The sequence below is a fragment of the Thunnus maccoyii genome, chromosome 19, assembly GCF_910596095.1.
Source record: "Thunnus maccoyii chromosome 19, fThuMac1.1, whole genome shotgun sequence".
Classification (NCBI taxonomy): Eukaryota; Metazoa; Chordata; class Actinopteri; order Scombriformes; family Scombridae; genus Thunnus; species Thunnus maccoyii.
In genome coordinates, this window is record NC_056551.1 from 17,474,382 (window position 1) to 17,750,005 (window position 275,624).

The 275,624-nt window shown below is 39.5% G+C and overlaps 9 protein-coding genes and 1 pseudogene across 22 annotated transcripts; 7 read left to right on the forward strand and 3 right to left on the reverse strand.

The window, feature by feature from the left end:
* Positions 1 to 6,191: 6,191 nt before the first annotated feature.
* Positions 6,192 to 8,047, forward strand: LOC121885708 (transmembrane protein 250). 2 transcript variants are annotated; one of them, XM_042395405.1, is made up of 2 exons: positions 6,192 to 6,421; positions 6,711 to 8,047. In XM_042395405.1, the coding sequence occupies exon 2, from the start codon at positions 6,905 to 6,907 to the stop codon at positions 7,322 to 7,324; it is 420 nt and encodes a 139-aa protein (XP_042251339.1). In that variant the 5' UTR covers positions 6,192 to 6,421; positions 6,711 to 6,904; the 3' UTR covers positions 7,325 to 8,047. The 2 variants fall into 2 exon arrangements, with proteins under 2 accessions (XP_042251339.1, XP_042251343.1); XM_042395409.1 differs by having other exon boundaries at positions 6,192 to 6,392.
* A 2,823-nt stretch (positions 8,048 to 10,870) lies between these two features.
* Positions 10,871 to 37,885, forward strand: LOC121886078 (nucleus accumbens-associated protein 2). 3 transcript variants are annotated; one of them, XM_042395994.1, is made up of 7 exons: positions 10,871 to 11,065; positions 31,960 to 32,141; positions 32,257 to 33,021; positions 34,584 to 34,760; positions 36,099 to 36,204; positions 36,449 to 36,546; positions 36,641 to 37,885. In XM_042395994.1, the coding sequence occupies exons 2-7, from the start codon at positions 32,030 to 32,032 to the stop codon at positions 37,171 to 37,173; spliced, it is 1,791 nt and encodes a 596-aa protein (XP_042251928.1). In that variant the 5' UTR covers positions 10,871 to 11,065; positions 31,960 to 32,029; the 3' UTR covers positions 37,174 to 37,885. The 3 variants fall into 3 exon arrangements, with proteins under 3 accessions (XP_042251928.1, XP_042251926.1, XP_042251927.1); XM_042395992.1 differs by lacking the exon at positions 10,871 to 11,065 and adding an exon at positions 11,079 to 11,673; XM_042395993.1 differs by lacking the exon at positions 10,871 to 11,065 and adding an exon at positions 30,524 to 30,837.
* Positions 37,886 to 43,842: 5,957 nt separating this feature from the next.
* On the reverse strand, positions 43,843 to 43,949 carry LOC121886286 (annotated as a pseudogene).
* Positions 43,950 to 43,983: 34 nt separating this feature from the next.
* On the forward strand, positions 43,984 to 76,353 carry nup214 (nucleoporin 214). 4 transcript variants are annotated; one of them, XM_042396062.1, is made up of 37 exons: positions 43,985 to 44,195; positions 44,855 to 45,050; positions 45,145 to 45,299; positions 45,727 to 45,925; positions 46,046 to 46,116; positions 46,228 to 46,291; positions 46,481 to 46,584; positions 47,151 to 47,257; positions 47,413 to 47,479; positions 48,150 to 48,273; positions 51,734 to 51,892; positions 52,076 to 52,568; positions 52,690 to 52,826; positions 52,968 to 53,056; positions 53,428 to 53,511; positions 54,035 to 54,184; positions 54,414 to 54,572; positions 54,664 to 54,767; positions 54,888 to 55,067; positions 55,510 to 55,598; positions 56,123 to 56,209; positions 56,605 to 56,913; positions 57,030 to 57,197; positions 57,607 to 57,718; positions 59,107 to 59,182; positions 60,006 to 60,075; positions 60,299 to 60,383; positions 61,251 to 61,303; positions 61,400 to 62,953; positions 64,692 to 64,759; positions 64,871 to 65,048; positions 65,235 to 65,387; positions 67,970 to 68,141; positions 70,483 to 70,628; positions 72,695 to 72,728; positions 74,565 to 74,610; positions 74,728 to 76,353. In XM_042396062.1, the coding sequence occupies exons 1-36, from the start codon at positions 44,154 to 44,156 to the stop codon at positions 74,566 to 74,568; spliced, it is 6,042 nt and encodes a 2,013-aa protein (XP_042251996.1). In that variant the 5' UTR covers positions 43,985 to 44,153; the 3' UTR covers positions 74,569 to 74,610; positions 74,728 to 76,353. The 4 variants fall into 4 exon arrangements, with proteins under 4 accessions (XP_042251995.1, XP_042251996.1, XP_042251993.1 ...); XM_042396061.1 differs by lacking the exon at positions 74,565 to 74,610 and having other exon boundaries at positions 43,984 to 44,195; positions 56,126 to 56,209; XM_042396059.1 differs by lacking the exon at positions 74,565 to 74,610.
* A 15,559-nt stretch (positions 76,354 to 91,912) lies between these two features.
* On the reverse strand, positions 91,913 to 102,118 carry fam78ab (family with sequence similarity 78 member Ab). Of its 3 annotated transcripts, none has more exons than XM_042396065.1 (3): positions 100,956 to 102,118; positions 100,073 to 100,376; positions 91,913 to 93,756 (listed from the first exon to the last, which is right to left on the reverse strand). In XM_042396065.1, exons 1-3 carry the CDS (start codon positions 100,960 to 100,962, stop codon positions 93,231 to 93,233), a joined length of 837 nt encoding a protein of 278 aa, XP_042251999.1. In that variant the 5' UTR covers positions 100,963 to 102,118; the 3' UTR covers positions 91,913 to 93,230. The 3 variants fall into 3 exon arrangements, with proteins under 3 accessions (XP_042251999.1, XP_042252000.1, XP_042251998.1); XM_042396066.1 differs by having other exon boundaries at positions 101,168 to 102,117; XM_042396064.1 differs by lacking the exon at positions 100,956 to 102,118 and having other exon boundaries at positions 91,920 to 93,756; positions 100,073 to 100,406.
* On the forward strand, positions 100,861 to 112,837 carry LOC121886138 (inactive phospholipid phosphatase 7). The gene is made up of 4 exons (XM_042396063.1): positions 100,861 to 100,942; positions 102,916 to 103,021; positions 103,174 to 103,908; positions 111,149 to 112,837. Exons 3-4 carry the CDS (start codon positions 103,431 to 103,433, stop codon positions 111,535 to 111,537), a joined length of 867 nt encoding a protein of 288 aa, XP_042251997.1. The 5' UTR covers positions 100,861 to 100,942; positions 102,916 to 103,021; positions 103,174 to 103,430; the 3' UTR covers positions 111,538 to 112,837.
* A 7,167-nt stretch (positions 112,838 to 120,004) lies between these two features.
* Positions 120,005 to 143,870, forward strand: prrc2b (proline-rich coiled-coil 2B). 6 transcript variants are annotated; one of them, XM_042394285.1, is made up of 31 exons: positions 120,005 to 120,176; positions 125,897 to 126,074; positions 126,183 to 126,360; positions 126,869 to 126,971; positions 127,587 to 127,650; positions 127,830 to 127,973; positions 128,345 to 128,658; positions 128,825 to 128,949; positions 129,060 to 129,223; positions 129,722 to 129,806; positions 129,947 to 130,115; positions 130,953 to 131,298; positions 131,417 to 131,604; positions 132,188 to 132,389; positions 132,502 to 132,709; positions 132,855 to 134,885; positions 136,329 to 136,492; positions 136,701 to 136,816; positions 136,931 to 137,072; positions 137,531 to 137,607; positions 137,806 to 138,093; positions 138,296 to 138,397; positions 138,581 to 138,773; positions 138,867 to 138,964; positions 139,054 to 139,181; positions 139,331 to 139,571; positions 139,719 to 139,883; positions 140,032 to 140,111; positions 140,263 to 140,344; positions 140,832 to 141,041; positions 141,432 to 143,870. In XM_042394285.1, the coding sequence occupies exons 2-31, from the start codon at positions 125,960 to 125,962 to the stop codon at positions 141,597 to 141,599; spliced, it is 6,690 nt and encodes a 2,229-aa protein (XP_042250219.1). In that variant the 5' UTR covers positions 120,005 to 120,176; positions 125,897 to 125,959; the 3' UTR covers positions 141,600 to 143,870. The 6 variants fall into 6 exon arrangements, with proteins under 6 accessions (XP_042250219.1, XP_042250224.1, XP_042250221.1 ...); XM_042394290.1 differs by having other exon boundaries at positions 136,332 to 136,492; XM_042394287.1 differs by having other exon boundaries at positions 132,505 to 132,709.
* A 7,434-nt stretch (positions 143,871 to 151,304) lies between these two features.
* edf1 (endothelial differentiation-related factor 1) lies at positions 151,305 to 157,558 on the forward strand. Its single transcript, XM_042394292.1, has 5 exons — positions 151,305 to 151,530; positions 152,572 to 152,623; positions 152,841 to 153,001; positions 156,747 to 156,840; positions 156,956 to 157,558. The coding sequence occupies exons 1-5, from the start codon at positions 151,453 to 151,455 to the stop codon at positions 157,015 to 157,017; spliced, it is 447 nt and encodes a 148-aa protein (XP_042250226.1). The 5' UTR covers positions 151,305 to 151,452; the 3' UTR covers positions 157,018 to 157,558.
* A 3,119-nt stretch (positions 157,559 to 160,677) lies between these two features.
* On the reverse strand, positions 160,678 to 180,289 carry LOC121885857 (inactive tyrosine-protein kinase PRAG1-like). The gene is made up of 6 exons (XM_042395640.1): positions 180,020 to 180,289; positions 175,415 to 175,759; positions 173,579 to 175,332; positions 166,737 to 166,882; positions 164,759 to 165,522; positions 160,678 to 163,419 (listed from the first exon to the last, which is right to left on the reverse strand). The coding sequence occupies exons 2-6, from the start codon at positions 175,682 to 175,684 to the stop codon at positions 162,238 to 162,240; spliced, it is 4,116 nt and encodes a 1,371-aa protein (XP_042251574.1). The 5' UTR covers positions 175,685 to 175,759; positions 180,020 to 180,289; the 3' UTR covers positions 160,678 to 162,237.
* Positions 180,290 to 227,248: 46,959 nt separating this feature from the next.
* tmem38b (transmembrane protein 38B) lies at positions 227,249 to 238,795 on the forward strand. Its single transcript, XM_042396166.1, has 6 exons — positions 227,249 to 227,724; positions 234,683 to 234,839; positions 235,329 to 235,513; positions 235,682 to 235,769; positions 236,498 to 236,615; positions 237,789 to 238,795. Exons 1-6 carry the CDS (start codon positions 227,601 to 227,603, stop codon positions 238,065 to 238,067), a joined length of 951 nt encoding a protein of 316 aa, XP_042252100.1. The 5' UTR covers positions 227,249 to 227,600; the 3' UTR covers positions 238,068 to 238,795.
* The last annotated feature ends 36,829 nt before the right edge of the window (positions 238,796 to 275,624 follow it).

Below are 275,624 nucleotides of genomic sequence, written 5' to 3' on the forward strand. Positions count from 1 at the left end.
TGTCTCCTGCTATAACTTTGACTGCAGCTTTACCTCTACCGGAGTCTCAATGTGCTCCTCATGCAGGTCACAGTCTGCCCTAAACACCCCTTCTTCCATTTCTAGGTCCAAGCTTCACAACCCTCTCATCCGCACATACAGATGTTTCCACATCAGCCGATAATCCAGCCTAGCCCCCTTATGCCAAGGATTAACACTAGTCAAGCCCAATCCTGCCACATGAGGCCAGGGACAGAGGGAAGACAGGAGAGACAGACCATCAGTCATCAATGACACCAGTGAACTTTTCTATATTTCATTCATTAATTTGCACTTTGCAGGCAAATTTTGCAGGAAAAAAGTAATCTTGTTCTTGTTCACATTCTATAACATTTTCCCAAAATTGAACTCCTCTCAAAGTAGTACATAAAGCATTACTGACTCATGTGAATTTATGTTTTTTCCAAACATTGATATATTTGTCTGAGACTGTGTCGAGACCGTGCAAACTGGAAAACTTTAAGAAACGATATTTCAAAGTAACATCTGGCCAAATGAATACTTTGGATCTATGGTGCAACAGGAGCAGGTTTTAATGACAACAGATGGCTTGACAGGATTATGAAAGACACACAGACGCGTGCACTTAACAAACACAGATGCACATGAGATGATGAAACCAAAAAAAAAAAAAAAAAACACTGAGGAGGATTGAAAGTGTTTGAACAGCCCTGAGGCTATTTCCTTAATAATTCAAATTTATGTACCAAAGAAACTTGGAAGCAACTGTCTGACCCGACTGCATGCATCATGCTTTATTTTAATTAGTTTAATTGGGTGCTTAATTTGTTCTCCCGGGCTTGGCATCATCTGCACACCAACTGTCCTGGAAGTGGATCAGTGTTAGAGCCTTTACTCATCTTTTAATTTTATTTATTTTATTTTTTTTCATGAACATTATCAGACTGAGAGAAAGACTGGAAACTTCATGCACTAGATTCCTTAGAAAGAAATAAAAGTGGATAGAAACTTCAAAGTACATAAAAGCAGTTCACACACATATTTTTTAAATATGTGGCCAAAGTTTTGCCCGACAGGCCTAATGGATCTTTTTATCGGGGATCCATTGAGCTGCTTCATAACACAGCACAGCGCAAACACGGCTTTGATTAAACTTTCACTAATTAAAGTCTCCCTCATCTTATTAGCCCGACTAATTGATTTAATTTGTCTTAGCTCAACTACTGGCTGTGACCTCTACTTAGTTAATGAATTAATTGATTTAGCCCAAGTGTGTGGAGGAGTCAAAGAGGATTTTGACATGTTGCCCCTTTAATCTTGCTTACTCTAGACACTCTTTGGGTCATGATGGCAATGTATTGGCAAAGGTTTTTGGGGGGTGGGCAGGGGGTGGAGAGCTTTAGCAGTGGATTGCAATTGCCACTTCACAAGGCTACAAGTACAGAGTAGATTTGGTCTCTGCAGTTTGTCAGTGAGTGAACAACTAGCCTTGGCAATGACATTTTAAAAGCACCATTCTTCAGATACTTTCAAACTTGGAAAGAAACTTAAAACCTACACACTTTTCCTCACCAACCTCCACCTTCAGGAAGTTGAGGCAGTGCTCTAAAGGTCTTCATGTTTTGGAAGAGAAAAATATGAGTCAATAATATTGCCATAATGCATGATTAGAACCAGTATACATCCTTTCCAAGGGCACTTGGATGTCTAAATCACTAGCGTCTGCTTTATCGACATCGTTTTTCTTGATAATGGTACGAGAGGAGCTTCCTCAGCTTGGGCGCAGTTATTAACCAGATGCAGGCGAAAGGCAACATCTAAACTTGGCACCATTTAGTGGCATTTGCAGCTGTAATGGTGCCATATCTGTCCATTTATCAAAGAGGGCAATAATGTAGGAGCTGGATTTTGTTCAAATAAGCCTATATAAGAAGGAGGAGAGATAGCCCAGTGCCATGCCCTTGAATGTGCTGGTCCATACTAGACTTGGAAAGCACTGGTCTGTGCAGTGAAACCTGAATAAACAGCACCCTCCAGTGGTATAAAATCAAAATGTTTTTACTCTTGTATGCTTATCTCCAGGCCAACATCAGAGAGGAAAGTCTCATCAGCTGTTTCTCATGAATGAACAAAAATACAATGAAATGCTTTGGAAAATATGATACACCTTTTATATAAATAGATTAGAAAAACTTCTCTCCTGTTGTAGGCGTGTGCTCTTGTGTGCAGAATTGATCAGATCTAATGTTGTAAAACACCAATTTGGGACTTGGCATCATAACATAATTCAAACATTGCTTTGTTCTGTTTGATCGGTGAGCCTTGTAAATAGGTCAGCTCATGTGATTAGGACTAATTGAAAACAAGCAGCTGATCCCTGATGGACAACAGGACCTGTCCTATAGTCTATGGTTAACAATATGAAAGAGACAATCAAAATGTTAGCAAATTGACTGCATGTGAAATGCAACTAATATTTTGCTTTTCCCTCTGGCCTAGGACTTTTTTTAAACAAATTTGCTAAAAGGAACCCATTGACTAAGTCTTGTTTGCGTGTTTTGAGTCCTCATGTTTGCATATCACTTTGCCAACATGAATGTGAACTCCAGTGGTGCTTATTCTAACGCCTTCTCGTCTACATGTGTCCTTTCTGTCCAGGCTGACTTTATTCATCCCTTAGAGAGGAATCTGGTTCTTCACTACCTGACAAGCAAGGATAACTTTCCAGGCATTTTTTTCCCCTAAATGACCACCATTTATCTTCTAGCCAGAAAATAGTGCAACCCATTATAGGTACACCTCTCAAGGGAGTTACAGAGGAAGATAGGCGGGAAGGTTTCTTGCCAAATGGAATTAATTCAGCTGGGACAAGGAGTGCAAAGACCTGCAAAGCAGGGTTTGCTCTCAAAGTGATCCAAAGATCACAAACCCAATTCAGAACAAAAATAGTTCTGAACTCTTCCTGTTGAAAGTAAGTGTCTGAACCAAGTCACTGACAAACTGGTGAGATATGTGAGTTTACAATTACAGGGTTGAACAATTTCTGCCTTCAAGGTAGTTCGTGAGCTTTTTCACATCCACTGATCCACTGATTTTGAAACTGCAGTGTTAAAAGTCATTCTTTTGAAATTAAACATCATACATACATTTGAGACTACAGGTGAACTATTAGGTACGATAACTTGTAGTCCATAAATAATCTTTGAAGGAGTAACATATAGATGAAGTTTCAGCTTGCAAAATCAGATTAAGCACCTTTAACTGAATAACATACGGGTAAGGCCTTGAGGCCAATAGTTAATGTTTCCTATGACGAATAATCTGATGTAACATCTGTCTATCAGCATGGAAGGTGAAGACTCTTCTTGTTTCCTGAAGCAAGACTTCAGTGCCTTGGCTCTTTGCCACTGTTATGACATTGAAAAGACAAAGATCAAATTCACAGAGAAGCAATAAGATTACATGATAGGACCATTATAAAAGTACACTGAAAGCAGCTCTTCCAATGAATTCAACTCAGTCAGTGCATGTACAGACACTCTGGCACGACCCTGAGCTTGAAAACCTCTTTAAAAGAAAGCCTTCATGGAAAATGCCTCAGAATAATAAGCTAAATAGGTAAATGGAACATGCAATAATGCTGTCTAGAAGAGCTGAATATGAGTGGTGTAAGTGGATTTCAAGACTGCAGTTTACTGTCTGGTCACCACAAACTTTTTATCAAAACTTTGATGCTGGAGTCTTGACTGAGGTGGAAGATGACTGTTCAGACATCTTGTGGACAATTTTAAGAACGTTAGAATCTATTGATAAGGGGGTAAAAAGTGGGAACTTATTACTAGTATATCAGTTTTTGATGTATTGAAAGATGCTTTATCAAGTACTGGACCAAACCGTTACATCTCTTCACAAACTTATGATAAAAAGTTCCTTGAAGACATTCAGTGACAGTTAGCGCTCTCTTGTGGACTGAGGAAATACTCTCCATTTTCATAAATAAAGCCATTTTAATTTGTATGGTGAGAGCTGACTTCAGATTTTGGCTGCTATTCAAATTATTATGCTATGGATTTCATTACTAAACTCAATCATAATATCAAAGCAAAGTACATGGATTAATATATTCAGCACTCAGTGACAGTTTTATATGTGTTTGATTAAATATTATAAGGTTTGTTTTTCTAATTTTGCATAATACACCTTTAAATTCTCAGCAAAGTGATCCAGCGCACTATTAACAACCGTAATAAACTCTTTTTTCCAAAAGAAAACCTTTATTTATGATTTATGGTCACCTGCTGCCATCTGGCTTGCTGACAGATAGTTGAGATGTAATCATTCGGCCAACCAATAAATCTGCCCAATGAAGGTTACTTGATATACAGAGTGAGACCATGGTGAGAGGCCATAACACGTTTACTGTATGTGGCTCATACACTTCTGAAGATGCGCGTGCACTGTGCAACCTTGTGTGAGGTTCAAAGACACGTGAATACCAATGCACACATGCAAAGTACAGTACAGACAGGTCACAGGTGTGGCAATAATCCTGCAGGTAGATAGGTGATGGTAGAAATACTGATTAACCTTAATCCTACCGAATGGGGTACCCGCAGACCCCAGAGGTTTACTTTTTGTCATATCTTACAGGTTTTCTATTCTATCATTCCAATTTTTCATGACTTTGTCAATCCATTTGTTCCTAATGACTTCATATCATTGTTTTCTGTTTCTGTTTTAATTAGTGCTTTTTAAAAAAATACCAATGTATTGGGGTCCTGAGGGACCCCAGTCAGTAGCACCCAATCCTACCCATGCAGTTTTGATAGGTGGAACTATTTATTGAGTTCATGTTTGCCATGGGTCCTAATGTAAAGTATCACACACTGTCAGGGGGATAGGGGCACTCTGTCCGTCATTTTATTTTGAAGGCTTTGCTTTTGCACTTGGGATAAAAGCTGCAATTTGTATTAAAGAAAAGTATATATTTTCATTTCACACAATATGCAAATTAACTGTTACTTTCCTAAAATAATAATGATCAGGTTTTTATTAATTAACATTAATTACACAACTAATAATGTTTTGAGAAGAAATAAGTTAACATTTTGCTATGATGATTGTTTCTTACAGCAGTTTATTCGGGACCCCAGTCAGTAGTCCTTGTATATTAAATATATTGGTAGGATGAGGGTTAAAAACACAATTATGTGATAAAAAAAATACTCATAATTGGAATTAATCAACAATTGATCAAGTGACTTTGTCACTTGGAAAATATTTTTTTTCATAAGATCTCTGTGAAGTTCTAGTCCTTACAACAAAGGCCTATTTGTGGTGTTGATTTGAATGTCCCTCAAATCTTGTGACATATGTAATGTATGCTGTTTCCCTTTGCATTACTGATTTTTCCAATGCAGTTTGGAACCTAAAAGCAAACACACACACACACACACACAGAGTCGTGTTTCCATCACTTCAGAGGACATTACATTGACTTACATTCATTTCCTGGAGACTTATACTAACCTTAACCATAACCACCATATGCTTATCGCTAACCCTTACCCTAACCTCAACACAACCCTAAACTAACCTTAACTTTAAACCAAATCTTCACCCTTAAATTAATGATTTATGTTAAGGGGACTTGCTTTTTGTCTCCATAAGGGAGGCGAGTCCCCACAACATGACTGTGTAAACAGATTTACATCCCTACAACGTGAGGAATATCTGGACCACACACACACACATACACATACACACACACACACACACACACACACACACAAACACACACACACACACACACACTCACTTACATTTATCTCCTGGAGACTTACCATAACCATAACCACTACTTGCCTAACCCTAACCCTCATCCTAACCTTAACCACTGACCCAAAAACCCCCAATTAGTCCCCATTTGCACAAGCCATCCCCAATTAACTGGTCTTAAATGTGGTTTGTGTCCCTGAAAGTAACTTAAGTCATACACACACACACACACACACACACACACACACACACACACACACACACACACACACGTAATCCTCGCATGCTGTGTGCTGAATATGTGTTTCCTGAAGGAATAATTACGCATACTCAGCTGAACAGACATGCTGAAATCTAATGCGAGCATCCTTTTATGAGGAGCACTTCCCCTTTAACTCCGGCAGCTGTCGTCACAGCAGGATGACTCGTAAATTTTGCGACAGGACGTACAACCACCGGCTTGCCGTCGCTGCTGCCTCATCTCCGCTGGAAAAAAAAAAACTGTGCATCGGGGAGGAAAAAGAAAACAAATGCAGTGTGTTTATGTTACAGCCAGTTGTTTATAATGTGATAAAATGCTCCAGTCATCCGAGATTCAAACACTGGCTTTGTTGGTAAGGAGGAAGACGTCGTAGTGTTGCATGTAAGAAAGCCATTTATTCTGCACGATCACTTATTTCTTGACTAGCATATGGATGAAAGGCCTATTTATTTTTTTGGTAGGATAAACTGTGTGCTAGCTATGTGTTTGTCATTTCAAATATAATTGATAATATTATTTTTAGGCTTAATCCTATTCTTTAACATTTAGATATACTTTCTGCTTAATAAAATGAATTATGCATATGCCTGCATTTCAGGTAACAATGTGTGCATGTGCAATTTGAAAATGCACCAATAAAACACACAGTAACAATATACTTTCTCCACAGAGTCTTGTTGCATTTGAAGAAGAAAGCCTTTCTGAGCACCAGAGACACAACCAGCAGCCACATCACAATCCTGAGAGCTCGTCTTAGCTCAGCTACCAAATGATGCGAACAACCTCCCCAGAAGCAGCACTCGCAGAGGACTCAACCTGTACCTGGGACTCCTGTGCACAGTGCTGGGCTCCTGTAGCCCACCCATGCCTGTGATCCCCATCCCTCGGCGGGTGCGCAGCTTCCATGGCCCCCACACCACCTGCATGCACTCGGCCTGTGGGTCGACGCACGCTACCAAGCTAGTGCGCACCAAATACAATAACTTTGACCTCTACCTGCGCTCACGCTGCATGTACAGCTTCCTCCGTTTCCTCCTCTACTTTGGCTGCAGTCTGCTGACCTCTCTGCTGTGGGTGGCGCTCTCCACGCTCTTCTTTCTGCAGTATGTCAGCGTGCGTGTACTCCTGCGCCTGCAGTACAAGCTTTCTGTCATTCTGCTTTTGTTGGGGCATCGGCGCCTGGACTTTGGGGTGCTTAATGACCTGATCATCTACAGCATGCAGATCACCATGTTTCTGGTGGGGGGGCTCGGCTGGTGCTTCATGGTGTTTGTGGACATGTAGCTGCAATGTGATCGACATGGGAAGTGTAGTGTGTGATGTAGATGCTTCACATTGTAACTTCAGCGTTGTGTGGTGTTATGGGACAACATCCACCGTTAGTATGTCCTCTAGGACTGCCCCATATGACACTCGGCTCTGGTCAAAAAGACCCTTTTGATGTCAACTCATAAAACCTTATTGGTTTAGTGTCGGGTATGACAGAACCCAGTAGGAATTTGTGTAACATTTGTGTGGACAGTCCTCTAAAACCAGTTTTCAGAAATTATGAAGTCAGTCTGAACATAAGAGTCAGACTTGAGTCATCATGTTGAACTCAGAGGACCAAAAGGGTCAAAGTCTCTGACATTTATATTGTATTTTCATGCCATTTGTAAACTGTTTTCATACACGTTGAAGGGCATCTTGAGTAGAAACTCAAAAGTCAACGTTGCACGGAAAAGTGACCTAACATATGACTGATGTGCATCATGGTTATGTGATGCAAGACAGTCATTTGTGCCAAAATAACACAAGTAGGGACTCCAAAAGCAAAATTGTACCATCATTCCAAGGTTTAGACAAGCCTTATTGAGATGATGTTGTCTCTTAACACAATGTCATGTAAAACCGCACACAGATGCAGATGATATACAGTAACTTATGGTGGATGAAGTGACCAAAAACAAGTGTCAACAATGTGTGTAATGTTGTCTTGTGGAAAGGGTGGGGCAGAATGGGGTGGGGGTGGGGGGGCATTGTACAAGTGACAAACATCAACTTTTTTTGTAAAGTTATTTAATAAATTTTCTGTTGATGAAATGGGCTTTGAAATACGTGGCTATGTGAATGTGTTTACTGTGTTGTCTAACACCCATGATGGCATGCCTCGAGCTGTGTCATAAGAGTGTGTGACAGTTCAAATTGAGAACGGCTTTGGGTCAAGTGTTCCATCAGTCGCTCTTCACATGGTTTTCAGAGCTGCTCTGACAGACTTCTCTGTTTAGCTTCCCCCGGCACACAAACGCCAACCACAACTAGACTCTGCTGTTTCTGCCAAGCATAACAATGGAAATGGCTGTGTCCCAATCACCTTATATAGCCTCATTTCCACATGGCATGAAGTATGCGTACAGGATCTAATGGGGGCACAACAGGTTGAAGCACTGAAATAAGCCTTTTAACACTTACGCGGTATAAATTTGAGGTTTTGAACAATGAACATTTGACATTTGCTGTCATGTACAAGTAACACCCTAGGTTTCTATGTTTATCATTAGCTCGCACAAGCAATCAAGCAAAACAGGCAGGAAACTATATCTTTAGATTTGAACTTTCGACACAGTGGCTGGTGGCCTGACTGAGACATGCTTGAGGCTGGTATGGCCTCAGGCCGTAAATGGATAATCAGGGGGCAACAATGAGCTTTTGTTCTGAGGATCAACACATCATATGCCTCATACTCTGAGCTGGCTCGATCTGACAGCCCAGTTAGACCAGAGGAGAACTAAAGGACATGAATTGTCTTGTGATGTCAGCATGTAGGTTGAATGATTAAGTCATTGCCTATTCATTTTCATTTCTTCTTTTTAATCAAAAAACTGAAGTTGCTTCATCTGAATGACTTGACAGTTAAATTTTTTTGTGTGTCCTGTTAATTGGTTGACACTTCTTCTGTGTTTGAATATATTATTCCAGCTCAGATTTTGAGCCCTTGAGGGTCATGTTTATGAAAACATGGAAAACAGGATGATCTATCATAAATCTATGCATAAAATCCAAAATGTAAGTGTGCTAGAGCACCAGAATTAATCAGAAACAGGTGATTTCAGTGTTTCATACCAACTTTATTCACACAGGCATTCAGTATAATCCCATTGTTGCAGAGCTTTAATTGTAAAGTTTAATATATTGTATTATTAGAAGCCTGCAGTTTACAGTTGGAACTATCAGCTGCCATTTTATTAGGCTACAGTTACAGTTTTTTCTAGTTTAGCTGAACAAGCCATAATAAAAAAGTCTTCAATTTCCATGAAACATTAATAACAATATAATCGTACTAATGGCATTGCACTAATGTACTATAATTGTACTAATAGCGCACTCAATAGTGAGTTTATAATGAGATCATTATGAACTCACTAGTTAGTACTACAGACAAATGATAGCCCCTATAGAAATATTATAGTGGTACCATACACTTTTTAAAATACCATGAGGTACAATAAGGGCTCTGTAAACTCCATTAAATGCCCTTACTATGACACTACTGCGTTAAATCAACCCACTGTGAGCTTAAATAGAAACATCACAGGACTATCAGACTGATATCTCATCATGGTACCGATAAATACATGGAACTTTATTTAACCCTGAAGGAACATCGGTATCATGAAGTACTTTCATACACAAAGAGGAAGGAGGCAACATGAGAAGTTACAAATGAAAAATAATAAGAGATTTTAAAAAAAGATAATTCAGTTTCATCGCGCAGTGAAGAGATGAACAGCAATGGGATATGGCCTACACAGATAGTCTTATACAGGTGGAGACGGGAAGTAACTAAACAGATTTACTAAATTAGTTTAATGAGGTACAGTTTCTGGGTAATGGTACTTAATGGTACTTAAATACTTAAATAAACAGTATTTCCAATTATATTCGGTATGATTATACTAAACGACATTTATCTGATGACTTAAGGTGCAACTTACTTTTCAGAGTAAGATTTCACTTGCCAAACAGATAACGAAATAGTCAAATATGATGGATTGCTGTAGTTTAACCTGGGCCACCGCAGTGGTTCCCAACCTGGGGGTCACAGGAGCAATTTGTCATAAGATGATTAGCAGGTTAGGAGAAAAAAAACATTTCTGCTTCATAAATATGACATTTCTCTTACCTTTTTGAATGTTTCATTGGTTGTTTTAGCTCTCCAGACCCATGACATACTCACAATCTGAACAAATATAAATCTTTGCTTGAACAGCTCACACCTCATAAAAATATGTAAACTTTGACAAAGGTCACAAGCTAAAAAGGTCTCAACCCACTGACTTAAAACATTAAAAATACAAGTAAATTCATGTTTCTTTCCTTTTCTTGTTTGCTTGTTAGTCATAAAAAGAACAATAAAAGCAATACAAGTGAACCAAACAATAATAAAACAATATGAAAGCCACAGATAATAATAATAAACTAAATAAATCTGATCCCCTAAACAGCTGATCACTCTTAAAGGGCCATTCTTCACAAATAGTTAAATTTGCTTACTTTACATGTAATTTAAAATATTTCCATCACTAATGGATTGTAATATTTTTGGGGCGAGTATGTAAATATAGCGATACATTTGCCACAGTTGTGTAAGACTGAGCGATGAATCAAAATTTAACACAAGGTAGAAATGTGATAAATGTCATATATATATATATATATATATATATATATATATATATATATATATATATATATATATATATACACACACACACACACACACACACACACATTTATATATATATATATATATGTATATATATATAAGTGTGTGTATATATGATTCTGTTTAGCTTGACCACGGTAGCATGTGGCTGTGATTTAGTGTACTGTGCCACTGTGATATTATATTGCATGCCTCCTGCAGTAAAGAAAAGTTGACTTCAGGTCACACCCACACCGCCAGCAGTTGGCGCTTATAATTTAGCTGAACAGCACACATGCGCATCATGTAGCCTGAACTGTCATCACATAAGGACACGTGAGGTAACCACACATGTAAATTTTCTTAGGAGCACAAGGAACCCATGTACACTGAATATGCGCCCATCTAGCCTTTTAATAATACAACATTACACCCAGAGTTGGTATGTGCTATAACTCGTCCTCTAGGCTGGTAATACAGTAGGCTGCACCTTTAAGCCTGCAGAGTGCACCGAGTTCATGTGTCCATAAAGGCGCACGATATGACCGTACACACTGCTGACAGCCCATTTGCCGCGTAGACTACAGTAGAGTAGTGTACCTACAGTAACCTGGCAGGTCCTACCGAAATGTCTGTGTCTTTAAAAAGAACTCTTTACCGACTGGTGCATGATGTCAGGCTGCTTGCAGTCCGTATACTGTTCATGTGAGCGGCGTTCACTTCCTGCAAAGGGACAGAAGCGGGCAGAGAGAGAAAGAGAGAGTGGGATAGATAGAGAGATGGGGGACGAGCGGCCAAGATAGGACGAGAGTGATAGAGTAGAGCCAGCGGACGAGGGAAAACCGGGGCCTGCTTTTTTTTTTCTACACCCCGCAAACTTTGTAGGTTATCCGAAGAGAAAGCGTGTGCCACATCTGCAGCTGCAGTTTATGGAATAGCGACGAATCGGGTAAATATATCCCCCTCTGTCTTGGTTTGATGTTTACAGTGCCTGATATGTATGACGCATAGGTTTTACCATGCATTTACTCCCTCGCTTCTCCCTCTTTATGTGTACAGTAGGCATCTGCATACCCCTGCAATCTGCTGACAGTACAGTATGATCATTCATTTTTATTTAAAAAAAAAACAACTACCACTTAAACTTGAGCTAGACTCTTAAACTTTCATAGTAAATATAACTTTCAAGTAATATCACGAAATGTGAAGGTTTTTTTTTTTTTTACGCGGAGGATGATAGGTGATTCCCACAGCGTCAGTAAGAAGAATTTAATCAGACTGGTAGTATTTGTAGTTTTTCTTCGCAAGATTGTAGTTTGATGATAATTTGGGCAGCACTTTTGAAACCACAGGAAATAGTGTTGTCATAGTTTCAACTGTATGAGTGGAGAAAGTGGCATGATATTATCGGTCTTGCGTCACGATGAAGTCAAAATCCCCTTAAAAAATCTCCACCCATAATGCATCTATTGTAGTCCTATAGGTTGCATGATTGCTTACAAAGCAACTAAGTTGTTGCTGTTGTCATGGACCATTATTTCACAAGTGTAGGATTTTTAATATGATTCAATACTACTGGCTGTCATAAGCATTTTTTTGTCCTGCATTAAAATTGCACTGTTAGTTCAAGGTTAGTTCTTTAAATTTTGCCTTTAATAACTTGCCTCATAGTTATAAGAGATGTCATATAAATGTATTATTTAGTACTTAAATTCTGTCTTCGGGCAAAAAAAAGGGATTAAAACACTTTGATTCATTATGTTTGTAAGTTCATCAGAGTAAGAAATTGGTTGCAATATTAAAGATACGTGTGAAAAGTTGAAAAATAAGTTTCATCCATTCACTTGACTGTTTCCTCCTGTGGTGTCAAGACTTGTCAGTTGAGGCGACGTTAACCTTACCTGAACCCTGTAGCCAGCTGACTATATACAGTACATATAATACCCCCCCCTCCTCCTTGTGTGTACATGTAAAGTGTGTGGCTAGCCGGTGTGTAGCTTGTGGCAATTTTTCTTCATTTCCTGTCACTTTCCCTCCCTCTTGCACAAGCTCTTTCTTTCCATCACCTTGCTCTCATTTTTGTTTTCTAGTCGAGCTGTGTGTTTGCTTTCAAGATGACTATTTTAAAAAAATCCCAAATATTTGCAAGTTTGTTATGGTCTATATCTTCTCTTTGTCATGTGGTTACAACCCTGAGCTTACGTGTGTAACTTACAGTATATCTAGCATCAGACAGATGTTACACAGGTTAGATGCTGAAAGCTGACTCTTATAGAGTCGCATGAATCATTCGAGTATAGTGTGAAGTTCACAGCTTATATAAAAATACACCCTTCACCATTTTACAATTCTGAATCCCACATGAGAGTGTTTTTTGTTCTGTTTCTGCTTCTCCCATGCAAAATTATCATAGTGAATGTAACTGTACTTTCCTTTTGAATATCTAAATGAGTATGTATCCATACTGTAGGTGTGCTTGCCAACCCTAAGGCAACACAAAGCTTTTATCTAGTTTATGATATTCCTCCCCGCCCCCCACTACGGGGAAATCAGTTCGGGGTAATGTGGCTTTGTACTGTCAAGTTTCTATCTTCAGTGTTTAACACAACATACATGGAAAATATGGGACTTTTTTTTTTTTTTTTTCTCTTTCTCTCTAAACGGAGGCCTTCCAACACCACTCGTCTTTGACTTGGGCGTCTGCCAAAGGGTTGTGATGGCTCCCAACAGCTGTATTTGTCTGTGTGTGCGTGTTTGCGTGTGTTGGTGAGTGTGTTTGCTCGTGTGTGCATGTGTGTGTGTGGTGCGTGTTCTTGCTGTGTCCCGGGATGCCCTTCCTCCATAGGCCTCACACTATACAGCATTCCACAAGGGGGCCCGGGGCTGTGTGCAAGTGGGGAGTGTCAAGGAGAGAGAACGACAGCTCGGTTTCAAATATAACTGATGCGGATGGTGACAGAACGGGCGAGAGAGGGAGGAAAAAAAAAACAAAAAAAAAAAACAAAGACTTTGAGATTCTTGCTTCATTGAGGAGACTTGCCTCATCTCTTGTTAAATGAACAAGAGTTGGTGTTATCTCACACACAGGGTTACAACCTCTATAAAAATCCCGCAGAGCTTTGCAAGGGATACGGGATAGCATTAACCATCACCTGATAAACATGTCTAGCAGTTGGGAAAAAAAAACTCCCTCAAGGTGATTTCAAGGTACCTCAAGGTGACCTCAAGGTGTCAAGTGTTTTTTTTTTAACCTAACTGTTTTTACAAAAACACACTCAGAAGAAGAGTAAAACTGCTCACTGTCATATAAAAACTTAATCAGAGGTTTGTTTTTGCAAGAGTTTTGCGTGATTAGAAGACATATATTGATCAAAACTACATTTTAAAAAGTCCCCCTAAAAGTACCAGACTACTCTGAGCAAGTCACACAGAGCCAGTAAGAAATTCATTTGCTGTGTGTGTGCTTGTGTGTGTGTGTGTATGTGCCCTCATGCTTGCTGCACTTTTCTCTGTATGTGTGTATACTTGTGTGGGGAGTGTGTTTATATGTGTGTGATTTTCCCTTCCTGAGACAGTGATGAGTCATTGCTGATGGTATGCGATACAGGGCACCAGTCATACATCATATTCTCATACATACACACGCCTTGCATTTTCTGTGTAGCGCGGGGCTTGTTCTAGTTAAACCCTGATGGATAGACCACTGCTGCTGTTGTTGTGCGCGTGTGTGTTTGTGTGTGTTGAGGCTTGTTGATTGCTGTTCATGGAATTGAAATCCACGCAGTTAAGATAACTGTGAAGAAATATCTTTCTAATGTACTGTATGTTAAACCAGTTTGGTTTGTAGATATCCATCAGCATAGCTTGATCACATAATGTCACAGCTGTTCAAAAATACAAATATTTCTAAGGTGAAGCTTGTTCTAGTTTTTGCTTTCTTTTATTTTTTTTTTTTTGCCAAATCTGTAAGCCTGTACTCCAGCACACAGTAGTTTCTTGTGTAGGTGTCAAGTTGTTTTTTCCTTCAAGTGGCAACAATTAAAATGTGCTCGCAAATCATACTGAACTATTTCCAGGTCTGTATGGCACTGGCTCTATTTGGTCAATACGCAAACCCTTTGTCAAGTAGTTTTTCCTGTTGAGGCATGGTTTTTTGCAGAAAGCTAACAAACAATTTAAAGGAAAGGAAAGTACAGTATTGTAGTTCTTTTCTCTGATGAACAGCCAAAGCTTAGTTTCAGGTTTGACAATGCGAGACTAGTTCGGTATAAACGCCTGTATATTTCTGTAAACCTGAGATGACTTTGTTGTTCACCATCCAAACGGTTTGTAAGATACAAATATTACTCAGTTACCTGAACAGGGAGAGTATCCACTCAGCTGCATGAGTGGGTTTATAGGGGTATAAATTCTCATGAACTCATGAAATGCAGATGAATAGCAAACAAAATTGGAGGCCCCATTGACCTGCCCTTGTCCACATATTTCCTTATCAAAGCCAAAATTAAGTTGGGAGTCACATCAAATCAGATTGAATGCCAAATAGGCTAATTTGGCAACGCAGCTGAAAGATAAATTTACTTAGATAAACTAAATTACATCCAAATGACCAATGTTCCACTGGCCTGTCTGCTAACTCATATACAGAAGCTACCCGGATGGCTAACATTGCCCACCTGAACCAATAGTGAAAGTTTTTGGTCAGGAAAAGGAGAATAATAATAAAAAAAAAAGACAGATAAGCCGTTTAGGTGTCTTGATAATGCGCGTATGACTTCATCTGTGAAGTTGGCACCGCAAGATAAGCCTTTCTCGTGTTGTTTTATCTGACAAGATTCTGTTGCTTAGCAGACACACTGTTTTTAGGCCATGTGTGTAAGGCGTTAAAGGTGATTACCAAAGCCACAAAACAGGGTAGGGCAGTTCCTCGAATTCCTCGAATCTCTGCTCATTTAATATGTAGCTAATGTGCCAGAATTCTTTTTCTAGGAACTGTACTACATGCTGTTGCCGCTGCCTCCTACTTGCAGCTTCACTCAAGGAAAACACATTTGAGGATAAGATAAAAAAACATAAGCATTTACAGTATGTTTGCCTTTCTGTTTATTTTGCACCCTCATTTCTTATTGTGGTTCGAAGCACACACAGAGATAATAAAGCAGCTACGGATCTAAGTTTGTGAAACCATAAAATCTAAATCTGGCCGCTTTATTGTCATGTACTGTCCACAAAACACACAGCTACAGTCCATCTATGTATGTGTCGAAATACGGAAAAGTGGAGGAAAAAAAAAGAGCGAGGGAGCAAGTGAGAGAAAGAGAAGATCAGCAAAAGCTATTAGGAGTCTTGAAATGTAACTGATTTGTGTTGCTTTGGCTCGCTACGTGCTTTTCAGGAAGCCCTCCAAGAATTTAGACAATGAACAGTAAACATGGCATGTTCCTCAGAACAATTCCACATTAGATCTCAAAGATCACGTGTCTCTTTTTTTCTCAGAACTGACGGCCCCCACACCACAGTACATCGCAGATGACTGTAGCAGCTAAATTTCATGTTCCCTGTGTATGTACTGTACTTACACTTGAGCTCTCACAAACTGACAAATGTGCAGAATCCACTCTCTCTGTCTCTCTCTCTCTCCCCCCTTTCTCTGTCTCTGTCTCACTCTCTCGCTCTGTCTCAGAGATTTCTGGTAAGTGACATGTTTGGCCGTTGGCATAATGCCTAGCAAGATCACATGGCATGAATGTCGTGCCTGTGTTGCGTGAGTATGTGTGTGTGTGTGTGTGTGTGTGTGTGTGTGTGTGTGATTGTGCATGTCTGTGCATTTGTGCCTGAGTAGAAAAAAGAAAAGAAAGGGAGCATGTGCACATTTGATTGTTCCAAGTATTTTCAGCATGAATAGGAGCACGTAACCATAGCAGAGAATTATAGAGTGCTGAGAAGTATGACGGGGATGTGTTTCTGATACAGTCATGAGATTGCGTTCTCAAACAGGATGGAGAATTAGATTTTGCACTTAATGATACTTCATAGTCAAAGCTATTTCGCCTCATTTGACGGTATTTGTGGCATCAGCACATTAAAAATTCATGAAGGTTATGTAGCCTTATAGAGGGCTTATTTCATTGCTTGTGTGATCATGCTTAGTATTACCTGGCACTTGATTTCCAGTTCTGGGAACCTGTGTTGAACTCCCTTTGTATATTTGAATCACAGTACATTAGGGCTCACGATCATAACATCTCTGGCATTCGTGTAAATATCTCTTGAGAAAGTGTGTGGGCTTAGATCAACTTTTTAATTCCTCCTATCTTTGCCATGGCTTCATTGTAACTGAAGACAGTGGCCTAAATAGGTTTAGAACAATTTTCTCAGATCCTCAAAGTTATAGTGAGGGAACATGAGGCTTACTGTGAAAGTCAAACGTATAATTCGGGGGGATGACACACGCAGACACGCACAAACACACACGCAGAATCGTGCAGAGACACACACACTCACATAGAAGTAGACAGAGAGAGAGAGAGAGAGAGAGAGAGAGAGCACTGTGGATGGCATTTATCCTTGCAGCCCACCTCAATTTTCCATGCTCTTTTGCCGTATGCTGTACATAATTAAATTGCTGCAAACTTCAAGCCTCTCTCAAGACTCCTGCCAGTAAACAAAGCTCGCAAATTAGCGCTTAAGGTAATAAGTGAGGAAGGGAAATAGGCTGACCCCCTCTCTGTGGCGATGACCTGTCCTGTATGTGCTCTTCATGTACTGAGAGGCTGGCAGAATGTTGGTGGGGGCCAGTGGAAAAAGACAGGAATCTGAGGCGGGTAGTTTTTCAGCACACAGCCCCCCTCCCATTTCCACAGCTAACATGCGTTAGCAATTACTGCTAAATAACAGCACTACCTACCTGATGCACATCATTACAGTTGTGTTCCCTGCAGAAGGTGAAAGACACTTTGGTTTGACATTTATAGGTTCATAATATGTTTTATTTCTGGAAATTTAATTTGTTTTGTGGTTATTCTGATGACAACACTTAATTCTTTAATCCCTTGATCTACCCCATATTTGTAAATGTATTTCCCAATATTAAAGGAAAAGTTCCACAATTTTGGAAATAAATGTATTTGCTTTCTTGCTGAGAGAAGATTGATACCACTCTCACATCGCTACATTAAATATAAAGCTCCAGCCAGTAGCCAGTTAGCTTCCTGGAAATTGGGGTAAAAACTAGGCTGGTTCTGACAGATGGTTAAAAGAAATCCACCCACCAGCACCTCCAAAGCTCACTAATTAACAGTTTATATCGTGTTTGTGTCATACGTAAAAAAAAATAAAAATTAAAAACCCAGCTGGTTTCCTGGCAACCTCACGGCAACAAGACTCTAGGAAGTCACTGCTCCTGGCCAAGAAATAGCCCAGTTCGTAACCTCCCATTAAACCACAACTTGTCGTTTTTACTCTTAGGTTTTTGTACAGATTAAACAAATTAGATATCAAGTCACATGTTCATAAGCAACCATTAGAGGTGCTGGATAGACCACTTTGGTCTGGACTAAAATATTTCAATAAAATTGTAGGGATTGCCATCAAACAGACATTTGTGGTCCCCAGAGGATGAACTGACTTTTCCTCTTGTGCCACCATGAGGTTGACATATGTGATTCAGAGTGAAATATCTTGACAACTATTTTATACAGATCTTAAAGTTCCCTGGAAGATCAATTCTTATGACTTTGGTGATCCTCTGACTTTTCCTTTAGCGCCACCAACACAGTTGGTAGTCAAAGTTTTCACTAATCCAGTGAAATATCTCAACATTTACCTTTTGGCACCAGATTTTGTACAGATATTCATGGTTCGCAGACCATTAGCTCTACCAACTTTGGTGACACCCTGACTTTTCCTCCACCACCACCATGAGGTTGAACTTTTTCTTATGTGGTCCCCAGAGGATGAATTATGAGGTTTTATCTAGCGCCATGATCAGGTCCAAAATTATCCTAAACTTCAACATGCATGTGAGCATGTTAGTATGCTGATGTGAGCATTTAGCTAAAAGCAGCACTGTTAAGTAGATCCTCAAAGCTGCTAGCAAGGCTAGCTTTCCTTTTTGCTAAGCTAAGATAATGAGCTGTTGGCTGTCGCTTCATATTTACAATAAAGATAAGAGTAGTATTGATTTTCTCATGTAATTCTTGGCAAGAAAGCGAATTTTCCAAAATATCAAACTAAGCTTTAACATAAATAATCATATTTTCATTGATAAAAAGCCCCTTTGTAGCTAGGACATGAAAAGAGCAGGCCGCATTGCTCCATATTGCAAGCTGATCATTTTCTGCAACACATAGAAATATGTGTTGTAAGCACTCCTTTTATGTGTGTGTTCATTTTTGTGAAACTAGCAATCATAATTTTCTCATCCCCAACTGTATGACCAACATCTATACAGTACATACGTATATCTATGGAAAAATACATGAGATTTTTTAGCTGTGTGAGCGAGCTGCCTTTTTCTGTGTTGTTTACTCAACTCTGACTTGAGACAGAGATAAAAAAGCTGTGCTCACATAGGCCAGCGAGGGCCCTTTCAGTGTTTTACCAGTGTGATGAGGTTATCCAAGGTGACATGTTATTTGAGCACATGTATGCTAGCTTAGTCTGGTGCTGACTGGAAGATTCGTAGGTCACAGTAAAGTGTGTGTGAGTGGGTGGTGGTAGGGCAGAGTGAGTGCATGCACTCCAAATAAATGTGTATGTATTGCTGCGCACTTGAACAAACCGTCTTTTATGATACATTTTAACACTAGACAACATTGTGATTTTTATCAAGGGAAATCTTTGCTGCATGTCATGAGACATTCTTTTGATTCACCTACCATGATCATGATATCAAACAGCATTTCGTTCCCCCTCTGCTTTTTTTTCATGGAAGAGAATGAATTACAGCATTCTCTTTGCTCTAATTGAAAAATGTACATGGGGAACTCGTTGTGGGCACCGCTCTCTCTGTATGTCTTTGTCTGTGTGGGTGTGTGTGTGTTTGTGTATGCCTGTCTGTAGACAGTGGGGCACTGATGCTGAAAGATGTGTCCTCATTTTTGCATTGCACTGGGCTCCTCTGGCGGACATGTTGGGCTGCTCTGATGTCACGCATGTGTCACTGTAGAACATTCAGCTCAGGAACAACAGCGCGGGGTGATCAAAATGGCATGTTTATGCTCTCCATATCTCCCCCCTCACTTTACTTCTGTGTCACTCTCCTTTATTCACTGTATGCACAGGAAACCTAAATATACAGTCATTCAAGTTGTTTTTTTTTCCTTTTTTTTCATCATGGCATCCCTGCTAGAATCTAAAATTTTGGGGTTTTTCTTATGCAGAGAAATGTCATTGTCAAATGCCACTATTTTAATTGTTCTTCGATGTAAATCCACTGACTTGTCACAACACATGAATACCTATTTACTTTTTCATTGAAATTGAATTGCAACATGTCACCTATTCCCAGTAGTTATACACCTGCTAACATTACAAAACACTGCAACAGGAAATAAACTTAGACCAGTTTAGACACCTGAAGTCCTGAAATGGTCAATTATTAGAGCTAAATAAGGGCAAGAGCAGAAGGTAATAAAATCTTAGCTCTAATTTTTCAATATTTTGCTGGAAAGCCATTACAGTGAGACAGAGTATGTAGTTTTGCCAGAGGAATGCCCATGAATTATTAATAGTTAGAGTTATTTAGTTTTCAGAAGGCTCAAATCTTGCTGATTAAGAGGACTGAGATCAATGAGGCTGTGAAATTGCTAAGTAAGAAGTAAGATAGCTTATCATTTTTTTGCTTTTTTATCACTGTCACTTAACACTCATTGACTGAAACCACATTTCAACAATTTTATTTGTCACTGTTATTGGCTTGAAACTTGATTGAAGTTGTTAGATTTTAGTTAATAAGTCACTGAAAGACACCTAAAGATTTTTAAAAACCTGGTAACTCCCCACTGGTCCCTAGGACCGATGAATTTCCTTGGATCAGTCATGGAAAACATCAAATCCAGCTTGCTTTGACTTCTAGATCATTATTTGACCTGGATAACTGAATCTTCATAGACAAAGATCACAATGTTGATATAAAGAACAGAAGCACAAAATGACCATCAACCATAAAAGACTGCAATAGTTAGAAGTGAAAGACACGAGTGGAAGAAGAACATTAATGGTACGGTAAACACCTCAAAATTAAATATGTTTCTCATATAGTAGCACCCTTAAAGGTACCCTGTAGAGTTTTTGACCACTAGTAGCGCTAAAGAGCAAGGTTTTGTTTGTATTGTGCATGTGCATGAGGACTCACACAAATGCACGTGGGTGATGCGATATACACACTCCGTCCGCTGGTTTCCTACTATCCAGCTGATTGACAGTTGGTTGGATGCTCCATTTGCAATGTTACCTCTACTTGCTCTTCAGATTGTTCACGCATGCCCACAAATGGCCGTCCACTCACATATTTCAGATCGTATTCTGACTCAACCATGTACGGATGTATCTGAGAAGTTTCCATTTTGAGTAAAGAATGAGAAAAAGAAGTGAAATCTGACTGGTTTACGCAGCCTCCGGAACCGCCAGAAGTCTGCTGAGGGGCAGCTTCTGTAAAGCTGGCCAATCCGAACAGAGTGGGCTCATCGGGAGAGGGGCCTTAAAGAGACAGGAGCGAAAACAGCCTGTTTCAGACAGTGGCTGAACTGAGAGGTTGTATAAAGGGCCAGTATAAGATAAATAAGGAGCTTTTTTAACTGTAAATCATGCAAAGATATTCCAGAAAAGTCCCTGAATTTAAATATGGACTTGGAAATTTGTATGAACTTTGCCCTTTAGAAGGACTGGGAAAATAGCACTTCATGAACAGAAATCATCAACAAACATCAACTTTTTTTATTATGGTTTTAACTCTAAGTCAATCTATTCAATATATTAATATTGTAATACATACAGTATGTAGATAAAAGTAAACCAACAAGTAAAACCTGTATGTTATCTCACCACTCCATTCACTTGGTATCTCTTTTCTGTAAAGCATATGTCTGTGCAGGATCACAGCCGATAAGCTTTCATTTTATGCTGATTCACCCTATTTCCTTCATGTTTCACTGTCTCATGCACCATGAAAATTAAATCATGTTTGGAACAAATGCCTAGGGTGTGTCACCACTGATACACATACACTCACAAACATAGAGACCTCCTGTGAAATCTAACCTAATTGTAGTCCTTGTGTGACAGTCAGTGACACTCAGCAGGCCATCTCATGGTCCCTGTTGTCCCCAGATGAAGGTCATGTTAAAGAGGATATCAATGAAGTTTTAGGGCCCTGTGCTTGTGAATCCGAGTGCAATCAACTGCAGAAATCCACTGAGTTTAACACACTTGAGTATCAGATATCTTCTGGCCAGGAGTGTTAGCGCAGCAGTGACACACCTGATTTGTAATTGTACTTGCAAGAATAAATTATCAAGGTGCTCTAAAGGCACAGAACGGCTGCCAATTAGCTCCTTCTTAAACCGGTACACTCCCTGCTATGCCACAATCACAGTTTAGAAATGAAGGAGCACATTTGAGATGTCACAAAAGCTTCTCCTGAGAGTAAAGTGGTGTCCTTGTCAAAGCAAAGTCACAAGGCAGGAGTAAAACACCTCAAGCGTGATGCCAAGGGCAAATGATGTCTCTTTCAAGTGGAGTTCACTTTTCTATGAGATAGACAGCTATCTTTGCACTTACAGAACACAACATTGTACATAATAAAAATCTCATAAATTTCTCTGTTTTAATTCTTTACATTCAGTTACTCAGCCAGTTTATTCGGTACACCTAGCTAAAACTAATGCAGTCTAATTGTACGGCCCTACAATAAATCTTACCTTCATGAAGGTTATAATATTCAGCTTTATCTGAAACTGTTTTAGAGAGGTATGGATTCAACTTTATGTCCATTTTGGAGTTTGGAGCCTGTGCTACTGTTGAATATTGTGTTATACTGAGAGGTGTCTCTAATATTTAGTCTACCACAGTCGATATAAATTGATATGAATTGCTTTTCAAACAAGACTAGAGTCTTCAGCCGTGCTAGTGGCTTTGTAAGGCTTTGCTTGAGCTAAATGCTAAGGACAGCACACTAACATCAATCTTACATTTACATTTTGTCATTTGGCAAACACTTTTATCCAAAGCATCTTACAAAAGTGAGGTAAGACAATCAAGCATTAGAAGACAGTGACTCAAAGGAGCCATGGTACAAATTCTCAAGTAGCTGACTAGGTACAAGTGCAGTAAGAAAGAGCAGTAGACAGAAAATATATTTTTTAAATAATTTTTTCATTAAAGTAAGAAACAACATGAAGTAGAGAAGTGCATAAGAAATACCATAAACAACAATAAGTAATGCAACAATCATCAATGTGCTAAAAAAGTTAAAGGGGCTCTTATACTTAAACCCTTTTCTGACCCTCCCTCCCAATTAAAGATGCCATATATACCAAAATTGACATCACTGTCAGTTTGGCCTCCATGAACTATTTCTTTATGTCATGGCAATCCATAAAATGACCAACAAGGCAAAGGTGGGAAAAAATCAGCTTGAGCCCATCAAGATTTATACTTTTCTGGCAGAAGTTCAGTGCGTGGCAGCATGAAATTAGGGCCCTTAGGCGCATGGAGAAATGTACAGTTCTGTGTTATATTTTGGACACCCGCTAAGTCACATGGTGGCTGTGTGCAGATGCCCATGCAAATGATTTATTAGTTAGAAACTGTCCCAAAAAAAGACATATCACATGATAGTACACATACTGTATCCTTGTGTACACAAATGTTGCAGCTTAACATAGACACATTCATTCTGTTGAAGCCTGCTGAATCATTTCTTGAAATGGCACACTCTCTCTTCCCTCCTTTTCTTCCTGTACAGTCTACGTAGCTTCCTTTTAAGTTAGAAAATGGGGGAATTTTCAGTCTTGTGTCAGTATTTGTTCAAAATATCTGTCTTGCGTGAGTCCCAGTTTTCTCGCCACTCTAACGTCACACTTAAGTGTTGCTATAAACTGGAACGACCTGTAGGCCCCCGTGGTTCTGCAATACGAGCTTAGTGTTACTGAAAAATCCAAATGCCCTTATCCTCTAACACTTTCCCCTGTTTGTTTTCATGTTATACTGTTTTCTCTTCCCTTCTCCTTTGTAATGTAGCAAGATTTGCTTTCCCAGAACACAGTCTGGGAAGCCTTTTTGGTGGAGATGACATTTTAGAGTCAGTAATGTGGAGGTGGAATCTCTCGTGATTAAAACAGTTTGTTGATTTTTTTTTTTTTTAACCCTATTAGTATGTTTTCTTTTTGAGGCTCTTTTTCTGTTTGTCTTACGGTTTCTCTCATCACCTCCAACTCTTTCTGAGTTTTACCTTTGTCTGTCTCTGCCTCATTTTCCTACTCCTCTCTTACTTTCCCCATGACTGTGCTTTGTCAACTTCTCTCTTGTTCTTTTCTATTTGCATCTGTCACACGCACACACTCCCTCTCTCTGTCCTCTGTCCGTTTGTTCTCCTATCTGCTCTCTTCCACTCCTTAATTTCACTTCTCTCATTTTAATCTCCCTTCATGTACCTTCAATCTCTCTCTCCCACTCTATTTCTACCTCTTCAGCCCTCAACTGTGTGTCCAAAGGTCATCATGTATATTCAAGGGTATATAAGATGATAGGTTTGTGTATATGGGTGTATGCAGCCTTCATGACGTCCTAGCCACTAGCCCTAGAGTTTGGTGTGATAGTAGCCGCTGCTACTGTTTGTTTGTTTACCTCCCACAGCCACTTGGAGTCCATTAGCAATGCCTTTGCCTCAGGAGGATCACTCGCACACACACACACACACACACACACACACAAACACGCACACACACATACACGATTACGTGCTCATCCACTGTCTTTCCCTCTGTCTGGTTTCCGCTCACACACATCATTGCAACTACAAGTTACACTGACAGGTAGCCCACTATTACAGGAGTTTTGTGTCACAACTTAGTGTTTGATACATTCCCCAAACACATCGGAGTTTTAGGCGCAATCAGTCTGTCTTCCACCTCAGAGGTGCTGCACAATTATATGATATAAATATTTGTGTATACACGTGTTTTCCCCTTGTCTCTGCGCTGGATTAGCAGTGATGTTACTGTTCATTATCACAAATGACAGTTGAGCATTTATCTGTTTGATTTAGTGTAAGGTAAAGTAGCAGCAGGTAGTATGTATGTGATAGAGCTGGGCAATAAACCAAATTTATAAAATTAACAAAATTATGAATCTCTTACGAGTCCAACTTTACTCAAACTGCAATATCCAATCATTTAATTGTCAGAATTACATAATTTGATTGAGAATAGTTACAACAACTGCAACAACTGTCACTTTTTCAAAATACCAAACGATTGAGGACTATTGCAGTATTCCAATACATTTGAACACAACCAACCTAATAACCCTAAAGTACATTGTGGAATTGATGTTGTTCAGTCTATTTGTGGCACATCCCTTGCCTCACTAAAACCTGCAAATTTGAATGTGCAAGCTATGAACACAACACTGATGTGTGATCATCCTCTAAAGGGGATGTATTATGCACATTTACAGGTCTATATTTAATCTGTAACTTTGCTGGTATAACATTGCATGATTTACAGTTCAAAAAACTCCTTATGTATCTCATACTGACACTTTATACAGCCCCTCAGTTCAGCCGTTGTCTGAAACAGGCTGTTTTAGCTCCTGTCTCTTTAAGGCCCCTATCCTGATGAGCCCACTCCGTTCTGATTGGCCAGCTCTTGGAGGCTGCCCCTTGGGAGTCTTCTGCCGGCTCCTGAGGCTAAGTCAACAAACCATGCAACAAACTATAATAATAGGATTTCACTACTTTTTCTTTCTTTGAAATGTCAACTTCTCAAATACATCTGTACATGTTCGAGCCGAAATCCAATCCAAAATGTGATAGGGCACAACGTGAACAACACACGGAAAAACCTTATCAACAAAATTAGCAACAAAGGCTACAGGACGGCCGTTTACAGTTGAAGGTTGAAGCCTGGACTTTTTTGACTTGCAGGGAGCATTTCTACATACATTAAAGTTTTGGAAATTGAACCATGTTTAGCATAGATTTTTAAGATCATTACAGTATATAAATAACAGAAAGTCACAAAAAGCACAATATGTTCCCTTTAAGTAGATATGGCTAATGTGTTAGCATCTAGACGCCTATTTACACATCCAGCAGATGCAGAGTAGCATTTGTGTTCATTTGGAGTCATGATTCTGGCCACATGGCAAATGTGAGTCCAACATTCACTCTCCTTTTAGCTCTGTTTTGGTCTCCACTGACTCTTGACAAAAAAAAAATGCAGCTAAATGTAGCACTTTGTTCCCCAGTATGTCTGCTGTTTGGTCCTGGGCAGTTAGTGTGCAGAGGGTTTATTAGAGCCTTTTTGCTGAAAACAGCTGCTCTGCCGCAGCCAAATATGAATGGTGAGAATGAGCCAAAACAGCGAAGACGCAGGCCGGAAAACCAAAACAATGAGAGAGCTGAGGGAAACTGCAGAGTCGAGTGATAATTCCCTGTGGGTTCATTGCTATGATTTTTCCTATTACACATATTCTTTTGATCAATTGTTATTATGAAATATTGATTATAGCTGCTTTAAATGACAACCAGTGACTTCAGATTTGTTGTCACATATAAGCAGAAGTTCAACGAATCCATCCGCTGACAGTCCAGAAAAGTCTTCATACTCTGTAAGTAAGGACAAACAAATCAGAATTTAACCAGCACAAGAAGTTAATTATCAGGCACTGATGTGTTAAAAAATATTTATTATTACTTTCCTCAAAGGTCATAGGTCATGTTGTCCAGCTTTAGTATTTGATTTCTACATGACTTTATACTCATGTTGTCATTTTTGTATCGCAGACAACATTGTGCCATTAGTTAAACCTGGAATTCAGCCTCTTTTTTTTTTCCTCCTAGTCAGACCTCAAGTTACATTATTGGTGCATATTGAGTGAATACAAATGGAAAGATACCAGACAATATTCAGCCCACAACAAATCATTTCATAGTTGTCTGTTTGTTACATAACTGCGTGAATCATAGGGAGACAGTTTTTTTTGTTTGTTTGTTTTTTTAAAGAAAAGATGATTTTGATCCTGACTATGTGCAGACAACTTTACCCAGCGGGGCTATACACAGAGAATGATGTTGCATTATAAGCAGTGATAAGCAGCCTCTCTCACTCTCTCTCTCTCCCTCTCGACATCCCATAATGATACTCAGACAGACTCAGGCAGACACCCGCTCGGTCCCGATTGGTAGAACTGTTGCCAGGGAGCGTTGCTGTCTCAACGTGGATAGAATCTGTTGTCTGGTACACTTTAGACATGAGAACAACTGCAGGATCTGAATATTTATAACGAGGGGACTGTTCATATTGAGATTGTATAGAGGCAACATAAGCAAGATGAGAAGGATCTGTCCCTATTTGTCTCGCTTTGAAATTTTCTTTCAGTTTGCTGTTCTTTTCGTGGATTGCTGTAATTTAACTGAGATATTAATCAGTGTCATCAATTTTATCTGCATTTCACCCCATAATATATGTTTAGCTTTAAATTTTTGTTTTATGTATCTTGAATAAAAGTTGACGCCAACTTTACTTCAAGATTGAACTTACGTGAACTATTCCATTAAGTCCTAAATGGCAAATATATGAATCATAATTGTGTAAGACTTTTATGGCTTTATGTTTGAATGTTACCCTATTGTCATTTGGTAGGTAGCTACAGTATAACTAGTAATTAAAATCTGTGTGTATGTGTGTGTGTGTGTGTGTGCCATCTGGCGAATCGTCTCATTTCTTCACATTATTCAAATATGCCTGGACCTGCTGCTACAGTTAATAACACTGTGCGTAGGTATGAATCCTTGATTAAAATGAATGTAACACATTCCAACAAAGCAGACAACAGCAATCAGAACAGCATTCAAATCTCCTATCTCGACTTACAAATGACACCGGCACACACACACACACCTGACATACAGTGCCAAAAGTCAGTGCCGGGTATATAACAATGATTATAAAAGCACGCCTTGGTATGTGAGTAACTTTGACATGGAAATGCAAACACGCACAGAAAGAAATGAGGACACCAGCAGCAGAGAGGCACACATACGCACACATATAATCACTCATTAGGCTAACAAGTTGAGCGAGTTCATGCCTTATATTTTTTATCAGGGATGTGCAAAGTCTATATTTAATGCAGGCAGGAGGAGGTTGCAATTTGCATGTTCATGTTTGTATTGGTGTGTGTGTGTGTGTACAGGTACGCTTTTATGTGTGTGTGAATGTGCGTGTCTATGCACCTCATCATGTAAATGTACATGCGTATTTGTTTCATATTCATTCGTGCATACATTTCCATGAACCTGCGGCTGTGTGTCTGTGTATATGTGCAGTGTGGCACTCTGCCGTCCTGTCTGCTTGACTCAACATATTCTCCGTTCACTCTCCTCTGCTCTTTCTCTCTCCCCCCCCCCTCCCTCTTCCTCTTTTCCCTCCCTCCCTCCCTCCCTCCCCCTCTCGCTCTGCCCGGCTGGCACGTACATGCATGTCTGTAGACTCTGTACTGTGCTTGCTGCCGTGGCACGCGCCAACCTCACTGCAATGCAGCCCTGTGTGCATTAATTGGCAGAGAGACAGTGGGTACGTGGTATGCAGGGCGGGAAGGATAGAGAGAAAAGAGAGAGGGGAGAAGCAAGAAGAGGCAGAGTAAGGACACAATAGTCACAATAACTGATGGACGGACCGATGGACAAGCAGTCTGGCAGGTTCACAGAGGGACAGACAGACAAACAAACAGAATGTGTATTGCTGAGTGTGCACAGGGAGATTACCTGACTGTGTGTTGGAAAGAACAGGGGGGAGTGTGTATATGTCTGTTTGTATTAGTGTGTTTGTGGATTTGTGTCTCCTGCATTTGACTGTGCTTTTTGTGTGTGCTCACTCATGTGTGCCTATATGTGCCGTGCAGATATCACACTGCTGGGGCAAAGCTCTCTAAACCAAAGTCTGCCTCACTACATTGAATGCTTTGTGATATCCTCCCTTTCATATTTCCGCTGTGACTGAAGAGTAAAAGTTTGCTCAGTTTAGCACAACTTTCTCCACTTGAGGTTTCTTTGGCAAAAAAAAAAAAAAAAAATGAAGCACAATATGTCTGTATACTTTCTGGGGGCACGCTCAAATATAAAAATGCTCTGCATCAGCTTTTTATTTTTCTAAACAGATTGTGTATCGTGAGGTGAATAGATAGAATGAGATTTTGAAATCACCCACCTGTCCTCATCCGAAATGCAGCACAGAAGTCAGACAGACAGAAGTTTTCACTCTGACATGAATCACACTGCAATTACATGTGTATGTGTTTGTATATTATGTTGTTCACATAATGTAAAAAAGCACTTAGGCCTACTCATCATTCACAGCAATTTTGCATTCATATCCTCCCACACACACTTCTCTATGGAAGTTATCCTCCCTGTTAGCCGTTGTCTTTTGTCTTTCCTTGCCTGACACAGGCTGCGACATCTGGCTCCTGTCCTCCCTTATCCACATCAAGACAACATTTAGGGAGGACTTCCATGCTCTGGGCAAAGAAAAAGTAACAACTGAAAACACAGAAATGTCACCTGAATAAGCCAAACCGCCAAACCGGAGGCGTAAATTAATCATTTAATTTATCAATTCATGCAGAAATACAAAATAGTCTTGCGTGAAGACAGTACTTCTCTCCGCTTGTGTGTAGGTGTTTGGCAGAGAGGTCCTTGCATGATTCAGAGAAAATATACAACACTTGCTCAGTGGTAAAACCTCTTTTTTTAAACTATTGTCTTCCAAAGACTGTAAGAAAACGGGAAATACCTTCAAATGACGGGTTGTGTTTTTAATGAACCTTTTAAATTCTACAATTGGAAGGATTAGGGGATTACTGCATTGTCTATGGTATATTAAAGCTTCCTTCTAGTTTGGTGAAGCTTTTCTTTACCAAGATGTGACGCATTCTCTCCTGACTTGCGTCAAACAGGGATTTCAGAAGTTTCACTATTCGATGTCTAATTAATTAATGGTGGCTATGACCTCTGAGAGCTTTTCTCATTTCTCTTTTGTCTTAGTCATTCTCCTCCTTTTTCTGTTAAACCATATAGGCGTCTGTGTCCAGGGGCAAGTGGCAGAAGTTGCTTCAACCTAATTGTCTTTCTCTACTCGTACTGTCCTCAAATGACTTTCTCTCTGTCTCAACTCTCTCCTCCCTCCCTCCCTCCCTCCCTCCTTTGCTTCTCTCTAGCTCTGCCCAGTCTCTGTCTCTGTCTGTAACTGTAGCCTGTGTGTTTCTCTCCCTCCCACTCCCTGCGACGTATAGATACTGCATTGATCAGACACACGCGCGCAGACACATGCACACACACGCACACACTGAGCCTCCCACTCCTTTCATCATTGATTTGCACTGCTCTGCTCTCTCTTTCTCCTATCCCCCCACCTCCCTCCACCCCCCCCCCCCCCCCCCCCCCCCCCCCCCCCCCCCCTCTCTCTCTCTCTCTCTCACACTCTCTCTCTATCCCTCTACACTGGCACTTGTTGAATTCAACCCTTGGAGAATAGAGAGAGGGGAGAGAAACAGAAAGAGATAATGACAGGGAGGCAGAGGGAGGCTTTGAGACAGCGCTAGAACAGACAGCAAGCAGAGAAAATGGGGCTTTGGAAGATATAGAGATAGAAGATATGCTGGGGAAGACAGACAGAGAAAAGTCGGCCAGACAGCAGAGAGAATCATTTTTCAGACAGTGGGAATGACACTTTAAGTGAAAGAGAGTGTCGACCAGACGGAGTACATCAGACTGCTCTCCTTCCATCTCCAACTACTCCTCCTCTGTCCCGGTCCTGACTTGCTGGTGGTGTGTTTGTGTGTGTCAAGGCTCCATGGTGTGTCTCAACCAGAGGACTGGCTTACACAGGTCAGAAGTGTCTGGGATAACAGTGAGCGCATTTTTCTGCATTTGTGCATGTGAGAGAGACTGTTAGCGGGGAAAAGTTGTGTGCTGGTTTCTCCAGGTGAGTGCTTGCATGCCAGAGTACACAATAATTTCCCTATGCAAGCCTGTGCCGTGTGTGTGTGTGTGCGTGTGTTTAGGCATGCACACTTTTATGTAAGTAAGCCAAAGTGCATGTCTGTTTGTATGGAGTGCATGAAGTGGGAGAGAGAGAGAGAGTGTGAGAGAGGCGGTGACATTTTTTTCAGTTTGTATTCCTGGAAACTGTTCTGCAGCATTGCTCAATAATGAAACTAGTGCGTATATGTATGTGTGTGTGTGTGTGTGTATGTGTGTGGGTTGGTGGGGAGAAGAAAAAAACAATGACACAAGGTTCAGGGAAGAAGAGAAGGTGCAAATATGCCTGGAGAATGTTACTGAGAAGGAGTGAAGATAGCTATCAAAGTTAATATGGAATTGTGTGTATGAGATTAGTTGTATTGTTATGAGTTTTAAAAGAGGACAAATGCTAGTGAAGGCAAAAATCAGGGAGAAGTGTGATTGTGATATGTAAAACTGGTTGAATTCAGTGTGGTTTCATCCCTGGGAAAAGTTGTTGTTAGGGCTGATTTACAGGTCATCAGAGGATTGTTGTTGATGCATTGAGTGCAATACATGGAATGAGTCCAAGGTTCTTGGAATTTAAGTCATGTAAAACAACATAGCCTCAAGGTATTTCACAATGTTATCATGTACTGTACAGTAGGCACGGCAATGCATTAGTTTTTCTTTTTTTCTTTAGTGGACTGACTTGACTCCTCCTTTCTCTCTCATGCCTCTACTCTCTCACCCACTATCTCCTCGTATCCATCTCTCTTTCACACACCTCTCACTTCTCCCTCAGCTGTATTCATTTTCTCACTTCATTTCAACTCTATTTTCATTCTTGCTCTCTGCTTCCTTTAAGGTACGCTCAATCTTCCCTTTCTCGCCTCTCTACCTCCCTCTGGCATGTCTTTTTATCTTTCACGCATTTTCTATTCACTCCTTCTTTATCGCTGTATCTCAAGTTCTCCAATGCGTTCTCCATACCTTCTTTTTTTATAGATGCCTCTCTCGCTGGCAGTGTCTGCAGTGAATATCTGAAACCACATCTTCCTCTTCGTCTGCGTCCAACATGTCCCAGCTGCTCCATGTGGAGATCCCGAACTTTGGAGCCACAGTTCTGGGCTCCCTTAATGAGCAGCGCCTGCTGGGACACTACTGCGATGTATCCATCCTGGTCAAAGGTTGGTTTGTTAGAAATCTTGAGATTTTATTTCAGCGACATAACTTTGAAACAACACTTGAATTTTTGGTCAATATCAACTTGTCTCTCTGTTCTCTGTTATTTCTATCAACCAGGTCAGGCGTTCAAAGCCCACCGGGCCGTTTTGGCTGCCAGCAGCCTCTACTTTCGTGACCTCTTCAGCACCTCCACCAAGACCCAATTTGAGTTGCCCTCCTCAGTCACACCTGCTTGCTTTGAGCAGATCCTCACTTTCTGCTATACAGGGAAGCTAACCATGGCAGCTAGTGAACAGCTGGTGGTCATGTACACAGCTGGCTACCTCCAAATCCAGCATATAGTTGAAAGAGGCATGGACCTAATGTTCAAAGCGAACTCACCTCACTGTGACTCGCAAACAGCAGGGTCCTTAGAGGAAACGGGATCCGAGCCGCAGAGTCCTTGTAATAATGGTAACGGTCTAGCGGTGGCTGCCCTTTTGGCAACCCCTGGTTGGTCTCCATCCTTAATCATGCCGCACCGTAAGATTAAACTAGAGGGGGCTGACCCAACACCCCTGACAATACCCTCGACACAAACCAAGATTTCGTCTTCGGAGTTGGGGAGTCGGCTGGCAAGGGCCAGTTCACTGTTCTACACAACGGCTGGAGGGACCCCCATCCCTGGTATGCCTTCTTACCACCTACAAGGGGCCAGTGGAGGTGGAACAGGAGGAGGAGCTGGAGTTGAAAGGTCCAGTCCTGGATCGTCCAGCCTGCCCACCACTGACAGTCCCACATCCTACCAGAATGAGGATGAGGAGTTTGAAGAAGAGCCATATGACGGAATCACAGAGGATGCCTATAGTCATCTCTATGGACGTTCAGCTAACCCCTACGGGAGTGAGTATTATGTTGTATTGATCCTTTTAGATAATCTTTGTAAAGTGTTGCGGTGCTTAGTGATATTTCAATCACTAATGTTATATTTGGCTGAGAGCACTCATCACTGAAGCTTTACTCTCGAATACTTTTCACGTTTCACATACTTTGAAAACTATAGTGAAAAACTTTGGCAAAAAACTCAATAATATTTTATATTGTGTTCCAGTACACAAACTATTTTAGCATTTATTTCTTAACTCCAAACAAATTGAAGTGGTTTAAAGTAAAAAGGGGTCAAATGAGCAGATGCTATCAAGCTATCCTGCATCAATTTTATCATCGTATTTACTTTCTATCCATGTAAGATCTGACTAAGTGCATTACTTTTTCCATTGCCCTTGGCTCAGATGGAGGATTTACATTTGATATCAGGCCGATAAAAGTAAAACTTGGTATGACTTGCAAATATATATAACCATAAATGTAGGGTTTTGGGAACATAGTTGCTCCTTGTCCAGACTTTTTATGTATTTTTGCAAAAAAAAAAAAGGATGCACATTTATTTCATCCTAGTTACATTATTTAATCTTTCATAAATCATGTATCCTGCACATCTTGAAAAAGCAGGATGTTGAGCCTCCAGTGTGTGTGTGGGTTCTCTCAGCATAAAGATAGCTTTATGGAGTTATGATTGGAGTGCATCGTGACCAACAACAGACTCCTTATCACAGCTACAACAGCTGGTCTGTACTGCTTTTGGTTATGGTTTTCTTCTGCACTTTCATACTGGTACGCATTTGACTACACATGCAAGCATAGGTGCTATATTCAATCGTGTTTTCATTCACGTACGCACACACACTTTCCATTATTCTTAGCATCCTGCAGCTCAAAGGCATCGCGCAGGTTTGTCAAATTCTAGAGTTTCAGATATTTATGAAACCCACTCTATCTGCAATCAGTCAGAGCACCCCAGGGTGACATTGTGGGATATTTGAGAACCATGCGCATCTTTCCTGTTTGTGTGTGAGTGTATGCGTGTGTGTAGGCATAAGTGTGTATGCACATACAAATGCATTAATCTGCACTTTTCGGTATAGAATATGTGCATGTGTGTGTGGCAATTAATGGATTCATTTTTTCTGTTCTGTGTGTGTGTGTGTGTATGTGTTTGCACCTGCATACACTCACAAGTCCTCTCAAAGGTTAGGGGAAACTATTTTGTGAGTAAGAACCTAACACCCAGCTTCGGATCTGTCCCCCTCCAAAACTCAAGTTGCTGATGCAGCATCGCAACTTATCTGGGATACATCTGCAATGCTTTAAAACATTTATGAAACACAACAAACTTGTATGAGAATACCCTAAACTACTTTACTAATTATACTTTGTAGGCTCTCTTTAAATATGGGGCACAAGAGGTGTATGTGATAGTCTAACTTTGTTTTTCTAGTTTATAGTCTGGTAAATGGATGGATTCATGCATACACATTTATCTATTTCTGCTTTGCTGTGTAACACAAAACCCCTTTGGTTTTTGGTGTATTTTGAGACCTTTTTTTTGTGCTTGTTTTCATCAGTCCAGGACAAGCCAGAGATGGCAGCGGTGCCCTTGGCCTTGGAGAACCGCAACTGTGTGCTGATCCGCAGGGACCTGGTGGCACTGCCTGCAAGCCTCATCAGCCAGATAGGCTACCGCTGCCACCCAAAGCTCTACACTGAGGGCGACCCTGGGGAGAAGCTGGAATTGGTAGCTGGTAAGCATAAACACATACATCCTGTCACATGTACTTGAAAGTATTCTCCACCTCTTCCCCTTCGATACTTTAAAATACAATAGTTTAAATTAAATTTAACTTATTAAATTAGTTTCAAGTAATAAATTCAGAAGATTAGAGAACTGAAATAGAAAATCTTTAAAATTATTAAAACTTTTCCTGGAGCTGACCATCCAGTCAGACTTGGTAATATGTCAAGGAAGCTATTGATTTGGGAGGTAACCAACAACCCAGTGACTTCTCTAATGCTCCTATCATACAGATGTATTCAACTCACGTTTGACTAATATGAGGCTGCTGTCAGAGATTAATCTCTGGTTATCACCACTGAGATGGACTTGAGTCTGCAACTCATATACATTAGTGCTCAGCCATATAATTAAGACATCTGAGTTAAATTATGTTTAAGTGTCAATAACATTAAATTAAATTGTCATCCCTAATTAAAACGTCTGCTCACCCAAAGAAGCATCTGAGGTCAGGAGGAGTGTCATGAAGCCATTTCAGATGATGTGTGTTGAGTCATTCCGATCAACTGCCATCGTGGGGTTTGACCCACATCGCTTGGTCTGAAAGGGATAAAACAAAGCTGCAGAGTTTCTCTGCAGAGATGGAGGACCGTGAGAGAAGGACAACCATCTCTGCAGTACTCATCAATCAGGCCTTTATGGTAGAGTGACTAGACAGAAGTCACTCCGGAGGAAAAAACATATGACAGCCTGCCAGGACTTTGCCAAATGGCACTTAAAGGGCTCCAAGAGCATGAGGAAATAGATTTTTTGGTATGATGAGACAAAAATGTAACTCTTTGGTCTGACTGCCAGATATTGCTCTTGGCAGTCAGACCAGAGACTTTCAAAGAGACTGATATCACTCAACTCGTAGCCAATATCATCCCTACAATGGAGCACGGCAGAAACAGTTTTAAGATTCTCCCTGATGAACATGAGTTCAAAAAGTTACCACATTGTCAGATTTAATCAGATTGTGATGTAACTGAATTAAGTTTAAAACAGACACAAATTAAATATGTAATGCATAAATATGAAAGACATAGCGTTGAAAAGAAATAAATCATTTAAATAGTTCTGTTTTTATGTCCTTCAACTTCGATCCCTCGCCCGATTTTTAATTCCACTTTGAACAGCTGAAGCTTTGTTAAACTCCATTTAAGATCTCCTTGAACATGAATTTTAAATGTAACAAAAGAATAAAAGATGAACTACTAATTGGGGGAAGAGAGTCTCTTCAAAGACAAAGAAATGGGTTGTAATGTGATTCCTTACAGCAAATATCCTTCTTCTTCATGCCACACAGGTACACAGGTGTTCATGACTCGAGGCCAGCTGATGAATTGTCATCTATGTGCTGGTATCAAACACAAAGTCTTGCTCCGGCGTCTGCTAGCCACGTTCTTTGATAGGTGAGTATTAAGACATGTCAGACAAAGCAGAACAGTTTGTATTAGTCTGTAAGGGCCTACTGTAAGACTTGACTTCTGTGCATGACTTCAACACTACCGCTATTTGTCACAAACCAACTTTCACACTCCATCTGTGGCCATGTTGTGCAGTGCGGTTGGTTATGTGTGTTCTCATGTTTATGCACTGTACAGTATGTGCCTGTTGCTGACTCTGCCCCCTGGTGTTGACTCTGTTGCCTTGCAGAAACACTTTAGCCAATAGCTGTGGGACAGGTATCCGTTCTTCTACTAGTGACCCCAGTAGGAAACCCCTGGACAGCAGGGTCCTCAACGCTGTCAAACGTGAGTTGATTGTCCGACACATCCAGTATATGTGATGGATTTTTAAAAGAGGACAATTTGTATCATTAACTTTGCTGTTTTCCCTCTTTTACAGTCTACTGTCAAAATTTCAACCCTAACTTCAAGGAGAGTGAAATGAATGTGATTGCTGCTGACATGTGCACAAATGCAAGACGTGTCCGCAAGCGATGGTTGCCCAAGATCAAGTCCATGCTGCCTGATGGCATGGAAGTGTACCGTGCGGGAATGGGCATGGGTGCTGCTGTGGGCCTGGGCCTGGCACTGGGTGGCCCTCAAGCAGGGGTACACCTCCCCTTTGAGCCTGATTTCAAGACCCTAGAGCAAAGGTTGTATCCAGACCGCAAGGACCCTCTCAGGACTCACCCACCGCTGACAGAGGGCAGCCCCGGGTCTGGGGCAGCCGGAGCAGAGGCTGAAGGTGAAGGTGAAGGAGTAGTCCAGGAGGAACAGGAGGAGGATGAGGATGAAGCTGGGTTAGAGGGTGTAGATGGATCACTGGGGGCGCCATCTTTGATCCCAGGGGCTGAGGCGGGTGATTGTGGTGACACGCCGCCTGAGCAGGAAGTGGAAAGTTTTGGACAAGGTCTGAGGGTGAATGGACAGTGAATGTCCTTTTGGGCGGCCACTCACATTGTGAAATCTGTTTAACGCTGCATTTTCTTTTGCTTGCTCTCTTACTCTAACATCTCCACCACTCTTTCTTCTCCTCCGTGCTTCCTCAACAGAAATTATTCAGCACAAAAAGCTGCGCTCGTAGATCTTACTATACAAGAATTTGTGACACATGCATGCGCACACATGTGCTTGTGTACAAGCATACTTACTGATAGTGGAAATAAATCACTGATAGTAGAAGCAGACACAGGCATGGCATTACTACATTCAGAAAATCAACCCTACACTGTTTCCTTAGTATATATGTATATGTATTTCGGCACCAGCAGCAATATTACAAAGGCCTGATAGCAAAACAAATGGCTGTAATGATTCATCATTTCAGTGCAATACAAAAGCAACAGCTGCTTTGCTGGCAGTTTATGGAATGTGGTATAATGGTTTGGAAAAAGATTCGGTTTTCTTCGAAAGCTGCATCTTGAAATAACCCGTGTAACCTTGGGAAAAACAGATCAGAAAAACACACTCCCTGAAAAAGCAGCTTATTTTGCAGTGTTTGGCCACTTGACATCATATTATTGTATGTTAAATATGTATAAATATATGGCAAAGTTTTTTTTAAATAATTAAAGGTCAACTACTGTATGTTACCACCATTAAACAGTAAGCTTGTCAGCGCGTCATTTAAAAAAAAAAGAGTTCTCCACAAAAATGTATCACATGGAGTTGTTTTTTAACGCATATTTGGCCATGACATATTGAATTAGATTGTCAATGTGATGCCTGTGTCTGCCCCAGACCGGCCCTCCCAAACACACACACACACACACACACACACACACACACACATACACACACACACACACACACACGTGCTCAAATTTACCACCTTATGATACTTGCCTTCAATATCTGCACCAATGCATTAAAAAAACACAGTCCAAAAAAATGCAACAATGCTTTCTTTTTAACTTTGAAAAATCCTTTTTTAAATTGCAACATTCTGTCCTGGAGATACAGAGAGAGAGAGACATGAACAAGAACATGCACTAAATCCAAGCTTGCATGCATGAATACAAACAATGGATACAGAGAATTATAGAAAACAACAACGAAGCCACAGACCTGCATCTAAATAAATAAGAAAACAGCAAGTTTTGCCTCGAGATATGCCATTAATACGCAAAATGACTTTTTTTCCATTTCTTACTGGGATCTGACCTCAGTCTGACACATGTTAGAACTGACCTGGGTGTGACCCAGGAATGACTGTGTTTGACACAGTATCGATTGGATTTTTTTTTTTTTTTTTTGTTGTTTTTTTTTTTTTTACTACGGAGCGTGCTGACACCATGGGTAGAGGAGTATATGGAGTAGTAAGATGAAGTGCACTACATTGAGTGGTAGTAGAAAAAATGCCAGAGAGAAGCACTGTTTTACCTTGATGTGGTGGTGTGATTGGCACCAAGACTACATAGTCCTGCTTCCATCCTGTTTTTTTTCCCTGGGGGGAGGGGGGGTAAATTATTGAATAAAATTTATAAAAGCAATTTCTGCTGGATTATTGCATTTGCACTCAAAAAAGTCTATAGGGTGGGAAACAAAGATTTTTTTTGGCAAGATGTGACTGTACTAAAGATGGAGAATTTCCTTCATATCACCCTGACAAATTCTTTGATTAGGGGATTGTGGATTTGGAAAGAAACAAATGGTCTTTCTGACGATGACTGTTTCTATATTTTGGAAGAGGGACGGAGTGAGGCGAACATTGAACAGGGAATTAAACCTGTATTTGTCATACGCATTTTCTTTCTTTTAATGTCTGTTTTCATGCTTTCTGCCACACACATGGACACAGTCCAAACAGTCTTTCTTTGTTTTTTTTTTTGTGCATTGATTTTAAAATATACTGTTGTATGTTCTCTCGGGTTTTTCCTGATCAGCCGTCAAATTGCATTTAATCACAAGATCAGACCATCAGTTTTAGTGAATGAATGAGTGAAGGAATGAGCCCCAAAGTTATTGTAAGCCACCAACATTTTTGGAAAAGCTTACCAATTTGTGAAGTGGCTGAAAAATAAAAATTAATCAGATTCATTCTTCTGCAGAAATTAGCATACAGCATAAACTAACAGCAAAAAATACAGTATATGTCCCTGATATATTTGATCTCCTTGTTTATGCTTCAGTACTGTGCCACTTCAAAGGTTGGGTCAGATTATCCTATACTGTGCTCTACATATCTTGTTTCTTTGGGGGAAGCTTTAAGATGGTCCTGCACAAAGAGCGCAGGGTTATAATTGCACTAGGTAATAATAATGACGTTTACAATATCTTTTTTTTTTTTTTTCTTTTGGAAGAAATGTGATCTGTCATAGAAAATAGGGCTGTGATAGAATGGCTGAGATCATGGATGAATGTAAACTGCTTTCGCGAGGGGGTCCAAGCCTTGAATATGATAAAATACTGAAAATCTTTTTAATAAGACTCACTTTTTTTCATCAGTTGTATACTGTCAAAATGGGCCATAATATGACATTAATTTGACTGTGAGTCTGGATGATGTTCTACCTAAAAGCTTTAGGGATTTTGTGATTTTTAAACTGTTGTGAACAGGTCTTCCAATGTGGTGAACAAGGAGCATTTCCCTAATAAATAGAAAACTGAGCGAGGTTCAAGTACAGGCGTTTATTACGCTGTTATTTATTCTATCTTTATTGCAACGAGCTCCTCATTTTTAAACTACTTACAATTATGTATGTCTCTAATGTTGAAATGACATGTATTCACAAAGAGAGCTAGAAGTTTACTGTATAAATATACAAGATTTAGCCAATTATGTCTTTATTTCATTTTTAATTTATTAAGCTTTAGCTCCTTAAGTTGCTCCTGTAAAGAAAATAAAGATATTAGTTTGTTTATTGGAGCCACTACATTACTTGTAAAATTTGACTATTGAATGAATCACTTCTGATTTTGTCCTTCCCAGATATAACTCTGGTCTTAAACCTTTCAAATTCACAATTCTTAAATTACATAAATAGCTTGCAACACAATCTGCTTGCAACCCAAAAGGATTGAGACCTATGTTCTCCACTGTTAAATTGTGCAGTAAATATACATAACATTTACATTTAATCTATTTTCCTCTCTGTGTATTTTCATACACAATAAATCTACCATTGGGTTTTACTGTATTATCTAAAATCTGTCTTCAACAAGCAGAATTTTTCATGGCCACTACTTTATCTAAGAAGAATTTGAAATAAAATCAAATTAAAATGAAGCAGTGAATACAGTTGGGTGGGGAGTATTGATATACTCCAGTGTAGTGATTAAGGGGTGTGGAGCAGTGCCTTAGACTGTGACTGTGTGGGTGTGGATGTTGTAATGTGCACCATAACTGCATGTTCAGAGATGGACAAGACAAAGGACCTGTGGTGGTAGAACGCAGACTTTGACATTTTTTTGCCATTACTGAAGTTATAATTTTACTAAAATTGGCTTCCCAAGAACCTTTGCTTAGTGTATTTTATGTACTTACTTTATGTTTGCCATCTTTTCATTCTTTAAGGAGACAGTGTGCAAGATCACTAGCCCGATTTACTCAACTTGGATACAGCTAATCAACAACAATTGGATCTCCTGGACTGACATCATCATCACATTATTTATAAGATTGACAGACCAGCCAAAAAAAAGTGAAATAAAATCATATATATCTACTGTAATCAAACCTGTTCATTTTGGACTAGTCTTCCTCACAAAACTGTCACACATACATAAACATATTTAATGTATTTTTCTTTATGCATTCAGGTTTCATCTTGTTTCAGTCAGCTTGTCACTGTTGACTCTGTTCCAGCCAAAAAAAAAAAACAACCTTTTTTAGAAAAATGTTGCTTGCTTCTCTTTTACTTGGGGTCTCTTTTTTTTCTTTTTTTTTTCTTGCTTGTGCAGGGTGAATTTGAACAACAACAATGTTGCACTATTAACTGGGAAATTCTCAGAGAATGTCATGGCTAGACCCTTGGGAGCTTTCGCTGATGTGGCTGAAAAAAAAAAATCCTGCGCAATGTATACGATGTTATGTTTCTTTGATTGAAATCAATATCTCCTCCAAACTCTGTAGTTAATATTTTCTTTTCATGTGACAGAAATGTGTCTTTTGCAATATCTGTCATTCACGTGGATGAAAATTACGAAATAAGTGACACGACAGGCCTGTTGGTTGAAAAGACCCAATTTCACAAACCTTTCTTTGCGAATAAATTGTTACTCACTTTCTAAAACCTTACATCGTGCTCTGTTCATCCCCCATTACTGTAAAACGAATGGGCACAGTAGTTTTTGTTCCAGTGAGTGGTTTATGCTGAAAACAATACATTTATATGCAAAGAGACGCTTGTATCATAAAATGCATGCCACTCAGACACTCACTCTAACCCAATGAAACCTCTGATCTTTATGCACCATGTATTTTATGCTGAATAACTTTTGTCACAGTTAGCAAACAAAAACTGTGGAGTCTTGCAGTGGGTAGGGTTGTATTTTTATCACACACCCTGGCCTTTTAATGAATGTTTGTGTAAAGTTTAACCTATTGTAATAATCAGCAGCAGAGCAGCGATAAAGAGTGGAATACATAGACTAACTACCCAGTTGAGTGTGCATTTGAACCTTCAGCAGACTCAGAACAAAATGCACTAAAAGTTTGTATGTGTACGTATTTGTCCTTGAACATAATGCCAGCACTTTAGAGCAACTTAGAAAAATGAAAGAAAAGAGAAAAACACCAGGAGTGAGCGAGGGGAAAACGCAACTTTTAAAGCCATGTGTTCAGAGCGCTGACAATCAGAATAGGGATGAGACCCAAAGTGCACTATGGGAGATCTGACATGAATTGCTGTGCTCTTGCTATTTGCTTTGTCATTCTCCAGCTTGCTTTGGTCTTCGCTAGCTTACTTTCCAGGGTGGAGGGACATAGTGATGTCAACTCCAGCCTTCTTGGTTATAAGTGTGTGTCTCTGCAACAAGGACTGACTGATATTTGACTGATACCTTGGTGCTTTGTGAACAGAGCTGTCCCATATTGACATGGACAATATCTGTAATGCTCTGGTAAACATGAGCCGGACTTGGTCCTAAGTCTAGGCTTATTGGTAACCTCTTGATGGACAACAGTCCATACGATAAAAGAGGATCTTATCATGCAACCCTGCACTTCGATCATGGAAATGTTCTTCACCATCAACAGGGCTTGGACCAGGCTAACTGGGATGGGACAATTTCAGTGTTGATACTGCTTTATGTTTCAAACGAGAAATGTTAAAATGTTTATGCGCCTTCTGACTCGAGCATCAATAATATATACAACAGAAATGCAAGTTGCCACTTTTGATGTTGCATAAAAATCTACCTTTCATTCCCATCATGGTATTTGCCATCACCAGTTTCAGTTGTGTAGTCCAAGAGTACCTGATTTCTTTAAATGCAATACGGAAAAATCTGCTTTCTAATAAAAGTCCTTACTTCACCATATACTGCCCTGCTCTTTCTCTTGTCTCTGTTTGTATATTATCTAGCGATTTATTTGTGATAGCTGTGTTTCGGGAGCGGAATGACTACCTTCAGGGATTCGCCCAGTGCTCACTCCCAAATACCTGTTACACAAGAGATTCTCATTTGAAAAGATTTCAGCCCAAGGAACTTTAACACATTTTTAGTAGTTGTGATGTGTTGTAGAAATGCACAGCTGTCCAAAATTTTGATAACTGTGTGTGCTATTGTATAGAGAAAGACTTAAACTATATCACATTTTGTTGAAGGATTCATTAGAATTCCCTCAAAACCAATTGGAGCATTCAGTATACTGTCAGTACAGGGCTGTCTCACAGACAGCATGTGTCAAAGTTTTATTATTATATATCATGCAGAAACTGCAAACTTAACAGTTTAAGTGGAGGTATTAAGTTCCTTTGGGAAGATGCATGGAAAATTGAGATTTCTAACTTGATGTCACATCAATTCAAATTATTTTAGTACACATTTATTTTTAAAAGGACTTTTCACTGAATGGTGAATGATTACATGCGTCTACAAAACACACACGAGTGTGATATGAGCAACTGTTTTATTTTTTCATTAAGGATCTCTACTTTCAGAATAATGTAAAACATAGCAGGACATTGTCAAGAAGCAAGGTTATCGCACCTCATCATGTCAGAAGTTAATAAATCAGTCTTTGACACATTTGCATTTTCTGGAAAGCCACAATAATAATTTAAGGTCATTTTTACAAGAGGAATAAAGATTGCCAACGTATACATAAATAGGATATTAATATAGGCTGCTGAAAAGACCTATTATCAAACTATAGCCCATACTTATTAAGAACTTTCTTACACTTATTTTATTGATATATCAAGGGAGCAGCCACACTTTTCTAATTTGGGTTATGAGACCTATGTGCTACCACTCTATTTGTTAAATGCTGTAAAACTGACACTTTCATTGCAAATTCCTCTGTCAGATTTAGGATGGAGAAATGGAGTTATGGCTTTGTTTATAGGACTATGTGAAAAGGGTTTTTCAATATGTAATTTATGTGTTTTTTATCTACCTGAGAGTAAAATATAACAGATATTGTACCCCCCCCCCCCCCCCCCCAAAAAAAAGAAAAAAAATTAAACTGAACTCATATTGTTCCTCTCCACGGAAATCTTTAGTAAAAGACGAAAGATTTATACGATCTAAATCGCGAGCATACCCGGATGGACGCTCTGGTTTCGATTTGACGTCCTACGTCGTCATAACGTTTCTTTCCGCTGCGAAATCGCGCGGTGTGTTTTCAGCTTGGTCCTGGCAGACTAAATGTGGCACACTAGAAATTTCGCTCAGATACAGTCTAAGTTGACAGAGTTTAAAACAGCAGCTCTGCTGGAAAAAAGCACCAGCTTCTGTCCTTCAAAATGAGCGACGACACAGACTCCCCTCCTGAGAGGGAAATGAAGGTAGGCTCTGTTCTCCGTGAGTTGTGTTGACAGGTTAGCATGTGTAAGCTAATGTTTGCTAGCACTGTGTCACTTCATCTTCATTGGTTTAGGTTTTCTGTTTAGTTAACTCTAACCCAAAAGTATTTACACAGTCATATAAATAACCTTAGACATAATTAAGAGCTAGAGTGCAACAGTGTCACAATAAAAAGCTGTCGCAACAACTTTCACCCTTAGTTTGTAGCTAACGTTAGCTACTAGCACGGTAACTTAGCTATTAACATGTTAACGTGCTCCTTGAGAGGAGCTAACTTAATGTGACTGAAATTAAATAATCAAAAACTAGTCACATTCAGCACATTTTGCTTTAAAGTTACCAAAACAGCTTATTAACGTTGCGTAGGCTACGTGTGTTGTCAATAAACTAGTCGAAAGCGAGCTAATACGTAAAAAGTTTAAAAGGCAAATTATGCTACTTAAGGTTTCACCTTAAGAAATCTGGCTGACAGATAATCCTATGAACACACAAGCCTTGTTGTCAAGCATGTTTAGCTATATTATTTTCTTCCAAGGTGATATACGATATAGTTTAAGTCTGCAGTTATCGAAGTGGGACCACACATGTTTACAACCCATCACTGGTCACAAACATTGCTTTTCTTCTCCTTTCTTTCCAGGATTTTCAGTTTCGTCAGATGAAGAAAGCAAGAGTTTTTGAGCCTGCCGAAGATTTGCCAAAAGAAAGATCTAGTCTGCTTACCGTCTCAAACAAATTTGGTTTAACTTTTGTTGGGCTGGACAGAACATTCAAAGTTTACCTAACACAAGACATTCTGGCTGTTGATAAAGCTGATGGCAGCTCCAATGAAATAGGTATGAATGTGACCATACTGTTACTTAAAACACATGTTTCTCTTAATTTCCATTCATATCTCACAATTTACCCAAACTTTCCTCTTTGTTCTAGTTGACGGAATACCAGTATTGGCAGAGGTGACTGTGGAGCTGGCTCTGCACCACTTGGCTCTCAGTTGCGATGAACTTACTCTGTCAGTTTGTGGCATGTCCGAGGTGGCGGGTTTGTCTCTCACATTCTATGATGTCCGCACCTTCATGAACAAGGTAACTACTTTAGTCAGTTTACTTATTGTGCCTGCGTATTAGACACAAATCATGTGTCTCATGTTTTGTATAACAAACATAGACACTTGAAGATAGATTTGTCCATTTTGCCCTTTCCAAACAATTACTCTACTTTTTAAAAATCTCGGCCTTTATAAATAAAGTTTTTAAACCTCTACTGCTGATGAGAATTCTCTTCATGTAACTAACAGTTATGATATAAAAAGGTTTTTTATAATAACATATTTTTTGGAAATTGGAGCAAGATTTCCATATCCATTAATTTCAGTTTAATTTGGGTGACTTTGACAGCCAGGTATTCAGTAATTAAATGTCCTTGAATCTGCCAAATTCAGTCACTTTAAACATTCGATGTGTTGATTTTTTTTTTCTTTCTTTTTTACTTAATTTGTCTTTGCCTTCCCAGGCGAGACCACAGAAGTTACCTTTTGCATCACTGCAGCCAGCAGTACCCGCAGGTACCTTAGTGCAGGACCTGAAGTGGAGTCCTGCTCAAGCATCCATGTTGGCTGCCTGTCTGTCTGAAGGCAGTATGATGATTTTGGATGTTACTGACAGTGTCAAGGTGCTGTCCAGCCTACCTGCTTCAGATGGCATCACATGCAGTGAGTTGAGACGCTGAGCATAATATTTATTTCTATAAATGAGATTTTATTTGTTGAGTTTACATGTACTGCCCATCTCCATTTTGCCACATGGCTCTGAATGTGCTCTGTTTCACACAGTTTGCTGGAGCCCAAAAGGAAAACAAGTGGCTGCAGGGAAAATGAACGGCACAGTCAGTCAGTATACACCAGTAAGTGAACCTAACTCACTGTAACTGAAAATACATCCCTTATTGCACCTTGAAAGGTGTAGCACACAGTGACTGAGAAGATGAAAACTGATTTTCTCCTTTGTTGAAAAGGGACTAGAAGAAAAGAAAGTGATACCTTGTCCACACTTCTACACCTCCGATGAACCTGTCAAAGGTAAAACGTGCGCTATCAATGTGAGATCTGTGATTTACGCCGTATACTGAACTGTTCATCCTCCTTATTGACAGAGTATTGATGGCATATAATGGCAGGGTTTATCTCTCACCAGTATGTCACATATTCTTATTTACTTTCATTTCAATCCTTATTTTGGCTAATGCCTCTCTTTCCTTTTTCTCACAGTTCTGGATGTGCTCTGGCTGAAAACCTTTGTGTTTGCAGTGGTTTATGCTGCTGCAGATGGGTCCCCTGAGACCCCTCCTGAGCTAGTGTTGATCTCCCTCCCTGTGAGTACGCCCTACATCCGTAGTCAATTTCACCTAATCACATTTGGATTTTTGTCAGGTTTCACCCCTCCAGGCTTCGGTGCTTCAGTGCTTAGTCATTGCTTCAGTAGATACATTTTACCATATATGTTTTTTTGTGGAATTCACATTAATTTTACTTGTTTCATCAAGGATGTTTTCTCCACATGGCCTCAGCAACAAGGCGAATAAACAAGTGTGGTACTTTATGCTTTGCCAGATTATGTACCGTAGCTTTGAAGGCAAAATTCTGCCTCTTGTTGGTTTTGCAGAGCCTGTTGGCAGCTTATCACACATGTACTTGTTTATATCAGCTGTGTCACAGAATCTGAGATGGCAAATCGCAGTTGGATGTCCGTGGACAGCGTGATAATGCATATCTCTCAGTATTTGTAATGGGGCTCTTATTCTGGTCAAATGCTAAATTATTGAGCAGCTAAAATATGCTTTGACAATACAGAACTTTCATCAGTTGCTCCAACTTGTTAATGTACCGTCAGCAAATTAATGTGACAGTGTTTGATTTTATTTCTTTTTCTTTTTTACAGAAAAAGGAGGAGAAGGTGGAAACAAAGTATCTGAACTTTAGTGACACGGTGTACGGCTGCTGCACCGAGCGACAACACCATTACTTCCTTAGCCACATAGAGGACTGGTAAGAAATATCACAATTTATAGGCATGGATGGTACAGTAGCAACCCAAAATCATGTTCACTGTTGATATTCCCTGAAACTTACTTAATTTTATTTTAATGTCATGTTAAAATGGAGTAAAATTTATTTTGCTTTTCCTTGTTTATTTCATCCAGGGACCTTATTTTTGCGGCATCAGCAGCTTCCATCGAAGTCAGTGTCATATCCAGACAAGATGACAAGGTACCTACTGTAATTAAGTGAAAAGCTGAATTTTTAGCACTTAGATGTTACAGAAATCTTATGTTTAAATGACCATTGATCGAATATGGATAGAAATTAAATGTGTCTGTCACTGTGATGGATTTCCACTTAAATTGGAGTGGAGAAGTAAACTTTGACATCAGAATACAATTGAAAGAAAAACATGTATTTATGTGTGTTTTAGATGATCTGAAGTATCAAGGAGAATTACATACTTGTTCCATAAAGTTCTCTGCACTTAAAACACCCTTCAAATAATTTAGGCAAGCAGAGCTCTCCCCGTCTACAGTCGACAAAGCTAATGCCAAATACTTGAACCAGCGTGCGTGATAACAGTTAGGTCAGCTGCTGAAATTCTTTGACTGTATTTGGTTTCCACTATTAAAAAAAAACATGTTTTCTCTGATCTTAAGGGTTTAAGCATCTGAGAACTTCTTTTCTTTATTAAACTTGAATTAAAATTGACTCAATCATAACTACAACTGATTACACAAAGTTCTGATGCACTTTTGTTTTATATAAAAACTTTTATTCTCAGCATTTTATTTGCTTTAATTCACAGTTTGTTTGATGCTTTCTGTAAGGTGAGAGAAAAATTGAGCAAATGTCTGTAGACTGTGATGACCATGAACTATTGTTGTCTTTTTAGATCTGGGAACTTTGGATCCTGGAAGATGCCAGTAGGGCTGAGCTTCCAGTGTCTGACTCGAATGAAGACACTCTGCCTCTTGGCTTAGCTATAGACTACACCAGCCAGCAGGAGATCCACATCAGTAAGTGAATTTGGCTTTCTGTGTACTTCCTCTCTTCACCTGTCAGATCAATTTGCACTTCTACACAATGGGACAACACCTACCTTTCTGAGCCAGAAGTTTGTCATTGAATGTTAAAGGTATTTTCCCTATAGGAAAGCTGGGATGCAGAGGTGGTTGTTGGTAGGCAAATTAACACCAATATCGGACAAGTTAAAGTTTCTACTCCTCCTTCATTGAAAAATCCAGAATCTATGAATATGCAACTATTTTTCATTTCCGAAGTTAAGATGCCTCCTACTTCACTGAAAAAAGTTAGTGTATGTGCACTGGAGGCTTTAAGTTTCTACATCACACTTGTATAATTTTCATACTGGACCACAATTGGCACCAAACTAGTTGTGATGTCACAAATCCTGCTTTTGCAAAGATTAAACAAAGATTAAAGGTGAGTTCAGAGACACTTTTTAACTTCAGCAGACTAATGTTAGAACAGCCTTCTACAACACATTTTGACTTGAGGTGGACATAAACAGTTTTAAATAGGATTGTTGGGGTAGGATTATTCTTATACTGGTGAAAGTTAAGCTCTACCAGAAAACTAGTAAACAGAGAAGCTGGCTTATTGCTAACCTAGTGTACAGTCAATTGGTGCATTTTTAAAAAAAATTAAGTTGATTTAGAGCTTTTGTTATACCATTTCGACTTAGGTATGACAGTGTTTCATATCAATTATCTGGACGGCTTTATGAAATTATTGGAATTACAGGATTTGTGTGTCAGTGTGGTGAAGTTAAACTTGTCACCAACTTAAGTTTGTCACCTTAGAAGCCAAACCACTGACATTACCATCAGGTTATTTATTTGTGAATTAATTAATTGAATTTCAGAAAATTGACTATATCCCAATTTAAATATAAACGGTATGGTGATCATAAATGTGGTGATAGATTTTTATATTTATTACATTTTTTATGAGTGCCTCTCTTATTTGCAACCATATTCTCTGCCATAATCTAACTGAAAATACAACCTCTACATACAAGAATTAGAGGACATTACAGTTGAAACACCTATTTATTTGGGGTTTTTTTTTCTCTGATATCACTTTTGTTAATCATAAATGTTGCATGTTGCTCGCTGAGTGCACTGGGTTTTTCAGAAAATAGTAGAATGACTGTATGGACAGAGTAGAGAAAATTAAATCAGTTTAGGAATGTTTGTACACCATCTGCCACCAGCGATACCGCCCACCCCAATGAGACTGTTTTAATCAACACAAATGTTTTGTGCTATGAATTTTAAAATATTTCATACTGACACTAAAAAATGTAAGTCTCAAGGCTCCGTGGCTTTCTCAGTTTGTCTCTCCAGATTCCTACAAACTAATGATTTTTGTGGTATAAAGTTGTTTTGTAGGCATATTTAAGATCCTCTCTAATGGATGGAGAACCAGGGACTTTACTGCAGTATTTAAGTTAACTGTAATTTCATAATAGCTAGTGTTATCTCCTATACTTCATTCCGTTATCTTTGTTTAAGCTTCAAAACATTTTCTGTTCAACACTCCCCTAACGATCAGATGAAGCTGAAATCCTTTAGGCTTCTTTGTGCATACAGCATCCTCTGCAGTGCTCTATTGCAGCTTGTGTAAAGAATAGTAATAAGCTACCGTCTCAGTACACTGTTTTATCTTAACTGGCCCAGTCTGCCAGACATTCACGTAGAGCTGCTGTTGCTGTCTAGTCACATCTCTCCCTGCTCACTCTAAGAACTTGCTCCCCAGCAAGAAATAACCTGCAATTTGAGCAACATTTTGACATGATTGTAGTCTGATCAAAACCTTTATCTGAAGTGAGACATTCACTTCACTAGAGAAAGTGAAAGGTATGTAACGAGTGAGTTATCTGTAGAGTAAAAATGCACTCATTAAAATGGCACAGACAAGCTAGAGGACCACAACAAACAACAAAGCTCTGACAATCCTGTTGCAGAATGCTGATGAGGTTTACCGTGTACCTCTCCCTTCTGTTTACTTTCTTTTTCACCCTCTATCTCTTTGCCTCTCACTATCTTTCAAACTTTAGTTTCATAACTGAGATTAAACTAAGCATACTGTTTTTTTTGTGTTTGTTCTCTGCTTAGTGTGTCTATGTTGTAGAGAACTCATTATCACATTGTTTCTTGGATCATAACACCTGACATTTTCCGTGTTTGCTTGCTATTTGTATAATTATATATTGAATATTTGTATGTAATTCTGTGTGTGTGTCTGTCTGTCGTAGATGGAGGTGTTAAGTTATACAGACTATACAATACTGATCTACTGGAATGAATACAAATGGAAAAATACAGGCTGAGATGTGAGTCAGTGGTGATTGATCAAACACTGAGACTTGCTGAGAAAGAGCAACATTGCCGTCATCCTCGATAACTATTAAAGTTATACTCGAAGAACAGTTTCAGATATGAGACACCGCTGTAGAGCGACAATAAGGACAAAGTGTTCGGTGTACTTTTGTGATGTATCTGAAATGACTAGTATTGACTCTGACAAATACATTTTAAATTTGAGGAATGAATTCTCACTTTCATCAGTTAAATGTTAGTTTAGACTGGATTTGCCTTTGTTTTTTTTGTTTTTTCCACAGCGTACTGTGTAAATTTCGGAAAGTGCTGAAAAGTGGGTGTAAAGTGCAGGAAAGAATTGGGGGGGGGGGGGGGGGGGGGGGGTTTGGCAAGAAGAGGAATGCTGTGGACTGGGTTCCTATTTTAACCACTGGAGGGTGAAATTAGCCAAGGTCAATGAGATAACTACAGCTCTAACTCACAGTCTTTGTGCTCAAATGCCAACAGTCCTTTCATGATTAAAGTAACAGACAGCATTGTGTCATCATGAACAGAGCAGGCATAGTGTGCAGACAACACTCGCTCTTAAAGGGGACATATCATGTTTTTTTGTGATTTTTCTGTTATTTTTATACTGTCATGATGTCGGATGTCATGGTCAAACGTCCAAAACTTGAGGCGAAGGTATATAAAAATGCATCCCTGCAAGTCAAAATGTGCATGATACGTCCCCTTTAATTGTCACCTTTGTGCAGTGGTGTAAGATGGAAGCACAGAGCTGTGCAGAACGCTAAATCATTTCGCACAAACGTCTGTTACTGACCAATCTACATGACACATGCATGTGGATCTCAATTAATAGACTCCATATAAAATTACATAAAGTTTCCTACCCGAGAGCAATAGAGATTTTCCCTGGCTCTCTGATCTGCGGGTATCAAAGGGGGAGGAAATGGGGGAGTTGGCTTAGAGAGAGACTGAGTAAGTTTGACTGGAGAGTTATGTGGTCGGTATGTTCTGTGTAATTATAGCAAACACATTTTTAAGTATTTTGTTCAGCGTAATGTAGGCATTTTCTCTGTCTGAATGTCTTTTGTCTGACTCTGTATCCGATCTCTCCATTCTCTCAAAGCTGATGAGAAGACCGTACCCCCAGTGCCCACTATGCTGATGCTGTCCACGGAAGGATTACTCTGCCCATTTGCCCTCCTTAACCTCAATCCTGGTGTTAAGCAACTGGTCTCAGCCCCCAACCCCCTCGCCTTGGAGGGGGAGAGACTGCCCAAGCCAGGTGAGAAAGCCAGTGATATCAAAATGTTTGGCAGATTTTTAATTTCCTGGTGTGGTGACATTATAGGCTGTTAACAAAGATGGACATTTTATTTTACAATGTCACCCACTGGTTTCTAAAGGGACATTTCTTGTACTATAGTTTAGTAGTTTTGGTGGAAGCCGGTTTCTTTTCTGTTTATAGGTTCTTTGGCAACCCAACTACCCAGAGCTGCTGCCTCCACCCCATCTGCCCCAGCAGCATTCGCAAACCTCGGTCTTACCTCAGCAGCTGCTTCCACTACTCCAGCCCCTGCTGCCTCTTCCTCTGCTGCCCCATTCAGCATTGTTCCCACAGTTCCTGTGTCATCATCATCATCAGGCTTCACTTTCTCTGTGCCGTCTACCTGTGCCACCTCTGCTCCTTCAGTATTCTCCCTTGGGGGAACCACACCTTTTGGATCAGTTGGATCAGGATCCTCAAGCTTCTCCTTTGCCTCTAAACCACCCTCTGACACCCCCTCAGCACCGTCAGCGTTTTCTTTCAGCACTCCTTCCATCAAACCATCAGCAGTGGCAGCTCCAGCTCCAGCTCCAACTCCTACTCCAGCTTCAACTCCAGCTCCAGCTCCAGCTCCAACACCCCAGAGTATTACAACTCCCTCCACACTTACAGTGAAATCAAATCTAAATGAGAGGTAAATCATTATCTCTGAGCTACCATATATTAGGGTATTTAGATTGAGACATTGAGGTTTGTAAACATACACACATACATTTATACAAAGACTTAAAAAATCTGTCTGCTCTTTTCCCAAGATTTTCAGCATTGGAGACCCCAACACCAGCCCCACAGTCTTTCTCCTTTAATACCTCTCTGCCCAAAAGTGTTGTGTCCAACTCAAGTGGTTTGGCTGCCCCTGCAGCCACAGCCACTAAGACACCAGCCTTGTTAGGTAAGAAAGTCCTCAATTACCTTGACCGTTACACTTTGCACAAGCATGTTATTTCATTTTACTCAATGAATACTTGATTAAATTAAGTCTCACGCACCTATGGCTTGGGTTGTGATCCTATTACTGTTGGTTATGTCTCAGTCCCAGTGCGTCCAGTTCAAACCAGCACGCCACCCACAGTCGTGCAGAAACCTGCTCCTGCTGCCCAGGGCCGTGTCCAAACCCCACAGGTCTCGACTGTTTTATTACGAAAAACCTTTATTTTCTGTACACATATTAACCTGACTTTCATGGTTTTGTTGATATTTTGGTCAAAAATATGTTAAAAGACACACATATGCACTATATTTACACATAACCTCCATCAGTACACTGAATTTCTCCTAAATTTTAGTTAAACTGCAACTGCTATGAAACTGTGCTGGTAGTGGTTGCCACGAGCAACACAACACCCAACTGAAACCAACTGTTAGTTAACTGTATATCAGATAACAAATTCTTGCTAAGTTTTCTTTTAAGTCAGCGTACATGAGTTGTATTTGTTTGCGTTTTTACTTGTAATTATAGGTTTTTTGATGTACTTTATCGCTTCTTGTTACAGGCAGCTGTTAGTGTGAAGGCCCTGGAGAAGCAGCTACAGCAAAAGAAAGACTCTGATCCCATTATGGCTGGTATATTAGAGGAGGTGAGACATATCATCCAGTCAACTCTGGAGTACCATGTAGCACTTTTAATTGGTGAACTTTGTGGCTTGAACAGTATTTGTCAGGGGGATTTGTTACTTGCTAGATGCTTGTGGTCATGACTACACACAGCAGTCTTAATTAAAGTGTGAATCTGTAAAATATCTTTTCAAGTAATTGTACTGTTTGTTTTGTCTGTATTTTGATTAAGGTATGCTTCATATAGTTAAGGATAATTTCAGTTGGAATTATCATGTAAAGGACGTCAGAAACTATGGTCAAGGAAGTTTGGTTCCTTCAGTTACACCTGATTAGACAACTCTACAAATGTTTCCTAGCAGCCAATTTACACATTACACTTTACTAGCTTCATAAGACATGTCTTAGCTTTAATAGTGCAACTATATTTAGTAAAATGCTAGTTTGAAACCAGCTAGTAGTTACTAACAACTTAGGAAGGACTTTACACTTTAGTGAAGAATTTATGAAGTATGACAACTAAGCGTGTCTTTGACTTGTCATCAGATCGCACACTTCCAGAAGGAGCTAGATGATCTGAAGGCACGAAGCGCAAGAGCTGACTTCAAGGTCGGCCCCAGTGAGGAGATGAAGGAGTTGAGGAAGGAGTCAGAGGACCTCCATATTTTCACTTTGGAGATAAAGGAAACTACAGAGGTATGACCATAATTAAAAAAATTCCAAACATGCACAGATAGTGTTTTGGTGGACCCAACTCCCTGTATACAAAAGCACATTCACCAGGCAGCTGCAAAAGTGCACCGTCATACATATTTAGCTGTTGTTTCACTTTATTTTAATAGCTGATAGTCTTCTTGTTAAATAAAGCTTATTATAGCATTCATATCCTCTTCAAACCTGTTTTTAAAACTATCATGTTTCTTAGTCTCTCCATGGGGACATTGGCACACTGAAGACCACATTACTGGAGGGCTTTGCTGGGGCAGAAGAAGCCAAGGCCCAGAGTGAGCTCAGCAAAGACAGAAATTACAGACAGCTGTTGTACAAAAAACCTCTGGATCCGCGCAGTGAGGAACAGCTCAAGGTGAGACGCAAAAGTAAAGATGAATAGATACTTTTTGTAAAGCCTTAAAATGAAACACCTACACACTCAACATTTTTTCATCTTAATTCAGGAGATTCGCAGGCTGTACCAGTATGTCATGTTTGCTGTAGAGGATGTCAATGATGTCCTGGATGTAGAATGGGAGAAACACTTGGAGAAGAAGAAGAAACAGAAGTAAGTACAAAATATGACTTCCCCACTATTTGAACAAATATTTGATACTTAAAACATTTTGTGTTGAGTTTGACTTTAATTGTTTTATCATTTGTTGTAAAATAATTCTCTTCTTCACAGACACATGGTCGTGCCAGGGCGTGAGGGCCTGTTCAATACACTGGCTAACAACTTGTACATCATCAACCAGCAGAAGAACAGGTTGGACCAGCTGGTGAAGGAACTCACTTCACTGCACCTCTACAACAAGACTACCACGCCGCCTATAAACCACAACACTGCTGCAGCAACAAATGCTGGGTAGGAGCTGGCAAAAAACAAGAAATAGGAGTGGAGGAATGTGAAAATCTCTGGGAAATGACTAATTTTGTAAATTTGAGGTTGCTGTAAGAAGGGAGACTCTGTGGAGTCGGTTTTCGTAATTAGAGACCTCGTATTTCAAGTTAAATTCCACTCAAATGGGCTACAATTTGAATCTAGAATAGTTTTTAATAATAAAAACAGAATAAGTTCAACTTAGCAGGTTATTTGTTTTCATAACTGAATGGCATAATGGCTATATAATTACCAATAAAGATTGCACACATTTCTTTCAGTGTAGCAGGGTATAAACAGTGAATGTGTTTACATTTCCTTCATTACATGCCATTCCTAATTATGTGCATCAGTACACCACAAATAGCTATTAGAAAACGTGTCGTTCTTTGCAACTGAAAACAACTTGTTTCTCTGTTTTTGACAGATTGGAAAGCGAGCTTGAGAGTTTAAGGGATGCATTCCTGAAAGCCAGACTTGACACTACCCCTCCTAAAGCCAAATCCAAATCTCCAGGTTTTAATCTTTGTGTATTTTTGATATACAGTCCAGTAAGTATTTGGACATTTACACATTTTTTGTTCTTCACGCTCTGTGTTTCAGCACATTCAATTTGCAATAAAATAGTGGCTACTACATTAAAGTGCCAAGTCTCAGCTTTAATATGTGTAGGTTTACATCAATATAGAAAGAACTGTTTTGAGGGATATAGCCCTTTTAACACATAATACCCAAAGTTGAGATATTAAGGTATTTGGTTTGCCATAATCAACAGTTAGGTACATTTTTAATAAAAGCATTTGCACACAGGAAAACTAGGAAATGATAAACAACCTGGTAGACCGAGGAGCAGTCTTATTTTAAAGGTGAGACTTGGCATTTTAATGTAATGTAGTATCAGTTACTTTATTTCAAATTGAATGTGCTGAAGCACAGCCCGAAGAAACAAAAATGTGTAACTATCCAAATACTTACTGTTAATATAAAGGATAGCACATTTCTTAATTTCAACAAATACTAACTTGTAGATGTTTCTCCAGCAGTCAAGATATCGCCAGTTAAACAGTCCCAGCTGCGAAACTTCCTGTCAAAGAGGCAGATGCCTCCTGTCCGCTCAACTGCACCAGGTACACACCTTCTGGAGTCTTTGTTGATTTTTCTTTTGTAAATTTGTTTTACTGAAATTTGTGGTTGTGTGAAAGTTACAAATGTATTTTAGCTTTACCCCCAGCTCTTCAGTAAAATCGGGGACTAAAATAATTGTCAAATACAAAAATGTTTAAACAAATAAGCCTTTCTTGTGCATTTAAAAGAAGATACTATAAAGATCTGAGAGATACAATAGTTCACTTGCGATTTGATCAAAACTGCAAATACCTGCTCAAAATTCAACATTTGAGGAATTCCATGATGCAAATTAGATTCATGTTGAGATCCTTATGTTGAGCACTATCAAACCAAAATGCAACTATATCACAGGCGTTGGTTATCTTGATGTTCTTCATCTGTTCTCTTCTTCTAGCCAACCTGTCTCGCTCAGCCTTCCTCTCACCAAAATACTATGAGGATTTGGATGATGTGAGCTCCACCTCCTCCCTGTCCCAGTCCCTGGAGCCTCACCTGCCTCACTTGGAGCTGGAGGAGGAGGAACTTCAGCAGGAGCCCCCTCCCATGACTGTCATACCTCCAACTTTGTCCACCCCACGCCACCCCACTGTGGTGAGGACCCCCTCTATCCAACCAGGCTTCGGAGCTATCCAGTCCACCCCTCTAACCAAAGTCCACCCAGTACAGGGCATGGGCTTTGGACTCAGCCCTATTGCCAGTCCTGGTAAGTAAATCATACCAACATCAGCTTTTTGAAGAATTTTTTTTTATAAGAATAATGCTGCTAAACACTAGTAGACATGCTTTTCATAAATGTTACTCACTGTATTGACATTTCAGTTCCAACCAATAAGATCAACCTCAGCGGGGCTGATAGCACTGCTCTTGCCACAAAGACAGTAAAACATGGAGCTCCACCAACTGAGAGGACCGTACCTGTCACCATTTCTGCCCAGCAGGCTGCAGCCACTGCTGCTCTCCGAAGGCAGATGGCCAATCAGAAGACAGGTAGGAAATACATGTAACAGTCACCAGCTTTTGACTGCAAGCGAAAACAATTGTGTTCATTTTTGAATGGCAATTGGTTAATAAAAAAAGATATATTAAGTCATTCTGAGCTACATTATGTGTATAAGAAGCTGTAATATCACATTGCTATGCCCACTGTAATCCACCAGGTGGAGACAAAGACCTCCAGACAAAACCATGTGAAACTGGCAGCTTTATGCCTCATCATTTTTGAGTTGTTAGTTTCAGTATAATTCAAACCTTGCTTAAGTTACCATGGAAACATTATTCAGTTCATTTAATTACATCTGTCTGGTCTGCTTTATTTTTTATATTATTGTTTGTGTGTGTGTGTACATGCACATCTGTGTGAGAATTGCTCACATTGGCATTTGTGTGTGTGCTCCAGCTGCCGTCAGTGCTTCCTTGACAGAGTCCACTTTGAAGACTGTCCCTCAGGTGGTCAATGTTCAAGAGCTTAAGGACAGAGGGCCTCCTGTGCCAGTTTCCACTGTTATAAGGTAAAACACAAAAAGAATAGATTTTTTTGATTCTCAAAAGTTTGGGTGTGTTTAATAGCTTTAAACCCAACATTTACGCATCAGTGAGCTAAAACAAGTTTTATCCATTGAAGGATGATAAGGCAATAACATTGCTTTTATGGTATTCTATATGGAGATATATGAAACTGATTGATAGTATGGAGAAGTAGTTTCTGTCTAAGAATGATCTTAACTGGGATCCATCCATTTGACTTTGAAATGAAACTGACTTTTTGAGATCACATATTAATTGACATGGTAGATAAGGGTAATTAGGACTTTGCAATTTCCCATTTTCTGCAATTTACATCCCATTGGGATTAATAAAGTACTCTATCTGTTTTGCCTAGCTGATCTGTTCTATCTGTTTGTCTGCTGATTTAATATTAAGCATGTTATGTAATATTTAGGGCATTAAATCATTAGCATTATGTGCATTGGTCATTGTATGCATTACACAACTGGCAGACGCCAGCATTCTTTGAGGACGTCACACATTTGCATCCCAGCTTGTTTTCACAAGCCTTGCATATCTTCTATATTCTCTTTGTGCTCATCATTAATATATACATACGAGTGTGAAAGAGGATACAGCTGAAAGTCAGCACTATAACCTAAAAGCCACCAATATACTGGAGAATGGAGCCAAAACGAAACTGTGTGAATACTTACTAACTGCACTGTATTCACACTGTATAATGATATCATTCCATACCATTCACCTCCCTTTTATTCATGTTTTTCATTTGGCTCTTAGGCTCCATTCACTCCATGATTCACACTTACCTTTTTTTACCCGCACCTTACTCGTTCTGCCTCACTGGGCTGTGCTCCACTTTTGTACTTGATATTTTGGCAGGTCATCCCTCCTTAGGGCTTTTTCCATTTAAAGCCTGCTCACAATAACAAATAAGCAATGCAAGGCATTGTGAGAGTAAGATGATTACAAAAGTGGGCTTTTCAACAATTCTGCACCAAAATACTATTTCCCACTGTCATACAGTAATGGTTCAGACAATTTTTCAAATTATTCCCAGCCTGATATAGAGAACAAATACGCACATTTTACAAGAACAGAATCTTAAAATTTACACAAAAAATACACAGATTTGGGTTAAGTTTAAGTTATAAGTAATTTAGGTGTGAAGTGTTCTTTCAACAACATTCATCATAAACAGTAATATTGAATTATCATCTGGCCTGACACAAAGGCAAAATGAGGTTTTGAGAGACCAGGTTTTTGATTGTCCAAATACAGTATGTAGACATGACTAAATTGTAAGGTGTTTGTTATATCTAGTTCTTAATGGACAGAAAAACAAAAACACCAGAAGATTCACTCTTTCCTGTTCTGCTCTCTTCCCCAGCTCATCAGTACCAGATCCAGCAGCTCTGGCGGTTCAGCAGGTTATCGCAACGGTATCTTCCAACCAGGCCAAACGAGTGAGTGCTATCATTTACTCCAACAGCTATCATTCATCTTTTCACATATTTGTTCATCCACACATCTGCGTCACTGTATTACTGACACTTGGGTGACACATAATCCTCAAATTTAAATTGTTTATAAGATACTTAATTTATAATTTATAAATATCAGCCACCCTCTCCACATATGCTTTAAAAAAAGACCCAACCTGTTTTTCTAAAAATTAATTGGTTTAAAAGAAATGTGAAAATACTGACTTTTTACAGTGGTTTAGATTTCCAAGTAGAACTGCACAATGCAGCCACACATACGTTTCTTCAGTATATTTTTTGTATCCATTTACATGTTATCACTTAAGTGCTCAAAAATGAAGCAAGCAAGCATGTTATATACCTCTCCTCACATCTTTTAAAGACCATTCAACTTGTGAAAATTCACAGATTGCTGACAGTTTTGCATGTGAAGACAAACTATTAACTGTATGGGTGAGAAATGTCCCAGCTCCCTCCCATGTTGATGTTACAAATTGCAGTTGGGTGACAGGGGAACTCCTCACACAAATCATTAACACAGTTCAGGCCCAGGTTCAATTTCATGGGACTGACCCGAACATAATGATCTCCTGCCACATGTACACTCTTGCTTTTTTTTCTATATCTCTCTCAAGATTACAGCTTATTGCACCTGTGCTGTAACCTGTAGCGGTGTGTTCAAAGGAACCTGCATAATAATTTTTTAAATCTCATATGCACAACAGATGTATACTGTTAATTTCTGCATTACAGTTTTACTTAATTAAGACATAATAACCACTGTCCTTTTTAAAACTGTCTGCAGAATTCTATACAAGGTATCCAGAAACTGTCCACTGAAAGTACAACCCTCCCACAGATGGGCTTCGTGTTTGGTAAGCACATTTAGATATACATTCATAAGTTCTCTTAGATATTGCCTGTAGTTGGTTACATTTAATAAACAACATTGCAATCCAGAACGTTGCCAATGATCCTTAATCTTAGGTATGTCAAATCCTGACATTTCATTTAACATATGCTTTATGTCAAAATAAGGTGACACTGTTAATTTCATGATAGATTTTGACTGACTTCAAACACTTCTGTGTCCTTCAGGTCAATTGGCCAAACCAGATGTTTCTGTGGCTCCTGTTAGCTCAGCGGAGCAAAGCACCAGCAAAGGTTTCTCCTTCTCTTCAGCGTGAGTCAATTTTTAAAAATCAGATTAAAGAAGCATTCTGAAGTAAAGAGAGGGCTTTACATTGTTTATAATGTGCAATATTTGATTTATTTAAAGGTAAAGTCAGTGATTCTGGAGAAAGATTGTTCAATAAACTTTTTGTAAAATTCAGCAAATATCTCCTCACGGTCCACTAGCTGTCCGTTCTGTGTGAGCGCTGTAATAAAAATTAGGTGTTCATACACAGCACTGGCTCTGGAAATGGGAAATAAACAAAGTGGCTCGAAGCGAGCCACACAACACTAATCCAGCCAATCAAGCCAAAGGCGCAGAAATGTGTAGTGTGGACTGTTGTGCCCCTGAAGGAGCACAAAGGGAGGGGTTTGGGTGTTTAGTTCAAATATCAACAATCTTTCTCCAGAATGACTGATTCTACTTTTTCAAGACCCAGTGAAATGGAGAAGAAAGATGAAGTTCTAATCAAGTTAATTGTTGTTATCCCTTGATATATGCCAAATATATGTATGAATATATATATATAGATTACTCATCCTGCACTTTGAGGTGTTAACATAAATATATCCAATCAAAGGTGATTTGGACAACCAACTAACCTCTTACATCATATAAAACTCCAAAATAATGTAGAAATTTCTCCCTCAGCCCCCACCTCCTAATCTAACCACTTGGGTTTGGGAGGCACAGCTGGAGGCGACCAGCTCTGCATCTCTGTGATTCTCCAAAGACTCATACGATCTGATCAAATCCCTCTCAGAGCGACACCTTGCCCAGACATATATGCTGTTTCACTTGGAAATGTGTCACAACGCAGACGCTAACAATGCTCTCACTGTTGTTTCATTTTGAATTAAATGATTTCTTTTGCAGGTCCACAAACTTCAGTTTTACTTCAGTTACACCAGGAGCTGGAATATCACAAGGTAAAAACAATACAACAGCTTGGTATCAGATAGTTGTAGGATGATGTCAAGCTTACATTCCTCCCTCATTTTCTGTTTTTCTCCTTATGTCTCTAGTGAAGGATGTGAGTAAATTTTCATTCGGTGGAAACGGCAAAATGTTTGGTCAGACTGGAGAAGAGCCACTCTCCTCGACCTCCCCTGCTGTTGGCACTGCGTCCCCCACCTTGCCTCCAAACACATCAGGAGAAGCAGCCAAACCCACTTCCTCCACAGCTGCCCTCAGGATAGAGCCACAGCCCCCTAAAACAATTGGAGGAGAGACTCTGGGCAGTTTCTCTGGACTGCGTGTGGGTCAAGGAGAAGAAGCTAAAGATTCCTCTGCCAAACCCACTGCTGCCTCATTTACCTTTGGGGACTCTGGACTTGGTATGGGCAAGGGAGCAGCACAGTTTAGCTTTAGTGCAGATCTCCTGAAGTCTTCAGAAGATTCTACAGGAGCAGACTTGTCCAAGGGGGCAGTGTCGGGCAGTCTGTTTAAGCCTCCTGAATCAAACACCAAGCTGGCCTTCTCTGTTCCTCAGTCTAGCTCAACTGCCTCAGCTTTACGTACGTCTTTCAGTAGTCTCCTTGCAGCCCCCTCAGAAGCATCAGAGGAACCAAAAGCTCCCTCGCAACCTTCAGAACCCACACCACCTCCTGAAAAGGAACCTGCCACTGAACCCCCTGTAGAGAGCGTCAGCCCCTCTGTAATACCTGAGCCTGCAACAGATACAGCCACCACAGAAACCACAGAAACCACGACGACAGTTAAAGCACCAACACCCCCTTTGGCCACAACTGCCCCCACCCCAGACCCTCCCTCCTCCAGCACCACTCCAGCTGAAGCAACCCCTCCAGCACCAGCCAGCGCTGCTCCCACAATAGAAGCCATCCCAGACTCCACCACCACCACTGCCGCCACCACCACCACCGATCCTGTGCCTACTTCAGAGGCTGCCACTCCTGCGGTTGTGCCTGTCTCTCAGGCAGCTCTAGCAGCATTCCAGGTGCCCACTTCTGAAAAGCCAGGTTCCATTTTTACTCAGCCTCCTCCCGCAACAACGGACAGCAGTTCTCTTGTAGTTACACCAGTAATCAACACAGTTGCCACTGCAGCCACAACTCCCACCCCTACAACTGCTAACAGTGCAACAACTACTGTTGCTAGCAGTGTGTTTGGACAACCTGCTGCACCTCCAGCCTCCTCAGCCTCCTCAGCCCCCACACCACCAGCATCCACAGGATTTGGCTCAGCTGGGTTTGGTACATCAGCTGGAACTGGTTTTGGTAAGTCAGTATTTGGCCAGGTAAGTGGCTTTGGCCAGCCTGCCAGCAACACCGGAACATCCAGTGGCTTTTCTTTTGGACAGTCAGCATTTGGAGCCAGTTCTAGCAGTGCCACTACTGGAGGAGGTCTTTTTGGTGCTGCTACTGCAAGCAATGCGAGTTCCTTCTCCTTTGGCACAAGCAGTGCCAACACAGCCAGCAGCAGTGGCACAGGACTGTTCGGAGCACAGCAAAGCACAGCCCCAGCATTTGGGCAGAGCTCTGGATTTGGGCAAGGATCTGTGTTTGGGAGTAACACCACCACATCCTCATCTACAGGATTCAGCTTTGGACAGCCATCAGGTAAGAGTTTGTGGTTAATGGTTTTATGTATTAGCACTAAGTAAGGAAATATAATGTATATAAATATAATGTACAAATGCTGGAATAATTGCCTCCTAAAAGCCTGATCAGATCTGTACTTTGTAAGTACAGATGTTATATGACACCTATCTTACGCTGTCATTTTGGCCAGGTCTCTCTTGTAAACCAGATAATTTCTCTCAAAAGACTTACTCGTTAAATAAATAAAAATAGTCTTATGATGTCAGTGTCATTAATGATGAAAAAGGCTGAAAAGCTTGTAGTGGACAGTGTTGAAAAGTTTTGAAAGAACTTTTTTTTTACCTTCCTTATCTTCTTTATCACCTTCTTTATTGTCCTTTGCCTTTATCACCTCGATGATGTTTTTACCTCTCTCACCTTTGTCATTTGGGCTAAATCTAAAATTTTCCCTTATGTGCTGTTGCATATGTAAATTGTAGTTTCAGTGGCACTAAGTTGCTAGTACTACACTCAACCTGACTGACCCAAGTGAATCTGTGCAATAAATTACATCACCTCAGCACAACGTCTTCACCTCACAAAATTTATACTGGAAGTAAGTCTGTTGCTGTTTAAAAATTGGAGAGTTGACACCTTCAGACTCCCAAAATAATGGGATATACAAGGTTCTCAATTTCAAACCAGTCAGCTGTAAAAACTAAGTCTGCCAGAGACGTTTTGATCATTCAAAGTGGTTATATTTACTAATCAGAGCTGCAAAAGAGTACAAAAATATCAAGTTATTCAGCTCACCAGCCTGCACATATTGTGGGGATTAAAGCCAAATATGTCACTTCTATCTCTTTACATGCCATCAGCTTGCCAGAGAGAAGACTGATATGGTTTGTAGTGTACTGCCACCATGAGGGGGTCAGAGGTGTTGCAGTGGCTGTGAGATTTGGAGTGTTGTAGTAATCTGAGTAAGGAGAGTGGCAATGAGGGAGTTGTCCCATTCCCAAAGATTCTCTAAATTCCCAATGCAGTATGGGAATGTCTGAGGCTCTGTGGACAGCTGATGTCAATGTATCAGCTCAGCAGTTAGAAGCAGCTTTTCATTCCTGTCTGCAGACTTTATGAGGGTCTGACTTTGCAGAGTAAGCTCATTCTAATTTATGACGCTGTCTGTGTGGCATCACCAGCTTCATGACGTCTATTAGTGCAGAGTAGGATTGCCACGGTGAGAAAATTTTCCCACCAGTTAATAAACTCGTAACCACACCAGTGTTACAGGTTACACCGGACCTTTTACAAGATAAGCAGGAGAGTTTCTGCCGAAAACAAGCACTGAGACTTGGGGAGAAATGAGGGCAGCTGCTCGCTAACAGATACGTGTGTCTACAACATAGAGCAGGAGGGAGGACAGACGTCACACTCCTCTACTCTGTGCTGCGACTGCTGCTGCTGTGGATGGTCACAGAGCAAACACTTTGAGTTTATAATTGTAGCGTGTCAGTATTGATAACACGCTTAGTATTTTACAAATTAGAGTTTTTTGATTTGATGAACGTGGGCGCTGATATGCGAAAATGAACTAAATGGGTTTTATTGCTATGAAAAAAAAGCAGGACGACAGTATGGGCGGTGGGCAAGAAATGTATTGGGTTAATGCCTGAACACTGTGTGACACCGGTAACACCAACTACTGTGGCAAGCCTAATGCAGAGTTGACAAAAAAATGTCTGTCTTGACTGTATTTTTTGTTTCCTTTTTATTACAGCTTTTGGCTGCTCCACCGCCACCCCTGTCTTTGGCCAACAACCCAGCAGTGGGAGTGTATTTGGACAGGTATCATCCCCTGATTGTTTATAGTTTACAATATATGAATAGAATTTTCTTGAACTTAAACCTTTCACGCATTCTTCTATACACATTGCCTAACTAACACTACTCTCCCAGCAGCAACCGTCGTCGGGCGGTAGTCTGTTTGGTTCAAGTTCAACCAATACAGCAGGCTCATCCACTGCTGGAGGATTCTTCAGCGGCCTGGGAGGCAAACCGAGCGAAGACGCTGCCAACAAGAACCCATTCGGGACCACTGCGTCCCCTGGAGGGTTTGGGCAGCCTGCTCAGACAGGTAGGCTAAAACAATGAAGAACACTGGAGTTCTTATTTTTATTCTACCTGTGCTCACATGTTGTTCAGTAAGTGTTAGATCTGCTTTACCATACAAGACGCCAAACCTAAACCACTGAGCAAAAATAAACAAATCCTCATTTTGCTGTTCTTGAAAGTTGCGTGTATCTACTTGTTTCTCCTCAAGGTACCAACAGTCTGTTTGGAAATAGTGGTGCTAAGACCTTTGGTTTCGGACAGTCCTCCTTTGGAGAGCAGAAACCTAGCGGGACCTTCAGTACTGGTGGAGGAAGTGTCGCTTCCCAGGGCTTTGGCTCCTTCTCAACTCCGACAAAAGCAGGTACAGATTTCCCCATATTTCCCTTAGTGCTTTCTGTCTCACCCTTGAAATACTCTTGTCCACTATATGAAATGATGATTGCTTGTATTTTGCAGTTAACAGTATATCAGACAATTTATACTGCTGACATTCTCAAACCAGACTTGTTTATGAAGTGCTGTTCCTACTTCTTTGGGGTATGAATTAATTCTCTTAATTAGAATTGAGAAAACGGCTGAGTAAATGTTCCTGTTATTAAGTAATTGGAGAATTTTATAATTCCATGCATAGTTGAGCTGATAGGGCTTGAATTAGTGATTTTTGATATTATCTGTACTTTAACATTTTCTTCCGGATCTGGCTCAGGGGGTTCTGGCTTATTAATATGTGAGGTTCAGTAATAGTGGGATGGCTGTGATTTGGATGCCTTTTTAAGAATGCATACTCAAACATTCCCCATTTCACTCAGCTGCACACTCTTGACATTGCCTTCTCCTTTATCATTTGAGCTACAGCAAGTGCCCTTATCTCCTCACCCCAGCAGAGCAGTCAGATGCTCCAGCATTACCTGCCTCAATACTGCTGATGCAACGTTACCTCTCAGCACTGCTAAGTCTCAGTGCAACTAGTCAGAGATGTTATGTTTTTATTTCAGTATCAGATGTCTATTTGCTACATGAACAGCTTTTAATTACCTATTTAAGCTACATTTACTTCAAAACTGTAATTTTTATATTTATTGAAAATTTTCTGGTATAGGATACAAATCCTCCACACCAGACTCAAAACAAAGAAACCATACAACAAAACAATACCACAATATACTAGCCACAGTTATATTGGTGATCTATATTTTTAATATTATCATTCAATAGAACTGCAATTTTAGGGGTAAAATAATGTATATTTAAATGCATTTGCAAGTGTACAGTATGTGTAAAAAGCATAACACCATTAAAATAGAAAGGTCTTAGTTGAAAGGCTTCAACCGTGACATGACTCCCTCTGTCATCTCTTTCTCTGCATCTTGTGCTAATCATGCGGTGTCATGCATGGTTAGAAAACATAGCAATTTTTCTGCTACAGTTTAGCTTTATCTGGTTTTCATAACAGTTAAAAACATGTGAAGACAGCTAGATATGAGCTGATGTTATGCTTTGTCCTTGTTGATTTGTCATACTATACTTTATGAGTTAATGTTAATCAGACAAACAGCATCCACGTGTTTCTGTGTCAAGTCATAGGGTTGTCTCACTGCTTTAAAATTGATTTGCAGTTTACTTAGAAGAGGACTGACATCCATCCTTATTTGGCTCCGTTTCATATTTGTATCAGGCCTGTTCATGTTGTTAAAATTCTTCATTAGCTAATGGAGGTTAATAAAATAAATATTTAAAAATTGGAAGAGACTATTTATTTTTAGAGCAGGACACAAGCAACATTAGGTGCAAGTTGAGGAAGGAAAGAGACAATAGGAAAAGTTTAATGTGCATTTCTTTTTGCTTGAAGGCAGAAGTTTTACTCTCAGCCCAAAAGATGGTTTAGGACTTAACAGTCCTTTACCAGGGTCACAAAATATTTTTTTTCTGTGGAAGCCAGAGCCATAAAACACAGCCGCTAGTGGAAGCAATACCAAACACATGTTCAGCTTATTAGCTATTATTGTAGTTGGGAGAGATTTTGTTCTTAATAAACTTGTAAACTTGGTCTGAACTGCCTACAATGCTCCTAAATCCAAGCTATGAGACTGCTGAGAAAATTAAACATTTAGAGTGGCTCAAGAGCAGATGAAATTAAGTGTAGAAAAGCATGAAGAATTAACTTGATCCCTCCCTAAATAGATTGCTTGTTTTCAAAGTGTAAATCGAGCTTCCTTCTTAGATTTTTTTTCTTTGCCCTTCTGTGTAATAAGCAGCAGCAGCAGTAGTAGTAGTAGGAGTTGCCATCCAAGCTATCCCTCCACCCCACTGGGATATTGGTACCACTCAGCACACTAATGCCCTATCACTGGCCTTTATACAGGAAATGTAATCTTGTTACATTAGCTCAATCAATTATTTACTGGGGCATGCTGGTCGCCAGGCTGTAATTTCAGAACACCCTTTCGCCCCTGCTACTCCTTCATCTGAGGCTTTGAGTTGGTGTGAAGTAGTCACCCAACATTAAGTTGCCACATTGTGTTATTCCAAAACAATAACGGACTGCACACAACAAAGAGTAATACAGTAACTGTATTAATCATGCAGGAAAATGTTCATGATTTTCGTAAACAAAATTTGAATATTGCAATGATCATTTCCATCTGTTTACATGTGTACTGTTATTACCCTTTCAGGTAGAGTCAGCCTAGGTTCAGACGACACATGGGATTTATGTATAGAAATATTTACACAGGAGTCAAAGCAGGACTGTTCACACTGATGTGTTTCTGTCCAGCAGAAATGCTCGCATCATCCTTCAACAGCCATGGAAACAGCATAACAAACTCCTTTTTTTTTTTTTATCTTGTCTTTGTATAGGTACTTTGGACAATCTAATTCCCTGAATATTTTCTTCTGCCTTCTCTTACAATGGGTTTTTTTTATCTACTTTCCGTCCTGCAGGCAGTTTTGGCAGCGCACCAGTGTTTGGGAGTCCCCCTTCTTTTGGTGTTTCCCCGTCATTTGGCGCCGCAGCATCATTTGGCTCGAGCCCTTCCTTTAACAACGCCATGGGTTCCTCAGCTGGTAAAGTGTTCGGAGAGGGAACGGCAGCCGCTAACATGGGAGGATTTGGGTACGAAACTTTATATGTTTTCAAGATTCAAGAGACTTTATTGCCATTTGCACAGGGTCCATGCACATTGGAATTCTTGTGCAGTTCACTCAGATTAAAACTAAGAAACTAAGAAATCTGTTAAAGGTTTGGAAAAAAAGGTTAGCAATGAAAATAATTTTTAGTTAATTATAGATGGACCTTTTTTTTTTTTGAGCCTCATTTTTTTTCTTTACCAGATTGAGATTTGCTTCCTCTTGTCATTTGCCAGTTGATGAGATCCTTGCTTACGTAGCACGAAACAGAGAGTGGTAATAGCCAAAAAGAGCCTTCTAACAGCCTTCTAAGCTGATGTTGCTCCAAGACTGTTTTGATATTGATATATTTGTCATTCACTGCTGGTGAAGAGGCAAGGGACTCAAATACCAGTAAAATTGTATAATTTGTGTGTAGTTTACTGTGGTTGCCATGGTCACGCTGCAGGCCGTGGTGGCAAGTTGATAAACTTGAACCTTCATCAACTTAGATGGCAGCAGCAAATAGCTACACGTGTTCACAAAAGCGGTGGCTGCCTTTTCTCTCGTTGCTGTCAAGGAGGCGGTGGCAGAAACTGCTCACTGTCTGAAGGCACCTTTAGGGTGACAATGGCAGCCAGCTATCCACTGTTGACTTCAATAGAAATAGACACAGAAATACATCTATTCATCTACATTGGCAATATACTGTACAGTATACTTGTATAGTATACTGTAATGGTTGAAATCTATGCCTGCTTTAGCATTTAAGGCATAAAGCAACAAATATTTGAAGCAGCACAACATCTGATTTACAAAAGAAGTGTAAAGCATTAGAACAACTGTCTCATTTTTGGTTGTTACAATGTTACTGTCAGTAAACATTTGCAAATGTCAGTGTCACCAGGATATGTGTGCAAGAGCGGAGCAGCAGGATTTTGCCTGCAGCTTTTTTAGAAATCAGAACATCTGTGTTCTCTCTCGCTCACTGCGCCATCACACAAGCATAACACATAAAGTAATTCAAGGTCAGCATTCACCATATTGTTAAACCCTCTGTTAATATTAATAGTGATGACGAAATAAAATAAACCAATTTCAGGGCTTGCTAGGAAGCCAAATGGAGCATGTTTTGGAAGCATCCTTGAAGCCTTGTGTATTTATTAAAGGAGGCTGCTTTCACAATGTTGAATCCACTGCCATTATATACACACAGTATTTTCTTCTGACTCCAACAGATAAGACCCCTCAAGTGGCAGAGGCTTTCAGAAAATCTTACCTTAAGGTCCATTTACTTGCTTTGTCTGGATCTCTAATCAACATATCGCTGTCTTTATTAGCGAATATTGGAGTTTGCTCCATGTTTGTCCATGTCATGGACAATAGATATGCAACATTTTAACCAATGCAGCTGCCTACACTCTCCTTCACAGATCACATATGTGTTAGTTTTCTGACTTTGACTATCTCATATTTGTAAGATTTCTCTTGTTTCTGTCCCTTCTTCCTCTACATAGTTTGTTACAATTTGGGGAGGAATTAGGAGCACTTAGTTTGATGTAATAGATCTCCCTGCTAATGCAAATGCTGCAGAATCATTGTCATTTATGAGTAAGATTGCATAAAGGCAGACAATCGAAAGCACAATTTTGATATAAATAATTGTGCAGCCCTACTCTGACGTATGAGGGACTGTAATTCTACTATAATACTAAATATAGTAGACCACTGAATCTTCACAGCCCTCAGTAAGTCAGCCTCCTCCCAATTGAGATTTCATTTTAGGCTCCAGAAAAGGGGATTAATTCACCTCCTTTCCACACAAATCATTTCTCTAGCTTTAACAACCTTTGTGTGTCCACCATGTGGCAGCGAGCATTGCTACGTGCCTGAAATTATAGAGCTCTGTTCTGTGCAGAACAAGATTATTCCCCTCAGATAATCTCACTCTGGGGTCATGCTGCCTGCAGATTAAACTGGCCTGCTCTCTCTCTCTCTCCCTCTGTTTTGCTTATTCTCTCTTTTCTCTCCCTCGGGAGTCAATGGGCGTGGGTCCTGTAGAAGGGATTATCACTTAAACCCCCCATCTCTCAATCCTCTAGTACCCACACACACACACCACCATCTGACACCTTCTGCCTTTGCTGGCATGTTTACTTGGAAGGAGCTAAACAAACCGTATACTGTATCCTGGTCGTTTTAATATTTTCTTTCTTTATCAAAATAAATTGTGTGTTTAAACCAGCCCTGTTAAATGGTTTCCTCACTCAGTATCAGATATTTATTTTGAGTCAGTCAGTCGAACCTTTTAGTTATATCACACCCTCTGTTTCTGCTTCCGTTTTCAGCTTTGCCTCACCTCCCAGCGCCCCATCCTTTGGTGCTCTAGCCAATCAGAGCGCTCCGTCATTTGGAGGCCTGGCCCAGCAGGGCTCTGGTTTTGGAAGTCAGCCCAGCAGCTTTTCAGGCTTTGGACAACAGCCACAGGCTGGAGGTGAGACTACTACTTCAGTTGCTATGTTTATCTTCTCTCATCATTCTCAAATGTCCTCTTGATTACCAGCAGTTAGTAAATATTGTAAGCATCAGTATGCAATTCTTCTAGCATCAGTACAGTTTAATAGTGATGACAACAAAAAAAGTCTGCTTGGGTACCAAACTCGGTACTTTTAAGGGCACCAACCGACTTACGTTGGTACTACAGAGTACCTGTTCACGTTGGATCAGATGATGCCAGATTTTGGTACCTTGAAAGCAGGTTGTGTTGTGAATTCAAATAAACATTGATGAGCTTCCTTATAAGCTTTTCAAAAAATCCCTCCTAGTTTACTGTCACATGTGCACCTGAAATTTCTGTCCTGTCTTCCTGTTTGTACTTTGAGTTATCAGCCTTACTTTACTGTTTCCTGATTGCTTTCAGCCATATCAGGGCAGTGTTAAGTTACTGCTGATGAAAACATTTCCTGCCACTGTTTCATATTAAAACCTTTCCACTGACAAACCAATGGAAGGTTTAAGAACTTACAGGGCGTGAATTATACCACGGCCAATCGGCCAGTGCCGTGGATGCCCACGCCTTCTATTTATAGGCTTTAAAGACTTTATTTTATCATTATAATATAGCAATGACAATTATAATTAATATAATACAATATAATTGTTGACATTTAAAAAAAAATCAATCAGATAGCATTTTGTGGAAAAGTCTAACATTCAGTGCACAGTTTTAATAAACCCAGTACTGTTTTTCAATACACTGACTCCTTATTGTTGATTGTACACGGTTTTGACTTCATACAATGTAATTATCACTTATTGTTATTGCACCATTGGTCTTTTCCTTGGTGCCCAACATTTTGGCCACGATGCCCCAATGAATTTGTATTTATCAAAGGCCAAAGTGGCCTTGCCCTCAAAATTACTTAATTCCAGGCCTGAACTCAGAGAAAAAGAAATGTGTTTATCGCTGAGTTAGCAGAACTTTGTTAGCAGTGCTATTTTTCAATAAAAACAAGTTGACACAACAAGATCTAGAGATATTTGGAGTTATGTATTCAGTGGATCAGTTAGAAATACTGCAGAGAGGAAGAGTACAAGCAGAAACAGCCACAGTGAGATGTCTGATGAAGATCTGCAGACGACAGGTTCTTGATGCATTTTCGGCAAACAGTACATCTCCAACAGGTAGCCTACACAACTTATTTTACTTTGTTTGTTATGTATTGATTTATCTAATGTGTGTACTTGTTATTTTTTTAGTTGGTGATCTTTAGAAGATTAAAAAAAAATGCCAAGTACAAAGATAATTTTGTGTATTTTTTATGATTAAAATAGTATTGAAATAAAATCGTCAATCAGTTTTTTAAACAGAATCAATGTTCAGACGAGAAAATGATAGTTGTACCGCAGAAATAGCGAGGAATCTTACAACCAAACATTTACTTGTTTGGGTGCAGTGATTAGACTTTCAGTGTAGACTGTGCACCAGATGAAGGTTCACAAAAGACATCCATTTACCTCTTTTGGCAAGAAGTTATTCCCCATAGAAAAATCAATTTGCAATTTCAAACATGAGTCAACTTTGACTCAATTTTAACTTTTTGAGTTCATATGCATGCATGACCCAAATTTGTTTAGCAGATCAGAGTTCTCTTGCCATCTTCCTCCCACTTGTTTTTGTGTGATCATTGTTTTTTTCTCTCTTTTGTCTCTTTGCTTGTATTTGTGCAGCTCTTAATGGCTTTGCTGTCATTCATATACATACTGTGCTGTACATCAGACCATCCAAGTGTCGTTTTCATCCATTCGTCTTTCTTTACCTTCTCTGCTGCTATCTTTGATAGTCCTGGGTGGCAAAGTTTTGCCAGTCGGGTCATGTTGCGTGCACAACACACATTCACAGATCTATTAGTTAGATATGACTCATGCTGTGAAATCAACATTGCATTAGGATTATTGTTTTTTCATCTTTTGCCAGACTGGCAGTCAGTGTTTTATTCCTAGAATCACCCTGCTTATTAGCTTGAGTAATAATAATGTCATCTTTTTTCCATTTTGTAGGATTCCCCGGAAACACCTTTGGGGCTGCAAACCAGTAAGTGTGGTCAATAAATTTTATTTTAATTTAAGCCTTTTTTGTGTTTCCCATGAGTACGAACTGACAATTAGACAGACCCACATTTCTTCCTCCCGCAGCAGTGCCCGTGGTGTGTGTGTTTGAACACTTCTGTTCAAAAACACACATCTTTTCTTCCACAGCACTGCTCCCCGTAGAACCTTTCAGATTTAATACCACCACATCTACCCTCATATATTTCCACTTCTCCGTCTTTTCTTTATTCATTTAAAGTCAACTTCAGCTTTTTTGCAATTTCACTATAAAAATACAGAGATGTTTTTTCTGTCTGGCACTCTTAACCTTGGGTAAAAACACAAATAGAAATTAATAATACATGGAATAATATTTACGAAGGGAGATTCAATAAATGATATAATAAATACAATGCTGCATGCACATACTAATGTATGGTATGGCTCATAATTCTTACCCCTGTGGGAAGTTGCTGTCCCCGAAATGGTTCGGTGCATGATTTAATGCTCTGGTAACACTCCTTTACTAATTGCCCCCTTGTGATTAGTTTACCATTCCCATCCTATTGCTTCTCCTTTCTTTCTCTCATCCCTCAATTCCACTCTCTTCCTCCCCTGCTCTTATGCCTCCTCTCCCTCAGTTTGCTGCTGTGTGTCACATGGCAGCCAGTGTTCCCCGGGGTGTGTTCCAGTGGAATGCACTCAGAAGTGTGCAGGACTGTGTGGAGACGAGACTTAGCTTATTGGAGACATTCACATGCTATTAATAATCCTTTTCTCTCACTCATTTTTTTCTTTTGTGTCTCCCTCCTATATTCAGCTTTATGCTTGTTGTGTTTCTTTGCTAACTTGTGCCCATTTTTGTGATTGTAGCAATATTAAATTATTGGTCACTAATTTTCTTGTAAATAAGCAAAAAAAAGCCTTTATCTTTCTTTCTTTTTTTTTAATTTTTAATTTTTTTTACTGAAACCAGACAAAATGGGAAAAATACATCCATGTCCTGTCCATTTGAACGCCCCAATACCGTCATGCTTGAAGAAACATGGGATTTAAGTAAAAAAAATTCAAACAATCTCAATGTTATTTGCAATTTAGTTCAACCCTTGCAGTATTTTTGCACAAAAAATAAGTCAAATTAGAGGAATTCTTAGGATTATGACCTGATTACTGCCCTTTTCCATGTAAAATAAATACGGACAAGTCATCACAGCAAAACTCAGCGTAACCCCGATGGGATTGTGAAACTAAAACACAGAATGACTGATATTCTTATAGCTAAAAAAACACACACACACACACACACATGAATACACACACATATATCCATGGAACACTGCAAGCATTCACAATTAAATATTGCATTGATTTAGATGACAGTAGTCACACGCTCATCAATACACATTAAGCACATTACCAGGCATCAAATCTATGAAGACGAAAGTAAATATGTTTGTTTTGGGTTTTTTTCCCATGTTGTGTTCATTTTGAATATGAAGCTGTCTATCCAGCTCCACTGTATTTCTATTTCACATTTCTTCTGATCGTCCTCTTTTAAATTAACAAATCACTAACCTTATCACTAACATTATATGTCTGGTTGTTTCAACACTTTATTGAAGCTCTGTCATTCTTTAAGTTGACTGAAATATTCAAATCCAATATGTAATACGTTAGTAACTGCACGTTTACATTATATGAAAAATTTTACAGGTCTTGTACATTATTTTATACACATTTCCCTGTAATTCAGTATAAAATATTTGATGTATTTGGAAGTCTTGAGACCTAAAATATAATTTTAGGCAAAGTTCTACAAATCTGTTAATTTGATTGACAGATAAGAGTCCACAAAGCCACAACCCCTGCAGAAGGTCCACTTCATGGTAGAGGAAATAAATAAGCAATTTCTTTATATTACTACGAGTAATGCTGTTTCAAGCGTTCAAACTCTTTTTCAATAATGTTTCCCTTTCTGCTTTGTCTGTTATTTCTTCTTCCAGATCAAGTTCTCAAACATTTGCCGGTTGGAGAAGCTAATTTTATTAAACCGTCATGAGCTAGACGCCACTGCTACAGTACTTTCTGCAATCAAGCTCTTTGTGCCACACAGTGGGACGAGGGTTGAACGGGTGAATAAAGTGAAGTAGAAGCCAAATTTACATGCATTGTCATTGTTGAAAACTTTTGCATATTTAAGACAGAAATTACAAGTTTTAAGAAACTTGTACAGTGCAGTTCAAACCCTCTCTGTATATTAACTATAGGTTTTAATTTGCTGCATTCACTGGTTTTATTATTAAGAAAACACTAAGAAGTGTTGACATCCATACATGCAGGAGACTGCTCGGTATGAGGAATTTTGAAAAGCTCGTATTGGGCCTTCGATGCACTTGAATAGTTCCATTTTCAGTTATGTTTTTGATCCAAAGATGGGCTGTTATGAATGGGTGCAGGATAATTTCTGGGCTGTTTTTTTTTTCTTGTTGTCCAGACTTACTTTCAGAGTATTTACATCATCACTGTCATTTATGCTTAGGTTTTACTCATGGACTTCACGGTAAATATTTTGGAGACTATGATAAATGCAACTTCACATCGTGCCTACTGGAGCTGAACAACACGAGGCTCACACACGTCTAAACGAGTTTTATTACACCAGTTTTTGACAGTGAAACTTTTTTGAACAACAAATTTTGTAGTTTCCACATATAACAATAACATATTCATCTGCACACAATGCAACTAAAACTGATTTAAATTGGATTTTTTTAAGAATGTATTCATTTCATCTGCCATTGTCCCAGACGATGCTGATGTGAAGCTGTATCCCAGTCTCTAAAAGTTTTACAATGAAATGAGTGAGGAGAATGTAATTAATAATGTGCACTATGGCAAAAGCTGCAATTATCAGTCGGGAATCTGAACATAAACTGCAAAAGTTAGTGGTGAATGTAAACAGGTTCATGACCTTCAGACAATGTAGCTACTAACATTGCTGCACGTTGATGCAGTTAGGTCTGTGACTGTATGGATTTCTTACTGTGGTGAAAAAGAAACACATCCCCGTGGTTTGGTGTTTTACTGAGCCCACTCAAAACCCCACAGTCAGTATCACATGACCTCAATATTGCAGTAATGCGGTTCTGGTCACAGCCCTAGTCGCAGTTTACAGTCTTGCCACACTTAATTCTTTACTCTCATAACATTCACACACCAGGGTGATGTTTGATTCAACGTTTATTTTGTGTCCAACATTTTAAAGTTTTTGTTTGCACACTTTGACACATGCAAATGTGCAAACAATATCAAGCTTTACTTCTCAATATTCCAATAATCTATCATTCTCAATATTCTTTGGTGGAATTATGTAAAACGGTGTTTTCAGCATGGCTCCATAAATTAAAATTCAATCCAGTTCTGTCAATACAGTCTTTAACACACTTGTCAAAAGGTACACCTGTGTAGAATGTAGTAAAATTCAACAGTTTGAACTATAATGGAAAAAAAAATTGTAGTTTGAAATGAAAAAATATATATTTTCCTTTTTCGAGTGATTTTTGCAGTAACTCCACTGTTGTATATTTTTACATGAAATACTGGAAATAAATGGAATTTCTCAAACTGAACATTTGTCTACTCTAAATAGAATTTTATATTTTGAAAGTTATTCCAGCTATTTATACATCTTTCTTCATACTCATTAGGAAAAAAAAGAATGGTCAGCTTTTTGTATTACTGTAAATTTTCCCAATATTACATATACTTACTGTATTTGTTAATGCAGCTGTGTGAATGGCCCACTGATAATGGTTATTCTTTTTGAATGATCAATACTTTTCTCGAGGGAAAACTGACCACAAAGGCAAACAGATTATTTTCTGATCATAACATGATTTATTCACTAAGGGAATTTGGAAATAGTGCTTCACATAATTACATATTGATAAGTTATCAATATGTAACAAGGTGGGAAGTTGTTATCTTGATTATATAACATTTTATTGAATTATTTTAATAGCAAAACTTCTTACTAAACATCCTAAGTAGTAGAACATCTCAACATACAGCATGTTGGGGAAAAAAATGTGTAGTATTTGCTTAATACAGAGAGGAATGAATTATGAATATCAACACAATTTAAAAACACAGTTGAGTGTGGGGTGGCATGAAGAATAGCATAGCTATTAGCTCTAGGCCATGTTTAGATGGTCCATTAATTAATGCTAAATCCTTCTTGATATGCAGCTCATTCCTCCATCTTCAATAAGGAATTCATTGAGTTGCGTATAGAGCTTAATTGGACTGTGGGAGAATGCTGATTGGAATTTATGACTTGTATCAGAGCCTTGATGTTGTGGCATGTGGCCACCAGCGACAGAATTACATTCCCAGCTTATGGCTGTGTCACTACATGTCACTGTCACTCTGTTGACCCTTATCTCACGTCTCGCGCCGAACGGATGGCAGAGCTCCTGACTGCTCTGAAGTGGCATGGGAATGTCAGGGTCATAACATGTGACCTGAACAAGCCACCTGCTGAAAATGCTAAAATCCACATTCCCCAGTACAGTTCCCACCAGACTGGAACCATCAGCTTTAGTGTCCACATCTCAAAAAATAGATGGCTATAAACCAATTATATATGTGCATTTTTCATCAAGAAACTAAAATATTTTCTAATTTGTGTTTCCGTCTGAGATGTAATGACATCATCACAATAATGTGTCATCAGCACCAGATATATTTGATGTCTCAGGTAAAGAATTACAGTCGAACACACTGGCAGATTAGAGGCACACGGGCAGTTACACAGCCCAAAGTCTGTAATGCTTTCAGCTAAAGCGGATGAGCTTATGAGATTTTCAGCACCCACTCCACAACTGGCCTTTATGAAAGCATTAAAGGCAGAGTGTTTTTTTAATGTTTTATTATACCACAAATATTACAATAGTAAAGTCAATAGTGACAGTATTTCTCTTCTTTCTCCTTTCTTGTGCCGCTGTTTATAGTGATGGAAAGTCTCACAGACACTCTGGAGGATGGCAGCTGTCTTTATGGAATCCAGATAAAAATAGCTTAGTCCAAATCACCCCTCACCCCTCCCCCAACCACACCCTCATTCTCTGTTTTTTTTTTTTTTTTTTTTTTCTCAGCCCCACCCCCCCTCCTCCTCCTACTCACACCCCTTAGTGAATGTTGATTGGCAGCTCTTGAGCACATCCTGCTTGGCTTTGCTGACATATTCATCATCTCTTCATGTGCCACTGCACTCCCTCGTGTATCCATCCCTGTGTCTTAAGGCATTTCTATGAACTGGTGAATGCCACAGATTCTGGTCATTCAAGTGTCTCCCATACTGTACACAATGTACCAGCCAGGCTGTTCAGGTCACACTGTTGTGTGAGGTGAGTGTTATCCAGAGCGTTTGCGAGCACCAGCGCCTCTGTAAAGAGCATGCTACAATTTTCTCTAATGGGTAATTTTGTCTGCACAGATAATCCAAATCCAATAATCCACTAACAGACAAGGGAGACCTCGCTACCAGTTTCTCTTCTCTCTGCACACTGTGGTGCACTGCGGATCGCTTTGTCGCTCTTTGGAGAATGGCATCGGGTCGCCTTACTAATGTGAAAAGACTGAAAGATTTCACTAGATTACATACATTTTTTACACTAATCAAGATCATTGAAATATGTCTGAAATGACCAGTGTCCAATTTTGCATAGATGAGCTGTTGTTTCTCTGCAGATGAGAAAAAATAAGACTGAAACCACATGTATTCATAACTTTCAGAGAGAAGGAAAACTATCTGTATGATATATAAATATATAAATTATAGTTCCTTTTAACATATTTTTGTTTGAACAGTTTGAATTTTTTTAGGCCTGTCATTTAATTTCATGAATTTGTATAGAAGCACGGGACTTCATCCACACATAATAAAGTTAATTGGATGGATCCATTATTTATTACTGATCATTTCCCAAAACAACAAAAGAGTCAGAAGTTAACTTTAGTTGCATTGTATTATTAAAAAAAGTTGCCATATGTTGCTGAAGCAGAAGTCCAGTTTTATTGTTTGTTGTCATTACATAAGAAATTGTTGATAACATTTGCATTAGTTTGCTCATCTTGCATAGCCATATTTAATGCCAGTATTTACTTCAAATGACATTGTTGTTATCAGTGTTTAAACACAATGCACTGAATTCTGACCACATTATAACTGACTTTTTATTGTTTGCCACTCATCACCTCCAGCTATGTGCTTGTTTCAACTGCTGTTACACAGTCCTGCAGTAACTGGTGCTACTAACCTGCAGAATGTACGACCATGCTTATGCTGGCATTCATACTTAAATGCTAAGCACAGCTTTGAGCACTGTAGTAGCACTGACATGGAACATTATTTATATATTCATGGTTTATTTGATGGGGACGGATACAGTATATGTACATAGACAAACTGAAAACCGCTATCCGATGCAAGTATCATAGTGTTTATAGCAAATGCTAATTTGCAACGCTCGTCCCTAGAAGGGCTTCTGTGAAAATAAGAGATTAAAACAGTGAGAAAAAAATAAGGTAAACTAAGTAAAGCAAGATATGATAAAACACACGTTTAGTAGTAATATAGCTACAGAAAACTAGACATTAATACAGGTCTATTGCTGAATTGACCAGGATTTGGTAGCTCTCTTAAAAGTGGTGGAGTTTACAGCAAATTACAAGTGATCAGGTAGTGAGTTCCAGGACTTGGCTCCTTTCAAAGAAAAAGCTGTCTAAGCAAAATATGTTTTGTAGAATGAGACTAAACAGTTACACTTTACTTGAAGCTGCTCTGGTGGATCCTCTGCAGCTCTGTAGTCTTTTGATGTATTTGCAGAGAGGCTGAGGAGCAAGTCCATTTAAACATTTAAACACATTTTACATAATAAAAATCATGCAAGTTTGCAAAACTTTAAATTATATTATATTTACCTAAAATACAGCAATGATGGTATGTTATTTGCTTTTTGTCCAAGATTTTCAAGGCCTGACTGTAAAGATGCTCCATGGATTTGATTACTGACTGGTTGGCCTAGGACCAGGTAGTTAAACCACAGGACAGATATCTTTGAATTTAGTAACAGCAAGGCATAGTCAAATGTCAAACAATTTCTTATCATCTTAAAACAGCAAAGTTTAGCCTCAAGCATTTTAGAAATCCTTTTAAAATTTAACTGAGAATCTAAAATTATCCCTAAATACTTCACCTCTATTACTTGTTAAACAGTCGAGGATTCTGTTGCAGGTAGCTTTTGAATGGGAAAACAGATTGACTTTGTCTACTTAGTGTTTAGTGTCAAGCGGGACGCATCAAGCCAAGCTGATACTTTTTCTAAGTTTTTAGTTAGCTTATCTGCAGCACAGGTTTTACAAATACATGGACGACTGCATTATCAGTGTACATCTGAAGACCTATAACGGGGCATATTTCTGGCATCTGGCAACATAATACATGAGAAAGCTTAAATTGGGATACATACAACTCAGAGCATCTCAGATTGTGGAGTGCAAAGCATGAGGGAGATGTGTCTGTCTGAAAAGTAAAGGGATCACCAAAATTATGAGAATTTATCTTGAATGAACATGAATGTCTGCACTATACTTCATTGCAGTCCATCCAGTAGTTAGTTTCACTCAAACCAACTATTTTTCGGCGCATCCCGGTAGCCCACTGATGAAGACGCATGCATCATTACTGCAACATCCAAGGTTCGATTCTGGCAGCGGACCTTTGTTGCCCCAACTCTGTATCATCTAATTTCCTGTCATCTCTCTACTGTCTCTATAATTTAAAAAACTAAACAAAAAAAACTCCACAAATTCCAACCTTCTGATGTCAGGGAATTTCCAAAGTCATCAAAATATAGTCTGGCCGCCAAGTGTGTAAACATTTCATAGCGGCCCATTCAATACTTGTTGAGATATTTCAACAACTGGTGAACAGACAGACCGACAGACACACTGATATCACCATCCATAGAGCAATTTCAATATCATGGCTAAAAAGGTGTATAGACAGTACAACTCCTGAGCCACTTCAAGGCCCTCTATACGAAGTCTATTCTAACCTCTTGCACCCTTTAATTACCTGTCTTCCTCAGTTCCTCCTCTTTCCCTCTCTGTCTTTAACCCACTCACAGGGATTATGCACTTCAGTCTCATTACTTATCCTGATACTTCAAAGGAGCTTTCCACTGAAAGTTTTAATTTTAATGCAACCCCATTTAGTCTCCTAAGCATACACACAGTTTCCAGGAAAAGAGCCCTAACCCTTGCAAAAGAAGCCGGCAGTCCCTTTCCCGTTGACACAACTTATCCAGGTGCATGCAACTCAATTTCAACACTTACTTTGCATGTGAATGGATTAGCGAGAATGGGCTTAAAGTCTTATCTAATAGACGTGATCATGGATGTTAGGCATTATCACAGATGTCAGGGAGGAAGGCTTTGAGCATCACTAGGTGCACAGAGTTGCTGAGGTTTTTAAAGACTCCACTCTTTTCCCCTTATTCATAACATTAGGGAACATTTGAAATAACACAATGAGTAGTAAAAAAAAATCCCACTAGGTAAATAGTCTATGTTTGATATGTTTTCTCGTTTCTGAAAGTATTCAGACTGCTGTTCCTCGCTGTCATCATAAGGAGACTGCTATATCGCTGACAGCACTTTAACATGCTGCTTGCACCACTGATTTGAAAAGTCCTCATTCATTTACTCTGAGGTGCAGTTGAGGTTAGCCCCTTTCTTGACCACAAAAGGTCTTTTAAAGTATAAGAGCTGAGCCACACCCAACTGCCCAGCATCACCTCTGAATTTCTCACTCAGGTGTGCATTCCCTGTTTTTACAGTGCTGGCATTCACTTTGAGCTTAAGCTTTGGTCTCAGTTGACACCCCAGTTTCATCAGCTTTGTCAGAACTAATCCTAAAAGTAACTATGTTGCTCTTTCATGCTCATTATAGCTAATCCAGCCTCCTGAAGGGTCATTTGACTGCAGTGGTTTTGTTATAATTTATGGAATCTGTTTTGCAGCTGAAGACTTGGTTAGCTCATTATACGGTCAATATCCTTTTTGAGAGTATTTCAGTTTGAGCTCTTGAATCTCATTTATGGTGCTGTAGTTAATTCTCGTATTTGTTGAGTCTAGGACTTTCCCTTCTTCTTTTTTTTTTCTTAGTAAGCATCTTGCATTTGACTGCATATTAAACTCTGCTGGTGTCAGCAGATGTGTTGTGAAATTTGGGGGTACATAAATTAACTACATCCATATCCACCCCTTAACTTATTCCTTTTTTCACTATTTTCTGATGAGCAATAAAATCTAATGGTCTGTTGATGAGACATTGGAAGTAATTCAGCACAACACAGAATGAGTGTTGTGTCTGTCATACATCTCCCTGAGCTGTTCTAACATGTCAAGAGCTTGTGTTATCATTATAAGTATGTGTATCGCATACAGATTCACAGAGCTCATTGCCAACATCTGCATGTCTTTATAACTTTTATTTTAACAGAAATGTGGTCAAACTACCAACCACATTTTTTCTGTTCAGTCAAAGAGGATTGGCATTGGAATCAAAGTTCAAATACTCACTAAAGCTTTCACTTTAATTACATTACAACATTAATGTTTGATTGGTGATAATGCTAGTGAGTATGGCAGCCTACTTGGGGTCTGATCCAATCCATTATTGTTGCTTGGCTTTAGCTCAGTTAGCAAATGGTAAAAGATGATGTGTACTGTGTGCATTTGTAGCTTTTGCCAGATAGCAAGATATAACAGTGTAAAATAAATGTCCTTACTAAAACAAAAAGTTTTGGTGGCTGAAGATAACAATTTTGACATTTACACACTGATAGTTTCTTGTAGAAGAAAATTTGATACCACTTTTTTGATAAGGCAGCCTTCATATAGGGGTAATGCATTCTAAATAATGGCTTTATTAATGGGTAACAAATAACTTACTAATACTCTAAAGTCATTAATGAGAAAAACTTTCGGGATGCCAAGTTGTGAAAATTTCTTTTGACTGGTTACGATGCTTGACCACTTACTTTCTGGACCAAAATTCAAGTATTATTAAAGTATTATTAACTTGTTTTAACACTTTCACCTCTAGATTTGATTATTAAAATCCTTTATTAATGACATCTGGATGTATAATGATGAGTATTAGAAAGTGAGAAACCAATGAGCATTTATTAATGGATTACCAACATTTTTAACAACATTATTAGCAAATAGAAAGTATTAGCAACTTGACAACCCAGAATGTGTTCTCACTAATGGAATTTAATTGATCTGATGTGTTAGCCATTAATAAAGCCATTAGTTACAACTTATAAATGGTGCCTTATTAGAAAATGACTTTGACCAGAATACAGTGCATTTTTGTTAAGAGGACAGCAAGGCTTGTGTTGATATATGGAGGTGCTACACATCACACATATGTGTGGAATGGCACGACATGACAGTCCACACCCATGAATTTCGTTAAAGCAAGTTGGCGTCAGAAGAATGCTTCACATTTTGTCCTTACTACTATCAATCATAATGTTTTGATATTTTTGAAAATCCGCAACACTCAGAAAAACACATGACAGACTATGGTGGGGGAAGTCGGGTTAATAAGCCAAGAGAGATGATGGCAAGGTTCAAAGTGAGAATACTGTATATCACTACCTGGCAGCATGTCAGCACCTGGGACAATGCTGCAATAGCACATCAACACTGCTGGTGTAAAGAATTGTCAGTGTGCTCTTGGTAAAACAAGCTTATAATTGGGGGCTGAAATTATTCAAACAGTGTTGCACTATCTCTGTTTATTCACCTTCTTTAGACTTTCCCTCATCCTACAGGATTTTCCCAACCTTTTGTAAGCACAACTTACAAATCCTTTAAGTTGCACAGCTGTGGTGAAATTAAAGTGACTGTGGAATGAAAGGGGGCTAAGTCTTATGTTTTATTAATGTGAGTGAAGGTGTTCATATGCACAGAAATAAATTATGAACAAGGCAGGCACAAGTCAAGTGAGGTGTTCAATTTAACTCTCATAAAGCAGTTCAGCTTGTAACTGTGTAAAGGATCTAGATGCTTTCCCTTAGGACCTGGTTGCAATGTCTGGGTTTATTACAAAACCCTTGGCAGAGTGTGGGAGGTGTGGGATCCAGCTGCATCACATGCTGTAATTACACTGATGGCAATTAAAGGTTGACTATAAGTACCCCCGCTCCAGCTTGTGGGATGTTCAGTGCTTAATGGCTATCATTAATTTAAATGGAAATTTATACTGTATCGTAAACAGCTGTTGTCCTTATTCAAGGCTTAATCTGACATTCCAGATGTAGCCCTAATGTACGTGTTGTTTAACCAATCTCTTACATAACTATAATGATTGCAATGTAAGTATCTAGCTCGAGTATAATGCTAATTAATCTATTTTGCTGCAGCATCAACAAGGATCTCAAATCTGTATGGTTTCTAAACCAGTGTGTGACTGAAGGGAAGGATATTGCTTCATTAAAATGTGTCATTGTTCCTCATTTCAATAATCCATCCTGTTTGTGCTGGCAGGGAATCCAACAGGCCAAACATAATATTACATCCTTGAAAGCAGACAAGGACACAAACATGGTGTAGTTTTTGCGGCATCATTACTCACTGGTATACAGACCAGTGTCTTCAGAAAGTCTCCAACCTCGACTATATCCAGACTATGATAATGACTTCATACAAAATGCATAAGGAATGTTAATCTTCAGAAAATGTTCAAAAGCTGCACACAGTTTCCATTAGACTTCCTCACAAATATGTCTTTGAATCCTTCATAGACCTGAGGTTTTTAAGACATGTATCTTCAGACTACTCAAAAGCATGTTTTCAAGTATCATAACTTTGAAGATCAAGGAGCTGAAATAGTGATATAAAGTATAAACTGAGTTCTGCCCTAAAGTTATAGAGATCTCAATCCTGGTAAAAAAATAGAAGTCTCATTGAGCTAAAATAACCAAGCCAGTAGATTTCTGTGGATCAGTGGCTAATAAGTCCCAGTATTATCCCAGAGATCACAAAGAATGATAGAGAGCTATTGCATTTGTGGCACTGGCACCATGGCAGAAGTATTAATAGTAATGTCTGGTGCCAAAGATACAGTGGTATTACAATTAGTGACAGGTGGTTGTATGCAGGAAGACACTGCAACATACTAACAGCCTACTCTGAGCCATATAAATATAGCTGTGAATGTGCAGCTCAGGAATGTGACCAGGATAGGCTGCAGGTCTGGAGCTGGAGTCCAGCCACGGCACATATAGAGGCTGCTGGAGTCGACAATGAAAACCCGCCTTTCCACATACACAAAAGTGACATTTATGTATTCTCCTTGAAATCACATGGAGTATTTGTTTGGTATATGGACATGTCAGAGTGCCAGCTCTTTTGATAACTGTTCCTCTGTCCCCCTCTACTTCACCGTTGCGGAGTTTTCACAGCTCTCATTAAAGCCCAGGTGGCTAAATCCCAAGCTTGTCATAAAAGTCAATGTCCTCCATATCTGCAGTGACTCTCTGAGCCTGTCGTGAAAGGGAAAATATCAGCTCCCTGCATAGGCTGTAGACTACAGATTAATTTTAAGCCCTTACCGATATGCTTAATATGGTAACATTATATACCAAGTGATGAAAAAATTAAGGACTTTGCAATTCTAACTCCTAAAGGAGTTATGGTGGAATCACAGTGCAGAAGGGAAAAAGCTCCTCTGCTGTCATTGCTGCTCTGCATACCTGTGTACCCATCTTGCATTTCAATTACTTGACTCAGATTCATACATTTTTATTCATGTCACCCAAAACTTGTATGTTTGTTAGGTACAAAGAGTTCCCCAAGCCACTGAGAGTTAGTCATTGGGCCCAATGTTATATAATGTAGCTCAGGTAGATTTAAGTAAATTATCATTTTTCATTTTTATCCTCTTTAAAGATAAAACACATAGAGTATGAACACAAATGTGACGAATTGGGGTCATACACATAAACCATCAATTTTAACAGTCATACATACAGAGTTTTTTTTCTTTTTTTTTCTTATTGTCAAAAAATCCAATGAAAAGACTAAAACATCAGTTGATCCTACTAACTAGTATTGGTGGTGTAGCCAAACCTTGATATATCTTATACCTCGATCCCATAGACCTCCATTGTTGTCCAAGAACCATTAAAAATACGTCAATTGATGACATGCTCATTGATCATGATGAAGATAAACACTGTAATTTATTTTAAGCCAATCCCACATACCAGAAATACTCACTAGCACACCAAATGTGCATTAGTCCATGGCTGAAAATAGTCCCCAACAAACATAGAGTATGAGTAACCAAGTAACATTTGCTAAAACTGCAGTGCCCAGCTGTTTCAGGAAATTCACTGGCTTCATTAACTCAACGCAATTTCTCAGTGAGCATTTCTTTCATTGGTCTTTCTGAAAAAAATAAAGCATGCTTTTAGGGTTTACTTTTCATATTGTGAGACAAATTGGCATCCACTACAGCTCTTGCTATTAGAATTTGAAACATTTGTGATTTTAACAAATTTAAACAACAAATTCTTTGTGGGTATACAAAAAACAGGTACTGTCATTATAATTAGATTTTATTCCATATCCATGGTATCCACCAACGTTGTAATCTTTGCTGTCTAAAAACATCCACAACATTTAGTCCTCATTCTGTCTCATTCTGTCGAGCTGGTGACGTTTTACTTGTAATGGGCTCATGTGAAACTGTGTTCATTAAAGAGAGCTAAAACAGAAACATTGAATAAACAAATATATGAGATTTTTTTTTTGCTTTTTATCACCATCCTTATCTAGACATATGGAGTTGACCACACAACATACCGTTGAGTAAGGTTACGTTTTAAAGGCTGGATTTTTAGTTATTTAAGGTATTACAATTTTTATTACAATTTTGAATGAGGTTGTTTTACTTCTGCAGCAGAGCCCGGCAGTTCTGGTTTCACTTCAGCTCTTTATATATAGTATTAGTTTCCCATTTTTAAAGATTTACATTTCACAGACAGACATTACTGAGAAACAGACTAAGTAATTGTTAGTTTCGGTCTTTTCATGGGACTCACTGACAATTAGATTGATTAAGAATAATGCCTGCCTTATCCTTTCAATATAAATGTGGCTGAAAGTATAAGTGTACAAATAAAAATCCCTCCAAAAACAATCATGAATCAATTAATAGCTTTTGAACATCTACGAATGAGTCAATAATGCGAGACAGAGGAGAGATAATAGAGTCTCTTCCTGACTGGCAGAGGAGTTGACATTCAAATATTTGTTTTTTTGCTTGCTTTTACCATTGTTGTAAAGACAATAGTGTGTAGGGCTGAGTATCAGTACTCAATACCTTTAAGGTATTGACCAAAATAACCCAGTACCAAGTAGTATTAAAACTTCAAACAATACCTACACTGATCCTTTTTGTACCTTAATGTAAAAAAAAAGATTATGTGTATGGTTTTGCTCGCAGCCAATCACTGCAAGAGTTCTTTGATTTAATGTGACGTGTGATTGGCCCACCTCCAGAGCAGCTACAACCCATACAGTCTTGGGTGGTGAAGTCGAGTGCAGTGTATTTGACGGAATTGGCAGTTCAGTGTGCCGAGATGCCACAAAAACAAATATTTCAAGAAATTGAACACTTTCAAAATGTATTTGTGTAAAAATCATTTGGATGGGGAGAAGTGGCAGCATTTTAAGCAACTGAATGCTTCCATACACATGATGAGTATGGAATGAAGTAGAAAAAAAAAGGTATCGAATGAAATACTCTATTGGTATCAGTATCACTTTAAAGGTACTGGCATTGGTAACGGTATCATAATTTTTAAATGATATCCAGCCCTAATAATGTTTATATACGTGAGTGGCATATTTCTTAGACACCACTCCTTTCCCAACTTTTACAACAAAACATCAACCACAAAGGACTTTGAATTCAATTGTACCACACATGTATTCTAAAAGTGTTTATATGTTAAAATGTATTTTCTTTATACATAATAATCTTTTGCAATATAAAGATGGGTGAAAATTTAAGGACATGCCCACAAAGTGTCTTGATAAGGTGTTGGACCACTACGAACTGCAAGAAAATGTTCAATGCTCCTTGGCAAAGATTCTCCAATTATCAAAAATTTACTGGTGTGATGAACTGCATTCTTCCAAAAGATATTCCCTCATTTGATGGTTTGATGATGGTGGTAGAGAGCACTGTCTCGTTAGGTGTTCTGTAATTTAGGATCTGGTGACTGCAAAGGAAGCATTGGAAACATCTGCATTTGTTAAGTTTCTTCAAACCATACTGGTTTTCCCTTTAATTTACTATATGTGTCACTCAACTGGATATATAGTCCCTTACCATGGGAGTCTAAAGGATCTCCATGCTATTCTTCATCTTTTTCTTTCATGTTTTTTTCTACCGTATGTCCTCTATTTACTTCATCTTTTATTCCTTTCAATCACTGCCATCAACCAAAGGAGACATAAAGAGTAGTAACATTTCTTCTAATGCTATAGAAATCTTTTGACTGAGCGAGGCATACAGTGCATCATGTGCACATCAGTGTTTGTGTAGCCGCAGGGATGTTCATATGCGTGCAGGCTTTCAGGATTTTTCAATTCAGCACTTAAGACTGTGTTTCTTTATCCTGGCTCAGCGGGCATCTGGTCCTTTGATTTGTGCAGATTGAATGAACACAGTTTTGAGAGAAAACCACACAGAAATGACATGTATGGATGAAACTAGTAAATACATGCATTACAAGTCGTCATTAGGAAGAGAATTTTAATGTCTTTAAGTGGAAATATATTGGCTCATATACTTATAATTATATACATGGCCTTAATGAAAACATTAAATGGTCACATATGACTTTTCCTCTGATGATTTAAAATGACAATATGAACATGTCAGAATGCACATATTATATCTGAATATCACTGTAGGAAAAGTATCTCCAAATTTAAGCTGAAAGAAAAGCAAAGACAACATGTAACATTTGTACACTTTATTCATTCATGAAAAAGACCTTTTTTATATATATATAGTTTTTTTGTTTTTTCCTTTCGGGGAGCTGCCCCAATGTTGTGCATTTTCACAGTTTTAAATATTTGCCAGAACAGACCCATTTTCAAGTATTGTTGTAAAAGTAAAAGCTGAACAAAAGAATTCGTACTGCTTTAGTTATTTCAGTGCTGTATTTCCAGAAAACAAAACAAACAAAATGAGAAACATACTTAGTCACTCATATTATCTTATGTGCTACACTTAGGGTTGTATTTAAACCACAGGGCTATGTTAGTTTAATGTCAGAAACAAGGAGAACAGCAAGATAAACTGACTTATGGAATATTAACTTTTCTTTTTTGTGGAATAGGATCAATAGTAAAAGGCTGGAAATGAAGGCAGGTGGTCCTGAGTGTGAGATTTGGGATGTTTTATTGGTTTAAACAAAGGGATGATGATTCACTGATGACTACATAAATATCTGAAGCAAAGGTAGCAGCCTTCACAAGAACTGTAATGGTGTGGGTTTAGGAGAGGATCACTTTCGTTCACTTGGCACAGCCCAACAAGTAGAAAACACTACAACAAAGAATCTTCCACATGGCTACATTTTGTATTTGTGATGTTTCTCTGGAAATACAAATATGCTTAATACATTTAATGATCAAAAACAACTGCAAATAGGCCTGTAATTAAGTGCCAATAGGTTTTTGAATTCACAAGTCATTAACAATGCCCTATGCATAGTTTTGGCTTTGTCCAATTTTGGCACTATTTGCCCTCCATACACCAAACAAACAATGTGCGATTTTGTTTTTCTGTGGCTTAGATAAGGAACCACATGAAGCATTTATGAAGTCCTTCTGTGGTGGGAACATAAAAAAACACATCATTAACACACTATAATGAGATTCAGACACAGAGAAGACAAGTGCCCTTTTCCTACATGAAATACTGTTGATAGATGACAGACACCCACCAAATGACCTCAATACTTCCATTTCTCTTTCATATTGAAACATACTCACTTTATTTTAACAACACAAAAATACCTGTATCACTTACTGTTTACTAGTAAACAGGTGTTTTTGTGCATATGGCTTTGTAGCATGTGTAGGAGTGTCCGTGGTGTTTAGACGGTCCACGTGCAGGGCTGATAAATGAGGTTCACACTGCCAATGTGACACTGCTGTGACAATCAGATACCACGCCAGGCCTGCTCCTTCCCCCTCAGGGTGTTTGTGTGTTTGTGAGTTCAAGCTCTGTCCCTGTTTTATGACAAGGGCATAACCTTCCCTGCATTGTGTGTGAGAGAGACAGAGAAGAGACAGAGAGAAAGAATCATGACTCAACAACAGCAGAAGCAAATCAGTGAAATCCTGCTTAAATCCCTCCAATGGGATTTAACACACACGCACACATGAACAACACACAAACACACGTTTGTGTCTGTGTGTCAAGCTTTTATTACGTGTAGTCCAGCTCGACTATTATGGTGTCCATAGGTCCTCTCAAAACATTACGAGGCAGTCCATGATACAAAAATGGACCCGCACTATGTTCCACATGAGGAAAGTCAGGTGAAAGGTCGCTGAGATCATAACATGAGCCGCAGCTTTCTACGCTGCCTTCAAAACAAACCACAAATTGAAATAACTTGTGGTTGACATCCAAGTTCAGCTTGGCAAATGTCAACGTTATTTTGAGATGGCTTTAATATCTGGATTCAATTTGTTGTCACCTCCATATTCATTCCCACTCAGCCATTCTGCTGTTTACATTTTAGGACTGTCAGCTCCCCTCACACAAACACTTTGACCCTGACCTTTGCTTTTTGACCCCACTTAAACCTCATGCATGACTCTAGCTTGCCCTTGCATTGCATAGCACGACTCGGCACAGTTCAGTCCATGTAGGGCATCGAAGTGTGTCACTGCCGATCTAATTATGACAGCAGTCCCCCCTCTAGCCTTTTACATCTTCTCCTTTCATCACGATGCCCTGTGACTCAGCCTGGAGAAGAGGCTATCTCGATTACACATGAACCAAGCCAAACACAAGTGTCTGATGCAACCATGTATGGGCTTATGTAATTATAATAACATAGTAATTCACCTCATGGCATGAATAGATTTAATGTTTGAGCTCTGGTTCAGCTGGATATCGTTTGACTTTGACTACAAAATGCTACATTACACAGTGAAACAGCAGCAGCTTACTGATCTTTGTGGAATACATGAGCAGATAAGACCTTGCATGCTAATTATTACTTTGGTTGGGGCCAAAACACAGGAGGTCGGTGGGCACTTTGAACTTGCAAGAAGTTTTTTAACATCCAAAAGTAAAAACTAACTTAAAAGTACACAAAGAAAAACTTTTTAGCAATATTTTGGCTTCCCAAAAAAAGGAAATAAAAAATCATGATGCAAAATTCTGCCTCCCTCTCTCTGCTTTCAGATACTTGGCAGCTGAAACCCTACTCTAAGATTAACAGTTAAATGGGCATCATCCCATTTAATGTTGGTATTTAGCTGACCAGAGCTGTTTGTCTATGCGTGTGTGTGTGTGTGTGTGTGTGTGTGTGTGTGTGTGTGTGTGTGTGTGTGTGTGTGTGTGTGTGTGTGTGTGTGTGTGTGTGTGTGTGTGTCTTACATTTGCTGGCGATGAAATAAAGGGCGACAAGCCCCACATTTCTGCAGTGAGAGCTACAACTGGCAAAGCAGAGAAGTGGGTCATCTATATGCCAACCGAGCAGTCAGGATCAAACTTGCATGCCTCTTGCTCTGCTTTTCAGCCTCAACAGCAGATAAAGCGAGAGAGAAAGTAGAGGGGAAGGCAGGGTAGACGAAAGGGAGGAGTGGGAGAGAGATAGAGAGAACACTGGTGTAGATGAAGATTACAGATGATTGAGGATGACAGAGAAGAAAACAGAAAACATGGTAACAGAAGCGACAGATGTTTTGATTTTAATATATTAAATTGTATACAGGATTAAGGATATTAACGGATTAAAGGAAGGCAACAATAATAAATAGAATGTGTATGAGATTGTCACACATAACAGATAGCTTGCTGTTTTCTAGCAAGCGGCGCTGTCTCATTTTCCAGTTATTGAAAGTTATTTCCCCTGTGTGTGTCTGCTTATTAATAAAGGTATTGATTGTTCAGTATGAACAACACAAACACAACTGTGGCAAGAAAGAGTGGGCAAGACAGGATGTTTGAAAAAAGAGAAGGGAAGGAAGTGAAAAGGGGCCCTGAGATGGAGTGATGCAGAGAAGGGAAAATTTGTTTTCTGTCGTTAAACAGAATAATGAAATGAGGTTAACTGAGGAGCGCTTTTGAGTACCTTTTGCTCAAGCTTATTGCACGTATGATTTATTGTGTTGAGTGCTATTGACCAGGGTTGGCTTTAATGATGTTCTCTGTATGTTCATCAGCACAGAGCATCTCTTCTGTTGCATAATGCACTTGAAACACAACTAGTTAGCCTTGTTGTATAGCTGTGTCTACACATGATGCTGGTTGTGCTTGTGAGTCAATACATCAGTCAAGTAAATTCAACTGAACACAAAAGCCTAGATTTCTGACCCAGGTCTTCTTCTTCAGTGGTATTGTTCCTGTCCTAAACCCACACATGCCAGCACCAACAGTCTGGAAGAGACGGGACAAATGAGCAAAATACTGCATTGCACTTAGTTTAAGGCTAAAACGTTTGCAGTGGAAAGCGATGTCAACTTAAGGCAGCATGGATTGAATGTCTTGCATGTTATTAAAAAAGTACTAAAATCTATGTCACCCGATGCAATTTGTCATGGGAAGCACACAACAACAAACAATTAAATGCACTCTCTCCCAGCCCATAAATAAAAACACAACTGGTATTCATACACAAAGTTTGTGCATATCCATGTATGTAGCAAGTGTGCAGACATGGTCATGTAAATACCTCAATCCACCCACACTCACAAACCCAATATCACTTGGCCCAAACAGCCAAAATACAAAATTAAAATAATAAAAACAAGAAATTCTCTTGTTTTTCATTTTTGCAGTGACTTTGTTTAGCACAGTGAGGCCCGACCCAGTTTGAAGGTAGAATGGTTGCAGTTTGTTCACTCCAGTTTTAAAAGTACACCTCAAAGCAACAGCTGGTCTTTTTTCAGAGCTGGTTTAGTCCTGCTTTCATTTGTCTCTGCCTGTTTTTCTCTCTGTTTTTTTAAACATAAGAAAAGAGGCAAAGAAAAGAAGAAAATAAATATCAAAGAAGGGTTAAAGCAGTGAGAGCTGGTGAATAGCAGGTACAAAAGAAGGATAACAAATAAAAGATGATACTGTTCAGGTATCCAAGGCCAGTCTGGTCAGTGGAACGGGTCAGTATTTGGGTGGGATGACCACCACAGGGTCACCATTCTTTGGCCGCCACATCAGCACCTGGGCGTCATTGGCGTTGGGCTTGACCATGGCGTTAGGGGGGATGGGCTCATTCTTGCCCAGGATCTGAGGTTGTTCCTGGGCAAAGGGCTCGTTCAGAACAGCCCTGTGACCCAGAGGCTTCTCTGGGTCCACGTGGATGTGAAGCTGCATCCTCCAGCGGACTGTCTGCAGGACAAGTGTCTCTGAGGTGGCCTGGTTGATGGCCACCAGCCAGGTCGTAAAACTCTGGTCTCGGTGGATGCTGCTAAGCTGAGGCACGTTGCTGTCGCTGACCGGCACACCCCAGGTCACGCTGGGGTAGAAATTGTCATTCATACTAACACTGAACTTGCTGTCCTTCTTGGTGGGGCCTACGATGGTGCAGGTCTCTGTGGTGTTGCCGTACCAAGGGTAGTTGACACCATCTGAGTCGCTGATGGCCTGGATCTTGCCATCACGCAGGTCAGGGAGCTCCCAGCTTGACCTGAAATTTGAAAGGAGATAGATAGATGAGAATCTATTCAGAAATAGCTCATAGACCTTAGTCTTTTTGCACAGATGGTTACACACAGTTCTCTACACTGAGCTGACTTTTTCAAAACTCCTAACATAGTCAGCACAACAGCAGTCAATGTGGAATAAACTGTAGCTAAGTGTTCGTTGCTTTGACACAAAATTAATCTTCCAAATTCATGAATTGTTTTTCTCACTTAAACTCAACCACCACCAAAATTCAGTCCATTTTACATGTTTGAATACTATTATAAAACTAAAAAATTTACATTAGATTTCTAACATAACCCATAGATGGATTATTTTCCGCATTGAGGTTGAACATTTATGACCTCTGTCCACATGATCAGATGTCTCTCCTTGAAGCCTGGACATAATCTGCAGTAGATTTCCAGGGGTGGAAGACTGGGTTGACCAGCACTGTCGTAAATATATCTGTAGAAACCCTACAGGTGTGTCTGGAGTAAATATATACAGTGCACATTTGTCTTGTAATGCATTACTAGAATTATTTTGGTTTAGAAAAATGAAGCCTTCTGAGGCATATTGCAGCATTTGTGATTAATTTCTGTAACATAAACTGTAAAGTAGCACAATCCATGCAGTAAACAGGTGCCATTCTTGGCTTATAAAATAATAATAATAATTGTTATACGTACTTTATTGCTACCAGGTGTTAGTGTTTTTTTTAAGTCTTTGTGTTATGAATGTTGGGAGACAAATGCGGTCAGTATCATGGATCATGAAGGGTTGATCTTGAGATGTGTATGAAGTGATTTGGTTGCATTTGGGCTGAGACACATCGCTACAACAAAATCTGCAAGGGCAAAAAAGAGAAGACAAAAAACCCCCATGAGAAACCAGTAACAAACATGCCAACTACCAAAACCACTTCCTTTGGAAGTAAAACTAGAAGTGTGCTTATTTGAAATGTTGTGTAATTGCACAGGAACATGGTGTGCATGCACAAGTACAGTGACCCGAAGTTAAATCAGAGGGTTTTCTGTAAACTGTGATGGATTTTTACAACTGGCAGTTTGGGTCATAATCATTTGCCTTCGTTTTCTCTTCCAAATAAGCGCTGCGTTTCTTCAGTAACACTAAAAGAACTGATGGCAAAACCTACAAAAATATAAACTAAGTCATAATAAATTGGGATTATAATGCACAATAAACCAAACCAAATGATTCCTATTGTAAAAACCTCTCCTGTATAATCTTTTCTGTATAAATAGCTGAAAATTTGCATCTCAATGGTGTGACAAGTCTCCCTCTTGGTATAATAGTGTATCTAACAACACATGACGGAAGCAAAAAGTTGACTCAAAGCCTCACAGTTGGATCTTTCCGCCAATTTTTCAAACTGCTGAGGAAAAATACAATGCAGCAATGAAATATTGTGACACACAGCAGGCGACGCTGAATGACTTAAGTGACCCAGTACCGCTGGTCTGTCCACCTATCGATTTTCTGCCCGCAGCAGGAAAAAGATTACCTTTCACTCCCTGGAGCCAAGGATCAGCAGAATAGAGGAGATAACAGTGTGATCACCAGCCACATGACTTACTGCCTGCTTGGCCTGGCCTCACATCGTGATTTATGTATTCACCCAGGGGGTGAGATTAGCATGTCGGGCATGATAATAGCTAGCCCTTATGTGTGCGTGTGTGCTCTTGTGTGCACATATGTACACTTCTATTTTGAAAAATCACTTAATCCTCTCAACTGATGCCTCCAAAACAATTTGCAGCAATTTATCTCTTTTTAATCAGAGCCATGAACTCAAACAGTGAATATCTGCCTCTGAATTTCTGTGGGAAACTTTTCTTATTTATCATTCATGACCACATGACGTGATATAAATCTCTGGCTTTTAAACCATACAGACAATATGGCCTCACAAGCACATGTGCTGAGCAGCATGCCATTTTCCTACAGGTGGCACTTTCCATCAAAGCTTGAACACTAAACTGCCTGAATGTTGGTTTGTTTGCCAGGTCCTGGTGAAAAATAAAAAATAAAGGATTTTATGATGAACATCATAAGCAAGAGCAGAGCAGCAAGCAGCAATAGCGCGGGGGGGGGGGGGGGCAAGCACAGGCACATAACTCAAGAGTAGACCGCACGCAGGTATAGTGAAGAGTCGTCTACCCGCCGAGGAATTTTTGATTGTGACTGTAGAAAGCATTGCAGAGGTACGGCTCACTTCCTGTTTGTGTCTTCACCAGCAGCTTTGTCACAGCCAAATGGTCTGCAACAAGAGGTGTGATTGTTTGTGACAGAGCCATGTGGACTCACTCACTTCTTTAGAAAAAAAACTACTGTCCGACATTGTGACTCCTGCATGTCAGTGATTCCCAATCAAAGTTACTTCTACCTCAGGGGGGACATGTAAACTCATTTGATTTATGATTTAAGATTTGATTTTAAAAAATAGATCTACATATTGAGTCTTATTGTAACACTTGAACACCAGAGGTTGTGATTGAGAGTGTGTGAAAACTGGTTAGCAAGTGAGCAGAGAAGTCTAAATAGTTAGATAAAGGTAATGAATAAATGGTTCAAAGTTATAAGAGAGATAAAAGTAATCGATCAACAGTTGAAATAGATAGCTAATGGATAAATGGTAAAATTGTTCAAAGTAATGGATAAATGGTTGTAACGCTTAGCTTCTGCCATAAATAATACAAATATTAAGCAAACCAACCTAAACACTGATGATTCCAATGTGTGGATTTTTTTTATTGTAACAATATCAGCTTCTAGAAAGTTAGTATTATTAAATAAAAACACATTTAGAATATGATGGGTGGTGTCGATGAAGGGAGTTCATCTGATTGGGCTGTGGAAGTGCATCTGAAACAGACAGTTGGGAACCACTGCTCTAGTGGAGGGTTGAAATTTCCTGTTCACCTGTGACATGACTTAAAACCTCCAGTGACGATAAGGCCTGAACCGATATCTTAAGCAAATAATATCTGCTTTCATGCAAGATGTAGTGAAGACTGCATGAAGTTTACGGAAGAGGCAAAGAAATGTGTTTTTGACCAAACTAGATTCACTGGATCTATCTTACTGACCAAGAAAAAAAATTGTGTGATTCAGAGTTTTTGGCTGGATGACAGCAGTATGATTTTGTCAAGTTTACATATAGCTTTAGTGAGAAATTGTGTATCTACTGAGGAATCTTGATCATGATTGAGCAAAGCGATGCAGAAACACAGCTCACTTCCTATTTCTGCATCTTTGCTGTCCCATTCATTTGCATGTCACAGGCGAATTGGCTTGGCAAATTGGCTTGGAGTACCAAAACTTAAAGCGTCCAAGAGATCATTTCTTTCACAGATGGTGTAGATTGGATCAGTTTTGCAGGAGTAGAAGTAAAGACATTAGGTGCTAATGCAATCAATGATTACAGCAAGCTCCACCTGCATGTGTGTGTGTAGACTATCACACTACTACTACAATATGAAAGTTCATGACCCACATCGGACTGACACAAATGTATGAAACTTAAACAACAGATAAATATTCGATCTAATGTTAGATTAATTTCTACCACAGTTGCTATTTTTAGGACAACTCAGAAGGCCTCATATCATCACAATACACACTGGTATGTGCATCAGCACGTGTGCACACCACACCTGTTCATAAATATACTCATACGGTACAAACCGCACCAAACCATACCTCAGTCAAGCAATTCTAAAAGAAAGCAGAAAACAACAGGAGGAAAGACGCTGAATGTGTCCAGAATCCAAAACACATCATCATCAACAGAGAAATCCTCCACATTACCATCCTCAGCTGTTCAGTCCAATTACAGCTTCGCTGATGCTTTATTGCCATCAAAGAAACTACTTAGTATGAGAGTCTCAGCAGCGAGAACAGAATCATCTCTTGTAAGGTGGCCTTGATATGCTTGTGAAGTTCTGTCATTATCTGCCTTCGCTGAAGAAGATGACTGCTTATACAGAAGTTTAATGAAGTTCATATTTGAAAATGTTGATAATGTATAAAAGCAGATTTTTAAGAGAGAGCGACAGGGGTAGACAAAAAAATGTAAATATGGCCGAAGAGGGGATCTGGCTTTGCAAACACTGCTGCAAAGGTGGGGGGGGTGCATTCCAACACCCTATATATAGTACTATATATATATCTGTTACATGGTTGGTTAGTTCTAGCGTGTGATCGCTCTTCTTGTTTGTTGATGGTTTGTCTACATGTAATATATTCAGACATGATTTTTGAGAATGTTAATTCTTAATTTTGTGATTGCTCACTGCAGTTTGGGTATAATTTCTCTGTAGAACTGTTAACTGTCTTATTTTGCTTTGAAACACATCAAAGTGCTGACCACCATTGCTCTCTAATAGCTAACAAATGCTGCTGATTGGCATTTAACCTAATATGAGTGCAACTTTTTAGGAGCCTTTGAATTCCTTGTCAGTACAGAGTTCACAATGTTTTGCAATTTTGGTGGTTAAAGCCATCTTTAAAAGAATCTTTTTACAATGTGGAAAAACTGAGAAGAAATATTGATTATCTGGCCATTCTTAAAGTCAAGTCCAATACACTTGGTATGAGTAATTGTCTCGGTTTTGGGCTTCAAGATTGGGAGCTATTCTTCTTGTTGTTTACATTCATTTCAAAATTGAACATTTCCGAATGGGTCAATGTTCCTCTGAATAGAAACAGTACATCACTAACCCGAAAACAACTTAACAAAAGAGCGCGATTATTAAACTTCAGCTAGATAAAAGAGTAAATATTCACAATAACATTGTGCAGTTTGGATAGATGGATGGAAACGGTAATTACTGTCAACACAAATGCAGTTTCCAAAAAGGCATCGATCAGAGTGGACTTTTAGAGAGTAATTGAGGGCTCTCTCGATTTTCTCACCATCTCACTCTCTCCCTCTCTCTCACACACACACATCCATGTACACACATGCAGGGCCATTCTGGGGCTGGGGTGATGGGGAGGGGACCATGGTGTCTCTAATCTTAGACATGCAGCACTCAAACATCCTCTGCTGCAATGTCTACAGATAAAGCATATTCTGAGAGCATGTCAGCTTGTGGTTGGCCACTACAGGATGCCTGCCTGTCACACATTTGTGCCAGTGTCCACACACACAAACATAAACTCACACACCAACACTGAGCACAAAAAAAAGAGAAAGAAAAAGACAAAGAATGAGAAAGACACCTGTTCATAATCATTCTCTGTCATGAGCATGAAATTGTTTATGTGTGTCTTGTTTATAACCAGTGGTGCAAAAGAACTGTGTATTGACAAGTGAAGGATCTGAAAGGTCAGAGCAAATACTTTCCATCACAATACTCTCTCTCATATCTGTCAGAGCTTTTCAGTACTTTGCGGCCTATTCCTATAAATGTAGCGTCCATTTCGAATGTGCTAACGCTGACGTGTGTGAGTGTATATGGCATGAGGAAGTGTGTGTTTTCTCAATGCAATGTGCAGACTGGTGCTTGTGTACAGTTGAGAAACTCAGATGCAACTGTGGACTAGTTTCACTACTTCCACTGAAGCGTAGTTTTAGAATTATTAAACAGGAACACCGACAGTATCATAACCCTGCCCTTAAAGTTACACTACTTTTTTTCTCGTTCAGTAATAACTACTTTAAGTTAGGTTTCTTTTCCCTATATCTAAACTCATTAAAACCTTGGTCTGTATAGCCCAATATCAGGGATGGTTCATGGTAGATGTTGTTGGCCTAAAATGTTGAGTAATATGTTTTCATCAGATATTAGTAAAACTGTTCTAAACATGTTCTAAAATACAGGAGCATCACCATTTAGTTATGTTAGCTTTCCATTTATTTTCTAAATAAAGCCTATGTATGATAGATAAAGGGAATCACCTCAGCAAATCCATTAAGAAATTTAAAGAGAAACATAATAAAAGTGTGAATTTTTTAAAGCAAACCTATTTTATTCAGATTATAACAGAATAATCTGAATATTTGCTCAGTTTCTTTAACGCATGATCACAGTTCTGGTAACGTGAAGATGGACCTGATGGTTCAAATTAACCGAGCCAACCGTGTTTTAAATTATACATAGCCTAAACTGAATTGTGGCTGACGTGTCAGTTCCAGCAAGTTAACATCACTTTTATTAATCAGTGTTAGGGGTTAATTATCCTTATTTCTCATTAAGAAGCTGCAAACCAAATGTGTTCAACACATGCTCATCATGATCGTCAAAGCTTGAGCACCACAGAATGAAACGAATAGAGCCCGTGATACTCACATCCCCTTAGTTCCGTACGTGTTGTAGAACTCCATGTGGTTACAAGCTTGAATCCAGCCGATGGTCCATGTCTCTTTACGGGCTACTGGTGGCACCAGGACCCGGGCAAAAGCTCGGAAGTGCGGTGTCCGGTATCGCAGGACCACGCTGGATGACTCGTCGATGCTGGTGGGGTTGGAGTCGATGGAAGTGTTCACCTCCAGGACGATGATACTGTCTCGGAAACTCTTGGGCTTACACCTGATACTCTGGATACAGCCCATTGCATTAAATAGCAACACAATCCACCACAACGTCCAGAGGTCTGGAGAAGGAGAAAGACGCATGGGAACAGGAAGAAAATCACCAAAGTTGGATCGTGTTTCCCCCTACAAAGATGCTCACTAGAACAAAAGGCGTTTAATCACAGCAGAATGTCTCATTTAAAAAAAAATCCATGCACCTTTGATCCAAAACTACTGTCAGAAAGAAGGGGGCAGGCCTAGAAAATCTTCATATTTGAAGAGCTCATCATGCTTTCCGGTGCGTAAAAGCAGCCTCGCCAAATATGTGCAGGTACAATAACTTTCTTTATCCGTGCACTGGTGTTTTCATGCTGTCAAGTTACAACTCATTGCCTCTTGTATGTGCTCTCTCGCACAAATACTTGACCTTTTGGCAACATGCATCCATTGGAAAGGTGCGCGTAAAAGGTTCAGGTTAATTATGAGCTAAATAATTCACAAAAAGTACTAAAATTACACGTTGGCGTCATGTTCTCTTTTCTTTGTCATTATAGGCTCATCTCTGGACAATCATCCAATGGCTAAAGCTCTATCTGGTGACAAGAATCATAATCAAAAATGTTATGCCGGACAAATGGCAGCTCAGGTGTGACACTCACATTGCATGGAGCAGCTTGATGTCCATGTAATCCGCAATTGCTTCACTTCATCACAATGAAAAAAGTGTAATTTAACGGTTTAGGAGCGTACGTTATTACGTCAATACAACATGTGTGGATTAAGGGTTCGTGCAGAGCAATTGCATGAATTGTGGTCTATTTTTAGCCGACCAAAAAAAAAAAAAAAAGACAACATGCAAAAAGAAGTCTACCTATAAAACAACCCACTGGAAAGTCTCCAGTGTCTTCAGCAGCGTGAGATCCCGGAGATATTCAGCATGAACGGCGGCTCACACAGTTCTTCGGTCAGAGAGGTATTTCCGTTGTCTCCTTCACACCCGCTCCCGTTATTTTTCCCCAAATTGCTGCAAACGATTTCACCGTCCCACAGAGAGAGAGGTAGCATTTCCACTGACATTTAAATCTGGTCGAGTTTGAGACGGAGCACCGCAACATCCAGAGGACACCGCCGGGTCAACTTCAGCACCCATTTCACCGGATCCATTCTTAAATTTCAAAAATAAAAAATAAAAAAATCTCTGGAGGGGAGGAGTGACAGCTGTCACATAGTTCGTCCGAGCCGACAGTTGCGGTCCTCTCTACGGTTGGGATGCAGTTCAGCCTAAATTCCTGCACAAGCTGTCATTTCTCCGTGCTCGTCCCATCGCAGCCACACACAGCAGGTTCACCCCGCTACGCATTGGTCTATTTCAGCTGCCTGGGAAGCAGCTTTATTAAGTATCTTTGAGACGACATTTCCGCCCCGAGGTGCAGGAATGCTGGGAAATGTAGGCAGAGCGACGTCTACCGGTTGCGGTAAATTGCAGGGCATAAATATTCTGAAAGCTGCATGGTGACATTGAGTAGATGTGCCCACGAGGTTTTTATACAGTAGGCCTATACAAAACGCGCCAAAGGGTTAGCTTGTTTTTTTGTTTGTTTTGGAGACTTCTGTAACTTAACTGCATTGAGCTGCATTGAGCTGCAATGAGGCATTTATACAGAAAACTGAAATGACTCAACATTTGAATTCCTCGCCTCACATCAGCTTCTAGGAACAGCCTCTGTGCAATGATGATGGGAAATTTTGTGGCATTTTAATTGACTCATCCCTTTTATAAACGTTTTCAAATAGGAATAAGCTAATCAATTATTATTATTATAGGTATTAAAATTATATAATTTAGAACTATTTATTTAGAAAGTATTATATTACAATTAATATCATATATCATGTACCTAATTAATAGTAGTCAAACTTAAATAATTAAGTGATTATCAAATTAGTAGCAGATTAATTTTCTGTCAATTGACTGACTGATTAGTAATCATTTCAGCTGTAATAATGATAACAACTTCACTTGTGATTAGTCCCTACTTATCTTTTTTCATTGAAATATAATTGCAATTTATAATTGCAATTTAGCTTTTGCAATAATTTAACATCAACATTTATGCCAATAAAGTTGATTTGCTTTGATTTGTAATGATAAGTTATCAATAATCAATATGATCTGATCATCATATTTTGTTCACTGTTGTGTGCTGTGAAAAGTATGCCAAAAGCGTTTCTTCTTAGTGATCAATGAGGTTATTTTTATTTCCCACAAAACAACCAAAAAAAACACATTTATTTACATCATTTACTCACATTTATTTTATTGTTTTTTGTTCATCATTGGATTGTATAACTTTTAAAAACCCTCCCTGTGCCTCTGTGATGACGGCAGCATACAGGCGCGCCTCTGTCCTGCCGCTGTCTGTTTAAGCACCTTGGAGAACTCCTCTCCTCCACAGAGCGCACCGCAGAGGTTGAATCGCAAATGTGCGTAAACTACGTCAAATCCGCACGGAATAACCAATTGCTGCACTGACTGGGCTGCCTTGTCTTCACCCTTTGTTGATGATTTTGATCTGCCCGTCAACTTTTTCAATTTTTACCTGCATCGCTTTGTGCCAGAACCCATTTCCCCTAGCTGCCTGGATATCTGAGGTTTTATGGAGACTACAGGAGAGATTTAGAGTGATGCTGTACGTGTGATTCATGGCTGGATATCCATCGCCTGGTAAGATGACAACACTGTGTCTTGCGTATGTCTTGCACATTTTCAATACTAGAGAAAACACTGCGCTCAGCGAGGCACCTGTTCGCCGTGTGCTTGTGCAATGTTGTGGCGTAACAAGATGCTTATGCTGTTATTTTATCTCCATGCTGTAGATCGGGTTTCACTGGATTGGCCGAAGCAAATGCCACTCAACACAGCCTCCCTCCCTGCATGGGTCGCGGTATAAACAGCATGGCCATCGCGCATTCCAGTGTCTAAATATATCTATTAAGGCCACAGGAGGGGGAGGACTGGTGTAGGGGGTTTATCCTGGGACATTTTACTGCCGTGGTAAACTCGCACCACTTGAATTATCTTCCGGAGATTGACATTGTTGCGCCCTCAGAGGAGAAATCGGCCCTATCCAAACATGCCCTCGAATTACAATGTTAGATCCAGGACGCGGGAGAGAAACAGCGTCCTGAGCAGACCTGAGTTCATGTCCCTGAACCACCAGCCCCCGCGAAGCGGCGGCCCTTCTGAAAGCCGAGGCAGTGCAAGGCGACCCGGTCAAATCAAGCACCAAACAAGCCAGCCAAGTGAAGAACCTACCGACAGCGGCAGCAAGGACAGGAGAGAGTCCAACAAAATGCCAGAGGAAGACTGTATGCAGCTGAACCCTTCATTTAAGGGAATAGCGATGAACTCCCTCCTCGCCATTGATATCTGTCTGTCCAAGCGCATGGGGGTGTGCGCCTACACGTCGTCCTCCTGGGGAGGCTGCCGCTCCATGGTCGGCCTGTTAGCGCTTACAGGGCACGGCATCACGTGGATCATTGGCACTATAGTGTGTCTCACGAGGAGTAACACTCTGGCTGGGCAAGAGGTCCTGGTCAACCTGCTGCTTGGTAAATGACACAATCATCAACCTCTCCAAATCACCATAACTGCAGTTCATCCTTAAAATACACCACACACGTGCGCGCCACGGCTGCATGAAACAAGCACCTAAAAGCTCACAATCTACTTTTGACTTCTTCTGCATGAAACTGATGCACATTCACAGCATGACATCACACTGTCAAAACTTGCATAGACTTTCAGCCTGTTTTCTTCCCACCTGCTGTGAAGTCAGACAGACGTGCCAATCGCCACTGTGTTGTGATTATAGTCCTCTTGTGACACGCAAGATTAACACTTTCTCACAAGGCATATTTTACAATGGGTTTATAAATCGTTATCAGCATGTCTTGTATTAATGCTGCATAGATCAAGGAAGGAGGAAGAGGCCTTCACAACATAGAAACCTTAAGAATGTTCTCACATATGAGTTATTACTATTTTCATAGCATTAATAAAGCCATTAAGTAAAGGCTCATAAACCTGTCATAAGGTCTGACTTATTAGAAAGTGGTGCCAGATTGTGTTTTCAAACCCATGCACTTTATCATTATGATTACCACTTGATTAATATTATGCTGATTGGCACATCTGACTGTCCTTCAGCGACAGAGAAGGAAAAAAAATGCAAATTCAGACTATAACAGAGGACAAAGACATCAGCATGTGTCAGTTTTGTGCAGTAATGTCTACATTATGTATGAAGAAGGATGGTTATTATGTTGCAGATTTCCTGTCTACTTAGCATTTTCAAGTACTGCTTTGACCATCATCCCACATAGTCTAATGTAATCCAATACTATAGTCCCATAATAATACCTTTGTGAATCTCATTTATGATCATCTCATGAAGCTTCTGTTCAGTTTTTGTTGACATTATGTCAGAGAGGTGTTGATTTAACTCTACATGTTACTGTATGTGATGTATGAATATAATACAGCCACACACTGCTTCAGAAATACAACTATTTACAAAGGTTGTCCTTCTGCAGCACTTGCATTACACTGCATGATGGTTCATGATATTATGTTGACTAGACGTGTTCAGTTCATGTTAACTCTGAGTCTTCGAGGTGAACTGACTGTAGGCCCACTGAATCACCGTTGTCAGTGACTGAATCAGTAGCTTTTAGCAGTGCTCCCTTCGCTGGTGTGTAGGAGCTCCGTCTTTAGCTCAGCTGGGATAGACAGTATGTTACTTGTATGGCACTGGTATTAATGGTGAGTCACTTAGCTTAGAAAAAAGTGAACAAATAATCCATAATATATAGTCAGCGACTACGAATCTTGAATCAGCAAAATGTTTTGTTTTTTCCTCCTTATGCTGACCCTAAAACAAGATGCCTTGGATCAATGCTTATTCAGCAGCTAATGGATTCTCAAACATTTATAAATCAAAGTTCCCCAGACATTAGTCGTTCGTAGCCTTTATTTTAAAAGGTTTTGTCCTATGGATCCATACATAAAACATCTTTGTTACTTATTCAGTATTCTATTGTTTGCCTGTTTCTACTAATGGTAATATAATAGCGTTAAGCAGCAGTACAGCAGCACATTTTACAAATAATTCTGCACCAAAGAGCACAGACTACATGAGATGTTTTTTTTTCTTGGGGAAACTGAGTGTGTGTGTGTATGTGTGCAAGCAAGTGCACATGCATACACACACACACAGTCTCAGGCCAAACAGATTATTGACCAAAAAGCAGTACAAATCTCCTGGCTGTAGCTACATTGAGCTCTGATTGGAAGCCGGTAAATCTCTGGATTTGGGACACTGTTGCATTGTCGAGTCCCAAATGCTTGTTCATTATTTGCTGGTCTGGGATCATTTCTAGTCTATTGAGGTCTGTCAGGAGAAAATCTATGAACATACCGAACACTGGGTGGGGAATTAAAATTTAATGCTGGCTGAAATTCTGTTTTGTTTTTAGCTTTTTACAGGGAAGAAATCAGCCAAGATTGGTCTGTTGGGGTTAGTTTAACTCAGACCGCTGTTCAAAAATATTTCCCATATAGTGTTTTGAAAACATAGTCTAGTCACACAATGACTGGATCTGTCTAAAAGACTACAGAGCTTGTCAGAGACTCCAAAAGCAGACCTTGACTGTGCAGAGGGTGTTCCCAACCTTATCAACCTCAGTGTAGTGCTGCTTTGGTGTTTTCTGGTCTCTGCCTCTGTGTGACTTACAGTCTTTACTCCACTGACCTAGTTGCTCCATTTCACAAAGAATCCGTGTTTACCTCACATAATGCATCTCCATTCAAATTGTGGGGCTCAAGGCATCAAAATGTTGCTAAATTGACATGGTTCTGTTTGCACTAATTACTCAATGTATGAACCATATCAGTGCCAAATTGCTGTTTTATCAGACATTAAAAACTTGGTGGAAAAAAATGTATAAAAATCCAAATGTTCACATTTTAGTGGCAACTCTTGAAAACTTTTGCTACATTCAGTTGTGAAAGTTTTGATGTATGTCTTCCATGAGTCATACAATGCATGTACCATCCTTAGCCACCTATTTGTTCAGTTGGATGTTTGAGCTTCACTGTGCAGAATGACATGTGTGCAGAGTTTGACACTAGAGGGCTGTTTTCAAAGTTTCCGTGTCTACTAGAAATCTGAGTGTACGGCGTGTATGTACGAGCAAGATTTGCGACATAACAACTAGTTTGGAGCCGATCTCTTTGCTGTATACAACTTACAGAAGTGTGATGTGGAAACTTGAAGCCTCCAGTGCACATACACTGAGAATGGACTTCTCAGTGAAGCATCTTGTGTCCAGCAGTTAAACTTTTGCAATGAACAATATTTGCATAGATTCAGGATTTTTCAATAAGGGAGGAGGATGTATGTCATTTTAAGGATTTTTTTTATCAAAGGTAATTGAACTTTTTTTGTGAAAAAAACATATCAATTTATTATTTTAAGCAGAATATTTTATGTGTTTTAAAACATGACTGGAGGGGATTTTTAAATCTTAAAGTCACTTCTTTGAAAAATGTGTCCAATATAAAAAGTGTTGCTGTTTATTACAGGACTGCACTGCAAGTACGCAGATTTAATTGCAACAATATCACCCTTTATAAAGGGATTAATGAGGCAGAGTTTGGTGAACTCTAAATGCCCACTTTCTTGTACTGTAGTTGAGGCCTGTATGGATGGTGATAGGAACAAACAGACATGATCAAGCCATGCTCACACAGCTGTTGCCTTTAATTCATTTTTCATTATGCTTGGTGGCTTGGCTCAGTATTTAGCACTACGTTTCTAGAGGCTTACCTGTGTGCAGCTCTTGTTTTTCTGTTGGTGACAAGAATTCACCAATACAGTCATTAAACTGGCTTTAATCTATATTTTTATATTGACAGTTGATCACAGGATTATTTGTATGTGAAAGGAGACGCCCAAAGTGACAAACCCACAGAGAATTTTCGCTTAATTATCACTCATTATCTTAAAGTTTCAGTCCACTCCCACCTTTCCAACTTTCATGAGCATTGTTTTTGCCCACAGAAAACAGCCGTTTCCGGTGAAAAAAAACTGTAAAAAATCCACTGTACACAACCTCTGCAGCACCAAACTGCAGACAAATAAAGTGAGCGATTAGCTGGTGAACATAGTGGAGCATTTAGAGCCAGATATTTTGCTCAGGAGTTGGTAGAGACCAAAAAAAAAGCCAAAATCAGAGTGAATACTGGACATACATTCATAAGGTGGATACAAACACAACTAAGTAAATACTATTATTTCTCCATATTTGCTGGATGTGTAAATACACAACTTAAAAGGTGGTAATACTATATGTAGTGTTATGTTTACAGCTAGTTTCCACGATCCTCAAGTGGCCAAAATATTAGTTATTACAGGTTTAAATAGACTGATTTGACAGGTTTTCATATTAAATGTTCAACCTTTGTATTGCCATAGAAACTAGACAGATGTGCAATCTCTCAGTTTGGGGCGGCAAAAACTTTTCAGATTTGTAAGATACGATAATATACATTTTATTGTTGTCTTAGGGATTTTTTTCTTGGGTTCAGCACCACTTCATCACAAAGCATTTTTCTTCAGACGTACTAAGCAGCATCCTTACAATCATTCATACAGAAAAATACATTTAAAAAAAGCTTAAGTTCATACATTGAACAGAAAAAACACACAAACCAAAAAAAGAAACACACAAAATAATATAAAACCAATACAACTGATAAAACCAGTAGAATAATATTGCACTAGTTTTGCACGTTGTGTGAGGATATTACATGTTGCACATTATCAGTTGTAGATGAAATCACTCATCTTGACAAGGGAAAGTAAAACATCATATAATCTATCTAGAGTTGAACACTTTCCATAAAGCAAATTAGAACAGCAGCAAAAGTGGTATTTACAGTAGAGATGGGCTTGCAAACCTTCCTTCCAATCATGGCCACCTTATAAATGACTCTTGCTATGCTGATCATAGTGGTTTTGATGTTCTCTACCCTGATCTGGCCTACAGATCACGCACATGCAAGTTCATGTTATAAATGTTCTGCAAATGATTTTCTGGCCACAGTGAGTCAGTTAAAATGACAAACTAATCTCTCTCTCACTCTTGCTGCGATTTTAAAGAAACTCAGAGCACACAAGGCATAAATAATTGTGCTAGTGCTCTTTTATTCTCTTTTACTCTTTATCTTAACTTGATACTGTGAGAAACAATGGGCATTGTGGGTTTTTTCCTCACAATGCAAGTTGATCTGTGGCAGTCCTGACCAATTATATGCCAACACCCGATACACTCTTTGGGAATGAAGTTTCTGTTCTCAATATAGCCGGCTTGAGTAAATCAATTTAAATTTAAACAGTGAATCTGCATTCAGCATCCCAGGAATCTGACTTACTGATGGAGAGTGTTTGTGTGGTTCTGTGCGATCAATAACTGGAGCCTGGTTTCAAACGTGTCATCATGCTGTGCTGAGTGCAGTTGCTCTGTCTGTCCTGGTTTCAAAGCCCAGAACACTGAAAAACTCTCTACAGAGACATCACAAACACACTGCAGAACAAAAATCCAAAAGAAATCACACAGTCTGCCTGCATGAGAAAGTACAACTTTGAAAAACACTGACATTCTTCAGGAAAAAAAAAGATGCAAAAACGATGTTGTTTTGTTAATCATTGATGTATTGAAACAAAAAAAAAACTGTCAGGGCAAACTGTACTCTGACTGTTGTTTCAGTTAGTTGAAGGGCACCGCGGACAGACGTGTCCTTACATCTGATAATATGATGTGTCATTTCTTGGCTCACCTTCTGCCTCCTCTCAGTACTTCTTAGATGCGGACTGCCAGGAGGCACTATGGGGCCCTGCGGCAAACTGTCCTCACTCACATCACACCAGTTTTATTGTCTACTTATTTTTTTGCTAGCCTGCCCACCTCTCCTTTGTTCCTTCATCTCTTTCTTTAGCATTTAGATTTTTTTTTCCCCTCAGTGATTATTAAAATGACACCACCTCACTAGCCTGCTTGTAAGCAGCTGGAATAGAAGTTAAAATAACGGCATGTCAAGACAGTGAGTGGGCGACTGGAAAGAGAAGTAAGGTAATATAACCAATATGTCAGACAAGTGATAGTTATGTAGTGCAGGGTTGGTTGAGTGTGTGTGAAAATGGCAGACTTGAACAGTAGTTAAAGATGGCGATGGAGGGGATATTTTTAGGAGAGGCATGGAGTTATAAAAGGCATCTGCAAATGTCTGTTATGTGGACTCAGATGCTGCTTAGTAGTGTATTACTTATTATTCTTTCTCACCAAGATATTTCTTTACATATGTACTGTAGTTGTTTTCTGCTCTGTTCAAAGACGCAGATAAAACACATTCAATGCTACTGTGGCTGTCCGTTACTCTCATCTGTTAATGATCTGCTTATCAGTATTGTTTAGTCATTCACTGTTTACAGGTTTACACAAAATGCACAAATGAATTAGTGTGAGGATATGATAATTAGTCCTACAAGTTCAGAGTGATGCAGTTACTCTGTTTTTGGTGATTTCACTGTCCTCATGAAAGTTTATGTGCACCATTCAAAGTTATAGTTTTAAATGGGAAAACTTTATTTCCAATATGGTGGTGTCCCAAGGTAAATAGTAATTCTGTTAAACAAAATTATTGTTTACTTTTTTTCCAACTTTTCTCTATTTTTTGCTTTTTTTCCCCTGTGAAATAGAAGATACTTTCAACTTCTACACATCCAAAAATCTTTCAAATAAGACAATCTGACTGAATTGCTCACAAATCATGTTTTAGCAGATTATTACCAGTGTTGGGTACAGTGTTCAGTGTCTCTCTTTTATGTTTGTGTAACTGGATTGAACTGAACTGATTTGGGATTCTGGGGAAAACAAAACTTTTTACTGAGTGGAATAAACTCTTGAGATTATGGGACGAGTTAACCTTTTGCAGTAATTGGTAAAGCAATTCAGTTACTTTTTCAGAGAAGTAACTAGTAACTATAACTAATCACTAATTTTCAGTAAATTGCCCAACACTGGTTATTATTTATAGGGGTTATAAGCAGACATTGCTTCATTGAGGGGTCATAAGCCAAAAAAACAGAAATTTAGCAGTAATTTAGGACGTGTGGTTATGTGGAACACTGGAACAACAGGCTCATAAAAAATGATTAGTGCATAACTATGCATTTTCCAGTGGTGGAAAGTAAGTAAGTCAATTTACTGAAATACTGTATTGTACTTAAGTGCAATTTTGAGGTGTTTGCACTTGACTTGAATGTTTCCATTTGTCAGATGTCTATGAGCTGTCAGTATTTCCACCAAAGAGGGATTTCCCATCTAAACTTCTCAGATTGTTTTATTTAAATGAATATACAAGGCTCAAAGAGGTAAAACGATCCAACATTTCTGAGAAAATTAAATATTAAAGAAAAGTCCAAAAATGAATATAAATTTGTGTAGCTCAGTTTTTCTTCTTTTCTAACCCATAAATCATCTGACAACGCCTGAGATTTATCTGAGGTGTATAGAAAGTATGAGGTCATTGAAATAAGCTTCACCTCCATCAGTTATAAACAGTAAAATGCTGCTTATTCATTAATTAATTTGAATTAACCATCTAAAAATTAAATATTTAATAATATATCACTCACAGGGTCCATTTTTCTGTCTTTCTTTTTTTGATACTTGTCTAAGATATACCACATCAACAAAAATTAAATCCAACTCTCATTTTTTGTGACAGCCCTCATCCTTGACGTCATGACGGTGGCTGGGGTCCAGAGACTGGTGAAGCGCAGAGGACCCTGGGAGATGACGCCGGGCTTCCTGGACTGCGTCGCCATGGACATGTACTCCTTCCCTGCTGCGCATGCCAGCCGGGCCGCCATGGTCTCCAAGTTCCTGCTGTCCCACCTGGTCCTGGCTGTGCCGCTTCGCATCCTGTTGGTGCTGTGGGCCTTCCTGGTGGGCATGTCCCGGGTACTGCTGGGGAAACACCACCTGACAGATATGGTGTGCGGCTTTGCTCTGGGCTTTTTCCACTTTAGCTTGATGGAGACGGTGTGGCTCTCATCAAACACCTGCCAGACTCTTATTTCCATAAGCACCCTCAGCTGGAGCCCCTTTTTCTGAGCTTTTGATACGACGCTATGATAGCACACAGGGCTCATTTGATACTTGCAATGTCAAGGACTTAGGTCCGGTGAAGTTATTTTTGCAAGAGTCAGATTATTGCAGGTTGTGAACAGAGAAGCAATAACATTTGGATGCAGATGCTGACTTGCATGTAATGCCTAAAACACATCAGGCAGGTCACAAGATCTAAAAGCTTCAAAAATTCTAATATCTCCAGTCAAATCTACTCATACACAACTAAACTCCATCATTTCAATTACAATAAGCACTAACAATAAAGGCAAAATTAAGACAACTGCAAACTGACAATGACTTGGTGAAAATGTGCATAAACAGGAAGATAAAGATTTAGATTTTATACAGTTTATTCTAATTCTTTCTTGTGCCTCTTCTTCTTTACCACTTTACTTCTTTTCATCTTCCTCTTCTCTCAGTTTTCTTTAAATATTTGTGCTATTATTTGAGATTTCATTGGTAAGTGAGATAGTGAAATACTTGAATAGTGTTGAGCACTGAATAGAGTTTGGTGTAAGGCTGTAATATTGGATTTAGCACTAAAATATATAAGTAATTGTTGTTTGGATATTCCACATTGTTTCTAATTGGCATGGCTATTACAATATGTTTGTATCTTCCTGGTGGGATTCTGTTCTTTTAACTGTACATTTATCAAATATGAACTTATTTTAGATGATACTGAATTTAGCTGTTTGTGCCACACTTGCACAGAATTAGTATTTTTATTACAGGGTCAAATGTAATTTCCTACAATTTATGCTCTAATGAGTTTAAATCTTTTTTTATATATAGTAGATATTTCTCCTCAGCTCTGCACATTAGCATAACTGATGTTTGAAGTTTGTTCGTCAGTGATACTGATTCTGTGCCCCACTAAACAAATGTGTGTGGATGCCGACATACGAAGCAAAAATATCAGTTTGATGAAGTTATATCTTTCTTTTCAATTTAGTCATAATTTCTTTTCTTAATATGTCATTGATTGACTATGAAACCAAACCTGCTGTTTTTTTTGTTTGTTTGTTTTTTTTGTGCCAAAATTATTTCAGTGCATTGGTTTGGTGTGTAAATACAGTTTCATGTACTTTAGCTTGATTTGTTCTGTACATGTATTTCATGTTTTTTCTTTTTTTTCCATCGCATTAATAAAACGAGGTGGACTGTCAGTAAAATGTGGATGCCTTTGTATTTTTTTTTTTTTTGTGACCATAAAGATACATAATAGTCCAAAATCTTTGTTTTTGTATTCATTTTCAGGGATAATAGTCATAGTGGTTGCTTGCAAGTGAGGGCGTGTGTGCATATGTTCATCTAAAATACAAGGTTTTGCAAATATTGTGAAATGAAATTTGCTGTGCAGCAGCTAGACTGACACATTAAACAAAAGTGGAGAATGTTTATGAATCATTTGAATCCTACAGCAAGCATGACTTCCTGTTTAGAAGGAGGCTTTCCACAACAAATTGCTCCAATTGCTTCAAACATCACATGGACTATGAGGCATCACATGGTGCAACAACTTGTAAATGTACTTCACATGGAGCAGTATTGTTTTCTGACATCCAACCCCCCAAAAAAAGAAGTGAAGTTCCACTATTACATCGTAACAGTTTCGGTGCAACGGCGCTGCTACATGAGTGTGCAGTGTGCAAAGTTGACCTAAAGCTTGGGTGGTTTGTTATCAACAGATAGTGTTTCAGTCTTTGCCTTACGGCTGACTATTAACTGCATTAATATCATTTTTAGTCCAAGTTGTAGCTGAAATATCCAGCAGTAAACATTCATGTGCTAATGCAACAATATCTCTGACTGTCATTAAAAGGCTGCGTGTCTTCACAGCCTTTGACTCTGTTTCCTGTTTCACTACTTTTATCACAGAAAGCGTGAAACACCAATGCGATGGCGTTCTGAAACAATTCAAATGGCAGGAACTGAAACTGTTTTAAAAAGAGGGCAACAGTTTGAATCTTTCTGCTAAGGTTTCAGGAGTCAGAGATTATCATGTGTCACCTGGTTGCGTGAGCATTGTTAGAGAGGAGAAAGGCACGTGAAGCACATTTGGTCCAAATATTTCTCATTGCTTCAAAACAATTTGTCTTGATTCATCATTTTCCTAGCTGTGATAAAGATCTAACGTGTTCAGCCAGAGTAGAAGAGCAGAGACAGAAACAGTGAAGAGTGCAGACAAGAAAGAATTCTTAATAGGATCTTTCTTCTTGCAAGTAAAGAAAGTACAAGTTTGAAAAGAAGTGGAGAAGGGTTTTTGCCCTAATCAGGATCAAACATTTAACACTTTGACATTATGTACCCATACTGCACACTGACATGCTGTATCTTAAAAATCATATTGAGATGAAATTCAATTTAATTTCTTTTTTCAGTCAGTTGGATAGTTGGTTAGTCATCTAACACATTGGTAAACCCCAGCTAGACATTACATGTGACATTCTGAGAATGTCACATGTAATGTTCTAATAATGTTTTCAGCGGGAAGTTTTCTTTTGGTTCCTGGAACATTCTAGGGTGTAACGTTCTCTAAAACATCTTAAAAATGTTTAGCGATAACATTGTAAGAACATTATGCCCAAATGTTCCTAATACATTTTCAGCAGGAAGTTTTTTTGGTTCTCAGAATGTTCTAGGATAATGTTCTCTAAAAACATCCTAAAAATGTTTATTGATAACATTGTTAGAACATTATGCCCAAACGCTCCTTAAAATGTTTTCAGCGGGAAGTTCTTTTTTGGTTCACAGAATGTTCTACAATAACGTTCTCTAAAAACATCCTAAAAATGTTTGGTGACAACCTTCTTAAAATGTTTATTGATAATAACATTGTTAGAACATTATGTCCTAACATTCTCAAAACATTTTCCAAATGTTTCAGTGAGAATGTTCTTCCTTTGTTATTGTGTAACACTGTGGGAATGTTTTATGAAAGACCATTTTATAATATGTTACCTCAACAATGTCCTTAAAACATCCTCAGAAGAGCAGTTAAAACATTATGTCATTTAACCTTACAGGAACATTATTTGAAATGATAACATCCTTAAAACGTACATTACAGAGAACTTGTAGGTAACTTTAACCAATGTTGTGGGAACGTTCCCTTCTAGCTGGGACAGCAATTGATGCAATGTCATGACATGTCATTGAATTTGGTATGGATTTTTACAGTGACACAAATGCAATTACCAGTATTTTTAATGACCAAAATGTTCACTAAAATCCATTAGATGGTGACCCCACATGAGTGCCAGTGTTGTTCTGCCTCCGTTGGATGTGTAAGAAGGCAACAAAATACATGAAAATGAAATAAACAAAGTATTTGCAAAGACATAATGACTTTATGGGATGACGATATGTCAGGGCTGTGTGTCACTCAACCTTTTTTGGTGTTCCTTTGTGCTATGCTCAAAATTTGAATAACTAAGTTTTAGGAAATGATGGCCAGAGTTCCATGAAATTTACTGTGGATATTCATCATCTCCATAAGATGATTCTTCATGTTTATCAGTGTCACCATCAAGACAACGTTTCCAAATAAACACAGTTTAGACTCTGAGTGTCTGTGCTGTCATGCTATAGCCAGGTATTAAGTTACAGGGTCATTAAACATCTATTGCTTTGTGGCCAAATACACTGAGAGACATCGCAAAATCACAGCTCGTCCCATGCAGGATTGTTTGATTTTGTGCCAAAATCAAGGCCTTAACAGCCCTGCATAACATGTACCTAAAATATCTCTGTGAGTAAGCGCTGATAGCGCTTGCAGGCTTGTTTCTGCAGGATCCACATGCACTGACTCAACAGACACCACAGTTCCCACTGTTGTGTCTTTATGCTCTGAGTATTGAGCATTTGAATAACTCTTAAAACAGATAGAGGTCACATTAGACACCACAACTCTCTTGGTGCCACTGACCTCTCCATGTACTGTGGGTGTGTTGCTCTGTGGATGTTACAATGCAAAAACATCTATTCTGGTGATTGTCAGTGACATTTTATTTTCATTTTACTTATACTTGAAAATGTTCCTTCACCCAAAAAAAACAAACACTGTCAGATTTTTACTTACAACACTGCAGGCTAATAAAAGCTGGTGGATCACTGGGAGGCATTTACAGCCTTATTGAAAGGAATGATTGGAGAATGATAAGACAAGTTCTCCCTCTAGAGGAATCTGCTTGACCACACTTTCAGTATTCCAGGAACCACTTCAGTCTTTTCTGACACTTAAATGAACACTAGTAAAGTTACAAAAAGGTTTTGTCCTTTGGTAATTATTGCCTGACATTAGTTTACTTGCTGCTAGAAAAGGATTCAAAGCAAAAAACTCATTATGTAAAATGTAAAATGTAAAAATGTTGTACATGTAAAATGTTTTTTTAACTACTAACACAACAAAATCATCATGCATAAGCAGGTAAAGACAGGATGGAGTTCTGTCATTGTTTTAATGCTATAAAATATATTACAGAATTACATCATTTCTTATTAACTTAAATTCAAGTCCACTGCTTTATTTTCCACAGTATATTCCCACACTGGAGTCACCAGCATGTTTGCATGTTGCAGGTGGAGAAGTTCTTAAATTTTACAAATTGATTATTTTAACTGAATAAAAGACATATTTTCTGTAGAGCCATGCCATTTGGGGTCAGATCATGTCCAGAATAAGATCAAAAGTAGGATAAAACTCAAATCTGGGATACTTATGCGAATGTAAACATACTCACTGAGATAGCTGAGTTCACTGTTGTCAGAAGGGAATTCATTTTTCTATATATTTTGGCGCTAGACATCACTGTTGAATCAGATATTCTGTATGAGACAATTCCACATAAAACCAATGAGACCAAGCCAGTTACACGCCAAACAAGAGACATAATTTCTTATTCTAATAAATTATTTTTTTTTATAAGAATAAAGAAAACACTTCAATCAATTATGGTAAGAAACAGTGATAAGTTTTGTGCCATTAATTTAACAAAATCAACTCTTTGAAGAAGATGCAAAAAGGAGTCAATGAGACAGAACTGTGGCCATGTAGATTTAGCTGTGAAATCAAAGAGTATGATTTATGAGTATGATCAGGGGTTAAGCTTTTTTGTGATCCCTAATTAATTAAAGTGAGACATCTTTTTTCCTTTGATTTTGTGATGAGATTTGATATCTTTGTTTGATGTGCTCAACCATGCAGACTTCTTCTGTTCTGGCAATTCACATGCAAGTATTGCTAAATAGCTTATTTCCTTTGTATCAGTGGTAATCCTACTGACACCAGTTGCTTATTACACCAGAATGTACTAGTTTGAGTCCAACTAGGTATAGGTTAATTCACCACTGTGTTATATCAATTGCTGGTAGGGAATAGCAAACTGATATTATTTCAGATGAAAATGTTGAGAAACACAGCACTTTAAGTATAAAAAGCAGCAGACTGGTTTACTCACACCCCTATATATTTGGTGTTTTTCTCTGTAGTGTTATTATTATCATTATTATTGTTGTTTTTAACTTGACATTTCCCTTCAGTTTCCCATTAATGCTAAGCAGGTGCTTGGGAGATGGAAGAATCAACACTGTGGATAAATCAATACATAAGCAATGCGTGAATTGTTATCTTTGTGAGTCTTGTTTACGCCTGAGTTTCATCATACTCTTGGATGCGAAGATAGAAAATGCATATTTCCTCACAGCCGCTGCCAGTTATTAAATTTAAATGGAGTGATTACAGCTGTCATGAAAGGACAAATCTACATAGCATATCAAAGTTTGATAGATACCCGGAGAATTTAGTTTAATCATGTTACCATCAAGAAAAAGTGATACATTTTAACTCCACAAGGATGTTGGCGTCCTCGGACGATATTACTGTCTAGCAGAGGTGGTAGCAGGCTCAGTTTTAAAGCTAGAGTGAAGATTCTGGTATTATATGTAACTAGATGACCTGAGACATCCATTGGTATCAACCATATCATGCTCGCTTGTTGGGAAGGGGGCTAAATAACATTCCATAGGCTAAATTTTGGCGAGGGAATAACTGGCATGACCTCTCACCTCATGATATCTGAATGAAATGTATTCTATGGTACCCATGAGTCCCTTTACAGACATACCCACTTTATGCTAATCCCAGGCAGTTTTGGGCAAAAACCATGCATTTTTTGCATGCAGTATAAATCTGTTATTTTCACCTATTTTAAAAATGGTGTATTTGAATATTTCTGCCTACTGGGGTCTCTAAACAGTCTTGGAATTGCATAAATTTGGTATGACTGGAAAGCTGAGACTCTTGTGGATTCAATGAGCCCAATTGTATTCATGTGTGTTGATGTTGGTTCCCATAGTAGCTGTTTTATTGTAGTGAGATGACCTCATTGTATAAAATGACCTATTGTGACCTTTAGGATAATCACAACCTCATGAAACTTTATAACTACAAACTAGAGACCCAGGGCATTCAGAGGATGTATGGCTTTCCTAGGTATATTGACAATAAGGGGGTTTCTGAGTAATTTCCAGAACAGAAATGCTCACCAACCAATCACTGAAAAATGCAATTCTTACAGAAATCTCCAAATGTCAAAAGTTTTTGATACCAAATCACAGCATGCATTTTTCTATAGTGTTCCTCAGGGTCTTGGTGTCTTAATGAAGTATTTTAGAGGGATTTTTGACCATTTCTATCAATTCTTGAGTGGTTGAAAATGGATCAATTTTGCACCAAATCTGTGTAACAAATGGTATCGACCCAAAATTACTGCAACAACTTATATATATATAGTATGACATAGTTGAGCATGGGAATGACCATCATATACTTCCATCATAAAGCTCTAAGCCCTTATACACTCTAAACTTTCAACATTTGAATAGACACCTAACCAAAACACAATGTTTATTACAGATTTGTGAGTAGAAAAACTTGACACACAGTGCTGAGCTGCATCTCAAATTAATGTTCAGGTTCCCAGCTTTCAGATAATGTAAACCACTTCTATGTGGCATATATTGTTGACCTGCTATATCCCCCTAAAGATCCCCTGCCCCCCCCCCCTAAAAAAGACAAAAATGGGCCTATGGTAGGGAGGGGGGGGAGTGGAAGAGGTTAAAAGAAATACAGCAGTGACCGTATTTCAACATGAGAGGGAATCTTTTTTATTGGTCACAACAGTCTACTTGGTGGCACAGACAAAAGAGTTTTAGTACCACGTAAAAGTTGACGATATTACTACATAAAAGTCTCAACAATAAGTGACTGATGGTAATTGAATGTAGAGCTGCAGCGAGTAGTCGATTAATCCATTAGTTAATTGACAGAAAATGAATCTGCAATTATTTTGATAATTGAACAATTGTTTTAGTAATTTAAAAAAAAAAAAAAAAAAAAAACACTGAGAATTTGCTGTTTGCAGGATTTTGAATGTAGGATTTTAAGCTTTTCTGTGTCATTTTGATAGTAAACTGACTATCTTTGGATTTTGGACTGTTGATCAGACAAAGCAAGACACTTGAAGATCAGAATCAGAATTATCTTTATTGGTCAAGTATGTCCACGCATACAGGGAATTTGACTCCGGTTTAGTGGCTCACATTACACTTAGACAAAATAATAGCACATCAGTCTCCAGAAATATACACAAGGAATGACGATATACAGGTGAAACCACTTCTGTGAACTGTAAACAAGATGCAAATAGTGCAAAGAAGTGAAGAGTGCTGAGATAAATATTAAATGCTAAAAAGAAGACATGTTACTTTATATACATATAGTAGGTGGTTATGTACAGTATATACACATTACATGCTCATTTTGTATTTTAAACTAAATAAATATGTATAATTTGTAGGTACAGAGGGTATTATAGTGTCACAGGGTTATTGCAAAGTGCCTGACTTAATTGTCCATAAGTGTGAGGGGGAAGAAACTGTTCCTGTGTCTGGTGGTTTTGGTGTAAAAGATGTCACCATGAATAAGAATAAGAATAAGAATAAGAATAAGAATAAGAATAAGAATAAGAATAAGAAATACTTCATTAATCCCGAGGGACATTTAAGTGTCACAACAGGACCATCCAGCACACAACAATAGAATAAAATAAAATAGTTATATTTAATTAGAAAAGGTTGTTATTATACATTGTGCAGTAATTATATATGTAGTATATAATAAAATGAGAGTTGTGCGATAGATAAAAAATAAATATATAGTTATTATCCGTTGTGCAAGTCATTTGTCACTATTTTCTGTCATTTTACAGACAAAACGTTGAATTTATTAATCAAGAAAATAATCAGCGGATTAATCGACAAAGGAAATAATTGTTAGTTGTAGCTTTAAAGTGCTTGTGGTGTATTTTTTTATTTTTTTTGTTTTCATTGCCTGTAAGTGCTGAAATCACCCGGCAGAGGGGCTTGTTGTGTTTCCCTGCCAACGACGTTTGGTGACGTATCATTCTCAGGCCGGGTAGGACCCCAGCAACAACACTGCGAGCGGTTCAACCTATGAAGATCGGGCTTTACAATCGCCATCCATCCTTTGAATAGACTACATTTTGTGGAAATATATCACTGTCACTGAGCAGAAGGTACACTAAGTCGTTGAATCGGTGAGTTATGGGTGTCTTTGGATGTGTTAAATATCCGTTTTTTGCCTGTCTTCTTCACTGCCCAGTTTTTATTGTTGCTTTGTTCTGGGCAGCAGCCATTTTTAATCGCCTTGTCCTACATTCCCATCGCTGTCTTCAGACCGCTCTGAAAATGTTAGCATTGGGTTCGAGTGTTTTTACATAGAGATTTTCACACACACAAAATAGTGTGTTTCGTAATGTCAAGCACAAATGTGAATGCACAAAAAATCCCCGGCCTGTCATGGTTGTTTCCGAAACACTAACGCTAGACTGGAAGTTTTACGGCCGTTAGTCGCTAGTTTCCGAACAAGCTGCGACTGCGTTAACGGTCTTAGCTAGCCCATGCTAAGTTGGAGCATTTGGTTGTGTTTCCAGTTATTCTTGCGTGCTATATTTAATAAACAGCGAATCAGGTATTTCTCTGTACCCTAACAGTGTAGTGTGTGGTAATTATAATGATATAAAGCTTCAACAGTAGCACTTGATGTTTACTAGCATCTTTTTACTAGTGGTGGCAGGCAACTGCACCTAGGTCCTTCTTGTAGTTTGTGTTGTTAGGTTAAAATTTAAGATAATATTGGTTAGTCTCTACAGTCTGCTGTCTGACCAAGACAGTTTTTTGAGGCTTTATCTTACTAGTTGATATAGCTTGTGTTTTTGTTGTCGTTCAAGTCGTTTGACCGGTGTCAGTTTCATGTGCTGAAATTAGCATTAGCTAACGTTAGCTTACAGTGACTAACGACACCTTCAATTCCACCTAACAAGAGACTCAAACGTTATTCTGCGGTAGGAGAATTTATGTTATAGTAGCAGTATATCAATTTTCACTAATTCTATTATCTTCGTTTGGTTATCTGATGCAAATGGCGTTTAAATGTAGTTAAACAGTCAAGACATTTGTGTCGTTAGCTAGCTAGCTGTCATAGCGTTAGCCTTTATATTTAAATGTGTAATTCGGTGGCCATTGTAAGGAAAAAAATCCAGGGCTTTTCTGAAAGGGCATGATCTGTTTTAGTACATAATTAACGTTAAATCGACCCCTTGATGGATGGATATTTTTCTTCAGAAGTTCCGGTATAACGCCTATGCGGAGCTTTGGTCGAGCGGCCTCCGATACGTTATGGATTGTCTGGTATTCAGCTTAAACGACGACGATTTAACGTTATTTGCATACGTTTGTATACTAAATATTTAAAAACATAAGCTGTGCATTGTTGGCGCCTACCTAATGTTACACAATCACCCCCAAAAAGAAAATCTAGCCCATTTTCTTAGTGTCTTGTGTCTCACAGTGCTAGACTCAACATCTCTCCACATAACGTTACATTGTTTTGATACATGTATTAAGCAATCGCTTTGAAATGTGAGAGCAAGTAGCCATCATCGAAAATGTTCAACCGTAAAAACAGCTTTGGTCATGAAACATTATCACAACATTAAACCGGGAAAACACATGCTGGGGTCTGCACTTCATCTGATTTGTTTTGTCAGAACCATTTGATTGAAAATGAAAATAAATCTCTCTGCTTATGTGTTGCAAGTTGGTAGATTTTGTGGGACTATTATTAGTAGACATCTTTTCTGCCTTTACTTCACTACTGTGGTAGATTTAAGTATATCTTAAGCTAACTAACCAATTTGGAAATCCCCCCCAATTTGAAATATTTCATCCAGGACCGAATATATTTAGGTTTCCTTTAACATTAAAAGATAGATCAAGGTATCAACTTTAATGGTTTGCAGTGTATTTGATGTTTTTTTCATTTACAGTGTCTTGTTCAATTTTGTTTATCCACTTGTCACCATCAACTATTTTGATTTTTGATTATTAGTTTTATTTGTTTTAAAGGAGAAATGCCAAACATTTCCTGGTTGCAGCTTCAAAAATTTGAGGATTTTCAGCTTTTATGTGTCTTACATGATAGTTAACTGAATATCTTTTACTACATATTTGTTTTGGACCGTTGATCAGACAAAACAAGACATTTAATGAAATCACCTTTAGCTCTAAGAAATGTTAAGTCATTTTTCACTATTTTCTGACCTTTTTATCAACAAAACAGTTAAACAATAAGTTGAGAAAATAATAAGCAGATTAATCGATAATGAAAATAACCATTACTTGCAGCCCTAATAAGCACATACTTTAAATAAGCTTAAGCTTACTGAAACATGTGGTCTAAGTCAAAGCCATTTCTTCAGACATTGCACCAGTTCTATGTAGTAGTTCTACAGTAAAGGAAGAATAGATGGAAATGGGGTTTCAACAAAGAATGAGAAGGGATTCTTGGCATGGCAACATCATGATGCTTACTTCCTGCCAACCACGACTTGGTCTATGGTGGTTAATTTGGGGCAGAATTAAGTGTAAAACACATCAGATGATTACTCATTTAAAAGAGACATTTGGGCCAAATCATATGAAAAGGTGAAATGCTTTTTATAAGATCAAGGTGTGACCGAGGGCACTGACATACAAGGCTAGCACAGACAAAGGGCGACTGATGCGTCGCCTCACATTGGCTTAAATTGTTTTGTTAAAAGTTGCACATGAACACATTACAAAAGCCATAGACAGCAGCCATCTGACTGCCAGCATACATGAACATTTTGCTCCTGTGTAATGACGTTATCAGTTGGTCTGTGTTCCTGATTCAAAAAACTAATCACTGAGTGACAAACAAAACAAAATATTCAGCCACATTTACATCAGTGTGAATAAGTTGACTGGACCATTTTATAAAGTTCTGATTTGCTTTGCTTTTTATTAGCTGTGCACTTGTGTTGCCAGACCATCAAATGTACATTCCTGATAGATGGTGTTGGGCAAGCTACTTGGAAAGTGTAGTGAGCTAAGCTACCAGTTGCTCTACATTAAATTAAACCCCACTACATTGAATGTATCACTCAGAGAAATGTAGCAAGCTAAGCTACAGCAACATGGCAAAAGTAGTTTGCTATATCAAAGGTACTTTTATATTTTTTTATTTTATATGATTGGCAGTTTAAAAGTGGTATTTTTATTAGGCCCACTCTGTACTAGTAGCTGTATATACATACATTTCAAGTAAATAATTTTGACTTATCACCATACTTTTGTTTTGTAGAGACTTGCATTTTTGTACCCTCTGCTAGTCAATGTTAAAAACAATAAAAGTAATATTTCAGCGTAATCGGAACCTTTTTTCTGTCCTCCCCCATCTCTTCCCTCCTATATGTATTTGTTTTAGTTTGTATTTAGCAAGTAGTCAAGTGGCCACTTGTGTGACATATATCCAGTTACTGTCACAGTCACAGTACCTGCTTAGACTGCAAGAGTGTTGAGGTGTATCAGAGCTTACTGGGTCATTGTTGATTAATAAGAACCTCCAGTCACTTAAGCAAATACAAATACTGTAAATGGCACAACCGAGCTCATTTGTTGAAGTAAGAGTTGGAGTGTAGGGGTATTACAGTCACAGTCAAATACAGTAAAAGAAACTCACATTCAGGAGCTGAGAGGAGAAATACAAAGCAATTAAATCTCAAGTTATCTAGAAGCAGGTAGGTTTAATTTAGGCTACTTAAAAGAGACATAATACAATATCATTTTCAATAGTTTCTGTGTGATAACATTTTTAAGAAGGGAGCATATTTCTCAAAATCTTTGATAATGGATATGATATTTAATATTTATCCTGACAGTGTCAGATATGCAATATTAGTCTTATCAGTCCCATCAAGAAGAACAGATTACTTGTTAATATTTGGTGATAACCATCTGTTGAGATTCTGCCATAACTTAATGTTTGGATAGTAATATTCATATTCACACTAAATCCAACTTATAAACTCTAACTTCTTCTTGTCGGTTATTGTCTGTCCTAAAATCAGCCTATAGGCGCACTCCTGCCAACAATACACCTTGGTGAATCGTGTGGTACACTTGGGTCTGAATATCTCTTCAAAGCGGTAGTAGCAGAAGTGTGTAACAGTGTGGGTTAAGTGTAGTGTGTGTTGGTATATTTCAAACGTGGGACATGCCTGCTTGCTACCTGACAGTACGTGCACTTCAGTGTGCTAAAGATGCAAGTGTGGGTGTTGAAACAGACCCAGTAGAGACATCGTAGGCATCAGCCCAAAGATTGGTTCGTGATGTCACCGTCATACGGAAGTGCCTCTGTTGGCTACACATACAGGTCGGTGTATGGCGGTGGCATCACGTACTGAGTGTTCGCTAGCACCCTGTTTGATCAATAAAAGAGCTTTGCTACTGAAAAGCTACTTGATTCAGAAAACAGCCACGCTACCACCATGCTACTGAGAAATGTAGTTAAACGAGTAATGCTGCTACTTGTAGTGAGGCTACTGCCCAACACTGCTGGTAGCTTACGTTGCAATGCAAACACTATTTCTGTTGTTTCCCTGACCATCGTTGTGATGAAAGATAAAATTGCTGCCATGATAACTGTGATAACATAACTTTTTAGAGTATTGCTATGCAGTGTTTTGGCATCTGGTATGCCTAGAAACTCGATCTGTAACAATCTCTTCCTCAAACTTACTGATTCTTATTTTGTCTTACTGGTACTTGAAACAAGCCTCCACCAGCGCAGCGCCAGTGTTTCCCCTCCCATTTCCTTGGAGGGGCAGCCCGCCTCGCCAATGGGACTTTCCGCCCCTCCTGAAATAAACAAATTAAAACAAATGTATCCTCTACTATCAGAATAGTGGAAGTGCGATAGACTCGAACATGACAGGCTTGCACCGAAACCTATTGTTAATATTTATTTACTTAATTTATGTGCACTTGTTTCATTTCAGCTCAGTGTAGAGAAATACACCGATGCGAACAGCCACCTTGGTGCACACGTTAATGACGACACTGTCAACACCACATATCCGTGACAGGCCTGCCCTGCGACCACACTGGTAGTTTGGGGGGCCTACCACCTCCCCTGAAAAAAAGTCCTAGGGTAAAAACTCAGCGCCTTGCATTGTTTTAATTCAGGGCTGTTTTCAGGCTAAAAGCCTACTAACCCACTGCATTGCCACAGATTCACATTGGTCACTTTTAAGGGCAGACTCTACTCAATAGTGCTGCACACCTGGCACAAACCATGGGCCATGCTGAGCCACAGACATCAAATATAGTCTAGCAGTACCAAACGGCTGACTGTCGGCTTGATGTGTCAGGGCCTACACGCCACATCAATGGAAAAAGCTGCAAGTTGGAAAAACTATTAAACACAAGGGAGAAGTAGAAAGATTAGTAGTGTAAATTAAGCATTTAATACAGCCTGATATGCGACTGTACCGTTTTTGATGTTCCCAGTCGTCTTCATAATCCCCACAATCTGCCGGGGACATCGAACTGCTGAAATTCAAATTGTGCAGGGTACCATTAATCTTATTTTTAGCTTCACATCTTCAATTCAAAATACATATTTAATCAGTGTTTCAGTTATTGCTGATTTAGATTGTCAGTTTGTATGCACGAGTTCACAAAGAAAGGCTGTTTACAGATCTGAATTGAAACGTGGTGGATTTTCTGGTCAACGTTGAATAAATAAGTAAATATCTATTTCAACATGGTAAAGAATGTGAGGTAAATTTATGGATAGCTTTCCAGCCTCACACCTTTAAGATTTAATATTTTTTCCTCCTGGTGGCCTGCACTAAGTGGAAATTTCCTCTCTTTTTTTCTTTTTTCTTTGTAGAATCAGAAGGCACTGGGAAGAGGCGCAAAGAAAAATTTCCATACTCGATGACATTACATCGCAATGTCCGATCGTTTGGGGCAAATAACCAAGTCCAAGGATGGGAAAAGCAAGTATTCCTCACTCAGCCTATTTGACAAGTACAAGGGAAAATCAATAGAAACTCAGAAAAACACAGGTAAGTTTATTGTTTGATACTTACTTTCTTTATGTCTTTGTTACCCTGTTTCAATCCCTTTTTAAATCTCACTCCTCTTACTTCATCTGCCCGCATGTTTTCTTCCAGTAGTTCCGCGACATGGCTTGCAGAGTCTTGGCAAAGTGGCCACAGCCCGGCGCATGCCCCCACCTGCTCACCTGCCGAGCTTGAAGTCTGAAAACAAAGGAAACGATCCCAACGTGATTATTGTGCCCAAAGACGGTACAGGATGGGCGAACAAGCAGGAACAACCCGATCAAAAGAGGTAAGGGGAGAAAGGTTGACATCTACATCTAAACACTTCATCAAAGTGCAGGTAAAAAGTGTGCAACAAGTACATTTTTGCTTTTTATTGATTTATGTTTTTATGCAATACAGTGGTATTCAACCAGCCTCTAATCTGTGGTTTTCAAATGTGAAGATATAAGGCTTTCAAGCATTAAAGACAAAAGTTAATTGTACTGGGTGCAATGGAGAGGTGCAAAATAGAAGTCCAATGTCAACTTTGAACAAACACTTTAATCCTTTTCAGAGGGTAGAATAAGGGAAAGATAAAATAAAGCTCTGATCTTTTTAATAATTAGCTTTTTTTGCAAAGCTATTAGCTTATGATTAAAGGTACTTGCTGCATTCACACCTGCTTAGAGGTCCAGTCTATTAATCCAGGTCAGACCAGAGTCTTGTGACTGTTTCTTTGCTCTTGCCATGTATCAAGTAATAGTACTTATAGTACTAACTTCCACAAAACTCTTCTTCACCTTTTCTCTTTATAGTTCTATTGCATCAATACCACAGCTGCCGGAGTTGCCGCCGCAGCTGGCTTTACAGAAATCTGTCTCCAATCTTCAGAAGCCCTCACCGATAGCCAACCAAGAGGTGTGTATGTGTATTTTAACCATCATAAAGATTGCGTTTAAACATCTGTCACTTATTTTCAGAAGAAAACTCAAACTGCAGTTTTATCCCTAAATAAATAGCCTTAACAAATTGCTGTTCAATCCTAGCTTTAGTAGTTACTTTTTGATACTTTTTGACATGTGTCAGCCATTCAACCATGTCTCAGTTTCTATTCAATAGTCTCAACTGTATTAACAACCAGTCATAGAGCAACACCCTTTACCAAACGAGTGGATACACAGTATTTTATCAGATTAAATACAAAGAGGATGATAGCCACTCCTCTTTTCTGTTTCAGTGTATCACTTGTGTTTCAGTGTAGCTAACAGAGAGATGTTAAAGATTGAGTTGGTAGTTGACATTTTAACCACATCCTCTTCCCTGACTTTGTAATTAACACCATTTTTTGTTGTTTTAAAAGCTGCAGCATCTTTATTTAATGTACTAAGGTGAAACAGTGTTGATACAGTTGATAACTCTCTATGTGTCAGAAGTCAGGTAATGAGAGTAGTCAATATGAACACTCGGGGGAAAAGGTCAGAGAGACCTAATGCAGCTATTAGACGGTAACCTTGTTTTTCTGCATTTCCACAGAACACAAACACAGGTGGACCAAAGCAATGGGCCCAGCTAAATGGAAAGGCACTAGAGCAAGATGGTGAGTCATCTCAGATTTACCTATAATGTGTTTAAAATCAAATAAAATGCTAATAGTGAATAATATGCATTACAGATTGTGACACCTATATGTCTTTGCCAATTGGTATGACATTATTCTGTTTACACAAGTCAGACAAACATCTTTCTTTATACCACTTGTTTCCATGACAACATCAGGTTCAAGGGCCTCAAACCGACTTCAGCCCTTCTCTCACGAGGAATTTCCCACGCTGAAGGCAGCTGGAGAACAGGACAGGGCTGGCAAGGAAAGAAGCGGCTTCGATCCGTCGTATGGGCCCGGACCAAGCCTCCGCCCCCAGAGTAAGTTTCGTCCTTGCTTCCCAACTCACGGGAATTGGCTGGCAAGCTCATAGATAAGCTAATGTCTCCTGGAAAGCAAATGATTAAATTGGCAGCAAAATGTTTGACTGTCTGAAACCAGCGATACTGTTGAAACACACCATTGATAAACCAAAAGAAACAAATTCCAACAAAGGGAGCAGTTTACTCAGACATACAACAGACATACTGACATATTTGTCATTAAAGTGTACTGACTCACAGCCGCCACCCTCACTGGTTTGACCATTGGCCCTAGTGGAATAAAATAACTGGGTGGTGGTTCTTTTCAATTTCATATTTTGTCAATTTGTTCATTGCTATTTCTAAAATCTCCCTCTCCCTATTTCAAGATGTGACGAGCTGGAGGGAAGGTGGTGGCAGGAACCTTCAGCCCTCGTCCCTGACCCTCGGCCTGCCAGCAGATCCTGAGGGTAAACTCACTGCCCTGGGTGAGACTGGCACCCCTCCAGCCTCATCTCACCCCACCTCTGCCACTGGCACCACCTCTTCTAGTGTAGTGACGGCTCAGTCACCAGGCCTTGACCCCAAAGAGCCTTCCCTGCGACCCGCCCAGCCTGTCCGCAGAACAACCGTCCCTACTGCCCTGCAGTACCAGCTTCACCACACTTCGACTGCTGTTTACCATGACATGTTGCCCGCGTTTGTAAGTAATATATGACATTTATGATTTTTCAGGCTATAAGAAAGAGTCAAAGACTAATATCTAATGGTTTTATTTGTACAAAGTCAGCTTGTAGGTATAGTAAAATAATTTTGTTGGCTAAATGTATTTCTGCAATGAAATCATTGTTTCATCCTGCTGTTTTCAGATGTGCTCTAAAGAGACACGTGAGGCCCCAGGCACAGACCATGTCCCTACCACCGTAGCAGCACCAGCCCGATTTGATAGCAAACCCACTTTTAGACAGAGCTACGCCAAACCTGAACTTGTCAAGTAAGTACATTCACAATGTGAGAGCATTTATCCACTAATTAAACAGTTTGACATACAGGTTTGTGACTCCTGGCATTTGCTAATTTGTGTTTTTACCATATCTGATGTAGTGGTGATGTGAGAAGAGAGAACCGCTTTGTCCGCGCTCCACCCCGACTCTCTTCTCAGCCCATCCGCAGGCCTGGTGACAGGCCGCAACGCCCAGCTATCATTAATCCAGAGGACCTGAAGGATCTGGATGAGCTTGACAATGACTGCGAGGATGGATGGGCTGGTCAGTATTTCTTAAACTTGTTTAATTGTCTTCAGTCCTCTTTTACAGTACGGCTAGGTTGGAGCCGACTGTGTAATGTTGGTTTTTTACTCATTCACTTGTGGCATATCCCAGCCTCTGCATTTTCACTACCATCATAATTTGTGCATGAAGTACTCAGGGTTCGTACAGGTGCTGGAATCCCTGATAATGCTTGAATTTTAATTAGGTATTTTCAAGCTTGAAATTGTAATTGCATTACTGTTGTAGTAAATCACTGGGTCAGTGACACATTTTGAAACCTGAAACTTTGTTGTTTTCCTTTTAATTTGTCTCCCCTCTGTAGAATGCTCTCACTAACCAAAATTGTGGTTGTTTATAGCACAATAACATCTGATTTAATGTGATGAAGTGAAATAATCATTTGAGTGTGTGTGTGTGTATGTATTTATGTATGTATGTATATATATATATATATATATAAAATATGTCCCATCACTTATTTTTTTGTTTTTTCAGGGCTCCATGAGGAAGTTGATTATAGTGAGAAGCTCAAGTTCAGTGATGATGAAGAGGAACACTCCAGTGATAAAAACAAGATGTGGTGAGATCTCTTTTCTCATAGCTCATTGCTGCTGCTCTAAATGAGCTCACAGTCTTTTTACGGAGAAAATGCATATTGTCCCAATGTTATCATCATTTAAAGGTCTCTTGATGTAATACTTTTTTTTTTTTTTTTTTAAGGACTGAATGGGAGAGGGAGAGAGAGAACCACCGTGATGGCCAGTCCTCCCTGAGTTCAGGTGAGGTATCTTACCCCCAGGAGGGTCCTGAGGAGAGTTATTCTTACCAACATCACCAACATGAGCCTCCCAGGAAGACCAACGGCAGATACCTCTCTACGGACACCCAGGTAAACACAATGTGCTGTGTTTTTTCAACTGTCATTATCCTCTTTTGAGATTACTTATCTAAGATTAACTCATAATGATGATATTCACAGTTAAAACATACCTTGTCCTCTAATCGCTCTGTGTGCCGGATAAGGCAACACTACCAAGCATATGAATAGCAATATGCCTTCACACACCCTCAAGTGAGACTGTCATTGTGAATTGGGACAGATGACCTTGCAGTTACCATAGTGATATGTCTCTGACGACTTTTGCAAGGCTTTGTGAAAAAGATGTGACAGACAAAATGGAAATGGCTCTATTCTTTTGGCCAGTTTTGATTGGTCAGACCAATTCTCTAAAATAAACTACGAGCAGACTTGCACATTTAGGCCTACATACTTAATATTCTTTCACTAAACAATTATTTGAGTCTTTTAAGACTGCTATGTATGACCTAGCAGACAAACTAATTTTGGGTATCTTTACAACCTGGTTGCCTAAGGTGCACACTGTGTAGAGTTTGAATTTAACCTGGGACCATGGTTGCTTGTCGTTCTTCCCCCTTTTTCCCCATGTTTCTATAATTTAAAGGAATACAACATCTTTGAAATCTGTTTGCTAAAAGGCAAACAAATTGAACTATCTAGATTTTTCTGACTTTAATTAAAATAGAGAAGAAATGGATTACAGTATGTTTTGTCATCGAAAAGTATGAATGCTGTGGAGAACTATGCAACCACCTCCAGCATTCACACTTTTAGAAAGGGTAAATCCTTTTGAGTTACACACACTGATAAAAATAAAATGCATATAACAGCAGCCCTCCGTCATGAAATCTTCTGTTCCACCTCTAGCTCCAGCAGAAAAACCAAGGTGAGCCACTGACTGACCAGGAAGATCACCAGCGCCAGTCTCAGACTCAGGCTCCAGCTAGGGCAAAGTATGTGTCACCAGAGCTGTCAGAAGCTGTTGAGAGGGCCCGCAGACGGCGGGAGGAAGAGGAGCGGCGTGCCCGGGAGGAACGGCTGGCTGCCTGTGCTGAAAAACTCAAAAAGCTGGATGAGAAATTTGGAAAGACTGAAAGGCAGATGTCAAGGACAGAGGAAGGCCAGAAAGATGGCGAGGTCAAAGAAGTCCCTTTGTCTCCAAATAGGGAACAGAGTAAAGCCCACCATGAGAACTGGCAATACAGCACAAAAGGTAAGAAACTGTGTAGACTTCCATACAGTTAGACTTAATTGTTTCATATTAACTATTAGGAATATTGGAGGTTTAAACAAGAAATTCTTAGCATGTTTTGTGATGAAATGATTTCCAGATGGAAGTGAGTGTCCCCCAGACAACTCGCCTGGCCATAGTTACCATGAGGAACCTGGCTTCTCCACCTACCGTGGCAGCGGGGAGGATGGCCAGGAGCCCTCCTCCCCTTCTGAAGACTACAGTGGACGTCACCCCTCCAAACCCATCCCACCTCGCTTTCAGAAACAGCCACAGCACCAGCAGCAGGTGACTGCCAGCTGATGCCCCTTGTAACCAATAAAGTCTTAATCCCAGACTAATGCATCAATGTGTTAGCGGCTGCTTTGTGAGAAGAGGGCTTTAAAGAGGTCAAACAGACGCAGGGATATTTTTAGGTTGTAGGTCATCAACATGAAATGCAGTCAGCCTTGTGTTGTTTTTTTCCTTGTTAGGAGCTTTTTCAGCCAATATTGTTCGGTTATCTTAAGAAAATAGGCGCGTGGATTCATACATCTTTTTAAATTGCAAAGTATGAAGTTTCAACATTTCACACGGACATTATAATGCTGAGTTCTTCTGAATTTTTCACTCATGCTGTCACAGCATGTAAGTTAGATTTAGTTGAATCTTGAGGGAGTTAGTCAAGCATTCATAGGCATTATTCATGGATGACAGTTTTACATGTCACAGAAGAAAAAGCACAGGTTTAAATAATTCAATTTATGATGCCTGAATTTTATTAACTGCTTTGGTTTCAGGATCCTACTTTAGAAGTCCTTTTTTACACAGAACAAGGATTGGAGTTTGTTCACCGTCTCATACCAGTGTGTTTGTTGCATCCATTCTACAGGAACAAGTATACAAGATGCAACACTGGCAGCAGTCAGGCCATCCTGCTCCCTCTGGTTCAAGCCACACCCAGCGGGGCTACTATCCCCCACATGTCCTCGGGTTTGACCCTCGCTGGATGATGATGCCGCCTTTCATGGATCCCCGCATGGCCCAAGGGCGATCTCCTGTGGATTACTACCCTGGTGCTGTCCACTCTTCCGGTGAGCACCAACTCAAGAAAATAAGTTCATACTTATGCATCTGAAATCGAACTTTCCTCAGATTTTCTATCATAGAAAAACACTGCAATTTGAGCACTGTGATTGTTTTCAGCAGGAATGATGAAACCCATGATGCATCAAGACCACTTGAACAGTCCTGGTTCTGATGAGGGATGTCATCCCAACCTGCACCAGGAGAGAAGAGCCCCTTCCACTGAGCCTTATCCCATGTGGAACCAAGATGGCTACCCTTTGCGCAGCTTCACTCCACCTTACCAGAGACAGCATGAAAGCTCTGAAAGTGGCCAGCCAGATGATAGGTCAGTTATTGTGTTTAAAAACTTTAGAGCCTGTGACTCTTGCCACTCTTAAATGAAGGAATCCTCTTGTATTTTGATTAAAATCCCTGAGTCCTTGTCTGTTTTTGTCATTCTTCATCTTTTTTGTGTCTTCTTTTATCCACAGAAGTGATATGGCCTGCTCCCAACAGGACTCCTATGAAGAGAAGCCCAGTGAGTGCTTGTCCCACCCTCAAGATGATCTCCCCCATCATGCCTACCAGAGCCGAGGTACAGACAGAGAACACCATGACCAAGGGTTGCTGACCACTGCTCAGAGCCACTCCCAACACCATGCAGATAGTGAATACCCAAAACAAGACTCTAGAGACAAGCATCTGAAAGATGGCCCTGAATCTCATGATGAGACCTTAGATGGCTCCAAGGACAATTGGAAAAGAGATGGAGGCCAGAAACAAGATGGAGGACTCAATAATGCTCAAAGCCAGTGGTCTGACCCCAGTTCATGTTCCAGTAGTAGTGTTGGCCAGCCATCTGAGACCAGTGGGCGCACCTTGACTCGCAGAACTGGGCCTATCAAGAAACCAGTTCTCAAGGCTCTCAAAGTGGAAGACAAGGAGAATGAGAAGCCTAAGCCTGAGCCTGAGGAGAAGCCTGTCCCCTACCGCCTGGAGAAAGAAGTCCTTACTAATGTTTATGACTTGAAGAAAGACAACCAGCCTGCCAGCAACAGACGTTCAGCTTCACCTGTTGTTGAGAAACAGCCTGAAGAGAGACAGCGTCAGTCACCAGCTCCCACCAAAACAGACAGGCCTCTAAGCACCCAAAGTGATGACTCTCCTAAGGAGAGCGCCTGGGACAATGGCAAGAGCCAGTCACCTAGAGATAACCAGGAAAACCGGGAGCCCCAGGCACCACGGCGCAATAACTGGATCTTCATAGATGAAGAACAGGCCTTTGGTGCAGTCAGAGGAACAGGTAGAGGCCGCAGTCGAGGCTTTAGGGAATTTAGCTCTAGAGGCGGAACCCGTGGTGGCCGAGGCGGAGACAATCTCAGAGGGGCTTATAACAACAATAACAACAGTGGCACTCAGCGGCCAGGCAGAGGACGAGCACCACCAAGGGACCTTGTCAAGGTGGAGGAGTTCCAGAGGGGCAAGCCCCGGAGGCGTAATGTCAGTGAGACATTGAGTGAAGCCTCTGAGTATGAGGAATTGCCCAAAAGGCGCCGGCAGAAGGGATCTGAAAATGGAGAAGGTTACACAGAATCTGGAGAGGTCCGTAAAGCTGATCGAGACTCTTGGAGATCCAACAAGGTGTACACAGATGACCAGATGACCAATGATGCTAGAGAAAAGGCCAAGGCCAGCAGGGGTCGCATGCTACCTCCTAGATTGAACACCACTGGAAGTTACAGTCGAGGCTTTGGAGGCTCCAGGGATATTTCTACATGGAGGGGCCGTGGCCCCCAGTTTAGTAGCAGTGGTGGTCCCATGCAAGAAAATGGTTATGGTCCTGGAGCTGAGACTATCTACTCCCGCAGACCTCCTGTTGAGCGCGATACTCTCAAATACCCAGCTAAATTCACTGGCTCCTTCATGGAGAATGGCACAGAGGACCGTGAAGGAGAATACTATTTTGACAATGACAACCCTGATAGGCAGGTGTTAAGGAGGCGGCGCCCACCTCGTCAAGACAAGCCTCCACGCTTCCGTCGTCTGCGACAAGAACGGGAACCTGGCTCAAACCAGTGGACAAGTGATGAGTACATAAATGGAGACTTGGCAAACCCCTGGCCTGGTCGTCCCAAAGGCGCTGGGGATGACAACTGGCCCAGCGGCCACTACTCTGGTGGACGCGCAAATCAGCATGGCCAGGCAGAGGAATGGGAGACTGGATCAGACAACAGCGACTTCAGTGACTGGAGGGAGAAGCGAGGTGGAAGTGGGGGGACGGCTACGCAGGGACATGGTGACATTCCCTCAGACTCAGGCCATAGTGAACCAGGCTCTGTTGAGAAAAGGGAACTTTCCAAGAGAAGCTTCTCCAGCCAGAGACCATTGGTGGAACGGCAGAACAGGAAAGGAGAGCCATCCCTGCTGGAAGCGAGCAAGATGACACGTACATCTGATAATCCCCCCACCTCCTCCTCTAACAGGAATGACAGTTGGCAGAATGGAGGGACTTCTTGTAAGAGGTGAGGCCAATAGTGGAACATATTTTAACACAAAGGTCATTGTAGTTGCACTGTCCTGTACCCATATTTATTGCTGCTGGGAATGAAGCATCCACAGTACTTGCTGGGGAATTTTTTTTTATTAACACTTCAGTGTATTGTTTCTGGTCTCATTGTTGCGGTTAGAAACAAATAACTTTGTCATTTTCCTATATTATTTTTACATAAATGTACTCTGGCTTACACTCTCAAAGTGACAGGAATCATCACCTATTTTGTATTATGCTCAATCAATTATTAAAAATATACAAAAGTGAGTGCTTAGACTGCATAGATTGTTCAGTAAGAGATACCTAGCCTTCATTTTACCAGCACTGATTATATTGCCTGCCATTCTGATGGAGTTAAATTCTGGATTACATGCTGAACATGTCTGTTTTTAACTTGTACCAACATTTACACACTTATTTTTTCCAAAGTGGCTGAGGTGCGTGCAATCAGGTGTGGCCTCCAGGGTTCAAATTGGAACACAGCCATACGTCATTCCTGCAAAACCGATCCGACAGTCAACTGCCTGTAGTTTTTGTTCTGTGGATGTTCCTCCATTCTACTCCAATGATAATGGAATAAAAATTTTATTTATAGTTTTCTACTATCCCTGCTATTAAACAAAGTCTGCGGTACTGAGCATGTCTCACTATGCAGCCTGTCCAAGATGCAGGTCATTGGTAGAGATGCACCAATCGACTGGCCATCGATTGAAACTGGACGGTTTTCAGCTGATCGGCCATGACCTGTGACTGATCAGTCTCAAATTTACATACATACGTTGCACGCACAGCAACACAGAGAGCAACATTACAGCCCCATGCATGTTGCACACACAGTGGCAGCTGCAGCACAGACATTACAGCCACACACGCACATCGGTGTGGAAGTTCTTCAATGTGAGTGAAGAAGACACAAAGCTCACAATTTGTAATATCCGTAAGTCCAAAATAAGCTGTGGAGGAACAGCCCTTAAAACATTTGAAACAACTAACTTAATCAGACACTTAAAAATCCATCACCACAGGTGAAAGAAAATCTTTCTTTCTTATTAAATTCTTGTAAAAATCTGAATTGGCCACAAATTGGAATCGGCAGGTCAGACTTATGAAATTGGAATCAGCTAAGAAAATTGCGATCGGTGCATCTGTAGTCATCGGCTATTTGAATGAGGGAACATCCTATTTGTTTTTGCTCTTATACCACTTGTTAACTGTCTGCTGGACTAAATTGGCTAACAGAGAGAGATAAAATGTGTCAACTGCCAAAAAGACAGACTTAAACTGACAACAGGATTCTCAGAAATTGTGGTTATTTAAGCACAGTTTTATTTATTCATATATTTAACATTGGTGTTTTAGCAGTGCCCAGCATACCCAGTTACAACCCCTTTGTCTTTCTTTTTCCTGTTTTCAGCAGGAGCCCAGATGATTCTGGCCCAGTCTACAGCATAGAGCAGCCGGAGGAGAGGGAGCCCAGCGAGCCCTCAGGGAAGAAATTAGACAAGGAGCTGAAGCCAGGATCTGTCAAGGCAGACATAGGCGAACCTCTGTCTCAGTATGAGCTCAGCAGCTATCCAAGTGAGTCAAGTTTTTGATCTGTTCCTTGTTAGAAAGGAAACAAACAATTCAAAAGTTGAACTGGACATCATGTGCTCCAGTCTACATTTTTAGGGCAGACACTAATTGCTTATCTCATTTAAGCCAAAACAGATTATGTGCTTTCAGCAGTCTGCACTTTCTAGCTGTATAAAGACATTTTAACACTGACCATATGCCTGTTTTGTAGTCGAGGGGGATGCAGGGGTACCAGTTTCAAATCCAGATGGATACCAGGATGCCTTGTCCAAAAAGCAAAGACGTCCACAAGAAGATGAGAGGAGGAGGAAGGAACAGGGGGCTGCTGTAAGTTAAACATATGCTCACACCAGATGCTCAGTCATCATGCTGATTGATAGATGAAATGGCTTGATAGGAGAGTATTTAGGTTCTTAAGCCCTTTCTCATTGCCTGTGTTAGGTGCCAGTGAAGAATAGGCCAATCACCTCCAAGATACCACCGCGCTTTGCCAAAAAGCAGGGAAGCATGAGCATTGAACAACCCGAGGAAGCTCTTTCTTCTAACAACCTGGGAACTGAAATCTGGGAGACCAACAGCTCAGGTAATAGACAAATCCAACTTTCTGTCAACGCTTTGTTCTCTGTGCTGTTGTTGGTGTTTAGTAGAATCCATCGAGACTCATAGTAACACCATAAATACATAGTTGCTTAATTATTGCACAAAGAAGAATTACACTCTCTAATAACTGTTTCTAATGGTGACATTAATTGATCTTTTTATGTTATTTTCTAGTGATGTAAAGTTGGTGGTAAACTGTATTATATATGCTTACATTAGCTGAAGCTTCTTATGAAAAAACATGCATCCCTAGTTTTAATTTGGCTTTTAGATATGTATGAACATTTTAGGTTTTCAAGGCCAAAGTATGTTTTTGCAAAGACATTTATCAACTTCATAGATGGTTTTAGACCTTTTTAGTGAGTAAAAATTGTATGAAAAAAGACTAATAATTTGTATTCTTATTAATATTTACTGATGGCATTTAATTATCTTTTTCAGCTCTTTCAGTGCAGTCTTCAGGGGGAGACTCGTGGACTAAACAGGTGTCTTACACTGGGAGTGAACCCAACTCTGAGGTAATATAGTGCAATTGCTTATTGAAACCTCCACCTAAACAAAATTGTCTGCATTCTGTGTATTTAAATTATTTCTCATCTTTATTTTAACATTTTTCTTCTCTGCCTGATTATTGACCGACAACAAATAAGTTGCAACAATATTGGATAAATTTGAGAAACACAAACAAATTGGTGCCTTCTCTTCTTCTTCGCCAGGACTCTGATGCTGGCCCGGAGCAGAGTAAAGAACAGCACAAGCCAGGACCCATTGGAAATGAACGCTCCCTGAAGCACCGCAAGGGCTCAGAAGGTGTTGATCGGCTGGAAGGTGGCCCCATCACTCCAGTCAATGGTGTGGATCTCCATGTGGACACTGTACTACCTGTGCCCCCCATTGAGTTTGGTGTCAGTGCCAAAGACTCTGATTTCAGCCTACCACCAGGTTCTACCCCAGTGCCTGTGTCCAATCCTGTCAACAAGCTTCAGGATGCTCTTACCACCAATGTGAGTGATGAATGAAGTCTTATCTTATCTTATATCTGTACTTCAGTGATGTCTTTGATATTTAAAAACTAGCTGAATGTATCAAGGATTGGCTTTATAATTGTTTCTGAAAAGAGTAATAAAATGCTTCAAGGTTTGTGTTGCTTAAATAGATAATGACTAGCATTGATTGACCTTGCGCTTTTTCTCTGTTTTTAAATAGACGGCTCTCAATCAGAGTATCCCCATGCTGCGTTCCAACCACCTGCAGCCTGGCATTAACCTCAACCCCATCTCCTTCCCTAGTGCTGACCTCACTCTCAAGGTATTTGAAATACAATCCCATATACCCTGAACTATAACTGTTCAAACATAACAAATAAGGAACAATTAGTGTTTGTTTATGCAACCCTTTTTTTAATAAGGATAATATAGTGTGAACATAATGGCAAAACAGAATGTGTTATTCCAACATCTATAGCTACTTCAAATTTTTCTTTTTCTTCAGATGGAATCGGCACGCAAGGCGTGGGAGAACTCCCAGTCCCTCCCTGAGCAGGGTTCTCCTGGTGGGGGTGCTTCAGGTGCTCAGCCTCCCTGCAGCGTTGGTTCATCCAGCGGTGTCAGCTACAGTTCTTTTGGAGGGGTTTCCATGCCTCCAATGCCTGTGGCATCAGTAGCACCTTCCATGTCCATGCAAGGTAACAGTGGATTTCTTTTTCTTTTTAATTTGATGCATGCTTAATCTTTGAAAAAAACAAACAAACAACTAACATATGTTGTTCTTTCTTTAGGTAATCATATTCCCCCATTGTATCTGGATGGTCATGTCTTTCCTAGCCAGCCACGTCTGGTACCACCCAACATGACCCAGCAGCAGACCTACCAACAGGTAGACACACACACATACAGACAAGGCTGTCAGTTTATTTGTGTGTTTCTGCAAAATTGTCATTATGTTACATTTGTTCGTCTATTCAGGCGGCCGCAGCCCAGCAGATTCCCATCTCTTTACACACGTCTCTTCAGGCTCAGGCTCAGCTGGGTCTTCGGGGAGGTCTACCTGTTTCTCAGTCCCAAGAGATGTTCAACTCTATTCCCCCCTTCAGGTACTGACTGGCACCTCAATTTCTCATGGCTCCGTTAGTTTGCCTCACTTTGGTCATTATTATTTGTTTCATATATGTGGCACACAGATCAAACTTGTTTGTAGTTGACTGTTTCCCCCCCACTCATTCTGTTGTCTTCCTCCTTTCAGGTCCCAGGTTTACATGCACCCCAACCTGTCACAGCCCAGCCCCATGGTGCTGTCGGGCGGAGCCCCCCTCAAGGGGCCCTACTCGGCTTTCCCTGGCATGCAGCCCTCAGACATGGTCAAGCCCCAGTCCGGGTCACACTACCAGCCAATGAACGGCAGCCAGCAGCTAGTTTACGACAGCCAGATGAACCAGGGTCCTGGTATGGGATCTTCTCAGTTAATGGACTCTCAACTCATCCAGGTTAGTGGATTGCAGCGTCCCAGATATCTGAGAGATTTTCTTTTTCTTGTACATAGCATTCCTGTTCACCCAGCAAGTATAAGTCTGTTAATAGTATAATCTCGCCATCATTGGACTTTTACCATAAAAAATATTTGTTTTCTCTAGGTGACCATGCCTCTACCTGGCTCTCAGCTGCGCTATGGCTCAGCTCAGCAACACCTCATACTCCCTCAGTCCATCCAGCTGCAGCAGGGACAGAACTTGTCAGTAGGAGCCCCACGCCGAATGCTGCCACCTGGCTCCCAGTCTGCTGTCATGACAGGCCGAGAGGTGTGACTTACTCATCTTTTTTATGTTACTCAACCAAAAACTGTTCTGTTTAGACATTAGTGCTACACCAATCATACTAATGAAAATTAGCACTACATCATCCTTTATGTCTACTGACACTGTGTTGCTCTCATTGCTCCTTTCTAAGGGCTCGCAGATGGAAATGAAAGGCTTCCAGTTCTCTGAAAAGCCCAATCATTCCCCAGGCATATCTGGAGGGTCCTACAGGTGAGTGAAAATGTCAAGTGCAAAAAATCTAAGTTAAATGTGTAGAACTGTACAGTATGTACCAGTTTACTGCTCTGTCAACAAGTAAGAAATGTGCTCCACAATGCATGTTGTAAAATCATCTTTATTTTCTCTCCCCTCTCCTCGTCAGGCCTGGGTCTGCCAGCCCTAGTGGGAAGCCCTCTGGTCCTGGGGGCCCTGTAGGCCCTCTGCCTACACACTTCACTCAACAGGTATTCATTTTTCACTCATAAACGTTAAGATCTATTTAGTTTAAAAGTTAACCAGGGCATTTGTACACTTGGACCAATTGGAGCTGTTTTCCAGCACCCAAGGCTGTAGGGTTTGGTATGTTTGCGAAAGTGTGAAAGCTGTAGTCAAAAAGTTCTCTCTGGTCAATCTCAAAACAATTGTCCAGGGTTCACTTTTAGCGAGCTCCGATCACTCAAAATGTAATAACATGGCATGAGTGGTTGACATTAACATTTGCATCACCAGTCACTGTACAGTTGGAATCTCATATACAAAATAAGGTTTTTATAATAACATGCACTGTTGCAATTGAAGGAACAAACCGGAGACTAAACTCAAGCATTTGGACCAAGTCTGAAAATGCCCTAACACATTTAATGCCAGCATGCTAACTATTTGTATTTTCATTTATTTTCCCTTATCTACTTTGCCCCCCCCCACCTCCCCCTCCCCTCCCGTGACCAACAGGTCCCACCTGCTCAGGGCAGCATGGTGATGCACATGCGGCCCCCCACCACTGGCCCTTTCCCCAACCCCATCCAGAGACCAGTCATGCAGGTCAACAAGCCTGTCATCATCCGCCCCCCCCCTTACCCCAACCCCGTCCGTGACCCTTCCCACTCCACCCCTCCCTCGGCCCCTGAGCCCCCTGTCAAAGGGCCAGAGGATGGCATGAAGGTGAGCCACCCCCTGTAAATATAGGTAATTTAATTTAATCCATTTTCTTTCTCTCAATTTGCATTGATTTTATGTATTTTTAAGTGTGTCCCTTTTGACTTTTAAGTATACCGTTATAGTAAGAGTTGTTGATAGGATACATTTTAGTGCTGTAATTCTATAGTGTTGATAGTAATATTGATAACTTCACTGTACTATGAAAATATTTAATCTGAGCATTATTTTCTATGTGGTAACAGTAATGATTTTTGTATTCTTAAATATAATCAAATATACATAAAGGGTCACACATTTTTGCATAAACTAATGCTAATAATCAACTTTCATAAATGTAAAGTTTGCCAGGCACTGTTGTAGGTTTTAGTAATGTTGCCCCCTTTTTTTGTGCAGAGTAAAACCATGCGAGACGTGCGCAAGGCAGTGGGTGAGGGCAAGACACCATCCGGGGGCATGACCAGCAAACTCCAGGAGCCCCTTCCCTCCACGGGCCAAGCCAAACCAGCACGCACTGGAGCCATCAAACCGCAGGCTGTCAAAGTGGAGGAGGGCAAGGCATAACAATGGACCTTAAAATCCTCATCACCACCCAGCCTACCAACACAAAGCCCCTTGACCAATGTCTGAGCCAAAGGCACCAAGGCAAGGGGCATACATGCAGACATCATAATGAATTACCCCTCTTGAACTGTCAGAACTGGACACTTATTATTTCACACCACGTATAGAGATATATAAATATATATAAATATATACATAGACACAAACAGTCTTTTAAGCAGATCTCTTCAAGGTCCTCTTTAATTTATTATTAGTCACTTTTAAGGGGAGAGTGGGTCAAGAGAAAAGATATTTCTGTTTTTTGTGTTTCTCTCCGAAGTTGGAGGGAAAAAAGAAAAATGGCCAACTAAGAAAGACGGTTCATTTTTCATACCATTTTGCCAAACTGTATTTACTCCCTGTTAATGGACTTCAGTCCTTAAGATCAGGCAGACACTTGATACAACTCACTATGAGAAGCGAAGTCTGTTCAAAATTTTTTAAACAAATTTAAAATGCAATGGGGCACTGTTTTTGTCATTTTTTTTGCTGGTAAATAAACGTTCAAGTCATCATCACCCATTCATCCTATTGGTAACGGACTTCTTTTATTAAACGAGAAAAAAAAAAATAAAAATCCATAACTCCAATTTGTGGACATCATTGCATGTCAACATGGCAAAAGTGAAGCGCATCACCCCAGAAATGCATCTTCTGGGGTACTTCACCCAGCCCTGTGAACTGTGGCTAAACTGCGTAGATTGGTAGAAATGATTTTTCTTAAAATTCTGTTCTTTGCTTTTACATTCTGTCGCTCGCTCTCTTTCTGTATGTAAAACTGAAACAAAAAGGTGGACATTTTTACCAAAATCATGTTGCTTCCACGGGAACTTCACTGGCATTGATACAGCGTGTGCATGTGACGTGCTGAACGCGTGTAAACTTCCAGGACTCCTACCTAGAACCTAGCAACATTTCACAAAGACTGTACCTTACCTCAGCATTCATAATGCTGCCATCAACTGTGTGGATTTTATCAAACCAAGCTGGCAACAATTTTTTTGGCTCATTGTGAAGTTTGTGGCGGAAAGGGGGGGGGAGGACGGGACAGGAGAAGAAGGGGCTGCATTCATGATTGCTGTAAAAGAAACCCCACCCACCCACCCCCACCACCACATAATAGCTGATTGAGATGTTTGCTTTCGTATTGCTTTGTTTGGGTTGTAATGAATCAAATTGTCTGTTGATGAACCTGTGATGTAAGTGATGATTTGTACATCAACACGGGGCGGTTAGATTTTTTTTTTTTTTTTTTTTTTTTTTTTTTTTTTAAAGCTCCTGAAAGACTTTTCTCTCTAATTCCGTTCAAATCCCACTTAACAGTACGGTGGGGAATTGTTAAAAAACACGACTCATCACCATTTGATAATTCAGCATCTGGTCTCTGAGGTGGCACTAGCAATAAATGCAGCCTAACTATAATCACGATCAGGGTCCAAATAACTATTTTTTTCTGTTTTAGAAGCTAACGATCACAAAGGGGGAGCATTTAGCATTGCTTGTTGAATTAAAATACGACCTTTGCTTAAGCTTTTTTTTTTTTTTTTTTTTTGTGAGCACTGCAGTTCCAGTGGACTACGAAGGACTTTTAAAGTGTTTGTTCTATTTGAAAATGTGAAGCTGTTGGAATCATCATTTTATTTTATTTTTTTTTGTAATGGACACTCATTTTGAAACTCACAATGCCAATGTCATAACTGGTTAAATGTTACTGCTTACTATAACGCTCCATGACACTACAAAATGTTGCGATTTATCTTTATGACAGTGTTTCACTGGTATATATGTATATGCATACTTAACTGTACAGTTGAGCCTTGTCAGTGAGGGGAGGCTTAAACCCACATTTCATTTTAGATATTGTGGCACTATAAAGGATTTAACGTCGGAAAAAAGGTCACTGTGTTCTCAGAATGGACTGCTTTCACCTGTTGATAGGTTTATCAGGCTTGGAGTTGTTTTTGCCTCTTTTTTTTCCCCTTACTGCAAAAGATCTTGATGCTTCTCATCATTGTACCTGCACCAAAATGTTGCCCTGACTTTTTTTGTACTTTTAAGATGCATATTTCATTTTGTCAAGAGGACCAGTGCTTTCTACAGCTGATCCAGCATTCTATTTATCCTACCTGATCTTTATCCTTTCAGATATTTGGTCATTACTCTCCCTTGTTAAAAAAAAAAAAGAGCTTATTGAAAGAAAAGAAATAAAGCAGTTGTGATTTCTTAAATGTACTGTTGATTGTGTATTCTCACTTTGTCATATTAAAACCAAGCATCAAATTCTTGTGAAAGACATTATGGGGAAATGGTTTCAGTCTTGGGACTGTTATTTGAGGTTTTTTGGGGATATGCAGTGTTCTTACTGGAAGTTGCTTTGATATAGTACTTTATAATCTAGTGGTTTAAGGCTGTTCTGCATATTTTCCCATAAACACTGAATGTTGTGTTTTTTAAATGTTTCACACATACATTTTCCACTCAAAGCCAGAGATCAGCATTTCCTCCAGGAAACATAGGCCTTCCTGCTCTGGAATACATCCTTGGCTTTCCAAAGGAACAGTTTATCAAAGTTTGACCTTGTTGAACTCCATTCGTGAGCTTTTATCCAAACGGCAGCTCCTTATGTGAACCGTACCCCATCCTCAATCAAACGCTGACAAAAGACCATCAGTTTTAACAAAAGTATACGCTTGGTTTGCACAAATATTTTTGCTATGCATGGTTACGCCACAAAACCATATAACTAGGGCAAACATCCTGTTCTCTTTGTCTATGCTGATTTTTCTGGCATCCTCTACATCATAAAATCCATGCAGAAAATGATTTTCTGGATATGCTGTGTTACAAAAGATTTTTTTCCCCCCATAACGGTTTAAATGAAAAGCCAGCAGCCGTCTTAGTTATTCAAGACGTTAAAAGTTTTGTTGTTGTTTTTTTTAAAAGACACTCTAAATCCAGGACAACTAATGTTTGTGCAGGGTAAAGAGCCTTTGATCATCCTTGTCCAGCAAACTCTTAGTTTGAACCAGTCTGGTTAGATTCATGAAATAATAATAATAATATTGTTATTTATATAGCACCTTTTAAAAACAGAGTTTACAAAGTGCTTTGACAGACAAAGCAAAGGCAGTACATTATACTCTACTATGTGAAAGTTCTGGCAAAATTGTGGATATTTTTCTGCTTATTCCCTATTTTCCCTTTTTCTTGTAATGATGGAACTTCTACCCATTCAGGCCTCTCAAAATCCCCCACATGAAACAATATGGAAAAGGAAAAATTGCTCTTTGGTTGAACTGCTCATAACTCATGTCCACACTTAGGTCATAATTCAAAGAGGTTGGCAAAAGCACTGTTCTTAGTATGTTTATAGCATTTGTCCACTTAGGAGAATGTTCCCTAAAACAAGATTTAGCCTAAAACCTCTGCTATTTGTGAGTATAGAATGTTTCAATATTTTGTATGATTTAGGATTTTCTCAGTGATTTAATGAGAACTATAGGTTGACTCTAAAATAATCTATCATGTTGAGTGATATTATAATGACGTTCTTATTACCTTTACATAGACGTGATAATTCTCCATTGTTTGAATTATCATTTCCATTGATAATGATTATTGTAAACTATTGTTAAGTATAGTAAAAAAAAAAACAAAAAACAACTGAGCTATAGGGGAGTTACAATTCATACAAAGATTTTAAACAAAAAGCAGGTATTCATAGTTTTTACAGCCATTGAATTAGAGGAAAATCAAAGTGAATCAATGTACTGTTTGACCTCCTTTGTAAAAACCAATAAGTTTGGCTTTTTACCTGTAAATTTGCTTTTATTAATATGAAATTTGGCTAACAAAATTAATTAATTAATACATAGTTGAATTCAATTTAGAGTTATTTTCTAGTATTCCAACCAGTACATGTTTACAAAATAATATGAAATGTTCATTCATATGCTGTTGATAAAGATACACATTATTCCAAAAGAGTCTCACAAAAAGGGCCAAAGTAAGTGACCAGCAGGTACAACAACTGATATCAGTATCTTTTCTGAATTTAAAAAGCTATACCACAATAATGTATATATTTTTAAACTTTATTTACACAATGGAACTTACAACAGGTTTACCTTTCCAACAATAGTAACAAGGCAATGTATGTTTGAGGTAGTGCACAGATCATAATACATGAAAAAATGAAGAAATAACAATAAAAACCAAGCAACAACAAAATCAAATTAAATAAATTACAAATCAAATTCACTACATAAGGCTCTAGTTTTCACAGGTCTAAAGTTTGTGCAGTATTTTAGTGTGTCCACGTAGGACATGAAGAAGACAGTAAGGATGGGTTTCAGTTTTGCAGATTTGCTGGCATGAAAGTGGAATTTTGCTAATAAAGAAATAATACAACATACATTTTCTTGACAGGCATTTCATCAGCAAAAAACAAAAAAACCAAACAAACAAATAAAATAAATTGAATTTTGAGTAGAGTATCTAATTTTCTGTTTAAGAAAAGATTAAGGTCATACCAAAAAGTCTGACTAAAGGTACAGTCCCAATTAATATGAGTTGTCGTTTGTATGGTGACAGAAGGAAAAGAGAGGGTCAATATTCAGCCTATATTTTATAATGAATTAACTGGAAAACATCTGTGCAATATTTTCAGAGACACATCTCGTACCTTATTTGAAACACAAAAAAAATCCTGGGTAATAACCATGTTTTTCCAGTCCACACCAATATACAGATTATTCAAAACAAATACAGAAGCAGGTTTACCATTTGTGCCCCCCTGGATTATTTCATTTAGTTTGTATGCACAAAAAATGATCAGAATTACCTATGTATAATTCTGGTGGAGTAGTTTGATGGATAATATCTCTGGTTGCAGACGACGGCAGAATTATTAAATTATGCTTTATTATTGTGGTGTAAATCACAATAATAACGCACCTGTGGAAAGCAGGGTGCGTGACGTCAGGAGTGTCAAATTCCCTAGATTTTTGCGGGACAAAGAGGCTTGTCTGGACGAAGAAAGTTTCTCCTTTCGTGGCTGCGAAGTGAGGAAGTTTCAGCACAGGATTTATTGGCTTTTTTTTTTTTTTTTAACCTTCGAGCAGTTTGAGTGTTTCTACGTCACATAAACAAGGTAACTCTTGCTTTCCCCCTTTGTTTTCGTGGTAGTTTGAGGACGGATAAATTGTCCCATGGATGTTGTTGAGGAAACTAACAACGACGTGTTTTTTCTTCAGTTTGTATTAAATGCAGCAGCGCAAACTGGAAGTATGTATGGTCATGTTTACTGCCATGATGTGCTGTTAGCGAAAAACATCTGCGGCCGTTTTGGTAACTTAACTATCATCCCTTCATATAAAAAAAACACGCTAGCAAAACTGTTTTTCCCTCTAAAGTTTAGGCTTGTAACTCGAAAACTTGAAATGCTAACAGTTAGCTAGTTCAGTTACAATCCAGGCGCTCCATAAAGGATGATAACGTTACTGTATGGCAGCCATCTTACCTGGATACAGTAAAATTATTAAAAAATTTACTTCGACTGGCCAGTAATAAACCCAAAACTGTTTAGTTTCCTTATCAGTTCGACGCCATTTCTATGTTGCTGTTTAGGGAATTTGTGAGGTACAATTTTTTTTAAAGCAACTTTATTTATAAGCACATAGAACAAAAGTACAGTAACAAACTCAATGCATTGTAAATAAAGTAAGGTTTCCTGTCCAATACAGCATCACACCTCCTATAAAAGGATGTTTTCCAATTATACATAGGGCTCATTTAACTATCAATTACTTATGTGAAATAGTAACAAAATAGTTATTGTTGGAAAGCGTAAAAAAGAGGATTGAAATGTTGAAATAACATAAAAGGACTATATAAGTAGAGAAAGTTGAGCGTCTGTGAGGTACAGTCAGCAGTAGATGCAGTAATGATACAGCAGAGAGATATACTGATTTACGATTTATCTTCTGTTTCTTGTCAACAGTGTGAAGACCTTACTTAACATTGATTCATTTTTTTAATCATCAACCAGCATCCTAGTTTTATGCCTGTGGTTTGATAAATGGTTTTGCTAATAAGCCCTTTTAGCCATCTAATGATCACCACCAAGATAGTGATGTAGAAAAGCTGTGGTTATTAGTAGAGATTATTTGGCTTGAAATCTGCAATGTTTGTTTGTTAGATTTAAGCTAAAAGAGAAATACTGAATGCCTGGAGGACATACGTGTGTAGGTTAACCATTACGTTAAACTTTACATTTAGAATATTAACAATGTGACCGTGCTCACAGAGTAGTTTAAAGTGTATTAATCAGGAGGATCAGTGCTTTTGTATCTGAATCTTTTACTGTTGGGCAGAACAGTGTTATTGCGGTGCTACCCATTTATTCCTTGTTGTATTCACATTTTGAGAATAGTTTTAAGTCACAAAAGATTTGTTGCACTGCAGTACAAAAGGTGCCCTGCAGGAAAATTTGTTACTAACATAATGTGATGGATGTGGAAGGAGAGTGGTGTCTCCCTCTGGTGAGGAAATGCTTCAATTATCTACAAGTAAATCTGCAGCACCATGTTGAGCTCATTGTCCAGGTTACAAAAAACATGTACCCACTTGATGGAAAAATGTACGTTTTAGAACACTTGAATTATGTTTAAAAACATAATTAAACTTTCAAACTTACAATCTGAGTCACTACAAGTTTATCTCAAATGGCTTTGTGGGTAGTTGATTTGTAATTAAGCAATGAATTTATACCACAGAATGTTCTTGGTTGACACTAATGCATTCTTGTGTGCCTTATGTCATAAGCCAATATGTGTCAGGTTTCTTTGAATAAGAGATCTTTTTCTGTGACCCAGTATGGCTACCAAGGTCGGCATCAGGCCAGATGAAGGACTGATGATGATGCAAGAGCTTGACGACCGGCTGAAAGAGCAGATTGACAAATTGGAGCATGTTCGCCTGGCTGCCATTGACCTGAAGGACAACTTGTCTGGGGTACATCAGGCTGACAATAAATCCAAATCTCCATCTGTAATAAAAAATGTTTAATCAAAACTCTGCTCAAATTCATTGAGCTCTCCTCTTTTGATCTTTTTTTTTCTACTGCAGAGCCACGGTGATCTAACCCAGTCTATCAGTGATCATCTGGAATGGTTGAATCACTTGTCAGAGCGAGTGGAGACTCTTCACATGAACACAACTGTTTTTGTTCAGGTGAGAAACAGATTTCTGAGGGAGATGTGTGTAATGTGTACATCTGCAATGATTAGTCAATAGATCAATTAGTTGAATTTTGATAATCGATTCATCATGTTAGCCATTTTTCAAGTAAAATAGCCAAACATATGCTGGTTCCAGCTTCTCAAATGTGAGAATTTGATGTGTTTGTTTTCAAATGTGACATTAAACTGAAAATATTAATGTTTTGGACTGATGATCAAATACAATTTTATAGATGAAATGATTAATTTATTAATCAACAAAATAATCTGCCGATGAATTGATAATAATGAAAATAACTGTTAGTTGCAGCTCTTGTAATGTGCATGCAAAAGTTGGCAGCGAGCGTATTCAGTTTTATGAAATCAGCAAAGACATCACTTACACACCTAATAATTATGGAGATAAAAACCAGCCTCTATTAAAAAGAGTCCTGTGTTTGTAATAGAAACTACAAAGGCACAGTCTTTGAGAATGAATGTTCCATGGGCCAGCAGATATGTAACTACTGTGTTTACTGATGCATTCCTGATCTGACAAACTGCCCAGATGAAGAGAGTAAAAGAAGCCATTATGACTCAGATAAGCCATCTGCTGCCAGCAAAACCACAGGAGAACTGGTATTAAGGAACAGGAGAAAACTACTTCTTTACTCTTGTAGCCTGAACAGAACCAAAAGGTAATCATAGATTTGAGGCAAACCTAAGAGGTTTTTTGTACTTGCATTGTTCATATGGCACTAATTTCCTTCTCAACATTGTCAGTGAAGAATGTGGCCTCTGTGGTGATAACAGGACTGGGTTTCCTTTTGTGAGCATGTCAGGAGGACAACAGTGTTTCCCTTGTTTCTTTTAAAGTGAAGTGAAGGAGACATGATTCCTAAAACCAACAATTGTATTTTACAGATTTAGCATCAGGTTTCTGTTTGTTGGCAGGGCCAGATTAACCTATTAGGAGGCTGTGAGACAAAAATAGCTCATTTTTGGGCCCCTTTTGAGCCTCCCACACACACTAGAACACACACATTGGAATACTACAATGCCCCAGGTTTGCTGTATGTGAGTTTTTGATAATTGATACATTTGTGTAAGATTATTGGGCTGCAACTAATGACTTTTTTCATTACAGATTAATCTGCCGATTATTTTCCTAATGAATCATTTAGTTAGCGAAATGTCAAAAAATGGTGAGAAAATGGCATACACAATTTCTCAGTGGCCACAGTGATTTCTTCAGTTTTCTCACTTTGTCTGATTAACAGTCCAAAACTCAAAGATATTCAAGTTAATGTCATATATGATAAAGAAAAACAGAAAAATAACCACATTTTAGAGGCTGGAAGGAGAGAATTTGGGCATTTTTGCTTGAAAAATCACTGAAATACTTGATTATCAAAATAGTTGCCAATTGACAATTAGTCAATCGCCTAATTGTTGCAGCTCTAAAGATTATACATCATGCAAGCATAATAGCAACTGAAATATGAAATGTATTCAAACTAGATTTTGACACAGTGGCTGTGTCAGAGATGTGTCAAGAAAATGCTTAATCTCCATAAACTGTAACAAACCTTGTCCCCACCAATCACTGAAATTTAGGAAACCCTACAGCAATGTCTGCTTCACTAATTTCTGCTTCATCTGTTCTCAGATGAATCCCAAGCCTCGTGTATGGGCAGGGAGACAGGGTTCTAAACATGGATACCGCTTAGGACGTCTCCACCAGGCTGAGGACGCCCAATCTGAGTTTGGCTGGTCCCCCATCCGCACACGACGTAACAGCGACGCCGCCTCTGAGATGTCCTGCAACTGGTGATCTGGGAGACTGTGGCCCATATATCAACTGAGGTTTCAATTTAATGCAAAATGTTGTATAGCTCACACACACACCAAATTGATGATTGACAATAAAACACCTTGCACATTTCAGTTTCTTTTATCTGTTCATTTTCACACATTATCATTCATTACTCTTTAAGTTTTACATGTATTGTAATACTTAACATTTTTCTAGGTATTGTAGTGTTGTGTTGTTGAAAGTGCTCAATTTTAAAAAAAATAATAAAAGTATGCCTATCCAACCCTGTCATTATGTCAATTTTCCATCCATGAAGCCTTTGTTGTTTGTGAAATTCTCTGAACTGTTTTAAACTAATCTCTGATAAATGCAATGTGTTAATTGGTTTAGTTCAATCACTAAACCCTGGGCTTTGTAAGTTCTTGCACTTTGGTCTCAAAAATCTGCCAAAAAGTACAATTAACTGACAAAAGTGCCAGTTATTCCTCCTGTCTGATGTAATGTGTATTGAGTGTGTAATCAGGCTGAAAACCTGTCGATGTGGATGTAGGTCAGTGTGCTCCACCAGCAGAGGTCGCTGCTGATGTCACTGTTAATCAGCCCGTTGTAAATAAAGCTTTGGTAGAACGCGTGGGTGATAATAGTGGAAGGATCGTCCTATTCGCCAAAGTAGCACTAGCTACATTCTTTAAAAAGGATCGTTTTGAACACTTGGGAGTTGAACTTATTTTTGTACATATATTAAACATTACGGGTATCGAGTAAACCCCCTGAAAACATGGCAGAAAGCGACTGGGACACCGTGACTGTCTTGAGGAAGAAGGGGCCGACTGCTGCGCAGGCCAAATCGAAGCAGGTTAGCATCCCCAACACCTCACTTCGTCTGCGTTTTTCTTTTTTTCTGAAGCAGATTCTTAACTATAACCCCTTTAAATTAACTAGAATTGGGTTTAAGATCATAATAAACAGCTGGTGTATAAATACATCAGCAGAAACGATCATTTTCTACACGTGGGTCGAAACAAACATGGCATGTGCTTCGTGTTTTAGCATTAGCTATAGTCTAATAACAACAATAGTGGACTAACCGTTAGTTACACCAAACTGTTAATAACGGTCGACAAGTTGCTAGGCTACAAAGTTAACTGCAAAATATATTAAATTGGTCCCGCTGGTAGGACTGTCGTGCTCTCTATTTGCACACAATCAAACTCCGAAGGTAGCTCAACCCAAATTCAGTTAGCTACACCCATCTTTGCTAATTTAAAGCTTATTTTAACAATTTATTTAGTAATTTAAGCCTCCTCGGCCAGAAATGAATCAAGTCTGGAGTCTAGCTAACCTAATTACCGTTCGCTGACTAGCTAGAATATCTGACGGTGACCAAAATAGCAACTAACGCCGACCTGAAAATGATAGCTTAGTTATAATTAGCAACTCATAACTAGCACTACTCCATTAGCAGTTTTATGTAATTGTGTGGGATAGGACAACCCACTTGAAAATGTCTGGTAGTGCTTGTTAGAAAACATGTAGTTAACGCTCTAGATACTTCCTAAATGCCACAAAGAAATAAAACACACACCTACATTAACTGTTATAAGGTAATGCAGTAATATGATTTATATTCAGAGCTCACGGTCCGTTTCGGGGAAGCAATGTTTACCCTGAAAGATTTCAGTCTAGCCAGTTATTAAGTTGGCATGGCTCAGGCAGTATTTATCAGCTTTGTTTAACTTATTCGTTATACTTAGATAAGATTCATTACTTATTAACCAACAAGATGAGCCAGAAACTGAAGGGGATTTTATATGAGACTTGTCAAAATGCAATCTACTGTCAGTGAAACTGGGTTTGAAATTCATAGTTTGTTCATGTTCTTTTCTCTCTTCTCTAGGCTATCACCTCTGCTCAGAGACGTGGGGAGGAAGTTGAGACGACCAAGAAATGTAAATTTATGCTTTCTGTGCATCTTGAGCACATTTCACTTGCAGAGTGACCTTATTTTCATGTGTTTCAGAGATCCATGTCTTCACCCAAGTTATAATTGTTCAGATCAAACATGACAAGCACTAAATTAACTCAATGGCCTGCATTGTAATTATGCATCTCTGCCAACGTGTATGATGCTCAAACATTACCTTTTGTCGACTGCTTGTGATTCAGGGTCTGCAGGGCAGAACAAACAGCATCTTGTGACAAAGAACACAGCCAAACTAGACCGCGAGACAGAGGAGCTGCACCATGACAGAGTTCCCCTGGAGGTGGGCAAGGTCATTCAGAAAGGGAGACAGGACAAAGGCCTGACCCAGAAAGACCTGGCCACTGTGAGTGTACAGACTTCTCATAATTTGACTTGCACAACTTTTAACAGGCAGTGGTAATACTGGACAAAATGCCTTTATCTGGTTTTGTAACAAATTGTGTGTTGTTGGCTTTGAGGTTCACTCACATAAAGTGATGTACAGAGGGTAAAAGTAAATTAAAAGGAGTCGATTGATAAGATAAAGCTATTTAAATAGCAGTGACACAGCTTTAAAGTCAGGTATTGTGCCAATACAATCAACCTGCAGACACATTTACTCAATACCATCCAGAGTGAAGAAGGAAATTGACAGATTGTTGCATTTCTTGGCCAGAGGAGGGCTTTAAGAATGCTGAGACACTGTCTCTCATTAAATTGAGTGTTTCTTACCCGTTTTATCTTTTGAAAGTATCAATTAACTGCTCTGTACAGTCCAGTTTTAAAAATAATAATTAGAAGTCAGTCACAAACAATTTGAGATGCACCGATCCACTTCTTTCAGTTCTGATCCCGATACCTGAATTTGTTATCTGCCGATATGGATACCAGAGCTCTTTTTTCTTGAACATTATTATTATCATTATTATTTGTTGTTGTTGGTATTATGTGGGTTACATGATGCTGTAGTAAACCACACAGCACTTATTAAGAGCAAAAAATATACAAAAATGCATTAAATTTAGATGTTTCCAAATCAATTTATTTGAACTGCAGGTTAAGTAGGCTTCACATACAGACAGGTGCTATGACAACTCCTTTAATGTTTTGAAAAACATGGTACAAATCAATTGCACAGCAATGCATCAACTACTAGTAAGTAGATTTCTATACATGAGTTCAAAAGTAATAAGAGAATTTCAAATTGAGAGTACAGTGGCAAATTGACAACTCCCTCATACGGTTTTCAAAGTGAATATTTGAAATAAAGATAAATAAATATCTACACTGGCAGCTGTTTGAGTCAGGAGGGCAGCGGCGTGGCCTCCTCCAGCTGCAACCACAGGCTCTGCTGTCTGCAGCATGACAGTGCACCTTACCTGGTCTGCCACAGAGCCGTGGGTGGGACACACTCTGCCTGCCTGCTACGGATGTCTGGATGAAAGTTTATTATTTCCCTGGATGATAGCTGACAGTGTGGATAATTTTACACTCTAATTCCATCACTGCAGCTCAGAATATCATGAGACAACTGTGATGATAATTGGAAATAAAATAACAAAAGATTGTCTTTTTATTAGAAAAATAATACACACACTGTTAATTGGCTCCCATGATTACAAATGCAACATTTCAGTCAAATAGACCTCATCAGTCATAAGGGTCATTCCATGCCAACTCACCCACAATTCAGAACTTTTTCCAGTTCAAATTGGTTCAGTTATTTTGTTCTATTTAGGTGGATGATGAAGAAACCATTCTGAATATGTCACGCACATAAAAAACTTAAAAGTAATGTTAGACTGTTTGTGCTACTGAAGCAAAGAGTGGAAAAGTAATTAATGGGTCATTCCATGCCAACTCACCTAGGACCTCCCAGTTCATGTCATAGATTTTCTTGAAAATATCCATGTGAAGTATATAAAAGAGTGCAATCACAATTCATTTCATCAGTAAGGGGATTGATTTGATCAAACTGAAACTCAAAAGATCAACTTTTCCAATAGTGTAGACTGTCTTGTGACAGCTTCTTCTTCTAGGCTTTTTTCCAGTAGGGCTGGTCTCCATGATTTCACTATGACACTTATGGGTTTGTTGCAATCCATTTTTGCAATAATACGCCCAAGCCTGTTTCAGGTGGGATTGGCCCAGACTTGCTTTATTGTTTTCTAAAGCTGCAAGTTGATGATGTCAGAATTTGGTTCAGAAAAGTTTGAAATTGCAATATAATATGTTTATTTAGCTCAGGAACTAAAATTAACATTTTGTCCAGACACACATAACAAGATGACGTCATCTAGTATGCACCAAACCAAGCCATTACAAGCTGTAACTTGCAGATATCCTGAACCCAATGAAAAACAGGCTCAACAGGTGTCACACAGAGATAGAAAACCTCGAAGTCAACATAGTACAAATATCTACCTATGAAATAAAACCACTGAATGCAATATTACAGCCAGTGAAAAGTATTAAAAATTAGCTATTTTCAAAAAAAAATTAAATGGAGTAATAACATCTTTTTTTTTTTTATATATACCTGCAATGAATATTTACACTTTCCCATAAAAAAGTTTCACTGAAATTAAAATGATCCTTGGGGAAAATATACAGTCAAACTATCTTTTAAAGTGGGTTTTTCAGCTCTGAAGCTATACTGTATTTAGCAAGATCTCTGACACTCAATTTTTATGCAGGACCAAATAACTTCTAAATGTGACAGAACTATATTAATGCTACACAAAGTTTGGTTGCAAGAAAGTGTAAACTAGTGGAGATATTAATCATGTTTGTTTAGGTAAAAAAATTATTTATTTTTATTAATTTAATTACTGTAAAACATTCAGCAATAACTATTTACATGAATACATGTTGCAAATTATCCTTAGGGTTTCTTGGACGTTCAGTACAAATTTTAACCCAACTTAGTGAAAAATAAGCAGTTGGTGAGGCTTAGAAGGAACATACAAAGAATCACAAAAATCATGAAATTTAGCTCCAACCGCCAAACTTCAAAAATTCATAACTAAAAAAGTATTTGGAGTAGAGCTATAGGATTTTGCAAGGTGGATTTAATAGAAGTTTTTACATGAATTTTTTTTCAAGATATTCGTCCATAATTGACAACCAAGCCTCTCTCACATGAAAGTGCTCGTAGCTGGAAAGAAAAACCCAGAGTTGTCTGAGCTAGTTGATAGTTAGCTTTGTGATACTGGTTATCCAGGATGGCCAATGTTAGGCTCAGTGAAGCCACCCACAGAGAGCCAGACCAAGTTGAGTAGTAGTAGTATAGGCACTGGGTGAATCGGTAGATAGTTAAATGATACATGGTTAGTTTCCCACTAGCATCAGGTTCATAATAATTTTAGGAAAATGCTTCAGGCTAGCGTGCTAGGTGGCTAGTTAGCATGAAGCTGTCACAGCTGAAGGCTGAATGAGCACCAGTGTTATGTGAAAAAAGTACCAGGAATTACTCCTGTTAAGCAGTTTTTTTTATACTTTCTTACTCTACACCAGTAGTGGAAAGTAACTACTGTAAGTACATGTATACAACATTCGACTATGGAGTCTGGATCGGTTCGTGGATCGGTAACATCAGTCTGATATCCCATGAGTGAATTACATCAGTATGGACACCTGATACTGATTAATTGGATCTGTATCGGTGCATCCCTTCAAACGCTCCTAATATTGAATTGCAAACAAGACAACTACAATGCTTCTACACATGATTATTATGGAGATATAATAATTTTGTGGCTCAGTAATCATCTCCTTTTTACTAATTAGACATTTATATTTTTGATCCGGCTGGCAAAGCCAGTTAAAACTTTTCCATAGTTGTTTTTTTATCACATAGTTAATAAAAGAATTTTAACATCATTTCGTCATTTAAAATCATTCGTTCTTGTTAATTATTTTAAAATACAGTTAGTTACTTCAGTCCTCTTAAACATCTGTAACTGGCAACCCTCTGCAATGTCAACAACGCAGCACAGAGTCAGATGGAGTCCTAACCCTTCAGTGTTCTGCATTTGAATAGTTGTGCTAACTTTAGGCCTTGTGGTTTAACAAAATTATAAATTATGTATTGCAAATCTTTTCCTCAGAAAATTAATGAGAAGCCTCAAGTCATTGCGGACTATGAGAGTGGGAAAGCAATTCCCAACAACCAGGTCCTGGGCAAGGTAGAGAGAGCAATTGGTAAGAATTATTATTGTGCTGTTTCTACTTCAGACTTAAAATTGAATGTTCATGTTTATTATGTGTCAACCTTCAGTCGTGTTCATCAAGAGATATCTTAATCTGTCATGAACAGGGCTGAAACTACGTGGGAAGGATATTGGTCTACCCCTGGAGGCAAAACCCAAGAAGAAATGAACACAAAGCCTCGAAATCAGCCCTCCCTGTCCCATTTTTCCCCTATAACTAAAACCTGAACCCCTTCTGCACCCCACCTCCAAGTGCCCCAAGCACTCTCGTCCTTTCTCCTCCCCTATCCCTTCCTTTACCCGGGCTGATCTCACCTGTGTCCTGCCTGAGGACCTGGTGCTCCACTGCTTTACAGGCTGCACACTGACAAGTCATCTGAAACACGTTCTTGATCATATAATCGAATGATCCAACATCACAAACTCAAACGTTCTGAGAATTTCTTTTCACCTATGTCTGCTTAGGCTTTGGCATGATAAATTCTACTTTTTGATGGTGATGTAAAATCATTTAAAAGGTAAATTCTTTTTCATGACCAAAAAAAAAAAAATTAGTTTGACCAACTTCAGTTCTAAGCATGATGTTAAGCCAAAAGTGCTTGATTGCATTTTTTTCACACACTTGCGACAGTGGGTGGATGTCATTACAGTGTTGAAATGTTTTAATGCTGTGCTTTGTTTTGATCTAAAAATAAAGTTTGGCAGTTCAAGGCATTTCTGAGTGTGAATTCATACCCACTGTTGCACAGAATTTCATTTAAAAAAAACAGTGACACATTTTAAACATTCCTAAAATAGTAATTCTGGCAGTTATGTTAAATCTGACTGGTTTTTTTGTATTTATGAGAACAAAACACTCAACATTCAAGTAGTTAATACCTCATAAGAGAACCATATCTGCATATACAGAACTTATAAGTAGAATTTGTTTTTATTACTGGCAAGAATAATGTCACTTAGAATAAAATAACTTTATTTAGCTACAATCAAAACTACATTTTGGTTGCTTTACTTTCTGGGAAAAAGTCTGCTGCGCTACCTGAAATTTGAATGTAGTAGCAATATTTAGCCACTAGATGTCAGTATACTACCAGAGATATAACTGGATTGTTGGTGACGGGTGTTTGAAAGTGAAGTTCAAAAACTTGTTACAGATAAGATTTTTTGCACAAACTGTCACTACCCTTATAGTAGTAGTAGTTTACTTTTATACTTAAAATGTTTACATTTTTTTCAATTTATGCTTCCTAAATACATAAGTGGCAACATTTTAATAAACACTTTACTGCTGATAAAGTAGAGATGTATTATTTAAACAGTGTCAGTTACGTATTCAAGCACTTTTGCAGAGATATTGTATGATGTTCCATATCATAAAATTGAGGCAAACTTGTCATCCCTCAAATGTCCAACAACCTAAAAAGACTGGCCTTTATAAAGCTTGACTTTAAGTAGCATTAATCTGCAATGCTCCCCATTTCCTACATTGTTCCACTTCATACCACGCGTCACTGATTTGAGAATTGTTTATTCTTGTCAGCGGTGAGGTCGCTGTTTCATTAATGATGCATAGACCCTATTGTTGCAAAACAAGGGGAAGTGCAAGTGGGGCAGAAAAACACACTCAAGGACTTGTGCAAAATGTCAACAAAAATTGCAGGGGTACTGTATTGACGTGAGCTGAAAGGCTGGTGGAGTGTGAAGGACTGGTGGGGGGGGGGAGCTGAAGAGGTCCAGTTCATCAGTGAGGCAGTATGGTCAAGTCTGAATATAGGGAGGAACAAAAATTATTTTAAGAAAAGTCTATTCATCCACTTTCTAGCTACCTTTCCGAGTCATTGTTGCAATGGAAGCAGTGTAGGCCCCAAGTTATTTCTACTCTTCTTATGGGATCTTGTTACCTGATATCAGACAGGAGTGGATGGATTCAAAGGTCTGGACCCAGGCAAGGGATCTTGAGCTTCTGAGACCAACATTCATCTCTCTCATAAGGTTCCAGTGAGATATTGTATGATAGGCCTTGGTAATAAAGTCATAAGTAACATGATATTTGGGCTCCCTGGGTGAGACCACCGGAGAGACAAAGGGAGAGCACACAGTGGGGCATGAAGTGCAAATGTCCTTCATAACCTCTAGAGCCCTGCAGCACTATCCCTGGTCTGGTGAGATAAGACCTTATGGTGCCCCTGGCACATCTGTAAATCAATGTGGTCATCATTAGAGGCAGGGAAAACAGCAGCAGCAACACACCTAAAGAAGATGCAGCTGTGGACTGGAGACCAGGATATACATCATTATTGGGCAATCAGCCATGCTGGGTGACATGTTTATTTATCATTGTGATTTAAACAAATGTTGAGATGTACGTGTTCCTTTGTATTAGGTGCTATAGGAGTATTTATACAATATTCATAGTGCAATAAACGTAGGTAGGTGCACTTTTTGAATAAATGCAATAATGGGAGACAGTAGTATTCACAGATAAGACAGGTGCAATAGACATAATGACTAATAACAAATTAAAGGTAATTATGGTTGGATGCACAACGGCGACTACACGGAGGAGGGAAACTGGGGAAAATTTCAAAATTTTAGTTAATGTACGTTGAGTTTTAGACCTACCATCTGATTTAAAGAATAAAATGATGTGGCTGATTGAACAAATATGAATACACAGGCAGTATGTTTGTGTACTGAAAATATCTTTACATTATGTCACATTGTCCATGTTTAGCCATTCATCTCGGAATAAGAAAATATAACTAACCTGGAGGTACAGCTGCAATAGCTGGTAAGTTAGAGTGATTTTTCCTTTTAACTGTCCTCTAAAATAATAGTTGCACTTTTCCCATAGTCATACTTTTGCTGAGTGAGGGTTTTTTTTTTTAGGTCTTTTTAGGCTCAATGCTGAAGACAATATGCCAGGATGCATATTTGCTCTAATAAAGTATGCAACCTCCTGACCGGCGTTCACTGGACAAACAAAGAAGGGAGCCTGTCTGTTGTTACCAGGGGGTTATTTGGATTCTTGCTCAACAGGCTGCTTCACTTTGTGTGTGTGTGTGTGTGTGTGTGTGAGGGAGACAGAGACTGACTGCTTTCCTGGAAATGCCATTCCATTGGTCAAAACACCATAGCAACATAGTTCCACCTATGACAAGGGAGCAGCCAGTGGTTTTGAAGGAGTGATGTGAAGCAGAAAGCTACATGGGGGGGAGTCGAGGGGCAGCACCAGGGGGTGGGGGGATTGGGGTGGGGGAAAGTCTGGGGTCTATTTTGGCCCGAGGCTCCAAACTCAAATTGAGATTCCACCACACATATAAACTGTTGTGTTGAGCCGTGCAATCCACTGTGCACGCACTCTCTGTCTCACACAAAGGCTGATTATTCTCCTACTGACTTAAGTTTTATAGCTTTCTTTGGCTGGTAGTTTATGCCTACATGTCTTTTGAGTTTGAAAATTGAATAATTTGCCTCAATCTTTGCTTTAAAAAAACAACAGTTGCTTATATACATTTGAAAAGACTGTATACTTGCACATAAAACCAGAAAAACTAGGCAAAAGAAAATGCATTCATGTGCAATTTAATGTCCTCTAAAGATTTCCATACTGCCTGATACTAGTGGCATTCATTAACTGCACTTGTTGTTGCAGGGTCAGTTTTTCATTCTGTTTTTACAATAGATGCAACACAGTCTTGCATAATGTACTTTCGAGAAATAGGAGTAACTGCAATGCCTTTCCCCATTCATTAGTTTCACATAGACAGTGCTGAGCTGGTGATACCAACATAATATTAACAGCCCAATCATACAAAAAAAGATCAAAACACCAGATACTACTGTGAGAAAATATATGCACAGTTTATTGATGCAAATAGGTGAGGCACACACAAAATAATTCAAATGTATTAGTTGTGAGATCGAACAATGTTTCTTTCTATTAGAAACACCAGTCATGGACAAAACAACCCTGCATGCAGGCTGTTAATTTATTGCCCCTCTGGACTTTATTATGACATTTTTTTTTTGTTGGAGATAAAATCCTCATAACAAGAAGTTTTCTCTGCAGCCTACGCGGGAAAACAGGAGGCAAAAAACAGGCAGAGCTGCTGCCGTGCCAAAAAAAAAAGCAAATGCACTTGATAATTCACAAAATAAACAAAGGAATTCCAGTGACAACTACAGGATAACAAATTATAAATATTTTTTAACGGTTGCTCATCATATTCATGGCTTTTTAAGACCTGCTTGGGCTCATTTGTTTGCTCATATCATCTACAAACACTGTACAAAGTTGTTTCTAGAACATTCGGTGAAAGGCCAGTTTCACAAAGGACGAATGATCAGTAATATTTACATTTGGCTTCTGAGTCACTGTAACATATACAAAGAACAAAAGGCACTGTGACAAATGTCATAACATTTAAATATGTATTAAAAGTAAGCATAAACGGGGCATCGTCCATTCAGTAGGAGAAATTGCTAATGTTGCCAATTGTTTTGTCAATTCAATTAATGTTAAGTAGTGTTAGACAGTAGAGCTTATGATTATTGATTTATGTTGTCTTTTTATTATGCAGCTCTGTCCAACAAGGACTGTTAAACAACACAGACTTAAGGAAGGCTGCACTGATCATTCAAACTAGCACGTACACTAGTATTCACTGAGGAAAATAAATTATTCTGCATTTTTTTGTGTGGATCCGGTTAAAGAAAAGTTGAACGTGTGTTGATTACACAATATGCAGTACAGCACCGTGTGCCCAACAGAAAAGGTGCAACAGTATTAGTCTGCTATTTTCCTCATGTTTTTATTATGATATCAGAAAAATTAAGTTAGCTGCACATTTAAAACACAACACAGCAGTACTTTGCAAAGCTGGCTGACACAAAAAAAGGTACATTATGAACTGTTAGCCTGTTTTCAGAGGGAAAATGTGTCAATTGATATTTAACACAAAATACAGTGTTAAACATGAAACTTTGGTAAGTTTATTAATGAATTATAAATGCTGTCCATATTCTTTTTTTCACTGGCACAAAGCGATTTTAGTCTCTATGAATGACTTTGTGATTTTATCCATATGTCTGTGCCTGTTAAAAGAACATCTGGAAACACAGGTTTTCACAGGTCAATTCTTTGCTAAGGTGACAGGATACTGTTTGTGTGGAAGGTGGACGGTTAGGTTGACGCATGACTCTCATGCATGTAGCTGTGGCGCTAACAAGTAGGCAGGTTCACAGTATCTCCTTTTCAGGACATGGAGAATACAAAGCGCTACACTGTCTGCGCCCATCCATAGTGTCTAGACATTGACTTTGACATTATTGGTCTTTTGCCGTTCACACATTCACAAGCTCACACAATACTTCGTAAAGTGAGTCATCACTTTAGTGAGTACAGCAGTTCAGCAGTATGGCAGAGAGACAGAGGGTGAGCTGAGGAGAAATACTGGCAGCACAGCCAGTCCTCCAGCTCTGCGTTCCTCTCGGCCTCCAGTGAACGCTCAGCAAACTTCATCATCAGCAGCGCCCGTTTCACGTCCAGCCAGTTGAGGAGGCCCTCGTGTCGGGATCCGTCGACGAAGCCTCCCCCCTGTCCGTGTCTCTCCCACTGCTGTTCCATCAGGTCCTTCCTGGGGCCCCAGAGCAGGCTCTGCAGTATGCGCTTAGCCTCCTGGATGTGGATGCGTTTGATGGGGTCTGGTTGGAGCAGGAGCTGGGCCAGCCTCTGGAGACCAGCTGAGTAAAGGGAGACAGCAGGGATGGAGGGCAAGTCCTCACAGCGGTAGTCTTGCTCCCTCAGAGCTGGACTCACCTCAAATGGGTTGGGTTGGTGAAGGAGCTCATAGATCAAGATTCCAGTCTGGAATTCATCAAATTTGCGATACTGGGCTGCTGACACAATCTCAGGCGCCAGTCTGGCATGGTCACGTTTGATGCGAGGGTCCACGCTGGCTGAGGCAGCGTCCTCGGATGAGCGACGCTTGGCCTTGGCAAAGTTGCTGATGAGGAGTCGCGGCAGGTGACGCTGAATGTCTACAGCACTTGAACCGTTACTAGCGCTTGCGTCATTGGTGTTCTGTTGGGGCAAATTGGAGGGTTGAGTCTGTGCCAGCGGTGACCTGCGGTGATGAGGCACCAACAAAAGGTTTTCGAGGCATAGGTCGCGGTGCGTGACCCCATGCTCCTTCAAGTGCTCCAGGCCGTTGCAGAGCTGCAGGAGGAGGAAGCATATGCGGCGCTCGTACACTTCTGGCTGACTCTTATGGAACGCCTCCCACTCCCGAACAAAGTCAGCTGTTGTCTGCTGCGGGATCTCTGGAGTGATGACCACCACTCGCTCTCGGTCTAACTGTTGGCCAGGTGCAGACGCGGACGGCTGAGGCAGTGATGAAGCAGGTGTTGTTGGCAGAGAGACTTGATCAGAGGGCAACATGCTCTGGGGAACACAAGCGAGAAAGTGGCCACAGTCCTGCTGGAGGTTGAAGTGGGGAGGCATGCTCTGCTGCACTGACAGACTGTAGAAATGGCCCTGTTTGGCCTCCATGGATGGACTCTTACAGATCTGGAGAGGTATAAACACAAAGTGCAGAGGGAGGAGGGAATGAAGCAGAGGAAAAGAAAGGGACGGGGAGGGGGGAATTCCACATACAGAGATGGGAAGGGAGGGGAGCCAAGAAACAGAAGAAAGGAATTCTTGTTAGTTTGGTTCCAAGGTCAAAGCCAATTCAGTTCCTGTTCCCATTCAAGTGAAATCAATGTCATAAAAGCAGAACTTAATCCTTAACTGAAAAGCTTGATAAATAAGAGAAGAATCATTTACAAGCAGTCTGACACTGCTTTTGTTAAAGGAAACTACTACAGCATTGCAAGCTATGGAAGAATTTAAACTTTGAGTCAAATCTTCCATCATAATTCTGACACACACACAAATCTCCGATAATATTTCAGTAAATTCTCAGTGGCTGTTGGGATCAGATTTGTAAATATAATCTCTTCTTTGTGACTAAGTGGACTAAATTCTACTTTCATGCGGTTCAAATTTCAGTCAGCAACATGTTGGTAGACAATGTGAATGTATTTTTGCACTATACGCATGAAATAAATACTGTATAACCCGAATCAGTTCTGAATTTAGATGAAAACACGACCTTTAGTCTTTGTGCTGGATGGTCTACATGTATTACACATGTTAGTTTGTGTTAGTGTGTGTGTTGGTCGTGACAACAGGGGTTTGTCTGACTGTAAATCCTGCCTGGAATGTAAAGATTAATTGGGCCTTGAGATATTAAGCAAGACTGTGGGCATCCAAGCTGTGGCACACAACATACTGTACAATCGGCTGCTGCCTTGTAGAGTACTAAAGACTTTGGGACAAAGGTCATTGAAACTGAATCCACACCCTTATCCTCATTGTTTACGCGTCATGCCCTGAGGGTTTGTACGTTTTCACTGGGACCGTCCCATCTGTAGCCTCGGAACAAACAAGACCACCGCCCGATTGTAATCTCCTCGTTCTGTCCTCAAACTGTCAAATCCCTGCTTAAAAGATCAATTTGCAAACTCGCTGTGTAAATTATTCCTTCAACAACAACAAAGATAATCTTGCGTGAGCTGTGAGTTGCTCGCTTGACAAGAACCTCTGGGTGGAGAACATAAACACGATCTATGCATTACAAAACACCATTCTTCACTGCAACAAGCTCCCAAACACAACACACACACCTGTTTAAAATCCTGTACTTCTAATCTTTTGATCTTAGTGTTCAAAATCACATGTGAAATGAAATGATCATAGGTACATGAAGGTGTTCTGGACGTGAACATGATTATATCAAGCAAACTTTTAACAAATTCATTACATAAAATACTAATACAAATCAGGCTCAGTATTTCAGGATTACCTTTACAGCATAGGAGTTGCTGGGGTCAGAGGCACAGGCAGCAGAGTAGTACACAGCGTCTCCTGCAATGCAGCTCGGCTTGTTGGATGTGAGCCTGAACAGAGACCAGTTGCTCTCCTCGAACCTAAGCGGGTTCCTCTGGGAGCGAGTGAAGTGATCCTCACATTTTAGCGCCAATCGCCGCAGAGATTCGGCGTACAGGCCTCCCAGTTTGGAGTACACTCCCTCCCTACTGTCGATGTTACTCAGGAGGGTCTGGAGTTGCAGGCTGGAGCCCAAATTTGGTGCTGAACCCGGTTCTGAGGCTGAAAAGGGTGCGCTGAGCTGGGGGGAAGAGGAGCAAGTCACACTGCTTCGGCAGTGGACACCCAGACGCCCATGACCCTTCAGCGGCTCATCCAGTGTCCGGGACCTTGAGGGTCTGCTTAGCGGGGAGTGACAGAACTCCAGAGACTCATTAGAGGAGAAAATGGGTCGCGGGTCAACAGGGCTGGATGGTAAACTGGACCGGCAGCTGACATCAGCGGGTCGACACACGTTGCTTTCTGAGCCAGTGAACGGGAGGCGTGGGTAGGCTCGGACAAAGGGTTTTCCGTTGGCACTATCGGGGGCCGACACGGTGCGGTTGACCGTTTTTTTCTGCGGGAGCGGAGGTGGCTGGTTACTTAAGCTGTTAAACAAGGGTGGGTGAGGAGACCCTGGAGCTGAGGCCACTGGACTGGGAAATGGAGAGGAACAAGACATCCGGGTAGCATCTCGAGAGCCTGAGAAAAGAGAAAAATATTACGTCAGCTGGTCTGCCAGTCGTTTATTGAAAATGGAAGTAAGCATTACGACATGATACAGGTATCAGTCATGTACAGCATGCTGTAGATATCAGTCACAAACATTCTGACATGAGAAAAAAAAAAGTACTCTAGCTGACAACTTCACAAGTAACACAAATAAAATAACACAAACTCCACATTTCAGAAGATAGAAATGTATAGTTTTAGTAAAATCAACTGAAACATATCAACTTGGGAAAATAGACAGACTGACACACACAGATACAGCTAGAGACTAACAGTTTCTTTTCACTGCCTTTGTGGATTCACAAAACATATCCTTTGTCTTTCAGTGTCCTTGTGAGTTAATTTCCCGTAACCTCGCAGTACGAGCAGATAACATATTCCAAGGTGACAGCTGTGAATCTGATTTATTTACGACACACTTCCCACTGCTTAGCCTTAGCAAAAACACGTACCTTGTTTCCTCAAAAGAGCTGGAAATTTATATAATCCAGGGTTCAAGCCGATACTCAAAGTACCCTCCATCCAATTATGATACATTTGTGAATTAAAGACTTAAAGTTGGACCTTGACATTACACTGGAGGAGACAGATACTGAGATAATTGTGCGGTGCAGTCCTCCAATAACTGCTTTCACAGTAGAGACCGTGAAGAAGAAGAAAAAAGGGACTCTGTAGGATGTAGCCAAGCCCTTTTTCCCTCGTTATCAAGAGTCCATAATTATCTCTTCAAACAACATTGCCCAGGAAGTTACAGCAATTACAAGCGTCTGAGCGCTGCTGAGGTTTAATGTGAAGGATGACAGTAATTCCTGAAGCAAGGACACATGCCACTCACTCTGAGCCACGTCTCAGGATTGTAGAAATCTTCAACTTGGTCACAAAAATGAACACTGTGGTTTTTCTCAGTCAAAACAACTGCGTGCACTTGGCGAAAGAGATAAGCTGTCAAGAGTGCTGCCATAAAACCTTGCAGCACTCTCTTCCTTCTTTTCACCGGTGTTGCACAATTTTATTCTGTACAAAGTGCATCCTCACAGTTATAGTTGAGGAAACATTTTCTGAACATCAACTTGCATTGAGAAGATTAACTAGTAGATTAACTGTGCCAGTTTCTAACAGAGCAATCAAATATCTAAATGACACACCTCTAACCTGATTGAAATATGAGTGTGAAAGGTACTTACCGGTGTCAGCGGTCAGGCTGTCAGTGGAGGCAGTGGGTAGGCTGGCGCTTCCCAGGCCCCGAAGAGATGAAGTAGGGCTCTCTACTGATCCTTGTTGGCTACAGCGGTCCAGCTCCATGTTGCTGCCACTCATCTTACCACATACTCTGTGTTGGAGAGAGCAACAGAGAGAGGGTAACTGAATATGATGGGGCACACAAGCATCTATTTGAGCCATATTTTGCACTTTTTTTCCTGTGTCTGAATGGTTTTCTGCCTGTGTATGTGCCTCAGCTATTCCAAAATATCATATTATGGAAATAGCCAAGCCAAGTACAGTGTCCACCTGAACTTAATCTCTTATGCTACTTTTCTTTTTGTGAAGCAGTTTATAAATGCAGTGCCACCCAACTTCTCCTTGACGTTTTATTTCGATAAATTTCAAGTCCACGTAAGAAAGCACATTGCAAAAACAAAAGCGTCATTTTGAATGACGGAACAAGTAACGTCAGGAGTGGTTTCACTTCCTTATTAGAGAGACACTTCTTGATTTGGTTTCCCAAAAGATAGTTGATTGCTTCAAGTATATCACTAGTCACTATCACTAGATCACTATCTGCCTTTCAAACAACAACAACAAGATTAATTCTCTTTGTTTACTTAACAGAAGCTTTGCATTCCTCTTTTCCTGACTACCTTGATGGCCACTTATAATACCAACGAAAACTGTGCATGAGTAGACTCCCTAATCAAGGTGACCAATTAGGCTGAGTGACAGCCATTCACTTGTCTCATTATACCCGCTAATGGCTCAGGGAAGCGGGGTCCCATCCCATCCCTTCATCTCTCTTTCCTCTCTTCCATCACAAAATGACTCCTCTATCCATTTATCTGCTGGCCCCTGACTTCAATTCCGCCATAAATCAGCGGAACAAACGGATGAGGAGGGAGAAAAGGAGAGGAGCACAGGGGGGAGACAAAGGGTTAGGTATTCTCTGTGGGCAGTTAGCTAAAGGATCCGCTATCCTTTTACAGACAAAGGAGACGTGATGAAAGGCAGTGGAAATGCTAAGGTAGAGGGGAATGGTAATGGGCGCAGGGATTACGAGTCTTTGTATGTGCATGTGTGCGCCTGTGCATGTCTCACTCTAAGATCTCTCAGATTTGTATCCAAAACATGAGATTTTCCTTGGTGAAAGAATGTCAAACTCTGATTATGTCCTGTGGGAGGATGTGCATGGTTGAATAAGCCTTCTGAGCAAGGGCATGCAAAAAGGATGCTTGACTAAAATTAGGACTGCATGAAGGAATATAAAAGCATTTAGGGCTGCATCTAATCATTTTCATTAATCTATTAACTTTCTCAATTAATTGATTGATTATTTGATCTATAAAATGTCTTTAAATTGCTGGTTTTGTCTAATGAATAGCCCCAAAGCCAAATATATTCAGTTTATTATAATGTAATGGAAGGGCAAGCAGAAAATCCTCATATTTGAGAAGCTGGCACCATCAAATGTAATAAATTACAATAAATCAAATATATTATTTCTTTTTGAAAAATTACTTAAACAGTTGTTGGATAACCAGAATATTTGCCATTTAATTTTCTGCTGATTGACTTATCAATTCATTGGCTAATTGCTTCACCTCTAAAGGAACTGATTATCTACAAACTGACAGTCAGTATTAAAATGAATGATGACTTTACTGAATTTACATTTCAAAATCCCTATATCTTATAAAATGCACATCAGCATGACACAAAAAAGCATCATTCATCAGGATTTTATCACTGCACTTGTTTTTTTGTCTAAACAGCAATTAATAAACATCTTAATTGCTTATTTCCTCAGATGTAATCATTTCCTCTGCTAAAGCCAAGTCTACGTGACACATCATGATTGTTCCGCGAAACCTGTCAGACAAGGTTTGTGTTTTGCAATCTGCCCGGCAATGACAGTCACCAAGATTTAGAATGTAAACAAGCGTGTTGCAGTAAGTAACACACTGGATCTGTTGACGAACATGCAATCTTGACGTGTGTGTTTATGTGTGTGTGTGTGTGTATATATGTATGTGTGTGGTATTAATAAAGTGGTTTGAGAGGAACTGGGGGGGGGGGGGGGGGGGGGGGGGGGTTTAAAAAAGGGAACAGATTGGGGTTACAGCTAAATAGCCACAGATAGAAAGTGTGACAGTGTAAATTGAGACCAAACTAAACTGCAGTGTTGTTGTTGTTGTGGATCAGATTCACACACATATGGTTTCACTTCCTCACTCACTTGTTTGGGGCGTTTTCTGTGATAAATATATAAAATTATAACATCTGAGAGACAAAGAATGTATTGTATGTTTGTTAGATCAGTTGGGTGTGCAAATACTGACACACACACAAGCTACCGTAACATTTCAAGCAGCTATTCTTTTGTAGAGCTAATAACTAACATCTTTTAATAAAAGTAAGCAATTAAGCCTATTAAAATACTGTATGTAAGGTTATTACACCCAATGCATTACTCTAACTCTGACACCTTATATTCAGGTTTGTGTTAAAATGAGGGAGAGTTGAATAAGAATGCAGACTCTGCCATGCTCTGACATATACAGAAAGCAAAGGTGGTATCGGGAACACCTGTACAATGTAAAGCAATAGCCTACAACAGCCGTGAATCAAACACAACCTTTATAAAGATTACAGTGTTAAGTTTTTGATGAAACTGTGTCAGAGGATCAACTCCACATGTTAAGGTGTTTCTTTTATACTCACAAAGGTAGCATGTATTGAACTGCTGTTGTATCAGATTACATTTTATCATGTGTGCGTTCTTGTTAGTGTGCAACCTCTGTATGTTACTATTATAGGGCCGAGAAGGATGACACCCATTGTTTCTATCCCATGATCGAAGGATAGTCACCATGGCTACGTAGTCATATAAACTACGTCTTTGAAACAAAGATCCATTAATGTTTGACACAAATCCTTGTTTTGCAACTACTCAAGCCATGCCTTGTTATCATTTCCTCTGTCAGCGATCTCTTTCCCCTAATTCATTGCAACTCACTTTCATAATATTGCACCACATCACATAAAGTTACGCACTTTGTCTTTAACCTATTTCACTTCTCGTTCTCTTCGTCTTACCACTATTTTAATCTTACTAACAGGATGGGCTCAAATAAAAGAGTAAGATAATCTGAGTAGCAACGGATTGGAAGAGATAAGAAGAGGGCTTGAAAGAGGCAGGAAATAAAGAAAGAGCAAAAAGTTTGACCACATGCCATTAGTGCTATTCAAAGCCATTTTTGAATTTCGGTCCGGAAAGAGTTGTGACAGGAAGGCACTGTGGTTTTAATACCTTCTTTCTGAAACACGCTCAAACTTTGCCATCAATTTCCTGTGTGAACAAGATCATCACCATTTCACTTCACAAGTCTAACAGTAGATGTCCGGTCAATTTTAGTGTCATACTAAGGACACGTACAAGAAAAAGTTGCCATCAGGTGCCTACCTCACGTTGGGGAGGCAGAGGTCCGTGTCGGGCTGGCGGGCACAAAATGCCCCTGGATCAGACTGGTGGCTCTCTAAAGCCCCGCCATGAGTAGTAACACAACCCTTGCTCCACACGAGTCATATGTGTATTTAAAGTCTCTCAGCAGGAAAAGCAACAGCACCCATTAGATGTGCAAAATTAAAGTGCCCATACTTCATATATAGCATTCACTCAAATACCTAGCAGTTCACTTTAGAGCAGCTTTAAGTCTGTCAGACAGCAACAAGATGCTATCTGTATCTGTTCTGCTGCAGAAAAGGGATCAGGATGGCTCCATGGAGGGAGGGGCGGCAAGTCTTGGAACAGTAGTTCACAGTGCAAAAGGAGATTCAAACTCACTGGGTTCGAATCCACACGCCTGATCTATGAATTCTAATTCTATCGGTGGTGACCGACTGCCAGGCTGAGACAGTTTGGGAGTTGCCAGGGGCAACAATCTGTTCTGTCAAGCCCCTCCCTTTGGCAATTTTCACTGACGAGTCGACGCGCCTTCCTTACTTACACACACACTCATGCATGACACACAAACACACACGCACACTAACACACCTTGAGCTGACCTGTAACATGATGTTGAGATTGAATTGTTGCTCCGAATAAAAGAGGGAAAATTGGATGTTTTCCACTGTGATCAAAGGCTCTGAAAGGCAGATTTTTCCAAACCATCTGTGGCTTTTAAATGATTCAACACATCAAAATGCTGCTTCACAGGGTGCCTGTACATGTGTGTGTCTTTGTATTGTGAATGTTTGCCATTCATTCCACAAACAAGATTCCCCTTTCTGTCAATAATGAATCTTTTTAAGTTTTTATTGCTTTGCAGAAAAGATTTAGATTCTGTTTCCTTGCAGCACATTGATATTTAGTTTCCAGTACACTTATGGTGACCAGGGACACTTGTAGAATTGCAAATAACTATAATTTTCATTATCAATTAATGTGTCTATTATTTTCTCAAATAATCGATTCGTTGCTTGGTCTTTAAAATTTCAGAAAATTGTGAAAAATTTCCCAAAGCCTAAGATGCAACCTAAAATGTCTTGTTTTGTCCCGAACAACAGTCCACAGCCCAAAGATACTCAGTTTACTATCACAGAGGACTAAAAAAAAACAGAAAATGTTCACATTTAAGAAGCCAGAAGCAGAATTTCAGCATTTGTTCTTAAAAAATTACTCAAAACAATCAATTATCAAAATAGTTGTTGATTAACTATCTGTCGATCGACCAATTAATTGATAGAATAACTGTTGCAGCTCTAGGCACTTGTTGATTAAACACACTAAACCCTCTGATAAACTTGGAACACCAGGAAGCCACAACTGTCGCAGGCTGGCTCGAGGCATGTTCCCACATGTGTCTCAACAAGGTGTATTTTTATCAGTGCAGAATGTCGGCAATGTCATAACAGGAGAGATGTGTCCTTACTAGAATTACAACAAACATAAGGGCCCTCGAAATATGATCAGCAATCTGTGTTTTCAATAGTAACACAGTCCCACTCGGCTTTTGCTGACTGTGGCAGCTTGGAACGGCAGAACATCTGCTTGTCTTGAGGAAGTCACAGTCCTGCGTGCCTTACACCACATCAAGCCGTTTCAGACAAAGCATAGTTTATTTTGAGGGGATCATTTGATGTTCTAATAACTGCGACACACGGCCTCTTCTGTTTCTGCTCTGGGTAGCTGACTCAGACAGCAGAGAGTATTCTTAGCCTCGTGCAGACTCTGCAGGTTAAAGCAAATGTGCAAATGTAACTGCTAATAAATGGCCACGTAGGCTAGAAGCCCTCTGTGGAGTAGGTCACAATAGATAGACTCTTGAATAATTGTGGAAATGTATAAGTCAGCATGTCTCGGAGGTGATAGAATTAAACACTTTTAGAAATAAGATGTGCATTTCAGCAGTGACATGTGAACATCAATAATTTAAAGCATAATCATGCCAGCACTGCAAGTATGATAATTATTTTGCCTGAAGATACATCTGAACACCTGCTAATGACATCTTTGCCCCTGTATGACAATATCAATGGGACAAGGCCTGTTTTTTTTTTTTTCTTTTTACAGTTCTGTCTATTATGCTGCAGCCAAAACAAATTTACAGCAATGTGACACAGTGGGAGACTATTTAACAGACCCATTTTTTGTGTTAATTAGAATTGAAAAAGTCACATTACTAGCATGAATAGAACAAGGCGTGCATTGAGGAATATGCCGGAACAGTTTGAATGATCACAAGGAGCTAGAATGGAGGCTGATTCAAGGCTGAATAATGATGCAATGAAAGGAGAAGGCACAGTAAGATTCACACAGATGACTGCAGTGAGATGCATGTACAGTATACATATACATAGTCACAGGCAATATTACCGAAGCTTATAATTCCATAAGCAGCACCAGCACTATATACGGTCCCATCAGAGAGCAAAACGCATTTATGCTTTTAGACTAAGTGCATGTTGTAAGTGCTAAATTATGTAATATAATGAAACCACAGTGTCATGGCTGAATTACAGAGCCATTAATGGTAATGCAAGTCACTGGTAGAAAACTGAAGGAAAGGCACGCAAATATGAGCTATAATAGGCAGTTCAAGTTTGATAAATGCATAGCATTCGTCTTACAGCAAGCGTATAGTGTACTAGTGTGTAATTAAACCTCTATTTGACTTCTTTTGACAACAGAGCTGCTTTATCATAAACAATATTTAGGGCACATCCTCAGGGTGGCTGGTGTATTTAACATAAAGATATATCATACAGCTTTCCTGAGCAAAATATTAAAAGAATGGAAAAACGTATAGTTGGTTAATCTGGGAAAAAAGAATGATTTCAACAACAATAAAAACTAACTTAAGACCAAGTTTTTTTTCGACCATTCACCTTCATTCCTCCCTCCTGTAAGGCTTAAATTAGTAATGAGTCAATTGTCAGAGAATAATTGGTGACAATATTCCTATTCAATTAATCATTTAAATTCATCGGCCAGGTACAGCTACTGAAATATTGAAATCAGCCTTTCCCTGCTTCATATTATGAATGCCTGTAGGTTTTATGAGTGTTTGTCAAACTGAGTGAGGCCTCACTATGGGCTCCTCTATCTTGTAATTGGCATTTTGTTATTATTTTTGGCATTTCACTGACCACAGGATTAACTGAAAGAAATAATATACCAATAACTGAATAATTCGTATATTTATCTGAAATTTCATTGAATATACGGTAGCCTTACCTAGATACCACTGTACTATCCTATTTGAGGGTTAATAATTGGATGTGTGCACACAAAAAAGGTCTTTATTGTTCTTACCTGTGCTGTTTCTTAGGCGGGGGAGGTGGTGGATTGGACTCATGGTTGGCAGCTCCCTTCCCTGCTGCCAGTATCTCTGATGAGCCGTCATGCAACGGTTGCTTGGCCGGCATGCTCCCGTTATGCTTGCCCTCCTCCTCTGCACCGGTGCCCTCAGTCTCCCCCTGACAGGCACCATTGTTGTGGGCAGCCGGGGGGGCCGTGCCTGGCTCTGTCATCGGAGGGGGGCTACTGTGGGCCTTCCAGTCCCTGGACTCCTTCCAGACAGCGGCACCATTGACCAGGCCTGTCACCCGAGAGGTTGTCCCTGGGTTGGCAGCCAGTTTCTTCTTCTCCCCCTCTTTCCGCTCTCTCTCCTCCTCCTCCTCCTCTTCCTCAATGCAACAGTTCCAGCCTGAACTGTGATGGTGGGGCTTGAGCCAGCGTTCAGATGCCACGCTGTGGTTCTCTGTATGGACCTTGAAGTGGCCTTCTCTAGCAGAGACAAGGAAAAGCATGGGGAGCTCAGGGAGAGGGACAGGAGACGAGATGGACGGTGAAAGGCTGGAGGTGCCCATTTTGGGGAGTTCAGGAAGCGAGACTAGAGAAGACATGGACGGAGAGAGGCTGGAGGTGCCCAGTTTGGGGGAGCGAGTAGTCCTCTTTGGGGGAATGGGTGGGCTAGACTGAGGTTTGGGGCTGAGAGTGGGGTTTAGACTGGCTTCTGTGGTCAAGGAGGGTGCACTACGGCTTGGACTGGGCCAGCGGAAGGCTGGGCTGCTGGGGTCTTTTCGTGCTGTGGGGCTAAAGTGGCATTGGGTGCTGACGGCAGAATCGGGGCTGCTCAGGTAGAAAGTCCTGTTGTTCTCCTCTGTGTGAGCAGCCATCACAGTGATGGTGGCCCGCTGACTCTCTCCTGAAAGCTCAGACTCAGAGCATTGTGGCGAGTTCTTAGTCTGGTTTGGGGACTCTGGATGGGATTGCACCCCATTTCCTTGCGACCTGCGCTTTTTCTTGGTGCTCTCTGCATAAATGGGTTCTGTGTCTGACTGCCCATTGGGAGAGTTGGGTGCTGACTGTGAGCTACCCATGGTTGGTGGGCTTTGGGGGCTCCCTGACCTTACTCGTCTCCCTCCTGAACCCTCTGCCCCCGGAAGTGAATCTGTACTACTACGATAAGAACAAGAGGAGTCCGATAGGCTGGTCTGTACAGACAGGACGGGAGGAGAGTGGAGGGATGACTGAGAATTGTGGCTGGTGGTGTTCACGCTTAAAGCTGTGGTGGAAGAAGTGATGGAAGTGCTGGATGTCTTAGTGGTGAGAGCAGCAGTACTCCCACAGCTGATACCATTGCTATGAACTGTGGCAGGACTGGAAGGGACAATATCCATGGTGAAAGGTATCTCCACAGATGCATGATGGGCGTCATGATAATTTGCCCTGTTGGTCACACCACTTCCATTATAAGTGCTCTTGGTTCTGGTGGCGGTCGTACTATTCTGCTGCTTACATGTGTCTCCATTGGCATTTTTCTTTAAACTCTGAGAACCTTTGCCCTCTTCCTGGGTGACAAAGATGTTGCTGATGATCATGGAGTCTTTAGGCAGGATATTGGGAGACAAGGGGAAGCAGTTGTCATAGTCCATCTTGGTTTCTGGACTCTGTAGAACCGCCTCTTTATGGGCTTTGTTGCAGTCGTTACTATCAATGTAAAGAGATGACAGGCCCAACAGCTTCTTCAGGCCAAAACACTCGACTGGGCTCTTTGTGTTCTCCTGTCACACATAAATATGGGCACACATTAAAGATCACATTCATTCACATTAAGAAACTTTGATACAGGAAAGAGAGAATCACCTGCTCTATGTTCATGTTGACATCAGTCATCGACTCGTTGGTGTCAAGGCTCATCATAGTGGGTTTGACAGCGATGGTTGGCTTGCTGTAGGGTGACGGTGATGTCACTCCAGCTTCTTCACCACCTCCCAGGGTGCTCTTCTTCAGACAAGCAGCTGGCACGCTGCCATCCAGGCCGCCGACAGTGTTGTGCGCGCTAATCGGGTGGAAGCAGTTCTTACAAGAGCCGGGTTTCCACACGTGTTCTGCAAAGTCGCTGCACGCTGACATCTTTGGTTTGCTAAATCGGGTTAGGTCAGAAGTGGCTGTGGAGTGATCTGGCAGATACGTGATGAACTCTCATGGCTGGCCAACAGAAGGTTGCAACGTCACAAGATGTGGATCACAAGGCAGTATGTGGAAGAGAGAGAAAGAATAAGGTATATTGTTAAAAGAATGAAGTCATGATGTCTATGCAATCACTTTTTGCCCATAGGTTGAATCATAATCATAGTCTCATGTGTCTTTGTGACCAAGTATTACATAAGAACTGTGACTAATCTAAAGATCCCATTTCTCCTTTCATGCAACAAAACTACTCTCATTTTCACGACATCAAACTGTTTGAGAGACTGCTCATTCTGCCTTGGGATGCTCTGATCTGATCAATTCTGATCTTATTAAGCAGACTGGGTATCAGCCATGACATGACCAATCCACACCAAATACTTTTCATAAAAAAAGTTTTTCCGCCAAGTTTAGCCCTGAAACCAAGAGTTATTTTCATTACTGATTAATCTGAAGAAATAGTGAAAATGCCCGATATAATTTCCCAGAATCAAAGGTGACATCTTCAGATTTCTTGTTTTGTCCAACCAACAGTCCAAAACCAAAAGATATTCAATTTATTACCATGTATGACAAAGAAAAGCATTAAATTGTCACATTTGAGAAGCTGAAACCAGTGAATTTTTGTCATTTTTGCTTTAAAAAAAAAAAAAAGACTAAAACCATTATCCCGTTACCAGAATAGTTACCTTCTGTCGATCAACTAATCGCTGCGGCTCTATATGAGTTACATTAATTTAGTCTTGCTGGGCTGCAGACACAGTTTTTACTGCCATAGCAACCCTGGACTCAAGTTACCTCACATAAAAGATTTTAAATTTGGGAAAAAGAAAGCATGGATATCAAATTGGTAATCAGATACAATTAGTTGAGGTATCGGAATCAGTATTGGGAGAGAAAGTTGGATCAGTGGATCCCTAATTTTTTGTTTGTTTGTTGTTTTGTTTAATTGAGCATTCACTTGTATAATTTTCTGTATCAAGATGCCTGAAATTTCTATGAGAAAGTAAATGACACAAAGTTCAAACATCTACTTAAAAATGTAAAGACAGTGATGAGGGAGTCTGGGCTGACAAGTGTCTCCGAGGTCATAGAAGACGTCCGTTAAGATTTAAGTGTCATCCGCGGATGTAACTCAAGAAGACCCGGTGTGTGCTGTGCTACTTGTTCCCATGGCCTCCTAAATTAGAGGGTATGTGGTTTCTGCTCAACCAAAGGGTCTGCCTGTGTGAGCCTAGCGACATAAAAGCCCTCTAGAGTCCTCTGCAGCCCCCGACATGCTAGAAGAAGACGGAGGAGCCTCAAGCACCCCGGAGGTCGGAATGTCAGGAATGTCTAAAGGCGCAAGTCTCACCAGGGTGAATCTCACACCCACGACAACCTACCTTCCCCCTTCCCCCTTCCCAACACACAAACACACACTCAAACCTACCACTCCACATGTGTGTCCTGGTTCTTTCGCAAACAATCTGACCCACACACCTCCTTCCTCTCTCTCTCTCTCTCTCTCTCTCTCTCTGTCTATGTCCTGTTTAACTGGACTGACAGTGAGAGGATCAACACCATTTCAGAGAGATCATTTGTTTCCTTGCATCTGGGTGTCTCTTTATGTTCTTTACACAGCTTTAATTGCCTCTCAACAAGGTGCTGCAATGACACACAGCAACATTAGCCCATCTTCTAGACTCATTATCCAGAAAAAAACAGAGGAAGCAGGAGGGTAAATGAGTACTCCCCAAAGACATTGAAGAATGTCTATATACAGTATGCACTCCTAAATATAATTCATTGTGATATATTGGGTATTGCATTAGCAATATAGTGATTCTTGATCATTTGGTCAATAAAACATCAGAAAATGGTGAAAAACACCCATCACAGCATCCTGGAGTCTAATGTCCTCAAATGTCTTATTTAGTCCAACTAACAGTCAAAAATCCCCAAATATTACATTTACAGTAACGTAGGACCAAGAAAAACAAATTCTTCAAAATAGATAGCTGATTCATTTTGTGTCAATTGACTAATCGATTAAGTGACTCATCATTGCAGCTCTACACTAGAGCAAAATGTCAGGGATGGTTGAGACCTGTATTAAGACTCCTGGTAATTCATGGCCCCAGTATGACAACCTTGAGATCTACTACGCCTAAAGGAATGACGACTTTTCCTGTTAGTAAAGATAATCAATGTTTACATTTTTCTTTGTTCTGTCTGACTCAGTTTGGGCAGGAAAGCACCCACCAGCCCACTGTTTGTTTAACCGTTCCTGCAACAACAGAGGAAACTGAGCCTTGCCTAACATCTTATGGCAGTGCGCATGAGTCATATGAAGCGATGACTGATTCGAGACGCACTGATCATTAGGCTACGAGGCCTGCTTCTTTAGAGGGGAGACTGACTGGCAGTCAAGAGCATGTCTAGGGGGTATAATGGGACGATTGGGCAATAACAAAGCAAAGACAGGCAGAGCAATAGCTAGACGAAACTGATGGAGATGGACAGATCTCTGTTGTTGTTGTTGTTGTTGTGATTGATTCCCTGCTGGGGAAGTGAAACAACAGAGTTGGGCACGTGGGAGGTTCATCTGAAATGTCCAATATTTTTGTGTTCTGTCTGTATTTTCCAAACAAGACTCAAACTACAACTCAGTTTCGGTGTATCCTGGCTCTCGTTTGACATGTTTAGCTTGTTTGAACAGAGATAGACCCCGCTGTCTACATTCCCCACACCTTCTCAAGCTCAAGGTTCAATATTTCTCACTTCCTCTTGTACAAAAAGAAAAAACACACACACAAACCATAAACACCACAAGTTCAGCCATATGACAAATTCAAGCTGTATAAAACAGAAACTATGACAAATATCTCATGAAGATGTGAGAAGTTGGGGGCTAGAAAAAATAACTTTTTGAACTGAGGAGGGTGGATGTTGGTTTTGTTAAAAGTGATGTGGAATTTGCAGTTTCGGTCAGCCTAGTAAAGACATTATGAAGCTTCCAGTCACAAGCTTCATATCCTCATGACCTCTGTACATACAGTGAACATCACACTGTTGCCTGGCCACTAGATGTCTCAAAAAACAATGTTGCAGAGAAATCAAAATCTACTATGGACCTAATCTGAGGCACTCTAACCATTATATCCTTTGTCTAGAAGCCTAAATTACATGGCTGTTTCCCTTTATATATATATATATATATATATATATATATAAAAAGGCCAGGTATGCTTTGAGCCAGCAGGCTGTCATGCACTGAAGAATGCAGTCAGGCTGAAGTAAAGACTGCATGGCAACAGTTTAAATGAACAACTAACAGGGTGAGCAGGAGGAGCAGTAAAGGTAGAGGTTAGATGTTTTATCAATACTGAACAGCTGGTAAAACTGCACTTTGTCTGAATCCATCTGCAACAGCATGCAAGCAAGCACCAGCAGCAGCAGCAGCCACATGTGACCCCCCCCCCCCCAAACACACCAGCAAGCACGCGCGCGCGCGCGCATGCACACACGCACGCACGTGCGAGCAATAGGACAGCCTTTATGAAACATATGTTATCTGATGGTTATTGTTCTAAGGTTACTGTAACATAATTCAGTGCATTAGCCAGCTGACTGCTTTTTTTTTACGGAACTGCAGTGCCATGCCAAAAAAAAGCACTTAATTGAATGAGGGCTCAGTCATTCATAATCAAAATAATTAGACAACCTCTAATTAAAATTATGGTCTGATAACCAGGTCAAATCAGCACAGTCACCCACTTTGGGTATAAATTCTTTTACATTTGTCACGCTGGCTCATTCATTCAGGGAAACCTGTTTTTTTTCGGGAGTCGGCAGGAATTTCCGCCAAAACTTTTGACAAATACCTCAAAACTTCCACCTTAAGAGAGTGTGTGTATGTTTTACCAGAACCTGTTTTAACACAAACATGACACAGACTTAACACCACGCGAGTTTCGGTTTGAACCTCCGTTTTTACATTTGATATATGAAGAAATAGCCCGAACACCGCTGACAAATTTGGCTGAAAAAATCCTTTATGTCCTCGTAATATGAGGAAACTGACAAAAATAGCTATATTTTCTTTACATATATCAACTACACTAAACACATAGGCTATAAAATGTCATTGTGACAACTTGGCCCAACATGTAGGCCAGTCGCCGAACCAGTAAAATGGGTGTATATCTCAAGAAAACACAGGAAAAAGATAACGGCAGCTACAATGTAACCATGTTGTAGTAGCCAAGGTTATCTACTGCCTCCTAGGCTGCTTACCTGCTCGGACTTTCTCTTCCCTGGCAACACAAAATCACTCAAAAAAATGGAAAAAAAATAAACAGACAAAAATCAAGAAAAGTCAGTCGGAGCTTTTCTTCTGATTCCAGCAGAAGCCGATATCCGTCTGTCTTGGCGTATCCCACATGCGACAGGTTAATGACCCAGGAGACTGTGTGCTGCAGGCTGGTTTCGCTCCAGCCGGGCGGGCACGCTGCTGCTGCTGTTGCTGTTACTGCTGCTGCTGCTGTTGTGTGTGCAGAGGTGGAGCAGGAGTCCTCTGCAGCAGCAGCAGCGTGGAGGGAGCACAAGGAGGTGGGAGGAGCTCCCACCAACCTACCAAGCATGCAGTCTGGCCAGTGGCCACACTCATGGATTTCCACCAAGGCTTTTGTCCCACCAGCTGTCATGAGAATGTTTTTTAATTTGAAATTAATAACCCTGCAGTTTATTAGCAGACATTTTTTACATGATTGCTTCTGTATGAACTATAACTTTCTCTTTTTTATGTTTCAAGTGTGTCTTAAAAACAATAGTCAGGTCCCCATATGAACATTGAAACAGGTTTTGCTTGCTGTAATAATTTCTTACGTTCATACTGGCCATTAAGAGACCCCTTCTCAAAGCACAAAATCTAAAGAACAAACAAAAATAATCCAAACTTTAGCTGAAGCATGAGGCGTCAACAGTCTGGGTTAGACAAATTAAATGGATGTCTTCCAAAGCTAGTCTTTTGTATTACAAAATTCACTCTTTGTGTTACTGTCCCTCTACCACAGCTCATTACAGAAACACTGTCCAGAGGAACACAAAGCGGGAATTCGGTGCCAAAAACACAGTAACTTTGATTTATCTAACCCAGACTGCTGAAGCTTCATATCATCTTCAGATAAACTTTGGACTGTGCATTTTGTCCCACGTCACTTTCATTTGAAGCACATAAGGAAGAGATCTGTTGATGGTTAGTATGATAGGTAGGAGGAATGATTACAGTGAGCGAAACCCTTCTCAGTGATCATATATGTACCTGACTATTGTTTAAAGAAAGACTTGAAACCTATCCTTTATGGCTACAAATGATGCAAGGTCTCACAAAAAGAAAGCAAACACTCCTCGGTTAAAACTCCGCTGGCCTGTACAGGTTTATTCTGCAAGCAATCAGTTTTAATCAGGAGCCCTTTGATGTGTGGGGAAGGTAGACATATACAAGCTTCCCTGGGTTTTGCTTGCCCCCCTTCCCTCCCTCCCGCTATACCCCCCGGGCTGCTCCTGCTTCTGTTCATCATGGCTGGGGTGACAGAGTGATAGAAAAACACTGCTACTGAGCCAGGCCGGACCCCTGCTGCTTTCCATTACAGGCAGCAAAAGGAGAGGCAAAGGAGTGACAAACACAGCCGCTGTGTTGGATGAAGCCAGTCATCCGTAGAGATTAACCTTTTAGAGAGGGTTGTCCTCTTATGTCTTACTGAGTAATAACACTGAAACAAGGTATTATCTGTTGGCTTTTTAACTCGTTTAAACAGAGCCACTTGAAACACCACCAGAATGTGCTCTCTGCTTTCATTTCATGCTGTCTGTTCTGTTCCTTTTATCCATGTCCTCTTCGTTTCCCTCAGTCACAAGGAGGCTAAAAGGTAAATTCTTAAAAGATGGAGAATGGCACTTTCGTTTTTTTTTTTTCCAGATTCCCTGAAAAACATACAGTAGCTCTAGATCTGTCAACCCCTAAGTTCAGTAGCCCTTCCCCGCACTGCAAGGATCACATTGGTTTGCAGGACACATCCATGCATATGAATCGATTGGACACAGAACGGACCAGTTTCCTGAAGCTCACACAAGGATTTATAGCAGCGCTGAGACAATCAGCATAAGTGGCACAGCACAGCCTGGATCCAGGAAAAGTGATATCTTTTACAAGACCACCTGTTGAATTTGGAAAGAGCGGCAATCCTCTCAAGGGGATTACAGTTTGTTGCATTGTATCTATTTTTGGCAGTGGAGCATGTAATAATTCAGCTAATGGGGTAATTCAAATAGCTTGCGCTTTGCATAAAAGTATGGAAGGAAGTTTGGGAAGCTTTCTAGACACATTCATCATTTATCACGCTCGCTTAAATTATGAAGGGAATCAGAGCCACTTAATGTTCATCTGGCCGGCCATGCGAGTCCCTGCCTCACTATGCACACTGATGAATTAGCAGTTTGTTGGCTGATGCTGCAGGATGCTGTGAGAGTGTTACTGTGTGTGTGTGTGTGTGTGAATGCCGTAACGCAAGGATGCTTTTGGAGAAGAGCCAATCACAAACTGCAGGTCCCAGCCTCAGATACAGCGCCAAGATCATGAAATATGAGCAGCACAGACAACTTTACATGATGTATGATGTTTGCATCTCTCTTGGTGAAATTCTGCATCATAGTCATTAGCAAACAAATACGCAATGAGTCAATGACAAATTAGAATATTTAATGTTTAATAATATATAGTAGCTGGGATTTATAACAGTTTAGGGAAAGGCTCTACACGCCCACATCCACGTGTCCGCTGCTCTGCCAGCGTTCAGACTGCTGTACCTGCTCTCTTCCCTCCCTCAGCTTGAATGAATAATTAAAGGGACAATCATCTCAAATTTAATTCAGTGCGGAGAGAAGTGGGTTTTAATGCAAAGTAGCAAGAAATAGACTCCTTGTGATGATTGACGGCATTACGGAGGTCAGATAGGACCCACATTATTTCTCAGTCATGAGAGGAAGAGTAATATCGGAGTGTCAGATGGTTTTCTGGTTTGAATAAAGGCTTCGAGTTAATGTCTATATATCAAATTAGAAGCCTAATAGCTCTTTTAGTTCTTTAAGCTTGTAATGGACAGTATATGCAATCTTTAAAAATGCTGTCTGATTATCAATCTCCTATAGTTTCATTTGCACTCCTGAACTCCCTACTTTCTCTTGGCACCCATATTTATATTTTCCACTCTCTAGGATTTTTTGTAAAAAAAATAAATAAATAAAAGGTAAAGGGCATTCAGACACTTATGCTCAGTTAATGATATGTGAAATGATTTTCAAGAATGGGGGTAGAAAGTCAAAGTAATCTGTAAAGCTGTAAGACAGTCAAAAATGTTCACCAGAAGGAAAAAAAAAAGACTAAATAACAGATCATAGTAAACCATAACCTGAACTTTATGAGGCTTTGGTGTGAGGTTCTTCCTGTTGTGTTTCCACTGTATTTTACAAACTGGGGTTTTTCAGATACTTGCTATTAAAAGGTATATACTGTCCATGTGTGGGACTGACAGCAATGTCAGAAGTGGCAATGACGTTGTTATTGGTTTCCTTTTACACTGAATCCAGGATACTGTCAGACTTCTCTGTTATTCTATTTTAACTGGTTGTGTTTACTGTCATTGTGTTTGTCGTAGTCATCCTTGTTGGGAGGTGATGACAGATCTGCTTGACCAATTGTGAGCACAGTACTGACAGCAATCCCTGAGAGTTCTTGACACTTGAATTTAGCATCACCTCCTGAAATTTTGTTCCAGGAACTAAACCCCAAAGCGGGTTAACAGGGGAGAAGAGCAGAACCTGTGACAATAGCCACATGTTACATTATGTTAAGCTGTTGTCGTGAAAAAGGGCTACAGGTGAGAGGACAAAGATGGCTGTCAAACATGAACACACTACAAAAAAAAGTACTTTAGGTGTCCACTGCAGAACATAGATAGTAGACATGATGAATTTACTCTTCTTTCACTTAATGCAATGCAATTTGTTTGTCTTTTCTTGTGCATTTATTCTCCCAAAAGTAGATTTTGAAGTCTCCGTTCATACGATTGTCTATGTGAGTGGGCATTGTCCTTGTTAAATGTTAAGTCTCTTTACATTACATGATCTCTTTCCCAAAAGGAGAAGTTCAGAGTTTTGCCCTCTCACAGTGTTTGTTTGGGCTAATTGACAAACCAGGTATTGTGCTGCTCAGGTTTCTGTCTGTTTCAGCGTGTCACTTCCCTTTACCACAGGAGGCCCCCATAAAAGATATCCTGTCACGACACCAAAAGGTCTTTGTTTGCATTTAGCCTGCATGTGAAGAATACTCTTTAGGTAGTCACTGGAGACATTAGACTTCTCATTTGAAACTCAATGCTTCTCTCAGATTCTCCTCCGCAGAAAATAAAAAAAGCTCAACTTAAGGTTCAAGTGAAATTTGAACATTGTCAACAGGTGTTTGAAATGAAAGATGAAAGAAGGAATGGACTTCTGTTTGCAGTCAGCCTGTTTACTGCTTGTCGGAAACACTACAAAGCATGAGAGGGGCAGAATGTACACCAGCTCCCTCAGGACTCACTTTCTTCTCCACAGGTCGTCCCTTTTAAAACGGTAACCCCCTCGTGTAACAGTATGCCTCTGAGAGCCAGGCACCAGGAATTAATTGTGTGTATGTGTGTGTGTGTGTCTGTGTGTGTGTGTGTGTGTAAAAGGGAGAGGTGGGTGTCAGATTTAGTGTCTTTTCCATTCTGGGTTGCCATGGCAGTCATGTAGAGGAGTTGGTGTAGTTTGGAATGTAAAGATAACGCAAGACAGAGCCGCACCTCACACACACACACACACACACACACACACACAGACACACAAACATACAGTCATGTTTCCATCACTTCAGAGGACATTACATTGACTTCATTTCCTGGAGACTTATCCTAACCTTAACCATAACCACCACTTGCCTAACCCTAACCCTAACTTTACCATAACCCTAAATTAACCTTAACCCTGAACCAAGTCTTTGCTCTAAAATTAATGATTTACACTAAAGAGAATTGCTCTTTGTCCCCATAAGGGAGGCGAATCCCCACAACATGACTGTGTAAATAGATTTACGTCCCCACAACGTGAAGAATACCTGGACCACACACACAACAACCCACTCTATATACTTTTTTATCACCTACTCAGTCATGGATGACGACATTTCTCCACTGCCTCCATCGTTGCATTCCTGTTCCTGTCCCGACAGGCTTACCCTTTGATTATTGAACACACAGAAAACACTGAGACATTTCATTTCACCATCGATAAGACACATAATTTGTTTATAGAGATTGAAGGGAATTTTTGACGTAACCCCACCTTCATTTAACCAAATTACTTGTAATGATGTGAGATACTGTATTTCTTAAAGTTTGATTGTGAACTATCCCATTTCAAAACTTAAACTTAATTTTCCATGTTAGACAAACTTATGTTTAGTAAGTGATTATGCCGAGCAAACTGTTGCAGTATAAGAAAATAATGTGTGGGCTGGAAGCAAAATCCATCATTTTGTATGTTGCAACACCTCAGAGTGTAATTACCAAAGGGAGAAAGGTGTCATGTTTACATCATCATAGTTAGGTGAGTTTATATTGTTGCTATAGTTACCTGCAATTTAATAGACCTATAAAGTTCAAGTGTCCAGGGTTTCGGAAGTAGATATTCCATTTATTTTCTGCACAGAGAATGTTTGATGACCTTTTGATGAACTTTCAAGGTTTGAGTTGGTTGAATCGTGTTGCAAAAAAATGAGCAACAGGTTAGAAAATAAATAGTTGCTTCCCCCTGCTTTATGCTACCATAAGATAACCGTCTCCAGGCTCCAGGTGCCTGCCTGTTTCACCAAATTTGCAAAATGCAAGCAGCGACTTGCAACATGACATCATTTCCTCTCGTGTTCATTTTAACACATTAATCAAAAGAAACACCATGCATGAGTACATGAGAGGACGGTATGACTTTTCTTAAACTTGAGAGTGAATAACATTTGTGAAACTGGACAGTAGCACTATTTGCAATCTGCGTATAAGCAGTGCTCGCATATTACTTTTGTGAAACTGACCTCAGCTCCATAACAGACAAATCAGAAAGTGGTATCGACCTTCTCATCTAACTATTGGCAAGAAAGCAAATAAATGTCAAACTATTCCTTTCACAGCCTCTGCAGAAACCTGAACATATGTTTAGCAGTTTAAATCTTTAGATACAGGACAGTTGTACTGTTTGTTATTAGCTACAGCTTGAGCTTTTGTGCCTCTGACTGACTTCTCCTGCGTATGGGGCTCATGGGTGTTGTAGTTTTTACAGCCATCTGCCACAAAAAACATCATTTCTCAGACGCAAAGTGAAACAACTGAAACTGATTGCCTATCATAAACTTAATATCATTAAATTATCCAGGATGCTCCTGTGTTTCTACACTGAGGAACACTAAGGCTATCATTCAGAGATTTGAAATGGTAATTTACAGTGAGGAAAAATACCTCCCTCCTCCAAGTTCACAATTATATACACCTTTCATAGTGATTTAAAGCGATAGTTAAACTACAGATTCAAACTATATTTGAAGTGTTTCAATATGATTTTAATGCATACCTGTCAGCCAGTCACACCAGGGTATTTCCTGTAGCTACTTTATAACACTAAATAATTTACTGGATAAATCTTCACAGAATGATGAGACACATTTCAGGTGTTTTATGTTTATTTCAGTGAAAGTGTCCAGTCAGAAATTAAAACCTCATTACCGCCCGCAGAATCAAAGCCAACAGATTTTTGCTATCAGCAAGTCATGTCAGTCTGTGCCACAGAGACATACCAGCTGGTCAGTTTGTGATTGGCTGTTCATCTGGCTCACACACTGACCAGACTAATACCTATTGCACACCACTGTCCTGACCTGTTTGTCCTGAGATTGGGCTGCTGCTGCTCTGTTCGAATACTTGACACACATAAACACAAACACGAATGTTAACATAGCTTTCACAGACACACACACACACACACACACACACACATACGGGGCCATCTGCCAGATGCATTAGCTGTCTACAGATGCCCAGGTCAGAACAGGTCTCAGCTATCATAGCAGGACACGGGGAGTCTGTGAGTTCATGGGTTCATGGGGGAGCTCATATAATTTTAACAAGTTAGCCAAGAAGCGTTCTTGTTCTATCTCTCAAACACAGACACAAAAACAAAACTACATTTATATTAACATTTATGGAGCTGGATTGTTTGGGATTAAACACTTGACATATGTCTTTAGCTTTGCCATAGAGGAATATAGACCTCTGTGTCAAATCAGAGATCCTTGAGAACACCTTTTTTTTTTAGCCAAAGCACAAATCACAGAGACAGAAATACACTGTACAATGATTGTTTTGTCTATGGCTGTGTGAGATTTAATATATGGCAAGATTTGAAAACCTGCAGAAGAAGTATATGAAGTGAAACAGCTTTGACCCTGCTCCAGATTTATTTCTCTCAGCCTCATGCAATACATTTGAAAAAAACTTGGCTGCTTTCATTTGAAACTTCACTGGTACGATAGAAATAAGTTATGAGGTGAAATGGAGCAGATAACTGAGAAAAATCACGAGCTGCCTGTTTGCCTCGTCTTTCCAAGAAAAGTTTAAGAACATGAAATAGACTACAGAGATTATGCATATTTGTTATTATGAAATATTTCACTACTGTTGTTATGCACTGGCATTCGCATCCCATTGTAATGTTAAAAACCAATGCGCACACTTTTCATAAACAGGGAACAAGACTTGTAATGTTGCCCATTAACTTGGCTGCAGTGGAGGCTCAACTGCCTATAAACTAATATTTTCCAATGATTCCTTTTAAATGTTGACAGAAGACCCAATTTAATCTCTTTTATCTTTATGCAGCCCCAAACCACAGATTTCATTCATTTTTTTTAACCTGCTTATTCATGTGACAAGAGGGCTGGAGTCTTTCCCAGAATGCATCAACAGAAGAAAAGGCCAAACCAAACAGTGGATGAAATGAGGCCAAAGACATCAAATTCTTGTCTTTTTAATGACAATGCTTGGATGGTTTCAGCTAGAAAAAGCCTCTCCATTAAGCAGCAAATATATATAGCGCAGTCCCAATGGGTGTAAATTTAATGTGCATCAAAATTGCAAATTACACTCAGTAACTCTTTTTTTTTTTTACTTTTACTAGTGAAATCAATTTAAAAAACATATTGATTTGATGCCAAATCAAATCAAATTGTACCAAAATGGAAATATCTTACTGTTGAACCACAATAATGGTAATAAAAACAGAACTATTGACTTTTGGCTTTTAATGCTGAACTGACTGCATCTATTTTTTTTTATTTGTACAAAGTTGCTGAAACATCTGCATCAAAACTGAGTCAGATGTCTTCGTTAAACTTGTTGCCACCCCTTTCCCTCGGCAAAGATACAGTCATCAAACGCCTTCATTAGTAACGCCATCATCAGCTCCAGACGCCAAGTCAGGATTATTTCTACAGCTTCATCACAAAAAAATGTCTCAAAATGCTTTCATGCTTTAATTTCCTCATGTTTAGATTACTGTAAATGTCTCCTGACTGGCATAAATTAGAAAAAAAATCATAGACTCAGGATGCAGCAGCCAGACTACAAACAAAAATGAGGAGATCATCACAGTTCATCACAGAAGCGATTTTAACCCTTAAATTCTGTTCAGGTCAAATTGGACCCATTTTATCATTTGTGAACAGTAAAACACCCTAAACACCGTTATTTTAGAGCCTGACATTTCATGGAGCTTCCTAAAGTGACCCAGAATACACAAAAATGGAAACATTTCAACTTTATTTTTGTGCAGCTAATACACATTTTTGTGTGTGCTGGGTTACAATCACCATTTAAAAATGTTGTTGCATTCTGCACATTCAATAACATTAATGAAATCATGATGGCAAATAGCGTAAAACCTAAGGAATACATTCGCTTTGCTTTCTGAACGCTTCATTAAGGACAAATCAGCCATTTATTAATGATTGATGAGGTATTTATGAACTAGAGTTGTGGTTCAGAAGTTTGGTATAGAGACTAATTATGGGGGGATACTGAGAGGGGTCAGAATATGAACAGTAGTATGTAAGGGTTAAGATTTGACATATGATTTATAAAGCACTTCATGGCTCCTGACTATATCGCTGCCTATGACCAACCTGCACGCAGTCTGAGGTCCTCAGACAGGGACTTGTTGGCAGTTCCCATGTCAAGGTGTAAGACTAAAGGGGACAGAACTTTTGCTGTTAGGGAACAACCTGCTCGATGAACACATTTCTATTAAAATGGTCTTTGATTAACCTCTTTTAAATAGCCTTTTCTTTTTTAATAATATAATATATTGCTTCTGAAAATGTGTTGTTTTTTTGTTTTTGTTTTTTACCATATCCCCTTACTTCATTTGGGTAAATTTGTCTGCATGTGTGTATTTATGTATTGTTCTGTTTTCTTTTTTTTTTTTTTTTTCTGTTTTTCATTATCAAACGCACAATTCACAAAATGTAAAGTGATGCAGTACGCTGCACTATAAACAGAATGCAAAAGCAAAAAGAAGGAAACCACAGGTCACGAGGTAGCAGGCTCGACAGGAACACATCAGAGGCAGAAACTGTCATGTGGGCTGCTGAAGTTGTGTAGCAGCTTTACTGTAAGTGAAATGGGTAATAATATGGACCATACACTTCATTAGAACTAAACTAATGAGCCAATAAGTCAAGTAATGTGCTATTATTTATTCCACAATTCTACAAGCTAATAGAGTGAGCCCAAAATTATTAAGAAAACCCTTTTCCTCAAGGGGGAAAAAGACTACAGAAGTTCATACAGTCTGTTTTCTAGCAGGAATGCTGTGAGGTACAGGAAAGTACCAGTGGTCGTACAGTTGAGACTTGCATAAGCTATCTCAAATTTTGAAATATCACAAATATTGCAACACCGTCTGGTATGATTTTATCTATCGTATTCACCCAGATGTATCCTCTGCCTCACAGCTTCCCCACAAGCTTAATCATCCTTAGTGTTTAGTGATTACAGTAAGATATTAACAGTCCTTACAGTTAATCTGACTTGGCCGACGCGCCGCCTCTGTCTGTTTATCTCGCTCTCTCTTCCTCGCTCTCTATATCACAATTCCATCAACATATTATCTTAATTAGGGATTTTCCAGTATCTGGGACAGACCTGCTGACCCTTCGACCAAGGCACAGGACTCAAAATATAGAAAATAGAAATGGAGCTGGTCCCGAGGCGCTGTACTGTGCACACTGCTCCTTCTGTGTTATAGGGGTCAAGGGTACAATCACTACAGGATGAAAAAAAAAGGGCCTAAAACAACAGCAGCAGCAAAAAAAAAAAGGCAGAGAAACACTTAACAAAAGGAAAGTCATCACAAAGATGGAAGAAATTAACCCGTCATTCCAGTAACTCTCACAGTTTGAGCCCTTTGTGCATCTTATATCTTTAAGAAAGATTTTTTTTGAAAGTGTTGAGGTGTGAGAGGTGTGAATGACGTAGTTGACACGGAGTTGTGAGCTTTGTGACCACTTTGTTGTCACTTTCAGGTCGTCGACAAAGAGGTTGAGGGCCGGCGCTCTAATTGGCTCTTTTGTGGATAATAACAACCCTCTTCAACTTGTTACACTTATCTACTTATTGCCACGTGTAGTGAAAGATCACAAGTGAGCAACTTTCTAATTGCTGGTCTGATGTGAGGAGCATCCACCTGCACGCAGCGGCCGTGAAACTGATCTGCTGTTTAAGTTTTAGGGGGAAAGCTGAAATCATGAAGCATCGTCTTGATCTGATGGGTTTCTGATTTCTCTTTGACTTGTCTCTTTGTGCGCGTTGTTGAGAGTCCGGAATACAAAAGGGTAAATGCATGAACGATGAACCCTTGATTCGTCATTAGGAGACAAATAAAGTGTACAGTTGTTGATTCACGGGAGGTCTTTCTGACTCTCACTCAAACACACAGAGGACTCCAAACAAAGCCCCCTCTCAGTGAAGTGCCTGAGGCTCTGTATAGAACAGAGCTGTATGGGGATGAGTAGCGTGTGAATCACACTTGGTTCCCAGACGCACGTTTGCTCCAGACTTCACCCCCCCCCTCCCCCTCCCTCCCTGTTTGCCTCGTCTCTCCAACCTCTGATGACCTCCTGGAGGTCAACACGTCTTTATATCATGTCACACACCAAAGACTGGAGCACAGTTCATGAAAAGAGTTGATGTTACCAAGTTTCATGAGTGCAAAACCCTGTGGATTCTTTCAGCGCTTTATGTGTGTGAATGCTTATGTTTGTGTTTGCACATTGGTGTATTTGCATATGTGATTATAATATTTTTAAAGATTGTACTAAAAAAATCTCTGTTTCTCTCCTTATTGATATGGATTTAATGCTACTACAGCCTATCGCAGTAGCGTCTCCTCCCTTCACACAACCTGGACGCCACTTCCTTGAGAAATCTTGCTTGCACTGTAGGTCCTTATGAAAGATCACTGCCAGATGCACTGGTGAACTTGGCCTAATATCCTCAACCCCCCCCTCCTGATCACAGATTTTATTTGGGTATTACTGTAGCAAACATTTGAGAACTTATAAATGTTGAAATTTATGCTCAGAAAACATTTGATGAATATTTATATCATATTTTACACACCTGTCACCAGACGCTGTGAGCATAGAGGTGAAGGAAGGGTCACCGTGTGTAAATTATTGTCCTGATGAATCTTAGGAATGTAAATGTACCTCAACCAAAGTGGTTATGTTTTCCCTTTTGTTTGTTTAGTATTTAGCAGAATATTAAGAAACATACTTAACAGATCTCTAAAATTTGGATGAATATGAGAACATGACCCAATGAGGTATTTCTTCTCGACATTTATGAATGGCTTTCGCTTTAAAGTCTTGATCTGTGCACAGGTGTCAAACTTTTTCTTTTTTCACATGTGAAAAGAAAGTTTGCCTGCAAATTATTTCAGCTCATCTTTTATTGTTCCACAACAGGGTGGCAACAGTCAGCTAGATATTATTAGAGTTTAGTGGGTTAGGTGGTTGCAAAGTTTAGTAGAAGTCACATTTAACCAGACACCGTCTTTGTTGATGGACATTTGCAATATTAAACTGTCAGATACTTTCATGCAGCTTGATGTAACACACTCTATTAACCTTAAGATTTAGTGGGTTGAGATGATATTCAGAACAGAGATAGGATTGTCAAAAATAAGGTGGAAGGAAGAACAAAAAGACAAGTTGAGTGATTTATACAAAGAAGGATAAAAAAATTGAGAACAATAAGAAAAAAAAAAGGTTTGTGAGAGCAGAAGCAGATTGCTGTGTAATTATAATAGCAGATGTGGTAAAGACACGCCTTATAAAGTCAGATTGTGGGTGTGATTTCGCCTTTGTCTTAATCTTTGCTTGTTAAATCTGTGGTTGAAAGTCCACAGACTGAGCGGGGATAAAGAAGTGGAACAAGAGAGGAGGGCGTGTGGTGAAGTGGGGCAGAGAATCAGTAAACAAGACGGGTGACATTTTCAGCATGTAAAAATAGCCAGTCATGTTTTCAGAAATAACTTTTCTGTCTGGGGAACAAAGATGAAAACGGCAAATTTGGACGGCTATACTTCTCATTTCATTGGGAGGTTGTGGTTTGCTGCTGTGTTTGTATCACAACTTTATATATGCATCATAGTGCAGCAAGTTTGGTGGTGGTGGTTCTAAGTTTAGCAGTGTTTTTTTTTGTTTCCCCTTCTCTCTACAGTGACCTGTTTTTTTTTCCGGTCATGCTAAATTGACTTATACATAAGCGTGAATGTGGTTAACTGTGTTGCCACTTAGTCATCTCTCTATCTCTATGTCAGAGGATATTTCCACGTTGCACTGCTGTCATACAAACCTGAAATGATAACCAAAATGTGTTATAGCCATATTACTTCCTCATTACACTCAAATATTGGCTATTCCATCGGAAATTGAACATAACCGTGTTTCCCTGTGTGCTCCACCTCTGAGATCACTTTGAGGAATGTGCAACATTTCATATCTTGTCAGCTTCTCAAATGCAACTCGATCACTAAACCTTGAAATTCCACACAGGTTAGCCAAAGTCAGGTCGAATTGCGGGGAACCTGTCAGCCCACCGATTCCTCGCTCACATTTGTGTGTTGAACCAGAACCAGAGACAAAGCGCCTGGGTTAAGTCAAGCATGCATGTGGCTTCTCACCATAGTCTTTTGTTTACATGCCTCTTCTTAGGAACAATGACAGCAGTGTTGAAACCAGGAAACGAGGTAGAGGCTCTTTATATAGGAATCTTTTTGCAAGCCCTCAAGAGTCAAATTTGCAAAACATGATAGTCAAAAGCAAAAATATGCATGTGAGTTTTGTTTGTTTCATTAGCTGAGAGGAAATAGTCTCACTGCTAAAATGTACCTCATTGGAAACTATAGTGCTGTCTAAAAATAATACTATACTTGAGAACTCCAGTGGTATTAATATCAACTAAATTCAAAAGAAATTGATATATGTGAGGGTTATTACAGTGCAGGAGCGAGGTGGCAATAACATATTTTTTTAGCAGGTACAAATGTGTTCACTGTGTAAACAAGAGCAGACTGATAATGAAGCGTCAGAGGAAAGGAATCTGTTGTGCTCCCTTCTCATAATTCTTTTCATGATTGGTATTCCTGTTTTACATTTCCAAGTTTCACACAGAGAGATGCATCTGCAAAGCTTTCCCTCTCTGCTCAGTAGGTCGTCTCATCTGCATTCAAATCTCTTCTTGCTTCATGCTCATCAGCAGCTGTTGTAGTAATGTCATGATTGCTGTAATGATCATCACCATAATGATAAATATCATGATTATACCAAACATCATCATAAACATCATATATGAGCTTATTGAATATATTTTGAAATACATATATGTATTGTATGTACAGTATGTAAAAAAATGCTAATTTTACAGTAGTGATTTTCTCAGTGAAGAGATATTGAAGAGTGTTTTTCACATAATAACCCAAAGCAGTTGCAGGAAGCTTTTTAGTCATGCAGTCATGCTTGTAGTCATACTTTAATCACTACAGGCCGACAACATCCAGGTAGTAATCATCCTTGTGGCAAATATTTATACTCCCAGAGGTGCAGCTTTGTTTACATGTTTGTAAGAAGTGGATGAACAGCTTTGATCAGCTGGGAGGAAAACTTCACATAAGCAGAGCAAAATATGAATGTAAGTGTTACGTGTCTTTAAGCCAGAGCGACCTAAGAATTTGAGGAATAATAAATTATAATACAACAACTTATTGTAAAAATTGCTAATGTGATGAGTGAGACATTGGATATTCATAACACATAACATATTCCTCCTTAGTTTAATTGAGATTGACATGATAAGGTATAACGCTGTGTGTGTGTGTGTGTGTGTCTGTGTGTGTGTGCATTATTCTCAATTACTTTTTAATAGCATTGAACAGAGCTGCAGACACAGGTCTCAGAGGAGAAACAAGAATGATGCATTAACCTCTGCTGCACCCAAACACCCGCCCAACCAATTTAAAAAACACAGACAATAGAGAGGAGAGAGGAGAGGAGAGGAAAGGATCTCCTTAATTCAGTCTTTGAGACGCACACACACCATGACAATTTTGTAATGTATATACACACATACAAACCAGTTTCACCATGTACATTCCTCATATTTTCTTATCTGTTCCGTGTATGACTTAATCATGTTTTTGACATCTTCTACACCTGTTTTCAAACTGCAAACAAACAGATTTTTGCCTCCCTCTAGTCAAGCCAAATGACACTGTCTCCATCTGAAGCTGCTATTTGTTCCCATATATATAACTATATTCTAGAGCTACAACGATTAGTCAATTAATTGATCGACAAAAAATTAATTGGCAACTATTTTTATAATTGAATAATCATTCTAATCATTTTTTGCTACAAAAATGCCAGTCGTTAGCTAGTTTCAACTTCTCAAATGTACATACAACCAATTATCTTTGGGTTTTGGACTGTTAGTTGGACCAAACTAGACATATGAAGATTTGACTCTGGGAAATTATAACAGGCATTTTTCACTACTCTCTGACATTTTATAGACATAACGATTAATTGATTAATTGAAAAAATTATCATTAGATTAAACGATAATATATAAATATATATATATTTAAATATAAATGTAAAAAGCATGAGCCACTTAGATACAGCAGATCTTACAGACGGACAAAGAGGGGACATTGATGCGGAAACCTAATGCAGACCTTATGTTTGCCACCATCATCTATAATGTAGCAGGGGCACATCTGGCACTCAGTGCCATGATACTCCTGATGGTTGACCACACACACGCTCAGATAATCTTGCACACGTAATTTTCTTTCCCCCTGAACAGATAAGAAACATTCTTATCACCTCGGCCAATGTTTTGTCTCAGCTGGGAGAGAACTAGAGAGCAGGACTTGGAGTGGTTCCTCAACACTGACAGTGGTTTGTGGTTTTGTGCAGCATGTTAGTCATGTTGGCCATGGGGGAGATGAATTCTGTGAAGGAAAGTTCTTTTTTTTTTTTTTACAAAGACTCAGGACAAGAAAGAGAAAGAAACAAAAGACAAAAAGAAATGTCACAAACAGGTAATATAAGGTAAACGGAAAAGAAAATCTCCTGAAGATAAACCATTCAGACTTGTGTCCATTTTAATAATTCAGATGAGCATAGATTTTGCCTCGTGGGATTTGAAGAGATGACAGGGGAAGCCACTCGCTTACAACCCGTCTACCCAGGAGATCGCATTACCAGCCAGTGCATTAGGATGATGAGAGCACCTGCTCACTCTCATAGTTATTATCAGACACTGAATGGAGGTCATGGTGTATTGTGCTAAATTAAAATGTGGTGATTAATAATTACGTGTGTTGAAGGAGAAAGAGATGAGGAATGAGATTAAGCTCTTAAGCAGCAAACTAAGATTAGAGCATAAAATAATTACAGTTTCATATGCTGTGAATAATGACAGAACAACTGCACTGCTACAACTACAACTCCACAGTATGAAAATAAAGATACACAATATTTTGTTTTGCTGGATGTATTTTGTTTTTAGGTTGATATGACTAAAGTAATACCTCTGTTTAAATGATTAGTTCAACGTTTTTCAGATTATTTGGTTACCACTAACACCATTTTGGGAAATACATTTATTAGCTTCAATACCATTCTTATATTTTTATGCTAAATATAAGGCCACAGCCAGCAGCTAATTAGCTTTGCTTAGCTTTAGACCTGAAAAAATCTTGAACAATTTCTTTAAAGGGCACATATCATGCTTTTTGTGATTTTCTGATATTTTTTATACTGTTATGATGTAAGATGTTTATTTTAAACATGGTCAAAGGTCTAAAACTTGAGGTGAACGAATGTAAAAACTTTCCCGGAAAGTCAAAAGTCCAGTACTTAGCAATGTTACCTCTACTTCCCCATCAAACTGACATCAGATTGTTCATGCATGCCCACAAACAACAATCCGTTCCTTTGTTCCATGGGTTGTCCACGTTGTCCACTCACGTATTTCGGATTGGATTGAGGCATGAACATATACAGATGTATTGGAGAAGTTGACATTTTAAGTAAGAACAAGAAAAAGAAGTGAAATCCTACTACTACTGTTTGTTTATGTAGCCTCCGGAGCTGGTGGAAGTCTCCTGAGGGGCAGCTTCCAGAAACTAACCAATCAGAACAGAGTGGGCTCATCTAGAGGGGGGCCTTAAAGAGACAGGAGCTAAAACGGCCTGTTTCAGAAAGAGGCTGAACTAAGGGGTTGCATAAAGGGCCAGTATAAGATAAATTAGGAGTTTTTTGAAGTGTAAATTGCGAAAAGATATTCCAATAGAGCCCTAGAGTAAAAATACAGACATGGAAATGTGCATCATACGTCCCCTTTAAGTGCAATACCATAACTGAGAAAAATATTCAATTTTGTACAATCTGCCTTCTGTTCACTGCTCATCTCCTTAGTTGGTGCTGAGTAAATCTCATCCCTCCATGGCTTCTATACTGGTTTTCTGGGTCCATTCACACGCACTGGGCCATGCCAAACTAGGTTTAATGAGTTACAGTAACCATCCAACCAAGCTTAATGAGTGCTAAAAGTTCAGCGGCACACAGTTCCACTGATGCACAAACTTTCCTGTAATTTGTATAAGTCGTCGAGTGGCGCTCACACATGCCCGCCCGCACAGACACAGTAAATGCATAATGAAACACACAATTGTAAAATGAAGAAAACACAGATGTAGTTCTGGGTTTTTTTTTTTGGCAGCTACCATGTCAGATCCGTGATTGTACAAATTCATGCTGCTCGCATACAGAGGAAAAACAAAAAAAAATGACAACCACAGAATAAATGACGACCACAACCACCCCATCTACCCACAGAGTAAGTGGTGTCCTTGCTCCCACACAATCATCCTTGATTCATAAAGAACATGCCATTCTCCATCGGTACCCACCACAAGAAACTCCCAGAGTGCTTTGGCTTCGCATATCAAACAACTTCCAGATTAACAACGGGGCAAGGAAAGCCACAACAATCGCAGGAATATTAAAAGCAGAGTTTGTTTCAGACTGCTGCGCTCAGCAGGATGGAGGATGGTCCAGAGTTATTTATCTTTGAGAATGGGAGAAAAATCACCCGGTCATGAAATATAATAGTGAGAAAAAAAAAATCTTAAAAGGATTCATAATGTAAAATGCAGCGATCTCGTCTAAAAGAGGATAGAAGATGAAATAACAAAAGAGCATTTTTAGATCCTCAAATCAACACAAGCTGGTTCCAAAGGCTTTATGAATTATACGGATTTCCTCCCATCTGTTTGGGAATTCCAAGACAGCTTCTCAGGAAACGTTGAGGCTTGACAAAGCTCTGGTTTTATCTTTTGTTCAACTGGTAAATAGAAAACTGCATTCATTGTTTATTTATCCCAAACAGAGCTGTGCAGCGTTTTCAGTACAAACAGTTGGCTAACTGGTGAGATACGCAACAATTTTTAAAAAATGGGGAGGGGATTTGGTGATTTGTCCCACTTTTTTTAAAATTCCTTATATGAGAGAAAAAGAAGATGATATTCTGAGGATGGTGGTGGGTGGTCTAGAAGAGATCTTTATCTCTTTCTTTCTCTATTCTTGTTTTTTCTCTCATATTCAGTGTCTTGACCTCGGCTAAGTAGGGCGCAAGGAGGAGAAAAAAACGGCTTTGCTGTCTTAATAAGCACCTGTCTGGGGGTGAGACCAGAAATTCCTGTCTGGTTTCTGTGTGTGCTTGTGTGCTTGTGTGTTTGTGTGTCTAGTAAGCCCCATCACAACGGAGATCACTGATCGCTTGTCATTTGTTGACAGAACAGCCACAGGTGCAGGTTTTTCCCGCTCTATTACTCTTACGGACTCAATTTGGGATTTCAGCCACGGTCCATTCAGAGGCCAATGTTTGGCTACAGTTGAGTCTTTGTGTCTCCTTTCAACGTCTTCAATCATCCTTCTCCTCTCCTCTCCTATCCTCTCCTCTCCTCTCCTCTCTTCGCACTCCGTAGGGGAGTGATTCGACAATTAGATACAAGAACAAATGGCAGTTTGGCAGTGCAATTTGGCTTGACTACAGGGAGGCAAAAATTGGTTTGTTTGCTGTCTGAATGCGAGTGTAGAGGATGCCAAAAAACATGATGAAGTCATAAGCATGAAATGTGAGGTGGAATGATTTGAAAATGTCTAATTTTATTTTAATAGACATTCTTTAATGAGATTTGGTTATTTTAGAATAGACATATACTACCTACATTAGCTAAACATCTCTAAATAGAGCATTTTCAAGTACATACAATAAGGAATGACCTCAGGAATGAGAATGGTATTGGGCTGAACTGCCTGTAAATCCTGTGTAGACCTGGGTCAGATATTAATAGAGACCCTTTTAGTCAATCTGCTCACTTTGGTTTTGTGTAGACAAATGGGTCAGATTTGTGTTTCTGGGGCTGGCTTTGCCCTAATGCCTCAGACGTAATCAATAAAATCCACTTTAGATAGAGTAGAGTAGATAGAGTCCTCTTTACCAGACATGCTCAATAAATCTCACAAATGTGATGAAATACATTTTTAATAGCTATTTAATGAATATGAAATTGTTACATATATACAATAACATAACCTGCAATCCCTCCTACCGAATGATTTAATTCAGCAGGTTTAAATGAGAGTGTATACATACAAATAAACATGATAAATGAATGAAAGAGAGGAAGAGCAGAATGGTGAGGCAGAGAGGAGAAACAGGAAAAGAGAGAGGAAAGAGTTGAAAGGCGGAAGAGAAGAAGCAAAGAAAATCCTGAGTGATGAGATAATAGACAAGATCTTCCTGTTGTGCAAAGCTCAGCGGCAAGGATGTCCCCCCTGCAGATAGAGACTGCACAAAACGATTCGACGAGATGATTCGACAACTTCTCTCTGATTTGGCCTTAGAGCATAACCGCGCATTGTTCTGTGTTTCACTTCACATCATCTGAAATAAGACGGAGTGAGCGGAGCAATAAACCGGAGTGCCGTGGGACAACCGTGATTGCTTTTCTAACACGGTGGAAGTGCTGAATCTGAAAACGGCCTCTGTGTAATTAGACTGGCCTCCAGCAATAATAGATGCTCCAAAGACAAAGAGACTGACTGGCGTTTTCAGAGGAGGAAAAAAAACAACAACTTTCTGCTTAATTGTTTTAACAACTTGACAGATTGACCTTGCTATTATGTATTTCTCAACGAGGTTGTGCTTTATTTTAATCGTCCGTGACCCTGTTAGTGGCAGGACAAATCTTGAGCCAAATGTACAAACTATTGTTTTTCACTTCCTGCTTAAACAGTGGATTAACACTCTTATTTGTTTAGAAGTGTTTCAGTTTTGCAAGAATCACTTGCTCTAATAAGCCCAGCCCGGCTTGTAAAACAAAAAAAACATTGTTAATCTTTAACATTTTGCTCTAGGTGAACTTACTGAAAAATACGATCTTGCTGCTGGTAACCATTTAGAAAAGCAACCACAGGACTATAACTCTGTATTCTTGCATGTTTAACTGCTGTAAACAGAGTCAGCAGAAGCACTGAGGTGTATCTGAGTCAGTGTTTATTATTTTTTTTATGTCAAACCAGACCACTTAGACCTTCTGGGACTATACTGTTTGGTCTATGGTTACTTGAAAGTCTCATAGTGTACCTTGCAATCTTCTCTTCATTCTTCACAGCAGTAATTAAAAGAATTGTGGTGACATGGCGTCTCTAACAACTTGAAGTAACATTTTGCAGACATAGCCAAATACAATATCGAATGTCAGTGTTGCTGCTTTATAAGCTGCCTTGATATTGTATCACACTTTATGCTACATTGGTTGTGAATTATATGCAACCGATGCAAGTAGTCAATTACTGTAACATATTCAACATTTAACTTCAATAGTGTCCTCTTATTTGCATTTATGTGTGCACACTTTCAAGAGGAAATCATGCAATTATCAAATAAGGATGTGAGAAAAATAGAAAGCAGAACTATAAGAATGCGTGTGTCAGAGAGATGTGAATATTTTCTGTTTAAAGCACATATGAACATCAATGCATCCCAGTGATCGGTGCATCTGAATGATCATAAATATCATGTGAATTCATGCAGGGTTTTTCTTGATCTCCCAGAGTCAAGCAGCAAAGAAAACTTATGGCTCTGCTCATAGAAGATAGTTTTGATTTTTTATTACATTGCTATAACATTAAAGAGAAAAATAAGTACTTTTCAATGTTTAGCCTTCATCAGAATTTTGGTTTTATCCAATGAAAAGGAACATACTTGATGATTTTATATTCACAAATAATCCAATAGGCTGACAACCTTCTATATCTATATCTGAAATTATGTGTGTCTGTGTTTTCATCTTGTAATGTACAGTATAATGTTGACAATGTATAAACCTGTTGTAATGAGATCTGCAAGCTTGACGAAAAGTGTTTTAGAGAATATATTTAACAGATTATGAGATTCATTCAACAGCAGATTTACACTGGCAATACACCCTCCACAAATGGCATTCAAAAAATCATCCAAAAATACAACAAATGTATGCGTGTTATGTACAAGTATTCAGTTTAGCAGAATAAAGGGACAGTACTTGAACAAGGGCAAACATGGGGATTAACATTATATTCAGCCACTAACAGGGTTCAGACAGTTCAAAGACATTTTATTTAACAGAAAATACTAACTAAAGAAAATTAAACTATAGTGCAACATGCTATCTTTATCCAAGTGCATGACTGAGATATTATGGTACATGTAAAGAAAAAAAACACTGACATGCACCATTTATATGTGTTTTTACCAACAGAAGCCCATTGAGACACATGTGAGACCATAATGTGAAAGACCTTTGAGCAGCATCTTATTACTGAGTAAATTATTAAAAGGGAGAGCCTCTAGACTGGACTAATATCTCAGTTAAGTCAAATCCTCTGCTCAGGAGAGAAAAAAAAAAACACCTGCTACACACACACACACACACACACCCACACACACACACACACAAACGCACACTAACATATCTCTTTGGGCAAACTCTCCAGCATGGGAAAGTGGAAAGTGTAATGACTACTTCGTCTTGAACAGTTTCTCCCAGCGGTAATGATTACATCTGCATTCCACACTGACGTTGTCACAGTCAAAGAAGAGGCAGAGAATAAACCACCAATCCTCAAACCTTCTTTTTTTTCCCTTCATCCTCCTCTGAATGGGGAAGGAATTTGAAAAGTCTGATGGCATTCAGAAATCTCTCAAGGGCACATGTGGAACATTTCCCTGTAAATGTCACATAAATCAAAGAGGGGATGTGAACACATGTCCACTGCTAGGTTTTCTTGAACTGTTGTGTCATGTTTCATTCGGTGTCGTCTCAGGAATATGTGCAATGATGTATGTTTCTGTGGTATGTATCTATTGTCGTGTATTGTACACATCTAGGCCTGCCCTGTTGTTGTAAATTTTTCTAAATTCATGATGAATTCACACTGAGACAAAAAGAACACCAAAAGTTGTATAATCAATGTGTTATCACTGACGCTTCACATAAATTTGCAACAGATGCAGTGTGTAGACAATAAATTGCAAATTAATGTGTTTTGCTGTGTTTTATACACTGTGCTATAATCATGCCAGAGAAGTAATCTGAAAAAAACTGAACCTCACCACTCATTTTACATCACAACTATGTATCTATAAATAGAAACTGAACATATTTCTGGTATCTTTCCTTCTGTCATGTATTTTTAAATTTTATTTATGCAATTTTTACAGTAGCGATAACCTGTTAATGTGCGTGTTCACAAAAGTAGTTTTACACTTTGTGAAAAGCACTTGGTTGTAGTGTTGCTGAAATGAGAGTGGTATTGACTTTCTCATCTAACGCTCAAGAAAGTGGACGTATTTTCCCAAAATACCAAACTTTTCCTTTAAGTAAGAAGTGTTTGAGCCTGTGTTACTTTAATTAACGTGTTCAGTTGGTCTACTGGGTTTTCACCAAGCAGCAACCTCCGGGGCTGAAAAATGAAGCCAATGCGGAAGTCCTTGAATGGCCACTTGAGGCTTGCTCCAAAAGCGAGTCAATCCCCACAGACCCCATGTATTAAAATGCCCAACTTTACAGCAGAAATAAACATGTTTATAGCCTGGTCCTATAGCTTATTTCCCCTTTCATGACAACTGTACAGGGGGTGAACTTTTTTTTAAAAAAAGTAAAGTTATGCATAATTAGGATGTGGCCGCTTTGAGGGACAGGTTGCTAGCCACTAGGTGGTTTGATTCAGCAACCAGGCTTCATTTGGCCCGCCTCAGCTCCACCTCTTTGCCCATTTTGGATTAGCCGGGAGTCAAGCGGAGTCAAGCACTGTCAAGATGGCGATGACTGGAGCCGCCCACTTTGAGCTTCAAAACCACTCTTCAGAAACCAATGGGTGAAGTCACGGACGCCACGTCCATATTTTTTTTACAGTCTATGGTTTCCACTAAAACTTAATTCTCTTTCTTTCTTAAAAGGTCAGCAAGCCTTTGAACCATCTTACTCATACAGGTCAGTCTTTTGATTTTAAATCTCTTGAAGTCTTCATCTAATAGAAAAAGGTTTGCCCTTCAAGACTGCATGAAGGTACAGAGTCATTGACTCCGTACAAGTGTGTGTGTATGTGTTTGTGAGAAGAGCAACTCTCCTTGCTGCTGAATTATTCAATTTCGTGCAGCCTTGTGCAGATTGGAGCATGATATTCGAGTGTGTGTGTGTGTGTGTGTGTGTGTGTGTGTGTGTAGGTGGGTGAATGTATCAAAACAACTGTCTTCATTTGTATGCATACCAGCATACATGTTTGCATGCATGCTTGCATACGTGTATGTATTTTGTGTGCTGGTATCCATGAGAAAATACTGTATAAAGTAGCTTGATAAGGAACAGAATGGACACTGGATGAAATATGAAGAATTGAATCATAACTGCAGATATTTGCATGACACAGTGCGAGCTAATTATTCAAAATATACACAACTGAATTCCCACAGATATACAATATAAATATCCAACCAAAATCCTTATCTTTGCTTCACACCAGTCTTTTCTGGTTTTCTTTACCGCCAAACACACAATGTGTTGAATTATTAGCAGGTTAGACACTGTATCATTCAACTATTGTCCGTGTGGATGCGTCAAGACATGCCCACTTCTCTGTTCTGTCTATCCTTTCTTTCTGTTTTCCTTTTCTTTTCCTCTTCTTTGTCTCATTTAATAATGATTCTTTTCTGTCTGAACAATGATTTTTTTTTTTCTATGTGTGAGGGGGTCAGTCTTTGTCCAGCCCTCTCTCCCTCCATTTTCGCCACCCCTCTTTATCTCCTCTGCTTTCTCTCCACCTTTCACTATTTGTTGTCTCCTTGCCACAGAAACTTTTGTATTTTCTCCAACTAAGTCTATAATTTTCAGTCTTAAAGACGTAGACTCTGCCTTTCGAATGAAATGAAGGATAATCATTTGTCAAAATTGTCCTCTGAGGATTCAAAGCACATCTTTTCACATACTTCAGTTGTAAAGAATAGGTTGAATAATTGAAAGACTTCACTGTGATGCAATGCAAAGATACAGAAAGGAGGTACAATCTGTGAATCACACTAGTCCATAATGGTTGCTGGCCACATAGTAATGTATGCATGGTTAATCTTTTCCCATACATTCAACCAATGTGTGTCAGTTTGGGGCAGCTCTACAAAAGCCTTTTGTGTGCTTCCAGTAACCCCAAGCTTTGCTGCTCATCTTACTTAATTGGCTATGCTCTGTTTGTGGTACTGAGGGGATTGTGTGTGTGTGTGTGTGTGTGTGTGTGTGTGTGTGTGTGTGTGTGTGTGTGTGTGTGTGTGTGTGTGTGTGAAAGAGAAGAGAAAGAGAGAGTTTGGAAGGAGGGATGACCATCTGATTAGTCATTAGACTTGTCACCAATGCTGAATGCTGGCTGGGGTTGCAGAAAAATTTGGATCACTCTGAAATTCTTGGACTTGAAGTGCACCTCCTTTATGTGTCGACAGGAAAGGAATTCAGTTTGTGCAGACACACACATTTGTGCACACACATGCTCCTGAGCTTGGTGTTTTAGGGAAACTAGCTTTCTGTTTTTACACAGCACATATGCAGTTTAATGATAACAGTGGCAGATTTACCCCTTGAGATTTGTAATCATTTTTGATACAGTGGGTTCTTGATTTCAGACAGAGGCAGACAAGAGCAGCTTCTCATTTCTAGTTGTCTTTTTAATGTTTCAAGCTGACATGTTTTAAAACAAGAACAAAGATTCTGAAATATGCACTTTAATGGCTACATACATGATAGTGTGCTAAAAGATTGTAGATAAAATAATGAAATAAAGTAAAATAAAAACAAAGAACTGTAAGAAACATTGTTCTTGTATTGCAGTCCAGGGCTAGCTAATTTATGTAAGATCAGACTGTTTAAATCTAACATATCTCTGGATACTTGGTCACGTTTTCAAACGGTATGTTTTCACTTTTAAAGTGACAGGAAAAGGGAAGAGTGTTTATCAAAAGTAATGCTATCTCTAAGTAATAGTGCGGCTGGGGTTGTATAAACTTCCCCAAATCAGCAGATCAACACTGATAACCTCATTTCTTATAGCATCCACGTCCAAGTTCCACACAGTAGGGAAATGCTACACAGTGAGCTAGTCATAAACTTTTTTTTTTTTTTTTTTAATGTACCCTGTAACCCCGCAAGCTAATGTAATTAATCAATGATATGATCTTTGGACTTTGGACCAGGAATGCTCAGTTACTGTAGGTAAGGTAGTCAGCCAGACATGAATATGATCTTAGAAAAGATAAACACACTGTTTAATCCACTTTTGCACTTGTGTCTTTTGTTTTGAAAGGGCTAAAAAAAAAAGACACCACTATCCAAATTTAAAAGCTGAATCACTCTTACAACATCTCTGTGCACACCGCTTCCTATGGTTGTTAAGCTATGACTAGACAATCCTTGCTTGGAGGAAGGGTTTAGTGAACGACTAACCTCATTCAGAGTATCGACCATAACTGCTATCAAACTCACACACACACACACACACACACACACACACACACACACACACACACACACACACACGACACTGACTTCCCATCTCCGGTGCTCAAAAATACCATCACGTGTTGACCTTTCATCTGCTTTCCTTCGGGAAGCTTCACTGCCAGCAGGACATCCTTAACTGTGTGTCGTCCAGGTCCCACGGGAGACTGACCCACAGCACTGGAATGCAACAGAAAGGCAGCAACAGTCTCCCATTGTGTAAAAGTACCCAACCAGCCTGCTCTGTGTGAGCATTTTTACCATTTTATCATATTTTCAAAGTCACACATGTGCATGCAGAACTCAAATTAGGCCACTAAGAATTCCAGTGTGGCAGTTTTCCCGGTGCTTCCTAAACTTTTGATTAATTGTCGAGTTATTCAAATGTGTGTCAGTATGCGTTATGATTTCCAAACAGCAATGTTGCAGTTCAACCGAGAGTATTACAATTGCAAGCACAGAATATGGTCTTTTGTTTCCATCAAGCTCTTTTTGATGAGAAAACATTTTGTGGGAAACATGATAAATTCCGGCCATAATGGAGAATCTGCAGAGTGTGTTTTTTTTTTCTGCAGATAGTGAAACAATAAGCTCATTTAGGGTACTGCACACAAAAGGAAACACTGCAAGCATTTCTTTGCTCATGAATCATGTTTCATAATCATGCAGACAGTCCCGGGCCAGTCATGCAGTGTGTATAATGTTGTGTGCATGCATGAGCGTTTCAGTATGAGGTCTTCTTTACTGATATATTTTACAGTTGTTCATTGTGTGTGCCCACTCTAGCTTATCAGTCTGACTTCCTGCTTTTGAGTTGGCTGGGGAACTGACACGAGATCGGTAAATGATCTGCTTCCTGTCTGTGCGATGCCAGCAGGTGACAGTTACTCGTCTCTGAGGTCCAGTCAGATCACGCCCACACGAACCCACAAACTCATTGTTTTCTCCACATACACATACATGCACAAACACTTCCCTCATTGTTCAAGCCTTCCATCATGATCAATGCTTTACCAGAATGTGATGATGATGAGAAAAATGCAGATGAATGACATGGGAAACCCACCAGCAAGGCCAATAAGCCATAAGACCAACAGTTCGGGATTATGAGCTGGTTGTGTCTAAAATGACTCACATTTTTAATGAGTCAAGGCTTTTTTCAATTTTATATGGGTCATATGCATGACTAATCAAAGTTAAATGAGTGCGAGTTTGCATTTCACAGGAATAATGACCGCAGTAAAGTACTGACACAGTTTGTGAATAGGAAATACTGCAGCTGACCCTCTTCCTCTCTGTGCATCATTTTTGTCAGAACCGATAATTAAAAATAATCTATCTATTCTACCATAAAAGATCAGGAATAAATGAATCTGCAGAACATGCAAAAAATAAACCAGCAAAATACAGAAGAATCTGTTTTCCCAATGCGCTTCTTAATACGCTGTTAACATGGACAGTCTCTCAGGGCCTTATCATGAAAAAGAAGCAGGAGATAATGCAAACTAAACAGAAGTAAACTGAAGATCTAAACTAAACTAAAGAAAATCTATTATTAGTATTAGAACCAGACTAAGAGTGTACAGTCAGTTCTAGACAGCAGTGCTTTGAGCTAAATACTAATGTTACAACGTCATCATGCTAAAATGCTCACAATGATGATGCTAACATGCTAACGTTTACCACTAAATCATTATGATTTGTTCTGTTGGCACCATGAATGTCTGTACCAGAATTTAAGCCTAACCATCTTGTAGATGTAGCGATACTTCACTGGGTAAATGAATTATTTGACCCGCTGGTGCAAAGTCAGGGGATCACCAAAACCGTTAGGATTTATCCTCTGGGCACCATGGATATCTGTTCCAAATTTTATGAAAATAAATTCCAGTAGTTTCACTAAGTTTTCCAGTAGTTTTCACTAAACTACTTGAGGGAGTCATCAAAGTTGGGAAGCGTCATATTCTTGAGACCATGAATGCAGACAGATGGACATTGTCATCACTACAGCCATGCCACCATGGCTCAAAACAATTGGACACACATTCAAAGCTTTTTAAAAGCACTCCCTCTGCTTAAAGCTTTACTGATCTACTTATTTTTCTATTGTGACTGTCTCATAAATTAGACCTTGGTCTTAAAGGGATATCCTGAATAAATATACAGTAAGTAAGTAAAAGATATCTTTCCTTTGTTTAATTTTGGCGTTGGCTCAGTTTTGGTATGAAAAGAATGCACACGTGAGAGCCGCTTCAGCTTAAAGAAAATTCTCTTTGTCTCTCTCCATGCCAACTGCTTTGAGGCACAGCATGAGATTTACTGTGAACACCCGCTTTTAAGGAGGCATGACATGACACGTACACTTGTACACTGGCACCGAAACCTGAGTGTAGAAAAACACACGCCGACATGAAAGTGTTGGTTTGCTCTCAGACACACATACACACACACAGAGAGAAAAATGCGGTGCCCACTTTGCCTCCCTCAGGAGGCAACACCTGGGAAAGTCTACATCAAGCAAGTATGACAGCCACAGCTGTCTTGGACGTACATCCTGCCATCTGTCTCCTTGTATCAATGGTTCAGTTAATAACCGCAGTGGTTTTGTTAGCTGTCTCTTTTTGTCCTGTGGCACAGTGGGTTTATATTTGTCTGTGTGTATCATTCTGCCTGTCAAGAAAGCAGCACAGGAAATCCATTTGGCTCAGACTTGTGCTGCTCTCAGGCAATACTAGAATCTGGAAACAGCAACAGCTTTTGAAGGCAAAGAGCAAAACGTGGATGAGTGAATTAGATAAATGGAGCACCTGAGGTTACAGTATGCTTTGATATAACTGCGATACCATCAGAATAAGGTGACATAAGTCTTCCTTGCTCTCTCTGTCTCTGTCATTTTTATTCAAGTTTCTGTCTTCTAATTTTTCATATTTCTGTAATATTTATTCAAATCTGAAACACTTCCTTCCCTTCATCTTCTTTGTACCTCCGCTTTACATGAGATGTACAAGAGAAAGTAATACTGTGTGAGGGGTGAATATGAAACGAACACATCTCAAACCTCTAATAAATCATTTATGACCTCTATAAGTAACAAGATGGCTGCTGCTGCTGCTGCTGCTACTGCTGCTACTGCTGCTCTTCCTCCTGCATCTCTCCCCTTGTGGGGCCAGGAAGCCTTGAAAGAACAACCTGTTGTTTCCTTATAAGGACGGAGAGAGACTGAGAGAGAAAGGTGAGGCTCACAAGACACATGAGAGGCAGAAAAAGAGAAAGCAGATTGAATAGGAGATAGAAGAGAAAGCACAGAAATAAGAGGAGAGCGTGAGAGAAATGAGTGTTCAGTGCTGGAGTGCTGATTGTGAAAAAAAAAGTGTTGTGGAGACTCAGACAGTCCTGATAAATGTGTTTTTGATAATGAAAATTAAATCCATAGGAAGAAGGAATACTTGCTCTAATCTACTCAAGCTGTAGGAAAGTGTTTGTGTGTTTGCATGTTCTGTGTGTGCGTGCATTCAGTTATGCATTAATGTTATGGTTTGTATCATATCCTAGCCATAACAATGTGGTAACTTAACTTAAACCTATAGGATTGTTACATTATCTGGGAGAGCTCCGTCTTTCTATGTTAAGTAACATCAAGGATAATGTTACTTAACCCTGCACCCAAAACAGCTATTGTTCATTCATAGCTCATCAGTTTGGATTTTTCAACACACGAAAGCTGTGTTTATGTGACTGTGGTGAGAGTGATACTCGGCATTTAAAGAGTTTGGAGGGAGATGTATCATTTTTAGCCTTTCCGAAGCCAAAAATACAAGAACAAAAGAGTAATGAATGGATCGATCAGTTCATTTATCTGCTCTAATGTAAACTGCACTCATTAGCATGTCCTGCTAACTGCCTACAGTTGTAGCCGAGTGTTAGAAGACTGGAGCACAGCAGTGATAAAACTACAGAACATTTTGTGGGGTTAGTATTTTTCCACTAGCTGGGTTCTGAATGCAGTCAGAGTTAAGGGTAACGATAGCATCTCTGTACTGCTCTTTATGAGATTTTGGGAGGTTAGCACAGAAAATCCTGCCAATCTTGTTACCTGAGATAGTGTTATGTGTGCATAACACAGTAACAGTTAGTATTTCCTCTTGTAACATTAAAAATGAAAGCAGTTTGAAATAAAGAACAAGTAGTAGCCATACAGTAATGCTGAGTCTACACTAAAATATAAGAACAATGCTGTTCCTCTACTGGGAGCATCAGCTGGTTATGATGCTAACTATCCTCCTGGGACATGCAGCTTTAGCCTCAATAGCACAATTATGCAGCCATCATATCAATGTTCCTGTTTCACAATTAGTCAGCTGGAAAGTCAGCCAAGGACAACGTTTTAGCTACAGCAAGAAAGAGCTGAAAGAGCAAAATCAGCAGAGCAAGATTTGCAGCTAGAAATGAGAAGCCTACTTTTATGTACCTCAGTCTGAATTAAAGGGCACATTGTTTCAAAAGTTATTCAAATTTGAATTTCAAGTGTTACAAGAGACTACATGTATACTCCATTGGTGCAAGAACAGAAAGCTGGACAGGCATCAGTTGGCACTTTCATTAAATGACTACAGAAGTACCATGATATGGCAAAACCTCGCTCACAACTGGACAATATGAAAACATATAGATAAGGGCTGCAACTAATGATAATTTTCATTTTTGATTAATCGATAAGTCGTTTTGCTAATAAAATGTAGAGAATAGTGAAAAATGCCTATTATGATTTCTTAGAGCTCATGTGTGACACAGAAAAGCTTCAAATCCTAACATCTGAGAAACCAGCAGACTTTTTGCATTTTTGCTTAAAAAAATGACTAAAATTATTATTTGATTATCAGAATAGTTGCCAGTTAATTAGTCAGTTGACTAATCAATGAACCGACTAATCTTTGTAGGTCTAATATAGATTGTGAGATTATGGAAACGTGTCAACTATCAAAGATTTTTTTTTATACTGAGATATCTCTTCCCTTGATACTTCTGGTTGTGTTAGACCATTTTGGGCGAATTGGAAATCAGTGAGCTGATCGCTTTATGGCAAAATTGGATTAACAGGATTTTTGTGCTTTGAGTTGCCAGACTTAACTCACAGGATTAGCTAATAACCACCATATCGCCCAGTAATAAATTACATCATCAGAACAGAATACAATAGGATACAATAGAATAGTTCATAGATGTGGTGATGCTAAGATACGAATCAGGATATCATGACTTCACACACACTATATGGAGTGACCTTTCCGAAGGGCAGGGCATACTTTGCAGTCATGAGCAGATAAAGGTCTCTCAGTGATTAAACTTAATCAGTGTTGCTAAGCAACAGCAGCCAGACTTGGGCACACTCAGGAAATTTTTCATGCTTCGTGCTGTCAGCAACCAAGGCCACTGCAGCCGTTAGGTCTTTTCAATGACTCTCACTTCCTGGTATTCATCCACTTCCTTCCTGTCAGCCAATTAGAAATGGTCGTCTGAGTCGTATGAGTATCACTTTCTGGGCGGTTTGGTCTGCTCAGTTGGCTTTTAAGTCATATCTATGACAGCCTTGACCTATTCCAGGTTTCAGTCTATTGTTTAAAGAGCAAGATGCACTGAGTGGGCTGAATGCGGGGCAATGTGAGGAAGACAGAGCCGAGGACAAAAGGTACTGTTTTGACAGATGTGGAAAAGCATTTCATTATATTATGAGTGTATTTGGCTTCAAATAAGTTCCCACTGTCCTTCAGGGACAGATGGAAATGACACTGCATGGTGACAGATAAAAACAACATCTGACCCTGTTACCTCGCAGACTTTCACATATAAACTCATCTCAGGGGCATCATTTGACAATATAACCTCAAGGATGTCCAGGTCTTTATATGAAAAAATCACACGGGCTGTGACTTTTATCATGCTTCTTCTCACACATGAACAGTTATATGAAGCTTTTCGGCCATGTTCTGTATCCCAGTAATGCGATCCCTGTCGCTAAGTGCTGTCCGTCCTATGAATGTTCCAGTTATATAGAGCGTGGAGCCTTGAGAACATAACTGCTCCCTGGGGAAACTCTGGAATAGATCCTGCGATGGGTGTTAGGAAGAGCTGATTCAGCACTCTGCTCTGACCTGACCCCCCCTCCCTCCTCCTCCTCCACCCCCTCCAATTCAACACACATTGCTCACCCCACCACCTCGCTTTCTTATCATCGCATCACTTTTCCCTCCATCTTTTTCAAATAGAATATCACGGCTATCTCTCTGGGAACATGTAAGAAGAGACAAGTGTTTGTAGGAGGAAAGGAGGGAGGGACGGGTTCAGGCAGGAATCAAAACAGTGGGAGAGACAAGGAGGCAACTGCAGTATGAAACAGAGCGTTTCTGAAAAATAAAGTCAATAAACACTTGATCAGAGCTTCCTGAATATAAAAGTAACAAATGTTCCTTTGTTGCTTTTTGTTGTCTCCAAATCTGATACTCACGCCTCCCAAAGAAAAAATATACTGAGAGATATGTTTGTTTACATTTTTGTGTGTATTCGTCTATGTAATGCATGTGTCAACAGACCCACAGCAAATTATCTGTACCTACAAAGAACTTCACAGACATGCAGGCAAACAGGTACTTCACAGGACGCTATTGTGTCATGTTTACGTTGGATGTATATATTTTCTTTGGCTGTATTTGTTTATTTGCTACAGCATGTTGACCAAAATCAACCCTAAAAAGATGGCAAAAAATTATAATGTTGCATAATCAACTGGCATGACTACAGTGTAAACAATATTTGTACATGAATATGCATGTCTAACATTGATTTTTTTCTTTGAGTCTATAATTTGGTTTAGTTGGTGTGAACCTAATGTATCCAGGTCGATACTAATGGAGTGAGAAACTCACCCGGTAGTCCATCACAGTTTGTGATAAGCCTGTGTTATTCTACATTCTTCTAATTGTCAACAAATCACATGAAAAGACCAAAACCAACAATGTATTTCTGTCTCTCTTTCGCTCTACTTTCTGTCCTCCCCACCCTGTCTGTGGCACTCCCCAAGCCCATTATTGAAGACAGAAGACTTTAAAAACCGGTTACAAATATGTAATTTTATTTTTAGCCCTGCATGACTGTAGGGATGGCGATGTTGGTTGGTCGGTCGGTCTCTCAGTTATTCAGTCAACCACTTTGATCCACACTGAAATATTTCAACAACTATTGGATGGTTGCCAATGAAATGTACAGACATTCACGGTCCCCAGAGGATAAATTGTACTGATTTTGGTGATCCCCCAAATTTTCCTCTTGCGTCACCATGAGGTCGACATTTGTGAGGGAAATATCTTGACAACTATTGGATGGATCACCATGAAATTTACTATATATATCCCTTCAGGATAAATTCTAATGAGTCTGGTTTTCCTCTGACTTTTCCTCCCAACACAAACCTTTGGATGACATTCATGGTTTCCAGATGAAGAATCTCAATGTTGTTGAGACAAAGTTTTTAAATGACAATGATGAGCATATTCTCTAGATAAAAACACCTTGTAAAATGAACATACAGTATATTGAGTGTATTGCAGCACACTTGTTCCATATACTGCTTTAATTTTGCTATAGAGGGTGCTTTCTTTTGATCTAAGAATACACGGCTACAGTTGTCATTTATAGGCTTTGGGAGTCCAGAACCGTAGATTACTCAAACAAAAACGCTTTGTCTTTATAACTTTTTACGAGAAAATATTATAAAGCTCTAACTCCTTATAAATAACACTTGGTGTTTATTAGTGTGGGGACTCTGAAGAAATTTATACTGTGCTTTGTGGAATGGCTCCCAGCGCATACTAAATCTGATAACCTTTACAAAACAGAAAGAGGTTCTTCGATGCAGCGTTTTACAGTGCAGAATTAATGGAGTGGACTCAAAGTGTGACGCATTCATCTCAGCGTTCCACTTTACAGCTTCAACTAAATAGTAAAAAAAACACTGAAGGGACCGATTTGTTCTGACATTACACGTGCATGGACTTATGCATGCATGCACATGAACATGCCAGACACCTGCAGGGTATAAATCAGGCTCTTGGGTGTTGCAGGGCACAGAGTTGCCCTTCCCTGGCAGCTGGGGGGTGAGAAAGAAAGAGGGGGGTCCTTCTTCTCTGCTCCGCTTCTTTGGCCCTCTGATGTCCGGGGAGTCTGGTTTCACCAAAACGCTGCTGATATACGCTGACAATGGGCGCATTGGGGATGCTGCAGCGTGAGTGTGTCTATGCATAAATAGACAGTAAACCGTTGTCTTTCGTCACTCCTCTTGTCTGGGAGCCCTGAGAGCCTGTCTGATAAGATCTATTTTGGAGCCACACTGTTCACGGCACCTTCACACTTGTGTTTTTCTGTTCTGTTTTAACTACGTCTCCAATGATAGCCGGATTATCCGGCCTTTTTTTAAAGCTTGACTGTTGCTGCCCTCTTTTTTAAACCTGGCAAAGCTGTATCTAGCATCTGTGTTGAGATGCTAGCATGCTGATTTGAGAAACAAAAGTGGAAAACAACAGTAATCCTGCAGTATTAAAATCCCCCCATTCGAACACACACATATAAAACCCACATTCCCTTTTTCAAAACAACATAATCAGTGAGAGTGTGTGTGTGTCCTCGCTTATTTTTTTCTAACATGTCCAGACATGTCTCAGAGGAATGTATGTTATGTATTGTGTCGGCTGTTCATGCACCAACTATCAACACAAAGTCCGAAAGGCTATTGCCCCAAGCCCATCCACCACCACTACCACCCTCAAGTACCAGCACTACCCTCAGCGTGGGAAAAACCACACTGGAATGTCTTTAAGAGACACAGCAGCTCAAATAAACAAGCCCTCCTTCTCTACAGGTATGTACTGGAGCAGATAATGGGGGAAACTGTGAGTATTTGCATGCGCGAGCCTTTGTCTCTATGTCGAGATTCTTTTGGAGACAACAAAGCGTGTGTATGTGTTTGTGAGTATCTGTGTGTTTCAGCCATTCCTCATCAGTGAGCAGTGAGTACACACAGTAAGAGGCAGTAATCAGTACCAATTATCCTCAAACACGAAGAGAGTCAAGAGGAGCATTCCTCCTCAGCACGACAACTGCTCAAGTCAGGCTTGATTAATCTAAACGTCTGTCTGAAGCAGCACGGGACATTAGTGAGACTTGAAGTGCGAAAACAAGTGATATCAGTTCGTTTTAAACAGAATAACTTGAAGTGATGTTGATAAGATGATGGCGATGATTTAATTGCTCCTCAAGAAAAAAATGTAGATTAAATTATGAAACAGCTTGTTTAATAGTAGTCCTAGTTTAATCATAAACATGTTTATGTCACTCAGGATTAAGCAGGCGTAATTAATTCAGAGTTCCCTTGACAGCAAACATTGCAATGCTTCATTTAGGACTTGCCAACTTGCCCTTGATTTTAAAACAGAGCCCGTATCTTTTCACTAAGTGCAAAACATTGCCAGTTTTCCCACCGTGGATACTTGCACACACTGACACACAAACACTGCACTTCTTTTTCCTCACCAGTTAAAAGCAAACAGAGAGCTGGCAGTGCCTTTGGCAGTCTCTCAGTGGATTTAGCTGTTTTAATTGACCTCCAGTCTGACACCCTGTTAACAGGGATTTTAGGAGAGAGAGGAGACATTGATCAGTATGGTCCAAATAAAAACACCAGATAATCAAAACAAAAGAAAGAAACTAGCAAGTGAATGCTGGCTGTTGAAAGGCTGATGACGATAAACTGGATTTCTGGCTTTAATTTGGATGAATAAGCAGCTGAAGGAGTATGAATGAGTTGGGAAAGTAGGGAATGGGTGGGTCGAATTAGGAAATATCAATCAGCTGTGGGCAATGGGATTTAAAAAGTTGAATAAAACCCCTAATGTATGAAAGATGTGGAACATTTTAAAGTTTGAATGAATCAGTAGATAAGAGTTGAAAATGCATGAAAAGGCAGCTGAAACTGCTTTTTATGAAATGTTTTGACAGAATGTTCAAATGTTTAAGTGTCAATAGTCTGTCTATTTACTTACATTGTAAAAAATTGTTGAAAATAGCTTAATATTTTAAAAAGTAAGGTAGAAAAGTCATAGAATAAATGTCTTTAAAGAGCTGAAAATTGTAATATTTGAATGGTTTCTGAAGCTGAAAGTATGCAGAAGTAGTAGTCAAGCAAAAAACATACAGAAGAAGAATGATGAAACTTAGAAGAAGAATAGTGTGAATGCTGAATCAGTGCATTAATTAGTGGCATCATATGAAAATTTGAAGGATGTATTGTTTCCTGACATAACAAAACTGAATGGTAAAAAAAACTTAACCGAGTTTTAGTTTACTCCAAAGTTACGACTTTCACTAAGCATACAACTGATGTCTCACTGTTTTCTGATCTGCACTTCTTTTGCCTTGTCTGGCAGCATTAGAGTCTATTTCTTCCTTACAGTCCATCTATTGTTTCTTCAGACGCTTCACAGAGGAAACCTTCCACTGGTGCTTGTTGCTTCATGCATTTGATTTCACTAGATTCTTGCACCAGCACTGCTGTATTTTTGGTCCCATCTTGTTTCTTTGAGCAACAGTGACAACATGAATCAATATATAATTATCCATTCAGTTTATATAAAACAAGTCCTTTTGCGTTTTCTTTTTTTGTGATGACGCTCATATTGGCAGTACGACCTCATTTGTCAGTGCATTCCATTACCGCTACAAATCACTGTTAGAAATATGAATCTGTTTTAAGATCTCTATGTTTAGCTTCAGGCATAAACACGACTTAGTTCGGGAAAAAGCATGGTTCAGGTTAAAACAAGTACTTAATTACAGTTAGAAGACATTATGGTTTGGGTTAAAATTACTACTTCTATAAGTAGTCAGTAGAGGCAAATTCCCATGTTTTGTTGACACCCACTCCTCCACCCCAATGTCTTCTCTATGACGACTTTGTGGCTCTATAATAACGTCACGCGACTTCTGCCTTCGCTCCAGACGGACAATAGTCATAATCACTACAGTCACTTGAGTGCTTGAAAAAAACTGATGACGTAGTTTTTTCTTGTGAGGATTGTCTCTTTATATAACAATAAAGCGACAAAAAATGTGTGATGTAGCCGCGTGAAATGTTGACTGTATCACTAAGATTAGCTAACTTAGGCCTTTGTGGATATGAGGTGATCTACTGTAAATCGACAATCTTTTAATTCTAAAATACTCGGAGAAAATTATTTTTAAATATTACCTTCCTATCTAGATGTGTGAACAAGAATGTGTACTGCAAGAACTAAATGCTTTGCTGCATTCACTGAACAATTTTCATATGCAGATTTTAGGTCCTGATTGTGGTAAATAAATGTATCAAACTAGTGTTCTTCTAATCTGTGATGATATTTTTTTGCCCTCAAACAATAAAATAGGGTATTTACATTAGTGGGTATGAAAAGCTAAGTGCTGTTTTAGATCATTTAGGGTAACTCCCATGGCTCTGTCATGGGAACAGCATGGCCTACATACCCAGGGTGCAATGTTGTGGCTCATCTTCTGCCTTTGGTGGTCAACAAGTTAAAGGTCAATGTGAGAGGTCAATCCTGGCTTGACCTCTCTAATGCCAGTGCATGTTTTATGTCTGCTTTCACTCTTACATACACGTGTCTACTTCTCAAACTTTTAATGAATCCACATATTGTACCCTTTTTTTGTTACCCTGTGATCCACAAGTTCCTCATTTCCATGAGAAGAGGTACACACACACACACACACACACACACACACACAAACAGACACTAGAGGGTACAAATCATGCTCTATTTTAGTGATACCAGATTTGGGAGAAGCATTTTTTTCTAGTCACCACGTCTCTTTCCATTCAACTCTCTCTGACTAACATAAACAGTCATAGTTTCTATTAAGCTATTGCCACAGCCATCTCTCTAACCAGCGCTGTGGCGTGGTTTCACCAGAAAAAGACAACACCCAGATTCGGCCCTCCTGAAATGATATGGTTTAGCCTGGTAGCAAAGTGAAAATGCATATGTGTGTTTATGAGAAAGAGGATATTTGTTATGAGGAGGGAGTAGTTCACCCTCCACCACCCTCTTCCCTCTCTGTACAAGTTTATGATGCATGCAGAGGTGTTTTGATTAGTGGAAGAGGTCCAAAAGAAACACTGAGTTAATCCTTGTGTAGTCCTTAGCGCTACTCACAGAAGCATGCAACACTCCTCATTTCCTGGTTATATGCGGAAACTGCGGCTGCATCCGGAGAAAGAAGGAAATGGAAAATTAACTCTTGAGAAAATCTGACATTGCATTGCAGACACCAATCAGGAATCCATTATAAGCACGTACACACTTTTTTGTAATATCCTTTTCGGTAATTATTATGTGTAACTTTCCTTAGTATAATAATTATCGTTGAAACCTCCTCTGTGTAATCAAAGAGGGGACACTTGGGCAGAGTCATTGGCGTTTAGGCTAAGCCATCATTTGGTATGCATGTAATCAGAGACTAAAATAATCTGTTTATATCTGACTACTAATTTACCACAGAATGACGCCAGCCACACGACTCCTTGCAACAGTGTGTGGTCAGGCTGACACAAATGGCACACACAGGCACACACACTCAGTTGAGGATGCTGTAGATAGAATTCATGTGTCTAGATTGTCTGTGTGTGTGTGTGTGTTCAAGTGTGTCTATGTGTGTGTAGCTGGCAGCTGAGAGCACTGTGGGAAGGTCTTGAGGGTGAGAGGTTTTTCCAGCCAGACCCGGAGGCAGCCAATGTCCCACATACATCTAGTTTCCCGAGGCGGTAAACAACAAGCTGACTCACTGACTGACCTGCTATGTACATTTAATGTGGTGCGACCGCATTGTCCTGTGTGTCACAGTCCTGAGTTGTTTAATTCTTTTCAAGCACTTTCCAGTAAACGGTAAAAATCAAAACCTAAACCACCTCTATAAGCGCAGCAATAAACCAGGGCATGGTCCACTTGGGGCTCCACAAACTTACTTACAAATCTGTGGAAAACTCTGCTAAAAATGAAGTGTGGTTGAGGAGGTTAGGGAATTTATTTCTTGTGTTAAAGGCACAATGTGTATTATTTGGGCTCCTTTGGGTGCTAAAATCATAAGAACCACAGATCAGTTGAACTAGCAGGTCCTAAATACAGAAACATTCCAATGAACTGATCCCTTGAGAGCAATAACCCTCTCAGGAAACCAATGTAGTCCAATCTGACAATTAATTGATTAGAAATGCAGCCCCACTGTGTGTGTACATATATTTTTTTCAGGGCTGTTTTTGTCATATGTAGAGGTTTACATTGATTATTGTTGGTGATGATAAAATAGTTTATTCTGATTGTTTGAACCATTCATTCAATGGACCCAGACTTTCTCTTCTACAAGACTGGCCTTCTTTTTACTGTGTCCTCAGCCCAAGCTACATGGGCTATTTACATGGACTGTCTACAGTACACATTCCAGGTTTTCTCACACACATATACATAATGCATAGTCAGGCCTTCTGTTCATGCAGTCGGCGTAGCTGTTCTTTTTCTTTATCAACACAGCCAGAGATAAGCCTCAGTTGAGGCACCGTGTGTCTGATTAGATAGCAAGACACCATTATGGTATTATCACATTATTATAATCTCGAGCACACATCAAAATAATTATGGAGGAACTCTGCCATGCAAATGAGCAATACAGAGAGTAATCGCAAATTTAAAAGCATATTATAACCCTATATTTCGCTTAGAAGACACATTTATGAAGGAGATTTCCTTAGATGGTGTTGGTGTTACTGTAACTTCAGCTTAAATACTGTTTGTGAATGTGGTCAAGGTATAATTAATCTCTTTAAATTTGAGTATGGTGCGTGCAGTGAGGTGTTATTATTCTGTGATAAAGCATGTCTATAATATTTAAAACCATCCATTTTTTAAAAAAGTCAAATACTTGGCTTGATTAGTGTGAGTGAAAGTATTGAATGATATAGTCTTGTACACTTGTGGCTACTGCTCAGGAATGATGTTTGCTCATTTTACATCTACACTTATTTACGTATTTGAGATCAATGTTGATGCAACCCAGATCAATGTTCTTGCTGCCTCTCTGATTGAAACTAATTGCAGAGGTTTTATGTGGCTGGATGAGGTTAAAAGGGGAGGTGGGGGGAGAGAAGTGGGATTACTTGAAGGAACTGATCCTGAACCACTTTTTGACCCTTTTAGTCATTATGAAGGCAGCACTTCTGTTTTCATAAAAACATGGTGTTTAGGATAAAGACAAGTGAGTCTTTGTATAACCAGCTTCTTTTTGTCTGATTAGGAAGCCTAATCATGAGACTCATGGGAGCGAGAGGAACCTCAGGAGTTTGTCACACTGCTGTAACAAATAAAGCGTCATCACGCTGTGTTTGTAACCGGAGCATTGTTGCTATTATATAAGTTAGTATATATAGTTAGTAGTAAGTGATATAGGATAGTTGATCCTGGGAGCTGCTTGTGTTTATGTAAAGACAGTTAAATGGAAACAAACACAACAACGACAAAGGTCCAATATCATCACCTCACATGTTCTTCAGACAGCTGTAACCCTGCATGAGTGGTTTCACATCACTATCACTTGACATATTTAGCTAGCCACAAATATGTCGCTGCTTATTCCAAGGCATTTTGGGTTTAGTTTCTGTTTTAAGCAGTGTTGCTGGGGATTAACGTCTAAAGGTGTCGTGTCACAGTGCCTGAGTCACCATGGCTGACTGGGATAGATGCTGTAAACAAATCTCAGTGACATTGTTTACCCTGCTCTGGCTTTCAGAACAGATGGGCAATGTGAGAATACAATACATAGTGGTTATAATGTGCTTACAGTCAATAGTGATGTTGAGTTAAAGGGAGAAGTACTAAACTATCACGTTTTCTACATGTTGTACGTGCTGTAAACACATGGACTGTAAATCCTTCCTCTTGTCAAAAACTCATCCATCTCTGACAATTGGGCTCAACTTTGAAGCATAATTGTTTGCAGGGACATAAGCAGGCAGTTTCAGAAGATTAGGGTTTCAAGCTATAATTAAAAGCCATATAAATGAATGATTCACAACAGTTCAAGGAAGAGAAAGGGGGAAGAATCAGCCAGATGTGAAGCAATCTCAGGATCAGATGGAAGCTCAGTTCTGACAGAACTATATGGACAACATGAAGACTTGGTGGTCTGTCCATCTTTTATCTTCCTTTGGTAGAAGTTTAAAGTATTTCTAATATGTCTTGAGCTTTATTTTCTTGGGAAAAAAAGTTCATATACAGTATATATGCTTTCATTGTTCAAATAATCTTGAAACCATGACATTGCACATGACCTTCTGTTTGAGTTTGCTATCTGTGTCAACTGGGAAAAATCCTGTTCATACAAGTTTATATTACTTTGAACCTAATTTACTGCAGAGCACACACACACACACACACACACACACACACACACACACACACACACACACAGTAGTTCAGTTTGATTAATGGGCTCGTATACTGCATCTTGCTCACCCTACCGAGGAATTCTCTCTGTTTCTACATAATAAGTCAACTACTTATACCGTTTACAGCACTGTAACAGTGCCATTTTTTTATGTCCTGTTTGTGTTTTGTTTGTTTGTTTTTTGTCAGTTGTACATGTGTGTCATAGGTTACATTTCAGGGGAAAACCCCATATGATCTTTAGCACTTGAACAACAATATAACAGCTGTATGTACCATCAGCTGTATGTACCATCAGCTGTATGTACCATCAGCTGTATGTACCATCAGGATTACTCATTCTGCCTTTATGTCAGCTTTCATAAGGTGTGGCTTGCGTCTCGCCTCCACCTTATCTCTCTTATCTCTCTTAATAGCCTATGTTGTCTAATGTTAAACTATGATGCTGTCTTTATTGTCAACCACCACCCATCCAATCCAACAAACAGGTGAAAGTAAGACAACTCTGACAGCTACAGTCTGTTAAATGATTTACTCAGTCCTTTTATGTGCTGGGAGATCATACTGATATACTCAATAACTCCTGAACATAGGTCAGGATAAGTATTTAGCCACTAAAGAGACAGATATTTCCCTCAGGAGTTGGTGGAGACCAAAAACAGAGCCAAAAAGAGAATAAATATTGGGCTTACATTCAAAAAGATAACTTCAAATGAATGCTAATGTTGTTCCGTTTCTGTTCCATATGTTAATATGATGGTGTTTGCTAACGCGTTTGCAACTTTTAAAGGTGACAATATATCATGTTGTCTTTACAGCTTGTTGCACAGCCCATAAGTGACAAAAATAATCAGCTAATGCAGGTTTAACCATAGATTGTACATAAAGATGGATATAGCGAGGTGTGATGTCACCCATTGGTTGGTCAATTTGCAGAGTTGCAGTTTTGTTTTCTGTTCAGGATTGTGGGGTGGGGGTTTAACATACCATAATAAACAAGAAACATGCTTTACAGTTATCTATATGCCGTATATAGGAAGTGAGATGAAAAACTTAATCTTCTTGACTTGTTTCAAGAATGTTTAATCTGGGAAAAGAGCAGCATAAATATACAGATAGACTGTGTCAGGTGATGTTGCCTTTATTGCTTGAACCTGTGTTTTCCTATTTATGGTTGGGGTTGATTGGCCTGTCCTAGCAGGAAATGGGCAGAAGGCTGGGAGACACTCCAGAAAGGTTACTAGTCACAGGGAACGTACACAAACAACTAGACGCACATTTAAATGGTAATTTAATGAAATTCACCTGCCCTTTGTGTCTTTGGACCGTGGGAGGAAACATGAGTACTCACAGGAAAGCCAGGTGGTGAGAACATGCAAACTTGCAAACTCAACAGGAGACAAAATGACAAACAAACCAATAAACAAACAAATAAATAAAAAAAACTCTCTCTCTCTGTTCAGATGGCAAGGCAGAGTGTCAGAGAATCATGCAGTAGCTAACCATGCATATTAGATTATCCAGCTGAGAGAAAGAGTAGTTTATGAAACAGAGATAGCATAATTATATTAGTCCGTGATACAGCTTTGAAGTGGACAAATGTTGGCTTGACAAATTTTGCACACACATACACACCAAAAAACTGCACCTTATTTTTTTTGATAACACCAGCAACCTTTTCTCTGTACATATTTATAAGAAACTCCTCCTAACTAGCCTGTGACCACTGTAGCCTCATCTGACTTCACCCCTGCTTGACTTCCTCGGTGAAGACAGCATTGGGGGGTTTAAATAGGGGGTGACAGGCTTGGCGGTCGCAGACATAATTGAATAAAGATTCCAGTTGTTCTGAAATCCCCAGTTTTAGCCTCTGGGTCTTTGAGGTGGGCCCCAGAAATCCGAAGAATGAGAGGCCGTCCCTGTGCAGTCGACGCTGCGGACTCTCTTTAATCCTGCACCACTGGGAGAATACTGATGAGAAGTGCTCTGGACGGCAGCATGTGGGGGGCTGGAGTGTATGTGTGAGTGTTGAAAGCACTGACAAGCATTGAGCCTTGAACCTGAAAGACCTACGCTCCTATAATATATTTATTGGAGGTGTCACACAATATAGCTGTGCCATATCTAAAATGCAGGCCCCTAGAAATTCAGCCTCTAGTGATGACATATTATACAATGGAGACAAGCTGATACACATCTCACTGCTTTGCCGGCTACCAACACAAACACAGGAGTGTTCTCGGGTGGAGTTGTGCTGTGAATGTTGGTGTTAATAGGCCATTACATCATCACATAGTCATGTTAGTTACTCTGCTTCTTCTACTCTGTGCCCCAGATATTTATCAGTATATGTTCATTATGACTTTTAATGACCACCAGCATTTTTCACTGGTCCAAAATTAAAGGACTAATCTTCATCAACTTCATCAACTTTTTTTCTTTTTGACACTCCCTTGCGTGAAGTGCGACCATTCACTTGCTGATTTATCTATTTTAATAAGAGAACATGAAATATGAACATGAAATGACTTCTTATTACACTGTTGCTGTTGATGGATGGTTTCAAAAAGCTTATGTGAGAGCAGATGTCAACATACTACATACTATCAACCACCTACATGCTAGGTATGTAGGTGGTTCATTGCTTCCATCTAGTGGCTGTTTCTTCACATTACAGCTTCTTAAAGGATAAGTTCACAATTTTTCAAGTTTGTCCTAAAACAATAATCAGGTACCCAAATGAACATTGACACATGTTGTTCTTGCTGTAATCATTCCTTTTGTTAATACTAACCATTAAGAGTTTCCCTCATAACGCATTTTCGATTTAAGTGATGGGGGACAAAAGCCACACCCTTCCTTTCATGCCAAAAATGTATTTTTAAAAGTTTATTTGAAGCCAATATGAGCTGTCCAAATTAGTCAAATCAAGTCAATATCTTTCAAAGTTACAGTAATTTTAGTGCCAAATTCCTTCTTTTTGTTACGATAGGAAAACACTGTCTATCTGTTGTTATTAAAAAGACTGTAACTGTAGAAGATATCCACTTTATGTGACTAACTCAGATGGCTGAAGCCTCATATTATCTTCAGATAAGATAGATTTAAATACATTTTTGCTCAAAACAAGGACTGTGGATTTTGTCCAACATCACTGACATTGTAAGCAGGGGGGGGGGGGGGGGGGGGGGGGGGGGTCGTCTTGTAATGGTCAATATGAACAGGAGGAATGATTACTTGATTCAATGCTATTATGGGCACCTGACTATGTTTTAAGACAGACTTGAAAAATTGTGAACCTATCCTTTGAACTCTCATAACATACCCATACACACTGTACTGATTTAACTAAAAACAACTGACTTAAGTGACCACAAATACAACCTACTGACATGTTAATACACTGTATAGTACTATAGATAATAATAAAAATGTATGTGGTCTGCAACAAGGTGTGGTATTGACGTTTGTGTTATGATTTTTATGGCCAGTTATTCTCTGTTTTTGACAACGAATACTTTACATATTTAGGTTTTTTGTTCGTTTTTTAGACAGTTTTGGTTTCACACACAGCTGTAGAGAGACATGGCTGCAGTAGATGGTGGTCACAGTGCTTATTGCAGCTACAAGGTGGTGTGCTATGTAATCTTAATCAGAGCACCCACCTTTTGCCATATCTTATGAGTAAATGAGTTCATTTAGTTATACATATTTAACCATTAATTTAAGTTAAATAAGGAAGTGTACGAAGAGCTTCAGGTGCCTCATTGTCTGTGGAGCTGCTACTGTGCCACAAACACCACTGTAACGAAAGAGTTATTTTTTAAATCTGAAATTCAGTTGTAGATTATCTAATTTCCTTTTAACAGAGAAGAAAATGGTCAGAAAGACATGGAGAACCACAAGGAGACATGAAGCAGATGTAGACACTGAACAACCATTACACAATAAGTAACAACTATACACATGTCCAAATACAAAAACACAAAACAAAAATACAATTATCTTGTATTTTTGGAGAGAAAGCATGTTGTTCAGCCAGCCCTTTCTCTAAAGATTGCAAACACAAACCAGACAGCTTTATACCTCTCCAGAAGCAAAGTTAAAAACAGCCAGGTCCCTAAATGGACACTTCCAGAAACCATTACACCTTCTTACAAACAAGTATGGTCATACAATAACTTCAAACAAGGACATCTTTCAAATTTAGCTTGTCATGATCCACAAAATGTCTGAAACAGCAGGCTTAAGGCATCGATATCTCTAGCTAACCCCAGAGGTCAGTAAACAACCCTCAGATAGAAACAAGTTCAAGAGTTCAACTAGGAGTAGGATTTCTTCACCAGCATGTATGCAAGAATGACATTATATCACATTGAATTGAGAACAAACACTGACCCCTTAGTTTGAAAACCACTTTTATAACATATATAATGTATACAAGAAATGCATCAAATGATAACAACAAATTAAATCTTTCTCACAGTCACCAGCAGGTGTCATACTCATGCTGACAGGTGCACTTTCAAAGAGGAAGTATATGAGATGGTCGAAAATATTTTACGCCCAAAAACCTGTGACTTAAAATGCCTCAAAATTGGAGTGTTGTAGCACAGATCCTAATAGTTTTTAGTTATTCTTTTCTTTCATGTCTCTTTCATGTGATTATTTCAAGAGATGTGACCTTACACTGTATGTGAACACGGTCGCTCTGGTTCGCAAATGATGTTGTGTCAACACTTCCTTTAAATGTTTGTGTGCAGTCATGCAAAGCAGAAATGTGATCCGGTGTGAGACAACAGACTAACTGGTTATTAGCATTTTGTTTTCAGTCATAGTAAGACTTTCTTTTTAGCTTATCTGAGTGAAAAGTGTTGTCTCTTCTCAGCATTCCCACATAAGTGTAGTCCAAATAGTTGTGTGACAATTTCTCAAAATTTTTCTGAAGCTACTTGTATAAACCATGGCTGGTAACTTTCTTGATCAGTTATGAATGGCATGTAAAATCTTTACAACAGGGTATGATTGTAGGTCTTAAAACAAGCAGTTTATCTGTTAAGTTCTTTTATACACCTCATACTACAAGGGAGTGGAAATACCATGTTCATGGAAATAAACCACTTATGAAATTCTCATTTATATGTATAAAATTCTTAATTATAGGAGAAGGAAATAGGAAATGAAATGCTTTCTAGTATAAATATGTTGTTTTAACTACATGTACCAGTTGTTGATGATGTTACGGAGGTCTTATTGTGATCATTATTGATTTGTCTTGTATGCATGTTGTTTGTATGTCATATGAATTCAAAACTAGCCCATATATCACAACACAAGTTGTCACTCTTTCTGTCAAGAACAAGCTTTCTTCTCTCTTGAGAGCCACATTAAACGATAGGTAGGCTACACAATTTTTCAAGAGCTGTCTCAAAACAACAGTCAGGTGCCCATATGAACACATGAAGAGGTTTGGCTCGCTGTAGTCATTCGTCCTGTTCATACTGGCTATTAAAAGATCGCCTTCAGATGTGCTTTCAAGTGATGGGGCCCAAAATCCACACAGTCATTTTGTGCAAAAATGTATTTAAAAGTGTATCTGAAGCTTATATGAGGTTTCAGCAGTCTGAGTTAATCATACCAAGTGTTTTAAATATCATATTCCCTCTTTGTGTTTCCCCAGACAGTGTTTCCTTGTTGCATGATAGAAGTACAATAACAAAAAGAGGGACTCTGGTACTAAAACGATTGTAATGTTGAAAGATATCTACTTGATTTGACTAATTTAGACGGCTTAAGCTTCATATTAGCTTCAGATAACTTTTAAATTACACTTTTGCACAGGAGAAGGCTTGTGGATTTTGCCCCCCATCACTTTCATTGTAAGTGCATTATGAAGGAATCTTCTAATGGTCAGTATGAAGAGGAGAAATGATTATGGCAAGAAAAGCCTGTATTAACGCTCACATGGGCCCCTGAGTTTTGTTTTAAGACAGACTTGGAAAACTGTGAATCTATCCTTTAACATGACACACTGACCAACATAAGAAAAGCCTATTTGAGTTTACAATTCTAGCGTCGCCTGACGAAGCCACTCTCTGACACGCGATTGGCTCACCGCGCTCCCACTCCTCCAATCAGAGAGCCGCTCTGGCTCCGCCCACCACATCGCCAGCATGGCGGAACATGGAACAGGAATTCCGCCTATGCGCGGAGGACAGCGCCGTTGACGGGGTAACACCAGCGATGACCATCCTCTGGCAATACAGATCTGTTGCCCGGCGACCAGCGGAGGTCCCCAACGTCATCTAACCAGCTGCGTGCAACTTAGCAGCAGTTTATCCCTTAAACTAACAGCTGTTTGTCCCACAGACTCGTGTCAGATTTGACAGACGGTGGATGAAGTGTTAGCCCTGATGCTCTGAGTTGGACCGATGCCTTTACTGCGCTTGAACGCCTCGCTGGGATTAGACTAGAATAGTTAATAGAAGAGTCTTAGAAATAAGATTATGGATTTGTTCGGGTTGCTGCATTTGGACGAGCTGTCGCACGGACTGGCAAACTTGTCCATGTTTCCATACTTTGACATGGCGCATTATATGGTGTCAGTCATGGCTCTGAGGGAGCAGCCAGGTAAGTAGCTGACGCAAAGTTCAAGTGCATAACAACCGTCTTCCCTGACGAGACATTTACAGTTTTAAACAAGTCTGACGGACAAACAAAGCAACTGTTTTCTTGACGTTTGAGTTAATGAAACTTTAACTTCAATAATAGATCTACAACTCTCCAGTTATTTCAAGGTTTTTACCAGACATATGTTGCGTTCAGAGAGGCTTATCAAAGTGAAAATCTATTGTGTTCTGTATGTTAATTTAATCACATTAGACCCATCATTTCTATTGTTCTGCTATTTTCTTATTATAAGGACATTATTAAGTATTTAACAATATTGACAATCCTCACATAGTATTAATCACAATGTTACCAAGAGTTACAGGACTCATAAAAGTCTTTGTGAATTTATTCATTTTTTAATTTTGTTAGATGATCGGTATGGTTTAGTTGAAGAAAATATATAATACAAAAATAAACACTGATATTCTGCCATAATAACTTAAACAATTTAAAAAAAAAAAAAAAAAAAAAAGTTGTAAACTCCCTTGGCTGAACTTAATTATTTGATTGGATGATTAGAATCATGTTGTGACGATATCATCGTATCATGATCACATTTAAAACATTAAAAAACATTTAAAAAAATACTGCAGTCCAAAGAAATTATTCCAAGCAGATTGAATTAAAGGAGCAATATGCAAGAATTTTAGTTTAAATTAGGGGTTTTCAAAGTCTGAGACTGTGGGCCTCCCCTCATACAAAGCTTGAACAAAGCATGCCCTCACACCCCCCCTTAGTTTACTTGCTTAATTTGGCTGAATTCCTGGATGCCCATGAGAACATGATTGTGTTATTTGATCCCATAGACAGTCAACAATTGAGCCAAGATAGCCTAATATTGCTGCTGACATAACTTCAGACTACACCAAATACATATAAAAAGTCTGTCCTAAGGCATTTATTAGTTTCTGACTCTGCCAAAGTGGGAAAAACAGTAAAATTCCTTCAAACTACATTATCTCTGAACTATAACTTTAACCAAATCACACACATTTAGGCTATTCTATGTGATGTCCTTTTGATAACTAATGTAATATTTTTTCACTTCACTGAGCCTCCCCTGAAACTGTTTGGAGACCCCCTAGGGAGGTCTGCCTCCCACTTTGAAAACCTCTTGTTTAAAATTATCAACAGAATGTGAAGAAATAATAAAATGGGACCAACTTTCTCGGTTGCCTAAAACAGCCTGTGGACTGATTTCTATGTGAGGAACAGTTTTGCTGGAAAATCCAAAGGATATGATGATTATTGTAATATTATGCATTGATGATGTGTATGTGCAAGTTGCTTATACAGTTGTACTGATTCTGCTTTAGTATTGGGTAGTTTAATCTTCTATAACTTATAATAAACTTATAAACTGATCATATGTTTATATAAAATCCCAATCTGCAAAGTAACTAGTAACTATTGCTGCCAAATAAAGGTAGTTTTCAGTCAGTTTCCTGCAGAAATAAAGTGGAGCTGAAGTATAAAATAGAATAAATTGGAAGCACCACAGACTTATACATACATTGCAGCACTTAAATGAACTTAGTTACATCCAACCACTGGTTTTGTCTGATGTAATGCACAACAGTGGAACACAGGTTTTTACATTTAGCATGAATTTGATTATTTTATATGGGGTTTTGCACACGTATTTGCTATATGACATCAATATTAATAAAACATTACTACTAATATCAGGATATTGACTTCAGCTATATCAGAAAACCCTGAATGTCTCCGTTTTATCAGGTGAAAATTGAGGCCTTTGAATAATTAAAAAGACTACAAGTCTATATCTGTTTCAAGAAAACATCCCCATGTTAGAAAATGACTAAAATATACATTTACCAATCTGTTTTTCATTTGTAGACAATCATTGTAGACCAAAGGCAGGCACTGAGCCAACTATGTTACGTCACTGTGATGGTGGCTACAGGAACAGGTGGACTTTAACTGCACAGGGACTTGACTTTTCCACACACACACAAACATACAAGAACACATACACCGACTCCATTGTAGTCCCGCTGCTGTAAATGTACCGTCTATTTTAGAACTTGCCTTGCAAGGCATCTGAGCTACGGTGACCTTTAACCCTCTGTCCTTTACACCCATCTATCTATCTCTGACTACAAGTGAAGATACACACAGGGTAAAAATATGGACAAATGATATGCCAGAGGTCAGCGAACACAACACAAAATCCTCATATTTCCCCTGAGTGCTTGTGTGTTTTCCTCTTATATGTGTATGTTGACTCACAGTCAGACATATTGGGGACATTTTTCATGTTACAATAATGTGTGTTTGTACTTGCCTATGAAGTGCAGACTGTAACAAAAACTGACTGAGAGGACAGTAAAAGAAAGGTTTAAAATCTCAGGATAGTTTAAACAGAAGTACAATATAACCTGAATAAAAGTGAAGGCACAAAACACCCAGTGAGCCGGCTTTAGTTCTCCTGTTTCCCAAAAAGGAAAGGAATGCCTTAAACTACTCAACCCTCCCTTGCTTTTCTCTTTCCTGTGTCTTCCCTTCCTGCCTTACAGTACATCCACTTTGGGAGTGCAATGCTACAGCTGTTCAACACTTCCACAAACAAAGTAACTGTAGTATTTTTCTAAAAAATGTCATTTGTTCAAGAAGAACATTAATACAAAGCTTATTCGGAGATGCAAAGAAGTTTACTTGCGTACTTGATTTTCAAACTTTGTAGATTTATCACACTGTCAACACACTCAACTGTGGGGTTATTTTAAGCACATTTACTAAACATCGCAATGAGTGGATTGTATAGGTTGCATGAGGACAGGGACATGGAAGAGGAGCAGTGGTTATATGTCAATGGTCTTCTCTTCAAGCCAAAAATAACCAGAGACAAGCCTTTTATTCCCATCTAGTGCTGCCTGTAATGATCCACGAGAGAGAGGAAGAGAGGGGTTAAAAAAGTTGTAAGAGAGGTTATAAAAGTAAAATAGTGGACAAAAGAATAAGGGTTTAGGAGAGGAGGGGGGGCGAGATTAGAGGTGGGAACAAAAGTGTCAGAAAGAAGAATGGACTTGGAAAATTATAGAAATGAAGATTAAGAGAGTGGAACTGAGGAATAAAGAAAAAGACAGCTTGGGAGTTGAGTTTCAAGAGAGAGGAGGGGTGTCTTATTTGCAGGCTTAGATAATGCTTGTGTGGTGTGTGTGGTAGATAAGATGCTGTCTTGCTTAAGACTTAAATGACAGTTTTTAATCAAGCAAAACTGTTTTTTGGCAAACACTGGACTGACACTCCCTCCATTTGTAAAGATATGGATTTGTATGCTTGCACATTAACTCATGTACAGTAAATACACTAGTATAAATATACCCGATTAATCAATGTTAATTTAGTGGCAGTTAATCTGATTTAAAATAACTTGACAGGCAAAGATCACAACATTTAGCTAGCTGGCTCTGAAGAGAGAACGATTTCCAAAAAGAGATTTGTCGTTTTAATTCCAGTGAGACCTGAGCCCACTCTCTACCTTCCCACCAGAGGTAGAGAGAGACAGAAAGAAAGACACAGTCTGACAGCTGTGGTGTATTTGGCCTGTATTCCTCAGATTTGACTTGTAAATGTGTCTCCTTCAAATGCAAAGCAGGAGACGGGATCTTCATCTGGTAAAGGTGTCTGGTGTTTTTACAGTCCAAAGCGTTCTTTTATTGGTTTGTTTTGACTTTCAACTTGCAGATATTGTCAAGCGTGTATCACAAATTGAGCTCCCTGGAAAGCAACTCGATTTCCAAGCCGACCCGTGAATGCATCGGTTGCCCACATGCTGATTCAAATTATGTTTTGTTAAATTACAGTTAAATAGTCTCCAACTCCCTCTTTAAAGTTAGTGAACAGGCTCAGACATTAACTGCAGCAGTTTGTTTTTCTAGGGAGTTGTAGGTGATGACATAGCAACAGTGTTTACTCTATAAGCAATGTGCTGCACATGTGGACCGTGTGCAACAACTGCTAAAACACAAATGGCACAAATACTAAGCACTTACATCAGGACTCAATATAAACTATGACAGGAGAAGAGGATGTGTGTGACTGGACTGTTGGCATATTTTTAACCACCCTTCCCTATCTGACATTTGGGTGCTTTTTTTTTTTTGGTTCATTTTCTCAAACTTCCTCCTCTTCTAACTGTGGCAACTAGTTTTTAACCACATATAGGTAATTACATCAGACTTCTTGTGCACACAAATGATACAGTATCATTTCATGTTCAGTTTTCTGACACGTGACAGTACAGAAAAACAACAGCAATGATTAATCAATTAGTCGAGCAACAGAAAATTAATTGCCAACTATTTTGATATTGAGTAATCATATTGTGTTGTTTTTTTAAGAAACAAATACAAATATACTCTCTACAAATACTAGTTTTCTGGTTTCTTTCTTCCTCATGATAGTAAACTGAATATTTTTGGGTTTATGGACTGTTGATCGCGACAAAACAAGACATTTGAGGTTTTACCGCGGGCTTTAGGAAACAGTGATCGACATTTTTCACCATTTTCTGACATCTTATAGACCGAATGACATCTATTAATCGAGAAAATAATTAACTGATAAATTGCCCATGCAACCTAACGTTGTAAACAGAAGGAGCAAGTACAGTATGCCTTTGTCCATCTGTTTCCTTTGTTGGTTATAATAGTGGCCCACTGATGAAGATATGGAGACCACTCAGGCATCAAAGAATGTGTGTTTAGGTATTAACAATGCCCTCTGAGTATTTTATGTAACAACGTAAGATATTATATAGAGACATATCAAATAGATGAGTCCTCTTACTTACAGTACTTTCTTTTTTGTCTTTGTGTCAGAGATTTCTATTAATGAGTAATGATAGCTCTGTTTCGTCAATTAGTACAATGATTAATAACGTTATTAGTTAAACCTTAAATCAAAATGTTCAACTTTAGTTTCCCCCTTGCAAATGTTCTCATTTAGAAACAATTCTAAACATCAACCAGTTTATTTTCATTTTCATATCCTTTCTGAACTGAAAGAGGTGTTGAGGTTAAAATGTGAGCAGCACTGAGTGAATCCAGAGGAGTCTGCAGAGGAGGGAGATACAGCTATAAATCCTCCTGGTTTACCAATCTCTCTCCAGGAGTCTATAATCTGTCTGTAATCCTCAGATTACCAGTATGGTCCTGTGTGCGGCCGTAGTGACTCCAGGCAGGTGGTTCAGGGTTGACTGAGTGCTACCTGGCTGAGGTGAAGTGATATACATACACTCAGTGGCCAGTTTATTAGTTATTAGTTTATTAGTTTATTATTACACACATGGCTAAAACTAATGCAGTCAAATACAACAGCCCTGCAAGAATATCAATGGTTATTGATGAATATTGATGGTTATTTTGGAAGTTGTAGTTTATGACGCTGTTGAATCGTATTCCTTTATACTGACAACTGTTTCTCATCTGTCATCCACCTCATTGATATCAATGAGTGTAAAAACACCACTCAGTGTATATATAACCAAATACAATTCAACAGTACCACAAACTGCAGCCTCCAATGACCAGTAAGTTGAATCAACACTTCTGTAAAACAGCAAAACAAAAACTGAACATTATAACCTTGATGGGACTGACTGGTGTATTTCTCTGCATTAGTTTTAGCTGGATTGACATAAACTTAGTGTATATCCTAGTGTACCATGGCAGCAAGGATATGCAAAAACTCATGTGTTGTAATTTTTAAAATAAATCCTGTGTTGACCGTTTAAACAATAATGACACTAAACCATCCTTTCATAGTGAAGATTTACATCAGATGCCATAATATCATAATACAAAGCAGTTCTTATGCTATTCGATTTGCCTATAAGTCATGAGCGCTCATGTCATGCAGTTAGCGTGTAAATTGTTTAAATGGAAAAAGCAGGGTGGAAACAGAGAGAGCACTGAGTGGCTGATTATTATCTTGAGTGAACTGATATCATCGGTGTTTGTAACTTTTAACTGTCATGCCTCTGCTCTGCACTTTGAACTCCAGGCCTGGAAGCAAATAATATAGCTGAGTCCAAAGCTTTCTGTATCTCTACTAACTGTACTTAACTTGTTAATATTTACACAAAGCCAGAGGCCTGTTCCTTGGTTGGGAAAGCCAAGGAACAGGCATCAAACTCCACTGACTTCTAGTTACCCTGACAAGTTCAACTGATGTCTGCAATAATACTTTATTTATTTATTTATTTATTTATTTATTACAAAGCCTGTCTGTCTTCATTTAGTGAAGGCATTTATAGTGGTGGAAGAAGTATTGAAACCTTTTACTCAAGTAAAAATAGCAATATCACAGTGTAAAAATACTCTATTACAAGTAAAAGTCCAGAATTCGAAATTCTTACTGTAGTAAAAGATTATTATTGTACATATATACATACACAGATATACGGATATACTGTAAGTGCCTGTAAAACATTTTTCATGATTTATTGTCTTACAACATGGAATCAAAGGTATCAAATATAAAAAATATATATATAAAATACTGTTTTACATGTAAAATATAGATCTGAAAAGTAACTTTAGCTGTAAAATAAATGTAGTGGAGTAAAAGTACAATATTCCCCTCTGAAGTATAAAGAAGCAGAAAATGGAAATACACTGAAGTAAAATACGAGTACCTCAAAACTGTATAGTACTTGAGTACTTTGTCATATTCCACCACTAGGGATTTTACTAGTATTCATGCTTATATTTATTGATCATTATGGTAAGGACTGAACAACAGACTCACGTGGATATAAGAGCACAGAGTATTTAGACCTTGTGGGAATGCTAATACCTTATTTAAGGAAAATATACTACTGTACATGTAGGGACTCAAAGAAATCCACAGTGATCATGCTAATAAATATACTTCTTGTCTTGTGCAGGAGCTCTTGAGGTGTCCAGAGCCAGCCCCTTGGCCTGCTGGTTCAGCTCCATGCTCTTCTGTTTCGGCGGAGCTGTTCTGTCTGGGATGATGCTGGCTGAGCCACCTGTAGCACCTTTGTCCAACAGCACCAGCATTCTGCTTGCTTCAGTCATCTGGTAAATATCAAAGAAATTAGAAGAAATGCAGCGAAAAGGGTGAGAGAGAGAGAGAGAGAAAGGAAAGCATGGAAGCAGAAAGTGATAGGATTAGTGAGAGGCCCTCTGCAACTTCGAGGGAAAGGGGATACACAAACGTGTCCTTTCCTCTATGCATCCCTGGAGCAAAATACAGAATAATGAGGTTCTCTTATAGATGAAATGTACAATAATCAATTTCCTGTAAAGGAAGAAAGAAATGTGAAAGACATTGAATGAAACAGAGAGGTTTTTTTTAAATATGAAGTCTTTGGTTTCCCTCTACTGGTGGCACATATAATTGCACTCTTACCACCAAAAAAACACACACACACACAGTGCCCTCTGCTGGTGAAAAGACGTACTTGACAGAGACTTTGTTTACTGGCCACATAGTTGACATTCAATAGGTAGCTGAAATGTTTGTGTGTGTGTGTGCACTTGTTATTTGAGCCATGTGTGTCTCCCCAGGTACCTTGTGTTCTACTGCCCCATGGACCTGGTGTACTGTTGTGCCGCCCTGCTGCCTCTCAGGCTGGTGCTGTCAGGAATGAAGGAAGTGACTAGGACATGGAAGGTGCTCGGAGGAGTCACCCAGGCATACAGCAGATACAAGGACAGCCTGCTGGTTATGATTGCCATTGGCTGGGCTAAAGGTCAGTTATCTGGTGGTGTGCATATGTGGATCTGTGTCTCAATCCTTTTTTTGTATTATGATAACATCATTTTGTAAGCGCTTTGAAGTAATAATGAAGTATTTAGTGTTTTAATTAATATCAGATAAGTAATACATTTTAATTTAATCATATATCTCCCTTCACAAGGTGCTGGAGGTGGTCTGATCAGTAATTTTGAGCAGCTTGTTCGAGGTGTATGGAAACCAGAGACCAACGAGCTCCTCAAAATGTCATAGTAAGTCTTCTACAAGACTTTATTGATATTACATCTGTGTTTTTTATGTTATCTTTGTGATTATAAACTACACTGTGAGTGTGTTTTAATGTACAGAGTGTAATTTGTAACTGAAAGGAAAAGTTTGGCATTTTGGGAAACACACTTTGGTTTGTTACAGGGGTTATGTGCCAAGACTATTTATTGGCTGGATGCAGTCACTTCCTAAAACAATATTTGTTTTCACACATCGGTTTTTATATAGATCCAACAAACAAGATATAATGTGTTAATTAGAAGTGCTGGTAGGCTGATTTCTTACCTTTTGGACAGAGCTAGGCTAGCTGTTTCCCTTTGTTTCCAGTCTTTATACTAAGCTAAACCTATTTCCCAAACTCTAGTTATTTCTTCACACCAAACATGGAAACACTGAATAAAGCTGAGGGTATTCTACAGCTGGCACCCATATGTGTATAAAAATATCATCAGAAAACTCTTTGTTACCTTTGTCTTTCACATACAAGGAAGAATTGAAACCAATTGGAGTTATTTGCTCACAGGGTTACCATCTACAGTGATGACGTTTGTTTCCAGTTTAGACAGGTTGTCCTTGATGATTCAAGCATATAAAATGTGACTTCTCTCAAGTTTGTACATGAAGTAATCATCCTCACTATTTTAGACTTTTAATTAATTCTTCTCAGATATCATAACTGCTCTTTTAACACTGATTGTTGTTGTTGTTGAAGCCCCACCAAGATCACCCTGATAGGGGCGGTGCTGTTCACTCTGCAGCAGACCCAATACCTGCCTCTCCAGAAGCAGCACCTGATGCTGATCTACACCATCTTTACCGTCGTCAACAAGGTCAGTCTGAAGTAGCTCATACTTGACACTGTGACCTTCAATATATACCCAAGGTAGCAAAACGGTGGTTGAGATACAGAACAGGAAGGTGTATTTTGCTCAATTGAATTGCTTACCTGTGACTCAGATCTTAACTCAGGTATAACAAATGTTTTGGAGCCGAGGCTCCCTCCAAATCTGTGGCGTTGCCGGAGCCTTGTCTTCTAAATGACCTTTCTGCCTCTGCTTTTTTGAAGTTTTAGCTGTGGTGACTCACATTAGCTCGGTATTACCCGTAGGGCTGGGGCTTTTGCATCATTTTCTTCAGCTTGCATCATCTTCTCCTCTCTTCTCTGGGAAACTTGTGCTCTTGACTGAGACACAGATAAATCCACCATGTCTTCTTTCAACTCTCATTCTGTTAGTTCCCTCTGACTCTGATCTGTCAAATTAGCGCCAAGCCATTTCATCAGATTTAAGAGTCGTGTCCAACCTGCTGTTTATTATTTTGTGTTCCTGATGATGCAAGCGTTATACTCTCATCCCCTAATACTAATACGTAACTAATACACCCAATACCCATACAGTGCTATTATATGTAAAAGAGGCCAACATCACGTAACTAGTCAGCTTTCTGTGAAAAAAATGACAAGTTACATGACTTTCATTATCGATTAATTTACTGATTATTTTCTTGATTAATTGATTAATCGCTTTATCTAGAAAACATCAGAAAATAGTGAAAATGCCCATTATTATTTGCCAGAGTCAAAGGTGACGTCTTTAAATGTCTTACTTTGTCTGAACAACTATCCAAAATGCAAATATATTTAGTGTACAAAGAAAAGCATTAAATCGTGACATTTGAGAAGCTGAAAGCAGCAAATATTTTGGCTTTTTTGCTTAAAAATGACTAAAATGATCGTTCAGTTATTACTATAGTTGCTAATTAAGATTCTATCAATCAACTAATTGATTAATTGACTAATCATAGCAGCACTAGACTTGACCCCATCATGTGATGTTAGATAAAGTCACTTTTTATGGTTGTTTGGCTGAGGATATGTCAAAGACAGCTGCCATATTGAAGGGATTTGAGCCACTCCCACAGTTTGGAAAATCACAAATGTCAAATGTTTCTCTCTTTTCTCATATTTTGCTTCTGTCATCACAAGTGTATCGTCTCTTTTTCAGTCAAGGATGATGCTGACAGGCTCATCCACCTCGCCCTTTGCTGCCATCGAGTCAGCCATCTACAAGACCTTCTTCGCTGGCTCCTCCCCTTACGCCGCCCTCACCGCCGATGTGAAGAAAGCAAATATTGATAACGGCGCAGCGAACCGGACGACCTCTACCACAACAACCAAAGAGTCCAGTGAGAATGAGGCAGCAGGGAAAGGAAAAAGCGGATCGCTCAAAGCCAAAGACGAGTCAGAGAACGCAGAGACAACAAGCTGCAAGAAGACCGACTAGTCAGCCTCTGCCCTTTCTCCCCTTTTACCTCCAAGCAGGGTTGTGGAGTCATTTCTGATTCAGTTTTGTCATGTCAGGAGGTCATTTAAACTTTCTGCTCTGTTTTCTGTTATGAAGAAAGACATTTTTGCCCTACTGGCTAAAAACGTTTTTATTCCAAAATGTTTCTTTTGCATTTTTTTTTTTTCAAATGTAATTTAAAAGACACTGAAACAGAATTCCGATAAGAGCTGACTCCAATCAACCCTGTACCTTATTCTGGGATAATCACCCCATCCTTAATGTACTGTAAATTGTATTAATATTTATGCTGTTGGATATGAACATCTTACTATCCTTGGGCTGATTGCACACTTGCAGTACACTTGTGTAGCTTAATTTTTTATATACATTTATATTGAGAACAATCTTATGATAATTTTATCTCTGGGTTTTGGGAACAGTGCTGTGCACCCGCTGATCTATGAATGTCTATATCTTCTTCTTTCTGTGTATATTCTGCTTCATGTAAATGCTATATTTCCTATTCTGCAGTAGTTTCTGCAGAAACATTTTTTTAAAAGAGAGATTATATACTACGATATTCAGATATTTTATTCTATTTATAAAAAAACATAATTGCACTCTGAATGTATAACATCGAAACGGAAGACAACTATTTAGTGTGTTCTGTTTCTTTGGTGAATGCGTTGAATTACAATTGAAAGCATGAGAATAAACATGTTTACATGCACTAGACGATGTGTTGTTGATGTGATTCCTCGCCTCTAGATCTAGATAGAAGTGAACACGGATGCACAAATTGAGAACGTTATAGTGGAATAGAAATACATTTCTATGTCTCTAAGCTACATTTATTCTCAATATCATATCTAAAGAGTAACTGATATCTATATTAGCTGCTGGTAAATTGATATAAATCAGTACAGTGCCCAGAAGTAACCTCCTCTATAGGCTGAAACATTGCATCAGTGTAACATCAGCACCTGATTGATACCTCACCCTCTTTATAAAGCTGCTGGAGAGAGATCCCCCAAATCCCCCCCCAGTTCTCATCTATGTAACCTCAGACGGCAAAGAATCCACCTGTGAATACAAATTAAAAACCAGTGGGGGGGTTGGGGGATGGGGAGGGGGTGTTGAAGAGAAAAAAGAAGATGCTCAAAGACGATCAAAAGCGATACTGGTAGAGATGATGCACTTGCCTTTAATACGCCTCAAGTCCAAAATTGTCAGATGCATGCATGTCAATTACAGGCTTGTATCTCAAAGTGTTAGCTGAAAAACTGCTTTATGTTTGTGTGTATGTGTATATGTGTGTGTGCGTGCGTGTGATCTTATTGACTGTAATGGTGAACTGTTTGACCTGGAAAACTGAAAAACACATTAATAAGCCACTGTTTTCCTGACGCTGCCTCCTATGACAAGAAGGCTGATGACATGATGACAGCCCAGAGCCTGAAAGTTCCCAAGCAATTCTCTTAATGAGGTCCAGACCTACTTGACCCCTACCACAATTACTCACTGAACTGATCGAGCCCCTGCTCCTTTCACCTCAGCCCTTTCCTCCCTGTGCCTCACCTGCCCTACAGCACACATCCCCTCAGACTCTTTTCTAGCCCCAGATTTCTGCCTGTTGTCTAGTTGCAGAAGATTAATCCTGACCTAAATGTGTGCACACAAGCTTGTTTACACATACATATTGGCCACAATGCATACACACATTCTTCTACATATAACTTTGAACACCACAGTGGTGTCTGAGAGGTCACGAATATACTGAAGATGTGACATACTACGATTCGTACTATATAACACACACATGCACACACACATATAAACTGTGCACATAGACAAAATGCTAGTAAGTACTGTAAGCTCACACATGACTTTGAACCCACAGTGACTTCTAAGTAGAGGTCAGAGACATACCAAGACCATGACATACTACCCACAAACAAACCCACAGCTGACAGAGAGACACAGTAGAGAGAAAGACTAGGGGTATTTCTGATACGAACAGCTTGAAGTTGTGACTTGTTTTGCTGTTGCTCTTTACTTTTCCTTTCATAAACACCACCAACCGTTATACTTCTAACATTTAAATTAAAAGTTGAAAGGTTAAATCTGGTAATATTCTATATTTTTCTTATTGTCAACAAATCCCACAAAAAGTCCAAAACCAACAATGAATTGATTCTCCTAACAAGTGTTGTCTGTAGCCAGACCCTGATATCTCTGTGCGTGACATGAGCCTCTTTGAATCAATCTCGCATCAACTGTCCTGCTGCCTTAAACTACTCACTAGTGCACCAAATCTGAAAATAGTCCCTGACAAATTCAACATTTACCCCTGAGAAAAAAAGAAAAAAAACATTTTGGGAAATCACTTAGTCTTTTTCTAAAAATGAAGTAATATATTTTTGACCTTTTTTTTTAATAAGATTTATGCCTTCTGAATGGGCTAGGGGCTAAATGCCGCAGACAGGAGGTAAGAAGGTATGGCAAGATGAATGAAGGCATGGTGGTTTTGGACAACAACAACAACAAAAAACAACTCCTTTTACTTTACTCCTTTTTTAATAAAAAGTTAATAAAAGTCTATCCTTAGAGTTTGCGGGTAAAATATTAAAGAGCCCCTCCAGACATGTTTTAAGGCATGATCTGCTTAGAATAAAAATGTTATGTCTGTCAGTTTTTTTCCACAGAAAAGTTGAATAAACCTTGTTGAAAATTCTTAAAACTTCCACCACACTTTCTCTCCAGAAAAATCAAAAAGCGATTAACCTGTAAATATATTTCACTTCAAAAGTTTAACTGCTGGACACATGATGTCTCCTACTTCACTGAAACGTCAATTCTCAGTATATGTGCACCAGAGGCTTCAAGTTTCCACATCACACATGTGTAAGTTGCATACCGGACCACGATTGGCTCCAAACTAGTTGTGATGTCACAAATCATGCTTGTAAGTACACACCTTAAACTCAGATTTAAGGTGAGCACAGAGAAACTTTCCCCCTTCAGCAGATGAATATGAAAACAGCAATCTAGTGTTAAACTTTGTTCATACGTCGTTCTGCAGAGTGAAGCTCAAACAACCAATCGAGATAAAAATATGCAAAACACATTTTTGAGTGGAAAGGACTTTAATGAAAATCATAGATCTTTGTCAGTGGGAAATGTTGATCACTTCAAAGAGGCTGATCTGTTCTTTATCAGTCTATAATGCTACAAAAGGTGATATACATAAAATTTAACACATGCACAAGCTAATAAAGGTACCACAGTACAAAAACCATGATGCTATAACAACATGTTTACATGCCAGTTTAAATTAGATGGCTCGTTTTCATATGCAGTTTCATTACATGGCTTGAACTCTCAGTCCCAGCTTTAACACGAACACACATTGATTTCCAACCTCCTCTGGTGAAACTGCAAAACACCTTTGGTAGCATCTGAAACTCCAGTGCTGCCTGGAGGATAAGAGTTCCTGTTGCTGAGTGGTGCAGGACAGGTGATTACCACTTGGTGGCGTGCGGAGGCGTCATCACCGATGGCTTGATGCCTGGGAACTGACAGGCTGGCCAGCAGCTGCAGGCAAGAAGGGATGGGGACAGGAGGGGACCCTCTTTGCAGAACCAATGGTAGCTGCCTGCACGTGTGTGAGTGTGTGTGGTCTGCTTTAGCTGTGCTTGTGAGGATCCAATATAGACAGTTCACTGTTCTTGTGGGGACATTTTGGGTTGTAAGGACAATTTATATGGGCTGAAAAGCTGATTTTAGGTTTAGTGGTTAGAGACACACTCCTTTAGCATCCCCCAGCCCCAAAATTACATTTTAGAGTCAACGTGAGAGTTTTAAAAAATCCATTTTTAAGGGGTTTCATGGATTCTATTGTACGCTATGACAAAATAAGGGATCATATTTTTAAGTTTGGGCTGGAGTTTGTTTGATTGCAGTAAAGAAGATGTTCTCTTGAGTATAGTAGAAGCAGCCAAATTGCATGTGGATATGTGTGTGTACTTTCATCTGTGAGGGTGCATGTGTATGTGACACAGAGTGGCAACAAAGGCTGAGTCCATCAAAAAGGCACAAAGAGCTCTGGGCCACACACACACACATACACACACACACACACACATGCATGTCCACCTACAAACACACACACGCGCCACACACTCACAAATCCCTCCAACCACCAGTGAGACCAAGGCGTGTTTTCCTCTCTTCCTCCAGAGAAACCAACATGACCTGCTCGCACATTCACACCTCTGCTGTCACTGCATGTGTATCTTTGTTCAACTTGTAAGCTGTGGGTTGTCCAAATTTCGATATAGCATTTTTTATTTCAGTGATTAGACTGAAAGGTATCTACAAAGAGGTTTTTTTTTTTTTTTTGCTTTATCCCAGTCAGTCTCATTCATCTCATTGATGCTTTGCCCTATCACACCTCGCTTCATTCCATGAAAATGACTGTGAAAGTGTTAAACTAGCTGCAATCTCCTAGCTTGTGGCAGTGCACCTGCTCCAACTCAGTGGTTTCTTAACGTGTTGTCAGAGGCTGGACGTGACATGATCTTTAGTGGAACTGTGTGCACCAATTTACCTCTAAGCTGATGCCTGCCATGGTTGATATATCAATTAAAAAAAAACCTAATGGAATAAAAAGACACAGTAGGTGCATCATATCAAAATGCAAGGCATTAATTAGCTTTTTTACTGACAACTTCTTCCTTTTTTTAACGATCAAAGTGAGTGTTTTTTTAATACAAAGTTTTGTCAAATGACTCTGGGGGTGATGCAATCCAACTCATTATCTCTTCAAGTGAGATGAAAGTGAGGAGAGAGCTGCTTGAGACCACACAGGAAAAGACTCTGTGAGGGAAGTTAGGGAGAAGGAAGGAGAAAGGCAGATAAAGGACAAGACAGAAAGAAAGAAAGGAAGGAAGAAAGAAAGAAAGAAAGAAAGAAAGAAAGAAAGAAAGAAAGAAAGAAAGAAAGACTAACTGGAGTTACATCGGGTCATCATGACAACGTTCTGGTGTTTGCATGACATCTCTCTTTCTGTCTCTCACACACAAAAACACACAGCAGTCTCTTCAGAGAGCTCTGAGCGCTCAACCAAACAGTCTGTGTCTACCACCATTCAAGATCTGACTTGAAAAGAATAGCTGCAAGGAGAATGCCAAAAAATGGAGCTGCTGTAATCTGACTTGCAAGCTAGCTGCGTGTATGGGTGAATGGAAGGGCTTTCTCCAAAAAAACTATACAAGCATTTATGTTGATTTTTCACTTAGAAAATGAGCAAACATAAAATCTGGCTATGAGTGATCAAACTGTTGTATAGTACTTTACTTAGCTGTTAAAGCAATGTGGTTTTGTTTAATTTACTGCTGAAAAAAATATAAAATATATTGAAAAGTGTCATTGAAAGGACACATATTGAAAGGTTTTTAACATTTTGTCCAAACTCATTCACAATTCTGAGGAGGACAGAAGATTTAAAACACCTCTCAATACAATAAAACACGAAATACAGCCTCAGAAAATGACCATAGAGCTGAATCAACACCTCTCTGACACAACCCAGTGTCAACAAAAACTGAACATGATAAGCTTCACAAAGCTTTTTGCAAGGCAGTTGCATTGGATTGCATTAGATTAAACAGGTGAACTCTCAGCCCTCTGAATTAGAGTTGGACTTTTTATTTCTTTTAAATGATGAATGACCAAAAATCTGTTGCTTTTCCTCCCATGAAAACTTTCCAAAGGACACTACAATAACGTATAAGTTATTATAGTTTCATGTAGTATAAATACAAAACAATCAACAGTATATATCGAATATGCCAAAATTATTAAAGGGGACATATTTGTGATGTCTTTTTTATACTGTTATTATATCGGATGTCCATGTTAAACATGCTCAAAGTTCCAAAACTTGAGGTCAACATGGAAAAATGGTCCCTGCAAGTCAAAATCCAGGGCTTCAGCCTGGTCTGGATGTTTAGTTTGTAGTGTAACCTCTACTTCCTCCTCGTGATTACATCTGATTGTTTGTTCATGCCCACAAACGGCCATCCATTCTGTAGCCTTTGTTGTTAAGGGTGTTGCCAGGATTTATCCATGGGTTGTTTGTGTTTTCCATTTGCATATTTTGGATCAGATAAAGGCTTGAACATGTGCAGATGTATTTGTAAGTGTCTATTTTGAGTAAAGAAGAAAAAGAAGTGAAATCCTACTACTACTATTTGTTTACGTAGCCAGAGGTTAGCCGAGGTGCAGCTTCTGGGAGCTAACCAATCAGAACAGAGTGGGCTTATCAGGACAAGAACTAAAACGGCCTGTTTCAGACAGAGGCTGAACTGAGGGGCTGCATAAAGGGATAGTATAAGTTAAATAAGAGGTTTTTTTTTAACTGTAAATCATGCAAAGATATTCCAGTAGAGCCCTAGAATATAAAATATAGAACTGTGAATGTGCATGATACGCCCCCTTTAATATTCTCCTCACACTTCATACATGCTGTGCCAGGGCGAGAGAAAAGTCCCAACTGTCATTATGAAACAAACATCCCCATTGATATTCTTGTTTTTTAGTCATATACTGTCTTTCACCCATCATTTCAAAATGCCAACAAAAAATCATTAGCATGTAGTTTGTTAGCTAAGGCAAACTTTTTTTTTTCACTGAAAAAGACAATTTTCTTCAAAAAAGGTCAATGGAAAAAGGCAGGATGTAGTAAAAGTTTATCTCAGAGGTCCACATCTGCTAAATCAGTCTACATTTCAAGGGTCCAGGTTTTGTGCTTCTTAAAAGAGCTTATGGATCTTTGTGCATGAGTGGCTTTGAATACACCCAAGATCTCTGGATAGCAGCTGTACACCAAGTTTTTAGTGCTTACAATGCACTCAGATTTTGAGACTCAAAGAGATGCTGCTTTTAATATTGTTGTCATTTTTTGTGGCTATATTTTCATAACGATTATATGAAGAGTACATCTATGGGTGAGGTGCAGCTTTAAATAAAATTGAGGCTTTGAAAGCTGACACAACATATATCAACTAAAAATATATACGAATCTGCTGCTTCTGAGAAAATTATTTTAATAGTTTCATTAATTTGTTTTTCTGGTATTTTGTTGACTTTGTGAAGATGCGGAAATATGGTTACATTTCATGTAGGCAGTTTGATGTGCTGAAGATCCTCAAATAACTATTTTCTGATGTTGGCCTTTCATTTTTTAACTTATCCCAGATCACATAGAGATGATCTGCTCTCATATTGGTTCCTGTTCTACCTTGGAAATGAGGTAAGTTCAGGGTGTGCAGACTTCTTTTGTTCTCCTCAGTATTTCTGTTCACATAAGCATGGCCAGTAGTTGGTACATGGTGTGCTTCTGTCACTCCCCCTCCTCTTCCTTTCCTCCTCCTCTTCTTTTCTTCTTTCACTGAGGAAGCAGATGGCGTTTAGTGTTGGTCCTTTTCCTTTTCATAAAAGGACCTACTAGATATTCTTAGCTCAAGGTCTGTATGGGGTAAATGTGACCTTGCTAAGGCAATGGAATTGGAGTTATCATGCTACAATGACTACACCCTACAGCAGGTTATTTACTACAGAATGGGTGTCTGTCAGTGGATCTCCTCATGTAGGAAAAGAGTGACGTTGTGTGGTCCAGTCGCTGTGATTTGTTCATATTTCCCATTGTTCCTTTTCTCAAATTTCTCTCTGCTTCCTCCTTTCACTCCATCAATCTGCTTTGTTTTCTTCTACTAATCTGCTGTATCTCTTCCTCCCTCTTTCCCCTCCTCTTTCTTCCTGTCCTCTCCCTCTGTCGTCCCCTCTCTCACATCCTGGGGGACCCTCATTTAACCATCATTGCCCCTCCTCTCCTCTCCGCTTGGCCCCTCCTTTATGCAAAGCAGGTGTCAGCCAGGACAAGGAGGACAGCGACTACCTCACAAAGGAGGCGACAGGGTCTTGGGGGCGAACACACACACACATACACACACACACACACATACACACATGTGCACACGCACACACTCTTAACACGTGCAGTCTCCTTCTCTGGATCCCTCTATCTACATGCACATGCACTTCACACGTATGTGCTCCCTTTCTTTCACTCACACGTTCACACACACTCACACACGCACGCACACACACACACAGCTCCCATAGGCTGGGCTGGGGCAAGCGACAGGGAGAGCTGGAGCTGTCTGTCTGTCTGTCATTAGTATTCCAGCAGGAGGCTCCTGGCCCGGCCAGACATCTGAGCGGAGCAGCCGCAGCAGATAAAGAAGAAGCCATTAATCCACGGAAGATTACCAGCACTGATACTTTATCCCACCGTAATACAGCAATGCAACCAGACTCATTCCATTTACAATGCCGTCAGAGGAAAAAAAAGAGGGACGAGGAGGTATGAGAGAGCTCACCTTGTGGATGGAAAGATGGCAAGACACACAGAAAGCCAGCTTCCCTTCTTGGCTCTCGTGATTTGAATTTCTTCTTTGATGGAGCAGGGGCTGGGCAAATTTGTGTGTGAGAGTGTGTGTGGTCCTGCATTTGATTTGTAAATGTTTTGAATTCAGGATGGGTCACCCCCTCAATCATTGTGCCACAGATGGCCACTGTTTCAGAAATCTAAGTTGGTCCAAAGAACAGCTGGCTGTCTTTCCTACACCATGCTGAGTCTGTTTAAATCTAATATCCTTAATAAGTGTGTCTGTATGGGTTTGTGTGTGTGTGTGTCCCTGATTAATTAACTTCCAAAAAAACAAAAACAAACAAAAAGCACCAATAGTCAACTAAACCACACTGCAAGAACCTTACACCACAATGGGCGCCATTCTCTTCAAGTGAGAGATCATATCCAGAGTTGAAACCATCAGTCTTGTGATATCAACGTAGCCTGGAGAACATGATACAGTAGAAGCAAGCCGTTTGAAGAAACAGTGGAACAAAGAAAAGAGGAACAATAGCACAGCAGATGCAGCAGATTAGATTGGAGTTTGATTTTTCACACGCTAACTGATAATAAAGCCCAGTTATGGGTGGGATTTCTGGATGAGGAAACAAAACCAGGAAGAGGAAGAAGAAGAAGAAGAAGAAGAAGAAGAAGAAGAAGAAGAAGAAGAAGAAGAAGGAAAGGGACCGTTGACTCAACGAGCAGCGATGACAGATGAGCTGAGGAGAGGAGGAGCCAGATAAAGGAGACAAAGGGATCCTGGGCCAGCGAGGAGGAAGGAATCAAACATTTAATAGGGACAGGGAGAAAGATGAAGGTGCAGGAGGGAAGGAGAGAGACAGTGAGAGAGTCCACTCCTGGTACAGTGCTGAGCTCATGCGTCCTGTAAAAATCCAATCCTTCAGACTTGGCAGATAGTGTTACCATGAGAACAGCAGTGGGGTTATTGTGGAGAGAGAGAGAATGAGGAAGTGAAAGAGAGAGAGAGAGAGAGAGAGAGAGAGAGAGAGAGAGACGGGGAAAGGCCAGGCTTGCTCCAGCAACCATCTGTTACTCCAGCTTACCCTGGCACTGAGACCAACCTGCCTCTGGAAAGGAATGCAGAAGTCTGACCACGAGAAAGGCTGACAAAACCAGGCTGAACACCAAGTCAAAGTACTGACCTGGGCTCTGCTTCTGTAGTAAACATGATTACATTTTCATCTAACCACCAGTGAATCACCCAGAACTTTATTTAGTTGAGAATTTATTTGCTCTGTATTTGATAGACTTCCAGACCACATCTCGACACTGCAACTGCACTAGCAGCAAAAGAGGAAGGCCTGTTTTCACTGTGATAGGTGAAAAGAAAAACGCTCTACTTGAGAAACTGGTACAATCATGTCAAGGCTTCTGCTAGTGTTTCTCTAATGTTCATCCTCTTGCCACTATTTTATTTTAGCCACTCTTTAAAAAGTATGACTAGTACGGCAAGTAGTGCTACCAATAGCCAGTGTGAATGTCCACTCTGCAACTGGATACAGTTAATACATATTTTTATCAATGTTATCACTTATATTTTCTTACATTAACCAAGAGTTGTAGTTCCCTAACCTTACTTATACCCTTACCAGCCATTTATTTGCCATAACCATGAGTTTTCCCATTGACAGTTACCATATGCAGACATCATAGAAAGCAAGAATTTCAAATATGTTGCGATTGACCATAAGCTGTGGTTTTACAGAACTGTCCAATATTGGCGTTCTTAGGGTTGTTTCTACCCCTGCACTGAGACAATAACTTATCTCAGGGTAATACACAAAAGAAATGTTTGTATACTGTATGTACTTAGTATTCTTGGACCCAATAGGCTAATTTGCTTTACAGACTGATGTATGACGGTACAACAAGCCAGTTTTACAGAGAAACTGGTCACTTTTCTGTTATACATGTAGGAAAACAGAAAAGATAGGCAAAGCTACATTAGATTATTGGTTTCTGTGGCTGCACTGTTGATGTGCACAACATTTTGGAGATCTGTGTTTCACAGCGGTGGCCTCCAATTGCCTGGACATGGGAATAGAAGCGACAGTGGCAAGAAGACAACCCTACAGACTCCCTGACACCTAACATCCTGCAGGGTAGCCTCCAACGTCTACCTATCCATTCTCAGAGGACACAGTCAAAACTTGAGATTTTTGGGTCAATCTTAAGGAGAGAATCAAGGAGAGAAAACATAAATCTATCACATCGTAGGTCCAAACAAGAACATAACTACTGCATAATGAGCAAAACGGATTGATGGTTAAAACATCAATCTAGTCCACAAAGGAACATAGGTCAGTACTTCACCTTAAGCCTTACAGCCCTCAATAAATATCTGATGTGCTTTGAATTAAAAATTACCACTTGGACAAAATGTCAGGTGCTATAACCTTTAAATTTCACCTTCAGAGTGACTTAAAGTGTTGCAAAAAAAAATGTTCACTCTCCTTTTCACTGCATAGACAATGAGCGGCACAGATACCAAAGACGCTCTTATTGATGTGCAGGGCTCCAGCCTGATCCCAGCTCACTCGCATCAGTATTTATAGTTGTTATGTCTCCATTTCACCCACTTGTTTGCAATCATTAATCTTGACTATCTCAGGAACAGTTTTGCGCTCATGTGTCTGAAGGAACTCTTCATCTTCTTGTTCTGCCTGGCATCAGTAAATCAGCAAAAACTGGATTAAACCTAGTCAGTCTGGGTATGATCAAACAAAAGGAAGGCAATGATATTCAATGAATATTTCACCAGTATGAATATTAAACCAGTAAAGTATCTAGTCGGGTGGAATTACTTTACAGTCACATTAAGGTATTTGAAGTGATTTTATCTTATTTTAAATGCCACTTTAATATCTACAGAGTTATTTCAAAGAAGCTCTATGCTTTAGATGACAGAAGAATCTAGAAAACTAAAACATCCTAATAGAGCAGGACATAAAATCAAACATTAAAATCTGTTTTTAATAGATGAGTTTTGAGTAACTCATCACATATTTCTATCATTTGGAATTACATCATGTAGCTTTATGCTATTGTACCTACTCAACAGTGAGTTTATGATATTTTTGTTTGCCTGTTGGATGTCACAGGTTGTAATGCACTAATCAATCTTTAACACTGACAGTGGAAAATTCACACACATCACCAAAACCAACACGGCGGACACAACATCCATCGCTATCGGGAGATTCCATAACTGAGTGAACACAGTGCTGGGGTGATATCGATTGACTGCTCCAGTAAACCGCCAGTTTACCACTTATGACTTGAGCCACGGTGAAGTGAAAACCACAGTACCACATTGCATTCAGGGCATTACCATGTCTTTACCATGTCATGGCACACAAATCCTCAGAGTAAGCATATTTTGGTTAAATTACCAGGAATTTGCACTCAAAGTCTTTATTTACTATTTTACATTAACAGATCATTAACCTTAAATTTTGAATCAGAGAAGGACAGAGAAATGGTCACAATCATCTTTATTATTATAGCCATAGTTTACTTTTAACGATGCCATCTCCTTCTGAGTGATCTAGTTTTTGTGGTCTCCAAGGAAGATGTTCAATTCCCCATCCATCCATGACCTCCACAATTAACTCAGCGACCAATCATATCAGAGAGAGATGGAAGTGGATGTGAGCCACTCAGAACTCTGGAGACTACAGGTCCTCAATACTTCATCATCACTATCATTATCAGACATAGACCACAAGACTTGGCGTTAGGGAAAGCTGGCGATAAAAGTATCAGAGGGGAAAGGAAAAAAGGTTGAAAGATATCTGTGTGTACTGTACCGTGTGTGAAATATCTGCATTTTGTCTCATGTTTCCCATAATGCCACCATGAGGTTGATACTTTAGGTTGTGAGTGAAATGTCTTAACAACTATTGGATGGATTGTCATGAAATTTGGTACAGTTTGTGTTCCCCTCATGATGAATTGTAATAACTTTGGTGAGCCCTTAACTTTTCATCTAGCACCATCATCAGGTCAAAATTTTAATTTGTCCAGTACTTTGTTTTATGACTAAATATCTACAAAACAAATGACATTCCCATCAACCGCAGCTGTACTTTGAGTTTAGTGCCAGTTAGCAAATTTTAGCATGCTTACAAGATGGTTAACAAGGTCGACATATCGACAAAACATCAGCATGTTAGCATTGTTATTGTGAGCAGCTTTCAGACCGACATTAGCTGTGCGTGAAAAATCATATCCCTTTCATTCATTTGAAATCGGGCAGTGCATTGATGTAGTGGGGATGCCAATGCAAAGCTGTCTGCCAAAAGTGTTGAACCAATTTCAACTTTTTCTGCACCATTGCTTTGACCAACTGACCAATCACTTACATGCAAGCGCACATTTGGATTAATTTGTAACGTTAATGCTGTGCTGTGTACTTTGCAATCAGAAGACAAAAGATAAAATGGTTGACGCTGCGATAACTGTCCAGAGGTGTAAAATCCACTCTGTGAGTACAAACCACTGTGAGGTGTTTTGCCATCTGATAAGCCTTTAAATGCATTTAATCTGTAGCCCCTGGCTCTTGGGATTGTATTTCATTGTTTCACCGCCTCCCACCACCATCACTCTTGCATTGTCTTAATGCAGGGATGTTTTCGGTCTGAATGTAGCCTTAGCGTGCTGATGTTAGAATTTAGCCCAAAGCACTGCTGTGCTAGCATGGCTGCAGACTCTTAGTCTTGTTATACTTGGCAAAAGTAAAAACAGGCCACAAAAGTATTTTCAGGGTGGCCTGTGTTCCTGGTTTACAATTTAGGATAAATGAAGGCTGAAGGCTTTTTTCTACTTTAACCCTTATTTCACCAGGTAAGTCCTTTTGAGATCGGAAATCTCTTTTGCAAGGGAAACCTAATGAAAGCATTAAAAGTTGCAGACCGAACAATACAACACCAGGCGCACAAATAAAGTAATACTAAAAGCTAGGTAACAATGAAGATGAAAATAAGCTAAGAGCAGAGAAAATCAAAAGCAAAGAAATAACCTTGAATTCAATCAGAGAATTGATTTTGACTACAGTACATAACAGTACCAAACATCAGCTGGATGTTCCACAATTAGATGCCTTAGAGATTCTCACTGGCATGAGAATAGTTAAAATTATTATCACCACTAATCTCTCTGGATGTTTTCAATTTATTGTCCAACTGTTCTGTTTTTTAGCTGAATATTTTAAAAGGTATTTCCATCAGACATTTTGGAAAAAGGTCATGGTACAGGAAAAATCTACTAACGCACCATTTTTTATAAAATTCTTTAGTGACTGTTTGGCTCTTCACCTCATTTCCTTGAATCATTTTCCGCCTCCTTGTGGGACTGGAGCAATGATGTAACCAAATGTGTTATCTCCTCCCAGCCTCATTTAACATCATCTGCCAGTGGCTGCCTATTTAGTGGGCTGTGTAGTCGATTGTAGCATATCTCCACCTCCCACAGAAGGTCATCGATTTCTTCTAGGGAGACACTTTTGTGAGGCGGGGGGGGGGGGGGGGGGGGGGGGGGGGGGGCTGATGCTTTGGACCATTCTCTTTCATCAGGAAATTGCCAGAGCTCAGCAGAGCGCAGGGTTTTTAAAGGTGGTTCTCCAAATAACTATTTTGAATGAGTTTTCGACGCATGAGAATTCCCACCAAGCGTGTGAAGAACTACTGACTTGGGTTCAGACGGATGTGGCTTCAGTGGGTATTCTCAGGATGTGGTCTTGGTGGTTTTATTTGGAGGTTAAATGAAATGTAAAGGGTGCATCTTTTGTTCTTTAGGTCCCTGCCTGTCTGTGCACAGCTATGAACACGTTCACACTGGTTCCCTAGAGAAAATCACAATTGACGTCTTGTTGTTACATAATTTTTTATTCATCCATCTTATCAACAAGAGTCAATTAAATTTGCTCAAGACAGTATGACGTTAATTAACCATTTGTGCCTTATGGCATTATGCATCTTTCTCTCTTTTTTCACTGCTGTCATGTTATTCAGCAATGATGTTCTTCCATTTCTTCATTTTTGCACTAACACACCAGTAAAAGAGAGCAGAGCTTTAAAACTGCAACATCGTTTAAACTGTGATCCTTAAACATGGGATAAAAAAAAAATGTCTGCGAGAGCAAAGTTTTCACACACACATACTCTTTCACATTAATAACACTACCTGTGGTCAGCACATCTTTTGAATCTCAAACCTGATCTTCTCTCCTCACACCATAATCTCATCTTTGTCCCACAATGCACTTCCTGCCTCCTCACCTCATCCTGTTTCCTCTAAGCTGAGAACATCTCAGCATTGCTTTGAAATCAGGAAATGAAAGAAAGTCTCACTATTTGGCAGAGTGGAGGAACCATTCTTCCATAAACACTGTATGATAAAGGTTACAGAGTCACAGTAAGAGATAGAGCACCACTGTTTTCTTGGAAGGGCTTATTCCCATTGGTGGATGGCTTTTTTCCCATGGAGTAAAGCTCCCGGTGAATGATATGGCCTGTCTGTGTTGACAGGCTGGAGATAAGGAAGTGCCCTCAGGTATTAGTTGTCATTCCTTTTCACCGAGAAAAGCAGCCCGAGAGTAGCTACCTTATTTTTTTTCTCTTTCTCCTCAGTGGAGCACCTTTCCTCCTCCTTTTGGATGAATAGAGAAATTCACAACAACAAAGCCTTCCACTCTCATTAAGTCAGCCACAAAGCCAAGCACCACCAAGGAGCACAATATCTGAGGCAGATGAGTAATCCCCCCCGCTCAATCTAGAAGCTGGCTCAGAATTTCAAATGTCCATAATAACTGCCGGAGAAGGAAGTGAAGGACAGACACACGAACATGCACGCTCACACAGCCCATACACACACATGCATACACGTACTGTACTGTGATGAAAATAAATCTGTTATTGACCATTAGCCCACTGCAGCAGAGCAGAACTAAAATGTCCTTCATCTCAAAATGTCACACTGTGAGTGTGAGTTTGTGAATATTTGTGTGCACCAGGTCCTCAAAGCCAATCTTCAAAGAGACAGACATTGACTCTGGTGAGATTTTTGACTATTAAGCGGCCTCAGCTTCTAAGATGACCATTTAATAAATCGCCAGATCAGATAGCCTCGTTTGAATTGAGTAATAACCTCATGAGGCAGCATATTAGATAAAAGTCATGCATTCGCCTACATTCTGAAATTATATAGATATACTATGCTGCAATTAGCTGCAGCCTAGTGAGATAAATAGGCCTCTATAGCTTCTACTCAAAGTGCAGCAATACATTTTAATACTGTATTTCCTTCTTCTGCATATTCAGCAGCACAACAAAAAGGTAGCTGTAGCTGGGGAGAAGGACAGGCTATTGGTAAAGCCATTTAGCTCCTGCCCACTTTGGAAATATGGAGCTGAAAGCTGAGTCAGCTCTTTTCACCGAGAGGATGAATCATTCATCATGGCCGCCAGCAGGGTCCAGGACCAGGGTGGAGGGATGGAAGGGCGGAGGGGTTGAGGGGAGGTCGATCAGGACCTGATGGCAAGTTCCTCTGCTGACTCCACATACGGCATATGAGGCTGTAGTAGCGGTAGCTGCCACTCTAGATGGTAGAAAATTGGAAGGAAGGAGGCTGAGAAGCACAAATTCTGATCAAAGCTTCACTTACGGGTTGAATGAATGGCTAAAGTTTTGGTGGACTACCTGTAGGACTATATGTTTGGTCAGGGGCTGTTTTTCATAGGTCGCCAGATGAGAACCTCGATATAGGCCCATTCTGCAAAACCCTGCATGTTAAATGTCAATGTTTTGAAATTTTTAGATGAAGTTCAGGAGCAGGAACACACCTCAAACACTCCTCTTCCTGTCATACAGGAAGAGGCCTGTTTATTCTTGTTTTATGTGCCCTTCCCTCCTGCTTTTCTCTCTATCATCTCTCATAGGGTCCTCTGCGGATCTGCAGAACCCTGCTAGATCCTCCCCCACACCACTTGTCACTACACAGTTCATATTCAATAAACAATTTATTGGCATCTCAGTTGATGGTGTGGTCCTTGCTCGTGAATTTCTATCTACAATATCTGCACATAGCAACTATAATACGGTTAAGGTTAGGGAAATATTGTAGAAACAATAATTGCAAGTGTGAGACAGGGCGCAAACTCCTCCTCCTACTTAATGCCTCCCTACATAAAGGGCACATTATCTCCTGCATCGGTACTGAGCACTGACTTTGGACGTGAATCATGATGTACAGAATCATCCAAAATGACTGTAATTCCTCATGATGCTAAGCTGGGAACAACTTGGCTGAGGTCAGGCCTTTGTGCAGGCCAGCACCTTGGGATGACCTACGATGCTGCCAGTGAGCCAGGCCTTACTACTCAACAACAGCGGCTGACCTCAATAATGCTCTTGTGGCTGAATGGGAGCAAATCCCTGCAGTCGGGCTCTAAAATCTTGTGAAAAGTCCTCCCAGAAGAGCAGATGTTGTCATATCAGAAAAGTAATGGACATGATTTTGGAATAAGATGTTCAACAACCAGAAATGGCTGTAACATTCAGTTGTCCACATACTTTTGGCCACGGACATGGTGTACTTTGTGGTTCTTTTTGTTTCATATTATTTGCATAGCATGTACATGATCCATCTGTGGGTATTTGTAACATCTGCTTTCTATATACAGCACATTTCTTTCCGTATGTTCAAGAATCAAATCGTCCTCTGAAGAACCTGCCGTGCTGTAATGTGCCTTGTATCAGCTCTTTCTTTTCTCCTGAGAGAGAAAGAGAGAGAGAGAGAGAGGGTGAGAGAGAGAGCTTAGTTACAGCCTGGTAGGACAACCTCACCCAGAGGGCTGGGGAGAAGACGGGAGGGGAGGGGGAGATAGAAAAGAGGAGAGGAAAGCAGAAGAAAGGGGGGATAGGAACACAGCATATTAGGGAATATGAGGAGAGCAAAAGAGAGCCGAGTCGAGCTTGGGAGAGGCATCAAGTGACCTCCTCCCTCTCCATTGTTAAAGAACATAAGAGCATGGCTGGCTAGAGGCCACCAAAGGGGTAGAATACATTAGAAACCAGACAGAAAGAGAAAGGAAAAAAAAGACAGAGATAGAGAGAGAGGTAGAGAGAGCTTGTGCTTTTAGAAACAGAAAACATCAATACTGGCTGAACTAATAATGCTTTTTATATTGGCATTGAGAATGTGTTGTATAACTGTTGCACAGGTCAAGTTGATTGTAACCTGGGGCAAGTGTGTGCATGTGTGTGTCTGTCTGTGGTTTTAAATGCGGTGTCTTCAAAGGGAAGAGTTTGCAGAAAGAGGAAATAGATAGTGATGAAGAGTGAGCACTGGATTTGTATGGGTGATGAGAGCAGGAAGAGGAAGTACATCATGACACAAAGGAAATGTCTGGTGAGGACGGGGGAAACAGGTGGCCATGCAATGTGATGTGAGACAGATCAACATGTGGAGATCAAACTCTGAGAAATGCCACTTCTAGGAAGTACTGCTAGCAACCTGGTGATGATAACGATCAACATTGTTTGTTTATTATGGGTTGGTAGATTATTGTCTTCTAAGTCAACCAGTCTTCAAGTCAATCCTTGATTATCTTCTGTATAAGTCGAATTACATATTAACCTAGAGTAGCCAGGCCTCTGTAGAAATTCAAGCAAAACAAACCCCCAAAATGTTACAAAATGGTGGATACACATCATTGTTTTACCTCAAACCAACACAATCAAATAATGGAGAATTTATCTGTACCATATCAGAGATAAACCAAAGGCCTTTTTAAAGAATAAAATGGATTTGATCTCTTAAAGGAGACATGACATTGTTTTTGTGATTTACTGTCGTTTATATAATATCGGAAGTCTACATAATGTGATGGCATATAATGTGCTGAATCTAGGAATCTGTTTTCCATGGATGTCTATGTTAAACATGGTCAAAGTTCCAAAATTTGAATATACTGTAAGTAAAAATGCTCCCTGAAAGTCAAAAGCGCATGGCTTCAGCCTGCTCTGAATGTTTTGTTTGCAAAGTTCCCTCTACTGTACTTCCCCATTGAACTGACGCACACACATACCCACAAATAGCCATCAGTTCTGTAACCTTTGTTGCTAAGGTTGTTCTATGGGCTGCTGGCGTTGTGCACTCACGTATTTCAGATCGAATTGGGCTCAAACATACATGAATGTATTTGAGAAGTTTCAATTATGAGTAAAGAAAAAGAAAAATAAGTGAAATCCTACTGCTACCATTTGTTTATGTAACCTCCAGGACTGGAGGAAGTTTGCCAAAGGGAATTTTCCGGGAGCTACCCAATCAGAACAGAGTGGGCTCTTAAGGGTTGGATAAACTTAGGGGTTGCATAAAGGGCCAGTAGATAAATAAGGAGTTTTTTTGAACTGTACATCAGGCAAAGATAATTCAGTAAAGCCCCAGAATAAAGAAAATGACCTGGAAATGTGCATGATATGTCCTTTTTATCCTGTTAGTTTTGAATACATTTTGTCCAAATTTCTTTTAGCTTGAGAAGACAGCAGTCTGGCCACATTCAGTCAAGTATCCCTTGGAACTACATACATATTGTATGTTGAATCTTTCCCTAACCAAAACAATAACATACTTGCAGTGCCAGATAGCGAGAAAGTGAGAAATTGGCATTCGACATAAGAAACCTTGTCACGGAAAGTAATCCAGGATATTGCAGAATTGGTCGATATCAATTTTCTTGTCTGGGTTGCTACACCATAACCAATATTTCTTGCCAAATCAAACAGATTACAAAAAAAAGTCATCCTGCATCTGGGAAAGCCCAGCATTTCCCTCACCAATCCTGCTCCATTTTTTTAAATCAATGATTGAAAACATCCTCAAATCCTCCACACCACAATCTGTTTCTAATCTGCCTCCTCCCAAGGACAAGCTCCAATATAGTGTCTGTGCTGATGAGTGGGTGAATGGCTGTCAGCTGCCCTCCACGAAGGAGCTGCGTGATGCCAGGGTGACAAAAAAAGGGCAGGAAGGATTGCCACCAAGCCTGCACACCCAGGCAACCATCTGCTCCGAAAACCCTTCCTGTGGGAAACAGTGCCTCCTCCTTACAGCCCCCTATGGAACTGTCTGTAAACCTATCACGGTTACTGTTAACATGCTACTTACTGTAAACCAAAGCTTGTTTGCTCAGTCTCACAGTAACTGTGAAAAGCCTCTGCAGCACGTTCATACTCTATGATGCTCACAACTCATGCATTTTATCCTACTCAGTTTGACTTTCTCATTATACTCCAGTTTTACTGATTACTAAAAAATTAACCTCCACCGCTGCAACATGGCTACATTGTCTAATACTGAGATGTTTTTTTCACTACCACCACCAAAAAGACTAAAAAATGTTTAATTATTTAGATTTGGATTCATGTTTTACTTATGTTAGCTGTTCAATGATGTATTCTGCAAGTTAAATGAAGTGTTTTCAGTTTTTTCAAGGAAACTAAACCTTACACACCTGATTAAACTCTAACACAAATGGTTGTTTAGCAACTGTGTCTCTATTTTTACTTGTACTGGATTACATTGTTCTTTCCAGAAAACGTCTTCAGAAATTAAAGACCTGCAAAATAAAGCATTTCTATTTCATTTCCTTGTATGAAGGTCAAAACATTTCACATCATTTTGTTGGTTACTATGGGCAGCACATCAAGCTGTAAACACAACATTCAGTGTAAGATGTGTTTATGTCCCCCTGATGAATATAAGTACAATATTAAGTTTCCTTTTAGCTCCACTTTGGTCTCCACCATCTCCCGAGAGAAAATCTGGCTCTTACATTGCTAAATGCTTCACTATGTTCACCGGCTTGTCTTTAACTTTGTTCATGTGCTATTTGTTGCTGGGCATGTAGCGTATAGTGAGTTTTTTTCACTGAAAACAGCTGCCTGATGCCTGACGACAGTGGTGAACCAAAACAGTAAAGTTGCGGGTTAGAAAACCAAAACAATGAGCTGAAAGATGCTATAAAGCTCCACAGAGCCGAGGGTAACAGCAGAGTTGGGATATAATTCTGATAATTCAAGTAATTTGATCCATTGTTAATATAAAAGTACAGCTTGAAGCAATTTTAAAATTCTCTAAAGGTTACTGAAACCCCCAAATTCCCTTTGCAAGAAACTCTGCTCTGTGAACTGGTATATATCATAATAATAAAAAACAGAGAAGTACATATTCAATTCAATTCAAAATACTTTATTCATCCCTCAAGGGGCAATTAGAGACAAGCATGAGTGCAAAAGAAGTACACATATGCAATTCATTCACATACATTTAAAAAAAAAAATCTAAAAAATACAAATATAACAATATCAGAAAGAGTTTAAACACACAAGGATTAATGGCAATGGCTGGTCTACAGCTGGCCAACAATGTCCAACACCACAAACGCATAAAAGAGTCAAATTACGAGTGCATGAATTTATCAGTCTGTACACAAGGTGAACTGAGCATTTCTTGTACTGTGGCTGCTCACAAGTCTAATGGCTTCTGGAATCAAACCAAACTTCCTTCTGTTTGTTTTACACACTAAAACTAAGGCAATCTAAAACGCATTCCTGCTGGCATTAGGTTAAAGTTGTCATAGAGGACATGTGTGGGGTCGTTGATAATCTTATATGCTTTCTAGAGGACTTGTGCAGTATTAAACTGTACTGGGGATCTTGTTCTTTGCCGATAAACAGACAAACAAACAAACAAACAAACAGAAATAGTTCTCCAACTGCTGACACATTTTAAGAAAACTCTCAAATTACTATAATTCCCTTGCAATCTTCTTTGAAACACCATTCAATTTCCCTACACATAATTTGTCACATCTGTGACATACATACTATTTTTCCCATCACAGCATAGAGCTCCCAGTGTTTTTTTTTTCATCACAGCAGAGGGAGCCCCTGTCACTGCACTGCTATGCTTTGTCCCTCTGCAGTGTCTACGGCCTCATCCCTTATGATAAATTAATGCCGGAAGATGATGATGATGGATATGACTGTGCCAAGGTAACCGCCATTATGGAGCAGTGATTGAGGACTGGTCGACCGAGGCTGTTGTTTATACTGTCTCCCTGGTGTAAAGTGCTGGTGTGAAGCCCGTGTGATGACAAGGGTCATTAGCTAGGGGAAGGTCAACGGTGTTAAGCTTATGCACTTAAACCTGATGAAGACTGATATCCGGTGAAAAGAGGTGACTCGTCATATCGTCAGCGTGAAATAATTTTAATAAACTTAATCACCAATAACATAAAAGACACAACGGTAGCACTTTACTTTAACCCCCTTTAACACTCAATAAATTGCTACTTACTAGATTTCTTTCTTCTTACTAGATGAACACACACCACATCTTGTGGTGTGGTAAATGGCGTTTGCTCAGTTATTTATAAGTAAAAATACTTCTTAAATAATCATAATATTTAAACGTCCTTATATCTGTTTATAGCTACACATTCATGCTGTATAAAGCATTTATGTGCACTAAATGTTGGTGCATGTGAATGAGCTTGGCTGATGTTTAAAACGTGTTGAAATGAATTCTTGTCACCTTGTAACCTTTCCAGGAAATGCAGCTACATGACTCTATGCTTCATATCTGAAGATTTGCTAGAAAGGAAAACGCTGCTGACAGAGTAGGTGGCCAACGTGTGAAAATGATATCAATCATACTAGTGTGTGTGTGAAATGGTGTGAGCCTGTAAACATGTGTGCGTGTTTTGGAAACAGATAGTACGTGGTACGTGGTAAGTTAAATGTGTCACCTGCACAGGCGTTTGAGCAAACCTGAAGCCTTTCTGAAACCACAACTCTGAGGAAGTTAATACCTTCTAAAGTGGTATTTATTGGTAGTAGTTGTAGAGTATTTTGTAGTATGTTTCCACTTGCTTTAATTCTGGGCACGAGGTGTTGCCACTACATGTCTAAGCCAGGCAGACAAAATTATTATCAAAACAGGTTAGACTGCTCAGAAATGGCTTCATTTAGCTTGAGAGTGGTGCTATTTATAAGGCATTACCAGGGATTACTTTAACATGTTAGAGTAATGTGATTATTCTTTTCATTGTTGTGTGGTGTAAAGAATTATGATTTGAAATGCAGTTATTAGATCACAGTTACCTGAAACACTTTGTTACTTTGACAATTTGGGGTTGGATAAATTTGCTGTTTTAATGGGAATTTGATGGAGGGCTGATGTCAGTTTGGTCGTTCAGTGGACAGACTGTCCTGTTCATGTTAGTTTGGCACAGGGGCCTTTACTAAAAGAGGAGAGATGTGCCTCCCAGTGAGTTGTCATATTCACATATTGTGTGTTTTTAGCTAGCTTGCTAACATTAGCCACTGGTAAGGCTACATTCAGGAAGCACATAGGTTTTGTTGAGAGTTGGAGGATGTGTAAACCTCACAGATCTCACTGTGATACTGGAACTTATGTAGCTCTGCTGCTGTTAAAGGATAGGATCACAATTTTTAAGTCCATCTTACAACAATATTCAGGTTCCCAAATGAACATTAAAAGAGTTTTTGATTGATGTAATCATTCGTCCTGTTCACACTGGTCATTAAAAAATCCCCTCCAAAGTGTGCTTACAATAAAGTGATGGGGGACAAAATCCACAGTTTTGTACAAAAAATGCATTTAAAGGCAAGTAAGTGAAGCTAATATTAGACTTCAGCAGTCTGTATATCTTTCTGTCTTCTTAGTTTAAAATTCCCTTTGTGTTTCCCTGGACAGTGTTTCCCTGTTGAGCTGTGGTGGAAGGATAATAACAAAAAGAAGGAATTTGGCAATAAAACGATTTTAACTTAACAGGAGGAATGATTACAACAAGAAAAACCTGTTTCAATGTCCATATGGGCACCCGACTATTGTTTTAAGACAGACCTGAAAAATTGTGATCCTATCCTTTAAGGTAGTTCCTGTTTCACAGTATCTTTCCTGACAGAAAGCAGACATCTGTGAGATCACAAAAATACCCTTGAAGACACAACCTTCTGTTAATAACAGGTACAAAAAATAACATATTGACTTTTCCCAAAGGTACATAGCAACATACGGAGTGCTAATGTGTAAAGGTCAAAACCTCGTATATAGCTGAACTGTGTATGAAACGCTAAAGGGCTTTTAGTCTGTATGTCGCTTGGTTACCATCAGACATGGACATCACCAACATTTTTAAGATGTATGTTTTTATGTAAGTTTATTTATTTGTATAACACTTTTCATACAGTAGTTGTAACTCAAGGTGCTGTACATAAAAGAAACTACTTAAAATACACTGTAACCAGATTTAAGGTGTAGGCTATATGGTGCAGTTGTAAGAAGGGTTAAGTTAAGATTGAGGCTTTTTTTAATATGTTTTATATATTATTTCACTTACCCACAACCCTAAAAATAGTTTTAATGCAGTAACTATCAAGTTAATCATTAATGCTAAGTCTAAATGACCCCAATACAGTGTGTTTCATAAGTGTAAAGTTTCCATTCGTAAATATATTTATTATATTGCTTTCACTTAATTTACTATGAACAGACACAAACATGTAATGTTACAGTAAGTTACATTGGCGATGATGGTGCACAGATCCTCTCTGCGTTATTATGGATCTCACTGCTTTTCTAGGCAAGACATGGCCCACTCTGCCTCTGATTGGCTAGTACTAGTACTAGTTGCCTTCGTTGGTTGGGTTGGTTAGGTTTAGACATGAAGAGTGAGATCGGTTAGGGTTAGGATAAGAATATCAGGGTAAGCCAATCACAGGCAGAGTAGGCCGTGTCTTGCCAAGAAAAGCAGCGGGATCCACAATAACGCATCCTGTCTTCTCACGCAAATGTCAACAACAGTCTCCTTAGGTAGGTAATTGGGCACTAGTCTCACCTAAAAAAATATTAAAACATCAAAATTCCTACAGCGAAAATTACAACAGCTTAATCTCTGCCATTGCTGCTTGCTGTGGGTTGGTGGAAAATGCATTCTGGGATACCTAGATTCGGCCACCTTCAGCTGACCAATGGTGTAACTCCATCACTCAGTTAGTCAGTAACTCAGTGACGGACAGGGCTGTGCAGGGCTGGCCCCGCTGTTGCAGTCCAGTCAAAAAGGAGATTTGATGCAATTTTGCTACATTAACAATTAAAGATGATCCAAAGACAAATGCAGAAATGGAATAAAAATAATTTAAAAGCAGGCAATACATTCAAATAAGAGTCAAAAATCTTCAAGGTACAGGGCTCAGGGTTATGTATTGCAACAGTGAACAACTGTTGCATGATAATTTTTTTCTTTGTTTGCCTTTTCAATCATTAAGCTCTGAATTCAGCACACAACTCTTGACACCTCCATCTCTCCATCTCTTTACAGTATATCTCCTGCCTGTCTGTCATTTCCTCTCTTTTGCCTTTGTGCCCAGTCGCTCAATTATATTTATTCATGCATGTCTTGGTTGATATACAATATGAATATTCTTATTAGACGCTTTTGCTGAAACCCTCTTCTTTATGGAGCATTGAATTTATATTCATGACCATGAATGCACATTCTAAGGTGTGTAATGATGGAGGAGTCATGTCCTGCCACACAAGGCTATAGAGGGAATGATATTCGTTATGTTTGCATCAGCTGGAATGAGCTTGTGTCACCTGCATAGGATGACACGTTGACTAGGATGGAAAAAAGCAAATAAATATATCAGATCTGTGTGTGGCTTACGGTGGTTTTTGATCATCTAGCCTCACATGTAATGCAGATCTAACGTAGGTGAGTTGTTTGTTGTTGAATAATGAATACTGGATGTAGAAAGGTGAAGCGGTTGAGGTAGAAAAACCTGTTGCAGCATTTTAAAGGTCTTGAAGTAATCAATGCATTCATGTATACACTGTACATTTTTATAATGTCACGTATGAATTAAATTAGAGCCACTTGGTGGTTGAGAGGTTGGATTACAATGCAGCTGGAAGGGGGAGAAGACAAAATAGATGTAAGACTTCAAGTGTGATATTATGATTATCTTGTTTATGACAGCCAGATAATAAATCAGGGAATACAAGTAATTCTCAGCTCAACTGACTCTGATGTTACATCTGGAATATTACATTTTGTTGTGAGATTAGGGCATCCAAAGCTTTACTTTAGCTGAATCGTGATCTTGTGTTTTCATGTAGAAACCTTGTCATTCATTATACAAAACAACAGTCATTGCAATGCAACATTATGCCCTCACAGTGCAAACACTAAAAGCTTTTATTGTGCAATCACCAGTTCAAAGTTATATATTTTTTAAAAAGGGTCATATGTGTCGGAGCAATGAATACATACCACCAACAGAGAGAGTACAAATGAGACAATAACACAGCAGTTGCTCTAATTTTACAGAAATGAGGGACGACTAGCTGATGGTGGCAGAAAGAAAAAGCCATTGTCAACATACGTCTGTTCTCTGCAGTGATATTCACCCACAAGTCATGCAGGGTAGAATAAAAGAGGATGAAGGCATTTTAAAGCAAAATGAATGAGTGAACATTTTGACCATAAACCACAACTTTCAGTGTATAAGTGTAAATTGCTGTATTTCAGAGTAACTCTATAGAAATAAAATTAATGTTTTTCCAAAAAGTAATCCAGTGATTTAGTATTACACTTTCATAAAGGTCGGGTACTTGGTGGTTAGAATCGCAGACATATCCTCACTCTCAGTCCCTATGGGTAAAGCTTCGAGACCACTTACAGTTCCTGTAATGTGGATGATGTCACTTGAGTGTTCTCAGACTTGACAAACCTTGAGAGCCATAGGAGAAATTACACAACTGTTCACAGGCTGAGTAGTATGGAGGGGTCTGTATCTGAAGGTCCTAAACATCCTCTTCTCTGGTGTTGTAAAGCTTCCTCACTGGTATGACAATTGCTTTGCTCAGGACCGTAAAGCCCTAAAGTGAGTGTTTTGCTCAGCCCAGCATACCATCAGATCTTCACTCCCCACTGTGTAGGACTAATACACCAGAAGGTGCAGAACCAGAACTAGTAGGATTATGAAGGATCCTCACCACCCCAGCAATAGACCATTCTGGCTTGTACACTCTGGCAAACGCCTCCTCAGCTGCAAATCCAACACCGAGAGACTAAAAGAAAGCTTCTTTTCTCAGACCATCAGGATAGTTAAAGGGGATCTATATGCTTTTCCTGATTTTCGGTCATATACATAATGTCACAATGTTGGATGTTCATAGTAAACATGGCCAAAGTGTCAAATAATGAGGAAGCAGTCTAAAGCTGCTGCATCAGACTGCTTCCTCATTATTTAAATGCTCGGTTTCCAATGGTTTTTTGTACTATCAGCCAATGTTGGCTAGTGATGGGTTTCTTTATATGGTCACCTGCTCCATGCACAGGGCACGAGTTCACTGCCCCGCTCTGTTAACATTATGGCATTTTTCCATTGTTTTGGGGGTAGTCACGTCGAGTCAAGACTCGAATGGAGCTGGCACGCTATGAGTGTTTTTCCATTACACAGCACAGCAAAGTAAAATAAGTAGTTTACCTGTTTGAGGTGTGCTGGTTGTCTGCAGCTCTTCATCAAACGTCATCATCACTATGCCTGTTTCTGCCTGTACTATTCCTTCCTGCATTATTTTCTAACTGATCAGCTGAATAAAGAGCTCCAAGTATCTCCATATGTTGTTGTTGCTGAACTGCAGGGCTGCATAAAGTGCCAGTATAAGAGAAATAAGGAGTTTTTTGAACTGTGAATCACGCAAAGGTACTCTAGTGGAGTCTCAGAATAAAAATATAGAGCTGGAAATGAGCATAATAGGTCCCCTTTAACTCTGTCTTTTGACCTCTTTATATCATTGGCCTTGTTTAGCACATTGTCTGTAGCAAATCTTTTACAGTCCCCTGCATATTGCTTATTGGGGATTTGCCCTAATTTATGCTAAATTTGGAAGTTTTTATCCTTTATAGTTCTTTTTCTAATCCTTATTTGTCATGCTAGTCTTTTAGCACAACGTTAGTAGCACACCACACTGCATTTCTCTATACTATATTGTTTGTGACAAATAAACCCTGTTGAAATCAAAGTAAAAGCTCAAGTAAAAAGACTTATTCTAAAATCATCTGACTGCATGATGGCCCACTTATCCTGATCTCTATTTTACAATAAGGTTTTGACAACAGTAATGTTTTTCTTTACAGAGAATGGAACATTACTGGCCACTGCATCATTGTAGACATCCTTGGCTGCAGCAAAGGCAGAGGCAGTGTCACTCTTTGTCAGCCATCATGACATCCATCATGGGACCGCCAAGCCAAACTGAGCCTACATAATACTAAACATCTGCTTGCATTCCTCGATTGTCTCTTGGTGCTTTATTCCAGAAGCAGAGGGAGCAACACTGGCCAGAGCAGTCCTGACACAACATCTGGAACAATGTCAGTTTCCACTGGTCCATATCTGCTGCCTTGCTGAAATCCTGAGATTCCCCAGTGTGTTTCTTCAAACCTAATCCCAATTCTTCAACGCCAAGATGGAGTTTTCTACTCCATGAGATTGTTGGACCGAAATCCCTGTAAGCGCAGAAAACCTTTTCCAGGCAATAGAGGAGGCTTGTGGACACAAAGCTTTGGACTCATGCCAGGGGTATTTCTGCTGCTGCGTGGCCAGGGCCAACATTGTTTGTGATGTAGACACAAACCTCTGGCGAGACCCAGCCCAGAGGTGGAATGTTGGGAAAGAGTAAATCACATTTTTTATTTACCAATCATTTTTGTATTCATAGTTTGGTGAAAATGTGTCATTGCATGAAACGTTTAAAAAAATAATCTGTCTGTATTTCCAAACTGAGAAACAGATACACAGAATAACAGAATAACAGACAGATGGAGGGACAGATGGACAGATGAACAGACATGCAACAAGTCAGAGGCAAGCTGACACTTCGGTAGGTAGACAGACAAACAGATGGATGGACAGGAGAAAATCTGCATTTATCATGAGGAAGAAAATATGAGAAGGAGCTATGAGGGAGAAAAACACAATGTTCCACTTTGGTTGGGAAAATTGAGGGAACATCTCTTCACTTCCTGAAGAATAGATTGTCATTATGACTCCCAGCTGCCGCATAGCGACACCATGGTGACAGGTCTGAGATTGGAAATATGATTGGCTAATCCTGCAGGATGAGACGAAATACGGTGCCTTTCTGAAGACCAAGGTAAACTTTGTTGAGGACAGGGAGTTAATTGAAGTGTCACTCCATTCCCGATTTGAATGACGTCTTGGACAAATGAGAATCACTGTTACCTTCTCCCTCACTACCCTGCTCTGCATAAATCTCTGTTTGGAGGTCACTGACTCTAAAAACAGCATCCGGTCAGTTAGTTCACACCAATATCTTAGTCACTCTCAGGTATAAAATGGTTACTCGGCTTTATCTGCTGCCAGTAGGCTTGACTGACATGCATATTAGCTCCTTTCTCCCAAGGCTCTGAAAACACATCATATTTTCCACAACTTTCATTTTCTCTATTCAGATTGCGGCTACATTGAGGTGTCTTTGTTGCATACTAATTGCGCAACGCTCACCTCTGAGAACGAGCGAGGCATTTTTGCAAGGAACCGACCATTTTTCACTGTCTCTGTCGCAATAAAAAGTGTCATCCAAGACAGGTTGCCAAATAGCTAAAATCCGGCATCATCCGTGGAGAACCGTGTAGATCAAAACACGGACGAAATGTGATTGTTTGGGGACAGAAAGTCTATGTGGCAATATAAACACAAGCTTTCTTCATCTACCATCTCTGCAAAACCACTTTTTGTTCCTCACGGCCTCCGGTGATATCCTACATCCCAACTGTTGTTTCTCCCCTTTCCCAATTCTAATTCCACTGCAAACACCTTTGCTTTTGTTTCTCAATTAAATGACAAAACCAAGCCTCTTGTTTTTCTCCCCTGAAGAATATCAGACAATTCCTCTGATGCATCTCTCAACCTTCACGCTCCCATTGTTGTGCTGTAAGATATGTTATTTCCAGCCTGAGAGAAAAGATTATCACGAATAATGAAATGCCGGAGTGACAGGCAAAGGCATTACAGTTCTGAGGAGAGAGCCTCGCCCAGGTACCAGATGTCTCCCTCACACACATTAGCACAGTTTTACCTCTTGAATAAAGGGCTTGGTGGAGGGACAGAAATATTTAAAGTGACTGAGACAAAGATTCAATTTGAATACATAAAACAGATTCTGTGTTACCAGTCAGTCTTTTGTAGAGAGTGGAGAGGCTGCAATAATCACCTTATCTCATGTCTCTATTATATTCATAGTCCGTTTTTTAATTATGTGTTTGGGGAAAATTCTCATAGAGAGGAAGAGAGGAGAAAAAGAAATGTAAAGAGGCAATGAGGAGCTTCTGTAACCCTGTTTTGTTCAGAGATGGTGTGTCTCTGATGAAATATGGTCTGAGCAGCCTTGCATTTGGGATCAAATGAGTAAGACGGTGTGTGTATGTGTGGTTTGGGATGGTATGAGTAACATGATGGTGTGTGTTGGAGCCAGAGGATGCATGAGTCGCACTGGAGGACAGAGGAAATAGCAGCTGCTGTGGCACAGAGGCAGGAAACCTCAAAAAGTAAAACCCCGGCTACCATACATGCTTTCCCCCGCTTTTTTTTTCTTTAAAGGAGACCCATCATTGAGGTTTTTTCCCTTTCACAAAATTATCTTTCATATATTTTTTGATTGATTGATTGAAGTGTCCTGCACCACATAGTGCACAGCCTATATGGGCTTACAAGACTCTAAACAACAACATCCAAAATGGTCATGGTCAGTTCATGATATACAGTTCGACAAATGTACACACACGTATCAAAATTTAGTAGAAATACAAAAATGCTATCAAGTATACAGAGTGCTTTGTCTACACTGCAGTGGTCCTGTCGACATATTACCCTTGAATAACTAAAACAAACCAGGATTCTTCAGCTGTATATTTTTTTAAATAGCACACCTTACTCTAGGTCGTATTGGATGGGGCAATGAAATTTAAAAAATGAACTAAAAGCTTGCAATTCATCAGTTTAGCCTTTTATATATCAGTGTTTTAGTTTAAGGCTGGGCTGAACTTAATAACTGGCTCTAATTTGTTTCAAAAGTGCTAAAATCCATTATAAGGTCTGTCAACACAGTAGGCCTCTAGTCAAACACATTATGCAAAAATGGTCACGCTGACCTCATATTAACAGTTTTGAAACACTTTGAATGATTTATTATTTCAGCAAAATTCAATAAAGTGTTCTATTCATTTATTCATTTTCATAATAAAAAAAAAGTATTTCCCACTTCTCTGTCTCTCAAGTGCTTTAGATGTGTTTTATAAGGAGCCATTAGGTGAATCAGTCATAAATATGAACTCCGTAAGCAGCATATTGGGGCAAAGTTACCATCCAGAACTGGATGAAAGTGGATGTTTAAAAAAAGATAAAAGCATGATGTCTAGTTTAAGCACTAACTTCTTGATCCAAATAAACACTTCTGCACAGGAGGAGCAACAACAAGGTCCTTTCTGAACATGTGTGTTACAGGTGAAGTTATGAGTTGAAGTGTGAAAACTATTTATGAACAAATCTGCATACGTATGTGCAAAGACACACTCTGGCTGTTGCTCTGACACAGATGTCTGGCAGGTGCAAGAGCGGCCAACTTGTCAGAGTAGAGTCTGTAAATATGAATATTAATGTACAGTAGAGAAGCTGCATTATTATGCTAAAAACCACTCTGTCCTTCTGTCTGAGGCAGATTTACAACCACAATGCATTGAAGTAGAGCTCACTGTCAATTTAGTCCATCAACTTTTATTTAAAGAAAAATTTGTATAGTAGAAGAAGAAGAAAGAGCAGATAAAGACATGAGATAACTTAATACTGAATTACCGGTATGTAACAGTGTTTTAAAAGACATTATCATTTCTTTATGTTCTGGTCTGTTTCACAAAGTCTCCAGCCCCTGCTGGCATCATCTGACACATGGTGTGTGTGTTTGTGTGTGTGTTGTGTGAGAGAGAAAGAGAGGGTGAGGGGTCTGACAAAGGAATGTCTGAGTGAAATGAATGGAGGCTAAATCTGCCCATCAATAAGCAGCTTGGGCCTGTGCCATGAGGGCCGCATGCCTCCCTGCAGATGCAGCTCCACTTTAAAAAAAGATACATCTGGATCTCAAATTGTGAGTGTGTCAATATGTGTGTGTGTGTGCATGCCACATGCAACTTGGTGCTCCTTCCAACAAGGATTAACTCTCAGACATAGACTCATCTAATCACTGGTGGCCCAAATGGAGAGAGAAAATCCAATCCCTGGCCAACAAAGTGTGATCACAAACACACACAGAAGCAAATGTGAACCACAGAGCACGGCTGGATGAAGAGATTCCCCTCTTTTAAGCCAGGAACTTGTGTTATTTAAAGGGTCAGTTCACCCAAATTACAGCAAGCGAATGCAAAAACAACACTCTTTTCGCAAATAGCTGTGCAGATAGTATTGGTTTAATTGATCGGGTTTTGAGTATCTTTCTCTTTTCTCCCATTAATGGAGGTATTATGTAAATTAGGTTTTGGTGCTAAAAGTACAAAATAACATTTAAAAGAAGGAGATGCTGAGATGCGGTGGAAAGCTCTAAAGTTGAGCTTACATTACTTTGATGCACAATATTTAAACAAAACTAAGGGTCTACAGCTGTATTAGCGGCTCTGTGAAGCCACGTCATCATGCTAACATGCTGTTGTTTTGAAGTTAAACGTCTTAGTTTAGTGTGTTAGCATGCTAAAGTTTGCTAATTAGTACTAAACACAAAGCATAGCTGAGGCTGACGGGAATGTCTTTACTTTCGCAGGTATTTGGTCATAAACCAAAGTATTGTACAAATTAAAATGTTGACCTGTTGATTTGTTGACCTGATGATTGCACCAGATAAAAAGTGAAGCGATCACCAAAGTTATTGTAATTCATCCTGTGAGAAACATGAAATTTAACACAATAGGTTGTAATTTCAGTCACTCAAAAATGACCTATAGTTAGGTTTCAGTGACAGATGCCATCTAGCAGCATAGTAATTATGATGCGGAGCAGTGGCACAGTTCAGATGATGTCAATATAAGCTGACAAATTTCCTCATTCAGAGGAAGTGGGATAAACAGATGGTCACAATTTGAGACTGTCTTTAAAAAAACATACCTACGCTCATCCCCCAACCTTAATGCCCTGGTTATTATTGCAGCCACAACAACAGAGGTTACCTAACTTTAAGGAAATAGTAACTTTAGCCCACACCATGTATTCCTTTAACCTTAACAAAGTGATCATTTTAACCCAAACTGTGATTGTTTCCTAAACCTCACCGAGGGGTTTCTGTGCCTAACCCTAACCAGACCTTAACCACAGCATTATCACACCATAAAACAGAATTATTTTTTTTAACAGTGATTTGTAACAATTTTGGAAAGCACAGACAAATGATGTTGTCCAGCCAATCACTGCTGATAGGGGCACCAGATCAGAAAACGCTCCTGTGTGTCATTCTGGACAGCACAACTGACGTATTTGGTTGTTTAATTTGGAGGAATGTCTGTATGAAATTTCATGCCAATCGTAGCTGAGACATTTCACTAAAAATCAAAAATGTCAACCTTGCAGAGGTAAGAAAGTCTATGAAATTTCATGCTAATCCATATTGAGATATGTCCGTCTGAACAAAATTAGTGGACTCACTGACTGACATCGCTATCTATAGAGCTATGCTGCTAACTACGGCTTCTACCGTTGGCTAAAAGTTCAGCAGCAGAACACACCGTGAACAGTTAACATACTGTATATAGGGAATATATCAAAAGTAGTTACAATGCAGAAATTTCAAAGATCTCTCAAATCTCAGTTAACCCAAATAAAACCAGAACTAGCCGTATGACTTGAAAGTAGAAGTGAGAAAATGTGTTTTTCTCCAACTTTTCTTAACTTGAACTTACCCTTTGAAGAGTAACTGAATCCAGTCCAATCCATCAATTTTCCTCCTTCTAAAATACAGTGTGAAATTATTCTTCAAAGAAACAAACTCTTTTGATAAAAGAAAAAATATATTTTTCATTAAAATGGTTAAAATGGATGAACTTAATAATGATAACCTGTCAAACGTGTCAAAAGTGATATCACCTGACTGGAGAAGAAGAGAACAAAGGAGTCTGGCTGTTGAATGCATCAATATACAGTGTATGTATGTCTACACTACACACATATATATACATATACAGTACACAATCATAAAAATGGTTAAAGAATACAAATGTTTATTGTTGGATGCTGCGGCAATACCTCTCATCTATCATTCATGCCAATAGCGCACAGTGAATTGAAGTGAAATTAAGAAAAATAGAGAGGGAGAGGGAGATAGAGCAGATCTGACTTGGCTTTGATTGAATTCTGCACAGACAGTGGCCAGATACACCTGGGTTCCTCTGTTCATCTGAATCCAGATATTACCCCTGAATATAAAACATCTGACAAGCTGCCTCCAGTCTTTCTAAGATAAGGTGGAGCTCCTTCAGACGCAGTTCAGATTTTCTTTTTTTTTTTATAAAGGTGCTGCCTTTTTGAGCTATAGTGCCCTCCCACATGATTACATGCTGATGAGAGAAGGGTGTGAACAGCAGAATGTGCATAAAAATACACAGCGACAAACTAAAATCACAAAAAAACATTTTGAGGTATGAAAATTATCATACCAAATGAGTGTGTTTTCCACACTGTCAGCTGAAATGTGATGGTTAATGCTTGTAAAGTGGTCTGCGGCTCACTTAGGAAGAATATGTGTCCATCAAAAGAAGGAAAATGAATGTTAACAAATGCAGACACATGTACTTCCCACTGAGGCATACCCACCTACACTGCAAAGGTTTTTGCTTATTTAAAGCAGATATGATTACCTTGCAGCTCAAAAGCCACACAGTTCCCTACAGCTACTCAGAGCTGTCATTGTTGATATACACCAATTAGTTCATAAACTGTCTCATTAAGCTGTTGTTCTCGTTTCTGCTGACATCATTCTCATCCAAATTTCACTCCAGTCAACAATAAGCAAATTACTGCATGCTGCAAATACTTAACAGATTTTTTTTTCGACATTGGAAAAGAAAGATGCAGTAGAATACTGACTTTCAGGAATGTAACAAGTTTTTCTGCACACATTTTTATAAAACAGAGCGTTCAGGAGAACCAGAACATAAGCTATGTCCAAATAAACCTTTTAAATCAATAGCCTATCAGCTCTGCGACACATATAATCACACTTTATCTTCATTACACGGTGAAGGAACTGAATATTGTTCTTATAACAGGGAGGGACCCGGAAAGTCAAGTTACTGTTCAATGTAACAATGCAGCATGTTCCCTACCAAGAATAACTTCACTACAATCAGAACAGTAGCGTATCAGAGAGATCAAGTGAACACAACTAAGATTGATTTTTTTTTTAATCTGGCAATTGATTATTTGATTATACATACTGTGCAAAAGTTTTAGACATTTCAGATATTGAGATTCTTATCCATAATGCAATACCATCGGGGAGGCGACTGATCGGTCCCAAATGTATTCTGCAGTATGATAAAGACCCAACACATACAGCTAGAGTCATAAAGAACTATCCTCAGCAACAAGAAGAACAAGGAGTCCTGCAACAGATGGTATGGCCCCCACAGTGCCCTGATCTCAACATCATAGAGTCAGTCCGGGATTACATGAAGAGACGGAAGCAAGTGAGACGCCTAAATCCACCAAACAACTGCGGCAAGTTCTTCGAGATGCTTGGAACAACCGACCTGCCAATTACCTTGAAAAACTGTGCAGGTGTACTGAGGAGCACTGGTGCAAAGTGTTTCTTTCTGTTTATAGGACTTTGCATGCAGTTAATTGATAAATAAAAACTATTCATGGAATAATTTTTTGAAAGCATCCTCATTTTACAGCAAAAAAATCAATATTTGGCATGAGCACCCTTTACCTTTAAAACAGCACCAATTCTCCTCAGTACACAGTTTTTTAAGGCACTCTGCAGGTAGGTTGTTCAAAGCATTTTGGAGAAGTTGCCACAGGTCTACTGTGGATTTAGGCGTCTCAGCTGCTTCTGTCTCTTCATGTAATCCCAGACTGACTCCATGATGTTGAGATCAGGGCTCTGTGGGGGCCATACCATCTGTTGCAGGACTCCTTGTTTTTCTTGTCGCTGAAGATATTTCTTTTTGACACTGGCTATGATTTGGGGTAATTGTCACGCTGCAGAATGAATTTAGAACCGATCAGACGCCTTCTTGATAGTACTGCGGGATTACTGTTATTGTAAAAGGGGATGGAAATACGCTCATGAACATACAGAGAACTGAGTACATTGCCAGTGTGATGCAGCTTTACAAATAGATTAATTTATTGGCTTTATGTCTCTGGAGTTGTTTTCAGTGGAATCACTGTAAATGGAAATAAATTAGCCTGAGAGGTGTGACAAAATTGTAAATATATCTGTAACTGTGACGCATCAGTGTTAATAGATATAGATAGAAAGAGATAGAAAGCAAAAATTAGCAAAAATTCTAATAATTTCATGCAAAGGGGAGGCTTTATTGTACAGTAATGTAAAGTAGGGACATTTTTTGTAGTCACTCAAAGTATTGGTGCCCTACAATAATCATATAAGCCTTCCCAACTTATTGTCCAGTCCTGGACCAGCTCAATAAGGACAATTTCTTAGTTTTATGTCAATAGTTAGGTGCCCATATGTACACTGAAAAAAGTTTGCTGTAATCATTCCTCCTGTTCATAGTGACCATTAAGAGATCCATTCATAATGCACTTTTAATGTAAGTAATGGGGGACAAGACACACAGTCCTTGTTCTACATTCAAAAGTTTATCTGACGTTGAGGCTTCAGCAGCAAGCAGAGTCGGACAAATCAAGTAAGACAGTTATTATTTTTTATTGTGTGAAATTCACTTTTCATGTTTCCCCAGACAGTTTTTCCTTCTTGAGCTACAGTGGAGGGATAGTAACAAAGAGGGAAATCATACTAAAAAGACTGTAACTTTGGGATATACTTGTTTGATTTTAATAACTCAATCAGCTGACCACTGGCGGACCCAGGCTGTCTGAGGGGCAGGGGCGAAAAAAATATAAAGGGCACCTGATATATTCACAACACCTCTGTATCAAAAAGGATTTACTTTTTAAACATTTATTTAGCAAACATCTCTGATAAAATATAGAGAATGGGTAACATTTTATTTCTCAAATAAATCTGTAGTTAAAACATGGAACTATTTTGAGAATTAGCTGTTTTGAGCAGTCTTGTAAGGGAAGCGAGATGCAAGATTGGTGAAATAGAGGGAGAATATTTTGGCCATGAGTTTGTGAATGTTAATGACCTCATTATGGTCAACTGGGATGTTCCTCCCAGTGGACAAAAGAAGAAGATCTGAGAGTCTTCCTTCTCCACATCTGTTTCTAACTGGGTCTTGATCAATTTGGAGAACAATCGCTCAACTGATGCAGTTGTCACTGGCAGCTTAGACTGCACACACCCAAAGACAACAGAACAATATGAGGGGGGTGTGGCAGAGAAAACTAGTGAGTAGCATTGTACCATAATCAACTGAATGGAATAATGTCAACTACAACAACTACAAAATGTTTTTAAGATGACTTTATTTTCCCAATGGTCACAAAGGATACATTAATTTCTGAATTAATAGCCAGTTAACTCCATTATAAGGGCATCTTATAGGGCAAAGTGTCTCATGTTCTGGAAGGGCACTTCACAATGAATCTCCCATACAGTGCACCCTATAGGGCACTTTTTTGTTTTCATTGAAAGGGCACTCATCATGGCATCATGTTTTCTCACACCTGGGGGAACCCTAGAGGGCACTTCACCTCTTTTTTTCATTGAAAGGGCACCCAATTCTACACTTCAGTATGTTAGACTTA

Excerpts from the sequence above, each read along its gene's own strand:
- LOC121885708 (XM_042395405.1), top strand. The coding sequence starts at position 6,905 with ATGCCTGTGATCCCCATCCCTCGGCGGGTGCGCAGCTTCCATGGCCCC.
- LOC121886078 (XM_042395994.1), top strand. The coding sequence starts at position 32,030 with ATGTCCCAGCTGCTCCATGTGGAGATCCCGAACTTTGGAGCCACAGTT. Across the intron at positions 33,022-34,583 it reads TTCAGCTAACCCCTACGGGA|TCCAGGACAAGCCAGAGATG; the intron begins GTGAGTATTATG and ends TGTTTTCATCAG. Across the intron at positions 36,547-36,640 it reads GGTCCTCAACGCTGTCAAAC|TCTACTGTCAAAATTTCAAC; the intron begins GTGAGTTGATTG and ends CCTCTTTTACAG.
- nup214 (XM_042396059.1), top strand. The coding sequence starts at position 44,154 with ATGAGCGACGACACAGACTCCCCTCCTGAGAGGGAAATGAAG. Across the intron at positions 47,480-48,149 it reads TATCCAGACAAGATGACAAG|ATCTGGGAACTTTGGATCCT; the intron begins GTACCTACTGTA and ends TTGTCTTTTTAG. Across the intron at positions 60,076-60,298 it reads ACAGATGGGCTTCGTGTTTG|GTCAATTGGCCAAACCAGAT; the intron begins GTAAGCACATTT and ends TGTGTCCTTCAG.
- fam78ab (XM_042396064.1), bottom strand. The coding sequence starts at position 100,398 with ATGCGTCTTTCTCCTTCTCCAGACCTCTGGACGTTGTGGTGGATTGTG. Across the intron at positions 93,757-100,072 it reads ACGTACGGAACTAAGGGGAT|GTCAAGCTGGGAGCTCCCTG; the intron begins GTGAGTATCACG and ends TTCAAATTTCAG.
- LOC121886138 (XM_042396063.1), top strand. The coding sequence starts at position 103,431 with ATGCCCTCGAATTACAATGTTAGATCCAGGACGCGGGAGAGAAACAGC. Across the intron at positions 103,909-111,148 it reads CCTGGTCAACCTGCTGCTTG|CCCTCATCCTTGACGTCATG; the intron begins GTAAATGACACA and ends TTTTTGTGACAG.
- prrc2b (XM_042394285.1), top strand. The coding sequence starts at position 125,960 with ATGTCCGATCGTTTGGGGCAAATAACCAAGTCCAAGGATGGGAAAAGC. Across the intron at positions 138,094-138,295 it reads AGGATGCTCTTACCACCAAT|ACGGCTCTCAATCAGAGTAT; the intron begins GTGAGTGATGAA and ends GTTTTTAAATAG. Across the intron at positions 138,774-138,866 it reads ACCTTCCATGTCCATGCAAG|GTAATCATATTCCCCCATTG; the intron begins GTAACAGTGGAT and ends TTCTTTCTTTAG.
- edf1 (XM_042394292.1), top strand. The coding sequence starts at position 151,453 with ATGGCAGAAAGCGACTGGGACACCGTGACTGTCTTGAGGAAGAAGGGG. Across the intron at positions 153,002-156,746 it reads CCCAGAAAGACCTGGCCACT|AAAATTAATGAGAAGCCTCA; the intron begins GTGAGTGTACAG and ends TCTTTTCCTCAG. Across the intron at positions 156,841-156,955 it reads CAAGGTAGAGAGAGCAATTG|GGCTGAAACTACGTGGGAAG; the intron begins GTAAGAATTATT and ends TGTCATGAACAG.
- LOC121885857 (XM_042395640.1), bottom strand. The coding sequence starts at position 175,684 with ATGTCAGCGTGCAGCGACTTTGCAGAACACGTGTGGAAACCCGGCTCT. Across the intron at positions 175,333-175,414 it reads TCAACATGAACATAGAGCAG|GAGAACACAAAGAGCCCAGT; the intron begins GTGATTCTCTCT and ends TATGTGTGACAG. Across the intron at positions 163,420-164,758 it reads GCAACTCCTATGCTGTAAAG|ATCTGTAAGAGTCCATCCAT; the intron begins GTAATCCTGAAA and ends ATACCTCTCCAG.
- tmem38b (XM_042396166.1), top strand. The coding sequence starts at position 227,601 with ATGGATTTGTTCGGGTTGCTGCATTTGGACGAGCTGTCGCACGGACTG. Across the intron at positions 235,770-236,497 it reads GAGCTCCTCAAAATGTCATA|CCCCACCAAGATCACCCTGA; the intron begins GTAAGTCTTCTA and ends TTGTTGTTGAAG. Across the intron at positions 236,616-237,788 it reads TCTTTACCGTCGTCAACAAG|TCAAGGATGATGCTGACAGG; the intron begins GTCAGTCTGAAG and ends TCTCTTTTTCAG.